At 41.6% G+C, this 288,358-nt stretch overlaps 1 protein-coding gene across 6 annotated transcripts; it reads left to right on the forward strand.

The window, feature by feature from the left end:
• Nucleotides 1–42,741: 42,741 nt before the first annotated feature.
• RAPGEF2 (Rap guanine nucleotide exchange factor 2) lies at nucleotides 42,742–215,117 on the forward strand. Of its 6 annotated transcripts, XM_056855236.1 has the most exons (31): nucleotides 42,742–42,812; nucleotides 100,739–100,809; nucleotides 104,340–104,396; nucleotides 110,873–110,956; nucleotides 123,490–123,565; nucleotides 127,211–127,378; nucleotides 130,364–130,381; nucleotides 165,503–165,634; nucleotides 175,290–175,467; nucleotides 176,574–176,710; nucleotides 177,905–178,063; nucleotides 179,259–179,411; nucleotides 180,034–180,198; nucleotides 183,345–183,452; nucleotides 183,543–183,746; nucleotides 183,902–184,010; nucleotides 187,776–188,022; nucleotides 191,398–191,555; nucleotides 194,687–194,927; nucleotides 195,032–195,415; nucleotides 196,559–196,770; nucleotides 196,870–196,993; nucleotides 198,819–198,842; nucleotides 200,177–200,400; nucleotides 202,106–202,288; nucleotides 204,248–204,400; nucleotides 208,580–208,805; nucleotides 209,803–210,362; nucleotides 212,011–212,316; nucleotides 213,105–213,154; nucleotides 214,460–215,117. In XM_056855236.1, the coding sequence occupies exons 1-30, from the start codon at nucleotides 42,744–42,746 to the stop codon at nucleotides 213,128–213,130; spliced, it is 4,956 nt and encodes a 1,651-aa protein (XP_056711214.1). In that variant the 5' UTR covers nucleotides 42,742–42,743; the 3' UTR covers nucleotides 213,131–213,154; nucleotides 214,460–215,117. The 6 variants fall into 6 exon arrangements, with proteins under 6 accessions (XP_056711214.1, XP_056711217.1, XP_056711216.1 ...); XM_056855239.1 differs by lacking the exon at nucleotides 214,460–215,117 and having other exon boundaries at nucleotides 209,803–210,131; nucleotides 213,105–213,460; XM_056855238.1 differs by lacking the exons at nucleotides 198,819–198,842; nucleotides 214,460–215,117 and having other exon boundaries at nucleotides 213,105–213,460.
• The last annotated feature ends 73,241 nt before the right edge of the window (nucleotides 215,118–288,358 follow it).

Raw genomic sequence — 288,358 nt, forward strand, 5'->3', positions numbered from 1 at the left:
TGCTACATTGTGACATATTGTCCTTCTGATCTTGGAACCATCAGGATTCCACTGGCTGGCTGCGGCTCTCCCAGTCTGCAGCATGGGACCAAGACTCTGGATGGGGGCTGGACTTTGCAGTCCATTCACACATTCTATGTAGGAAGACACTCTTTCAAATCTAGGGTTGCCAACCTCCAGGCGGTGGCAAGAGATCTCCCACTATTACAACTGATCTCCAGGCGACAGAGATCAGTTCACCTGGAGAAAATGGCCTGCTTTGGAAGGTGGGCTCTATGGCATCCTACCCCATTGAAGTCCGGTCTTTCCCAAACTCCGCCTTCCTCAGGCTCCACCCCTAAAATCCCCAGGTATTTCCCAACCCGGACTTGGCAATCTTATACAAGTCCTCTCAGGCAATTTGGAAGGTCAAACACTTTCCCAGGAGTTCATGGCCCAGTTTTTTTATCTGTCTGGCTACGGGCCTGTGACAAAGGAAATTTTCTTTTTATTTAAAGGTTATTTACTTTTCAGAGAGAGAAACCGGGCTTGTTATCCAGTAATATGATGTGCTTCCAGCCTACAAAATAAGCATATATTTGTCTTTCCATACCATGGGGTTTCCGCAAGCAATGCTTTGTGAGAGGGGCAACTGTCTTAATTTCCCTGTGCCCAAGGAAGATGGTGGATAAGTGAATGGCCTGGTTTTTTAGGGAGGGGCTGATTTGAATGGGGTTTGGGTGTCAGAGGAAGGTAAAGAGGGATTGCTGACTGGGGTCACTGGCCCCTGTCTCTTGCCTCCCCCACTTCTTTGCACTGTATCCACACCTACTAGGGTTGCCAGCTCCAATTTGGGAAATACCTGGAGATTTTTGGGTGAAGCCTGAGGAGGGCAGGGTTTGGAGAGGGAAGGAACTTCAGGGCCATTGAGTCCAATTGCCAAAGCAGCCATTTTCTCCAGGTGAACTGATCTCTGTTGCCTGGAGATCAGTTGTAATAGCAGGAGATCTCCAGCTACCACCTGGAGACTGACAACCCTAACACCTACCCAGTAGCTGGAGCACTGCTTTCCTCCTCATTCCTCAGGCATTGTTAAGGCAGTGTGGCAAGGAAGATGAGTGAGGTGGTGGCAGCAAAGATAGAGGGTGCCACCACCTGAAGCCAGCAACACCTTGTCTCATTGTATAGCTAACCTTGTTCAGTCTCATCCAGCTCTCATTCTTGAGCCCCCTTCTAATTGCCTTGCTCATGCCAAGTATGGAGCTGAAATCCAACGTCCTTCTCTCCCCCCCACCCCACCCAGTCTTACTAATTCAACACCTCCGGCATGCCAGAAGCATTTGTGGTTCAGAGCTCTGCATTCTCTGCATTGGGGACAGCAGCAGCTGCTTGCTAGTCAACTGAGCCCTCTTCCAAACTGTGAGTTTTGGATGCTGGCTGCAATGTGCATTCCGGCATGCCAGGCAGTCTGCTCCTGTACTGATTAGCTGACTCAAACAGGAATAGACTGCTCCAAGTGAGAATGACCTTTCTTTGTCAGCAAGGGTGTGCAAGTGTTCATATAAAGTGACGATATGCTCTTGGCAGAGGTTTTCCTTAATGAAATGGATTTGCCTTTCCTGACAGACTTGGGATCATGATTATTGGTTTTTAAGCCCCATGTAGTTCGGGGTGCCAATTGGCGGAGTCATACTGGGAAATGGGGAAGATATATTGGGGTGTATCCTACCACCCTGTTCTAACAATGCAAGCACCAAGGGCCTCTTGCATCAGAGAAAGGCTCCTTGTGCTGGAGGAATATATCACCATTGGATGAGCTGATTGGTAGGGAGATCTAAGATTATCTGGAGTGATTTCACCCTAGTGAAGAACACAGTGGTTGATGCAAGCTGAAAGCAGAAACTCGACCAATATTTACTATGCTGAATGCAGCTTACAACTTCATGAACATTTACTATACTAATGCTCAGCTTCCTTTTGATATCTTTGTGGCAACATAATATACATGGGCTGAATTCTGAACCAAATGCACCATGAACCTCTCACATCATTACTTCTCTGTGTTCTGAATTCAGCTGCATCTTTCCAGCCCAAACAGTCTCCACTGCCAATTTGATTGTGACTCTGGATTACCTGTCCATATGGTTTCACAAACAACACACATAACTCTTTTGAATTGTGGACAGGGAAATCCACACTTATTTGACTTTTCGAAGCAGCAAAGCACAGGGACCAATGAAGTGTGAAAGTGGATCTCTTTGATAATTCACGATCCGTGTACCTTGGCATCACTTCAAGTATGCTTGGTACTTGAGATCTAAAATCCTTTCAAATGCTGCTGTGTTATTTTGACAGAGGGAACTCTTTGCGGTGTTAGACATAAAAATAGATGAGGTGATACCTTTTATTGGCCCAACAGGAGTTATTAGATCAGCCACCAAGTTAATCTATTGTGCGCAAGATGTTGTTGAGGCCCCCTCCAAAAAGCTCAAGAGCATTCATCAAGCAACATAATGAGTGCCAATTCCTATGGCAATTCTTCTTGTGGATGAGTAGGCTTTTCTGCTTGGGTTGAACCAAGTCATGGTGAATGGCTTCTCTGCTCAGTTCACACACAGCAACACAGGGCAGCCAAGATTGTGGCAAATGATTCAGAGCCCCGTTTGCCACAACTATGAGTCATTCTGGGTTGGGCTCCCAAGATATGTTGATATGAATTGATCTGAAGTTCTGTTTTTCTTGATGAAACCTGCATTGCTATAAAAGAGTAAGTATCCTCAGGTTTGGGCGGGTTGAGAATTGGAATAGATGATGATGATGACGACGACGACGACTACTCAAGGAACAAGAGCAGTCTCAGCTGTCAAATTTCTTATATGAACTAATTTGCTGAGAAGATACAAATATTCAGTCACTTCTTTAAATCTCACACACCAGACAATGTACATAAAGCAAAAAGGGGAATGATACAGAGCACCTACGATTTGATATAAACCCACTGAGGTGGAATGTGACTTCTACCTACCAGCTGTAGAAAGTTGGATGCTGTTCAGTTGAGAGATGCCTTCAAACCAACCAGCATCTGCTGTATTGGGCATGATGGCTTTTATTCAACTGGGCATATGACCTGATACATTCCCATGAGAACATTATTCAAAGAGCCCACAAAAATAGAGTATTTGAATCGGCACATGTGTTTGCAGGCTATTGGTCACCATACAAAGAAAGCAGCTCACCATTAGCCTCTAGTCTGATGTTAACAGCATGGTCACATATAGTAATATTCTTAACATGCCTTTAGCCACATCTGTGATCAGGTGGTTCTAAAATGTGTTAAGAGGAAACATGTTTATGGTTTAATTTTACTGTTTTTGGCTGCTACTGCTGTTATCAAACCCCACCTCTCACCAAACCAGTTCTCAATATGTTTTGCTGAAATGAGTATAGCTTGCTTCCACATGGGGGCATGAAAACACATCCTAGCATCAGCAACATGTAGAAATGGTGTCCATACACTCCATCCTCAATCCGTGCACTGCTGCCACCACCCTGCTCTCCTTGCCCTTACCTTAGAAGTCTTTATGCTCTGGATGGTGCTTCTGAGGAGGCTTGCTGCTCAGTAACCTTCCTTTCCCCCTGCATTTCCCCTTCCCAACTGAGCTGTGCTACAAAGTTACAACACAGCTCAGCTGGCAAAAGAAAAAAAACATACCCTTTCAGGGGACAAAAAGTAAAGGGAAAAATGTAGAGAGCTTTATGGCTTCCATTTTGAATGTAGAGCTGAGCTCCACCCCCTTCCAATATTTGCTGCAGGTGGAACATCCACCCAGAGACTTCACTTGCAGCCATCTTGCATTTCTTCCTTTGCATTGGATCAAAGGTGATTTTCCTTTAATCCTGTTTCAAGGAGAAAGTCATGGGAGTTGTGCTGAGATATATGTAGGGTTGCCAGGTCCCTCTTCGCAACTGGTGAGAGATTTTGGGGGCGGAACCTGAGGAGGGCAGGGTTTGGGGAGGGGAGGGACTTCAATGCCATAGAGTCCAATTGCCCAAGTGGCCATTTTCTCCAGGTGAACTGATCTCTGTCGGCTGGAGATCAGTTGTAATAGCAGGAGATCTCCAGCTAGTACTCGGAGGTTGGCAACCCTAGATATATGGAAGCTCCCATTTAAATCAGGGACTTCCTGTGTTCCATGCAATGAGGAAAATCTCTGTGATAAGGCATTTGTTGCATTAAATGGTCAGGAGTGCCCCCCCAAAAAAAAAACTAAGCCTGGGCAGTCATGTCCCTTTGGGGGTGGGGAGGCCTATGGAGATGGGTCTGATGGTGTTTTGTGTGGATGGAGGCCTGCTCACCTTGTAGGAAATTTAGTTTCCAGTAAGGCCGAAAAAATCAGTGGAGGCCAGGTCTACCTATTGGTTTACACAGGCAGTAGACCTGGTCGCCAGAGGCCATTAGTTTGCACGGGCAGTAGACTTGGGCCATTAACGCATGGCTGTTTAGCCCGGAAATCTCCCAGGCATGGTGTGAATTAACCCTGTAAACACACATGGCCTGCATGTTCGGCCTGGCCCATCCTGGAACTTCCCCAAGTTTGCAAGTGGTTCTGTTATTCTGACTTTTAGGCAAGCCCTGCTACAAATGCAAGAGCTTGCAGGAGTGTAAGCTTACAGGTCAACTCCCCGACTCTCCCCCTCCAACTGGCACCAGCTTCCCCTCACCTCTCCCAGGAAGGAGCCACCATTGCTCTGCTGTCCTGCCGTCCCAACGGTTGGAAGGCATGTTGGAGACTTGCAGAGCCATGCTGCCGCCCCCCCACCTCCCCACCGCCAGCTTCCCCTCACCTTCATTGGGACGGCGCGGTAGAGGCCATCCCAATGGTGGGATGGCGTGGTGGAGGTGCATGGAACTATGCCGCCTACCTCCACCTGCCACCGGAACCCCATGCTTTCCAGCTCCTTCCACCTCCCACCTCTGCCCGGGGATGGCAGGGTGGAGGAACGTGGAGCAGCCACAGCAGCCTCCACTCCTTGCCAGCTTCCCCTCACCTCTGCCTGTGACGGAGGGGTGGAGGAGAGCGGAGCTGCGGCAGCTCTTGCCAGGGGCTCCTTTCTCCCATGTGTTCAGATTTTAGGGGAAATCGTGCAACTTTACAGGTATAAATAAATTCACACACAGCCATGCATTAATGGCCTTGGTCTCTGGAGGCCGGGTCTACCCATTTCTTTCAACAGGCAGTAGACTTGGCCACTGGAGGCTATCAGATTCAGATTCTAAATCATAGAAATACATGAATTCTAGAAGTTTTAAAAGCTGGGAGGAAACTGGCATTTGAGGAACTCTCACTTGATTGCTAAAGATCATAAAGACAATAGAGTTCTGCTTGCCATAATGGTTCCTAAGCATTTATCTTCTTTTTCCACATCTATTATTTCTGCCCCTGGATGATTCCCCCCTCCTTAATTATCATCCTCTGCATTATCCTCCCTAGAGTCTTGCGGGTAATTGCTTTGTTCTCTAGCATGTAGTAATTAAAGTGCCCTGAAATACAACCTGAAATTTGCTGATTTCTCTTGCATGAGAAATGCTGTCATGAATTTGGGAAAGTGCAAAGGAGAAGCCGAAACACACACACACACACACACACACACAATCAAGGGGAAAGAGCATCTAAAACACTGAAAAATCTGAAAGATCATGATGGCATCATAACGAGTAGAGTCCTGTTTCCAAGTGCATATTCTTGGGACTCCCTCAGCAATTCCGGGTTTTACATTGAACCAGGAGTAGACCCATCTCAGGAGAATGTTGGTATTACCCAGAACTCCAGAAAATGTGAACATACAGAATAATAGTCCCTACTGGGACAGAGGTTTGGGCCCCAGGAGAGGACCTTGGTAAGAGTGGTGGGGAGGTATGGTTAAGATAAGTGTGCCTGATTAAGCTCCAAGAGGCTCCTCAAGAAAGAAATTCTGGTACTGCCATTATGGACTATAGTTCACAGTATTCTGCCCAATCTCGTTCAGTTTACCCTGTGTATGCTCAGGTGCTAGCCAATGTCATTGGCCCAAGCTCAGCACTCTGTGCCATTGTACACAGACTGCATGGGACCCTTCGGCCAAAACTAGAGAAATGTTGCTTGCTCATACTTCATGTGCGTTGCACTTTCCCCCCCACTTTCTACATTAGCGCCTCCCAGAGTTTCTGTATCAACAGCCTTCTTTTAATTTTGCACCTGGATTATTGTTGTTTTAGAAGACAGAAGAAGAAGAGTTGGTTTTTATATGCTGACTTTCTCTACCACTTAAGGCAGAATCAAACTGGCTTACAATCACTTTCCCCTCCCCACAACAGACACCCTTGAGGTAGGTGGGGCTGAGAGAGCTCTTAATAGATCTGTGACTAGCCCAAGGTCACCCCGCTGGCTTCATGTGGAGGAGTGGGGAAACCAACCAACATTTTATTTAAAATGTGCACAAATTACATAATTGTTCTGATCAGGGTGGGGGGGACACCCTGTTGCAGTTCTCCAGCAATGTCAACAATTATTCTGTGTGCTGCCATTTACCATCACACAGCTGGAGGGGATGGGGAACTTGGGAATCCAAAATGCTCACAATGTTGCTGACATCTCCAGCCTAAGCCTCTTATCATTTCCACAGTCCCAGCCTTACCTCTGTGCTCTCTTGTTCTTTTTCTGCCTCCCAACTGTTGTTTATTATCACTAAATCTTAGGCCTTTTAAAAATTTGCATCGTTTCCCCTACTGATCAATACAGTAACCAGACAAGAAGCCTTCTATATTGTAATGTCAATCATGTATTGGGGGGAGGTGGAGTAGCCAGGTTGAATAAAAATAAATAAATGTAGTGTTGGTTGAAATAAACAATATATGATGGGGAGGAAGGGTTACAATAGCTTTTAAAATAGTGACATATTTTATGGACAGTCCCAGAATCAACCTGGCTTGAAGACTAATGTAACTTTATCCACTGGTTGTGCCCTCTCACTTCCCCCCTTGTATACATTTGTTGTACAACTGAGCATGCACTGCTCATTTCCATGTGAAACCTGAGCAGCAAGAAATTTCTACAAATAAATGCTTTTACATTATCTGAGGTCAATGAATTCTGTTGGCATCAGAGCATGAAGACTGAGTTCACCCCCAATTCCACGGAAGTCTGGGATCAATTTAATCACTTCTCTCAGGAGCATTGGAGGAGTTCAGTGTTGGCCAGTTTCAACACAGCTACTGCTTTTCATGGACTTGATACCACATTCTGAAACCAGTCCTCAGACTATTGATAGCAGCAACCCGAAATATGATTCAAATGCAGCAGTGACTAAATAGGGGGATGCCACGGCTAACTGGCATAGCTGGCTTTAAAAAGGATTCAACAAGTTCAGGGACGAAAGGCTATTAAGTACCGTAACAGAGCTCAATGAAACCGCCATGTCCAGAGGAGCCTACCTCTGAATGTTGGATATTAAGGGTAAATGACAGGGAAAGGCCTGTTATCACCTGCGTTAAAGCTCAGCGAGACATCTGTTGACTTTTTAAAAGGAAAAGAGTACTCAACTAGATGGATCCTGATCTGATCAAGCAGGGCAATTCTCATGTTCTTAAATTGGCATGCTACTTGTGATGGAAACAAGGGATTTCACAATGTGCCCCATGTTATCTCTTACTGTGATCTTCTCACAGCTTAAGGCTAAGTAGAACTGAGCCTAGCCCATAGAATTAAAATAGGATGAGATGCTTCAGGCTGAAACACTGTAGGCCCTCTCTGAAAGCACAGGAGGTGGGCTAACCTTCTTTCAATGCCCATTTACTGCTAATACTTCCCTCCCCCTAAAACAGCCTCTTCTATTCAAAGCTTGGCTCTAGAGATAGTTAACTGGGAGCTCAGTGTTAGGGAATTGCTATTGCACATCTACACTTTACTCTTTTCTGCCCATACAAGTGCACCATAGGTGCAATTGAGACATATGGCCATAGGTACCGGAGTTATTTGAAGATGGGGCTTAGCCTTGACCTTGTGAAGTTAGTGTACAAAGAGTGCCTCAAAGCATGCGCAGAATGCCTTGTCCTCACCTGGTAATCTTACATGTATGTAGAGTTGGGAGGAGGTAGTTACTGACTAGAAACATGTGAGTTTCCAGGACCTCAGGCCTAGAGTACTAACCAGGGATGCCAGCCTCCAGGTGGGACCTGGGGATTCCCTGGAATTACAGCTCATCTCCAGACTACAGAGATCAGTTCCCCTGGAGAAAATGAATGCTTTGGAGGGTGGACTCTATGGCGTTGTACTCCATTGAGGTCCCTAAGCTCTCTGAATTCCATCCCCAAATCTCCAGGAGTTTCCCAACTTGGATCTGGCAACCCTACCCTCCCATCCCCTGCTGGTGGCCAGGGAGGACCTGGCAACCCTAATACTAACATCTCTCCTTTTAGAAATTCTTTTATGAATTGCTGTGGGTTTCCCTCTATCCCATGCAAATAATGTCAGTCCCCAAGCTAGCTGAAATATAAAGAGTGCATTCCCATGCATCTCCTAGTAGTAAGCATGCTGCCTGTTTACATTTCTTCTACTAGGACTATGACAGCTGACCCTTTATTATGGGAGGGGAAAGGATTTTAATAGCTCGGCTGGAAAGACAGTCTGAAGTTTCCCTTGTTCAACGTTCAATTTCGGCGTGATGCACCTGTTCGAGCTTTTGCACAACATGACTAAGGAGGTACAAGAGGCATAATAATCAGAAACCAGGGGAAGACTCACTGGGTGCAATTATGTACGTTTGTTCCCAGCAGTCTAGTATTAATGTGCAACTGTGGCACAGCATGAGTGGAAATGTATCCACAGATGGCTAGAAACAGGAAGGGGGAGGAAGGAGAATGAGCTACTGACATATATTGTCTGGCAACAGAAACCTTTAATGGTTTTCCACAGTGGTCTGTAAGACCCAAAAGCTCCAGTGATGAGTTACAGTCTAAAGTGCCCTTGGCAGGGGATGGACAGAAAAATTATTTATCAGAAAAAAGAAGGTAAACTGCAATCTTAAACCCTTTTACTCAGAAAGTAAGTACCGTTAGATATAGAATATAGTGGAAATATAGTGGAATGTAGTGGAATATAGTGGAAATTTCCAAACTTTGTGTCCCATACGTAATAATCAGACGTTAGATACAGATAGGGTTGCCAACCTCCAGGTTGTCTTAATTTGTCTTAAGTTGTCTTAATTCTGGCACAGGTTATTTTGTTGCTATAAATACCTGGAGGTTGGCAACCCTATATGTATCTTACGTCATCAAACAGCTAGAGTCAACCTAGAGAAGTGCTGCTGGTCTTGCTGCAGGCTTCACTTCTCTGCGGTGCACTGTGAGGGAGGAAATACTTGCTTTGGCACCTGATGGAAGGCTACTTGCTTTCAAGAAAAAGGAGCTGCAACTATCTGACCAGCATGAGCAGTGGTTGGAGTGCAGTGCTAAGCGGCTGGGATCCCATTGCCTTAACTGACACATGGTGGGACCTTCTGCAGGCCCAGGGAGAAGAGAGGGGGGAAGGCAAGAGGGGAGGAAGAAACCACCACGCTGGACAAAGAAGGCCACAGCTTTTATAAAATACCACTGCAGGAGCATTGGCACAGCATGGGAATGGAGCCAGCCATTGGGCAACCTAATTGCTGCACAATTTTACCCATCTCCCCAGCCTGCTTCCCGTGGGAGGGGGAACAGAGGAGATTGGCAAGCCCAGGATCTCACATGGGCACAAGCTGCTGCGTGGTTCCCTTGCCACTTGGTGGTGAGAGCTGGGTGACAGCCCCCGAGCTGGATATAACACTGAACAGCTCCACCCCAAGACCCCTTAAGGAGGTCCCCACTAGGGTTGCCAACCTCCAGATACTAGCTGGAGAACTCCTGCTATTATAACCAATCTCCAGCCAATAGAGATCAGATCACCTGGATAAAATGGCTGTTTTGGGCAATTGGACTCTATGGCATTGACGTCCCTCTCCTCCCCAAACCCCGCCCTCCTCAGACTCTGCCCCAAAAACCTCCTGCCGGTGGTGATCTGGCAACCCTAGTCTCCGCCTGCCAACTGCAGGCCCCAACAAGCAATGGCCTTGCCCCCTTCCTTGAAACATTAAAGGTAAAGGTCCCCTGTGCAAGCACCGGGTCATTCCTGACCCATGGAGTGACATCACATCCCGACGTTTCCTAGGCAGACTTTTGTTTACGGGGTGGTTTGCCAGTGCCTTCCCCAGTCATCTTCCCTTTACCCCCAGCAAGCTGGGTCCTCATTTTACCGACCTCAGAAGGATGGAAGGCGGAGTCAACCTTGAGCTGGCTACGTGAAACCGACTTCCATTGGGATCGAACTCAGGTCGTGAGCAGAGCTTGGACTGCAGTACTGCAGCTTACCACTCTGCACCACAGGGCTCCTCCTTGAAACATTAGGCAGGTGTCAAATTGAGAAAAGGGCTCAGAATAGCCACAGGTAGCATGTCAAAGAGCCGCTAAGTGAGAGCCACACCACTAAAGTGAAGTATGTGCATTTTCTGCCTGCGTTTATATATATGCCACTGATTGGAGTGTGCTGCAATGTCTTCAGAAGTTGTTGGAATCCTCTGAACCACTTTTGTTATGGAGGTAGAGAAGTGGGGAAAGGCCACTGAGTCTGAACTTTCCACTGATTTCTGTGGGAGTGGTTTAACTTACACTGTCTCTTTTTCTGGCATAAAGGTTTGCTACTTGGCAGCCAGGACCCAGGGCATGTGGTCATTGCACAGTGGAGCCATGAAATTTAGAGAGACAGCGGACTAAGATTTCAAGTGGCTAGACTTAGGGCTTACATGCCCCGCAAAACTCATTGCCTTTCCCTTTACAAGCAAAACCTGAATAAATTAAGGAAAATATTTAGAAATTCTAGGATAAATAATTTAGAATAAGAAATTTATGCAAATCTGCTCAATGTATACAATTTATGCCAGTTATATATTTCAGCTTTTCTTGGTGCAGAGTTTGGATAGCAGAATTTTCATTGTTGTTCTTAATTACTAAACACAGCTTTGCCATGGGCTACATAGGAAATGCTAAAAATAGTGGTGCTAGGGATCGGAGCACATTTCATGAGAACATTCACCCCCTGCTAAGTATATCCCCTGCTTAGGTAAGAATTTTGGATCCTGTATAATCAAAATGGAAATGTTTGCCCATTCAGAGTAAGGACAGGAAGCACTGTCCTCACTCTGATTTGCCTTTATGATCTCATCACACAATCAGACCTAACCATATATATGCTTTTTAAAAGGACCAAAGATGCTGAGAGAGGCAGTGAACAAGAGTGAAAAGATGTTTAAAGATAACATTTGGGATGGCCATTTGGAGAACACTTTAGAAATCCCTCAATTATTTTTCTTCAGACTGAAAACGTTCACCTAGTTATCTTCCCATATGTACATACATGCTGTCAAATCACAACTGATGTATGGTGACCCCAGTAAGGGGCTTTCAAGGCAGATGAGAAGCAGAGGTGGTTTGCCATTGCTTTCTTCTGCAGAGCATTCTTTGGTGGTCTCCCATCCAAATGCCAACCCTGCTTAGCTTCTGAGATCTGATGAAATTGGGCTATACTGTGCCGCTTTCCCTCCCTATTTGCCTATAGTCCTTGATAAATTTCTCAACAAATACTAACCAGTTGGAGAGCTTTCTCACTGAAGTGACTGGCAAAATTAAAGCTTGTTGAGCTATCTGTATTTCCTGGCATCATGTCCTATGCAAACATGTATATTTCTTAATGCAGCCAATGCAAAGCTAGTGCTACTTTAGTAGGGTTGCCAACCTCCAGGTACTAGCTAGAGATCTCCTGCTATTACAACTGATCTCCAACCGATAGAGATCAGTTCCCCTGGAGAAAATGGCCGCTATGGCAATTGGACTCTATGGCATTGAAGTCCCTCCCCAAACCCTGCCCTCCTCAGGCTCTGCCCCCAAAACCTCCCACTGGTGGTGAAGGGGGACCTGGCAACCCTATACCTACGAGAGCATCTCTCTCTACAGAAGTCCATTGTAACTGACACTGGCTGAGATTCTGTCTTCCACATCCTTTCTCTGAGCAGACAAGATCATGGCTCTCTCTGCTTAGCCCTGGCCTTGTGGTGTTGGGTCCCTAGTGAAGCCCAGAAAAATCTCAGGTTAAGCCCTCTGATTTGGCAAGTGTTTAACACATTCTCTGCGTTTTAATAGATGACAGATTTTACTTCACCATGGGATTAATTGTTAATTGGATTTTAAGCCTGACATTTTTATTGTGTCGGCTGCGTGTGAACGTTTTTATTATGTTTACTGGAGCCGACTGAGTTTTATAGGAAAAGAGGTTTATGAATAATGTACATTGGCATGGAGAATAACGTTGATAGTCTATACACACTTTGAGTTGCTTTGAATGTATTGGCGGTCGGTCACTGTGGCCTGCCTTCTTTTCTCCCTTTTCTTGTGTTTACCACTGAATACTTTGGCAAAGGAGAATGTTTCTCTTATTTTTCTCACCCCTCACAAAAGCTGTCCTCTGCTTAACATGCACATTCTTTCTTTCAGCGCTATTTGCTCCCCCCTCTGCCATCTATTGAGATTGGCTAAGTGCCAAACACTAGGGGGGAGCCTTTATCACTGACAAGCTGTCTTGCAATTTCTTTCTTGTACTGAAGGTGCATATGGATGCTATTACAGAAAGTTTTTAAATATGGATAGGCGCAGCTTTTTAAAGAGCTGATACACAAAGCCACGGCTACTTAATTCTTGTCATGTAGACAGGACGTTGCTGTTTTCAAAAACAGTAATCCTCACAGTTGACTGACTGCTAGTATATTGGAGAAGCAAGCAGCATGAAAGATTTTAAAAAATACTAACAGGTGTATCTTACGCATGTTTACTCAGAAGTATGGCCCATTGAGGTCAATGCCGTTTACTCTCACATTAATTCGCTTAGAATTACGGTGTGTGGCTGCAGCACTATGCACATTTCCTGGGAAGTGAATTACATTAAAATCAATGAGATCAGTTTTCAAGTTGGTGACCTTTCTCGTTGTAAGTCAGAGTAGCTTCTTCCAGTTTATTTGGGAGAATTGTTGCTGATCAAACTGATATTAAAGGGGCAGCTAGAGGGAAGATGACTGGGGAAGGCACTGACAAACCACCCCATAAACAAAGTCTGCCTAGTAAACATCGGGATGTGACGTCACCCCATGGGTCAGGAATGACCCGGTGCTTACACAGGGGACCTTTACCTTTTAGAGGGAGATCCATTTAAAAGCTGGCAAATCCTAATGGGAGAACGCCTCTGGGTTGTGCTTTTGTAGGGTTTCCAACCTCAGGTAATAGCTAGAGATCTCCTGCTATTACAACCGATCTCCAGCTGAAAGAGATCAGTTCAGCTGGAGAAAATGACCACTTTGGCAATTGGACTCTATGGCACTGAAGTCCATCCCCTCCCCACTCAGGCTCTGCCCCAAAAACCTCCCGCCGGGGCAAAGAGGGACCTGGCAACCCTAGTCCCTCCCCAAACCCCGCCCCACTCAGGTTCCGCCCCCAAAACCTCCCACCAGTGGTGAAGAGGTACCTGGCAACCCTAGGCTTCTGGGATACCTAGGCTTCTGGGATACACTATACCAGGTGGTATAGTGAAGCTGAACAGGACTGGCAAGTGCATGGTAGGGAATGGCCTGCCACAATTTGACCTTATTTTAAAATGAAGTGACTTATGGAAATGAACCACTGAAAAAATGTCCACAGAATCCAGATCCCAAGACTTTTCCAGCAGGTGGGAGAAAAAAAGCCTGCTTCTCTGTCATACCCTTGCAAAAATTTGCAAGACCCAAATCTTCAGGTTCAGACAAAGAAACAAACACAGTTCAAACGGAATCTCTATCTCTGACAAGGTTTACCCCTATACTGAACAATCAGAATAGGGAGGAAAAAGCCCTTCCCCTTATAATTTTCCAGCCATCCTTCTACCCACAATTGGAAACAAATGCATGGAAGTGATAGAGAAAATTTAAAAGGGGGAATTTGAAGGAAGGGAAATACAGCTGGAAGACGTTATCAACATTCTGTGTATTCTGTGCTTGCTGTCATCAACATCAGATACATCAATTTTGCTTTCTAATAGCATAAATATATACATCTGGTCCAATTAAGAATATATATTTTTTTGCTGTTGTTAATTTACTAGAGAGAAAGAACCTTCAAGATCCTGCTGACTTGGAAGATGTAAAGTGGTGAAGTGCCTTGCATTTCCTTCTGAATCAAGAGCTGGATTACAGGAAAAGCTCACTACCGAAGACCTCTGCAATATGCCAGTGACAGAACTCTAGCGGGGAGGGGAACGTGGGGAAAATGCATGAGCATCGTCCTGATGGTTAGTTGGATTCAACCCTCTGCCTTTATGATGTTACATGCTACACATAATATTCCATAGGCACCCTTTGCAAACATGTGGGAAAAGGGTATTGATCTTGCAATACTTGGAGATTAGCCAAAAAAGGAAATAGCCTGAATTCACTCCATTGGATGCTGATCTAGGGCAGTAGTTTCCAACCTTTTTGGTATGGGGACCTAAAAGTCCAAATTTACCTGGTATGCTGACCCATCCGGGGCTGGCCCAAGGTGTTTTGGTGACCTAGGCAAACTATGACCTTGGCACCTATCTAATTCAGCATTCCATTTTCTACAGTAGCTAACCAGATGTTTTTGAGGAAACCCCCCAAAAACCCACATTGCACAAAGATTGCAGCTGCCCCTACTATGAAGCCCAAGCAAATGGCATGCAACATACATAACCTGTGCATATGGAGGCTACATTCCAATTTTTCACCACCCTTTCTTTCTCCATTACTCCTTAAAATCTCCCCAAGATTCTTATTCACTCTGGTGACCATCCTGACACGTTTTACTTGATCAACATGTATATGCACCATAGAAAAAATACCAACTAATGTGTGATTTGGAAAATACTGTTTCCAGGGTCCTGAGACCCTGGAGAGCTGCTGCTAGTTAGAACAAAAAAATACTGACCTTGCTAGACTAATGTTCTGACAGCATAAGGAGGCTTCATATGTTCAATCTATGGGCTAAATCACACAAAATAAAGTCCATGTTAAGGATATGGGGCTGCCACAAGGACTTTGAATCAGATGCATTGGTTGAGTTCAGTGCTGGGAATTCAAGTTGAAGCTGGTGAAGCTGGAGGGTGAGAGATTCAAAACAGAGAAAAGGAAGTATTTTTTCACACAATGCATAGTTAAATTGTGGAACTCTCTGCCCCAAAATGTGGCGATGGCTGCTAACTTGGAAGGCTTTAAGAGGATAGTGGACATGTTCATGGAGGAAAGGGGTATTCATGGTTAAAATGGATACTAGTCATGATGAATATCTATTCTCTTCAGGATCAGAGGAGCATGCCTGTTATCTTAGGTGCTGTGGAACAGAGGCAGGATGGTGCTGCTGCTGCAGCCGTCTTGTTTGGGGGCTTCCTAGAGGCACCTGGTTGGCCACTGTGTGAACAGACTGCTGTGCTGGACTTGATGGGCCTTGGTCTGATCCAGCAGGGCTGTTCTTATGTTCATAAGTTCCAGGCATATGTAGGCGCAATTTGGATCAGGAGCAGGGACACATCTGCTGAAAGTCCACAAGGGACATATGGGCTTTGTATCATATGAGCTGTGAACATAAGTAGAGCCCTGCTGGATGAAACCAGTGGTCCATCTAGTCCAGCATCCTGTCTCACACAGTGGCCATCTAATTCCTTTGGAGGTCCAACAACAGGGCATAGAAACCAAGTCCTTCCCCTGATGTTGCCTCCTGGCACTGGTATTCAGAGGTTCCCTTTAGTCATCATGGCTAGTTGCCGCTCATAGACCTACCCTTCATGAATCGGTCTAATCCCCTTTTAAAGCTGACTAAGCCTGTGGCCATCATTACAACCTCTGGCAGCAAATTCCACATTTTAATTACTTGTTGTATAAAGAAGTATTTCCAGTTGTCCGTCCTGAATCTACTGCCCATCAGCTGGATTGGATGCCCTTGAATTCTAGTATTTTTGGAGAGGGAGAAAAAGTTATCTTTGTCAACTCTTTCCACCCCATGCATAATTTTATAAACCTCTATCATGTGCCCCCTTTGTGGTGGAAAGTGCCGTAAAGTTGCAGACAACTTATGGCAAACTTGTAGGGTTTTCAAGGCAAGAGACTAACAGAGGTGGTTTGCCAGTGCCTTCCTCTGCACAGCAACCCTGGTATTCCTTGGTGGTCTCCCATCCAAATACTAACCAGGGCTGACCCTGCTTAGCTTATGAGATCTGAGGAGATCAGGCTAGCCTGGGCCATCCAGGTCAGTGCTGTTCTCCCATGATTCCCAGCATAGACTTTTTGGTGGTCAAACCCTCCCCCACCCCAGTCTCAACAGTGGAAAAGCTGGTTGGATCCAGCCCAAAATGTTTTTTTTAATGTAAATACTTTGAGGTATTATGAGCATTTATGCCAAGAGATTATCAAATGTTCTAGATTTTTTTCTAATCAAAAGTTATGTGGAATGTTGCTTACAGTGTATAGCTAATATTGTGTAAATTTAAAAGGTATACTTTCTTATTTAGGTGTTTAGAATTTTTTGTTTATGTACAGACAGACATCCTGAATTTCCTGTCTTTGATTCCCCCCCCCCCCCCAGTCTGAGTGCTGATTAGGACTTTATTGTGTTCTTATGAATATGGAAAAATAGCCAAGACATCTAGAAGCAGAAAATACTTCTCCCTTTGTTGTCATACTAAACTGTCAGGGGAGGGGGAACAGAAGTCTCAGATTAGCCATGCTGCGCTTTGGTCTCTACCTCCTTATAATGTGGACGGGTATGGCCTGGCACAATGAATGGGAAAATATTAAAACTGAAATTTAATTTAATATTATCTATTAATAAATGTTAAATGATAGATGTTATTATGCCTAACATTTTCTGAACTATACACTCAGCAGTTTGTATCTGCCCTTCTGTCTGTATTCATGCTTCTTCCAGCAGATTATTCAGTAGTGTTCCATTAAATGAAATTTTTGCATTCATGTTCAGACAAATCTTTTGGATAGGAAAAAGAAGTCATGTAGGTAAGCAGGCACTTTACACACACAGGGAAGCAGAGGAGTTTTGGAGACCACACCTTAAGACCTGAATACCATATTTAACAGGCCATATCAACATTTCAGATTTTTAAAAAGCTTTCTAGATTTTTAAAAAATTAGCAGCAGAAGGTTATGCCTAAAACTGACTGTTCTGGAACCATTAAGATATTTTTCATAGGTTCTAAAAAGGAATGTGATGCAGTCTTTACTGTACTTTACTGTATTCCATCATTTTGGGTTAAAACAAATCAGATGTTTTGAGCTGCCGCTGGGAAGACTTACATAACAGATGCTCAAGTGCATCTTGAAATGAATGAATAATGAAGAAAACAAATCATTTACTTCTATTCATGAGATCAGGACATCTGTGACTTGTTAACAATGTGCAGGCATCTACAAAGCAAGAATCCTAGACTGAAAGACAATCATATGACTTCATTCTTATAGATGCATCAGAACGTAATGGGTTTTTTTAATGGCAAAAGTAGGCATGTGGGTATGCCAGGGACTGAGAGCCAGGTGTGTGAGTGTGTGTGAGGGGGAGGATCTGCAGTCATTGACTTTGCAGATTACCAGATCTAGGGTTTCATTACTAATTAATTTGATTGTCTCCTCTTGCAAAACTTGTTCTTTTAAATAAGGTACTTAATAGTACCTTTAGAAAAGGAGTGTTCATTTTTGTGGGCAGGAAGTAAACAGCCCTTCCCTCCAGCTTTTGTCTGTCCCCACTTTATTTGGCTCAGGTGTGTTTTGCTACTCTTCAAGCAAGATCCGGAAAATAATACATAATGATCACCTTGTTTCAGAAGCCAGAGCTCTAGCTTCAGACTTTAAACCTTCTACTATTTCAAATGACTGTCACACATTCAATATACTGTTGTCATTCCATTGCTGCAGGGGATCCAGGTGTTTCCTCCCTTAAGTGTTTGTTTGATAGTAAAACATACCTTCTGCTTTGGCTGACATTGCCAACCAAAGCAGTTGAAAATAAGAACTCATATAAAACCATGCTAAAACAATAAAGCATCCATAAAAGCAATTGGAAAACATACAGAATTGTAGTAGATCAAACAGCAACAACACCCGTTGCTCTTGACATTTACTGGTGGGAAAATAAAGTTCCTCTCAATGAGTGTATCTACTGCAATTTAGAGCGTGAATTGTAATTATACAGGTGTTGCAGGCTGCAGTCCTATATACAGGGTTGCCAGGTCCCTCTTCACCACTAGAAGGAGGTTTTTGGGGCAGAGCCTGAGGAGGGCGGGGTTTGGGGAGGGGAGGGACCTCAATGCCAAAGAGGCCAATTGCCAAAGGGGCCATTTTCTCCAGGTGAACGGATCTCTATCGGCTGGAGATCAGTTGTAATAGCAGGAGATCTCCAGCTCGTACCTGGAGGTTAGGAAATCAGTACAGGAGCGAAATCAAGTTTAGAGTGCAAAAATATCTTTATATGCTACTATGTCTAACCTTATACATCAAAATTCTAAGTCAACTATAAGGTATATACAACACACAAATACAACAGTAAAAAAGACATACCATGTACAACAACGCACCCAAAGGTGAAAGAAGCTGTAGCCCCTTGTGGGAAGCAACATGTATCCAGCACTTTGAAATATTGTTAAGATGTGCAATATAAGAGGAACCTTAATGTAAGAAGGACTGATGAAGAATTGATATTCAAAGAATTTGAAACGGCCGTATCCTCTATGAATTTTTTTCTCATTGAATATTGATATTCTCCAACTCACCTGCATTGAGAAAAGCGCAGAAGAATGATGCTTGTACTCCTTTGAGACACGTCATACATGAACTGTTCCCTTTCTTCTTTCACCTTTGGATGCTTTGTTGTACATTGTATGTCTTTTTTACTGTTGTATTTGTGTGTTGTATATACCTTATATTTGACTTAGAATTTTGATGTATAAGGTTAGACATAGTAGCGTATAAAGTTATTTTTGCACTCTAAACTTGATTTCGCTCCTGTACTGATTTCCTAATCTCCCCGATACAAGTACAGTGGTGTCTATTTCTCTCCCTCCCCCCATACCTGGAGGTTGGCAACCCTACACTATGTACATTTACCTTAGAGTTAACTGCATTTTACACAGTTGGGCTTACTTCTGCGTAGACATGCATAGGATTGCATTGTCAGAACCTTACTGACCAGACCCTATCACTTTAATCCTCAACAGGTGTTATTAGACTCCTGCTCTGGTCTATTCAGTGCGGCTTACTTCCAGGAAAGTGTTCTCAGGATACCACAGTATATTGTTACTCATAAAATAATACACTTCCAAGAGAAGCAACTTTCCCTGCAGTGCGGACTAGTTTTTGGTTTCCTGTCTAGCACCTGACTTTAAAAAGCAATAAACCACCTCCCAATCAGGAGGCAGATACACCCACCTTTGCCACTTGCCTGGAATCAGAGGTTTTTCTAATCCAATGCAGGTGTGGACAGCTGTAGACCATTGCTTTTTTTTATTGCTGTCTTGGGGACCCTAAGTTTGGTGGACAAGCACAGTAAAAATGTTTTAAAATGCATATCTCCACCATAATAGAGCAAAGGCAGAGAGAGCGAGAACAGCCTCAAGGGGACCTCATCGGCATTAAAGCTGCTTTGCCTGTTATCTGTGTATGGGATATTGTACCATTGTTTCTGGTAAAGTCAGTTTCCTGCCGTGACTAAAAATGCACTTCTGACGTGAGTTATTTTATATTTAGTACCTTTGTATCTTACTCTTCCTCCAAGGAGCTCAGGGCATTGTACATTGTTTTCTCCTCCATTTCATCCTCACAACACTGTGAGATAGGTTAGGCTGAAAGAGAGGGACTGCTATGAAACTAGCTGGGTCACCTTGGCTACTTGGACCCTTGTCTTCCACCAGAGATTCTAGCCCATTGCATGGACATGCCAGATGCATTGTCAGAACAACTGCATTTTATAAGTGCTTTTTAAAGCCTTCTCCTAATTAAATCTTGAATCTGCAAGTGGTTGATGTCAAACGTTTAACCTTTTGCTAATTTTTTGGATTTGGAGAGATCATCTGAAGGCAAATAAAGTTTGCTGTCTGAGCTGTAGAGACAGGTTTTGAGAATAAGAGTTATAACTTACTGGCACATTCCCAGTGATGTTTCATTAAACCAATGGCACATGCCGTAAGAATCATAATAGTTGCAGAACAGGGTCACGAAGCCACTGCTTGTTGAAGCCTGCCACAACCAGACTGGCATAGTAAATGCCTGGCAAGTTTGCATTATTTTTTAAAAAAAACTGCCTTTCAAAGGAAATAGAAGTCTGTTTCATATTGTTTTAAAGTAATGCCTAATATTAATAAATGCTTTAGATATTCTGGCCAACTTGCTATTTGTACTAAGAAATGCTTGTGATTTCATTTACAGGAGAAGAAATTTGTTTTCAAGAGGTGTGAGAAAAGGATATCCCTACTTAATCTCTCTGCATATTTAAAGGTAATGCTAGAGATATGATGAATACCCCCCCGCATATCTCATTTAATCTATTTTATATTGTGCTTGTGGTGGGTGACCCCTCTGAAAGTAAATAAGATGGGCTGGCTTGATGGCCTGGAATGTTCTTGAAATGATTGGAGGAAGAACAGGAAAGCCAGATAAGGCAGACACCTCAGAGGGTAGGGCTTGAGAGGTTTGTGGAGAAGGAATCCTTAAATATTGTCGAAGGCTTTCACGGTCAGAGTTCATTGGTTCTTGTAGGTTATCCGGGCTGTGTAACCGTGGTCTTGGAATTTTCTTTCCTGACGTTTCGCCAGCAACTGTGGCAGGCATCTTCAGAGTAGTAACACTGAAGGACAGTGTCTCTCAGTGTCAAGGGTGTAGGAAGAGTAATATATAGTCAGAAAGGGGTTGGGTTTGAGCTGAGTATTGTCCTGCAAAAGTATTGTCCTGTAAGTATCAAGCTAATGAGAGACACTGTCCTTCAGTGTTACTACTCTGAAGATGCCTGCCACAGTTGCTGGCGAAACGTCAGGAAAGAAAATTCCAAGACCACGGTTACACAGCCCGGATAACCTACAAGAACCAATGAATCCTTAAATATTCAGGCTATCCAGAGGCAAGGTAAATGAAGACGAAGGAGTGTAGCATCAGCAGTAGGCTGAGAAAAAGGAACCTGAAGAATGGGTTCAAAAGCCCCCTCCTCTTTCCACTGCTGAAAGTGGCGTAGGAGGAAAACTTGGAATTTCTTTCTGCCCCTTCATAGTACCAAATGAATGAGGTGAATGAGTTCCCCTGATGTACAGTGTGGTGAGAGAGAGCCAGCATGGTGTAGTGGTTAAGAACGGTGGTTTGGAGCAGTGGACTCTAATCTGGAGAACCGGGTTGGTTTCTCCACTCCTCTGTATGAAGCAGCTAGGTGACCTTGGGCTAGTCACAGTTCTCTTAGAGCTCTCTCATTCCCACCTACCTCACTGGGTGTCTGTTGTGGAGAGGGGAAGGGGATTGTAAGCTGGTTTGATTCTTCCTTAAGTGGTAGAAAAAGTCGGCATGTAAAAACCAACTCTTCTCCTTCTTCGACATCTGACTCTTGAGTCCAGTCACACACCCGTGACCCCACACAGGTCTGGCATATTGTGTAGTTTGGCCCATAGCTGAGTGCAGCTAGGGAAAGGAGGGGGAGAGGTGGTATGATACCACGGAGCAAATGGGGAAAGGGAGAAGCAGTGCATTGCCAGTGGAGAGAGAGAGAGAGAGAGAGAGAAGGAGAGAGGTTTCTGAAGTGGGACCCTGAATGAAGTAAAAGGGGGGGGGGAATGAGCAAGATATCCAGAGACCTGGGTGAACTATGCTGAGAATGAGGAAGGCAGGGGCGGGGGGGGGGAGGAGGCAGAAAGATTAAGGGAGAAAGGTCCATATGTTGACTGATTCTGGTGTGAATTTGTTCAAGAGTCATGGTGGTACAGAGACAGTCCTGGTGTGAATGTCATCAGTGGTATGCCAGGGTAAAAGGGGGCAACTTTTATCCTTAGGATTCACACTATTTTCTGCTAGTTTTCTGGATATTCTAAGGGGAATGCTAATGGTTATGCTGTTAATTAATGACTTGATTAGGTTATCAGGCAAGACTCTATTAACAGAAAACAGAACATATTGTCGAAGGCTTTCACGGTCAGAGTTCATTGGTTCTTGTAGGTTATCCGGGCTGTGTAACCGTGGTCTTGGAATTTTCTTTCCTGACGTTTCGCCAGCAACTGTGGCAGGCATCTTCAGAGTAGTAACACTGAAGGACAGTGTCTCTCAGTGTCAAGGGTGTAGAAAGAGTAATATATAGTCAGAAAGGGGTTGGGTTTGAGCTGAGTATTGTCCTGCAAAAGTATTGTCCTGTAAGTATCAAGATAATGTGCTAATGAGGATATGGTATGTTAATATGGAACCATTGTATCCTGAAGTGATCTGTTAATGTGTGAAATCCAAAACTAATCTGTATGGCTATTGTTGAATGTTGTCTTTGTCTGGAGGTTTTTCAGGGCAGGAAGCCAAGCCTTATTCATTCTTAAACTCTCCTCTTTTCTGTTAAAGTTGTGCTGATGTTTGTGAATTTCAATGGCTTCTCTGTGCAATCTGACAAAATAGTTGGTAGAACTGTCCAGTCTTTCAGTGTCTTGGAATAAGACCCTGTGTCCTGTTTGTGTCAGTCCATGTTCAGCCACTGCTGATTTCTCAGGTTGGCCAAGTCTGCAGTATCTTTCATGTTCTTTTATCCTTGTTTGTATGCTGCGTTTTGTGGTCCCGATGTAAACTTCTCCACAGCTGCAAGGTATACGATATACTCCTGCAGAGGTGAGGGGGTCTCTTTTGTCTTTTGCTGATCGTAGCATTTGTTGTATTTTCTTGGTGGGTTTAAACACTGTTTGTAGGTTATGTTTTTTCAAAAGTTTCTCCATCCTATCAGTGACTCCTTTAATAAATGGCAAGAATACCTTTCCTATGGGAGACTGTTTTTCTTGAGTTTTCTGATTTTTGTTTGGTTCAATGGCCCTTCTGATTTCATTCTTGGAGTAGCCGTTTGCTAGCAGTGCGTGATTTAGATGGTTAGTTTCTTCCTTGAGAAACTGTGGTTCACAGATCCGTCTTGCACGGTCCATTAATGTTTTGATTATTCCTCTTTTCTGTCGGGGGTGGTGGTTGGAGTTTTTGTGTAAGTAGCGATCTGTGTGAGTTGGTTTCCGGTAGACCTTGTGACCTAACTGAAGGTTTGATTTACGGATGACAAGGGTATCAAGAAATGGGAGTTTACCCTCAATTTCCTTTTCCATGGTAAACTGAATGTTTGGATGGATATTATTAAGATGGTTTAGAAAGTCCATTAATTTTTCTTCACCATGGCTCCAAATGGTAAATGTATCATCTACGAACCTGAACCAGACTGTAGGTTTGTAAGGTGCTGATTCTAATGCTGTCTTTTCAAAATATTCCATGTAAAAGTTTGCTATTACTGGACTGAGTGGACTTCCCATAGCTACTCCATCAATCTGTTCATAAAATTCTTGATCCCATAGGAAATAACTTGTTGTCAAACAATGGTGAAATAAGGCTGTTATATCTTCTGGAAAAATCTGGTTAATCAATGAGATTGTGTCTTTAACTGGAACCTTGGTAAAGAGGGATACAACATCAAAACTGATTAATATATCCTTTGGATTGAGTCTTAACGGACTGATTTTGTTGATGAAGTGAGTTGAATCTTTGATGTAAGAAGTGGTTTTTCCAATGTGGTCCTGTAGGAGGGTGGTCAAATATTTAGCTAATTCATATGTTGGGGAACAGACCCGGAGATTGGAAACACTTCGGAACAAGAAAGCACATCTACTTTGTTCTTTAACTTTTCTACTGCGATGCAGAGACACTGGAACCATTCCATCTTTTCTCACAAGTAAAAGAATCTTTAAAACTTCCCGAGCTAACCGCATTTATGACCATCTAGAACGGGCTCTCTTACGAGAGAGAATTCACACTACCCGCAGAGAACTTGCTGCCACAGACAAGGAGTTGTTTTCCTTACATATCAATACTAGCCACAAAATGAGAAGCCATGATTGGGACAAGATTGATAATCTCACCTACAGAAAAATGGAACAGGGGTTAACCAGCCATACTTCCAGACAGAAGCAAAAGTTTAACAAATTACAGGAAAGAAGACAGAACAGTCCAAAACTTGACAACAAACGGATTATCTTCAATCTGACAGACCGACAACTCTCACCTGAAGAAACTTCCATCTTAGCTAAGGGAGGAAACTTTGCAGTCACTCCCACCCAAATTCCAGTGGAAGACATCATTGCAAATGTAGAATCTGCCATTCGTAATCTACCTGAAGAAGATGCTGAGGAAATAAGAGGAGAGACAGCAAGAATTCTACGAAAAGCAAAGCCCCCTGCTAGCAATATAACACGCAAGGAGAGAAACGCCATCAAGACCCTCAATGCAGATCCAGAAATCATTATTCTACCAGCTGACAAAGGCAATGCCACAGTGATCATGAAAACAGAAGAATACAAAAAGAAGATTGAGGAACTTCTGGACCCTGCCACATACAAAAAACTAAAACGAGATCCAACTTGCAAAATTACCAGGAAAACTAGCATTCTGATCAAGAATTCCACTCTTCATCCCGACACACACAGAAAACTATGCAAGACTGAAGCACAACCACCACGATTATATGGACTACCTAAAATTCATAAGGATTCCGTTCCACTCCGACCCATCGTGAGTGCCATTGGTTCCCCAACATATGAATTAGCTAAATATTTGACCACCCTCCTACAGGACCACATTGGAAAAACCACTTCTTACATCAAAGATTCAACTCACTTCATCAACAAAATCAGTCCGTTAAGACTCAATCCAAAGGATATATTAATCAGTTTTGATGTTGTATCCCTCTTTACCAAGGTTCCAGTTAAAGACACAATCTCATTGATTAACCAGATTTTTCCAGAAGATATAACAGCCTTATTTCACCATTGTTTGACAACAAGTTATTTCCTATGGGATCAAGAATTTTATGAACAGATTGATGGAGTAGCTATGGGAAGTCCACTCAGTCCAGTAATAGCAAACTTTTACATGGAATATTTTGAAAAGACAGCATTAGAATCAGCACCTTACAAACCTACAGTCTGGTTCAGGTTCGTAGATGATACATTTACCATTTGGAGCCATGGTGAAGAAAAATTAATGGACTTTCTAAACCATCTTAATAATATCCATCCAAACATTCAGTTTACCATGGAAAAGGAAATTGAGGGTAAACTCCCATTTCTTGATACCCTTGTCATCCGTAAATCAAACCTTCAGTTAGGTCACAAGGTCTACCGGAAACCAACTCACACAGATCGCTACTTACACAAAAACTCCAACCACCACCCCCGACAGAAAAGAGGAATAATCAAAACATTAATGGACCGTGCAAGACGGATCTGTGAACCACAGTTTCTCAAGGAAGAAACTAACCATCTAAATCACGCACTGCTAGCAAACGGCTACTCCAAGAATGAAATCAGAAGGGCCATTGAACCAAACAAAAATCAGAAAACTCAAGAAAAACAGTCTCCCATAGGAAAGGTATTCTTGCCATTTATTAAAGGAGTCACTGATAGGATGGAGAAACTTTTGAAAAAACATAACCTACAAACAGTGTTTAAACCCACCAAGAAAATACAACAAATGCTACGATCAGCAAAAGACAAAAGAGACCCCCTCACCTCTGCAGGAGTATATCGTATACCTTGCAGCTGTGGAGAAGTTTACATCGGGACCACAAAACGCAGCATACAAACAAGGATAAAAGAACATGAAAGATACTGCAGACTTGGCCAACCTGAGAAATCAGCAGTGGCTGAACATGGACTGACACAAACAGGACACAGGGTCTTATTCCAAGACACTGAAAGACTGGACAGTTCTACCAACTATTTTGTCAGATTGCACAGAGAAGCCATTGAAATTCACAAACATCAGCACAACTTTAACAGAAAAGAGGAGAGTTTAAGAATGAATAAGGCTTGGCTTCCTGCCCTGAAAAACCTCCAGACAAAGACAACATTCAACAATAGCCATACAGATTAGTTTTGGATTTCACACATTAACAGATCACTTCAGGATACAATGGTTCCATATTAACATACCATATCCTCATTAGCACATTATCTTGATACTTACAGGACAATACTTTTGCAGGACAATACTCAGCTCAAACCCAACCCCTTTCTGACTATATATTACTCTTTCTACACCCTTGACACTGAGAGACACTGTCCTTCAGTGTTACTACTCTGAAGATGCCTGCCACAGTTGCTGGCGAAACGTCAGGAAAGAAAATTCCAAGACCACGGTTACACAGCCCGGATAACCTACAAGAACCAGAAAACAGAACCTTTATTGGCATTTAACAAGACTCTATTGTAAGGAATGCCTTTGAGTGGAATGGAATGTAAGGTTATTGTCTTGCAAGTAGCAGTTGTTCAATTTCACCTGGGTGTGGGAGATCCCAGGGAGTTACCAGACAAGCCCTTGGTTAAGGGGTGTGACGGGTTTTTTTTTTTGTTTTGTTTTGCAGAGACCTGGCTGTTTTATCATGAACTGGCATGTTGGTTTTGCACTCAACTCTTATCATGAGCCTCTGGTTTAATTCAAGATACCCACCTATACCTATGGCTACTTCGGAAAAGACAGTCATGCTAGGAAAAGTTGAGGGCAGCAGGAAAAGAGGAAGACCCAATAAGAGATGGATTGACTCAGTAAAGGAAGCCACAGCCCTCAGTTTGCAAGATCTGAGCAAGGCTGTCAAAGATAGGACATTGATTCATGGGGTCGTCATGAGTCGGAAGCGACTTGACGGCACTTCACACACACACACACAAGCATTGGTCTAGGAGCTTAGGAGGCTCTGCTGATAACAAAGGATAAAAGACTGCTGCCAGTCTTACCTCTTGAGATGGTCTTTTTCAGTCTATATGTCCCTCAAGCAATAACCTCATACTACATGAGCATATGCCCTCCAGAATCTTGAAGCTATTGCTGCTGTAGGGTTTTATTTTCCTGATCCTCCCACTCTGCAGGAGCTCAGTTTGTGTGGGAAAATACACTTCTACCCCCCAGACTATTGCCTGAGGAAAGCTGCCTCCATCAATGCAGACGTTGGCTATTCTTGTTCTACACACACATGCAGAGTAAGTGCATTAGAACCATCTTGTCAGATGTAATTTGAGCAATTCCGCAACAGGCATTAGGCTGCCTTAGCAGTTCACTTCAGCTTTGACTTACATGGAATGAACTTTGATGGGATGAGGTAGTGATTAGGTTTTAATGACAGCTGATCCCCAGGATTCCTGAAAGATGTTTGAAGTGCCTTATGGGGAAAAGGTAGCTGTTGAACAACAGGGAGCTGCTGGTTTATAAATGGCAAGAACGTTTTCTTGTCTAGCTTGTTTGTAACCTTAACTGCATTTTAAATCTGATTCTCCTGAATGAAACTGATACCTCGTACGACATGTCATACTATTATGTAGGTGGGGATTCAGCATTAAGTAGATGCACTTGGAATGTGTAGCCTATACAGACACACACTCATTCTCACGCCCACATGACTCCATATGTTTTGAACAGATCTGAGTAATAACCATACAATGAATCAGGTAAACATTCTGTTTCGGGATTATTACATTTCAAGCAAGAAAGCCTCTTCTGAGTGACTCATTTCTTTTTGCAAAGCAATACATGCTGTTAAAACATACAGGGTATAGAAAGTATGGGAGAGCTTTAGTACATAATAATGAGATCAGACAGTCACAAACAAAACATGGGGATGGTTCCCAAGAAACAGTTCTGTCACTGGCTAATTCTGACATATAGTAAACAATCCATTTTGATTGACTAAGGAATGATGAAACTTGAATAATATTGTTTTAAAGTAGGCACAGAGTCAGTTTTTTGAGGTCCTGGTTGACGGAAATTCATATGGTCCTTAAATTTGTTCCAAGGCTTTCCACTTTGGTTCCTGAATAACAAGGGTATTGATATCTGAGAATCCTGCCTACCAATTGATGCTCTGCCTTATTGTTTTCTTAATCAATCGGTGCAATCCTAAGAACCTGCTCTTGGGAGTAAGCCACACTGAATAGACCTGAGTGGGATACCATGTGGCATTCCTCTTTAAATGCCCCAAGCTCCAGAGGAGTTCTTCATATGTTCTTCACATCTTGAAATTCTAATGTCTGCACGTTAAATTTTTTAACCCAAACCTTTACTGATATTTTTGCAATATTCTGTGTAGATTATTAAAATAGCTTAATTTCATATCAATTAATTCAGTACTTGGCTTTACAAACCTGCAGCTCTGTACATGCATTGCAGAATAAAACATTTCTGTGTGCTTCCTATTTTTGTGATGTTTTCAGATTGCACTATCACATAACAAATCCTAGCCTAGTGACCTGTCTGGTAAAATCAGTTCCTGTTTTCTTCAACTGAGTTGGCTGGCGATTTTCTGTACTTTGGCAGGAATGTAAGAACACAAGTAGTGCCTGCTGGATCAGACCAGTGTCTGGCATACTGTTTCACAAAACAACCATCTAGTTGCCTTGAAGGGCCAACAAAAAGGGCACAGAGGCCGAGGCCTTCCACTGATGCTGCCTCCTAGCACTAGTACTCAGAGGTTACTGCCCCTACATATGGAAGTTCTCATTACTCACCATGACTAGTGTCCATGAATGGACTTCTCCATTAATTTGTCTAACCTGCTTTTAAAGCCATCTACACTCAAGGCTATCACTATGTGCAGTGGTAGAGAATCCCACAGTTCATTTTCCCATTGAGTAAAGAAGTTCTTCCTTTTGCCTGTCCTGAACCTATTGCCCAACAACGTCATTGGGTTCTAGTATTACAGGAATGGGAAAAAAGCGTTCTCTATTCACTTTCTCCACCCTATGCATAGTTTTATAAACCTCTATGATGACCCCCCTAGTTGTCTCTTTTGGGAAATCAAAACTCCCAGATTCTTCATCCTTTCCTTATAGAAAAGGTGCTCCAACCCCTTAATTGTCTGGGTTGCCCTCTTCTGTACTTTGTCCAGCTCTGCAATATGCTTTCGGAGATACAGCAAAAGAAATGTATTCTGCACAGAAAGCACCTGTTTCCCTGCACCTAAGAATGATACTGGATTGCCATCATCAGCTTTTAGTACATTTTTAATAATACTACAGGGAGTGCATTGGAAAACTTGCTGATGGATTAACTGGTGCGGAGCATATACTATGACTAGTGCATCATATTAATTAGAATACTCACTGTTTCTGTATGAACAGCTTGATTTTCTTAACCAACCAATCATGAAAAAATATATCGTCTTTATCATTTATTTTGATCAATAGACATTTTTACAATGTAATGCTTCCTATTTTGGGAGAACTTATTAGTGCAACCTATTAAGTCTTAGTAAATAAATATGTTAATAAACTATAGAATCCTAGGACTCTGATCATTTATTAATAAAGCTTCTGTTCTATGTCATATAGGAAACTTTTTGTTGTACTATTTCTTTCTGGTGCTTTGCAGAACCGTAAACATGGTGAATCAATCTGCTAAAGGCTTCATTGACATGAACTTGGCTCTTAGCTATACAAGTCACACATCCTCCTTTTTTGCTCCTGTCACTCATAGCTCCCACGACTCCATAACTAGCCTTCTTCTCCTCTAGTGGAATGCCTGCTACAGTTCCTATATATTAATTCCTGCCAGATAGACAATTAATTATATTACAATACTTTATGCACACACATAATCATGGAACTTAATCTAAATGCCTTAATAGAGACAAACAAAAAGGAACAAAATAGGGTTAACATTGAGAAACCGAGAGTAATTAACACTGTGGGTGCTATTCTTCTGAAAATGCTGCATTATCATCTACAATAAATTTCCTAGGCATATTGCTGTCATCGGAAGAACAACTAAGCCACTTCTTCTATTACATTTTTAAAAAAGTGAACAGCATTTATCAAATCGGGGACTGCAAACTGGGGTCATAAGCCCTTTGCAAGTAGGGTTGCCACTGGCAGGCGGTTTTGGGGCGGAGCCTGAGGAGGGCACGGTTTGAGGAGGGACTCCAATGCCATAGAGTCCAATGGCCAAAGTGGCCATTTTCTCCAGGGGAACAGATCTCTGGAGAGCAGTTGTAACAGCGGGAGATCACCAGCTAATACCTGGAGGTTAGATCAAAGATGCACTGGTATAAATTAGACAAGCTGTATGAAAGAATAATACCAAGCTCAAAAATTTCTATGAAAACTTATATTCTAAATAGTGAGTAAGTGCAAGGTACTGAAACAACATACAAGTGACAAAACTGAAACTTAAGGTAATATACTAAAGAACAAAGAAACACACAGTAGCTGTGACAACGCTACTGGCTTCTACAAGGCAGCAATGCTTGCAAGGTAAGTAAGGTAAGTAAAAATCCCAGAGATATTATAAATGTCCATAAATATGCTTTCCTTCGTTTTCTCCGTTTTTACTTCAGGTTGTATAGACGTCTTGTTCTTGCATGTCTATACAACCTGAAGTAAAAACGGAGAAAACGAAGGAAAGCATATTTATGGACATTTTTAATATCTCTGGGATTTTTACTTAACTTGCAAGCATTGTTGCCTTGTAGAAGCCAGTAGCGTTGTCACAGCTACTGTGTCTCTCTTTGTTCTTTAGTATATTACCTAAAGTTTCAGTTTTGTCACTTGTATGTTGTTTCAGAACCTTGCACTTACTCACTATTTAGAATATAAGTTTTCATAGAAATTTTTGAGCTTGGTATTTTTCTTTCATACAGTACCTGGAGGTTGGCAACCCTATTTGTAAGGACATGGAGTAAGCTCCTTGTCACACCAATCCAGCTAATGTGAAAATGGAGCCCTTTAAGTTTCTAGGAATGGTGGTCAGGAATGGGATCAGTGTCCCTCTCTTTTGAAGCGTGGAAGCTCATAGAGTCATCGCCACTTCAGACCTAGTTGACAGAGAGGCTCCAAGAAGATACAAAATAGAGCTAGTTTTCTATTTCCCAATGCAAAGGATTTCTTCATAGAAATAGAAATGTCCCTCTGACTCCAAAGGCAATAACAGGCAATGGAAATTTTCAGTTGAATACTGGATGGCCAGATTTTATGGAATGGCGATCCTTTCCTGTTTCAATGAGCAGTTTTGGAATATTTATTCTGAGCCTCTTTCCACCCTCTGGCTATATGTTATTAAAGGTAAAGGTCCCCTGTGCAAGCACCGGGTCGTTCCTGACCCATGGGGTGACGTCACATCCTGACGTTTCCAAGGCAGACTTTGTTTGCGGGGTGGTTTGCCAGTGCCTTCCCCAGTTATCTTCCCTTTACCCCCAGCAAGCTGGGTACTCATTTCACCGACCTCGGAAGGATGGAAGGCTGAGTCAACCTTGAGCCGGCTACCTGAAACCGACTTCCATCGGGATCGAATTCAGGTCAAGAGCAGAGATTTTGACTGCAGTACTGCAGCTTAACACTCTGTGCCACGGGGCTCAGAGTGTTAGCCAATAATAAAGTTTCTTGCTTGCTGTCTTCAGTACAAAATCCCTTCTGATCAAAGAGGTGAGACTGATTAGAATTTGGGATCAGCACCTTTTCACTTGTGGCCCTATATAATCAGCTAACCCTCTGAGATCTGATCTTGTAGATCATGTAACAGGTAATATTATTTTAAACTTGTTTTTCAAGCGTAGTTGATGTAATTCTTCCTGTATTGTTTAGAGGACACTAAATGATGGAGACCTCCATGGGGAATACGTGGCTTACTGAGTGTTTTAGAAGGAGCTTGTCTGGCATGTGAAAGATGCTGGTGAGGGATAGGAAGAGGGTTTGGAGATTCATGAAAAATTGAAAATCTGAATGGCAAGTTTGAGAACTGCTATATTAGAGCATAACGCTAGCACTCCACAGCTCAGAATCTTTGGCATAATGGAAAACTTGCAGACCACGTACTTCAGTACTGCTGGGGATTTTCCTGTTAACTTCAATATTATTTGGATTGCTAGTTATGCACCCTTTCTGGCTTTATTTCTAGTCAAATTGACTTCTATCATATTTATGCCTTTCAAGTGCATAAGAAGGGGTTCAAGCTATCGTTAATCAACAGTCGGTAAAATGAAAAGGATTCAGTGTTAATCATCATTCTTTGAAAATGGAATGGCCTTCGACATAGTGAAGTTCAGCATTCATAAAATCTCATTTCAATAGTGATTGTTTCTCTTCTTGAAGTTTAAATAACTGTCTGACTTTGCTTTGAAATGCGGAACTTAAAGAAAATGAAAGCATAACTAGAACTTTTATATGTAAGAAAAGAATGTATAACCAATTGTGTAAAAAGGATAAAAAATTGGTTTCCGCTTAACAATACTTTAAACTCTTGAGTAGTTCTACTATGCACCAACAAGAGGCTCCACTCTTTTGTTTATATTTTGTTTATATACCAATTATGAGGTCAGTAAAGAATCTCTGGAAAACTGTGGTTCTGTAATGTATCACAGTTTTGAAAGAAATGCATTGAAAGTCCTTTGCTGATTGACTGATCAAAAGGGAGAAATAACTTTAAAGTACAATTGTTTTGCATATGTTTTACCAGACCATTTATGACAAGTGAGTTACAAATAATATCTAGCCTTAGGTGACTAATACGTGACTTTGTGGAGGAGGGAGCATATTCTTTGCCAGCACATGTAGAAAAGGTGATGACATCTTTTTGCATGAGGTGCTGCATATTAGAACATAGTATGAAATCAGAAAGCATGGCAGCCTCTTTGACCTCACTGTGATCCAGTTGGCTTCTTTAAAACTAGTGCCACATGTTAATCATTGGTCGTGTATGCATGGGTTTTTTACCCGAGGTTCACTGCTCGCTGGACCCACAGTTTCCTGTTGGGAATCTATGCACCAGCAGCCTAATGTTAAGATTGTTTACATAACAGGCTAGAACATAAGAGTACACATTGTTTGTGGCAAGCAAATACAGTTTGCACCTAGCTTAAACTGTCATCGCAATGAATACAATTATTATTTAAGCGTGTGTGGTAATGTGCAGTATTATACAAAAACCAGATGTAATTGTCATAAGGACTTGGGCAGTCTAAATAGGCAGTGCAAGACAAACTATCCCACAGTACAAAGAGATGAGTTCAATTTCATTAAAATTATTTTTTGCTTTCATGCGCTGATGACAAAGCAAGGACATTTGTCTGACATGGTGAGCATTGAGGGAAGTGAGAAAGTTAGCTTTGCCAATGAAATGACACACACACACTTTCCAAAGGAAATATGGATTTAATAAACCATTCTCTTTATTATTTTTTGGTCCTATACCTGTTGAATCTCATACCTTTTAGCAGAGTTTGCAATTTTATCATTGATGTGTTGAGGTCCACATCCAGCACATTTAGATTTAGATTAAATAGTGTTTCTTTTACTGATAGTAGTCTTAATCCTAAATAAGTGTAGGCCATGACTTAGACAATCACACAGTTGGCATGATTAGAGGTGGCATAGCACAGTGGCAAAGATCACTACAAACCAGAGATTCCTTGATCTGAATCTCAATTCTGCCACAAACTCATCAGGAAGCCTTAGTCACCCCTCCCCCCATTTTCAATACAGCGTTGAGACCATAGTAATGAATAAAATTTCAGTATACTGAATTGGGTATATGATAGATGCAGTTAACCTTGAGCCGGCTACCTGAAACCGGGATCGAACTCAGGTCGTGAGCAGAGCTTTTATTATATATATATCGAACTCAGGTCATGAGCAGAGCTTTTATATATATATATACACTATATACACACTATATATATAAAGCTTTGCTCACGACCTGAGTTCGATCCCTTCCGAGGTCGGTAAAATGAGTACGCAGCTTGCTGGGGGCAAAGGGAAGATGACTGGGGAAGGCACTGGCAAACCACCCCGTAAACAAAGTAACTACCAAGCTTACACACACACATACACATACACACACACACACACACACACACATCATCCAGTATCCTTTGTTACAGTTTTTGAAATACTGTAGCAAAGGATACTGGATGATTTAAAGAATTTTTTTTTAACAGGCTCTACAGAAATGATTATACAATAATCAAGGGCTTTATAAAATGGGAGGGGGTAAATGTTATGAATCTAGATATCTGCTGTTTTGAAATAGTGTAATTTTGAAACGCTTGCAGATCATATGGATAGGCATCACCACAGGGTTCTGAGGGACAATAAATTTAATAAGGCTTTTAGGAGCCATTAAAAGCTAATGAGTGGGAGCATGGAATCTTGAGTAAATATTATTGGTCTCTATAGAATTAGGGTAATCAGAGACAAGGGAAGCAAGGATAATCTTTGGTTTGGAAAATTGCCTCTATGGATAACGTGTTAAGCAGGTCTGTAATTTTATCCTCACAGAAGGCCACTTTCACAGGAAGATTTTCCATTCGTCATCAAGTGTCTGGTAACTTGGATCCCCTGAGTTTTGGTGACCCTGTTTTGTGATGGAGCCATTTCACCTCTAGAGAATAGCTCTCAGAAGATAGTGCTTGTAGGTCATTTCTCCATCTCATGGCCTTTGAGTTGCAGGGCATGTTGACTCTGCCTTGTTTCCCATGCTACAGACACATGAAAACACCAAGGGAGATCATCTGGCAGTTTTGGCTTGATTGTCACCAGTATGTAGATAACACCTAGCTTTACCTTTCATTTTTATCTCTTGAGTGGGAAGGGCAGGAGAAATTCTGGTATCTGAAATAAGTTATGATCTGAATGGGGGAACAAACTGAAACATAAGCTCCCCAGTGCTAAGGTACACTTGGTTGGAAACATGACCATGTATTTTACATTAGTTGGCTGGTGTTGCACTCTCCATAAAAACCCAGCTCTGTGGTGTGCATGTGTAAAATGCCATCAAGTCACAGTTGACGTATGGTGACCCCGTAGGGTTTTCAAGGCAAGAGGCTTACGGAGGTGGTTTGCCATTGCCTTACCCTGCATAGCAATCCTGGAATTCTTTGGTGGTCTCCCCTCCAAGTACTTACCAGGGCTGACTCTGCTTAGCTTCCAAGATCTGTCTAGATAAAGCTAGCCTGGGCCATTCAAGTGAGATCCAGATTGGGGGAGGCCTTTTTGATAGCTGTGTGGCAAGTCTGTAATGTTTTCCCAAGAAAGGTTTGTTTGGCCTTATGCTTGCAAGTGTTCCATGATACATTGAAAATGACCCTCTTTAAGAGAGCCAAGGGAGTTTAAGGTTTTGCTTGGTTTTATTGTGACCTATTTATTATGCTGCTTTTATGATTTGCTTTTATTTTGATCTATTGTTCCTGATTTTATGGTTTCCTCTTATTATGATGTATTGCCGCTGGTTTTATTTATTACTTTTGTATGGTTTTACACCACACTGGCAGCTGCCCAATTATCTGCATCAATTTAATTTAATTTTATTACACTATTTAAAAGTAATGTTTCTAATAACTTAATACTGCCATTGATTTTGCAAGTTTTAAATTGCTTCAGTTCGGGTTTTTTGGTTCAATTGTACTTGACTCTATTTTAGAAATTTTTGTACAAAATTTGGTCTTGCCTAAAAGCCGAATGAGCTGTATAGACAAACGTTAATAAATGGAAATGGTATGTTTCCAGATGCTGGGCAGTCCTACAGCCTGCCTGTGCTGCTGTGGCCAGCCGCTGGTGTAACCATGGCACTGCTAGTCTGCTCTCTGAAAGGTTTTGTTAGTGACCTGGTGGCAGAGAAAGACCATGTAACTGGGTTTCTGAGACTGTAGTCATGTCAGAGTCCCCAGAAACCATGCTGTAGAGTCCCATCCAGGTATTTTGTTGCAATGACTGGACCATGAGGACAGGGCAGGCAAAACTAATCAGGGGTCTGCAGGTCCAAGGACCTAGCCCTGTACTCATAAGAGGTGAGGGGTGGGAAGAAGTGGGGCTAGGGATGGAGGCTTCGCATTGTCAGAAACTCCTTGTGCTTGCAGGCTGTCTTGGGGCCACCAATGTAACCTGGCTGTGGCAACTCAGGTCCCTGGTCAGGAAACCTCCAAACAGGAAGCCACATCCTGGTGCCACTGTGGTTTCCCTTGTAATGTAGGAGTGCTCCAGCGACTCCCAAGTAGCCCATGGGGGGCCCCGTGGCACTCTAGGGCCCTACAGATCCAGCGGTTCGAGGAGCCCTTCTCTATGTTCTGTGTTCTACTGCCTTATTGCTGTCCTTCATACCAGCATATCCCCACTTTGTGATCAACAGGGAAGTGAGTGAGGCAGGGTGGGGAGTGAAGCCCCTGTCATCCAGGTGGAACCCCTCAAATCAGAGGTAAACTGTATTGAAAGAAGCCTGCATTGCCCCAAAGTGGCAACATTGTAGCCCACTAGCATTGATTGCTCCATGTTTTGGGAGGGGGGGAGCAAAAACGGGCATGGGCTTCAACTCAGGGTGATTTTTGAATGACTGTTCAAATGTCCCAGGCACAAACCCCCATGAGAATGCTTGAGCCCGGGAGAGGGACGAACAGTGCAGGTATTGTGATTGTGTGGAAGCTGAAGCTGCCTTTTAAAAGAACTACACTCAGTTTTTAAATAGGGGTTTCCCCCTACTTTGCACCAAGCACAGGAGGGAGGAATGGGTGGCCAGTCCATTCCACCCAGGGAAATGGAATGGTTATTCCCCCTAGCCAGCCATCCTCAGCCAACGGGCGGTTTCCCAGGGGGCCTGAATGCTGGGGCCCGAATGCTCAAATTGACCCAACTGTAAACACAAGGGCTTGTTGCTGGAAAATGCATATAAACCTGTTGAATCCTCACCGGCAGAAAAACAAAACAGAGATATGCGTAGCAACGGCAAGTGGCCGAGTGGCTTGCTGGCAGCATTCATGTCTATGGTGCCCTGCCAGAGGCCACAATCCCAACTCACCTTGAGACAGAGGCTGGTGCCACTCTCCTGTCCTGCACTGAAGCGCACAGCAACTGCTAATGATCCACATCAGCACCTACAGTGCTCAGGGCTCTGTTCCTGCAACAGAATGAGTGTAAGGGTTGTGCAGCAACCCACTCCACTTTGGAAAGAGGGACTCCAGCACACCCTTCCCCAAACAATGCATCCTATCCTGGGGGCGTGTGCAAAGGAATAACTCACAGCCCAGTGTGGAGCTGAAAACTTTGGCCTCCTCCCTGTAGCAGCTCTCCCGGAGCACTGATGACATACCAATCCCCTTTGTGTGCAAGGGGACATGGTGCCAGGAGGCCATGGCCCATGCTACCCTCCAAAGGACAGCAGTGCTGCTGGGCATGGGTATAGGTGGTGGCATGGCCATGGTAGCTCCTGGCCACAAACAAGGGGAACGAGGAAGGAGGTTTGGAACCCAGTACCTTGCCTGTTAGTGCACGGCCGCCCCTTTGGGTCAAGCCTCTGGAGATGGGGTGCCTGAAATGAGAGAAGTCAGCCAGAGACTATGGACTTTCCTCTCCCCTAAGGGTGTTGGCACAAAGTGCTCACCCAGTAGTAATGTGCCCTTTCTGTTTTTTCCCCACCACCACCAAAGTGCCTCGCCGCTCACTCTAAGTCCACACGGCAGGGAGCTGTCAGACAGAGTCCCGTGTTATGCACCCTATCTCATGAGTTATGTGGCATCCTAGCCAGGATTTTTGTAGAGATGTGTGGGGCAGTGATTGGGTGCTGGGGAGGGGGCTTGGCCTCCACAAGGGAGAGAACTGTTTGGATACTCCAGTAGACAGTGTCCTGAGCTGCTCAGGGCCTTATGGGAATGTCTATGCCAGTGAGAGAGGGGACTTGGTTTTTTACCTCCATGGACGCCTATGTTTTTTGGTGGATGCCTGTGTTTTTTAGACGCCGTGTGTCCATGGACACCTGTGTTTTTTGGTAGCATAACTTTCAGCCACTGATGGGGGCATTCCCAGGCTGAAATGGCTTTGGAAGCCGACTAACTTCAGCCACACACCCTGGCCCCCCCGCAACCGCACTGGCTCAGGCCCTGCGCCTCTGTTGTGCTGACAGCTGGACACTGTGGGGCTGCAATGGTGTCCAAGAACAGCAGAGCAGAGCTGGGGGCCTGAGCCAGAGAAGCTGAGCCTTACACCTGCATATCTTTGAGATATCTTTGAGATGTGCCAGCATAATCATCAGTCGGCTTCCTGAGTGCTTTTAACCCCCCCCCCAAGGATTGCACTGTTAGTGAAATGACTGCTGTTATTGTTATAGTTAAACTGATTTTTTAAAAAAATATGTTTTATATTACTGTAAACCAAAGTGGGGGTTGTGCTACAAGATGGAAGGGTGTGCTATAGAGGTTTTAAATTTTAAAAAAATCATGTGGAAAACTTCTAAACCCATAAAAGGTTTTCCTCAAGGTATCCACTACTGATATTGAACCCTTCTATGTAGTTAAAAATTACATGTGTCGAACCTGTGCACACATATACAGGAACTGCTCCCCTATGGTACAATCCTGTATTGTGGAATCATATGGATGGGGCCAGCTCTTTTCATTCTAAAAGTTGCCAGAAAGGCAGAGCAGAACCAGGTTGAAAGATCATTGTGATTGGCTCTGCTCATAAATTCTGGGGTTCACAAATGCACCATGATATGGGATCATGTTAGTAGGAAATGACTTTCACACTTCTGTGGATGCCAATGACTACGCAGTGAACAGTGTGGAGTGTTCCAAAGTGTATTTTATCCTATTACCGGTATGCCACATTCAAAATGATGGCATTAAAAGTATAGTTTTTTTATTTACTAAATTTACTAAATACCCCAGTCCTCAAAGTAATTTGACATTCAGAATGTAGAACAACATAATAAACTATACCACTCCTCTACAATCTGTTCTAAAACAGCATCACACCAATATTCCTAACAGCTACACTCTAACACCAAAAGCTTGATGGAACAAGAAGTAACCCCCAGCCTCCTAAATAAGTAACGAGATGAATGGAGTGACTTCTAAAAAAGTATTGCTCTTGTTTTTTAGTTGTAGTTTGAGCAGGGCTTTATTAGCAGATATTAAGGAATGGGAAAATCAGTATAAGTGCAAATGCTCCCTAGGATAGTTCACTTCCATAGTCTTTAAAGGCTTAAATGTTTAAATCAGAAGAATGAAAACATATTGGTGACCCTTGCCCACACTCGACACACAACAGGGGTTGGGTGCTGTAAATGATGGGTGAAGGTCCTTCTCCTCTCTGTCAATCATCAATCTACTCCTGTTTGGTATGTGTACAGACTGTCTAACAGCCAATCAGGGCCCAAGGAACTAGATTGAGGGAGGGCAGTGAAAGAGGGAAATCTGTTGTACTATCAACTCTTGTCAGATAAAGTCTAAGCCAGGGGTGTTGAACTCAATTGTTATGAGGGCCAGATATCACAAATGTCACTTGATTGGGCCATGCCATGCCTCACCAGCCCAGATTGAGAGGAGGGGGCTGCCTTGGCTGGCTTGCAGGCCAGATAAGAGCTCTCAAGGGGCCGGATCTGGCCTGTGGGCCTTGTGTTTGAATACTAGGGTTGCCAGCTCCGGGGTTGGGAAATACCTGGAGATTTTGGGGGTGGAGCCTAAGGAGGGCAGGGTTTGTGGAGGGGAGGGACTTGAATGAGGTAGAATGCCATGGAGTCCACCTTTCCAAGTGGCCATTTTCTCCAGCTGAACTGATCTCTGTTGCCTGGAGATCAGTTATAATAGTGGTAGATCTCTAGCTACCACCTGGAGTTTGGCAAACCTTTGGCAAACAGTGGTAGAGCATCTGCTTGGCATGCAGAAGGTCCCAGGTTCAATCCCCGGCATCTCCAGTTAAAGGGACTAGGCAAGTAGGTGATGTGAAAGACCCTAGTCTGATACCCTGGAGAGCAGATGCCAGTCTGAGTAGACAATACTGACTTTGATGGACCAAGGGTCTGATTCAGCATAAGGCAGCTTCATGTGTGTTCATGTGTTCCTCCAGACCATTTGGCAATCCTATCACAGTGTCTCTCTTCCCCCCATTCCTTGTAGAGAACTCTCATCCACTTAGGGTTGTCAGGTCCCTCTTCGCCACCGGCAGGAGGTTTTTGGGGTGAAGCCTGAGAAGGATGGGGTTTGGGGAAGGGAGGGATGTCAATGCCATAGAGTCCAATTGCCAAAGTGACCCTTTTCTCCAGGTGAACTGACCTCAATCGGCTGGAGATCAGTTGTAATAGCAGGAGATCTCCAGCTACTACCTGGATGGGATGTGTAATAAGGGATATACCTGTTGGGATATGTAATAAGATTTCACTAGTTGGTCACTATTGCGATATAGTTGTATAGTTGTTGTAAGAGACATTGTTTGATATTGTTTAAAACCTTTGATATTGAATTTTGGTTGTAACTAATTGGTACACAGAGGTGTCTATTTTGTGCTAACTACCTGGAAATTGGCAACCCTACATCCATGCAGCCCTGACCTGGTGTGGCCCAGGAGAGCCTGATCTTGCCAGATCGCGGAAGCTAAGCAGGGTCAGCCCTGGTTAGTATTTGGATGGGAGACCACCAAGGAATGCCAGGGTTGCTATACAGAGGAAGGCACTGGCAAGCCACCTCTGCTAGTCCCTTCCATGAAAACCCCGAAAAGGGCTCGCCATAAGTCAGCTGCGACTTGAGGGCACTTTACACACACACACACACATGCAAGTGACGAAAGTGGATTATGTACTTCGTGAACTCTTCCAATGGTATGACGGCAACTATAAATTTAGGGACGCAATGCAGGCAGGGCGCCCTGACCTGGATGGCCCAGGCTAGCCTGATCTTGTCAGATCTCGGAAGCTAAGCAGGGTCAGCCCTGGTTAGTATTTGGATGGGAGACCACCAAGGAATACCAGGGTTGCTGTGCAGAGGAAGGCACTGGCAAATCACCTCTGCTAGTCTCTTGCCATGAAAACCCCGAAAAGGGCTCGCCATAAGTCGGCTGCGACTTGAGGGCACTTTACACACGCAAGTGACAAAAGTGGATTATGTACTTCGTGAACTCTTCCAATGGTTCACAGTGGGTAGCTGTGTTGGTCTGTCTGCAGTAGCAGAAAAGAGCAAGAGTCCAGTAGCACCTTAAAGACTAACAAAAATATTTCCTGGCAGGGTGCATGACCTTTCGTGAGCCACAGCTCACTTCCTCAGCTACAGCTAGAATGTGAATCCATCTGTCTTTTAAGTAGAGGAGAGTGAATTCAGACAAGCATCAGTATGTAAATGTTAACAGTATGTAAATGTGAATAGCACACCTAATCCCATCACGCCTGTGAGAGTGAATTCAGACAAGCATTCGTATGTAAATGTTAACAGTATGTAAATGTGAATAGCACACCTAATCCCATCACGCCTGCTATTCACATTTACACACTGTGAACATTTACATCCTAATGCTTGTCTGAATTCACTCTCCTCTACTTGAAAGACAGATGGATTCACATTCTAGCTGTATCTGAAGAAGTGAGCTGCGGCTCACGAAAGCTCACACACCCTGCCAGGAAATACTGGACTCCTGCTCTTCCAATGGGATGATGGCAACTATAAATGTAGGGACGCAATGCAGGCAGGTGGCCCCGCAGCGGCCAAACCCGCCCCCCTCCATAAAGTTCCTCCTTGCCCGCTCGGAAGGCTGGGCCCGCAGAGCGAGAGGACGGCTTAATTAATTCTCCCCGGTGTTAATTAACACGGCGCTAATGAGCGCGGGAGGCTGGGGGTGGGCTCTCGAGCGGAGGCCAGCAAAGCCGGGGGGATTCTAGGAGGAGGGGAGGAGGTTGTCTTTCGTGGCCTGTCTCGCGCCAGCCGAGTCTGAGTAGCGTCCCCGCCGTGAGGGAAGAGGCGGCGGCGGCTGCAGAGAGCAGACGAAACAGGGCTCCGAGGGGCGGGAACTCGAGGCGGCTCCTCCTCCTCCTCCTCCTCGCCGCCGTTGTTGCCGGTGTGGCCGGGCGGGCTCCCTCCCTCCCCGCCTCCCCCTTTCGCACCATGGTCGCCGCGGCACAAAGCGCCAGCCAGCGCCGGAGGAGGCCGCTCCCGCCGTGAAGCCTCCCGGCCTACCTCTCTCTCTTTCTCCGAGACGCAGCGGGCCCGTCCCCCTCTTCCTCCAGGCCCAAACTCGGCGCGGTCGCGGCGGCGGCGGTCCCTTCTCCCGCCCGGCCGCCTGAGGGGATGCGGCGGCGGTTGAGGGGGGAGGGGGAGGAGAGCAGGAGCAACCGCCGCCGCCGCGGCGACGAAGCTGCCTGGCAGCCCGGCACAGGCGGAGCCGGGACTCCTCGCGGGGGCCGCCGGCGCCGCCAAGACGACCCAGGAGCCCGGCGGGAGGCCCCGGCCGCTCGGCGGCGCTGCTGAGGCCGAGGGGCCTGCCTCGGCCCTCGCCGGAGAGAGGCGGCTTTAGCGCCCCCCCCTTTCACGTTGTCCTCCACACACACCCCAGCCTCGGTGACGAGCTCTCGCCTCTACTCTCGGGGGGGGGGCCCGGGAGGGGCCGAGCCGCCGCGTCCGGAGCGGAGAAGGGGGCGCGATGGCGTCCTACGTGGATAACAACTTCCGCCAAGCGGTCATGAAGAACCCGGCCGACAGGAGCCCCCAGGTACCCCCCACCCCACTTCCCCTCCCTCTTTACGGTGCTACTTTCCCAATCAGCTCCACCGTCGCCCTGTTTGTGTGTTTTTCTTTTCAGGGCTCTGGACTCTTCGCTGCCTTCCAGAGACTCCCTGACATGCTGCAACCCTGCCCGTCTCCTTTCTCTCCCCCCCCCCCCGCACCTCCCTTTAGCTGCAATCGATTGATTTATAGCATTGATTGATAGTATTATTATTAATTTGTATTATTATTACAAACCAAGCTGTAATTTAGCCTCCTCTGTCCTTACCCAGAGGAAAGCCAAGCTGTCTGTATCTTAGCTCCCTACTTTGCTTCCTCTCCTTTCTCTCCCCCCCCCGCATCTCCCTTTAGCTGCAATTGATTGATTGATTGATTATTAGCCAGAAAAGATACAAACCAAGCTGCAATTTAGCCTCCTCTGTCCTTACCCAGAGGAAAGCCAAGCTGTCGGTATCTTAGCGCCCTACTTTGCTTCCTCTCCTTTCTCTCCCCCCCCCCGCATCTCCCTTTAGCTGCAATTGATTGATTGATTATTATTAGCCAGAAAAGATACAAACCAAGCTGCAATTTAGCCTCCTCTGTCCTTACCCAGAGGGAAGCCAAGCTGTCGGTATCTTATTCTCCCTGCTTTGCTTCCTTCCCCCCCCCTCCGCCCCACGCCTTGTAGGGGGGGCCCCTCCCTTGGTATGCACTCTCTATTTCCCGTAGTTCACGGATCCCCCCAAGACATGTTGACCTCATCTGTCTTCGCAGGATTGGGAAGGGGGAGGTAGGGGGCTGAGCAGTGAAAGAGGGCTTTCTCTTCGTATCTCTCTCCTCCCTGGATGCCTTTCTATGTAGAGTTGTGGTACTAGAGGCTGGGAATACAATGAGTGAGTGGCTAGATTCATGATAGGGCGACAGAGGGTGACCACGGATTTTAACTTGCCTGAAACCATTCAATTTAACTGCATCTTCTGGCATTTATTGAAGTTATGCGTGGTGTGAAACGCGATCAGTTCTCTTTTTAGTCCTTTCCTCTACCTGCTTATGCGTGCATCAGCTAATCTACTATTTTGAGATATCTCTAATCCTTTTCTATTTACGGGAAGAAAGCCTCCCATTCATTCACAATCACGCTAGGCTTCCCTTCCCCCACCACCATCAGGAATAGTACACTCAGATGAGTGGATGCATATCTTTACATCAATTAAGTTATTTCATGCAGTTTAACAGAGTGTAATTCTCAGTACTCAGACAGATAAGTCTGATTTTATGGGGCAGTAGTACAGTTTAAGATGCAACACCCTCAGTTTAGTCATTGACTTTACAACTAGTTTCTGAGGAGTCATGTAAGACACGTACTCTAATAAACAAGATAAGAATAACAGTATTTAAAACGTTGGACACCGTGTCTTGCAGATTTTTTTTGTTAATGTGTTTTGATGAGTGTGCAGTATTCTATGCTAAGGAAACAAGGATTATTCTGTCATTTGGTGTATTACTAATACTGTATTAGCTTGTCAGTGCTAGAAGATAATGGTGCAGTAACCATGTGTTTAAACTGTCCATAGCAAAGTGTTGGTGGTGAGCTTTGCTGGAAAGAGAACATTTAGGTCATACAACTTTTTGCATATAATATTTTTAAAGCTTATTGGTTGTGGTTCTTGCCTCAGCTTCCAATAAAAATAAAGTATATAAGAACCAAGGCACTTAGTTTCTTATTCAGTTTTTACCATTCTGTGTCCTTTAGGTCTTTCTGGCAAAGTGTGTTACTGAATAGAATATTACTCAAAAGTGGAATGAAATAATTAAACAGCGGAATAAGAATAATTTTGTATCCACCTGTATACTTCATTTCTAGGTTTTTTTGTGGAATGAGAGTTGCCTCAGAGTCTTTGTGTTGGATTGTTAGTACATGGCAAATAGGATCGGATGTGGAAGATGATCACAGAATCATTATTTTTTAATAAGATAACCCTTTCAAATTTGTTAAACTGAGCAGATTCGCTCTGCAGTAGTAATTATAGGGGCTTGCACTGTTAATTGTGTAAGGATGGATATATTTTTACCACCCTGTCAAGCCTCAGCTCAATAGCTAATGCTTCATGGTGTTAACATTGCTTATTGGAGTCAATGCCATCTGTCCCTTTTTCAAAAGAACTTGTATTGCCTGTCTACAATATTCAGCATATTTGTTTTTAACAAGAGGCGTTATTTTTAATTGCCATGGTTACTGCAGATCTTGAGCCAGTTTCAGCAAAGATGTTAACTGGCCAAGAGATTAAATGGTGGGTTAGTGTTATTAATTGGTTTGGTGATAGTGCATCCAGAAGAGTTTAACGTTATTTTGGTTACCTTTTTTTGACCTGGTGGTTATGCAATGTGTATGGTAGTGATAGGAATCAAACCATGTACATAGCTTTTGCCTGGATATTTTTTCCTGTCCTCTGTTATTCTTTTGGTGGCGCTAAATTCCTGTGTCCTTGCTTGACCCTCTCTTCCAACTGTAGTTATTTCTCGGGTAATAAAGGAACGTAGTCTTATTACCTTGGAAGGATTGTTTGTAAAAGTGAGTTTTAATCATGTCACTCTGACTTGTGTATTAGAATACAAGAAAAGAAAAGCCAGTTGGCCAGCATGATGAAGATTGACAAGTTTTGAGCATTCCAGTCATGTAGTGGCTTGTGAAGGTAGACTGTGAGAGACAAAATATGTGTGTTCTGTGCCAAATGAAGTGATATGCCAGCTTTCATATCTTGGTGCATATCTTAACAATAAAAAAGGTAAGCAGTGACGTATTGAAGAAAATCAGCTTCAGTGCAGAGACAGGGCCAGCACACGAAACAGTGTAGAATGCCAGAACACGAGGACTGCATTAGCACTGCAACTGTTAAGTATCTGCAGACCTGCAGCCACTGTAACAACATACTTTAAAAGGTACTTTTGATGAGTGAGACCACAGCTGGCTCAAAATCTTAGTGTCGTACATTCAGCATGCAGGAAGTACTTGGTTAGTAGTAATGGCAGTAGTTTAGGCTAGCAATAAAATGGTCTTTCTCTCTCAGAATTGCATAGAGAGGGATATGTATTGTGCTTTTAAACTGCATTTTCCTTTTTTATAAAGGTAACTTGTAATAAAATGGTCTCTTTCTCTCAGAATTGCATAGAGAGGGAAATGTATTGTGCTTCTAAACTGCATTTTTTCTTTTTTATAAAGGTAGCTTGTAATTTCTGGGTTTATAAATGCATAAATTTTGCTTTACATTTGTTGAAGTTTCTTTAACAATCATATGTTTCATGCCACTATATTTAATTAAATCTTAAATCTAGTTTAGTTTAGTTCAGCTGTTAATGCTACATCCCAGTCTAGTTATTTCTGAGTGATCTTACAGAAAAATCTTTTAATAAGGCTCTGTTGGAAATCGTGATACTTTGTTTCTGGATACAAGTTGAGCCCTCTTGTTGGTGGTTAAAGTGACTAATATCCTAGTCTTCAAGCTTCCCACTTCTGTGAGCATGTGCTACAGTTGGGGAAGCCTAACATTGCGGTGTTACAAACATGATTGCAAGGCATTATTGCCAAGTGCAAGTATTGTTGCGAGGGCAAAATGTGGCAGTGAATGTGCATTATAAAGTATTTCTAGTTAGGGTAGTGTGTTTTTCTTGTGATCCTTTTGGGCTGTCCTGTATCCTTGACCAAAGAAGACTAATTTTCTTCTTGCTCTGGAACTCTTTTTAATTAATGCTTTGTATGAGCGATGCAAGAGGTCCTGACTGTGCTGTGGTATTGCTGAGGCGGAGGGACTTTCCTTTTCCCTCACTGAAAAGAAGGCTAGAGCTCCCTCCTTTCCTATTACTTACCTTTATGCATGTAGGTAGTCTGCATAAAGTGTTATGGGGAATGGGAGGGCTATGTGCACCTCTCATAATCCCAACAATCCCTCCTCTCTGATACAAAGGGAGGGTTGGGCTAGGTAGGGGCCCCACAAAAATCTACAATTCTCTTCTTCTCATAGTCTGATGCAGTGTCTATATGGATGTAAGGGAATTTTATTAGGCCTGTAGGACTCCTCTGTGCCCAGGTGCTACACTTAAGGTGGACTGGATTGTGCCCATAGTGTTTTAAAGGGGCATATGAATAGCAGACTGACAAGCCATTTTAAAAATATAGCATTGCGAATGGCTAATAATTATGGTTATCTTAAGCTGTTTAGACAGCTTTTTGTTATTTGTCATATTCTAAAGACTTTCTTGCTATCATGTTTTTAAACTGAAGCTGGTTGTTTTATTACTGTTTGTATATACGTTTGTGTTTATATTAGGCGGAATTGTTCATTTGAATGCTTTAGGCTAATTGACAGAAGCAGTAACAAAATCCAGAGGATGTATGCTCAGGACATGTATGCCACCTTTCACTTTGAAGGTTCATTCTCAAAAAACACATTTAGAAAAGATATGAGCAACTTCCTTTCCCTAAGAGTAATCTCTCTTGTAAAAAGCCTATCCCTTGTCATACCTACTCAGAAGTAAATCCCACCGTCTACTAAAATTTACTGCCAGTAAGTATGCATAGGATTTCATCCTTAGTAACTAATATGCTAACTATAAGTTCTTTGATTTGAAGTATATGTCAAGTGTGCATCTTTTAGGGTTCAAATCGAACTCTTTTAAAAGACTGGTTTAGTTTTCTGAAACTGTCTATTAAGAACCACTATCCTCATCTTCCTGTGTTTGGCAGACTGTTCCATTTTCTATCATGTACATTTCTGTACCAAAATTCTGCTTTGTCTGCATTCCAGTACATCAGTACTATGTTCTCATCAGAAGAATAAATGCACAGGATGAAGAAGTGTTGTTAATTAGCAGATGAACATTGCTTGGTTGGCGTATATTCCTTATTACTAAGATGTTTATGATAGTCATTCTTTTATTTGTGTGTGTGTGCTGTCAAGTCACAGCTGATTTATGGTGACCCTGTCAGGTTTTCCAGGCAAGAGACCTTGAGAAGTAGTTTGCTGCTGCCTGTCTCCATGTCACAACCCTGGTATTCCTTGGAGGTTGCCCATCCAAATACTAACCTGCTTAGCTGCTGAGATCTGATGAGATCAGGCTAGCCTGGGGCTATCCAGGTCAGGGTTGTCATTTTCCCAATGCTTTATATATCTTTTTTAAAGAGGAAGGCCTGGCCTATGTAATCGTTGCTAAAGTTTTTAAGCAATTGGACACTGTCGAGCATATCTCTTGTTCCAAATCAGTGGCTGATGAAGGAAGGGAAATACTATACACAATATGATGATCATGTCACCGGTAAAGGGAACTGTGCGTTATCAGGTGAGAAGTGAAAGTATGATCTGGGGAGACTGTTACCCTGTATTGCCTAATGTATATCTTGGACTTTAATAATAGTTTTTAAGACCATTTTTAAATTCATGTACTGTGCAGTCCTAAACAGTTAAACAGTTTTAATCCCATTGACTTCTGTGGATTTAGAAGGGTGTAACTCTGTTTAGGACTGCACTATTGGAAAGTTAGAATTCAGGAAGGCAGCAATTACTGTGTAGATTTAAATTTGGGGACCTTTGTTGGAGAACAAACCCAGTCTCTATGCAGAATTAACAGTGTGATCCTGTACAGTGTCAGTGTGGTCTGTGCCCATTGAAATCCACGGTCTTATACTAGAAGAATCCTGCATAGGATTGCTCTGTGAAACTCCTTTCATGCAAGAAACTCTAATTGGCACAAGTATTCATGCTATGAATAATTCTCAGGGTCTTAGAACACTGGTCCCTTTGTTTAATTTGTTTTCAACACACCTGCTAACAGCCTTGTTGGTAGGGGGAAATATGAATTCCAGTTTGTAGGGGGTATCTCACATTTTAGGTATACATGAGCTTGTGTCACACATGAGTAGTGGAATGAAATGGGCTGTGGACAAAGAGTCTGACTTGTGCTGCACATAAACTGTTGATTGAAATGAAAATAAGGTCAGCTTCTTAGCTATATGGTATTTGATCTGTTTGGAAAATGGACAGCTTGATCATACATTGTGTGGCAAACAGTAATTATTAGCTGTCTGTGATACTTTATTGTAGTAATCAGTCATACCTTGTAGTTTCACTTGGCATTTGTATTCTGTTTTGCTACTCCTGAAATACTACTGTACTTTTTCTGGAAGTACTAACTAACAGTAAGAAACTAAATAAATGGATATAATGAACAAATTAGGAGAGGAATTTAACTATAATAGTTTGCCTATTGAGTCATGTAATTTTACTAACTATGCAAACTGGTACATTAAAGTATTTTGAGAACTATATTTAAACATTGCTCAACACTTTTCCTGTGTTCAGTTGCCTGAAGATCTGATGAAACATTTACAGTTCATTCTGGCTTTATCTTGCTTGTTGCTACTATTGGAATATTAAGTTTCAGATAGATATTGAGTCAGTGAGATCGGAGATGCCAGTACTATGTTATTTTCTCTTATGAATTCCTACCACAATTCTTTTTTAAATACGTTTTTGCTAGTTTTTTTTACTGACGTCCACAATATAAAAACAAATACCCCGTATTTATCCTAATTAACAGCATTTTCCAAGGTCTGATGACAACTGAATAGCAAAGAGAAGGCAAGTCAGTAAAAAGAAAGATGAGTGAAGTAATGGTTCTCAACTGGTAGTACATATACCACCAGTGGGACACAATGGTAGTCTTTGTGGGAGTCATGGTTTTCTTAAGAAAGTACTAAGACTTCACTCTTCCTCAAACCCTTATGGCTACCTGCAAGTGTGTGTGCTCTCTTCTGCCAACCCTATCCCTGCTACTGATTATCATCTGATGTTTTGGCATGTTAATGGTAATCTTGGAAACGTAGTAGTTCTTCCAATTCCCCATACCTCTTGCCCACCAGTGAGTGTTGGCACCTCCTTCTAACCCTACCTGAGAGGTATTATCCATTAATTCCATGCCAATAAAATCTACTCCCAACAATGCTGCTAGAATTTTTATATCCTTAACACTTACAGGGAATTATAAATACAATAACAAAATACCTGTGAACCTTCTTGGCAAAAGTGGGCTTTCTGTTTTTGTCATGATGGGACCCAGACTGTTTCATAAAGTGATAGGGTGGGATGTAAGGTATGAAAGATTGAGAACCACAGAAGTAAAGGAAGCACATGGGCTTCAGTACTGATACTTCTGCCAAATATGTGTGTTAGGTAACTGTCCTACACTTTTGTAAAAGAAAGCACGAAGTTGGTTATGTCATGAACTAGTGCCTCTTATTGCCTTGGTGAAAGCTTTCCTATATTTTGATCTAGAAACAAGCCCCTGCCAGCTAATATGTTTCCCATTTAATTGGTAGGGTGAATATTAATTTTGTGATCGAAGTTTTGGAGAGACGGTCCCAAAGGTATCTGTAAGATTATTTTGGGCAATTTTTCTATCTAAAAGATATCAACCCCTCACCTCTTAAGTGCTAAGTTTCAAGAAGTTAAATGAATAGAAGATTGTTTGAAGTGGAATAGATCTGCAGAAGGAGCTAAGTGTAAGGAGGGAGGACAAGCAGTAAAAATGAAAGTGAAAACTTTTCAGCAGAATATTCCAACAAGTTTTTATCTAGAAAACCATAATTTAAATCTAATCTGACTGACTAGTAATTTAAATTGTGATTTAAATAGATTAGATTTAAATAAAATCCACCCTCCTGTTAAATCAATAAAAGGGTATAGTCCTGCTTGTGTCAGTTCTAAATTACTGTTGCATGCTGATTGCATTGGAAAGGATAATGATGTAAGCCGCTTTGGGTTCCCATTGTGGAGCAAGGTGGGGTGGTATAAATGAGGTAAATAGATAAAACTCTGGTGCAGAGGGTATTTCTTTCACTTTCATAAATGACTAATGTCATATGCCTACCAGCGCAGTCCTAAGCAGGTCTACTCAGAATCCTACGGAGGTCTGTGCAGTGGGGCTACTTGCAGGAAAGTGTTCTCAGGATTGCACTGTACATTACTTCGTAGGCTTCCCTGAAGGGCTTTATGTGAAGAATGAAGAGAGTATCCTAGCTTGAAGAACAGAATATTTTACATATGCCTCACAGCCCAATAATGTGCATTGTCTAGCGTAGCTTAGGATACTGCTGGAAGTAACACCATTGTGATGGCCAAGTGGATTTTGTGTCTAGCCAGTATAGTTATGGCTGAGGCAAAATTGACAAAGACAATATTGTGTTTTACTTATAAAAATGAAATTTATTTAATATACGGTAACAAACGGAGGCAAATCTTAAATTATAAAGAGATTTAAAATGTTAACCCACACGTCACAAGTTCAATTATTTCCTGGCAGGCGTAACAAAATTGTTCCCTAGGGTTGCCAGCTCTGGCTTTGGAAATTCCTGGAGATTTGGGAGTAGTCACTAGGGAGGGTGGAATCGGAAGGAAAGGAGCTCAGCAGGGCTGTGATGCCACAGGGTCTGTCCAAAGCTGCCATTTTCTCCAGAGGGACAGATCTCTGGAGTCTGGAGATGAGTTGTAATTTTGAGACAACTCCAGGCCCAACCTGGAGGATGGCAACCCTGTACCAATAACGACATTACCCTGCTGCTACTTACTAACAGTCTATTTTAGCTCCAGGACAGGATATGGGGACTAAATGAGCGCTGTCCTTGACCCACTTTCCTGTTAAAACTAACCCCAAACTCTCCCAGCGACCTGTTTTTTTAACTCCCAGCTTCCCAGCACTCTGTTACTGTTGCTTCAGATCACTACTCGCTGGCTCCTGTGTTGCTAGGATAATTTTCAGTTCTCTGTCTCTTAAGTGCATACTCTGCTCATGTTTCCCTTTCATGCTGCCTTCTGCACATTACAAAGAAGTGCTGCCAGTTTGGCTGGCAATCCTCCCTGTAGTCTTTGAGGCTTTTCTTAGTCTTTCTTGTTATCTGTGCTCTCCTTTATCAACCACACCTGCTGTGGGCCTCACACTACCTTTCAGCCTAGTAATCCTTACGAATTATATTATTGCCAGTTTCTGCTGTCTCCTGTGTTGTTTCTTTGGATGTGTTGTGTCAAGTGTGTAAATGGGGCAATTTTAACTGTCCCATCAGAATTCAGCAGGCACAAATCAGAGATGCAGATTTCAAGGATTCTGTAGATGGTTGGATACAAAGATCACAAATAACTTGTGAAAAGGAGGGATGAAAGAGGGAATGAGGGAGGCATGCACAAACCTCCCAGTTACCATAACAACTTCTTGTGCTTCCCTATGTGAGCAAGTAGGGAAAGGGAGAACTAATCTATACACACAACTAAAGCCTTTTTCCTCAGCTTAAAACAAACAAAAATTTTTGGAAGCATTCTCTGGCTCATTGCCAGCTCTTGAATGTATTTCTGAGCATTACTGATACATACGGGGAATTATTCTACTAGAGAAGAAAAAAGGAGGGAGAGTATCAGAAGAAAACCAGTATAAAGGGAGTGTGTGTATAAATCAGTTTCAAGTTTGTGTTCAATAGTTGTAAAAAGCACATAAACCGTTCAATGTGTATTGGTAGCAGTCTTTCTCGGAAGGAGACAACCTTCCTGTATCTTACTATGGTATGTTCACCAAGGAGCTCATTCAAAGAATACACTTCAGAATCTTTCTGTGGTCCTGTTTTTTTTGGGGGGGAGGGGGGTTGCCAGTTGTTTGCATGTATATACTTTGTCTAAATAATTTTGGGTAAAATCTAATCTGCTGTTGAGTGTGGCATTCACATGTGGGAGATTCCAAAAAGCTCCGGAAGAGCCTTGTTATTCCCTTCTGCTTCCACCTCCCCCCAGTGCGTGTAGCCAGTGAAAGGGCTGTCAGGGTGATGGGGAGGCCTGTGTGTGCCTCCTTCTCATGTTGATATGGGATACTTGCGCTCCAAATGACCCTAAATCATGTGCTGATTGTTAGGCAAGAGAAGACACTTAATGCTGATTGTAGTCATATTTCTGAATGATGTACCTCTGTTTACTGGATGGCATTTGTATTGATCTCTATCCTTGTCATAATGTCATTACAGCTGTGTGGTATGGCAAATTAACATGGTAATTCTGTAGCTCAAAATACACGACAGGACAAGGTGGCATTACTGATTTTGCAGCTAGTAGGGTAGCTTGCAGTTAGAAATTCTCTGGTCCTTGCCTCCTTGCAAAGAGAGTTTACTGAATTCCAAGGGGGGCATTTTTGACATTAAAATAGAGGATTAATTGGTTTGAACTAGATGTGATTCATTCTTGGAGCATCAATTACTGGATGGATTCTGCTGATAATTTCTGTTGTGGGAAGGTTGAATGGAACTTCCCTAGAGATGTGAAGGCCCAGAAACACACACACCCCTGAAAAATTAGGAAAAAACCTGTTTTTTCCCCAAGGCCCCCCCCCCCAAATTTTATCTGTTGGGGAAATTGGAAATTTAGGCTAGCACTGGATAAAAAACCCTCCTATTAAATATTTTCTGTTTTAGAATGAGTGAAATGCTTTTAAAGACAAGATTGGCATGCTATAGACATATACAGTTCATAAATCCAATATGCCCTGCTGTACTTAGAAGGATACTGAATTTTCATGAGTACTGCATTAGATAGTGCAGGGAGAGGATCACACTCATTAGCGGTAGCCAGAGTACACATTCTTTTGATGACAGAATTGTAGACTTGCATCCACTAGGACTGAATACTGATCTGGATTTGAGATGTTTTCTTTACATTCATATAGGGATTTTTCAGCTGTAATATGTATATTTGTTGACGCATTAGAGATTCTCATTTGTGGCTGATAAGGATCACGTTTTAGTTAGACTAACATTTTTGTGTGACTGCAAACACTCACAGTAATTGCCTACATCTGATTGTGTTCTATAAAGGTCAGTCCCCCAAGATTCTTAACTCCAGATGATTTCTTACGCCAAGGTGATGTTAAACCTTTGTTTATTAAGTCACATGTAAAAATAATGGACACCTATTGGTAAGGATTTTTTTTAAATTGTTGCATTATTGTTACTGGATATGCAATTGCGTGAAGAATTGTTATATTGATGTTGTTTTTACTGTAGATTGATGAAGCCTTATGGGCAAACGGAAGAAGTGATATCCGGAAATTCCATCTCCTGAGACTGATCCTAAATTAGACATTTACTTACCCGTGATCCAAAGCTGAAATCACAGGATCATATACCAGTGGGCATTTATGCCAATAAAGGAGATTGTTGTTGTACCTGTGGGCAAAAGAGAACAAGAAAGTCCATTAGAAGAAGAAAGCATCTTCCTAAATGGTGGACTCCATTCTCTGTTGCTTATTGTGGATTTTGGACATGTTTAGATATATTTGCCCATTCAGAGCATTTAAAGCTGGTTTGTTATGTTTGTTATGGTGTTGTTGTTATGTTTTCAGTAATCTTGTTGTAATTTGGTATTATTACATTTATCAGAGATTAGCCAGCATGCTGTTATGTTTTGCAGAGGTTCTCATATTACAGCTCAGGTCTATTTGGGGGTAGTATTTAAAGACAAGATGGGCATGCTGTAGACCAGGGGTGGGGAACCTTTTTTCCGCCAAGGGCTATTTGGATATTTATAACGTTATTCATGGGCCATACAAAGTTATTGACTTAAAAGTTAGCTGACCAAGCCCCAAGCAGGCAGCTGCCCCAGATGACACCCCCCCCCCAGTGCGGGCAAGCAGACAGGCATCCAACCAGTGTCTCACTTGGCCACCTGGTGGCTCAGGGTGGTCTATTGCATCAGCCGGGCATAGCCATCCAGCCACACACCAGAGTTGCTCCTGCTCCGCGTGGTTTGGGCCGGATTCTACAGCCGGCTCCTGCTACCTCTGCCTGCAGGGATTAAATGAGGACACACTGGCTAAGAACTCAACCCCCCCATGCATTCTGGCCCTGCCCCCTTTAACCCCTCCATTGCCACCACTTCCGCCCCCAGCCCTCTTGTAGTTCAGAGGGAATACGTTTCTCCATGGCATGGGTGGGAAAGGGTTAACACAGTTTCTTGGGCGGTCCTAGCAGCTCCACAGTTAACTACTCTTCTGCAAGGGGGGGGAAAAGGTTCCTTTTCTCAGCAAAACAAACTTGAATAGAGGCTATTCCTGTCTGTGGGAACGGGCGGATCTCCAGTCTTAGATCCTTCTGAGCTAGAGATCTGACAGGACCCACGAAGAGCCAGACCAAATAATTCTGCAGGCCTTATAAGGCCCCCGGGCCTGACGTTCCCCACCCCTGCTGTAGACATATACATTTCTTAAATCCAAGATGCATTGCTGTACCTAGAAGGATACCGAATTTTCATGAGGAGAGCATGCAGGTCTTTCATTGCTTCTCAACAGTTGTATGACTTCTGTTGTCCTTTTAACCTGATGTGATCGAACTTTTCCCCTCTCCCTCAAACTGCTGTGACACTTTACCCACAGACTAGGTAAAAAGTAGCTTACTGCCTTACCTTACAGGAAGGAGAAAAAAGATCAGAAGGAGATGGGGTAGAAACTGCTCCAAAGCCTCAGAGGAAGACTGAAAGTTACATTGAGAATGTAGCTTTCTCTAACCAGACAGCAAAAAAAATAAGGTACATGAAGTAAGTTAGTGTAGGGTTCATCAGCTTGCAGTTTTCTGTTGGTTATATTTGCCATTTTGCTTGTACAAAAATAAGGCAATTATAACTTAAATTCCATAAATATGTCAATTATTGCAATTTTATATTCTAAGTAATAAATGATGCATTCTATGTTGGTAAAGCAGTAAAACCAGTTTTAGTTTAATGGTGTAGTAAATATTGTGTATATCTCAATTTCCCCCAATTTTCTGTTCCCCCCTCCCCCCCAAAAAACCTGGGAAAAATCCCCCCCTGGTGGTTTTCGAATAGCCCAAAAGTTTACATCTTTCAACTTCCCTGCCTCTCCCCTCCCACTGCAGCCCATTAATATTTTGCAAATGCTCCTGGTGGTCAGAGAGGGGTACCGTATATACTCGCGTATAAGCCGAGTTTTTCAGCCCAAAAAAAGGGCTGAAAAAGCCGGCCTCGGCTTATACGCGGGTCAATACGGTAGAGGGGGGGAGGGAGGAGGGAGGGAGGAGGGAACTTACCACTGCCGCCGCTGGGCCCGCGTCGTTTCCTGCCGCCAGGAGCGGCCTCCTGCAGCTGCGCGGAGGCTGCCCCGGCCCCCGCCCGGCCGCGCCGCCGCTTCCTGGGGCCGGGAGCGGCCTCCTGCGGCTGCGCAGAGGCTGATCCGGCTCCCGCCCGGCCGCGCCGCCGCTTCTTGGGGCCTGGAGCGGCCTCCTGCGGCTGCGCAGAGCTGCCCCGGCCCCCGCCCGGCTGTGCCGCCGCTTCCTGGGGCCGGGAGCGGCCTCCTGCGGCTGCGCAGAGGCTGCCCCGGCCCCCGCCCGCCCGCGCCGCCGCATCCTGGGGCCTGGGGCGGCCTCCTGCAACTGCCCGTCAGGTAAGTCTGCGGGGGGGGAGGGGTTATAAGCCGACCCTCGGCTTATACGCGGGTGCCTAATTTTTCCCCATTTTTGGGGAGAAATTAGGCACCTCGGCTTATACACGGGTCGGCTTATACACGGGTATATACGGTAATCAGAAAATTGTTCCCATTTTAGAAATGATTGGCAGAATCCAAAATCCACTCTGAGGCATGCATTATAAACACCATAGCTAAATTATCCTTATTGTGTAGTCCTGTCTAGGGTTAGAAGGACTGCATGTTGCTGTTGTGTTGCTGGAAATTTGATACTCATTTTCATCTCAGTTCATGATGTTGGTAGTAAAAATGCAAGCTTTCCATTTATGTCTCCATTCATCCTGTAATGTCATATTGGTAGGCATATCCACATGATTTCATGAAGCTGCCTTATACTGAATCAGGTCATTGATCTGAGCCCTCAGCGTGGGGCCCATAGGCACCATGGTGCCCACTGACGCCTTACTGGTGCCTTCCAAGTGTTTTTAGAGAGTGGGCAGAGCCAGGTGGGACTTTTACCCAGCAAGGCTTCTGATTAGACATTGGTGATTTAATTGGCTGTGCAGATTTTTAAAAACTTGCTTTGGCAGCAGCTGCCATCTCAACACAAGGATCCTTATTGTGTGACTGAAGGAAAGCTGCAGGAGTCATTTTGGGGCTGGCTCTGCCTCCTGAGGCAGTCATTTTATGGCTTCATGCATCATCCTGTGTCATAATTCCAAAGGTGTTTTTAGGCTTAGAAAGGTCGGGGACTCCTGCCATTGGTCCATCTAAGTCAGTACTACTTTATGCTGTAGTCCTAACTTTGGTGCAAACATCCAAGGCAATATTTTTCTCTTATTTTGCTGGAGCTGCCCTTGTGTTGTATTTAGATAATTGGTTACCTAGTTCGTTAAGTATGGTAGGGAGGGGGAATATGAAAGGCATACTACTTCAGGTGTGCTCGTTGCTCAGTAGTGAATAATATCCAAAGAATTTACCTGCTGGTGGAAGAGGAAGGAAATGTAATGCATGGTTTCATTTTTAATCTAAACCACATGCTGTTGAAACCTTTTGGGTTTTTTTCTGGATGTCTTAAGCTTCAGAACGGCTTTATGAGGTGGAGGTTCAGGGCAGAAAATATTATAAAGTGACGGTGTCGAGGCTTCTTTTCTTTATGGAGTATTGAAGATCTGGTTATCATATAAATATCCATGCTTTTATTTCCAGTGGGGACGGAAATGGCTAGCAATACAGGGGTAGGAAACAGGAGGGGAAGGCTTCTGATTAGGGATGTACACTTAAAAAAAAATTGGAAATTTGTAGCTTCAGATTTCAGGAACAGGTTTTAAAGAAAAGCTTGGAGTACTGGTTTCCATACCAATATTCCAGATTATTTGAGTCTCCAATACCATTTTGGGATTCAGAAGAAGAGGTCACCCAGCTGGCTTCATGTACAGGAGTGGGGAAACCAACCTGGTTCACCAGATTAGCATCTGCTGCTCATGTGGAGGAGTGGGGAATCAAACCTGGTTTTCCAGATTAGAGTCCACCACTACAAACCACCACTCTTAACAACTGCACCACGCTGGCTCAGGTTTTTTCCCCCACTTCTGGAAATTTTTAGGACCATTATTCCTTGTTGGGGACCATTTCTGGGTGGCTGTAGTGGCTTCCCTGCCCCCAAGCAAATGACCCCAAAATTGCAGGGAAGCTAGTCCTGCCTCTCCACTAAAGAGCTGCTGCGCTGCAAGCAAATTGGGAGAAGAGGGCCAATTCTAGGGGCCTCTGAACAAGGTGCCCCCAGCCATCCTACTTGTCTCCATTGTTGTAATGACGGGGTGGGGGGGAAACCCATGCTTTCTCCACTAAAGACCTGCCATGTTTCAAGCGAATTGGGTGAAGAGGTCCAATAGCCAAACTTACAATAGCAACCAGTGGCCAGATGCCTTCAGATGCAAACACAATCAACAAACCTAACAGAACTAATATCAAACCAGAGGATCCCAACAGAACCATTGACAATGTAAGTCTAACACAGACTTCTCAAGTCAGAGAATCCAAGCCAAACCAAGGTAAACAAGGGACATGTTGCAAGGCAGCAGAACTACTGTCAAATTAGAGAATCTAACCTGGACCCTCAAACATATATACCCTTTTAAAAGAATTGCTAAACATCTTTTAGAAACAGTGAAAATGCAAAATAATTTAAATTTCTAAACCAAACCAAGAGGAGAGAAAAAATCAAGCAAAACCACACAGGCCTTTTAAACCCTGTTCAAAAACAGTGTAAAAGAAAATCAAGGAAAACTATTGTGAGGCTCCGTCCCCTCGGGCCCCGCCTCTTAGCCCCGCGGCCTGGCCGGCTTGACTTGGAGAGGGCTTCCTTTGGCCTCAGAATGGGTCTCCTGAGAGGATTTCCTTTCCTCCTCTTCAGCCCACGGTCCGTTCCTGCTCCTCTGAGCCACACCAGCTCCAGGGATGCCCGGCACCGCTTCCTCCCTGGCCTTCCACCCCCTCCCCGTCATATAGCCAGCCAGGCCCTCCGGGGTTCCACCCCTTTCCCACCTCCCCTCCTGTCTGACAGGGGCTCCACCAATCAGCCCCTGGCAGCTCCGTCCATCCGCCCTCCCCCTCAGGAGGGCTGCGGCCCCGCCCCAGCTGATCGGCGGCTCGTGCTCTGCCGCTCCCTCTCCCGCTCCCGTCGCCCCTCCGGCCCTTCCCCGCCCGGCTCCTCCTCTGCTGGGGGACTTTGCCCCAGCGCCTGGGCCGGCGGAGGCGTCGCCCCGCAAACCCTGCCAATACCGGGGCGGCGTTGCCGAGTCGCTCGGCCCCAGCCCTCCCGGCCAGGCCGGCAGTTCTCCCGGGGCTCCCGCGGGCTGTGGCACTGTCGGCCCTGCCCCCTTTTCCCCATCCGGCTTTGCCTCCTCCTGCCCGGTAAGTGCCCCGCCGGGCAGTCCCGTGCCCGGGGCTAGCCTGGGCGCGGGACAACTATTTTTAAAGAGCAAAAAAGCAAACAAAGAAAAACCCCCAAGCACAACCCCCCCAGGCAAAAACAAAAAATACAGGAGAACTTGAAATAATTTTAAATAATATATCAAAACAAAGTCTACAGTGGGCAGAGCAGCACTGAAAATGTCCAGGCACAATACAAGAAGGAGGTCTTCCCAGGCAGGCAGCAGAAATCCAAGGCAGAGCAGCATTACGCACCACCAGGATTCCAAAATGTCTCATCATGAAGTAGAGTCAAGTTTCAGGGCAGGCTTGCTTTTTGTCATCTTTGTCCATGCTTAGAGAGCCATCGAGGACTGTAAGAGAATCATCACAATTTAATTCTCCTCCTAATATCTGATCCCATTGCCTGGGAGAGCTGCCTCCCTACCCCCCCTCCTGTTGTCTGGGAAACCTGTTAAATGGAAGACAAACAGGCATGGGAGCCTTAAATGCTGGTCCCACATGTTCACAAATATTTTAGAAATATTTGGGACCCAGTTATTGGTATTCTGAGAATATTGAATATCAGTCAGGATACCTAGATATATCAATACCATTACGGCATTTTTCGGATATGTATTTGGACCAGACTTGTCTGAATACACCCTTCTTCTGAGTGCCAATTGGATAGTCTCTTTCTGATAGCTGATCTTCTGCCCAGCTCAAGCTCGGGACCCTCAGGCTAAGAGCCAAAGGACAAGAGCCCCTTGGCTCACACCCAAGGCTCACACTCTGGGTATGGCCAGGCCTTAAATACCAATGTGCAGAGAGAAGAAACTCAACAAGATGTTTTTCAGCTGTGGCTAACTAGCAGGATCTTCCCCAGTTTTCCCCCTCCTATTTTAATGGGGAAGGGTTATATATATTTCTGTTCATCACTCACACTTTGTAAAGAGCAAGGAATTTCCTTATAATGTCAACAGAGCATGTTTATTATTTGGTTACTAATTAGTATGTATGTGCTTTGCCCCACAGTGGCTTACCCCATGGGTTGGGAAATGCACCACCAGTGAGTCTAAAGATTATTTTTTACATGACTGGTATTATAAATCTGAAGTTTTTTGTGAATTTATAACTGTGTACAGTTGTTTTGCTCATTAGTGCTGGAGATCTTGTTGGGAGGGAGGAAGGTGTTGAACAGTATTTGTAGAGTAAAGGCAAATTGCAGTGCTTGCCTGCTTATATAACTTGGCACCATTGCAAACTATTTCTTTCAGAGAACAGAAGAAATATTTGACCTGTGTGTAATCCCCCTGCCAAATCTATTCTCAGTAAAAATTCCAAGGGAAGACAACAATAGCTTAAAAAAAGAGATTTAAATAGCACTGCCCGGATGTGGTTCATATTATTCAGAAACACTGCTCTTGGTAAAAGTCAAAACACTTTGCTTCTTGCTTCATGCCTGAATTTTTTCCCCTCTCCCATTTATCTCCAATATGTAAAATTAGCCCAGCTATGGGAAGATTTCTAAATAGTTAATGTCAACTTTGTACACCTTTAACAAAAAACCTTCAAATTTTAAGGTACAAGCTATGCAGTGGCTTTCATAGAGAATGCCCACTTTGAATATATATGAATAATATCGACACAGCACCTTTAGATAATTCATAACTAATTTGGCTTTATTTTGGTATGACATAGAATGAGAAGAAGGGAATCCTAGAATGTCCCTAGAATAGCACTTGGGGATTAGAATATGCTGTGGAAATAACGGCAGAGATTGGTTCATACTTACACACACTACTTCATTGACTTTCAACCAAAAATTTGCTATCTCCCATGATTGACTTGAAGTGGAATTGGGTGATAAGAAAGTTCTATATGTAGTAATTAATTTGTCCTGGCTCATTTACCCTTGCAAGTCATCAACAAATGCTACATGAACAAGCAAACTAACATTACATGAACATGCATGTGCAAACCATTTCGAATGGCTGGGATGCAGTGGCTGTTGTGGAGTTTACAAGACTGAATTGGGATTGTTCCAGAAGTTTTTGCTTTTAACAGTTGGAAACTAAGTACAAGATAAAATCTGTTTTGATGGAGTTTTGTTGTGAAGTGAATTGGTTGAAATAGTTGCATGAGAAGGAATTGAACGTGTGTGTGTGTGTGCATGATTTGAGATAAGATGTGCACCAAATATATTCATTGCTTGGTGTGGAGGAGAGTGGCATGTGAAAAAAATGAAGTTCCTTAAGTGAGTAGTATGGGAGGCCTTAGCTATAGGCCTCGTGTGATTAAGGGAGCAAGCAGCAATCACAAGAAATATAAAGAAAAGATGTCAAGAAGAGTGATGGAAAAAGTATATTGCAAGAACCTTCTGTCAAAAAGGCAATGAAAGCCCTGCACTGCTGACTATCAATCTGAATCTAAATGTGGAGAAAATGTTTGGAGGTTCTTGAATAACTCTGTATAAAATGAATACAGGTAAATAGCATAACGTTTCCTCAAACATGTTGAGTTACATGTTGCCTATTGACAAGCATCAGCAGATCATAGCAGTCATTTTTTAAAGATTCAATAAGGACAGACGCTACTCCAAGCTTTTCTTTAGGGAATCTACAGGGAATTATTAATTCACTTGATTTCATGGAAAAATTAACAAATTAATTTGTTGTAATAGTTTATTATAGAAACCTTTAAGAGCTGTCTGCTGAAGTAAATTACTTGCTGGTAATCGTGTGTACTTCAACGCTAATACAGATTTCTTTCTATAAATACTTTAGTTAATTAAAAGTAATGGGTCTAGACAGAACGGTTGTGTGGTAGTAACTGAACAAGTAGAATAGTTGTGAGCTTTTGGTATTCTTTTAGCAAATACAGTGAGGGAAAAAAGTATTTGATCCCCTGCTAAATTTGCCCGTTTGCCCTCTGACGAAGAAATGACCAGTCCATAATTTTAATGGTAGGTCTATTGTAGCTGTGAGAGACAGAATAACAACAGAAAAAGCCCCAGAAACCCAGAAGACAAAAGTCAGAGATTGATGTGCATTATAATCAGTGAAATAAGTACCTTATATACTCGCGTATAAGCCGAGTTTTTCAGCCCCAAAAAAGGGCTGAAAAAGCCGAACTCGGCTTATACGCGGGTCGGTAGGGTAGGGGAGGGAGGAGGAGGAGGGAGGAGGGAGGGGGAACTTACTGCCGCCGCCCCCGGGCCCACGCCGCTTCCTGCTTCCAAGAGCGGCCTGGGGCGGCCTCCTGCAGCTGCAGGGAGGCTGCCCTGGCCCTCGCCCGGCCGCGCCGCCGCTTCTGGCGGCCGGGAGCGGCCTGGGGCGGCCTTCTACAGCTCCAGGGAGGCTGCCCCGGCCCTCGCCCGGTCGTGCCGCCGCCGCCAGGACCGCGCCGCTTGCTCCTGCGCTGGGAGCCCAGGTAAGCCTGTGGGGGGGGAGGGGTTATAAGCCGACCCTCGGCTTATACGCCGCTGCCTAATTTTTCCCCATTTTTGGGGAGAAATTAGGCACCTCGGCTTATACGCGGGTCGGCTTATACACGGGTATATACAGTATTTGATCCCCTATCAACCAGCCAGATGTCAGGCTACCTGGTATCTTCACTGTATGTAACGAGCTGAGATTAGAAGCACCTGCTGTAAGGGAGAGGTCTTACCTGTAATCCCAGCTTGTTACAGTACCTGTACAAAAGACACCTGTCGACAGAAGCAATCAATCCATCAGATTCCAAACTAGCCACCATGACCAAGACCAAAGAGCTGTCCAAGGATGTCAGGGACAAGATTGTAGACCTGCACAAGGCTGGACTGGGCTACAAGACTATTGCCAAGCAGCTTGGTGAGAAGGTGACAACAGTTGGTACAATAATTTGCAAATGGAAGAAACACAAAATAACTGTCAGCCTCCCTCAATCTGGGGCTCCATGCAAGATCTCATTTCGTGCAGTTGCAATGATCATGAGAACGTTGATGAAGCATCCCAGAACTACACGGGGGGAACTTGTCAATGATCTCAGGGCAGCTGGGACCATAGTCACCATGAAAACAGTTGGTAACACACTACGCCGTGAAGGACTGAGATCTTGCAGAGCCCGCAAGGTCCCCTTGCTCAAGACAACACATGTACAGGCCCGTCTGCAGTTTGCCAATGCACATCTGAATGACCCAGAGGAGAACTGGGTGAAAGTGTTGTGGTCAGATGAGACCAAAATCGAGCTCTTTGGCATCAACTCAACTTGCCGTGTTTGGAGAAGGAGGAATGCTTCCTACGACCCCAAGAACACCATCCCCACCGTCAAACATGGAGGGGGACATGTTATGCTTTGGGGGTGTTTTTCTGCTAAGGGGACAGGACACCTTCACCGCATCGAAGGGACGATGACGGGACCATGTATCGTCAAATCTTGGGTGAGCACCTCCTTCCCTCAGCCAGGGCATTGAAAATGGGTCGAGGATGGGTATTCCAGCATGCCAATGACCCAAAACACACGGCCAAGGCAACAATGGAGTGGCTCAAGAAGAAGCACATTAAGGTCCAGGAGTGGCTTAGCCAGTCTCCAGACCTTAATCCCATTGAAAATCTGTAGAGGGAGCTGAAGGTTCGAGTAGCTACACATCAGCCTCGAAATCTTACTAACTTGGAGAGGATCTGCAAAGAGGAGTGGGACAAAATACCTCCTGAGATGTGTGCAAACCTGGTGGCCACCTACAAGAAACATCTGACCTCTGTAATTGCCAACAAGGGTTTTGCCACCAAGTACTAAGTCATCTTTTGCAAAGGGATCAAATACTTATTTCACTCATTGTAATGCACATCAATCTTTGACTTTTGTCTTTGGGTTTTTGGGGGTTTTCCTGTTATTCTGCTCTCACAGCTACAATAGACCTACCATTAAAATTATGGACTGGTCATTTCTTCGTCAGAGGGCAAACGGGCAAATACTTTCCCCCCTCACTGTATGTACCACTGTTGCAATTATATGTAGTAACTATTACTGTGTTCTGATAGAATCATAGATGGAAGGGACCTCCAGGGTGTTCTCACGAGACCAGTAGTTGGAAAGATTTCTATTCATAGGCTATTTGTAGAGGATTATTGGTGCCCAGCAAAATAATTTGCAGTGCAATCCTAAAAACGCTTTCTTACAAGCAAGCTCCATTGGATAGACAGGAGTAAAAATCTGTTCAGGATTGCTTTCTTGTCAAGAAATATTATTCTAGGAAATGATAGTCAGATGCAAATGATAAGGAAACCAATAGCTTAACACAAGGCAGGAAAATTGCAAATTTATTTTTCTAGGCCTATTTTTTCCTTGAAATTCATATGCAGCAAGTAGTTTATGTGGCGGTAGCTTTGGGAAAACTTTAACCACAAAGGCTATAAAAGTATTTCAATAGTTGGCAGTAAGTATTTTAGGGGACTTCGGATTTTGCTACCTTTGTTATCTGTGACTCACAGGAGTTGTTTCTCTATAGGAAAAACTTTCATCTGGATAAGGTATTTTGTGGTACCACACCATTGTATTGTCTGAGCAGATATAAGGACAATATTCTGATACGTTTCTGTTATGTTCATAGTTTTGCTGTTTTCTGAATTGTCATTTTAAATCATGTGGTGTTGAATTATGAAAGCTGTGTGAAAAATAAAATAAATTCTGTCTTGTCTTATTTCAAAGTAATTTGTAGGTTTTCCTAGTTTAAACAATTCCTCTTTGAATTCAGTAAGGTGCTGACCCTTAGCAGTTGGGCTACGGTGAGCACAGTGGGATTGTAGGAATGATCCGTACTGAGGTACACCTGTATAATACAGCAACTTGGAATAGTCCACTTTGTGTACTTATTTAGGCTTGAGTGTCTGTAATGGTCATTCTCAGAAATGTGGATGAGTAAGTTATTTAGCATTATCTTGTTGAAACGGCTATAAATGTGGGAACTCACAGGAATATGTTTATTGAAGGATAGATGTTGGGTTGGGGAAAAAAGAGTGGGTCAAAATATTACTATTTGTATAGCTCAGTGTTCAGAATTATTCATTTGCATTATCTGTGTTTTATGCTTGTGGTACTGAAGTTTCTTTGGCTAAACTGATGTGTTGATGTGGAATTTTTATGAACATTCCGGCCACTAGGAGAATAGAATTTTTGGCAGTAAGTTTCACATTTCTGCTTTTGTGAGAAAGTTTGCATCTGTTGGGGATTAAAACCTCATACAAGTCCAGTCCATGGAAGAACTATGTAGTGGAAGCTAACGAGGGAAACTGCTTGGGGGAAGGTCCCAGAAGAAAGGGACTTTAAAGGGACAGACTTCTGAGGCTGCAAGACTGAAGAAAAGAGCAAAGTAAGCAGTGCCGCAATATGTATGAACTTTAGGGAAACACAGCTGGGAAAATCAGAAATCTGAGACAAGGTTTGAAGGCTGTAGGTTGAGAGAACCAAAGGGGAATAAGGACCATGGGAGTGCTTTGCGCCCTTTAGTTACATAAAACAAAGGAGGGAAACCCAAAACAAAAGGATCTTGTCGCATCTTCAAGACGAACAGATTTATTGTAGTATGAACTTTTGTGGGTTAAAGCCTGCTTTATTAGATGAAGCCTGCTTCATTATTCTATAATAGATGTACCACGAGAGCCTTTTTTGTGTTTGCCGAAACAGGAAGAAATATGGTTGCCTTAGAAGTTTGCCACCTGCTACTTCATCATCACTGTAGTTTTGCGACCCGGCATGCCCAAGGGAACAATATGTGTGGACAGGAAGCATGGTCAGTTTACGTACTGACTTGAACTAATCAGCTTATTGCTTGGCTGCAGGCTTTAATGTCTTTTAATCCTTACACACCCATGGATGGCATGTCAGTATATTATTGTCCCCATATTGCTGGCTGGTGTGGTGGGTGTGTGGCTTGCGTAAGGCTTCCTAATGAGACTCAGATAGGGGGCTAATGAGACTCATAGCTCAGTCATTCAGCCATTGTACTATATAGTCAACAGAACTGCAACTTCAGAAATAATTTCAGTTCTGCTGTTATCTTCTGTTTTACAGATTTTATCTTAAATTCAACTTTTAATGAATCTTGTTTTATGTCATTTAAAGTCTATAAATGCCCTATAATATTTCACTACAAACATTACATAGTTACAGCTGTTCCTGAATTCTAAGCCAAGAGTAATCTTATGGGCAAAATGAAACTTTGTTATCAATGCCACTCTTTTTTCCCTGTGTGAATTTCCTTTCCTATACTTAATTTAAAAAGCTATTTTTACTAACACAGCTTCAAAGGAATGTTGGGAGGGGAGGACTTTGTCATACAGTAGCTCAGGAGATCTGACCTGGTTATACTTGGATCATTTATTTTCAATGTCTTTTTGCAGATAACTTCAGCTTTAATTTCAGAATATCAGAAGCCAAGATGTCTGGCATCTGATAAATAACAGGAAAATAATTCATAGAAGGGCAACTGTGATTTCTTTTGGTTCATGAGAGTCTAGGATCATGGGTGTACTTCGTAGCAAGTTAATAAAAGTAATTGGGAGGATCTTGCTGTAAATTTAGTATTTTCAAGATTAATATGTAGATGCTAACTTTTGTTCAATAGTGATAGTTCTTGTAGGTTATCCGGGCTGTGTGACCGTGGTCTTGGTATTTTCTTTCCTGACATTTCGCCAGCAGCTGTGGCAGGCATCTCTGAAGATGCCTGCCACAGCTGCTGGTGAAATGTCAGGAAAGAAAATACCAAGACCACGGTCACACAGCCCAGATAACCTACAAGAACCAATGAACTCTGACCGTGAAAGCCTTCGACAATAGTGATAGTGTGCGGCTGAGCTTTGTAGAGGCTCTTTCCCTTTTGATCAGAAGCTCAAATGTATAGCTAAAAATATTCTGGTTTTTCTCTTACCCATCCTTGTACTCAGGCCTCGAGAAGGTTGGCTGGTTTTCCTCCTGCCTCAAATCTCACACACTTTGAAATTTATCACACCATGTAACTTTATTATTAAACTGAATATTCAGATTCTTAAGCAGCTGTCTTTCCTCATCTATGGAGTATAGTTGTATTCAGGGCTAAATATTTGCACTGGAAATTAATTTAAAGACCTTTTAATTTAAAGAACTTTTCCCAAAACACTCTGTGCATTGATTTTTTGTGTGTGTGCCAAATCCTTCAGAACAGAAGTACAAACGCTAGTTGTTCTCCCTCATTAACAATTGTGGCTACCACCCCCCTTCAGTTGTAGTATGAATTGGTCTCCTATTCCTTCTGCCATCCCTCTTGTCCAAATAAAAACTTAGGTTTAAGAGCAGATTATAACCCACATTTAAATGAATGCTACGGAAAACAGATCCTGTGGTGCTCTGCTCAATACTGCCACATTCACAATGACGAGAGAGCATGGACAGGGATGGACTACCTTCCACAAGTAGTTCCGAGAGATAAACAGGATACAGAAGAGTCTGGAAACTGGGTGAAACTAAACCCAGAAAAATTATGAAGAGCATGGTGGATTTTTTCAAAGATCAAGAAGTTTGATGAATGGATGCAGGGCAACATAAAATGATGAGTACTATTTGTAAAGTTTGAAAAGTTAGAAGTAGTTGTTTTAAAACGTGACTCTTCTGTGTTGAGCATAAATATATTCTGTGATGAATTCCTAGAGAAGGATTTGTCTCTGAAAGTTTTTTTCCTGACATTAATAGGTACACTCACTAATGTACATTAATGAGGAAATTAAAAACAAAAAAGGCAGTTGTCATAGTTAGAGGTTCTACCTCTACAGCAGTAAAATACTGGATTTCTGTTTATATTCTTAAGCATGAAGCTGTGAACAATACTTCCCTACTGACTTTTTAAGTATACAATACTGCATCCTGTTTAGGCAGTGTTCCAGTTGCAAACATAGGCCTCTTTCAGATTACCATCCTAAACCGGATGTTACCGTTGTTGGCCCTATTCCAAGTAAAGTGATACAGGGACAGGTGTTTTATACAGCTCATTTCAGTCCATCTATGAGCTGTCTCTGAAGCCTCTGGCCATTTCAAACAGTGCTGCACTTCTCCTCTGCGTATTTTAGCAGTGCATTCTTTTTCAGCTTTTAAAAAAATGTTATTTTCAAATTTCATAAACCTAGAATACAAACAAAACAACATAAACAATACATAGACACTACAGACTTGAAATCTACAACAAACTGATAATAAACTTTTCTCTGGGTGGACATAACCAATTTTGTTCCCATCTTATAATCTTCCCTATACTTGACACATCGTATATATACTACTTAATATAACATCTGTATAGTGCTTAATATAAGATCCCTTTTTTGGCTTTTTAAAAAACGTTCTAAGATTAGTGCTATAGCACCATAGCAATCCAATGTATCCGTATGCTGGTGATATAGCACTGAATTACTATATCACCAGCATTCGGATGCATTGGATTGCTGTGGTGCTACAGTGCTAATCTTATAATGTGTTTTTTTAAAAGCTGAAAAAGAATGCACCACTAAAAAAAAGGGGGGGGGGAAGCAGTTACTTTGTAAGTGCTCCAGACATTTTAAACACCACGCTGCAGTGATTCAGAAGCTTTGAAGAACTGAAAATGGGAGAAAATAGTTTTCATAAAAAATGGCTGAGCCCCAGGATGCCGACAGGACACACATGACTTTGTCTGAAAAGGTTAAAAAAAATCTGTTAGCAGTCAGGAGCCAAATTGGTTGTGTCTGAAACGACACACACACACAAAATCTGTTAGCAACTGGCTGCTCAAATGGATTATTAGGGCAGTTTGAAAGGGGCCATAGTCTCCTTGCAAGAGGATTGCAAAACCAGGTGACTTGATGGTAATTTCATGATTCTTTTTTATTAATTGAGGCTAAAAGTTTACTCTGAAGTTGCCCTTCTAGAAGATGCCACCAATTTTGAAAACAAACACTGAAAACAAGATTTTGGGTGACCTGGTTCTGGCCGAAAGGACTATTAAATGCATTTTTTAAAAATTGACTTTTATCCGTACCATATATATTGCAAAGTTGTTTGACTCTCCTCTTTAGTCTGTCATGGAAAAATGTTTCTGCTTCCCAAGGTGTTACTAGCTCTAGCTTGAACCCATCTTGACTCATTGAAATTAGTGCAGCACTTCTGGGTTCTGGATCAACATGTGAACAATTGTCTAATGGCTATGACATGCTGGCTGTCAGGAGGTTTGGGCTGAAGCTGTTGAAGTTTCAAATGTTCACTCTGAAGTAAAGCTTACTTGATGACTTTGTCATGAGAATTGTTACAATAAAATGGGGGAAAGGAGTATCATACATGCCACCTTAAGTTCCTTGGTGGAAGGGCAGAAGAAAAATGTGACAAATATTAGAACATTCTTATGAGCTTATTTTTTGTTGGAAGCCTCCCTGAGCCAGTTTTTCCCCCTGGGAGGACAGGGTATAAATTGAATAAAATAAAACATGGAGGGGAGAGGCAAAGCCTGCAGAGAGAGGCAGAGGAGGGGGGAAGCTGTGTGTGTGTGGGGAGGAAGAGAACAAAACTGGGGAGGGAATGAAGCCTGAAAATTGAGAGACAGTGGGGATCAGTGAGGAGGAATAGGATTTCCTTCCCTTGCAAGTTTTGCAGGTGTCCAGGTTGTGAAAGTATTGTGACAGTATCAGAAACAGAATGTCCTTAACTTGAGTGCAAACTATAATAAACTATTAAATCAGTCAGGCATGCATAATGCTTGTTTAAGGTCTCCATTTAAACACTAAACTGATAAGGATTTTATGGAGATATTGCTGAAGTAATCAAGCAGGAAAAATGTTGCAGAAACTTTTTGTTTGGTTTTACAGACGTCTTGGGATCTCATTGGCATATATTTCCCATTATGATTAAACTTTGACAGATAAAATTACACTTTTGCTTAGGATCTTTCCGTGTTTGTTGGACTTATTGCTAGGATACATGTATCATGTTTTGAGTTATATTAAAAGGGATCATTTTGACAAAGGTACACAAGTATCTCCCACGAAAAAAAATAAATTGCACAGCAAAACTTCAGAAGCATTCATTTTCTAAATGGCTTAGGAATGCTGAAGCTAAGCACTTTTTATGGAAGAACTTAAAAAAATAGGCTGAAACTGCATTCTGAACACTGATTTAGCAAGGAAGTTATCTTCTTGACTTTGTATGTATGTTAAACGGACAATTTATCCCACGTTACTAGATAAACGACAATATTTCTACAAGTTCTGATACCTAAATTTAGTCAAATGTCTTTGTATGTATAACAATTGTACCCATTATATTTAGGGCTTACCAGCAGGCCATTTTGAAAGGCTCTAAAGTTTTTGAAATCTTCCCCCAAGATAATAGTATTTTTGGATTGTGAGTTGTTAAATATTGGTATATAAACCTGAAATCAAAAAGGGACTGATGGAAAATTGATGTTCTCCCCTGAGGCAAGGGCATCCTGAGCTGCGGGTTGTTTTCCCTCTCCATCCGGGTAGGCAGGACTAAAAGATTCTGACTTCCTGTGATACTTGGCGGGAAAACAGCCTGAGGAAGCCAGTTTCCGTCCTGCCTATCCGGGTGGAGCAGGCAACTCCGCATAGCTCTGTGCCTTTAGGCTTCATTTCTTTAGCTAGGAGTAGTTTCTTTCCCTTTCGTGTTACAGCTTACCTCTCAGTGTTCCGTGAGTCCTTAATCTTCGCCTTGATCCTTGTTTTTTGAGTGTTGGTCTGTCTTCTACCCCCCCCCTCCGTTTTTTCTTCCCTCCTTATTTCTTTAGCCAAGATGGCCGACGCCATTTTAGTTAGGGAAGACGACCTTCTCTCTGAGAAGGACTATCAAAGGGGGTTGGTGCAGAGCAACCCCAAGGGCTCCGGTTCTCCCAACGGCCGCCCAGGCGGACCATTAGGGAGCAAAGAGGAACCGGGAGAGACCCAGACGCCTGATCCGGAGGCGCCTTTAGAAAAGCCTAAAAAGGCGCGCAAAATAGCGCCGCAGCTACCGGGCGCCCGGAGAAAAAGGCGCGGCGTTAAAGTTGGAGCAGGGGCGAAAGCCGGGCGCAAGTCACCCGCCTCTTCCCCAAAACCGGCTAAACCGCTCAACAAGCATCAGGGACGTTCGGATCCGATGGCAGCTGCATCCTCTGGTAACCCTGCGCAAACGGGAACGTTCCCGCCGGGAGTTGGCAGCCCCCCCCCCTCCCAGGAGGTGGCAGGCGCACAATTTATTTCATGGCAAAATGCTGATGACCTTATTAATTATGCCCTCCAGCGTCAGTGGATGGCCTTTCAATCCTTTCAAACTCGCCTCCCTCCCCCTATGGGATTGGACCCCTCCCTTCCCCCTCCCAATCTCCCGCCTAATCCTTCCTTTTCCAACTGCACTTCTGCTGTAAATGAGGCAAAATCAAAGGTCGATGCTCCCTCTGCTGGCAGGAGTGGGTCATGGCCTACAAAAGCAGCAATGAAGGCTAAGCCATGTGAAACAAGGGAGAATCAAATGGATCTCTCTAAGTCTCCCATTTCTTCTGTAGATTATGAGGAGGAGGAGGAGTTAGAGGAGGGGGAATTCGATTCCGACGAAGACCCACCTCAACAAGTAGAACAGCATAACAGACTTTTTTCTGGGGAGGATTATCAGGCCCTTTTGGCAAAGGCTATCCTCGCCCTTGATCTCAATGAGGAATCAGATCAATCTGAAGAGCCAAAGTCTAAGTTAAAAAAAGGGGTCAAGGAATGCTTTCCAAGACCTAAGACAACAACCAATTCAGTACCCTTCCCAGAATTTTTCATTAACGCGGTCAGAGACGAATGGGAGCACCCAACTCCCAATAAACAACTCCCCACTAGTATTAAAAAATTATACAATCTGGCTCCACATGCCATGGAAATGCTTAAGGTTCCCTTAGTAGACGCCCCTGTGTTGGACCTCCAATCACCAGGTTTGATCCCAGAAGACGGGGTGGGCTCCCTGAGGGACCAGTTAGACAGAAAGTCAGACTACCTGGCGAGGAAGGCGCACGAGGCCTCAGCCATGGCCATTCAGACCAGCGCTACCACTTCCATCTTTGCTAGGGCCGCTTATTTATGGGTCAAGAAAATTATACAACTTGTACCAGATGATAGCCTCAGAGTTCTTGGTGGTCTTGACAGAGTACAAACTGCGTTGACCGTGATGGCGGATGCCTCACTAGATACCATGTCCTCAGTAGCGAGGTCAATGGCATCAGTCACCTCCATTAGAAGGGGTCTATGGCTCAGGTCCTGGCCAGCTGATTTTAAGGCCAAAGCTACACTGATGGCCTACCCAGTCAAAGAGGGGAGGCTTTTCGGAGAAAAGCTGGACAGTATCCTTGTTGAAACAAAGGATAAAAAACAGGTCCTTCCCATGCAGATCAAAAAAGACCAACGTTCTCCTCTGTATCATTCCTTTCGTTCCCCCAAATTCACTCCCAGATTCAGAACAGACTTCAGGAGAGGCTCTTGGGTGTCAAACCGGGGATCATGGAACAATACCAGATCCTTTCGCAGAGGGGGGAGATTCTCTAGGCCCCAAAACTTCCAGGCCAGGTCAGATAAGGGCGACCGATTACCCAAACACCCCCCTCAGTGACGCCGATCACACCTACGTGGGGGGGAGGTTACAAATGTTCACAGCAAGGTGGGCCTTGTCCAACCCGGACAAATGGGTCTCTCAGATCCTATCAAATGGATACCTACTGGAATTCACCTCCCGACCCCGGGATCTCTTCCTAAATTCCCCTATATCACTCAAAACAGAGAAACATTCAAGGACAATAACAGCAATTCAACACCTGCTATTCATCAAAGCCATAGAGCCAGTCCCCAGCTCTCAGAAGGGCCAGGGAGTATATTCCATATTTTTTACGGTGCCAAAGAAAAACGGCGACTGGAGGGCCATCCTCGACTTGAAGTACATCAACAAGAGGATGGCTCGAAGACACTTCCGCATGGAAACAGTCAAGTCAATAGTGGAATCTCTACTCCCTGGCACCTTTATGACGGCTGTGGATCTGACGGAGGCCTACCTCCATATTCCTATACATCCACTACACAGACCATTCCTCAGGTTCGCCTATGGACCCAACCATTACCAATTCAGAGCCCTCCCCTTCGGGTTGACATCCGCCCCGAGGGTCTTCACGAAGGTACTGGTAACAGTCATTGCTACACTCAGACAGGAAGGAGTCCAGGTACACCCGTACCTGGACGATATTCTGATCTGTGCTCCAACACCAAATCTCTCCCGCACCCATACAGATCACGTTATCCAGGTCCTCCAGGAACATGGATATCTCATAAATTTCGGCAAGAGTTCCTTACAACCTTCCCAAGTTATGACACACCTGGGAACCAGAATCAACTCAAAGACCAACTCTTTATCTCTATCCCAGGAGAGAATAAGCAAACTGAAAACCTTTGCTACCAAACTGACCAAATCAAAGTCCGCTATGCTAATGTCCCTTGCGGCTCTACTGGGCCTGATGGTGTCGTGCATAGCGATTGTCCCATGGGCACGCTTTCACTCACGCCCCCTTCAGTGGCTTCTACGTCCCCACCAATTAGATATAGCAAGAAAAAAGGTCAAGTCAGTGACAATCCCACACAGCGTCAGACACAGTCTTCTGTGGTGGACTGTTCCGTCGAACCTGCACAAAGCCACACAGTACATTCACGAAGACCCTGTTCAAGTCTTCACAGACGCCAGCCTTTTCGGATGGGGGGCCATATTGGGAGATCAGGTAGCCCAGGGTCGCTGGACCCACCAGGAATCACTGCTCCATATCAACCTGTTGGAGCTGAGAGCTGTCAAATTAGCTCTCTGGAAGTTCGCAGACATAATCAGGAACCATCATGTACTTATCAGAACGGACAATGTCGCTACAAAAGCGCACATCAACAAACAGGGGGGGTCCAGGTCCTCTTCCCTTCACAGAGAAGCAGTAGCAATTCTCACTTGGGCTCAAGCCAATCTTCCCTCGATCAGAGCGGAACATATCAAGGGAGACCTCAATTGCCAGGCCGACTGGTTAAGCCGGCAAAATTTAGACGAAGGAGAATGGGAGTTAGATCCAGGAACATTTCTTCAGATCACAGAAATATTTGGCACCCCCTTAGTAGATCTGTTTGCCTCCGAATCAAACCGCAAGGTACTCAGATTCTACTCCAGGTATTTTCACCCAAAGGCAGAAGGCACAGACGCCCTTCTCAGCCCGTGGCCCAGGGGACTGCTGTATGCTTTCCCCCCAATACCCATTCTACCAAAAGTCCTCCGCAAGATCCATCAATACAAAGCCAATGTGATATTAATAGCCCCTTACTGGCCTCGGAGGCCATGGTTTGTAACTCTGAAGAGCATGTCCTGCCAAGATCCATGGCAAATTCCAACGGAATCCAACACTCTCAGACAGGGACCTATCCTTCACCCAGACCCTCATTGGTTCTGTTTGACCGCCTGGCACTTGAAAGGCGGTCACTGCTAGAGCTAGGCTATTCCGTCGAAGTGGTTAACACAATTTTGGAGGCCAGAAAGCCCTCCACTAGGCGCATTTACAACGCGTCGTGGAAGGCTTTCGTTCGCTGGGCCAGGAGAAAGCAAATGGACCCACTTCACCCTGACATTCCCGGCATCCTGGAATTTTTACAGGAAGGGGTTAGACAGAACCTGAAGGCTTCCACTTTAAGAAGACAATTGGCCGCCATTTCTACTGTTGTTCCTTTCACGGACGGACATCCCACGACACAGCATAGACACATCTCTGCCTTTCTAAAAGGGGTATCCCAAATTCAACCTCCTGCCTCTCACAGGTTCCCTACATGGAATCTTAATCTGGTTCTTAAGATTCTCATGGGTCCACCATTCGAACCTCTCAAAACGGTTCCGATGAGGTACCTTCGCATGAAGGTCCTCTTCCTTACAGCTATTACCTCAGCTAGGAGGGTATCGGAACTCAGAGCCCTTTCCATCAGAAAAGGCCTGTGTGTCTTCCATAAAGACAAGGTTGTCCTAACTCCAGACCCCACCTTCCGGCCTAAAATAAACTCCCATTTCCATAGATCTCAGGAAATAAACCTCCCATCGTTCTGCCCCAATCCATCAGGCACAACCGAAGCATTATGGCATACCTTAGACCTCAGGAGAGCCATCCGCACATTCATTAAGCATATTGCAGAATTTAGAAAGTCAGACTTCCTATTTATAGGAATATCTAACCCCAGTAAAGGAAAAAAGATGTCAGCCGCTGCCATCAGTAACACAATCAAGGCATGCATAGCTGAAGCTTACAAGGTAGCTGGCAAGCCAGTGCCCGAGGGCATCACAGCTCATTCCCTTAGGAGTATGGCAACTACTGCCGCCTTTGACAAACAGGCCCCGCTGGAAGAAATTTGCCGGGCCGCAACCTGGTCCTCTGTTTCAACATTTATCAAGCATTATAAAATTCACACATGGTCCTCAGCGCAGGCGGCCTTCGGCCGCAGGGTCCTGCAGAATGTAGTCGAGTAAGTGTAGCTTATCCCACCCTTTTTTGGGGAGCTCTTATAAGTCCCGCAGCTCAGGATGCCCTTGCCTCAGGGGAGAATATAGCCTTGGATACTCACCGTGAGGGCTTATTCTCCTCTGAGGCGAAGGGCATCCTGCCCCTCCCTTATAACTTGTCTTACAATAAAAATTTTAACTGTTCAGTACTTGTCTCCTGCTTAGCACAGGAATGGCTCTATCTGTCTATCTGTTCATGTTGGGTTATATGCAATTGCAATTTACAGTTAGTTTATATAGCGAGTTCTTCCTACTGCTGTTAATGTAGCTAGTCTAGACGGTAACTGGCTTCCTCAGGCTGTTTTCCCGCCAAGTATCACAGGAAGTCAGAATCTTTTAGTCCTGCCTACCCGGATGGAGAGGGAAAACAACCCGCAGCTCAGGATGCCCTTCGCCTCAGAGGAGAATAAGCCCTCACGGTGAGTATCCAAGGCTATATTCTTACTATTTAGGCCAGCATCCCGCTTATTGAACTGGTCAGCCAAATGCCTTAGCAATACCACATGCCAAAGGGCAAGGCTCCCCTGCTGTTTCCCAGCAACATGGAACATGGTGATTTCATTTAGCCCTCATGGCCAATAGCTGTTGGCAGCCTGTCCTCTAAGTCTGTCTAGAGCCACCATCTCCAGTGGTAATTTCCACATCCTATGGCAGTGATTTCATAACAGTTCCTAATTAAATTGTGGGAAACGTGATTTTCCCCCTGAATCTACCGCCTATTGATTTTATTGTGTATCATTTGTGGAGGGAGAAGAAGCTCATTCTATTTGCTTTTTCCGCACTGTTAGGCCCCCCAGGGCAACTGGTTGGCTACTGTGTGTGCTGGATTAGATGGACCACTGGTTGATCCAGGAGGCTCTTATGTTACCCCATGCACAATTTCATAAACTTCTACTTAGCTTTCCCTTCCTATTTCTTGTAGGGAAGATGCTCCCAACCCTTCATTATTTTCTTTGCCCCTTTTCAGTACCCTTTCCATCTCTGCATCCCTTTCCATCTGATATTGTTTTATTTTCAAACCCTTTCCTAATAAACCCCAGCACAGAATTTTCTTGTTCTCCTCTGCTGCATATTGAGTTGACCTTTTTATTGAGCTAGGCACCTCTGCCCCAAGATGTTGTTTTTTTTCTACCAATCACCCAGCCAGTTTGGAGATTCTCTTGGACCTTTCACCTTCTGTTTTGACTTTCAACATCCTGAATATTTTGTGCCATCTTCAGGATTGACCATTTCACTGCTTGCTCTTGGTTCCAGGTAATTAATGAAATAGCAACATTCTGAAAAGCATCGCTGGGGGACACCACTAGTTACTTTTTTCTGTTGTGGAACAGTACATTAATACCCTCTGCTTCCAGTTTAACCTGTTATTAATTCTCTTAGCATGGGGTAAATGTATTCAGGAGCCTGTGTTAAGGGTTAGCTTTTTAGAAATCCAAGTGCACAGTGCCTACCAGGTCACCCTTGTAGACATGCTTATTGACAAACCTAGGCCTCCTGTTGAATAAACAGATGGCAGCAGTGGCCGGGGGTGCCCTTCATGAACTTCGCCTCATAAATCAGCTGAGGTTCTTATTGTGTGGGAAAGGTTTTGTCACTGTGGTTCATGCACTAGGAACATCTTGGTTAGATTACTGCCATGTGTTCTATGTATGGCTGCTCTTGAAGACTGTCTGGAAGATATAGTTGGTACAGAATGCTACAGCTGGCATGTTGACTGCAATAGATCGTAGGGGCCATAACATTCCAGTCTTGTTCCATCTGTACTGATTCCCAGTTTGCTTTTGGGCTCAGTTCAAGGTGCTGGTATTGATTCTCAGTACAACTTTCTACCATTTTATCTTTCACAGGCACTATTTATTTATTTATAGACTTGTATCCTGCCCTCAATCCCTGGCCAAGGCCAGGCTCAGGGTAGGTAAGAGCAAATCAACAACAAGTACAATAAAACACCTTCCATTAAAACTATTAAAACCACACAACAATATTAATAAATAGAACAAGATGGCACTCATGCATAGAAGCCACTGTGGGCCCGGCAGAGCAGTCAGTGCCCCCACATGATTGATAAAACTGAGGGTGGAGGTAGGGAGGCCAGCACAGATGACAACCTGTGACTGCCCTCAATTGTAGGCCTGATAGAATAACTCTGTCTTACAGGCCATGCAGAACTCTTTCAGTTCCCACAGGGCCCTGATGTCACTAGGAAGGGAGTCCAGCCGGCCAGGACTAGCTGTAGTCAGAGTGATGGGGCCTAGCTATCTCCACAGCTATTCTTCCCTCCCTGGTCTACAGCATCCTCAACTCTTCAGGCACCTTCCACATCCTAAGGGATTTCTCTGCTGTAGGTATCTAGATTTCAGCTCTTTCTTTGGAAGTCCTCGGAGTCTGTGTCTGAGTCTCCCTTCTGAGTTTCTGGGTCCCCTGTGTCTGAGTGCTCAGTTTACTCATAGACTGAAGGGGGATTGAAACCTCTACCAAGTCTGTTGAAAGGGCCAATCAGATGGCTACATTGTCCTTGCTGCCTGATTGGTCCTTAGCTGGATAAGAAAAGAACCAATACCACAATTCTGTTTTTCCCTCCATCTTCTTTGTTAGGTTAACTTTACAATCCCTTAATTGGCATGATTGTTGTGTTTTCCCTTACATGGCTAGACATTAAATTCATTCTAATACACAAACATTGCTATTTACAACTAAAAATATACAAATATATACATGGGTTTTTTGATTTCCTCACAATATACATGCAGCTTTTTCTAAAATTCCGTTCACAAGGCCACTTTTAGTAACATCTGGAATACTATCAGTCAATCATCAATTTCACATATGAGCTCTTTAATAACCATTGGCTATATTCCATTCAGATCCTGTGAAGACAACTGGTTGTGGTAGAAAGTGCTGTCAAGTTGCAGCTGAGTTATGGCAACCCTGTAGGGTTTTCAAGACATGAGATGAACAGAAGTGGATTGCCATTGCCTAACTCTGCATAGCGACCCTGAACTCCTTGATGGTCTCTCATCCTAATACTAACCAGGGCTGACCCTGTTTAGCTTCTGAGATCTGATGAGATTGAGCTTGTCTGGGCAAGTGAACTGAAGGCAACTACGGTAGTTAAACCTAGTTCTTCATCTCTCATCACTTCCATTTGATTCAGTTCTTCAGACATCCTCCCTTAAATAACAGTTTCATGGTAGGAAACCACCTCTCATCTTCCTCCATAAAGGCCAATGCAAAAATATTTTCAGCTTCTTTAGGTTTCCCCTATCTTTCCTCAGCAGAGTTTTGACTCTTTTTGTTGTCAACTGACCCATTCTGACTGGCTTCTTGCTTCTGATGTAGGTAAAGATATTCATTCTCACTGTTTTTTCATTATGTTTTAATCAATGTTTTCCTTAAACTCTCATTTCACTAAGCTCACTGCTAATTTTTGTTTGCTTGGCCAGTGCCTGTGCTCCTTTTTTTATTTGGGAGACACTCCCACTTTTGAAAGCAAGGCATCCTGCTTTTTATGTTTCCTTGACTGAGCATCCTTGCATTGTGGCCATTGTTCCCAACTGACTCAACAATGATTGCATTTCTCTCTGTGTAATGAGTACCTGAATTTCATGCATCTTAAGAATGCGGACGATGATGATTTTTTTGCCACAATAAACCCGTCAATGCAATGTGTGTAATTAAGGATGTTTTAGATAATTAATTATTAGTTTCGTTGGCAATGACTGCTATGTATTTGAGTAGAAAGTTAACAAAACGTTGCTGAAATTTTTCTTCGCTACTAGGTTTGTATTTGGAGCTCATTTTTGAATGCATTCCAAGTGGTTATGTGGTGTTCATTAGAACTGGAAAAACAGTGAGCTAAACTATTATTGCTAAGAGTGCGTTCTCTAGAAGTTCATTGCCAATACGGACATATATTTTCGACTATCAATTGGGCAGGAAGAATAAATTGAAGAGTTTTTTGGACAATTTCCCCCCTCCATTTCGAGAGAAGGCAGCCAGTTAGCTTGAAATGGAAAAGATGTGTTGGTATCTCAGAGGAAGAATGCATTTTTAACTTTAAGCATTTTTGTTGTGATTTATCTTTGGGTCTTGGAATATATAATTTCTCCTGGTTAATCATCACAATATTGTTGTGATTTTGGGCTCCCTATGATCAAGAAGGGAGCAGGCAGGAAAGAGTTTGCTTTTTAACACCCATTCAACTGTTGGAACTTGCAAATAGATTATGGGGGGAGAGAAAAACATATTTTCACTTCAAAGCCAGGAATAACTATTCTGAATGAAGGCATAGGCCAAGAGCACAAAATCAAGTGAGCTGGCTGTTAGTTCCTGTGGAGGGAAAAATTTTTTATTGTACACTATGAGGATTTTTGAATTAAAAGGTCTGTAATTTAGGACACTTACTAGATGTTCCCGCTGCAGATCGGTAAGAATAGGTCACCACTGAATTCATATTGGATTGGAAGGAGTTTTAAAATGTAGTTTGAGTGAGCACAGCGGGGGAGCTAAAACCCCTTCCCCACTTCCTCCTGAAACACTTAACCACAGCTGTTTTTTCTCTTGTTGGGGCTCTGAGTTGGGAAGAAACCCCAGCAAGGAGAGAAATTTCTCAGATGTTTTGGTCTCCTGCTCTTTTAAATGATTAGTCCTCCCTTCCTATTAAAATGACGAGATATTTTCTTCTGCTGACAATACCAAAGCATAGAAGGGTGTTTATGTTCCCTCGGTTGAATGTGTTGCTGTCTGCAGTTTTAATGGGGAGATACCAAGGTATACCATTTTTAATAGATTGTGTACCTGTGGTTCAGGAGCATATAATATTAGTTTGTTCTGTATTTTCAGATTTAAGATCAAACTTAATTATCCCATTACTTGGAGCTGGCTTTGATTCCTCAGATGAGAAAATTTCTTCTTTTTTAAGAGGTGTAGAAAGTACAGGTGGCCAAATATTTGGCAGCAGTTATAGTGCAGCGTATTTAAAGAGCTGCCTGCCTGGTTTGTTTTACCTGATTGTGTGCTCGTGTTCATGACAATGGTCAAAGGATCAGTGATTGGATTGGAAATAACTTGTCCTTTTCACTCTTCTTGCCTGTTATACTTGAAATTGCCTCCCAGAAGACCTGCATGATGTCAAATCCTTCCTCAAAACTCACCATTTTGTGAAGCTTTTGGCCCAGCACCTTTCCTATTACTTACATAGTTTAAGTAAATGTAGCTGTAATTAATGTATATTCTTACTTTGCTTTTTCCCATTTCCACCTGCTTTCCTTCCTTTATGTGAAATTTTAGGTTGTGAGCTCCTTGGAGCAGAGATTTGTCATCTTGTACTCCTGTAAAGTGTTGCCCACCTTTATACTGTATAAAGAAATAATAATCTTAAGTAGTGAAATGTTTAAAGCATGATTTGGTTTGCCAGTTCTGTCTCTTGAATTGTATCTCTCCATTAACTCTGCTTGCTGTACTCGTGATTTTAGTAAGACTTTAGGTTATTTTGAAGATTTAAAGGAATTGAGGATAGAAAAGACATGGGTTGTTTTTAGCATCAGTGCATGCATATGATGAAAGGTCTTGCTGCCCTCTTTTTTTCTTTTTGCGTTGATTCCATCTGATAATGTTTTTTTTCCAGCTGGAACATGTTCTGTTTAGAAGTTTGACCACCAGGAAAAATATCAGTTCAGGATGCCTATGGTGGCCTGACTGTAGTTCTGCCCAATCAATGTCAGTTTAGGCGGGCTCTTGTTGAGCGTCCTGCAGAATTTTAACCTTCATTTTACTCTGGGCACAACTTCAGTTGGGTTAATTTATGTTACTTCACAACGTGGAGCCTGCTGAATAGCTGGATTGCTGCTATTAGGTCCTCTATTAGCAATGTGAGCTTTCTTTTAACAGAATCTTGCATGTGTAAGTAGTGTCGGATTTTCAACTTTTTTTCTCTTTTAGCTGCAGTACAGATATGCTCTAGTACTATTGTTGTCTGTCTTTCCCCCTGTTCTTAGACCAAGGTCTTGAACAATAAAACCATACAATTTAAATAAGACCCATCTCTAAAAACACCTCCCTTCATCTCTTCTCTGCAGTCTCCAAAAAAACGAACAACATAATATGTATGCTGAGGGTCAGAGTCCTCTAAGAGGAGCTGAACCTTTTGCTCCAAAGTTGCATGGGAAGATGTAGACCATTTGTTAAAACATGGTATAATCCATTTTAGCCTAAGTTGGTATATGCAAGGACAATGCAAAAGGATAAGTACCAAGGAGGGCAGGGACACAGCCGGTCTGAAAAAGGGATCTTTAGCATACAGCCCAGCAAAACCATTGATACTGTTGTTGTAACATTAATCTGTAAATTGCTTTAAATCTTCGCCAAGCTCAAAAAACTTTTCTGAGGAATAATTGAATGGGAAAATAAGTTAGGATGCTCCAAAGAAGGGTAAATCAAAATACAGATGTTACATGAAATGAAATTAACAGAATTATAAAATGCTGCCATAGTTATTCCCCAGGGAAGAAATGTGTTCTGACAATAGCAGCAGTTCATAATTAGTCTGTGCGGAATAGTTGTTGAAGGAAACATCAATTGGATTACAGCACTTTTGGTGTAAACATCCTGTTGGTTTATTTAGTCTTCTTTTGTTCAGTGGTGGCTTAGAAATACGTAGGCAGGAATTAGGAAGTGATAGATTGTTGATACTGAAAAGTTTAAATGAGCTGGTTTCACAGGTTTATGGCTGATGGATTTAACTTGTGAGGTTAGTCTCCTACACAATTGATGTTTCAAGATATTGCAGCAATTTAATTCCAAAAGAGCATCCATTAGCCTTTAGGTGCCATATGACCCTCCCTTCAGGCTTGGGGCTGTTGCTCAGTGGAGGAGCATCTGCAGAAGGTCCAAATTCAATCCATGGCACTTCCAGTGAAAAAGTTCAGGAGATGTGAAAGATCTCAGCCTGAGACCCTGGAGAGCTGCTGCCAATCTGAGTTGATAGTACTGACCTTAAAGGACCAAAGGTCTGGTTCAGTAAAAGGCAGCTTCATGTGTGTTCATGTGTGTGAATCTGTTTGTTAAAACAGGCTAGCATGTTTATAGTGGCATGAGTTAGGGGTGTGTTTCTGTGTGTTTAAGAGAAGTTTATTTCATCAGATGTGTAAGATGCAGAGAGTTGGTTTGAAATATTTGTATACACACTTGTAGGATGTTAAACAAACTGGTGTTTGGTTTTTGACACATTTCACTTTATCAACAAAAGAATTATCATTTGCTGTTTTGAGATTGACCTAACCAGACACAGATGCTAGAAGTTATTGGGGATTGGATGCTACAGAGAAGCAGTAGGCTCTTATGAACAAGTCATAGTGGCACAGGATTGTGTAGATTGCAGCTTGGTTTGATTAAATGGAAGGAAAGTGGGCCAGTGTGGAGCATTGGACCAGCAACTGACTGCTCAGGACGGACTGCTTTTTCTCTCCACTGATGGGCTGATTAGCCTGGGTACACCACCTTCTCTGCACGTGTTGATGCTTTCTGGCAGTGCTTTCCTATAAGATCTGAAAGAGCCTCGGTGGGATCGCTATTTCAGCAGCTAGAGGGTCAGGAGTTTCAAAAGCGCTATTTTGGCAGTGTTTTTTTTTGGGACAATGTTGGTAGAATTAGGTGGATGACATTTTGGCTGTTGTCCTCAGCCCTTACACTTAGGAAATCTATTCTAGAGGTGGTTCATAAGACAAAAGAGGGTCAAAGATACCTCTGGTTAATATCCAGTCCTGTCAATAGAAGCTCATTCCCTTATCCATGATGCTGCTATTGGCCTTGTTTATGCAGGCATATCTGAAAAGACCACAGAGATCTTTGTGCTTGGTTCATGCTAAAATTAATGTTCAGATGGCTTCCCATTCTAAATAAGAACACACCCACAGTTATGAGGTAAAGCTAAAGTTATGACTTCTGTAAATTGTTGAAAATAGCAATACTGTTTTTAATGTGCTGCAGTGCAGTGAGAGGCTTTTTTGATTATTAATGTAGGGGAAAATGTTGGCTAGAAAGAGATGCACTTAATAGGAGAGGTATGATGGTTTCAATAAAGTAACTGTCTAAAAGTCAGGGGAAGGATAAATCTTCATTGTTGGTACAGTAGTAAACTATACCTACATTGCAGTAGTGGATGTTCACAAGAGCAATCACTTTAAAAATTACCTTGTTACATAAATATTTACATTCTTTTCAACTGCACCTCATTTACACTTTCTACATCTTCTTGCCCGATGCAGTTATAGAATTGCATGCAGAAGCAGCCTTCCATGAGCATACCACTCAGTGGATCAGGAAAATTGGGTCTAAATCAGATGCCCATCTGCAAGTATTCGTTCTTGACTGACATTATTTGCCATGAGATGCACACATGGGATGAGAATCCCAAGTCCATGTCCTGATGGAAATGTGCATTCGAGTCTGTACTAAGTAGATCTGAAGGCTGTGCCATGGAGATTGCCTCTGTACTTGGATGCCCATTTGGATATTATCTGATGCACCCACAGTGCTTTAAATAACAAAGAGGTAAACCCGCTTGCAATTTAAAGCATCCTTTTGGAAAGGTAGAATTAGGATCAAAGAACAAAGATCAAGCAGAAAGCTTCCTGTGTCCCTTGAGTTCTTTCTGGCAGATGAGTCCTTGCATCTACATTCTGATCTCTGCTACCAAGATCTGCTGGTAGCATGAGGGCAGTACATATATGTTGCCCTTGGTCTCCACCACTATGGGCTTGGTGAGGAAAGGGATGAGTTAAAGTAGTATTTTCGTTTATACTTTGGTGTGCTTCCGCTATGTGCCCTCATTTTGGCACCCAGCACAACTGCAGGATGTGCAATTTTTCAAACAGGGAGTGGTTGGGACTTCACTGTGGGAAAGCATGCCTTTTTCCCTTTAAGACTGGAGCTTACTCTGCTTGTAGTTGTATTTCATATGAACATAAGAAAAGCCCTGCTGGATCAGACCAAGGCCTATCAAGTCCAGCAGTCTGTTCACACAGTGGCCAACCAGGTGCTTCTAGGAAGCCCCCAAACAAGACGACTGCAGCAGCACCATCCTGCCTGTGTTCCACAGCACCTAAGATAATAGGTGTGCTCCTCTGATCCTGGAGATAATAGGTATGCATCATGACTAGTATCCATTTTAACTAGTAGCTATGACTACCCCTTTCCTCCATTTTATACAGCTGCTGTTTACTCCTTTGGAACAATCCATTGCCCAAGAAATCTTACTGTTTTCAAATATTCAGTGGCTAATAACTGACAAAAAGTTTGTTCTACAGAAGTGGTAAGGGTAACATAATGCACAGAACTGACGGGAGACTTTTATGGTGTAGACAGAGCTTCAAGGAAAATGGATTGGCTAACCATGGTCTTAAACATCTTGGTCAGACAGAAATGGATGCTTGTTGCCAAGTGCCAATTTCAACAAGAATGTATATCTTGGTGACCTGCTGTTCTAAAATTTTACAAGGCACATAGCTTGGTCAGTGTTAAATGGTTTACTAATCTTTCATCCTAAGGACTCTTTCTTGGAATTAGGTTTGCTGATTTTGATACTACTCTTACTTGCTCACAAGAAATTTCTATCTGCCTTCAGGACAAATTTCACAGTTTTTTAAAAATTAAGTTTCCTTCACAGTTGACCAGTCAGGTTTCTCAGAGGAAGTGGTGATCTCCTGCAGGTCTTGTAATTCAGGATCCATTGTATACATGAAAGACAAAACCTCTAGCTCGGGGGTTCTCAACAAAGGGGGAAATCCCCCCCAGGGGGGGAATTTTAGGATTCAGCAAAATGCATATTATTTGGAATGCATCTTTTGAGAGAGACTATTTTGGGAAGGGGGGAATTATATTCTGAACAATGGTGAAAGAGGGGAATGGAGCAAAAAAGATTGAGAACCACTGCTCTAGCTGTTGCGTTAACCCAGCAGCCACCCAGTAGCATGGCAAATTATCGTGGGTTGTTCTGTCTCTATATACCAGGGGTGGGGAACCTTTATCCTGCCAAGGGCCATTTGCACATTTATAACATCGTTTGGGGGCCATACCAGGCATAGATCTCCCGGCGTGTGGGAGGGGGGGAAAGAGGCTAGGGTTGCAAGATCTCCAGCCACCACCTGGAGGTTTGCAAACCTAGGAGAGGCTATGCAGGACAGAGCAGGGCGGAGGGAAGGAGGGAAGGGAAGGGAGGAAGGAAAGAAAAGAAGGAAGGAAAGAGAGGGTCGGAGGCTTCCCCACCACACACACACGCACTCACCAGCAGCCCGGGGATCTCGCACACACACGAACATACACGGGGAGGGCTGGGGGGGACCCTCCCGCGGCAGCACGCAGGCCGGGGGCATGGAGCAGGGGTAGGGCTGGAGGGGACCCTTCGGCGGTGGTGTGGGAAGGGAGGAAGGAAGGAAAGAGGGGAGGCTTCCCCCCCACGCACGCAATAGCAGCCCGGGGACCTCGCGCGCACGCACATAAGCGCGCAGGCCAAGGGAATGGAGCACGGGGAGGGCTGGGGGGGACCCTTTGGCGGCTGCCCAGCAAGGGAACGGAGCCTTGTGTACTCACCGTGATGGCTCCTTCTGTTCTGGGTTGAAGGGCATCTTGATTCGAGGGTATTACCATCACGTGCCCAGGGAGGCAGGACCAAAAATTTTCTTCCTGTCTTCCTGGTTAGGGAAATGAAGAGGGCATCAGATTTCTTGATGTCAGCTGTGCTGCTAAGGTAAACCTTCAGCAGTCTGCGTAGGTCTAACTTGTGCCATTGTTTTTCCTTGGGGTGTATGGGATGAGGGCAAAAGGAAGGTAAATGGAGTTCCTGAGACCTATGAAACAAGGAGTTTACCTTGGGTATAAAGGTGGGGTCCATTCTCAATACCACCTTGTCCCTATGGAAAACGCAAAAACCTTCTCTGGAGGAAAGGGCTCTGAGCTCAGACACTCGTCGAGCAGAGGTCACTGCTGTTAGGAAAATAGTTTTCATCCTCAGAATTCTTAGGGGCACCTCCTTGATTGGTTCAAAAGGTGCCCTAGTCAGTGTCGAAAGGACTACATTGAGGCGCCAAGTAGGAAAGCAATGCACTACTGGTGGTCTGGTTTGTGTCACACCCTTTAAGAAAGTTATGATATGTGGGTGTCGAGACAGGGGGCACCCCTCGACCTCAGAACAGTGGACAAGGGCGCCACTTGCCTGCGCAAGGTGGATGCTGAGAGACCCAGCTCCAGGCCCTCATGAAGGAATTCCAAAACTTTGGGGTTCCCTGGGGAAAGGGGATCGACGGACTTTCGTTTGCACCAAAGCACGAAGGCTCTCCAGGAGGTATTATAGATCCTCCTGGTTGATGGCTTTCTAGCTTCCAGCATTGTATCTACTACTGCAGGAGAATGACCCATCCCTAGGAGTGATCCCCGCTCAATTTCCACGCGGTTAAGCGCAGCCATTGAGGTTCTTGGTGGAACAGGGGGCCTTGATGTAGTAGCTCTGGGATGGTCGGAAGCTCCCAGGGGGGTTGAACTGACATTCTTTGAAGGCTGGGAAACCAGGGTCGTCTCAGCCATAGAGGGGCAATGAGTATGACTGAAGCCCTCTCCTTCCTGATTTTCCGCATGACTCTTGGAAGTATGGGAATGGGCGGGAATGCGAACAGGAGCTCCTGTGGCCATGGAGCCACCACAGCGTCCATGCCCTCTGCTTCCTGATGAAAGTACCGGGTAAAAAACCTGGGAAAAAGTTGGTTGTTTGCCGAGGCAAAGAGATCCACCGGCCGAACCTCTCTTGTATCAGTCTGAAGATGGACTCGTTGAGGGACCATTCCCCCTCGTCTAGGACTTGCCGACTCAGCCAGTCGGCCTGCAAATTTAGAACCCCGCTGATATGCTCTGCGGAAAGAGACAACAGATTTGACTCTGCCCAGAGGAGAATCACCTTTACCTCCTTGTGGAGACTGGGAGACCTCGACCTCCCCTGTTTGTTGACGTACGCCTTGGCCGAGATGTTGTCCGTTCAGACCAAGACGTGTTTGTGTCGAATGACGTGCTGGAAGCGGAGCAACGCTAACTGTATCGTCCTAGTCTGTTTATGTGAGGCTTTCTTTCCTTTTCGGACCAGGATCCCTGGGCTACCAGGGACTGACAGGTGGCTCCCCACCCCTCCAGGCTGGCATCTGTGAACAGCTGGATCTGATCTTCCACTGTGAAGTGCAGTCCCTTGTTGAGGTTGCTGCTCTTTTGCCACCAAATCAAGGAATGCCGGAAGACCATGGGTAGAGGGATTACTCTGTCCCTTCTCTGTGTGATGAGGTCCTGATAAGGACGAAGTAACATCTGGAGTTCTACTGTTGAGTCAGCTGAATCAAATCCAGCACAAATATTTAGGCTAATTTATAGTTCAGTCTTAAGGGGGGTATTTGTGCCATGGCTGGGGATGGCGCAGCCATGGCACAGCCTCTGAGCAGTTTGCTGTGCTGAACAGGAAAATTCTCTGAACGCCCGTGAAACTGCTGTATGCAGTTCAATGAGCTGTGCCACCTTTTTTGCTGGTGTGTTTACGCCAGCAGAAGGAGGCGTTTCCAGAGTGAAAGGGCTCAGGGAGCTGACTAATGTCAACCCCGCCCCTGGGAACGCCTCCTTGGCGCCAGCATGAGCCCCTGTGCTGGAGGTTTGCTGCTGCAGCAGCTGCATCATCACCTATGTGTGGCGTTGCTGCACCACTCCCCTGCGCTGGTGTAAGTGGCCTGGCGCCACCACGAGTGCCCATTTTGATGGCCCAAGTGGCATTTACACATCATAATAGAATTTAATATTAGAAATTGCTAGACCTCCCTGATTCATTTTCAGTAGAGCAACCTTCAGTATCACTGTTGGTTTTTTCGATTCCTAGATGAACCCATTCAGTTCATTCTGGAGAACATAATGGGAACATTAAATAGTAGATCATTTTAGAAAATCTTCATTTTCATGCACTTAAGAGCAAAAGCAAGATTCCCAAAGACTCGAATTATTTCTCATTTCTGCTAAAGTTTCCTTAAAATTATATGTAAAGAGATTGGCATTGTATTTCCCAAGCTTAACACCTAGATATGTTACGTTTTTATTCCATGCTCTAATCTCGGATATCCAACATTTAGGTGATAAATCATGTTGTTGCATATTAAAGTATAAAACATTGTTCTTATCAGTATTCAGTGATATCTCTGCATAACCATTAACATTTTCCAGTACCCTAGTAGATTTCTCTATCAAATCAAATAAATAACAATATCATGGGCAAAGAGATTGATTTTGAATTGATATGAACCAACTTTTACACCTGCAATATTCTGTGAGTCCCTTATGTATGCTATGGGCTTTAAGGCGATGTTAAAAAGTAAGGCAGATAAACAGCCTTGTTTTACACCCCTACCTATGCTAATTGGAGAGGAAAACACCCCATTAATACACAATTTAGCTGTTGATTTTGAATACATAATTCTTGCCCATTCTTTAAAGAAATGTCCAAAGCCAAATACATCCAGGCACCGAAACATATAAGAGTGTTCAAACCTATGTGCTCCTATGCACATTAATTTTCCTTAAACAAATACACAATCCACATAACACTTTTTATTAGGACCAACTAAAATTACACAAAACAATGTGCAGGCTTTCTTGTTTGTTTCTGAAAACTTGGGGAGACCAATCTGACATCTAAAAAAGACCAATCTGACATGCAGAAAAACCTGACATCTAAAAAACAACAACATTGGGGGATAAATAAAGGAATGTTCTTTGTGCAAGCACAGAGAATGCACATACCTCTGTGTGGTCATTGGTAGCCCAGCGGCAGCTGCTTTGTAGCTCAGGGATTGCAGCAGATACATCATAGCCCAGGAGGTGTATCGGGCCCAGCGGCAGCTACAACAAACACCAGAAGTCATGCTGGGCCCAGCAAGGAAGGGGGGGGGATGGGATTCCACCCCTCCCCACAAGTCTCATAGGCCTATACTTGTATCTCTCTAACACGAGGTGAGAGTTGCAAATCACTTTTAGGTTGAGAACCAATTACTTGGTAGTCATTGTAAGTAACAATTCTCAAGGTAAATTTCAGGTGATGCATATCAAGTCAACTGAAGCTGAACTCAGTAGCTTTAGCTCATGTTGCAGGTGAATTTCCATAGGCACAGTCTCTTTCTGGTCACATTCTTCTCTGTATTGGCTACATTCAGGAATTCTCAAGTAGATGGAAATTGATTGCAATCATGTTGGTCCCACAGCCAGGTCCAAAACCAAGAACACAATCCATTTAATACCTTTTAATAGGGCCAACCAAAATGGCACAAAACTGTGGTCAAGCTTTCAAGTTCACGAGAACTTTTCATTGGGCTGGATCATGTTACAAAAATTTAAAAAAGTGTGTGTGTGTGTGTGTGTGGGGGGAAAGGACATGTAGGACAGATGTCAATATGAAGTAACCCTAGCATCTGATTCTTCAGTCTGTCCTTGCTGTCTAGACACCACTAAGAAGATAAGAACAACACATGTTTGTGAACTGAATAGGTGGCATTGCAAAAGTTAAAGGCCTAAGTAAATCAGTAGCAATTGCTGAGAGAAGCTGTGAAAGCTTTAACTACACAGCATAAATCTTTCCTAAGGAGAAAATTGACTCAGGTGCCACATGTCTCTCCTTTGTGTCTCTTTACAGTGAAACTGGCCCAATTATTTGTTTCGAAAAGAATTACCTTAGTAAATATCTCTGAATTTGACCTGTGAAATGCCTTCTTTGGTCCTAATTCTGTTTAATTTTTTTTTCATGATTCTGGGTGATGCTGCTTTTTTGTTAGTATTGCTGTTTTGGAAAGCAACTTGTGGGCTGTTGCTAATAAATCTTTACGCATCTCCCCCCCCCCCCAAATGTGCAGTATTTATAGTTGAGTTTCCCTTTGGTACTTTGTCATCCAAGAGGCTATGTTTCATAAACTGGACTCTCAATTATATACAGCAACAGTGAAGCTTTGTTCTCCAGAAAATGTGCTAATATAAGATGAGAAATACTACCATGGTTTCTTGCTAATCTTTCTTACAACTGATCTAAAAACTAATTTCTATAATCTTTGTCTTAAATTTGTCTGTTACAGACGTTTCTTGTTAAACAAATTAATCCTTTAGTCTTGTGATTGCATGAAATGTTCTTGTTCTTTAAGCTCATTGTGTGATTGGTTAATAATTAGGGCAACTTGAGGCTTGTTCTGGGCTGAAAGGATTATTGTTTTACATAGAATTCAGAGGTTAAAATTGGAAGCTGTGGTGACAGCTTAGATGCCAAGATAATTTTATCTGCCTTCTACACATCTTTTACTCTGTCTGTGTATTGTATTTGTTAAACACATGCACCAAGAGCACCATATTCAATAGAGGGGCTCTCAATATTAAGCACCTTTACTGTACAGTGGGCAAAAAAATCCAGGCCCTTGTTTTCCATTAAATGCATATTGATTTGCATCTCCAGCTCAGTGTGGGGCACTAGTTTATCTGACATCAGACTGTAATGGAAAAGGTTATGACCTATTGACTGCTGACTTCAGAGAAAAATCCTTTTTTGAAAAATAATAGCTGTACTCAGCTTGCTTTCTAATGAAATACAGTCTTTCTATTTTCTTTAAGTGTTTATCCTTGCAAGTGGAACTAAAGCTGTCTTTAAATCACTCAGCAGTTCTGCATGCTGATATTTTGATTTAATGATGGACTCGGCTTGCATTTCTGCATCTGTTACTCTTGTTTTTGGTTGTTATAATTTGAATTCGTGTTATGGTTATGTAAATACTCTGGGCATTGTGTTGAGCTTTGTCTTCCAATAAAACCAGTTTAATAATTTTGTACTCTGTTGATATTATCACTTCTGTTTCATTGGTGGGTTGTTAAATAATGTACACATTATTTCAGATAAATGATTACTCTTATGGTAATCAAAATTGTTTCCATTTTTTGGATAGACATTTAGGAGGACACACACATTTATTGTATTTGGAACCAACCCCCTTTTCCACCAGTAAAAAGGGAGCAAAGGATCAATTTTTACCACCAAAATGGCTGTTTTGGGGATAATGGGCTTGTATGGACAAAGGCCATGTGAAATGGGAGCTGTAGAAAAAAAGAGAATTGAGTACAATTAAGTGGAAAATCTGGCTGTAGTATCCAACCCAGTTTGTCTTTTGGTATAAATGGCCTGAAGCAGTGCATGTTTCTGAAAATAAGGATTTTTTGTCATACAAAATAAAACCTATATCTTTATCTCTGCTAAAAATGTCATAGTTGCCAGGGAATTTTAAAAATAGTAAACATAGGAAAGAGTGGTTGGCCATCAGTACTAATTTGCCCTTTGTGAAATTTCATCAAAGTGGATGGGTTTTTCTTTTTCTCTTTTAAACTTCTGTCTGTATTAACCAATTATGAAAACCCTGCATTCCACTTAGACTACTACTGCATCCCACCAGTACTACATGTATCATCTGAGAACCGCTGTCCTCAAAGACACATGGTTCATGTAAGACATAACAACAGTATTCAGAAGCAGTATGATGCAGCCAGGGTTTTGACAGGAGTGGTTAATAGGGAACATATCACTCCAGTCCTGGTCCATCTTCACAAGCTCCCAATTTGTTCCCAGGCCCAATTTAAATACATTTGGGGCTAGCATACCTTATGGATCACCTACTCATGTAAAAGCCCACACTTTTTGAAGCTAGACAGGTTCAACCTAAGAGAGGCCTACTTTATGGTGCCACAATTATGGAACTTCCTCCCAAGGGATATTCATTTGTCCTGTCCTGTCACTGTCTTCCACCAGTGTATTGTTGTCTTTTTTTATATACCCATCAGTCTTTGATAAATTTTGTGGCAAAAATAATCACTGTCTTCCATTATTACTTCTGAATTTCTTGCTCTGGTCATGAACATTAAGTCCTTTAATTGTCTGACTTCTGACAGTGTCTCTGAGAGTGGCAGGGGAAGAGCATAAGGGCACCCTATAATTTTCAAGGGTTTCTTTTCTTTCTTTTCTTTTTTGCTGACTGAAAGGCTCTAATTTTTTTTTCTGACTGAAAGGCTCTAATTTTCCATCAAGCATCTTGCACATTTATCCCCTCCTTATGGGATCATTATAATTGTGGATGCCTTATTTTCTTCTTTATCCTGTTAAAAGCTTTAGCAGTAAGTAGCATATGTTTCAAAATTTGCATTGATTTGAACCCAAGTGCTTAAAGACCTGCTTGTGTAGGTTGTATTATTTTGTTTGTAGACTCAATAAAATAGTATTAATAAAAGAAATAGTTTGAAACATAACTTCACAAAAATGATGGTTTTCCATCACTTTTATATTAATATGACGTAGTGAGACAACACATCAGTTTTTCCTATAAGTTTGCTTGAAATACACTTTTTAAATGAGGAATTGTCTGATTTAACTGAAAGATCCAAAAGATGGGCAGCAATCTGTTTTTCATCTGAGCTACCCGTGCGATTTCAAAAAGTCAGAAAAATAGTTCTGAGCAAAATTTCGCGTAACAGGTTTTTATTGTTTTTTCTATTGGACCATCGGACCATCGCATTAATGAAAGCTGGACATTGAAGAAAGCTGATAGGAAGAAAATAGATTCCTTTGAAATGTGGTGTTGGAGGAGAGTGTTACGGATACCGTGGATTGCCAAAAAAACAAATCAGTGGGTTATAATCAAATCAAGCCTGAACTGACTCTAGAAGCTAAAATGACCAAACTGAGGCTATTGTATTTTGGTCACGTTATGAGAAGACAAGACTCACTGGAAAAGACAGTCATGCTAGGGAAAGTTGAGGGCAGCAGGAAAAGAGGAAGACGCAACAAGAGATGGATTGATTCAATGAAGGAAGCCACAGCCCTCAATTTGCAAGATCTGAGCAAGGCTGTCGAAGACAGGATATTTTGGAGGCCTTTGATTCATAGGATCTCCATGAGTCAGAAGCGACTTGATGGCACTTAACACACACATTATGTTTTTCTCTTGTATTTATATTCTCATGTATTTTTATGTACTTTCACAATACCTTTCTTAAAATATTTTCTGTGCACTTAATACAATCTATGCTAAGGTACAAATGCATCAGATGTGTATTTTGTTGACTAACGTATGGAATCTATGCCACTTCAATAAAACACACTTTAGCTGGAATGCTATTTCCACACCAAGGCAGTAGTATGACTTCTATCTGAAACTGTCATTGCATGAATGGAGGACAAGAAGTATTTCCTCTGGAGCTAGTTATAGAGGTGTAATGCACAGCAGGGCTATATTTTTTTCTGTGAAAAAATTATAAACAGCTTTTTGAGGTATCTAGGACACAGATAAAAGTACCCTGATTTTTTTGTTTGGAAGAGAACGTGTGATTTAGGAGTATGGATGAAGCAATTCACTTGCCACATTCCCCTCCAAAATGTCCCTTGGCAACCTCTGGTGTAATGAACACTGATGGCTCCTTGCTGTGTTATAGTTGAAGATCATTACATGGGAAAGATTCAGATTCATGTTTAATCTGAAAATAAAAGTATATCTACATTAGCTTTCACATCAGCATCTAATCTGTTCCAGGAATAAAATATGGGAAATACCTGCCTTTGCTGTTCTCGTATTTAGATATTATTTGTATTGTGTTGTGATGTAAGGCTGATTGCCCGAGAAAGTGAAGTTTTTAACATCTGAGGTGAATTGGGTGGGTAACACTCCACTTGTCTCTTATAGGGAAAGTAAGCAACCATTTCCCTTAAGACAAAGAATGTATGAGTGTGGTTGAATGTATTTCCTATCTATACGGTTTTCTTATATGAGTGTTTTGCACATGCCAGCTTTACATCAACCTTGAATATATTGTAGCTGGGGTAGCCAGTTCCTGGAGATTTTGGGGGTGGAGCCCGGAGAGAAAGGTCAGTGGGGTATAATTGTTTTCTTATAGCCCATTCGTGAGTTCTGGGGCTAAAAGAGCTCAGGAGGTGCACAAGTGGCCGCGCCAGCGTTCCGGCTGCTCATGCTGGCCTCTCTGCTCTGCTGTGCCAGTACAGCCCTGGGACACCAGTTTGGCCTTCCGCCAGCGCAAATCCCCACACCGTCGTCCCAGGGGGCGTTCCCGGGGCATTCTGTAGAGTGGAGCTGCCAGTAGGCAGCTTCCTGAACCCTTTCAGGCCAGGAACGCCCCATCTGAGAACAGCGTTGCTATGCAGGGTTTTTCCTGGTGCAGCCTCGCTATTTTCAATGGGGAAAATGCCTCATTTTCAGCAATTTTTTTTAAAAGGCTTGTTTAACCCTTTTGGCTGCCGCGGAATGGCTTTGGAGGCGGTGCGGCGGCACCTCAGCCATAATGGTACACTGGATAAAGTTGTACGGTCTTCAAGGGAGAAGTAAAGCTTTCAAGTCTATGGTCAGCCACGAAATTTGTAGTGAGTTTGGTTAAGTTGCTGTTTATCAACCTGAGTTTGTCTCGCATAATTGTTTTGTTGTTGGAGGATAAGGGAAGGGTATATTGCAGCTTCCTTTTTTCATGGTCTCTATGCATTATACTTGATGGGCTTTGCAGCTGTGCTGAACCACAATACAGAAACTTCTAGAGCTTATGTTTAGGCGCAAAAGCCCTCTCCCCTCAGATGCACTTGCTTCTTTGCTTCATTTTATTTCAGTTTTTCCTTTTGCCTTCTCTCTCCCCCCCCCAACCACCCCGTATATAGTTGTCTTCTTTTGTGTATTATTTTGCCATATTCTTAGACATGATATTCATAAGATGAAGAATAAATCTCCTGACCTGGATAAAAATTACATGAGCGAAACCTTGAATCCTGTTTTGAGAAACCTTGAATCAAAGTACTATTGGCTATGACATCTGAATGTGGGGTCCTGGGGAACTGGGCCATCAATTCGCACAAACTGGAATTCTGAACCTTTGTTGTGGGTGGGAAATAGACTCCACACATACGCACGTACGCTCACATGCTGCCAGCTCCTCCTTGCTGCCGCTGTTCCTTACTTCACTCCCCAAGCCCAAAGAAAGCCAAGAGGGAGAGCAGCTTCTCAAAATAGACTCCAGTACACCAAAGGGCATCACACTGAACTGGAGTTTGATCCAAATCTTCAGGGCCGAATTGACCATATGAACAGTATAATTAAAGTAAAGTAAAAGTGAATCTTCTCAAAGTAGGAAGACTTCAGTGATACTCCATGACTTGGGAGGGGAGGAGCAAGAGGCAGGGGAAATGCTCAGGTATGGCAATGCCCACCCCCATCTCTAGTGTATCCATTCACATCCTTCTAAAAACTAATGGTAGCTCAAGATCAGGTAAAAGCCAAAGCATTCAAAACAGTGGTGTATAATACAAATGAAACCCTTTCTGTTTGGCTTGTTAACAGAGAACTGCGTGTTACTGGGAATTTCAAGTTATTAGTTTCCCTCAGTCTTTTTAGGGCTAAAGATGGCTCAGCCCTGCCACCTTGTGGAAAATCAAATGCTGTTTATATTTTTGTCAGGAATTCTTATAGTCTCTTGTCACTATTTAATTTAATTTATTTATGCCCCCCTTCTCTCCCATGGCAATCCAAAGTAGGTTATATCATTCTCCTTTTCATCTACTGTTGTATTATAGCACAGTAGCTTTCAGGAATAGTCTCTGGATTTTCATTACATTACCTGTCTGCTGCAAAGCCTTGAAGCAGCTTGTTGCTTAACACATGATGAATCTGTGCATGAAATGCAGAGTGTGTGTGGTGATTTGATGCAAAATTCAAAAGTTTGCAAGATCTGTACAATACCTAGTTATGTTAAGCAAAAACAAAACAAAAAACCCCTCAAAACCCCTCCCTCAAACTGTAATGGCTGAGAAAGGTGTCATCTATTTTAACACTCTACTTACTGCTATTAAACCCATCAATAGATTTCTAATTAAATCATTTCAAAATCTAATCTCCCCTTGAAGTACTTTAAGGAATGGTGTGTTTCAGGTAAAGAATCAAGGATATTGGTAGACTAAACTATTTCCCCACATTTCTGAATATTGCCATTTTTATGTTAAATCTGTTCACTTATATTTCTACCTGTTCATTCTATATATACAGCAGAATGGTATTGTTGACTGATTGCATATATCATACTGGAAGAAGAGTAGATGAATTAGCTCTTGATTACATTATAAGGTCCTGTAACAGTGTTGCCTAAGTGGATATGGGTGGGAAACTAACATGTTATGAAGCAGAGCCATTGTGAATCATTATGCTTATCTTGTATACTCTTCAACTTTGTGTAGAAATGCCACAACTACATGGCTTCCAGTTCTTGGCCATGTAGCCCTGGTGTGTGTGGGTACCTATGCATACAAACATGTCTAATGAATCTAATGAAATGGGCTCTAGCCCACAAAGGCTTTATGCTACAATCAATCTTTTAGTCTTTTAGGTGTCGCAAAACTTCTTGCATTTAGTACAGATGTGGCTACTCTGCTGTCAATTTCAAATAAAAAGTGAAAAGCTTAATAGCTTTCATTTTAATGTTGGTTTATGAAATAATCAGATTCCATTTCTATTTAAGAATAATTTATCAAGTAGGTTACATGGCAACATTTAGGCATGAGCATTGTGCTGTATATGTGGCACAAAACCCAGAAATTCAATATACTACTGTTTCACAGGTAATGTATATTAACTATGCTAGGATTTACAGATCTTCCATGAAAAACATATCCTTTGCTCTTGGATTGGACTTGCATTATTTTTTTCTTTGACAACCTGAATAGAAAAAAATGGTGAAAAAACCAGACCCATCCTTGCCCAGTGTTTTCCCTATTTTTTCTCCCCAGAAGGCATTCACAACTCTGGTTCACAGACTCCTACAAAAAAGTTGTGTTCTAAGGATTCATCTGCATTGCCAAGTATATGGATGGCCTTAGGGGCTTTCAGTCATTATGCTGTCTGCAGTGATTCCTGTTGGTGGTAATATGAACAGTCAAGGAACAGAAGTTAACTGCATCATTGATGCTATCAGGGCTGTTGCTGCCTTGTTTCACATGGACATTCTGTGATGACCCAAAGCAGAGACTTGCAGCAGAAAATGTTCCAGCGCTTTAATTTCTGTGGGAAAATTTCCATTTCAAAAGACTCATTGTTTCATGAAATTAGTAACCAATTAATTGATGGAATTGTAATGCAATATTAGGCAAGCTTAGAAGATTCGAAGTTGAAATTAATGTTTTTCAGGTGATTATCACTAGGAATTGTGTGAGAGGGCATATGTATATTTTACTGTTTGTCAGTGGATGGCTTGTGCATGTTAAATCAACGCTAATGCTTAAATTCTTATTTATATAAAGGTAAAGGTCCCCTGTACAAGCACGGGTCATTCCTGACCCATGGGGTGATGTCACATCCTGACGTTTCCTAGGCAGACTTTGTTTATGGGGTGGTTTGCCGGTGCCTTCCCCAGTCATCTTCCCTTTACCCCCAGCAAGCTGGGTACTCATTTTACCGACCTTGGAAGGATGGAAGGCTGAGTCAACCTTGAGTCTGCTGCCTGAAACCTACTTCTGTTGGGATCGATCTCAGGTCATGAGCAGAGCAGAGGAATTGTGTGAGAGGGCATATGTATATTTTACTGTTTGTCAGTGGATGGCTGTGCATGTTAAATCAATGCTAAAGCTAAAATTCTTATTTATATACCTCTACTCATACGGTGAAAGGAGTACTGTAATCACCAATCTGATATGGAGGTAACAGTTCAAGTGATGATAGGGAGTGGCAGTGAAACTGAAGTGCCCCAGTGAGCTCCTTGAATAATGAAATTCTGTTGAAATAGATAGGTGGGCGACCAAATTCAAGGAATGCCATGCATTCTTTGAATTTGGTGCTAAAATGTGCTAAAATTAGTGTCAGCAGTTTTCAGTCCCCGTCCCCCCCGCCAATAAATTTAAACAATGTAAGGGAGATGCATGATATATTGGCTTTAGGTTTTTAAAAGTATTGCTCAAATAAAATAATGTTTGCATAAAGCTTTGAATACCTGAATTTTTTTTCATACTCAGTTATTCAGTTCAAATATTGGTTGCTACAAGTACATAAATTTACATGTGGGACTTACAAAATTTTATTTAAAGACAAGTCAAAACAAATATGCTAGATTATATTTCTTTAGGACATTGGAAAGTTTTCTGAAAAATCGACATTACTGACCAAAAACTGTCTGCACAGTAGTTTGGTAAAGTTTTTCTGCAGCCTACCCTGCTTTGTTAACTTGTTTCAGAATGTCGCAAGACCCAATGGAAAGAGATATTTTTAAATCATGGCTTCCTAGCTGTATGCTTAGCATATATAGTTGTGGTCAGAAGATCAATGTGCTTTGCCCAGATATAGTGTCTGCAGCCTTCTGTTTAAGAAAAGAATATCTGAATCATATCATGTTTTCAGTGTTGCACAGTATGTAAAGGTGAGAATTTAGATGCGTGCTTAGTATACCGAGTCTTTCACTATAACATAATGTGAGATGTTCAATAAGGATCATGTGAACATGTAAAAAAATTCCTCTTCCAATGAATGCCAGGGGAAGCTGTTTCCAAATAGAATCTCTGTTCTTAGTGCTCTGTAGAACAGCTTTTCAGGAATCCACACAGTCTTCAAAATCAACTTTTTATTCAATATATTGCATGACAACAAATGATAGAAACGCAAATTCTGCAGCAGCTAAAAATGTCTGCACAATTTGTATCTATTTTAACTGGATTTTTCTGGTTACGTGTTGCTTCTTTGTTCCTAGTCTTGCACACATCCAAAACCTTCCCTCCTTGTTTAATTGTGGAATGACAGCACACCCTTGTTACTTCAGCCAATGGCAATGGCTGATCTTGCCAGCTTGGAATTGCCAGCTGCTGAAGAGTTCTTACTAGATAAATCTCTCTGTTTCACACTAGGTCTGTTAACAGACATCTGTTGGAAAAGAAATTCCGTTGAACAGTATGTGAACAAGAGAATTGAGAACAATAGTGCATAACGTTTCCTTAATCTTCCAAGTTTCTATCTCCTGTGATCCGATAACCAATGTAACTAGAAAAAAAAATGGTTTCACTTCGTTTTGGTGGTTGAATTTATCCTCTTCTCATATGAAGACAACCTCATGAATGGAGATAGTATGGTTTGACTCCTTTTGCATGGGTTGATTTGAAAGTATATTTAATGTAGCATACTATTGAAAAAGATGGCATATGTACATCAAGGCAGGACTTTTCTTTCCATTTATACTAACAAATGAAGTATGAATCATAAAATAGAACCCAACAAAGCGTGATGATGCTTCCACTCATGCTCCCATGAAGTTTTTCCACTGTTCCTTGCAGCAGCCTACTTAAACAGCGCTTCCAAAGTTTGGGGACAGGACAGATATGGATGACTGCTGTTAGGGTGCAAAATTAACCATTACCATAATCTGTTGTAGTGTCTTTAATATGGACATTTAGCTTTACTAAAATATGCTCTAGGGATATGTGCTGTGTGTGTGTGTGTGGGGGGGGGGTTCAACCATTATTGTAACAACTTGGCTTGTAACATACCTTTAAGGTTTGTAATTAGAGAAGGACAGGCATTGGTATGGAACTAAATGATTTCATGGTTAGATAACCCCTTTTGTTACCATTTTTCTGTTTGAAGTATTCAAAACAAATGCTTGTATTTTGGGCATAAAATGTTTTCTAAACATTCTAGTATTGTGGAATGGAGATTCTCCCAAAGTTCCAGTAGTACTCATCATATATTCTGCCATTCCTCCAAAGAATCACAGGGTGATGTTCATACCCACCCCCAAGTTTTAATAAGACCAGTTCACTTGTGTTAAAGTATTTCTTTCTTTAATCTTTTTACACAGCTAGTGAAAAAAAGAATTTGTGATGTGTTGCTATCTCACATTTTTAATGATTGTGTTATTTCTTTCTAGGATCTGGAGGTAGTGTATTCCTATTTACATGGAATGGAAGCCTTGTCAAATTTGAGAGAACACCAGCTCAGGTATGTTATCTAATACTGATAAGCCATCCCATTTCAAGCCTAGTTGTGCCCTATGCCAATATGGGGTCCTGGTGGCAGGGCAGTATGTAGTCAAAAGGGGGAAAGAGCAGTACCATGAATTGTGTGCCAGATGGGCTCCGCAGCCCACAAACATCAGTTTTGGAGCAAGCAAAAAGTGCTTTTTTTTTGCTGTCCAGCCTAGCATTTTTGAAATAAGTGTGATCCTGCTTCTTGTGCTGGTCAAAGACTTACTTTATTTGGTCTAATGTAAAACATGGAGGCAGGCAGGTCTCAGCAACAAGATGCAGGCAACATAGGCAGAGTAGAAGCATCACGGTAGTGTGATGACTGGTGGTTGTCACATGTCACATCATTATTGTTTATGAGATAAAAGATGAAGGTCTATGTTATTTGGCAACAAAATAATAAATCTTTTGAGTATTGGACTGACAGCAGAGATCAGGATTTAGGCATAATGTAGGAATAAAAGATTATCCATGGTTGATGCCTGGGGATGATTTGCCAGTCGTTTTGTATTTTTAGTTGGTCTTCAAAAAAAGTCCACTCTACTGAAATTAAGCTCCACAGATGTGGGATCCACTGTTATAAATTATTAATTTAATCCAAATTAAACTATGCCTTCACATAATAGCTATTTATTAACCAGATAGCACAGAGATGGCAGAAGAGTCAACCATATTTATTTAGGTGTCCTGCAAATATGTTAATAAAAGAATAAATTATTTTAGTGCTTTTTTATATGTGAATTTTGATATTTAATGATGCCTGTTGTTTTACTCTGATCAAGCCATGTTGGAGAAACCATTGACATGAAGTGTGTATGTTTGTGTGTGAGAGAGGGTAAACCAGATCGCAGTCTTGTAGTGTGGAATACTGTAATTTGCTAATTATTGTTTTTAAACACAAAGTGGGGAAAATGGCTTCTGGAAACTGCATTCCTATACTTAGCTGTGAAAAATCCACAAAGAGGTGTTGAGCAACATATAAAAAAGGAAGTTGTTCTTACATTTTGTACCATCAAGGACTTTTTCATTTATATATGCACCATCTTGTTCTTGTACTTAATCAGAACAAGTATATCCTGAGAATTGAGCTCTTATGAAATTAACTAGTTTGCCTGAATGTAGGTTATAAGTAAAGTGTTTAATGGCTATCATGCAACTCTATAGAGAATAGAGCTGGTGGGAATTGAATCCGTTAAACACTTTTAGAAGTCTCTTAACTCCTAAAATGTGAATGAATTATTGCTAAATATAATCTTGGTTCAAGCAGAATCCACATTTTACTTTTCCTTCTGAAATATAATTTATTTATCCATTACCATAATGTGAATGTTCCAATATCTGCCTTTATGTTATCTCACCATTACATACAGCTGGACAAAATTGCCATGGTTTCTGCATTTTTTCAAACTGCTATCTCGATGAACTTTGAGGAGAAATACAACTTTAATGTGAATTCAGATTTTAATAGCCTAAACATAAAAAATTTTTATGGGAGAAGTCAAAGCAAGTGTAGCAGTGTAAAATTAGAACCATAGCTGCTGATAGAGGTGGCAGTGGGGAATCTTTAGTATCTGTCACAAATCTCAAAAGCTGTAATTTGTTTGCACATCTTCTGATAAGACTTTTGAGAGAGATTTCGTTGCTTGCCCTGAACAGTGAAAATAAATGAAGTAAACAAATGTATTAGTTTTTTCCAGTGCTAATACATGAGTTGGAACTCGCAGATTACTTGATTTCTGCATGATGTCAGATGTCACAAAACTCACCATTTTGTGAAGCTTTTGGCCCAGCACCTCTTTCCTATTACTTAGTTTAAGTAAATGTATCTGAATATGTAGAGGTGTTATTTTGTCAACAATCAATATGTTGTATATGTGATAATACACTGTTGAAAAGTTCAGTGTTACAAAGTTTGACTCAGTAGATGAATATGCTGCAGCTAGACTATGAAAATACCACTCTCTTTGCTACAAAATTTTCATTTGTTTTCAAATCCTCTCTACCCGTCAGATGGCAAAAGGATAAACGAGCTATGGTAGCACAGAGGGCAGCTGTTTGCAGCTGTCTCTCTCTTTAGTGTGGAGAATAGTTAGAATTTGGCTTATAGAGCCCATTCCTGAAGGGGGGCTAAGCTTGTTAGGAACTAGGGTGACCCTGCGCCGGCATAGGTGCCACCTTATCATGGAATAAGGTGACACCTATGCTGGAGGGGGGAGTTCCTGGGGTGTTCCCGGGGGAGGAACTGCCTATAGGCAGCTTCCTCACCCCTTTCGCCCTGGGAACGCCTCCTTGTGTTGCAACGGTGCTGCACCACCTTTTTTGGTGGCACAGCCCCGTTGGAGGCAATGGGGGATTTTCTGCTGTTTTGTTGTTAAAATTCATAACAATCCCTTTTGGACAACCAGGAAGTCAATGAGAAAGCAGCACAACTGTGCCGCTCCCGGCCACCATGGATCTGCCCCCACCCTTCAGGACTGGGCTGATAGAAAATGAGGGTGTTTATACTTTTAAATTTTGTTGCTAAAATGTTAACATAAGTTTAGGCTTGATGCAATATTTATTTTGTATCTATTTCATTTTTTTTGGCAACATTTTCCATTTTTCCTGAGGGGGTGGGAAGTTCTCTCCATGGCTTAAACATTTTTGGAAATTGTACGTCTCTACATATCTAGAGCTCTTCAGTTCTAAAGAGACTTAAGATCCAGGGGAGGGGGATCTTCCAAAGCAAAGAAAAGTCTTTCAAGTCACCTATGACTTCTAAATTGCAGATTAGTACCAGAAAAGTTAATATGTTTTGTTAACTTACTATGTTTTGGTGTATGCTGTTTATATTATTTTCCTTTACACATTATACAATTTTCTGAACAGTTGGGGGTTTTGCCTTTGATTCCTTACCCTTTTCCAAGATGCCTGTTATTACATGCCATTCTCAAATGTTTCTCATGTCACTCCATTGTGGAAAGCATCTGTATTGATTCCAAAGGCCCTACAAAATAGTTTCTCATTTCCTGTCTATCTGCAATCTATTAGAAAAAAGATTTTTTCTCATACCTTTTTTAGTAAAATTCTTGCTTTTGATGATGATGAATTGTGAATTATCTTCTGAGAATGAACATAGCGTGCTATGTGTATGGTACACAGATTTATTCTGAGCACATCTATGCTGATATGTGTTTGAAAAAACATGAAAAAATGCTAAAGAAAGCACATAAGGAAAAATAGCTGAAGAGTAAACATACATTGACAAAAGCTTTTTATCAGCAAGTACTGCTTTGGGTGGATAGTAACTATAACAATATAAGGTTAGCTGTGAAAGCATACTAACTGCCACCAGTGTGTAGAATTGTGGAAAATGTAAAGTTACTGAAGTATATAGGATTGAAAGCTAGATACATACATGAACATGTGATTGCTGTATTGTTTAGAATGTTTGATAAGCAAAGCTTTTAATTATAAATGGTCAAGCCTTTTAAAACAGTAAATGGTAAACTTTTATCGTTACAGAATGATGTGTGAAACAGTGCGATACGAGAGGCATGAAGCAAATGAAGTTCTGTACTAGTAAGTGTGGTCTCAGTTTTTATATCATAATCAGAGGCGGATCTACTGTGAAACTAATGAAGCTTAAGCTTCAGGGCCCCTAATCCTGGAGGGCCCCCCCTGAAGCAACTTTTTTTTAAATGAGGGAAATTCTCAACAAAATCGATGGAGTTTTTTTAGTGATAGAATCATAAGCCAATGGGTTGAAATACTTAATATTGACCTTAGATTATGCTCTAATACCCATTTCATATGGCCTCAAAATGTCCCTGTAATTGGTCACATTTCAAAATTTTCTCGGGGGCTTGCAGCACCCGAACCACCAGCTGTAAGGGCTTGCTGAGCTCTCCAGAATCTATTCACAGCCTACATTTTGGCAGCTGGATCCTTGAATCCTTCGGTGGTGCAGGGCTTAATAGTTCTATAGTTTTATTTAATCAGTGTATGGACCATTTTCAAGGACTCCACCCCATCACCCTGTTCTCCTCCATTTGGGCCTTGAGGTCCTTGCAAAGGCAGCAAGACCCTTTGGACCTTGTTGGATGTTGCTCTGTTGTTGCTGGTTGCAAAGGGGGGCCCATAACAGTTCAAGCTTCAGGGGCCCCCAAATGTAGGTCCGCCACTGATCATAATTGCTTATGTGAAAATTTATAGATTCACATTGTATGATTTTTGCACAGTAGAGTGCCAGCTTAAGTTGGATGAAGGAATTCAGTTTTCTGCAGCTGATATAACAGGCTGAAATAGTTTTACCGTGTAATACTTAAGATAGATATTCGATAGCATAAAATATGGCCACATAGTACCTCTGCTTTGCTTAGTTATCCAATGATGATATTCTTTGGGGAAAGTGGAAATTGTGTATGCCTCTTGGCTCTACTGGTAGGTTTTACAGCCCAGCCTCTATGTGAAATGTGTAGTAGTTGCCCCTGGCAGTGCTGTGGCAGAAGGGGAAAGAAGCTTAGCTACAATTTTTATTGTGCTTCCAAGGATGAGTTAGAGGGAGGGCAGAGCTGAGCTGGCTCAGGTTTCCTTTTCTCCTCTGGTTGCCTGTAGAAGCCATTGCTAGATTTGAAACTGGGCATCTGTACGTTGAAAATCGTGGCCTCATTATAGTGGCCAGTTTTACATTTGACCTGAGGCCATTTCCAAAACAGTTTGTGTCAGAGAGACTGTTACCGTACTAGGTATTCCCAGCGATGTATCAAGAGTTTGGAAATGTTATAAAAAATACTGTTCGCACTTTCTATGTATTCCCACCGATGTATCAAGAGTTTGAAAATGTTATAAAAAATACTGTTCACACTTTGTTTGGCCCCTTTAGCTGTGAAGACGTCTTCCAACCATTTTTAGCCGTAGTATCGAAAAACCCTTTTAAAGCGATGTTTTTAATAACATTTTCAATCTCTTAATGCATCGGTGGGAATACATAATGCTGTAACCCCCAATCTCTTCTCAACTGAAGCACACTCTATGATCCATCATGGTGGTTTTTTGCTTTGGATTTGCTTAGGAGAGACTACCACCTGAAAACTTTAAAAATTGCAGCACCTACCAGTAAGATTTCCTGGTTATTACAGTTCCTAAATATGAATATAATTTTGGAAACATGCTTAGCATACCTGTTTCCTTCCTTTCCTCCAAGGATACAGATAGCTGTATAGGAAGTACTAATTTTATCCTAACAAGAGCCCAATGAAGAGAGTTACAGCAGTCTGTAGTGACCTTCATAAAGCTGCTGAGTGCTCTGCACTTAAATGAAGATTTGAACCTGGGTTTCCTGCATGCAACTCCAAATGTCTAGTGACCACATTGAATCTCAGACCTGTAGATGTTCATTAACATATGCTTCTGTTGCATAATTAGATTATCATGATTAAATACTTTTTTTGGTGGCCCAGCAGTTTGTATTCACATTTGCTAACTAGCAGATAGATTATGATATCTTTGACGCATTTGATCAGTCATAGGGATTCCGTGATGTTGCAAACTGACTCGGAGTATAGGGAGATCTGTATATGCTAGTAATGCTATATAAGGGTGGAAGAATTGATGATGGTTCATTTGTCATGGACTGATCACTATTTGCTTGGGTTTAGACTTACAGGGATATCAAGTCTCTGCAGGGTAAGGGATATAGTAAAAAGATCTACCCCTGGAGTCTGATGGATCCAAATGGCTTTCTGATGGCTTTTGGGAATTTTCCCCCCAATATAGTTTGTGCTTCTGTCAGTGCCCTGGTGGACTTCTGAAATGATGAGGTGACTCATACGGTTGACATGATTGTTCCTAAGCACCCTCTCTCAAGCCCAGGTAGCTCCTTGGTTTACTGAGGCAATGAAAAGACAAGAGATGGCTACAGTGACAGTGGAGGAAAACTTGGAATGAATCTGATAAGATGTAGGCAAAAGCTTATTTTAAAGTGTACTCTGTGGCGCTAATGGCAGCAAAGAAACCACCACTACATCTGCACAGTGTAGGCCAACTGTTCCATGTGGTCAGAGGCCTGTTGGGATCTGACCTTCAGGAGGTGGTGGACTCTTTGGTGGACCTCTGTGACCATTTTGCACACTTCTTGGCAGATACAATCTCTTGCATCTGTTCTAACTTGGACTCTTCATTAGCATCAGCAGGGTCAGATGGTGCCAGCCTGCCTGGCTGTTTGAGATGCTTTTCAGTTTATTCAGTCTGAGGATGTGTGCAGGAATTTGGGAGTTTGAGGGCTACCGCCAGATTGTATGACCCTTGCTCTTCCTGGCTAATTAAATCTACCAGTGGTGGTGACTGTGTCTGAGAGGTAGTTAATGCCTCCTAGGGAGAGGAGGTGGTCACTCAAGCCTTGAAACAGGATTAGATCCTTTCAGATCTGGTTATGGGACTGAAAGTACCTTGGTTGCTTTGGTAGTTGACCTATCCTGGAAAAGGGGCAGAGGGAGTGCAGCTCTGTTCCCGGACCTCTCAATGGCTTTTGATACCATCAATCACCTTCTCAACCACCTTTCTGGGTTGGGATTGGGAGGTTCTGTTATGTGGTGGTCCTGGTCATACCTGAATGATAGATTTTGGAAGGTGGTGTTGCTGAATTGATGCTGATGGCTGGGGGAGAGGGGATCTGGCAACCCTAATAACCAGCTTTTTTTGCTGTCACTGTTACCCTGTAGATCTGAAATATCTGTGTACGGGGCTCATGCATGCAGAGGGTAGTAATGAGCTCTCTGGCCTTGCCCCCTGCTTTGGACCAAATTGCTGAGTCACTTAAAGGAATAAAAAGAGGTGTGGGTGGGAATTAGCTTGTTCTAGTGCCTAGGAGTTTATAGAATGCTGGAAGAAGGGCACATTTGGGGCATGGCCTAGCAGCTGTGAACCCATTATGGCAGGGTGGATTTGATTTAAATCACTAATTAGGAAAACTGTATTTGTATGAAAGCAGTCAGTCAATAGTTCTGCCTTCACAGTGGCCACACCTTCTTTCCTGAAAGGCGTAGTAAACTCTGGGAAATGTTTATGGGTGCCATGGCACCCATGAGCCACATTGGGGAGCACTGACCTAAGTAATCTTTACAGAAGCTGCCAGAGCAGCATAAAAGTAGGCTTCTAAGAATGCATGAGTCACTGAAACATGTCTACAAAAAATTTCAAGCATGACATGAATATATTGTCTCATGCAATACAAATTGGTAATCCGTATTAGACCAGGTATCTTTGAGCTATAATATATCATAATTAAAAACTTCCTTCAGATAGATTTTTCATTAAAAATCAAATTTAATTTTTTTAAAAATCCAGCTTCTTTGATTTTTTTAAAATAGTTAATGTTCTCCACCTTACCTTGTGGGAACGTCTTCTTCCCCATAACCTTACCCCTTTGGAAGAATGGATGATGTATAACACACCCGCCCCCCAGAAGAAACAGGAGCTGCACTCGGGAAGCATAAGGATAGAAGTACTTTTTTCCCATACCAAATGTAGCTTCTGGATAGGGTTGCCAGGTTCCTCTTTGCCACCGGCGGGAGGATTTTGGGGTGGAGCCTGGGGAGGGGAAGGACTTCAATGCTACATAGTCCAATTGCCAAAGTGGCCATTTTCTCCAGGTGAACTGATCTCTATTGGCTGGAAATCAGTTGTAAGAGCAGGAGATCTCCAGCTGGTACCTGGAGGTTGGCAACCCTACTTCTGGATTTGCGAGTGGGGGTGGAAGTGTTCTTTGTTTGCTTTGAAAAAGGGAGCAGAAGGGGGTTTAGAAAGCAGATCTGCCCCTTCGTATGTGCCCCTGCCCAAATACTAAAAGCATAGATTTATTCCTGCATTAAACACACTTTCTCAATTGTTTTCCTGGTCAGTAGTGCATGGGAGAGTAGGAATTAAGACATAGGCTATTACAAATTCTAATCCAGGACTGTCAAACTCATTTGTTACAAGGGCTGGATATGACATAAATGTCACTTGGTCAGGCTGGGCCATGTGTTGCCAGCCCAGATTGTGTGGCTGCTTCAAAGGGCCAGATAAGAGCTCTCAAGGGGCCAGATCCGGCACGTGGGCCATATGTTTGACTCCTCTGTTCTAGTCTGTGCTCTAGTGAAAGAGAATCTGTAAGAAAGAGCAGCTTTATTGTTCAGACTGTATGGGCTCTCAGTTATCAGATTAAGCTTTCTAAGTAGACCTTCTTTGGGATTTATGTTCCAGGCGGCAACAAGATTTCTTCTGCCAAATGTAATATCCTGTATATGGGAAAGAGAAGGAACCTGCTTGGTGTGGAAATCACAAAATTTCGGGCATCTTTGGTGCATCTTCCTGAGGCTGTTGGTGCCCTTTACTGCTAAGACATGGAGACAGCGGCTTTTGTTGTAGAGTTTATTGCGAGTCGTGGTGGTCACTAACATTTTGATTCTGGAAGGGTTTTGATTCTGGAAGGGTTAAATTGCTTAGCAGCAGTTTGTGTGTGTGTGTGTTTTGGCATTCCAAAGCTGCCTGCTAGTTTGTAAGTCATGGTTTGTAGAGAGCCAACATTATGTCTCCAGCAGGTTTTAGTGATAAACATTAATTTCAGATCTTTATTATCTAATTCTCTTAATGCTTGTTTACAAGGACAAAGAGGAAGCATCCTAAAATCTGAATAAACCAAGTTTGCTTGAAGCCTTAGCAAAGCTCAGGATATTAATTTATATATATATAAGCATTCTCCTTCTACTGGCTTTTGTGAAAGTCATCCAGGAGGATATTTAATAATGCAAAGACTAGCAGCAGCAGCAGGGGCTAGTCTGTTGCTTTTTTCACTTCCCCAAAGGTATATTATACCTTCTGATAGCTAGACAGTTGGCAAAAGCCATCTTGGGCTCTAGCCAGGTCTGCACTGCAGTAAATCAGAATTGCTTATTTATTATTTGGAAAGTGTCCCCATCCTCCCACAGGGAGCTTTCTAGGCAGCATTAACCATTAGGCTAAGTTTGTTCAAGAATTAGATCGTTGATTCTATAAAGATTACATTAATAATCTCTAGAGTAGCCTTTATGTCTTCTAATGAAATTTTGTGAGAGATGTTTGGAGATTATTTCCTGGGAGTGAGTGGGGGCACTGGGAAGAGAGGGGGCCTGGTACCTTCCAAGGGGCCTGGTACCTTCCAAGGGGGAGGACCTGGAACTTAGCTGCAGGTATCTTATTGGTGAACTTGATGATAAATATTGCCATTAGCTGATTCAGTCTACTGGTGGTTATTTCAAAAGCAGTATTGCTTTAAACTTTTCAGATCCAGTCGCACACATTTTTGAAAAGCTGAATCTGTAAAGGACTGTCAAAATATGGGTGATTTTTCCTCCCTAATAGGTGTATTTCTAGCAGTGTCTTTTATGTGTCATTGGAGCGTGATGAGAATTACCTGAAGGTGATTTTGAGCTGATCTCTTCCTCTCCCAGTTGACTAAAGTTAGTTGGGGGGGGGGGAATGAGAGATTGGGATTGAAATGTCTAATAACAAGGGACAATTACTCTAGAATTAGTGCACAAAATATAATGTTTGTATCACTGAACTTCCTAGTTAGTTTACATGTTCAAAATAGTCTTGATATAAGTTCTTGAGATGTAATACTTTGCATGCAGAGGACATCTTCCTGTCACTTATTTTAATACCCACATGAAGAAATGGCATCCAATTGCTGTCTCCATCAGTCAAAATACTTCTGATCTCCTAAACTAAGGTCCCTGTTACTCTCAGCCATCTCAGAAAGCAACATAAGACTGTTGGACTTGTGTCTTAATTGCTGTAGTGAGTGCAGTATTGCATCTCTAACATCGTCACTCAGTTTTCACTAGACTTTTGCTGCAGCATAATCACATTAAGGTTAAGTTCCATTACAATGTTTAAAATGTGGGTTGTGGGACCTTCTTTCTTGGCTTATGACTTATTTTTATCATGCAGATTTTTTTGGGGGGGGTGGCGGCATTTTTCTTGCTTTTCTTCTTTGCAGGTGGTACCTCCTAACGCCTTCTCTTCTTTATTTACAGCCCCGATGATATTGGGACCTGTTGGTATATTCTTCTGTCTGGTTCAGTATTTATCAAAGAATCAATGTTTCTTCCAAGGAGCAGGTATGACTGGAACTCATGTTTTTAAATATTTAAGGAGGCATTCAATATATTCATTTAATATTTAAAAAAATACATAACACTTGCTGATATAGCATTGAAGAATTGTTAAAGAGCTAAACATTGTTTCCAGATTTGAGGTAATTTATCAACCCTTTATCAGTTATGTATCTGCTTACAATAGTAGGTTTCAGAAAATACTAATTCTGTGAAAAGGCATTGTAGCCAACAATTACTGCTGTGTTGGTCAGCAAGATAAACATGGCTGCCTTCAATGTCTCTTCCACCCCCCTGCTCTCTAGCTTGTGGAAATAAGAGGAAGGGTTGTTGGAATGTTAAAAACACCTGGTCACCTGAAGGTAATTTTTGTTTGTAGCTGGCCTAAATAACTAAAGCCTGATAATCTTTTAGAAGGACATTTGGCGGGCAGTTTATTTTGTTAAGAAACATGAATTATAACATAAAACAAGGTAGCAAAATGTATCTGCCTAATGATATATAATCTACATGACTAAAAAATTAGAAATTCTTAATTCTAAAATCACATACCGTAATCTTAATGCTGCTGAGTGAACTCTTTAGTTTACTCTTCTGTCTCTTGGACCTGGCTTAGGATTTTGGAATCTCAAACCAAACCCTGCTGCTATCAAATTGTTTCAAAGAAGCCCAAACCCTTAAAAATGCTACTTGCACAATTATGCCAATAATCATTGCTCCAATTTAAAAAAAAGCCAAAAAGCCTTGCTTTCCTTCTAAAATATTTTCATGCTTTAGATCATTAGAGGAATAATTTTAAAGCAGAAGAGCAGCTGCCCAGAACATCTTTATGGGCTCTCAGTGTCTGGAATTGTGTGTGGTAGATGTCATCAAGAGGTCTGTTTTGTGGTGCCTGTAGAAACCTCAGTGAATACCACTGTAAAAACTTTACTGAAATATCTATTCCATTTATGCCTAAAAAATAACTGAACACAGAGCAGTTTTTTAATGGTTTGTGGATCTTCATTTAAATTGTGTGTAGTTTCACAAGCTGTTCTTTAAGGGTTGTTCCAATAATCTTTTCCAACGTCTAGTGGAAATTTGAGGTCCACCATCTTAATACTTGGTGGTCACTAAGTATTACCGTATATACTCGCGTATAAGCCGAGTTTTTCAGCCCAAAAAAAGGGCTGAAAAAGCCAGCCTCGGCTTATACGTGGGTCAATACAGTAGAGGGGGGAGGGGGGGAGGGAGGGGGGCAACTTACCGCCGCCATCGCCACCGGGCCCACGCGGCTTCCCCCGGCCAGGAGCGCCCTGTGAGGCCACCATCTTAATACTTGGTGGTCACTAAGTATTACCGTATACACTCGCATATAAGCCGAGTTTTTCAGCCCAAAAAAAGGGCTGAAAAAGCCGGCCTCAGCTTATACGCGGGTCAATACGGTAGAGGAGGGAGGGGGGAGGGGGCAACTTACCGCCGCCATCGCCGCCGGGCCCACGCGGCTTCCCCTGGCCAGGAGCACCCTGTGAGGGCCTCCTGTGGCCGCCGCCACTGGGCGCGCCCGGCTCCCCCCGCCCAGGACCTGCCTGGGGAAGCCTCCTGCGGGGGGCCCGCCGCCGCCACCGCCTTCGCCGGGCCTGGAGTGAAGGTAAGCCTGCTGGTGGGGGAGGGGTTATAAGCCGACCCTCGGCTTATACGCGGGTGCCTAATTTTTCCCCATTTTTGGGGAGAAATTAGGCACCTTGGCTTATACGCGGGTCGGCTTATACATGGGTATATACAGTAGTGCCAGCTAAGTATGCTTAGCTGCCAGAAAAGTTTCTGAAGAAATGGTCAGACACTTAAAAGGGATACAGGGTAACTGCAGCATCATGCACACTTACAATAGATCTTTGATCTCAAGTTTCTGCCTGTTATTTGGATGAACATAATTGCTGTATCTCCAGTCCCCTTCTTTATTATCTTTGCAGTTTAGGGTACCCAAACCCTTTCTTGAAGTCTCTCCTCCTACGGCATAGCAGCCTCAAGTTATTTTAATCTTGCATTTATTTACATTATTTAAATGGGTCCAAATTTCAAAGATCAAGCATGCATGTGTACATGCATAATGGAATATGGGTGGACAAGCCATTTCCTTCAAGTATAACAAAACAGGTGGGAGCTTGAGGGTGAAAACAGGGTCCATGAGAGACCAAAGGATTAGGGCCTCTTGAATTTCAGAAGTAAGTGGTGGTTGGAGGGCAACAAAAAGGTTTTTAAAAAATTAAAAGCTTTTTCAGTAGCAATGTATGTGTGAGAGAGACAACAGAATTTTGAGGTATGACCATAGGATAAATAGGTGGTAGAGTCGATTCCTGCTTGTCTGTATTGTACGAGCTGATTTTGGAGCCCAGGGCCAGTAGTTGGGATGAGCTGTCAATAGTTCATTAAAATTATGCCTTTTCAAATAGGAGACTTTTCTAACTGCTATCGGATGTGCTTGGCTAGCACATGATATTAGAAGCAGAATACTTTCTAAATGAATTCTGCAATATGAATAAGGCTTCTGCTGTTCAAAAATTTACTTGAATTGGGGATAAGAAGAAAACTGACAATAATATTGCTGTGTGGCTGGTTGATACACATTTAAGTCAGCCTTGAAAAGGTCTCCTTGCTTTATTTCCCTGTGCCTTAGTTTTTGGTGTCTCATAGAGTTTAAATCAGTTTTATAACAATTTGCCTGAGGCTGTCAGTAATGTAATGCAGAAATGTGAATGAGAAGGAACCACTAGAAAACTGCAACTATTCTATTAGGATTTCAGCAGCAGTAGCAACTAAATTGACAGTGTACATGTTGACTCATGTAGTAGTAGGGGTGTATTAAAAGTGATTGATTCTGACCACCTGTGATACCTACCAGGATATGATGCCTCAATTAGTGTTCATTTTAAAGAAGTTGAGAAGGATTTCTGGGAAACCTTCTTGAACCAAACAGTAGTTGCATAGTAGGAACAATTGGAGTATTGTTTCTATACCTTGATCCCCACAAAAGTGATGTATGTACAAAAAACAGACTTCCTTACCCATATAACAATCACCAGGATCGATTGAATGTACATCTGATTGCATAAACTGTTACTTTCAGTGGGAAGTTGGTTCAAAAGCGTATCCAATGAATATTTCCATTTATATATGGATACAACTGGACATACATATTCAAATCTTTATGCTATTGGAGGTAATGAAGTGAGAAGCTATCTGTGTTCAGATGTAGAAAAGAGCAAGAGTCCAGCAGCACCTTAAAGACTAACAAGATTTCTGACAGGGTTTGAGTTTTTGTGAGCCATAGCTTACTTCTTCAGATGCACATTTGACTTGACTCAGTTATGGATACATGAATGGAAGTCAGCTTTGGAACAAGACTCAAATAACTAGCCTTTAAATTCGTTTTTCCCGCCAAGATTTTAATCGAAACTCTAGTTAAATGATGATTTAATAACCTTACTTACACTACAAGCCAAGTTTTAAGTTGTGAGGAGTCTGAAACACTATATTTGCTTGGACTCAACAAATAGACTTCTGTTTTGAGTATTTGGTATTTGTTTTATGTTTTCCCTGTTTTTTATTTGTCAGTTTTTATTGTGAAAATGTGTTCAGGCTTTGGGAAACAGTATAATTTTAAAAAACCTAAATGTGAGACATTTACATAGCATTTTTGTTTTCTCTACACATAGTTGTGATACTCCATGCAAATGTATAGGTGTTTGTGTGTATTTGAACATTGTGTTGTAAAGTATACCAGGGAAGAGTTCAGTCGCCCTGACTGAAACGTTCATGCTGATTGACTGTGAATTCAGTTTCTTTTAACTTATTTTAAAACCAAAATAGAATATGATGTAGCTCCATCAGTATTCTCCCTCACATTATCTTTAATCAGTTAGCAACAAAAGGATTGCCATAACTTCAACTTTCCAGATGTTTTAGTATAGGTAACATAAGCTACAAAACCATTATCTGAAGATACACAAACCTTTAATAAATTTCTTACTAGAGCACTAAAACGAAGCCCTCAAACTGAGAAGTGAAACAGAAACTTATATTTGGTCTTTAAAGACAAACCTTCTGCTCTAAAGCCTGATAGATAAGTAATCTGCATGAGACTGCAAAAATAAACATCAAGCCATTCTTCATGAATACTTCAGAAAGAGACACTGTCCTTCAGTGTTACTCCTCTGAAGATGCCTGCCACAGCTGCTGTCAGGAAAGAAAATACCAAGACCACGGTTATACAGCCCGGATAACCTACAAGAACCAACTTCAGAAAGATTCTTTGCAATTACTTTGTTTTTTTCTTTTCTGTTAATGTAATAAATTCAAAGCAAGCTTATTGAAAATAATAGTCGCTATAGTAGCAGATCTTCCCTTTCCAGCTAAGAACGTTACCTTTGCTATACCTGAGTGTTCTAAAAATAAAGTGTTGCTGCAATGTGCTCTCAGTTCTCCTTGTTTGATATGGAGTACACCTGAGCCCAAAGTACACTGTGATGGTTCAGGACCAATTGAAATGGATAGTGCTAAAGCAGGAGCACTTTGAAGGTTATAATTTCATTAGTCTTCTCTTCCCTTTAGGTAGTGCTAGGTGGTTGCAGGCCAGAATTTCCTTGGGCCTCTCTGTTTTGTGAAGAGATAGTCCTCTCGCCCAGTCATTAAAGTACCTGATTAATCCAGAAGGTGAATCCTGATGGTGCAGTTTTGGAGTATGGTAATTACAGTACTTCACAAAATAAATGCATTGAACATACGTGTTCTTTGGAGAGGCCAAACACTGAACTCGAGTCAACTGTGTGATGCTGTAGCTAAAAAGGCAAATGCTATCTTGAGCTGTATCAACAGAAGTATAGTGTCCAGAACATGCGAAGTGATGGTATCGCTTTACTCTGCTCTGGTTAGACCTCACCTAGAGTATTGTGTTCAGTTTTGGGCACCGGAATCTAAGAAGGATGTAGACAACCTGGAACGTGTCCAGAGGAGGGCAGCAAAGATGGTGAGGGGTCTGGAGACCAAGTCCTATGAGGAAATGTTGAAGGAGCTGGGTATGTTTAGCCTGGTGAGGAGACTACTGAGAGGTGATACAACCGTATTCAAGTATTTGAAGGGCTGTCATATAGAGGATGGTGCCGAGTTGTTTTCTATTGCCCCAGAAGGTCGGACCAGAACCAACGGGTTGAAATTAAATCAAGAGTTTCCGCCTAAACATTAGGAAGAACTTTCTAACAGAGCGGTTCCTCAGTGAAACACTCTTCCTTGGGAGGTGGTAAGCCCTCCTTCCCTGGAGGTTTTTAAGCAGAGGTTAGATGGCCATCTGTTAGCAATGCTGATTCCATGACCTTAGGCAGATCATGAAAGGGAGGGCAAGAAGGTTTGCATCAGTGTTTGGCTCTCATGGCCCCTTCTTGCATGCCCAGGGTAGTGCTGGTCACCAGTTTGGGGCCAGGAAGCAATTTTCCTCCAGGCCAGATTGGCCAGGGATCCTGGAAGGTGTTTTTGTTTTTTTGGCCATCTTCTGGGCATAGAGTAGGTGTCACTGGGGGTGTGGGGGGAGGTAGTTGTGAATTTCCTGCATTGTGCAGGAGCTTGGACTAGATGACCCTGGTGGTCCCTTCCAACTCTGTGATTCTATGATTTGAATATTCCATTAATGGAAGCAATACTATCAATTCAAGATAGAAAGGAAGCTGCTTTGAAAATAATATGGCCTAAGTTCAACATGAGTCTCCCCTAAATTCAAGCTTCTTCCTGTCTATTCATGCCTAGCTTGTTTTGGTAAGCAAACTTTGAACAGTAAAGTGATGTGTTATTTGTTGCTGCTAAATAGTCTGTTGAGGGTTGTTCTCATTGAAATTATATTGTTCTGAAGATGTTCAGTCATATTTCTTTACCTGATGTACAGTGGTAGAATTTATCCTTTCCAAAGCCACTGAAACGTGTGAATCAATTTAGGAGGTTGTCTGCTGTCCTTAAAGGGTTTATTGTACCAATTTGGATAGATCTGTGTACCCCCCCCCCCCCAATGAGAATAGGTATAAGGATAGACTTCCTGTCAGTGCAATTGCCTTGGCTTTCAGCCGTCTCTGACTAGAAATTTTTTTGGAAGGCTGTGCACCAACGTTTTGCTTTTAGCTTTTTACAGGCAAAAGAGGCGATATGGCATTAAATGTAAGCTGCTGGGAGCTATGTGGAAAGCAGCCATGGGAATGGTTGTACAGGTTTCATTAAAAATGCGCTGTTGACCATAAGTGGCTTATAGCCTAGAGGTTGCTTACTATAAACAAAAATTCAAAAAGCTAGCTCTGGAAAAATAGATTTGTAAACATCAGCTTCTAGATAGCTAATTTGCATTTATCTTAGTAAAGCAATTAACATACATTTGTGGAAATCCCATGTAATAAGTATAAAGGCTGGGTTTTGTTTTTTGGCATATGTTCATTTGTAATTGCAGAACCAAATGTAGGGTATTCCAGGATGCATGGGCCTAGTAGTGTAGGCCAATTGCTAATATTTCACTGGTATCATAATTTTATGTGAGATTGCTTCTGTCTCTGTCACAAAAGAGTAGTCACTGATGTGCAGCTGTAACATACCATCCTCCAAATTAATTGGATTAATTTAATAGCTTGGACTGTTTTGTGAAGGAGAGCTTTTTTATGCTGGAAAGCCCCAAGACTGGTTGTTTGTTAATGACAAAAAGGGATTCATACTGTTTAGAGCAGGTGTCCTCAACCTCTTTCAGTCTGTGGGCACCTTCAGAATTTTGGCACAAGAGGTAATTGGGTGCAACCACAAAATGGCTGGGGTGGGAGGGGGAGCCAACCACAGAATGTCAGTGAATGAGGTCATGCCTAACTAATAGTAACTCTTCAACATTCCAGTCAGAAGCTCTGGTTAACAGGATGCCTTTTAAAATTAACATATTGTTTAAAAACACTATCATGCACATATACAATTTACCCTAAGTCATACAGTGGAAATCCTTATGTAATGCTGGCAACTGAATTGAAAGCCACTTTAAAAAAGTCTTCACAGCCATTCAGAACCCTGCTTGTTAAAAGCCCCATCTGGCCCAATCCACTTTCTGGGAACACTTGCGGACACCATGGCATCCACAGGGACCATGTTGGGGACCTCTGCTTTACAGACATGAAGGTCATACAGGCATTTGATGGTGCTAGCATTTCTTATTCTGAAAACTGAGGTACTAAATGTTTACATGCATTTTTGAACTGCTCGCTGAGAAGAGAATTGGCCAATATAAACTCCCGTTAGTGGTACTCCAGTGATAGAAAAAAGGTAAAGGCAAGCACTTGGTCATTACTGACTCATGGGGTGATGTCACATCACAACGTTTACTAGGCAGACTGTTCATGTGGTGGTTTGCCATTGCCTTCCCCAGTTGTCTACACTTTACCCCTAGCAAGCTGGGTACTCATTTTGCTAACCTCAGAAGGTTGGAAGGCCGAGTCAACCTTGAGCTGGCTATCTGGGACCAACTTCTGTTGAGGTCAAACTCAGGTTGTGAGCAGAGCTTTGACTGCAGTACTGCAGCTTACCACTCTTCACCATGGGGCTAAAGGCAGGATATACATTTTAAAAATAAATGAGTGCAGTGTTAGTACCTTCTGTTTGATCATTGCTTCTTTCACATCATGATTTTAAAATCACAAATATAATTGGATTGGCTGTAGTAAGATGTGGTTTGTTACTTTGATTTTCAGAGTTTGTTTTCGGTTGATCTACATTCATATCATGTGTTGGGCTCTTGTCATGGTTAATCTGTCAAGTCAAGAATATCCCTTCTCACAACTAAAAATACCCCTTCTCACAATTAAACTGAGACCAGGGTCAGTCCAGGGACAAGATGATGCAAACAGAGTGAGAAGCATTGCCACATTATTTCTCCAGCATGACCAATATGACCGGAGGAAATACCTCAGAAAAAAAATGGAATTGGGTTAAAGCATATTTGCCAGCATAATTAGAGTAGGCAGAAGATTATTGTAATTACTTTTACAGAGATTTTTAAAAATTAAGAGCTGCACATACATTTTGCAGTGCTAGTGTAGTGTCGTGCTTTTTGCACATTATCCCAAATTCTTCCATCTTTTAAAATTCCAGTGATTTAAGCCAATACCTCTTATGTGAGGTTGTTGTTCAAATGTTATAGGTATTTGGAACACATTCTGTAATAATTGTTTTCACTGTTACTTTTGCTGTCAGACTTCAGTACCTCGTTGTGTTTCTCTCATAAGGAACTTCACTCCAGACGTAGTCGCAAGTTAAAATTTTTATTAAGAAAGCCAGTGGGTTCAGTAGGTCCATAGAAACATAAGGCTAGAATACAGACGTGGGAAACACCGGTAATTACCCATTGAAACGTATACAAGAAATTAACGCGAGGGATAGCTGGGTGATCTCCAGAGCTCCCAGGCATTGTTCCGCGGACCCTGGTATCATATTGGCGATTATCAGGGCGGGTCCCCATTCAGGTGCAGATGCTGGGCATGGGATAGAATGCAAACGGGGAAGAACGGAGCGAACCTAAACTCCATTTTGTTCTGGCGAGGACCCATCTTGTTTATCCGGGGTTGACAGAAAAACCCAAGCTGACATTTGCTCAGTGGTCTTTGCAGTTTAACTATCATATCTGAATACACTTGCTAATTTTCACACTCATTTTTTCTTTTCATAAGTTTTTTTTATTATAAATGAAAACACAGAATAAACTTTGGCTGTTCTGCCCAGCACATTTCTCTTAGTATTTTTAGTTAGTGGTGCAGGTTTGCAGCCTTGAGTTGCTCTTGATGGTAACTTCACATTCTTCTGTTGAGAAATAATATTCCATTGAAAAGTTGGATTGAATTGACAGCCAGAGAAGTGGAGGCCCAGCCAGGGGGATGGAGTAATAACGAATCCAGAGAGAAGGCCCCGTGTGGCAGATGCTGGAAACTTTGACTTGCTTGCTTCTGTATTGACAATGTTGATATTTGTGCATAGAATTCTTGGATGAAAAGAACTTCTCTTATTCTGTTACCATGATATATTTCAGTAATGTGGACAGATTAAACAAATTACTTTGCATATATAATCTGCTCAAGTGAAGGCTCCTGCTATGTTTTATTACTGTATCTTCTCAGAAGCTCTGCCTGAGAAAGATGACATAATTATTATTGGTTTGCATAGCTTGGAGGCAACAAATGTAGTTTTTTGTAATAACTGATGTTGTGCTGTTTGTTTTTACTCTACAGATGGGAATGCTACTAAAAATGTTAAAAAATGTTTACTTAGTAATACTTTGACTCTCATATTATATATGGAGTGCTGACATTTTGGTATCTTTAAAAAAATTGTATTTTCATCAAGTTTACAGAATTTTTGTGATTACTGTTACTGATATTTCCATGCAGTTGATTGTATTGATGCATAGTGAAGAAAGAGGGTTGTGTTTTCTGGACATCTGTAGTTACTTGGAAATTTTCAGATGCTTATAAGGCAAAAAATATTAAGTTAATTCTACACTAGATAGTTGCTATCCTTGTACATTTAGAGATAGTCCAATCTTAAAATAAAAAATCCAACAAACTTCATATCCTGACTGGTTAGGATGGCATAAAGCCTTGCTGCTTTACCCGAACGCCTGCCTGTATGTTAGAGGTGGTAAGTAGACTTGAACTGCAAAACTGAAGCAAGTTTCATTCACTCAGCTTGCCATAGCTTTAAAGCCAGTTTTAGAAGTAGCATAGCTGGAGGTCATATTTTATATACAGATCTATTAGTGCAGCAGATTAGTTTGTTCCCTTGGGAACCATTTGCTTTTTATAGAACCATATGGAGCTTTTCCTTTTAAAATGAATATTGTGTTAAAATCAGTTATACAAATGGGAGGCTTCTTTAGCTCTGTTAGAAAGCAAGCTGGAAATTTGATAATTCTGTTGTAAGCATATTTTTAAATGGGCTGTGTTAACACAAAATGGTTGTGTACAATGAGCCTAAAACTGGCTGGGAAGACTTGAAGCAGCCTTGTCTTGAATCTTTTTTAGTTCATGTTGTGTTCATTTAAAATACAGAGCAGAATTAATATGAAAACATACAAAACAAACGGTAGCCACTTGTTTCCTAAGTACAGATATAGGCAACTGACAGCCTGTGGACTTGAATTGACTCACAGAAGCATTTTATCTGATTTTTGATTACTCTACCAAAAAAGTAATACATTTGTGGTAAAACTTTTCACTCATAGGGAAAAGGGGGAGATTCTACTCCTAAACATTTGCATTGTGTGACCTGTGCATATATGAGCACATGCTTTATAACTGTAAAGTCCTTAATTGGTAGTTTGCTGCTAATTTTATTATGAAGCCTGATCACCCATGAAGAGGTTTCTGATTCTTGTACCATAATCTGGAGGACAGAAGAGGTAGAAGCAGAGTAGACTATTCCCTATCATGGGGCATAGTATTCTTGATCCTGTAATCTTCATAACTTTCACAGTCTACCTTTCCTTTATGTAACTCTAAAACTAGTAAGATAGAAGGGAAATCATGCTCTTACGATTTTGCATTTTGAATTGGGCAAAGTCAGTCAGTCGTGGGCCTGGGATTGTTTAGACTGGAGTCACCTGGGATGTCCAGAATCAGGCCCCTATATCGGGAGTGATCCAGAACCCTATTACTTTGTGGAGGCAAAACGTGTGCTTCAGTTTGAGATATTCCCCGGTATGAGTGATCGGGCTGATGGAGATAAAGAGCAACTGCTGGCAATGATTATGTGGTCAGTCTTGCTGGTCTTACAGAAAAATCTTTGTAAAGATTTATTTTAGGCATTAGATCAGGGTATGAGATCCAGTGAGCCTGGACAGTGAGCCTGGACAGTGCAGGAGTAGCAAGAAGAGAAAGAACAAGTGATTGCTTATTGGAAATGGCCACGGATTTGTGGATGCTGGTGAACTGAGCACACTCAAAATAATTGACCTGACTAAGGAGCAGTTTGTACATTATCTTCATGGAAGGGCTGCCCACGATCTTTTGCCATTGGACTTGTACTAGGGATGGAAGTATATATTTCATCACTGAAATTATGTTGGATGAGTCTAAACATTTCTTTCCAATTTAAACATGTATGTTACAACCTAACTTAATGCCTGAAATTTTGAAACTGGTTAAAATTTCTGGTTGGAATAAAAAAAGTGTAGGTGAATTGACAATGGCAACTGATCTAGTGAGAAAAGTGCCATCTAATGGTACAAGACTGAGAATAAGGCCGTTTGAAAGCACAATGCAATCCTAGAGTTACACCCTTCTAAACCAAGAGACATAAATTTGCTTAGAAGGCGAACTTGCAATAAAACATTGCAAATAAAACATTGTTAAAGAGGAAGAAGTGCTGGAGTCCCTTTTATATGGGGAGTGGCAGATTGGGTTCAGGTTGACAGGAGCATAGAACAGGCAAAGATTAGCAATCCTCATCTTCTGCAGTAACTGGAAATCTCCTTTCTAATTTGTAGAGCTGTAATAAAATTATTTTAATGCTAGCATACTGTTGAGGTTGAACAGCCATAGCAGTATCTAATTATTGACGCTTCAACTTTAACGACAGGTTTTAGCAGCTTAACAGATTTTTACAAGAGGATTGTATTTTATCAGCACAAACAAAATTTATGCAGAGGTATTAACTGTGGGAATAAACATTGAGGCATGTTTGTTTCAAGAGCAACTCTAAAATAGGAATGACTGAGAATTTAATTTACATTTGAATGAGTGAATGAATATATATTATAGGGACTGTACGTAGACTATGTATGCAACCTTCATCCTTGTCAAATCAGTGCCTATGATTCAAACGTATGCCCCATAACTATGCTTGTGGTAGGAGATATTTTCTTTTAATTAACCTCATGTTTCCTCATTGTAATTTGCAGTTGAAAATTATTACACATGTGCAATCCATAACCACCTTGAACAGGACTCTGAAGAGCTAGCATAGACGTTTCCTAAATAAATAGCACCCCTGTAAATTTAGACTGAATCCGATGTTCAGAAAAGCATGTACTTTTGGATGTCTGCATTCTTATTCCTCATCCACAAAGCTGTTCATTTTTTTCCATTAAACAAATTATAGTAGTTTCAGCTAGAATATAGAATCCTAAGTAGAGTTACACCCTTCTAAGGCTATTGAAATCAATGGGCATAGAAGGGCATAGAAGGGTGTTTAAGATTGCACATATAAAGTACAAATCCAGTACCAAAACTGTGTCTCAAGGTTACGGAATGGCATTTAATAAAAATCAATATTAATCATAAATGTCGCTACCTCTTAAATGTGTTGCAATGATTAAGCAAATTGTTTAAATTGAATGTATTGTCTTCAATATTCATTTTCCCCATCATCTCAGTAAAGGTTGAAACTTGTTTGAATAAGTACTCATGTCATGTGTATGGTATCATGAAGTGGTAATGATCTGGCTGGTATTACAAGGGTATCCTTGTTTTCAGCCTCTCTCTTTTTTCTTCCCTTTCCTTCTCTAGTTTTGGCAAGCGTTCTGCAGGAAGCTTCAGGCGTGGCTGTGAATGCATTGTTTTAGAGCCATCTGAAATGATTGTGGTAAGCATAATCAGAACAAGATTGTATTAACAGATAAGGGAAAATATTTTTTAGTATTTTGTAATTCTTTTGTTTCTTTGTCTTCCTTAACAGTTTAAAATAGCAATGTATTTTAAAATGTGCCTATGATTTCTTAAAATAGTTTATAACCATCTGTGTACAGGCCAATTATATTTAAATAAGTGAACATGCAGGAGATCTACAGTTGATCAGTGCAAAATAATTTAAAAGACAGGATGAGCATTGACTGAAACCTCTCATTGGAGAAGTTTAAAGACATTACACCTATCTGGTTATTATTACCAAATGGTAAACAGTGTCTGTGGTGTTGTGAAAGATCTCCGCATTATGTTTTTTATTTTGCAGCACTCTGAGATATTTCCAGGGAATGTAATTCATTAAGCTCCAGACCTCAGTAAATGTAGTCAATGCACTATCCTCATACAGGGTTTCATAAACATAATTCATCTTCGTGGCTTCTGTGCAGGCCCGTGTGGGTCTGCACAGAAGACTCCTTGATGAACAATAGTTATAGATAAGTTCAACTTTGTTTTAATGTAATTGGAAGGAAACTTAAGGAAACATTTGCCAATATCCACAATATGTAATATTTTTCTACCATATTGTATAGAGTAAGTATTTATTTACAGTGTTCATGTCCCACTTTTCTACCCAATCAGGGCCACCAAACCTGGAGGATCTAATCAGTGTATATGGAAAATTAAAGAACTGTGCTATTTGGTGTAATAGAAGGAATGTATCTTCTTAAAAGAATAGCTAGATTCAAGTCCAGTAATATCTTAGAGACCTACAAGATTTTCAGGGTACAGGTTGCGTATCCCTCATCCAGGCATCCGATATTTGGACTGATCCGAAAACGGGACCTTTCGAGCCAGCACGCAGGTAGATCTGCGTCACTCAGCCTCTCTTGATTTCCAAGAGGCTGGGCTGGGCGGTGAGGATCTGACTTAACATCCACACTGCCCGGCCTTTCCGAAATCTGGTGAGATAGTTACACCTTTGCTTTCTGATGGTTCAGTGTACATAAAATTACCTAAAATATTGTTTAAAATTACATTCAGGCTATGTGTGTTAAAGTGTGTATTTAAACATATAAAATTTAAATGAATTTGGGTCTCATCTCTGAGGTATCTCATTATGTATATGCAAAAATTCCAGAATACTCCAAAATATGGACTACTTCGGGTCTCAAGAAGTCCAGATAAGAGATACTCAACCTGTATAAGCTTTCAAGTGTCAGGCTTCCTTTATCGGAGACAGTATTGGCTCTCAAAAGTGTATACCCTGAAAACCTTGTAGGTTTTTAAGGTGTTAACTGACTTGAATCTAGTTGTTGTACTGCAGATCAACACGGCTGCCCTCTGAAACTTCCCCTTCCCAGACACATTAAAAGTACTCTTCGTTTTCTTATTTTACCTGTATCTGCATCATAATCTGTTCTAGCAACTTCCAGAGAAGTAGCCATAGTAGGCTTTTGCAGTAAACAGTAGTGTTGTGTACTGTTAAAGATTATCCAGTTCATTCTGGCATAAGCTTTCAAGGACTAGAGCCTGCTTCATCTGTTGAAATGTCTTTCAGTCCACAAACGTTTATGCGGTAATAAGTCTGTAATGTGCCACACCGTACTAGTTGGATCATCCTTTTTAAAGCTCTGTTTTTAAGTGACTCTAGGCAGATCCCTTGGGGGCTGGGGTACACATTGTTTCTTCTATAAGAAAACTGCTAATGGTGTGTTAGTCTGATGTTGATTTTTCTTGCTGGGACAATCACCACATGGATTACTGCCATCTCATGAACCTCTATGTCTCCCACTTTATGGTCCTAGATACAGCTATGGGGGGTTCCATATGGGTTATTTGCCCTGAGTTCAATGCTTCCCCAGTTTAGTGGTGTGTTTGTGCCTCTCCAGGGGTTTCCCTGGCTTTTGTCTGATCTTTCTCAAACTTGCTTTGCTAGGAAGGTTTGGTGAAACTTGTATCACATCTTGGGTGGCTGCTGTGTGGGTGGGAAAGTTTGGATTTTCCTGGTTCCATCCATATTGTAATCACCTCCCCCATGATAGCCATTTCCTCTCCCTACAGCAGAGGAAATTTCTTTCTTTAAAAAACCCCTGCAATTTAATAGTGTTATATCAATATACTGAATTCTCAGCTTTCATTAGAAAAAGTCTCGAGCCTCCTTCCTGGTGGAGATATATGGACTAGAGACTGACACTTGATGCATATTTTAGTATAACGGTATATCACTATAACACTATTCAATCGCCTATTAAAAAAACGATCAGGGAAGCCTACTGTGTGGAAGCCCTGTCACAGCTGCGCTGTATTAGCAGCTACAACAGCATCAGGGAAACTACATAAGCCTGTCCCCATGTGGAAAGCACCACGAGGAGATTCAATATAGAGTCCAATACCACATGACTTTTATATAGTGGTATAATTTTATATATATATATATATATATATATATAGCTAGTAGATCTTCTGGCATCAGCCACAGTTCTAACAGCCCACTAGCATTTGAGTATATGGGCTTTTTACTATCTGTAGAATAGAAATAGGAGCCCCGTGGTGCAGAGTGGTAAAGCTGCAGTACTGCAGTCCAAGCTTTGCTCACGACCTGAGTTCGATCCCGACAGAAATTGGTTTCAGGTAGCCGGCTCAAGGTTGACTCAGCCTTCCATCCTTCCGAGGTCGGTAAAATGAGTACTCAGCTTGCTGGGGGTAAAGGGAAGATGACTGGGGAAGGCACTGGCAAACCACCCCACAAACAAAGTCTGCCTAGGAAACGTCGGGATGTGATGTCACCCCATGGGTCAGGAATGACCCGGTGCTTGCACAGGGGACCTTTACCTTTAGAACAGAAGTAGTATCTATGCTGCTAAATTCAATACATTCTTTAGCTATTCCTGTTCATGATAATTGATTTTATTATTTAACATGATTGTGTAGTGTCATTGTGTGGTTTTTCCTGAAATACTTTCCCTTCAAAGGAAAGCATTGTCGCTTTTTAGGAATGCTTGCTCCCACAGGATTGAAGTGGAACCTCCCCAGTGGTCTGCTGAAATGAACAGGGAGCCTCAAATACCCTTAAGAAATATTCATTTTCAGTGAAAAACTGTATATGAGAGTTTAAAAAAAGGATGCTTGTTTTAGAAAAATAAACAAAAGCAAGGTGGATCGCTTGTAGAGTTTATGAATGTTAGCTAGATTGTTTATTTGCGGCCCTTGGCCAGATAAAACAAGATACATGGACTAAAATGGTCTTACCGACAAAGGTTTACAGTCCGAGTTTTAATCACCTAAAAAAATAGAAATAATATAACATCCAAGTTACATTTGCCATTTGGATATGAATGTTAGCTAAGTAACTACCCCAAGATTATACCAATACCAGTTCATTCACAGTATATAGTATTGATTAGTGCCCTGCTGTTGAAAACAAACAAACAGGACCTTTATAGCTGAACTGGTATTGGATTCAGTTAAGGTGTGTTTCTCGTGTTCTACCGCACACTAAAATCTGTATTAAATTGCAACAGAATAGTCGTCCATGAGCATTTTTTACCCTATTATGTAAAAAATGCAGCTGCTAAAATTTTTATTGCATATGTTTTTTTATTAGGTGGATTATATGGATGAAAATGAAGAATACTTTCAGCGGCAAGCCTCTCATAGGCAGTCTCGACGGAGATTTAGAAAAATCAACCAAAAAGGAGAACGGCAAACAATTATTGACACTGTGGATGCTTATCCTTTGGGGAAGCCACCTTTACCTAGAGGTTATCATACGGTAAGCTATCCACAACAATATTTGTATAGGTTGTTAGTCTCACTTGGAATAGACAATCAAACTTCTCCATTGGCTGTATTAACACTTATGTAACTAAAAAAATTGGCCATATATACATGCAACTTGCCTTAAAGAATGTACTTTAATATCTATGAATGTGAAACATGCAAGTAAGAACATGCTGTCCATCTTCAGAATAGTATGGCATCAAAGCAGCTTCAAAACATGTTCATATTTAATCTCCATTATAGATTGTCACGTTTTTATGTTAAGGAATTTCTACATCAATAAGCTAATTGTTGAAACACTCATTTCTGTGTATAGTTAACTATTTTAGTTAAGCACAAGATTTGTATTGGGCTGTCATCTCCTTAACCCATGTGTTTGCTGTCTTCTCAGTGTGAGATGTGTGTGCTATTTCCATAGATGTGGCTTATGTGAGATCAGATCTCTTGACAAATCTGCACCATTTCTTTACCATCTGAGAGAGCATTATATCCACATTATCTTTTTAGAATAATGATTGCACTTCACAATAGTATGATATGCAGAAACTACAGAATGCAAATTTTGCTTAAACGCACTTTGGAAAATATGTTGGGCCAATGTTTAAAAGCTTTGAGGCATAAATTGTATAACACATGCAGAAGAGGTGATGATTTCTAATTCCAGTATCTAAATGGCAGAGGAACTAATTTGACATACTTGTGAAGGAATGACCGGAAGACCATCCTCGCTGTCATTTTTTTAACCATGTGGACAATAGTGTAGTGTACCCAAATAGTGTAAGAAACTCATTGGGTTGAATCCAAATAACCATAAGTGGAAGAAAAAAGTAGATTGTTAATGCTGTTCTCCAAATGCTTGTGTACTTTGTGCAATAGTATAATAGGGAGTTCTGTAGCTATTCTTATGTTTTCGCTTGTGTAATGTATTGCACAAGGAGCCCCATGGCGCAGAGTGTTAAGTTGCAGTACTGCAGTCAAAAGCTCTGCTCACGACCCGAGTTCGATCCTAACGGAAGTCGGTTTCAGGTAGCCGGCTCAAGGTTGACTCAGCCTTCCATCCTTTCGAGGTCGGTGAAATGAGTACCCAGCTTGCTGGGGGTAAAGGGGAGATGACTGGGGAAGGCACTGGCAAACCACCCCGCAAACCAAGTCTGCCGTGGAAACGTCGGGATGTGACGTCACCCCATGGGTCAGGAATGACCCGGTGCTTGCACAGGGGACCTTTACCTTTACCTAATGTATTGCACAAGCAAAAAGACATCTTTAGATTCAACTTCTTGTGCAATTTTCTAGCATGAACGATACCATAAGCAGAAGGGTACCTTTAGATCCAACATATTACATGCACATATCCTCAGTAGTGAGCATAATAGCTGCAAACAGTACTGCCATAATAGAAATTGATACAGAATTATATGTGTACATTGCCCTTTACCTTTTATTTCTCCACATGATTGTGTTTCTGTTCTTATCAAAGCATATCACTGTGGGGAAGAACAGTCTCTTGAAAATCTCTGTGCAAATGAATCCTAAGTGTAATAATTTCTATGGGCTAACAGAGACTGTTGTGAAAGGAAATATCAATTTGGGATGCCAGAAGTCTTCATGTGCTCTCTCTGATTCTAAAGTACTGGAGATTTCCTGGTGTGTTACTTCTTGTCAGTTTCCATTTGCAGTCAGCCCATGCAACAGTTAACATATACATGTTTGACTACATTCCTTGCTAACTGCAAATACTTTTCTCTGATGCCTTATGAAGTCTTGTATACCAACTTCTACATGTTTTGTATGTGCAACAGGAAAGCTTGTTTAATTTTTAGCACTGTTTATGAAATGTGGGGTTATGTCAAAATGATTTTATAATGAAGAACTGAATTTGGCTCAACTTGATTGTCCTCGTACGGAATTTGAAGAAAGCTTACAAGATAAATTCATGATGTACTAAGAAGGCATAGTTCTTGTTGCTTCAGCTATAGAACTAAAAAGGGTTTTTTAAAAGTTTAGTTTCATGTCTTGTGTTCATAAGTAACTCCAGATTTATTGGATTATTGGAAGATATACTTCTCTAAACACTTGGGCATACAAAAGTACACACGTTCTAAAGAGATTCAATTTGGTTATGGCTCCCTGACATGTGGGCATTGCACATGTAGGGATGTGAGTCTCTCTTTGGCGTGTACACACATAGGTAGCAAAACACAACTAGCATGTAAAGTATGAATTAACTCTAAGAGGACTGTTTCCCCCTTGTTTTATAATATTATGAAAACGGTTGCCGAGACAAATATGTGACAAATTACTGTGTTTTTACATACCAGTATCAAAAAGTGAATATGGTCCATATTGTTCAATCACAAATAAATATTTTGAAGATATTTATCAAAGGAAACAGTTTAACAAAGAACTTCTATTAAGTTATGTGTTGGATCCAGCAGAAAAAATCACAGGGGGAGTTGATGGAGTGGATCTTTCCTCATCTAGTCAGCCTGCTGTTTGCTCTGAACCTCACAAAGAAAGTGAACCACAATATGGGTTCTGCAGCAATGAAAGGGGATAATTTCCTTCTCTCGCTTCTGTTGAAAGCTTTCATCAGTGAAGGAGGGCATAGAGCAATTTTACTTAATTCCTGCTCATTGCCACAGTGACCTGTGCTTTGGCACATTTTCTTTGCAAGGTTTTTATGACTCTTCAGATGATTTTTGGAGCAAGCACAATCTAGCTTGGGGGAAGAAGAAGACCGGGAAATGTCAACTCTGCTAGCACCTTCTGCAAATGTCTACTGGATCCAGCCCTGTATCTTATATATTATATTCAGTGGCTTATGGCTTAGACAGAATAACAAACCCACAAGTCCACTTAGAAGCTTCCTTACATTATGGAATTATTTTTATAGTAGGCGGAATATATATTGGCACCACTGACAATGTTCATCTTTTCCTTTCCTCCTATATGGCATTCATTTCATTTTGGCTCACAGGAATGCACTAAACAGCAGGTATTGTAACTTCTGTGTATGGTCCTCTAACTCTAACTCTGTACCTTTTCCCTCAGTTTGGAGTGTGACTAATGTTGAATTCTAGTTGCTAAATTTCTGTTGCATCCCTTCTGTTTGATTACATGTTATATACAGTATTTAGTTTTTAAAAATAAAGGTAGAGCTGGATGACTTAATTATCTCCATTTCATTGTAATCTTTTAAATCCATCGCCTTTGTGGCATATTGTGTCTTGTTAGAAGTTATGTGGCATTCAGCATTTAACATACAGAAATGATGAAGTAGTCAATGTTGAATGGGGCAGTCTTCATTTATGTTCTTAATATTGTGCTGAGCCTTTGAACATCCATCCCCCAACCACTCTTCATATCTTTCTATTCATTTATTGCTTTTTGTAATCAGATGTTTCTGGAATCCTAAACCAGAGATTCTACATGTAATAGCACTGATTTGAGCTGAATGTTCATAATACTGTCTGTTGTAAACATTTTAATTAATCTTTGTATACCTAAAACATATTATACAAACTGCATGTTATTAAAATATGGCAGGTAATAAAACATAAGCAGGAGCTGTGAAAAATCTGTAGAAATACTGTAGGGAAAAAGCAGAATGACTGGCAGCATTCTGTTTTAGTCTTAAGCACTAAGATTTCTTTCTGACTGTGTAATATCCATAATATGACATGTGTTTAAAAACTTGAGTTAAAATATTGTGAATTAGCAGGGGTCAGCATGATTAGAAATGTACAATTTGTGTTGCATATTTTATGCTAAGTATTGATACCAGTGCTTTACCTGTTGTAAAATAGTTAGGGACTTGGCAATATGATAGCATTAAAAAGTTTGTTCATATGCTTAAAGTATGTAGTCTTGTTCTTAAAACATGATATAGCGGGGCAACCCTCTGTAAAGGAAAGATGCAGGACATGAATTTGCATTTATTAGATTAGATTAAAGTTAAAGGTTGTCCCCTGTGCAAGCACCGGGTTGTTACTGACCCATGGGGTGACGTCACATCATGACGTTTACTAGGCAAGCTATGTTTATGGGGTGGTTTGCTATTGCCTTCCCCAGTCGTCTACACTTTACTCCAGCAAGCTGGGTACTCATTTTACCGACCTTAGGCGGATGGAAGGCTGAGTCAACCTAGAGTCAACTCCGTTGGGATCGAACTCAGGTCATGACGTTTACTAGGCAAGCTATGTTTATGGGGTGGTTTGCTATTGCCTTCCCAGTCGTCTGCTCCAGCAAGCTGGGTACTCATTTTACCGACCTTAGGCGGATGGAAGACTGAGTCAACCTAGAGCCAACTTCGTTGGGATCGAACTCAGGTCATGAGCAGAGCTTGGACTGCCATACTACAGTTTACCAATCTGTGCCATGGGGCTCTTCTAGATTAGATTGCTTTTTATTAGATTAATGCTGTTTGGTGAATAGAAAATAGCAGTTCCATAAATGAACATATGGATAATCTGATATCTGAAACAAATAGGAAAAATAACTGTTTCAGGCATATGCTGGAGCTTCCTCAGCTCTTAGATTTTCTGCCTCTGCCCTTTTTTTGACAGTTTTGCTAGTTACCGTATTGTCTGGCGTATAAGACGACTGGGCGTATAAGATGACCCCCAACTTTTCCAGTTAAAATATAGAGTTTGGAATATACTCCTCCGCAGCCGAGGCCCGCCCCTCGCGCGCTCCCCTGCCACCCCCCTTCGTTCGCCTTTTGCACAAAGGCCGGGAACCGAGCCGGGCTGGGGGGAGGCGGCGCCTGTTCCTGGAAGAGCCCCGCCTGGGGAGTTGGTCACATTCTTGGCCGCGCTGCAAGAGCGGAGCCAGACGCACCAACGCGCAGGCGGGGAGGGAGGGCGAGGAGGAGGAGCGCGCAGCCCGCTCGCATTCGCTCAGCCCCGAACCACCCTCAGTCTGGGCTGGAGCGCGGCGCGGCTGCAGTCACGATGCCGGAGCAGGTGGGCAGGAGCCAGGAGGCGGAGAAGGACGAGGGGAGAACGGCCGCCCCAGCGCCGGCCAGCCAGCCGTCTGCCTGCCTGCCTTGCGCCGCCGCCGGAGCGCCGCCGAGCGCTTCCCTCCGTGCGCCCCGGCGCGCCTGGCTCCGACTCCCAGCCGGGCAGCGAGCACCCTCGCCGGGCTCGCCTCCCCTCCCTCCTCCGGCGGACATGGACAGAGCGGAGGCAGCTCCCCAGGCAGATTCTCCAGTCCGGCTCGGAAGTTTCAGCACCCGCCCTATAAGACGACACCCGGCGTATAAGACGACCCCCGACTTTTGAGAAGATTTTCCTGGGTTAAAAAGTCGTCTTATATGCCGGACAATACGGTATCTCCAGTTCCTCTTGGCCCTGTCCTATGCAGAAGTTCCACTGTTATTAACATTTGATGCCATTGTTTCTGAGCATTTGCTATGTTTATTCATTCTCTAGAGTATCAAAGGAGAAGTTATGACCCATTTTTACTTCATTTGCATGTGTGTGCTGGGTGGTCCTGATAGTAATGACAATAAACCTTTCAAGTTTGATGCTCTGGCTATATGGCAAATTCAAGGGTCTTTGCCTTGGACTTTTGGTTTTGGGCTAATCTTTTTGCTAATTATGTTTAAGCGGGAACACTCCAGATAATCCAGCCTTCCACAAAGTTTAAGCATAAATAGTCCAGATGATCAAGTTTTCCTTTTTAAAGAAGGCTCTTGCATCTGGCAGCTGGGCCTCCGTATGTCACAATGCAATTTCATTGCCTGTACTGTTGGTGATTTAAAAGTGAACAAGCCATATTGAAGGCTGTTGAAGGAAACTGCCCTCCAGATCTCTTGAGAGAGAGAGTTGGGGAGCAGTGAGGGATCCCTGCGAAGAAGAACTGGGCTCCCCTTGTCCAAAACGAGTTCACCCTGGCTTCTGAGTGGGTCTGGGTCTTGCTTGTCTGCTTATGGGTGAGTGACACAAATAGGGAGTGAGGGCACCCAAGCAGAGGCCCAAAGCCACCTATCAATCTTCCATGACAGAGTAGGGATTCAAACCTGGCTCTTCCAAATTCTGGTCCAATACTCTAACCGCTACACTATATTGGTTAGTTGTTGAATATTTTATTACCGTTTCCCCTTTGGATGTATACTGTGAATTGGATCTTGCCTGGATTTCCCCAGCTGTGGGGTGTCTGTATATGATTTTTGCTGTCTCCTCTGGTTCCACCCCGTAGTTACTTCCCCAGTTCTACAGGAGCAGAATGTTGGGTATTTGAGGCGACAGCAGAAGGGAGGAATCAGTGAAAATAAACTCTCCTCCTTGTGTCCATAGAAATCTAGGTACAGTCTAATCCTATATCTAGATAAGCATCTCATATTAGTGGTTAATGTTTTATATCTTTTTATCAAAATGAAAATAATTTTAACATGAGTAATGTCAAGACTTTTTCATAGAACAAGCTTTCAAATGCTTACCATTATCAGTAGCAATATTTCATGCAGAATACAAGCTTGCAAACTCAAAATAGTTTTTATACTGATATAAGCTAATAATGTGTTAAGTAATAAAGCAGAGGACCACTAGTGATTAGGGATTTGCATTTTATGATGCTGATCAGAAGGGAAGAATTTCTTAGACTATTGTGGTATAATTAACTGTTACCTTCCTATACATTGTTTCTAGAGAAAATTGCATGTAAATCCCAAACTCAGTGGTATCAGATACTACTTTGCTGTTGTGCACATGATTGTAATGGGGCTATCTTAGATATCAAACCAATACACACTGTGTGGTGGTGTCATTTCTGGGGATGTGCACCACGAAAAAAGTGATTTTTTAAAAAAATCTGGATATCAGGGAGCTAAAACTATTGGTATTACCAGTTATTCAGGTTTGGTATACAGATCCACCCCCCACCCCCCGGGTTTCAATATTTTTCAGGTCCATTATTCTCTATGGGGAACTTTTCTGGGGAACTGAAGAGTGCTTTAAAAAAAATGCCACCAAAATTGCTGCATAACTGGTGGTGCCTGTCCACTAAATATCTTTCAAACTTTTACTGGACCAAAATATCCAATGCTATGGGCCCCCGAATCGCTTATTTTTTTGGGGAGGGGATTTCATGCTTTCTCCAGGGCAAAGAATAGCCAAAGACATACGAGCAAACAAAGCAACCACTGACCAAAGCCTCTCAATGCAAATGGAACCAACAAGCCCACCAGAACTAGTGAAGAACTAGGGAATCCCAGCAGAACCATGGAACAATGTGGCAAGCCTAACACAACCAGTATCAAAGTAGCAAATCCAAGCCAGTCAATCAAACCAGAGAATCCAAGTCAAACAAGGCGGGATGTACTAAAACAATGACAGGATTGCTAGCTGGGAACAATAGGAGATTCTGGAATGTCCACTGGATTTAATGGGAGCCAGGAATGGCAGTTGACTTGCAAGGGAAGGGCTCCATTGAAATAATTACAGCACACAAAAGTTGCAGTGAAACTCTGGACTGGATTTACAGTGAAGATCCCTGGACGCAGGTAGACTGCTCTGGGACTGAGATGACAGCCCACAGTCCTGGAACACTTCTGCTGCTCACAGGGGCGGTCATTTCAGTTGCAGAACATCTCTGCTACTCCAAGGGGCTGTCTTTCCTCTGTAGTGGCTGTCATTCCAGTTCCAGAGCATTGATTCCAACCCCAGAGGTCCTCATTCCACTCCAGGGCTATCATTCCAGTCCCAGAGCTGTGTATCTGGGCCCAGAGACTGTCAGTTTAAATTTGATCAACATTTTCATTGCAACTTCTGTCTGCTGTAACATATTTCAATGGGGTCCTTTCAAGTCAGCTGGCATTCTTGACTCCCATTATATCCAGTGGGCATTCCATTAGCTCCCATTGTTCCCAGTGGGCAATCCTATAATTTGTTTTGCTACATAATGCAAAGAATCCAAGCCAAACCAACCTGGCAAGCCCTGGCAGGAAGACACTGACACAAACTCATAGTATAATTAAATCCAGGGAGCCCTACAACACTGACCCCTGACATTCTTGGTTACTCTGGAACATTTATGGAATTTTTGAGACCCATTTACCCATGTCCTCAATACCATCCAGGTACCTGAATCTATCCGGAAAATACTGATAATGTATTTTTCAGCTATATATTCAGACTGGAAATATTGAACACACATCCCTAGTCACTACCATTAGAACTGGCAATTGTGAAATAATGCATAAAAATTCAAAGTGGTAAGAAGTATATTGTTTACCTAAATTTCAGCTTCTGAGGATCTCTTTTCTGTCTATATATTACATCATGGCTGCTGTAGCTCTTACGTGTCCATTGGGATTTGCTTTTCTTTTTTCCCCTTGGAAGAAAATCTTCTATTGATGTCATAATTGGACACATCTTTTTGTTGCTTTGGAAATTCAGCGTAATTAGGGTGTTGTGTATCAAGCCATGGTGCATTTCAGGCAATTTAGGTGTCAGTAATACGCCTGCCAGTCTGGGTCCTGTTTCCAATTTGTGAAAATTGACAATGCTTGCTAGCCTGCACTGTAAACGTCTAAAACTGTTGAGAGTAATGGAGATAATACCTCAATAGGCAATTTTTATGTTTCCAGGTTTTCTTTATATATAACTTAAATATTGACATTTCCCCCCAAATGCTAATGTTAAATATGTTCTTTTTTTATTTTATCACAAGTTTTGGTAAGCCCTGTTCAGAGAGAAGCATTTAAGAGAGAAATAACAAAAAGAACTAAAACTGTAGTTTATGAAATTCAGTGGAAAACTGGTTCAGTGCATTTGAATGCTTTGTACAGTGTGGACGTGTTATGTTTAGTCATCTTTTATCTCTTTCCCAATGCTGTAAAAACCCAGGGATCTTGGGAACTTCATGTTGATAATAGAAAAATAACACCCATAACATTCTGTAAGTTCTTTTGCTTTAAAATGTGCAATCAGACTGCCATTATTAGTGTAGACACTTGTCTGCTATCATCTGGGCAGAGCAATCAATGAAGCACAGCAGAATAATCAGTTTATCGAGATCGTACCACAGTCAGTAGTATGTGGGGTCATGAAATTCTGATTTAACCTAACCTGGAGAGCAGAAGAAAATTGTGCTGAACAATTTAGGTTGTTTTTTTTAATTGGCAGCCTTTGGTCATTGTGTCATGGACTGACTTCATAAAAAAAATTAATGTTATTAGCCATCTTTCTGTATCGACTTTGCTAACTGTTGTAAATTTGAATTTTTGAATTTTAAAGGAACATGCTTACAATAAGCGTCAGTTCATTGTTATGGCAACTTTTGCGGAATCTGCATCCATTAGAGAGAAATTATCTGGAAACTTTGAAGCCAAAGTTGAGTGTTCTGTAGGTTTTGTATATGTGTGAAAAAACAGAATTTTGAGGGGGGAATTCAGAGATATCCAACATTTATTTTCTTACCTAAACTTATTTTCCTGTTTTAACAACATAAAATGAATCATTTATAACAGTATATTTTAATATGTTACTATTTAATATGTTACTAGCTCATTCCTGAGCCTGGGGGCCGAATGGGCTTAGGAGGTGGCGAGGGGCTTGCAATGGCGTCCATACCACTTGCGTCAGCCCCCCAGGACTGCCGTGGCAGCATGGCCCTAGGATGCCGGCTTGGCCTCCCGCTGACGTCCTGCTGGCGCAAGTCCTTGTGTCGGCCTCCCGGGAGGCATTCCATGGGTGAGCTGTCGATAGGCAACTTTCTAACCCCTTCCAGGCCGGGAAAGTCCCCCTCTCTAACCCCTTCCAGTCCGGGAAAGTCCCCCTCTGCCACAGGGGTGCTGTGCCAGCTGTTTGCTGGCACAGCATCGCTGTTTTCAATGGGGCTATTTTCCCCATTTTTGATTTTTTGTTTTTTAAAAGGCCTTTTTTAGCCTGGAAGCAGCTTGGGAGGCTCCGTGGCCACACCATCCCCGGCCACTGCAAGGCTCAGGAATGAGCTGTTAGTATTTATGAAACTTAATGGTATAAATGTTTTAATTCTCCACACTAAAGAGAGAAAGCTGTAGTAGGCTGCACTCTTTGCAGCACCTGTGTATTAGTGTGTAATATGTGTAGCACATGTTTATTATTTGTCACCATCTGAAAGATAAGAACAAAATAGCGCAGATATTCTAGTAAAGGAAAAGTGCATTTGAACAGAAACGGTCTTATACAGTTGTCTTAGGGTTACCAGCACATTTGGATATCAAGTTAATTTTTTATGACATTGAGTCCTTCAGTAGTCTATTATCATACACATCATACATTGCTGACAAAATTAGTTGCACTTAACATTGAAAATATGTATATGTCTACAGTATACACAAGAATTATAATTTTCTAATGCACTAAATTATTTTACATAAAATCTTCATACTAAAATTGTGAGTAGGTAAAACCTCGTCTTAAAATTATTCATTCCAATAGATAAAATATGTCATGTCATAGGAGTTTTTTGTCGGTATTCCCAAAAATTTACATTTTTTTCCCATTGGAAAAATTGAAAGAAGCGCTTAGTGTGTTGGGGGGGGGGAATCTTTTCTCCCAAGATTCCGCATCTCTGTACTATATTTCAGTCCAAAATGAAAAGCATATAGTTTATAAGTACAGCTTATAAGAATATTTTAACCTGTTTCATAGGGTTCCATAACTTCAGTATTAATCTTGATGTATTTCCAGAATGTGATTTAGGTCTGCCTAAAATATATATGCCAAGCTCTAAGGCTAAGAATAGGAAACCTACTTGACATAGAACATAGAATCATAGAGTTGGAAGGGGCCATTGGTCCAGCCCCCTGCTCAATGCAGGATCAGCCTAGAGCAGACTGAAGTAAGCTCTTGCCTGTGAAGTGCATGGGGGCAGATTAATACAGCAATGTCTTCTGAATTATACGTATTTCTTTCACAGTGGGTAGCCGTGTTAGTCTGTCTGCAGTAGTAGAAAAGGGCAAGAGTCCAGTAGCACCTTAAAGACTAACAAAAATATTTTCTGGTAGGGTATGAGCTTTCGTGAGCCACAGCTCACTTCTTCAGATACAGCTAGAATGTGAATCCATCTGTCTTTAAGTAGAGGAGAGTGAATTCAGACAAGCATTAGTATGTAAATGTTAACAGTATGTAAATGTGAATAGCAGGCGTGATGGGATTAGGTGTGGTATGCAGAAGAGTCTGTGATGTCCAGGGGAGAGATGGGTGTGGAGAAATCAGAAAAGTGTCACTACACTTATTACATAGTATTTCTTTGTACATATGCATACTCAGCATCCTTACTTGGAAAGAAGTCCCACTGATGGTTATGTTTTAAAGTTTACTATTTGTATTTTAAAGATGGGAAATAGAGGCTGAGCTGTTGTCCTTAGCTAATGTGTGAGTTTATCCTTAGTTGTGACTTGGACTCGCTACTCAGTTCTGAAGGAGCTGCAAGAATGCTATATAGTGCTCAACATGTGAATTGAAGGTTCTCAAATGGTTGTTCTGTAGCCCGTCTAGAAAAGTGTCGATAAATTGCAACTTGGTTTGAATAAACTGATGAAATATGGTAATCAGTTTACTATTGTGAGTGCTATGTATTGTAGGAAATGTGTTAAGCATCTCCAGGAAATGGAAGCTTTGTGGGAAATGTGTTAAGCATCTCCAGGAAATGGAAGCTTGTGGGAAATGTGTTAAGCATCTCCAGGAAATGGAAGCTTCCATTAGATGTACTGAGTATAGTTGTAAAAGAAATTGTAAAGTAAACATTGTATGCATTCTGACATTTTGTTGAGACAGATATGGGACATTCCACAAAAGTAAAAGTACTGTGCTCCCCCAATTCATACTCAAATTATAATAAAAATAAAATTTAAAATATTTCCACAGCTTAGAATTTTTGAGCCTTTTCATATGACAGGCTTTTCTAGGATAGTTATTAAATCCTGCCAACAGAACAGCTGGCATTATTAAACTATTAGTACTATTAAATGAGAAAAGTATGTGTCACTACACTTATTACATAGTTTTCTAAAGCTTCAGTTTGAAAGTAGCTGTTTTAATGGGAGACTCAGATTAAAAATATTGAGTACTTCTATATACAGAACTGCTCTTTTGAGTGGTGGGAAATGTAACTTTCTCAAAAAGGTGAGAATAGAGTATACTACGTGACTAACCAATCTGCAATCAGAGCAAGATTGACAGATGTCAGCAGCAAACCCAACTGAGGCACTTGTGTGTCTTCTCTGTTCTTATATTAAAGATCCAGTTTATAGATTGATCCACAGTAACAGATTGACAGAAGGGTATCTGTACAAATATTTAGTAATGTTTGGGTTAACCAAACAGTATATATCGTAGTAGAACTGCTGGAGCTGCTGTATTGAGATGATGCAATGTAATTATGATGAGCCTCATTGAAGTACCAACTCCCCCTACACACACGAAAAACGTATACGCTGGTGAAGTTTGACATTTGCCATTGTTATATTTTAAGTTACGATAGGAACTCAAAATGTTCTCAAGCAATAGGTGAATAAAGGTTACACAATGGAAGCATGTCCTTGTGATTACCTATCTGTGTTTTACACTTCACTCCTTCTGTGGATTACCAGACATGATTCAGTTGGCTATTACAAGACCACGTGATTTTAATTGCTACCACAGCTGCCATTCAGGGCAAAAGACAGTGAAGTGTTTAAACTTGCTTTTGTTTGTCTGATTGATTTAAGCTATCTAAATTTAACATTGAATCTACTGCCACTTACTATCCCATCTCCAGTATGAACAATGCTTAATTAATTCACAAGCATTGTGGAAAGTTATTACAAAGGTAGTCGTCGCTCTGCTGCTTCAGGGGCATCTGGATACAATCAGTACTTGCTCCCTTTTCAGCCTAGGCATGCCAGTGAGATGAGACTTGTGACTAGGGTTGCCACCCTCCAGGTGGCAGCTGGAGATCTCTTGCGATTACAGTTGATCTCCAGACGATCAAGATCAGTTCCCTTGGAGAAAATGGCTGCTTTGTATTGGTGGACTTGATTGCATTATACCCTGCTGAGGTCCCTCCCTTCTCCAAACCCTGCCCACCATAGGATCCATCCCCCAAATCTCCAAGTATTTCCCAACACAGAGCTGGCAAACCTTTTTTATGACCTTGGTTTGTAATCTCTGCCATGTTGTTTATACAAGGATGTAGTGCCTTGTTAACCTGATTAGATAATTTTTCTGGTCTACATTTGTACCATTGATCCTGAGATGGTGATGACATAACCTGGCAGAGATTTATGGGACTGTAATTATGTGATTCATTGCATGAGGAGCAGTTGCCTGTTTCTATGCTGCTGTTTGTCATGGGAGAATTTTTCATCAAGGGCTAGAGAAGTAAAATTTTCAGAAATTTTGAAGCCATGGCAAGGAAATCCAGTTTTTCCCCTGGAAAAAATTGAGATATATGCAATATTTACTGTCCTATCAAACCTAAACTAATTTTACTGCTTTAACAACCTGAAATGCATCATTTATAATTTACATAGCATATACAGTTGCAATATTTGACATATTTATGGAATTTAAAAATGATAAATGCCTTAGTTTTGTACAAGCAAAATTACAGATATAACCAGTACTTGAGAGAATGCTGCAAGCTAATGCATCCTATGCTGTTGGCACATGTACCTTAATTGAAGAGACTGCAGAAGGTCTTTGTTAGTAAATCCTGATGTATTTCTAATTAAAATCCTTTCTCTAACATTAGTGAAGCAATACGAAATTACTTCAGAGGTCTTTTATGCATTACATTTAACCCTAACATAACCAGCAATACCACCACATCATACAGTATAGATAAGATTAGTTAAAATAAGAATTTTTTTGTGTTAAGTGCCATCAAGTCACTTATGACTTACGGTGACCCTATGAATTAATGACCTCCAGAACATCCTATTTTTAACAGCCTTGTTCAGGTCTTGCAAACTGAGGCCTGTGGCTTCCTTTATTGAACATATCTAAACTAATGTCTAAATGATCCACAAGTATAAAAATATAACTAACTAGAGTATTCAATTCTAGTAAATAATTTCACTTCAAATATGTATCAAGTTTCACAAGAGCAACTGCTGAAATATGAATACGCACACATGTACACATTTTTATGAGCATGAGCAGACTTATGTGGTTGTCTAGCCGTGCGCACACTAACAAGAGGCAGACCTAACACACTGGCAATTTTCTGCTAAAAAACAGGTAGATCTTTCATTGATGTGAAGTATTGAGTATGCCTTCCCATTGTTTCATTTGAGATCTCCCCACATGAGCTACTTCCATCCAATCAATCTTAAATCATACATGTGGGAAGAAACTTTTTCCAACACTTTTTTTCTGAGGGAAATTTCACATTTCTAATGACTCATTATAAGCTTGATACTAATGAATGGATGCATTTGCCTATGCAAAATTAAACAAGCTTGGCATATTCAAAGTTGTAATGTTTTTCAGGGGATTGTCTATAGTCAAGTCAAGTTTATTGTATAAGGCCATAGGCCATTACAATCTAAAACAGTATAGTAAAGGGGATTGTCTATAGGAGTTATATGTATGAGTACATCTGTGCTTTGTTGATTTGTAAAGCAGGGGGAGGATAAAACTGAAAATACCCATAATAATCCAGATTAAAAATCAAGTTATGAATTCACCTGATATGAGCTGCATTACCAATCAAAACCAAGGCTAAAATTCTTAATATCCTCTCACATGATGGAATGGATGTTGTAATTACCATTTTGATACAATTTAATATGATCCCATTTAATGAAAGAGTCTCCTCTTGTGATTGTCTGTCATTGAGGATTTGTCCCACATGATATTTTAGTGCCCAAGATTTGAGGCTGATTGCAAAAGATTTCTCTGGACCATTATATCTTGTTTCCCAGGAAGGTCAGAATGAACTATTATTACTACTGGCAGATAGGGAAAAATTATTTCTCTTTGAATGGTAAGGTTTGTTGCTACTGTCGTAAAGATGTCGTAAAGATGAAGGTGAGATACGTTGATGTAATTGCTCTACTCTGGGTCAGTAGTAATAAATTAATAGATGGTTTAGGAATTTGCAAGGTGGATTATCATGGTTTTATCTTGAGATACAATGATTGCTATGTATTTTAATTTCTTTTATGAAAATATTTTATTTTTATGGAATTGTGATGTTGCTATTGCTTATTTGCGGATGCAGTAAAGACAGTGATGATTGTGATACAGGATTTGTATCAATATTATTCAAATAAAAATATTTTTCATATAACATTTGAATATAACATTTAAATTGCATTTGATTTGATTTTTTATAATCATACTTTAATTCAACTATTTGTTGCTGTTGGGAAATAAAATTAGCATGAGGTACTTTTAAAATGTAATAAGCATGTCAGTGATTCCCACAATGGCAGCTGCCCCCAAAATATGCTGCTTTGGTGGGGTAGCCTACCAGAGTTCTTTGCATTATAATTTTGGATTAAAGCAGAGAGAACAGAGTCACAAGGGTTCCAGCTTCCTTGTTCCAGCAATTTTTGTTTGCGTTGTTTTCTAATTGTGTGATTCTAGTTCTATTGCATTGTTGACTGGATGTCTGATAACATTTTTAAAAATATTTTGTAATCCACCTTGAGTCTCAGCAAGAAAGGTGGGCTATAAATGAAACGAATAGATTAATAAGTACCGCTTATAATAAAAAGTACTTAAGTTTTGGCATAGTAATTAGCTGTCCACATTCATTTATAAGGTTCATACTTGATGTTCTGGCACTTTTAAAAATGTATGCCTGCCATAGGGGATTGACTGGCTGGTTAAAATTAAAGCTCATTAGATTGTTTCATCTTCTCATTAGATTGACTGAATTTCAGAAATGGAGAGATGTAGAATTATATTTGAATTTTTTTAAAGAAAAGATTTTGGCATGAACTTTCAAAGCATTTCAGTGAATAGTAAAAAAATCTTCCTCAGATACTGTGTATTTGAACACCTGTATGTGGTACCTGAGTGGTGAAATCTTGTTAGAATAGCATTTGAAATAAGAACCCTGAAAGCATACCCCAAAGAAATAACTCAAGTATCTAGATCAGTGGTTCCCAAACTTCTCTGGCCACCGCCCCCTTGGTTCCAAAAACTCAACCCCAGCGCCCCCTATCCTACATTACAGTTCAAGGGACCCACCTTTAGTGCCCCCTGCTGCCCCCTTGCCTCATAGTGCCCCCCTAGGTAATCCCACCCCCCAGGGGGTGGTACTGCCCACTTTGGGAACCACTGATCTAGATCAATGATTCTTGGCATGTGGGACAATGGTGTACCTGAAACCAGACGAAAATATCAAAACATAATGCTGATTTCCAAAACAAATAATGGTAAATGGAAGATTAAACTCTCCTGTTCTTGTATTCTTATAATGATAAATAAACTATGGATCGAAGGGCACTGCCAGTTTTATACATGCTCTATGTAACATGTCAGTCAAAATGCTGTTCTTCAAAGCTGACTTTCACAAGAATCTCCTATGGTAAAAACCCAAGACATGTAAGAAACTGTCATCCCACAGTGAAGAAGCAAACCAGAATAAGATGTGTAGTCCAACAGAGTTAAAGATTTGGTCCTCTAAACCTGGGGTCAACAGCAGATTGGCAAATGATCTGTTGGTACAAGCATGTACTTGTGCAGCTCCATACCTTGGTCTGATCCATGTTTTCTTTTACCCTTCCCATTCATCTCTCTCAGGCTGTGAAAGAACTAGCTGACAGACAGAAGTAGCTATTAATTGTTCACTGATGTGGATCTTCTAAAAGAATTTTCAGTGCCTTAAACAGTGTGGTCCAATTTAGCAACTTTTTAAAAGTACCCCATGTTAATTTTATGCCATATAAGCTATAAATATTTGAACTGAAACATTTGATAGGGGGAAAAAGTAATTGAAGGCAGTTTAAATGTTACATTTAAACATGTTCAAAGCTTGATGTGGAAATTATTTTTATTGCAATTATATTGGTAAAAAAAATTAAAGGCAATAGCATGTACTTCCCTTACTTTTTTACATTTAAGGAAAAAATGAAGGTACTGAAAATGGTCCCCCCTGTAATTTTAGGAGCTTTGAACTGTGCATGATATACCTGGGATGTGATTGTCCACTCATCTTCCACAGAGGACAATGTTACTATCATTGTCTGTAGCATCACTTGCATTACTTGTTAGTTCCATATCAAGCTGAGGCAAATCTATATGAACCGTGCACTTTCACTAAAGAATACTTAGATTTGAGTCCATTTGCACCTAAAAGAATAGCATTAGCAATGAGTAGATGTGTAAGGGCAACTTATCATTCTCTATCCTCTTCAGCAATTATTTTGAATGGTAAGGTGGCCAATCTGAGGCCCAAGGGAAGGAAAAGGTTGTAAGTAAGGTCTACATAATCGCAGGGTTTTATAGCGCTCTGAAAGCTGCAAACGTTGCACATAGGTCTCAATGAGAAGAGATGGAAATAAACAGCCTGCAGCTGCCCTCGTCCCCTCATTGGAACCATGACAGGGTTCTTCTTGGCAAAACCAGAGGGATAGGGAGACAAGCTAGTGCCTGATTTATCACAAGAGTTCGCTCACTTTAATCTCCTTGCCTGGATTAAGGGAGAAATGCAAAAGAATGCATTCCCCCTTTTTGGCTGCCCTGATGGATTTATAAGATGACCCAGCAACCGCACGTTCTGTGCAAATACGCAAAGTCACAGGAAATGTAAGCTTAAGTCGAAAAGTGAAGTTCTCACTACCACTCCAGGTCTGTGAGAGGGACTAGGGAGGATGAGAAAGACTATCATTCAGGTTCTCCTGGTCCTCCTTCCTCGAGGAAATATGTGGGAGAATAAAGGCTTATAAGGCCCCCCTACAAGAGAGAAGGGTGAGACACATAGACGCGTACAATCTTTCCCATGGTCCTTTCAATTTTGGAGTTGCCCAGCAATAAAAAAAGGCAGAGGTGCCCAATCTCACCCAAGATCCTCTAGAGCCTTCATGCATGAGCTGCCCTTTCCTGCTGATTTTCAAGGTAGTCAGAGTGGAGGGGGAAGCATCAGCAAAAGCCAAGATGTAAACCATTGCTTTGTACTAGTGGCAGTAGAAAAGGTTAAACTACCAGTGGCATATACCTCAATGGTAGGTCTTCGTTATAACATAGTAATCTTGTTGGAATCCATTGGGCTACCCTGACATCCATGCAACAAGAGGGTTGGGCTGGCACGGTGGAAGATCCTGAAGCTTCTTGTATGTGGCATCCAATCTGCCAGTGGTGACTGCCAGCTGAAACACATGGTTTTACACAGCTCTGGATCCCACTTGACAGTGCTGAGTAGCCGGTATCCCTTTCAAGGGAATCATCCTCTTTGTGGAGGGAAACAATATTGACAAATCCCTTGTGCACTTCAAGGACAAGAAGGAAGTCAAACCAAAGAGGAGGCTTCAGTCCTTTTGAGTGTCTTGACCTAATTCTACTTTCAGGTCCCAAAAGGGAAAGTGGCAGAAATCTGAGACATTGGATGGACATAGTTCCAAAAATCCCCTGACTCCCCTGGGTATGGGTGGACATTTCCAGTACTTTGCAGAAACCTGGCAACACTTTGTGAGAAGCCACTGGGTGCTAGATTCAATCACTCAGCGGTACGTTGGGAGTAGGTGGTACCTTGTCTAATCACATTGATCAACATTCCAAAAACCGCTACTAGCAATAGGGGTGCTAGAGCCAGTCCCTGAGGACCAAAAAATGTTGTGGATCTACTCAATTTTCGTTACAGCTCAAAAGAAAAATGGGTATGTGGGAACCATCCTCTGTCTGAAAGGCTGAATCACAGAATAAAATGGAAAATTCAAATGAAAACCTTTAGATCAATCTTACAATGACCAACAAAGGATCCTTCCTGGCCTTGGTGGATTTGGTAGAAGCATATTTGCACATACTGTTACTTTGAACCTGCAGTAGATTCTGCTGATTTATGTAAGCATATAAAGGAATCCCATGGGACATGGGCTTAATCCTCTTGTGACTCACTTGTCTTTCCTTTTCTGGCTAGGAAAATGACAAATGACGGAAGCAACTTTTGTCTTTAATTGTAACATAACCATTTTAGCATCAGTGTAGTGTGCCCTAGCAAAATCATAGTGCTAATAAAGTAATTGGCTAGAGAGGTATATTATATTATCCTTTTATACTTCCGTCTTACTGCTTTGTGCCTTTTAGAAGCATGAATGCATTCTCTCCGTGTCCTGTGTAGGATGCAGTGATGGTTCTAACAATAAATTTTTTCTCCATCAGCCCTACAGAGTAGCAAGCAGTCAGCTCATACCCTGCCAGAAATTTTGTTAGTCTTTAAAGTGCTACTGGACTCTTGCTCTTTTCTACTGCTATTGACAGACTAACACTGCTACACATCATAAGCAGTCAACTAGTTAGTTTGCTTTCTCCAGCCGACCAAGAGGCAGCCTAGCAGCTGAGAGAAGTAACATTGGATACCTGTGGATTGCTCAGATTCAGTGCAAGAATATGAGTTCTCAGGGAACCAGAACATACAATATGAGAAGCAAGTGCCAGGCTTTCCCTCAAGCTGCTGCTACTTTTCCTGGTGGGAATCATGCCTGAAGTGTTTCATGGATGCGTTACGGTGAACTGTTTCCTGTAGCACCATGGTTTCACAAACCACCAGGTTAGTTTGATGTGACCACTGAGACATGAAGGTAGAATATGGGTTTGGGGCAAAAGGGCCGCAAAAGTACAAGGTATGGGAAAGAAGTAAACAGGTGCAACACTGGTGGGCTTGCCAACCAAACTATACCTGGAGAGTCCAGGACTGGGGCAGGGTTTCCTCAGTTTGTAGATTTTTATGTAGGAAAGGATTTGTAGTTAAGAAAACCATTGCCCGGTGTGTGTGTGTGTGTGTGTGTGTGTGCAGATAGCACCATCAGCCGCATCTAGAGTCAGTTTGAAAACTACTGCTTTGACTTACATCTGACTTCACCATAATTTCAAATGCTCCTGGAAGTAGTTTACTCTGTATGGGTCAAAAAATAAAGGTCACATGATAGCGGTAGCACAAAATGGAACCCCCTAAATTAGTATATGATGCTAAATGTAAAACACCAATAACTTTGTAAAAATAGACTTTTGGTCTGCGATTTCAGGGAGCTTTTTAGCCTCTGTGACCTGCAGTACAGCTAGCAGAGCATCACTGTATGGCAGATTAGATTAACCGAGGTTGCATGTGTCTTGTAGAGGCAGCTGCAGTCTCTTATTCACTCTTCTGGATTGTTCATAAGTGCATATGCATGTGTAAGGTTGTTACATACCGATTCAGTTCTTACTGCAGCAGCAGAAACGAGCAATTTGCCCCTCCCATCATCTTCCAATCCTGCAAAGCTGTTGAGAACATATATGGACTCCAGATTCAGGAACACGTTGTTGATTTAAAAGAGGTCAGATTTGATGATGAAAATCAAAGGCAACAGCAGCCATTAATCTCTCTCTTAGATATTACTGATGTCTCTTCACTATGACTTGCATAAAAACAGCATGGATCCATACTGCTTTTAGTGTTTGTAATATACACGTGTAATGCTAGTTTCTTTGCTGGAGTGTGCGTCCTTTAGCTTCTTTCATGCACCAGGGTCTGTGGGGGAGGGAGAGCTGCTTTTAGATGGGAGTGGTTAGGTATTGCTCTATTTTTAAAACAAAATACACCTTCAAGAGACGTGTTGAAACTGTAGAAGGGGCGATTGTGTGTCTTGCCTTTTCCAGCCTTTTAGTCTATGGAGTCTGTTAGTGAAATTTCAGTGAATTAGACAATTTTAATAAAAAATGTACATTTAGCTAAGTTTAGGATTTAAGCAAACTGAGAATAGAGAAAATTCATGACCATTCGTCTGTTAGTCCACTGTTACCTACAGCATGAACAGTGTCAAACCTGTGCGTCCATTAAGGTGTGCCAAGTATGCCATTAATAAATACTTGATAGAGGTATTTACAGCTTTGCCGCAACATTGTTTTTGGATGTGGGAGGGGGAAGAGGAGGTGTCCGCAAACACCCTTCCTTGATATTCACCTTGGTGAAAAATGATGTTTAGTTCAGAGCTTGTTCAAGTAAGTCTTTCCCCCCCTTATTCCTACCCTGCCTTCAGTGGTATTCACTGGAGCCAGCAATCAATGGATTCCCTCCCCTCTGGGATTTGGTTGACCTACAGAAGCTGACATAATACAGGCAAGCGCTTGTTACTCTATCTGAATTGTCCATCTGTACCTTAATGAGCGAAATAGTTAAAGCAGCCGAGGGGGCGAGCCGCAAGGAACGTGTCTTCCATTCGAGCTGAATATTTCGATGTATAGGAGGAGAGGGAGGGAGGCAGCGAGAGATCCACTTACATCATTAGAACTGCATTGAGTGTGCCTGTGTGCAGGTTAAGAGACAGACTACAGTGTCTTTGCTTTCTGCAGGAAGCAGCAATGCCGTTTGTATCCTAAGAGGAATTTTTTATTTAGAAAAGGAAGCGTTCTTTCTACCCAGGAAATGGCTTTCCTTGTGCGTTGCTATGCCAACTGCCTGCAGCCATGGTCTTCCAAAGTAAGCACAATAACGTAATTATATTGGCGTATTACATTCAGACTCATGATTCTCTAGGTTTTTTCTCTGTATGTGCCTGTGTGTGTGTGTGTGGTTTTTTCCCCCCCTTAGTGACTCTTTTGGTGGTCAACATGGTTTCTTTGAATATGAGGGACAGGCATCATTAAATTAAATGTCCGTCAATGTCATGCTGCTTGGATTAATTGTGCGAACTTGGTTAGTTGAGTGGAACAGAGATCACTGGTCACCCTGTCAGCATCGTTAGCAGCCAGGGAGGAGGTCCCTATTCACATGCTCTGCCCCAATTTGGTTTTTTTTTTTTTCATAATGGAGGGTGAGGGATCTCTCTTAGTGTGATTGCAAATTAAACAGGACTATTAACGAGGCTTGGCTGAATGCAGGGAACTGGTTTCTGCAGCCTTACTAATATAATACTGTATTAAGCTTTTTTTAAGGGAGTCTGTGTGCAGTCAGCCATTTTAGCTTTCCCCCCCCCCCCTCCTCTTTTTTCCTCCCTTTCGCTCTCAGGGAATGCTCTCGTTCTTGTAGAAGAATGCTGGATATGTATGGTGTTGCCAGGCACTTTACATCCTTGCACGTTTAAGACTTCAAGTGTTAGACAAAAAATGGAGAGAAATGCTGCTATTTGGATTGCTTTTCTGCACTGCAAGTGTGAAGGATTTTGTGAGCGACGCTTGGAGCTCTTGGCTTGGTTTTTTCCCCTTGATTTTTTGTTTAATTTAATGCAGTAGAGGCTGATTTGCTATCCATGAGAAATTGGTGCATGATGTGTAAATCCAGTTCAGCATATGTTTGTTCATTATGAAACCTCTTGCAGTCCCAGCAAACCATGGAGTTATGGGCCAGCAGGAGAAACACTCTGTAAGTATAACAAATTCTGTCTGTTTGAGAATAGGGTTTCCCTAAATTTCATTTTAAATTGCAAGTGTTTACATTCATGCTCATTTTATTTTGATTGTTAATGTAATGGTGCTGATGAATTGTACGAGAAAACAGGTGTGTACTTTAGTGTCCGTTTTTCATTTTATACTTAGGCATTTTTTTATTTAAACAAATGCAAGTTGTTTGTTTGATAAACATCATACTTTGAAATATTATACTTTCTATAGATAGGATTAAAATGCTCCTGTTGAACTTCTTCTGACTTCCACATTTTTTTAAGTTAAGATTTGTTTCAGGCAAATACTTCTGTAGACAATTCTAATCTGTACTTGCCCTGCAAGTATAGCATAACAATATATAGTTTTGGTACACCATTAAAACGTAGTGATGTTTGAATGTTGGAATAATTTAAAAGGCGCAAGCAATAAATGCTGGCCCTTTTAATTGATCCCATGAGTCAACTACACCTCTGTCACGCTGTAATCCCATAGGTAAATGCTTGTTGTTTGTGAGAATAGCATTCATAGGCAGAATAGAAAATCTTTAGTCTTGTGGGCCTTTAATGCCAAAAATTTAAGGCTACAGTTCTTTTAGGTTATTGCCCAGCAGGGTTTCTGGGTTTCCCCCCTCCTACTTATAACAGCCTCCCCCCCCGCCCCCCATGCAGCATTGATCCAAACTGCTTTGGAAATTCCCTTGAGTTCCTAAAGCAGTTTGCCATTCTGAGTAGGAGGCTGCTGCTTGAAAAATAGAGGTCAGTCACCTCCTTTGGGTGGTGCTTATGTCAGTGACTTGCTCTCTGGATTGTGGCCTAAATGTGTTGCTTAAGTTTCTCTCTCTTCCACTCTCTCTCTCTCTCTCACACACACACACACACACACGCACACACACAGAATTTTTTCCCCAATGAGAGTGTTAAATTGTTAACAGGTGAATTGCATAATTCATTATTTTGAGATGTCTTCACGAGTGGAATTTATGGAGAAAACACTGGAAGTGTTAAAATCACATGTTCTGTATAACCCTACAGAAGGCATAGAAGAGCTAATGTAGAACAAGAAGTTTTCCATATATATGTGTGGTCACATGCAAGGGTATACATTAAATTACAGTAATATGTTCATGTAACGGATGTTTCATGTATGAGAGAGGGAGTCCTGCATGAATCCTAGACAAAAATGGGAAGAACTCCATTAGGTACTAGAAGTTGTTAATACTGCTACAAACACAATGACTTTAATGTCATTTTCTTATGTCACATATTGTCAGTGAATTGTTAAACAACATTGATTTAAAGCTGTACCTATGTTTTAGAGTGCCCCATGATGCTGTGAGTATGGATACTTTACTGCTATGGATGTGAGAAATGTCATCAGAAAAGGGAAAAAAAATCTGCAGTTACCCCCATGCCCCTTGCCTATTAACACAAATAGGTTTTCCTTTTAGGCAGGAATCAATATCTTTAGTCTAATCCCCACCTTCAGTTCAGATGTACTTGCATGCTTAGCAACCAGTACTCCCTTCTCTAAGAGCGGTGCCATAGACTGGCATGTTTAACAGGTCTGGAAGTATCAAGAAAAATTTGGGTATGCAGAGATAAGGAAAAATCAGCAGAGAAAAACTGTATGTCTTTCCCTGGGAAGACAGGCACACCATCTCCAAACTTTTAGATAATCGGGGTAACAAACTTATAAAATCACCCATCCAGTCTTACTCCAGTTTTCAATATGCATCCAACTATTCGGTGGGCACCCCACTAGTAAAGTAGCAAAGTGCTTCTCACTGTGTGAGGGGAATTGAAGAAGGCCCTGCTCTGAATCAGTCTACCCAAGACGTTCAATGTGTGAAGATTTTTGGGCAATGCTTTCTCTTATCTCCTGAGAAAGGCTTGCGAGATTCTAACTTTACCTTCTTTTAGAAATATGAAAACATTTTAATTCAGATTTGTGTTTATGGGATAAATGTTGGATGCCCAGCTTTTGTAGCTACTTGACTTGATATTGTGTAAGTTTTATGTTTCTAATGGTTTTTATACGGTCTTTTCTATTATTCATTTGTTAATATCCATAAGCTCCTTGAATAAGGAGGAAAGGTTATATGCAAATACTGGTAGAAGCTAGTTAGAGTATAGTTAAGATTTTTTTGGTTCATATTTGTTATTTATATGCTGAAGATGAGCCGATATATATTTAATTGAGAACTGTGTAAAACAGATGGTACAAAAGACTGAAATCTTGAAATATATATTGCCCATTGGTATTCTATGACCCTGTATCAGTTCTGTTTGTACTATGACTTTCTAAAAGTTCTATCCTGCTTTCTGGTATATTGATGTATTTTTTCATACTGCTGTAATAGGCCAAAAACCTAATCTGCCTTGTCAGCCTTATGGAATGTTCACAGAAATTTTATCTTATATACCCAAATGCAGTAAACAGTCAATTAGGAAAATTAACATACCAACCATTTATTTATTTTACTTCATGTACATCCCACCTTTCTCTCCTGTGTGATCCCAGAGTGGCTTACATCGATCTCCTCTCCTCCAAGTAAACTCTTTTGAGGTAGGTCAGGCTGAGAGTGTGTGACTGGCCCAAAGTCATCCAGCGAGGTTCCATGGCAGAGTGGGGATTCGAACCTAAGTCTCTCAGATCCTAGTCCAACACTTTAACCCCTACCTCACATTAATTATTCTGCAATGATCAGAGTTGTTCCATTTATCAGTGTATCTGTCCTCAGCTGTATTGGTTTGTGGATGGTTTGGATGCTGCATTCACACAAGTTTATAAGTGTTAAGAGCATTTCTCCTAGTTGGTGATTACTTTTTGCTTAGGATAGTTACATATATCATCGTTCACGAATCTTGACCAAACCCACAGATGTTACTTACTTGTCTGTTCCCCCCAATACATGGATAATGAAACCACTTTTTATTGTAAAATTTGCAACAATTTATTGTGATTTCCTAATAGGGTGCTTTAGCAAATTTAGTTTTTCTTGCTTACAAATAATGGTTTATGTGAAAGAAACAAGCCATGGTTTGCTGAAGAGCCTGATTTGGATATCATAACAAATTATTATTCTAAATCAGAAAGTTTTTGATACAGTACATGAGGGGAGACAGTAGGGGATGTATATATCCAGAGCCTTCCAAGATTTCATGGTCAGCTGAATGCACCCAATTTGGGGTTGTGTTTTTTTTTTTAATCTACCCTTAGTAGAAAATTTAAACAGGCCTCTGTTAGCAACAAACCTAGCACACCCTACTGCCTTTCTTTAGTAGCTAAACATGGCACAAACATTGAAAGAAAGATTTTCAGGTGTTGTATTTTGGGGGCCAGTATGTGAATAATGAAGTGCAAGAACTTTTAAAAACCTAGATATGTCTATGTTTTATCAGTGTTGTCAAATTTGTCATCTTAAAGTGCTAGGTTTTTTTTCCCATTTGGAGGTTGTTGTCAAAACTGACTTGGTGACAGCCCTCATGTGTTACTGGATTGGATCCTGTAGGTGCTTCTTTCGGGGGGGGGGTCCTTCTGTAAGAGGAAAACACCTTCATTGGCAAAATGGATCTGTGGGATTCAACCATTAATTTTTAGGGTAAATTCTGTTTATATTTATATTTTGTTGAACATATTTTCTCATTTAGAGTAGATGGATCATGTAAGATGACTCTAAATTTTGCTATGAGTGTGTCATTTTTTGTACTATATAATCAAAACTCAGTATGATTCTGTAGGGTGCGTATTAAAGCTCTTGTAATTTTGCTTCCAGTGAATTTTTATTGTATTTTCCTGAAGTTACCAAAAGTATTGTTTATGAGACAGTGTCATCTGGATTGATGTAAAATGCTTGTTTGGAAGTGCAGAATTGTTAAAATGTGGACTTCTTAGTTGAAGAACCACTATTAGTTCTTAAGGAATAAATGTTTGAAGTTATATGGCTAATATTGTCAATCTAGATAATATTTGTGCCTTTGTTTCGGCTGATTTCTGAAAAGATTAGTTTGTAGACTTCTTGAGTAGAGACTTTCTCTAGATGCTTTGACCTATTAGCACAGTAGTTACATACTTGCACTGTCAGGACTGGCATGAACATAGCAAGAGCTGCTAGCAGGCCCTGGACAGTCACAATTCAGAAAACGTAGGCATTTCTAGAGACTTGCAAATGCACATCCAGCAGGACTCCTGATACATTTTCTTGTGAATGGCTTGCTTCCAAAACAGTTCGCTGTACAGTGGAGTCTGCCGTTAGGATGGGGGGGGGGAGTCAAAATCCCCATTGATCACACATGCTTAGTAATGCACCTTTTGAACAGAGTTCACTGAATCAATTATGTAGCGTTGATTCAACTTCGGGATGGCTCTGTTCTCTTCTGATGAGATTTCTTTTGTATTAAGTTACTGTTGGACAGAACTCCACAGGAATCACCTTCTGTCTTGTAGTGTGTAATTACATACTGATTTTAATGCTCACGTGCAAGTTTGGTCTGGAGGACTTTCATTGAAATAGCATACCATTTTAATATGCTGACATATACTTAATGAGCCTCTAGAAATGTAAAATTTCTGGAAAATTTGAAGCTGCAGGGATGGGTGGGAATGTTTTTCCCCAGTTTTTTGTAGGGAAATGAAATTTTGGGGAAAATTGAAAGATAATACCATTTTTGCAAGCTATTACTGCTGCTTTCGGTCAGAGATTAGGTGGACCTAGCAGCCTGTGGCCCACTTACGTTGTGATGGCGGTGGGCTTTCAGTGGAGAAAAGGGAATCTTCTCCTGTGTGAGCTGTAGCCTGCAGAAAGGTAACTGGCACCCAATACCGTCTGACAAGCTGTAGCAACCTTGCTCTGTGTGTGCGTGGGGGGACCTCCAGCCCCAACTGAACTATCATATAAAGAGTCATCTTTGTATCCTGGCTATATTAAACATTCTAAGGGAGACATCTGCACAGTGGAATCTCAGTACAACCAATATGTTCTCATTTCCTCTTGATTGGTGGAATGAAATGAATGAACATATTTTTCATGACACATGCCAATAGTAATGTGTTGGGGAAGCTCTTATTTTCTACTGTTATTTCTTCTTATTTCTCTACTTAAACTAAGACCTGGAGCAAAATTGTTCTATTTGTTCAACATATGTGACATGCATTATTCTTTGCTGCTTTATTTCATTGGCAGGTAGTGGGGTAGCCAGTTGCTGGCTCTCTACTCTGTATGATTGGAAGTACACCAGAAGAATCTGGTGAATCTGCTGTTTTAAATTAGCAGTTTTGTGTTCCTTTCTACTGCCCCCTTCTGCTGGCCCTTTTTTTCACAGCTACAGATGAGGGAGAGATTTATTGAAAAAGTATTTCCAAGAAAAAAACCCACATTTTAATTAATGTGCTAGAACTGATCATCTGAAAGAGTTGCCTGGTTTTACATTTCATGAAGGTATCTGATGAAGGGAGCATGACTCTTTAATGGTTATACCCTGAAAATCTTGTTGGTCTCTAAGGTGCTGCTGGACTTAAATCTAACTATTTTCTCTGCAGACCAACATGGCAACCCTCTGAAACTAGTTTACACCCATTTCTAAACATTGACTGGTAACTGAAAGCCACTTAGTACGCTTGGATATCTTAACTCCATGTGCCACAAGGGCAGCTTGAAGGCAGAGGGAACTTTCAGCCTGATTCATGCTCCTCTGCAGCACTGTTCCTGTAGATCAGGATCAGGCAACATGAGCCAATAAAATCCTAAATGGTACTATATTACCAATAGTAGCCCAGCCCTTCGGTTAAAGCAGTCTGTTGCTCTTTGCAGGTTGAGCTACTTCTGCTTGGAAGTCCAGCCTGAACCTACAGAATTGCAAACTTGCCTCCCAGACCACCAGCACCAACAATAGTATAACAAAAAACATAAACTTTGAGAGCAGTTCTGCTTTCACGAGGCTGGGGAAATGGCTTCGCTCTAATCATCCACAGCATAAAATAGCATGGCTTGGGCCATTTCAACATTTTCATTTAAATTTCATCAAAATCTGACTGAAATTTACATGCAGCTATAAAACGTAATGTACTGAAATAGGTGACTGTGATGGATGGGAGGGTGTCCTGCTCCTGAAGGGGAAAACAGCCTTCAGCTGTTTCATCCCCGAACCTGTGGGAGTTCCAGCATCCAGTCACCTTTCAGAGGAGGAATGGAAAGTTGGAGAGAAGCACAGCAGCAGTTAGTCCAGGTTTGCCTCAGGGAGAGCGCAGGGAGAGTTTTGGGGCTGCCCAAGCAAGAGAGCAGACAGTTTGGGGGGTAGCTGTGCCTGGTAGCATGGCGGAGTGCTTTAACTCTACTGCTGAGAGAGGGCAGAGTACTAGTTGTGAGGCCTTTCTCTGGTGATGACCATTTGCTGTGGCTCTTGGGAAAGGACAGGTTGGTGTGGGTGGAATCCGTGTGTGTGAGTGAAAGGATCTAACTTAGTGGCTAGTCAGTGAAAGTCTTTTTGTACCTGCAAATATTAAAGGTAATTCAAACCACCCTCTGAAGCCATAACTAGCTTAAATTTATGTGCATCGGCCAGGTTTCTCCTTTCGGTGTCTGTGCTGCTGATCTGTTCTTTAAAACCAACCTGCAAATAAATAACTCCTCTTTGTTACTGACATAAAACTCCTGCCTCAGTGATCTGTGTTCTTCTTACTCACCACAAAATTTATCTCACAGCAGCTAAAGCCTTTACATTTGCTACCTTAAGGACATCATGTAACTGAGGGAAAGGTTTATAGTTTAAAACAAACCTGGTTCCCCAAAATCATAAGAGGCGGTGTGGGTCCCCTTGGTTCCATGAAGGGGACTGTCACACTGACATGCAAACATTTTAAGTTCTTCTAACACATGAGGGCAAAGAGTTCTGTTGTGTGAAGGCTGTGCTTTTGATCTGTGACATTTTTCTGTTTCTGTGGTATGGGAGTTAATTTTCTTAAAACACCCCCCATGCACACACATGCACTCACACAGCTGCAATTCTTGTTTGGTGAAATGTCAGCAATTGGTTTTTCAGTCAATGGAATGGCAGTTGCAGAAGAGTGTCTATGAAGCAAGAGTTGTCCCTTGCCCCTATTTTTACTTTTCCCTATGACATCTTTTTGCTTGTTCACTCTTCCTGTCATTTGTTGCCCCTCCTGATCTAGCACATTCAGCTTTTGCCCTCAAACATGTTCCCACTGCATCTGTTTGCAATAAGACTTTGTTTTCAACTCTCATCTGTAAATTCCATGCCCTCTGGGGGTCTTGAAAGAGCAAGGAGAAGGTATTTCCTCCTTACTTGGATTTTGTCATGCAACTTAATAAACTGCATTAAGTTGCTTTGAGCCCTCTCCAATGCACAAACCAACAAGGAAATATAATTTAAATATAGCAAGCTTCAGGTTTTTAGATATACAATGTTTCATAGCCACTTTCACATATGGAGATGCTAGTTAGCTCTATAGTTGGGGGGTTAGGCCCCAGCATGTTTTTTTTCCTCCTGCTCTTGAAGTTCTGATAGCGCCATCTCATTAGCTTAACCTGAAGCAACAACAACATTTATTACAATCAAGAGATCAGTCAACAAGAATTTAGATTAAAATACAGTTACTTTGCATTGAAGTTACAGAGGGAATCAATTTCTTTAAAAATGGGGTCCACTAAGTTCTGATCTTAAAAAATAACAATTTTACTCCAAAATTAGAGAATATAAAACAAGCCAACCTTAATCATACCATTGCCTTTCCCTTACCTTAATATTCTTCTTATTAAAACGATGCTTAATTGCTAATGGCTGCTTAAATGACACAGCCTAGCTGGATGGGGAACCCAATGGAGCTCATTAACAGTGCTGCTTCATTGCCTGGTAGCTGTTATGCCAGTAACTCCCTTTCCCCAGTGGTTCTAATTGTGCTGCCTGTACCTCATTCAAAGTGGGGAACAGGGAATATGGGCTTCCTTACCTGTTGCTGTTTGGTATAGTATGACACTACCTTTCACAAACTCAGGTTTTTGGAGGCCTTGAAAACTCATTTAAAGAACTTTCTTGTTGATCACTAAATTCTTGAGACTTTTAGTATACAACATTTACTTGTACAGTATGCATTTTTAACTGTACAATGTAATTTTATAATATTTTGGTTTTTCCAGAAACTCGTAGAGAATACATACTTCTTAATCTTCTCAGGGGAGAAGATTAATAGGAAGGCAATGAAAAAATAAGTTACTCTTGCTCTCAAAGTATAAAGCTGACTTGATTTGTCATAGCAAACTTCAGATTTGTGGTCTGTACATTCAAATTTCACAACTCAACACAGATTTAAGCACATGTATTCTGCATTGGATTGTGGCACAGAGATGTAAATTTGAATTTGTGAAATTTACATTTTTCTTCTACTGTACTGATTGATGATAAATGGATATTCATACACTGTTACGTATGCGAAGTCATTAATAGATTCTCTCTAATCTAGTAAAGCAAGTATGTTGAGTAAAGAATGCATTTCTTTAGCAGATGGCAGGTGCCTAAATTAATATGAATGGCAGCCATTTTATTTGCTATACTTATCTTCCAAACGTTTGTTAAAAGCTTGAATATCTTACATGGGTCTTCCTGGGGTCTTTCATCCAAATGCTGGTCAGGTCCATATTAGCTTAAAAGGTGACTGTAGATTTTATATCATCCCCCCCCCCCCGAGATAATGCATATTTGTGGACAGTTCTTTCTTGTACATTTGGGTGGGTTAATAATAATGATGATATGACTAGAAAGTAACTTTTCTTTAATCACATAGTTGATATCTTCTTAAATTAATCATATGAAAGTAAAATGAAACTAAGGTATCATTCAAGTATTTCTTTTTGTAAGTCTACACTTTAAGGTGAAACAGTATTCCCATAGTTCAAATGTACAGTGGTATATACATATGAAAGACTATGGTGCCCAAATTTTGGAACTCCTTCCTCAGGGGGATTCATAGGTCTCCTTCTATTGTGTTTCACCAGCGGGTGAAGGCTTTTGTGTTTTATTTGGTGCCCCCCAAGTAACTCTTATTGCCCTCCTTCCTGGTTGTGTTGTTATGTATGTTTATGTGCCTATATGTTTTAATTAAACTGTTTGAAATATATCACCACTTTGAGACCCTACTTAGGTGGAAAGGCAGCATAGAAATGTTTTCAATAAATTTGTGGTCTGTTAGTGTATAGAAGCAAAGAGTTACTCCTTTGTAAAATATCTGTATTAGCTTTAACACTATGTTGAACATGTCTGTGTGCGTCATGTCTATACATGAAATCAATAGACATCAGTTCATTATTCTGTAATGAAGTATATTGACTGTTGCCTTTTAAATCACTGAAGCATACAACAAGTATTTCTCCCAATGTCTCGCTTGTTTACAAAATGAATTGCCTTGAAGTAGTCGTGTATAAGATGACTATCAAATTCCTGTCACAACCAAGCATTTTATTGTTATCCTTGTTATTGTTCAACTGCAGTTTCCTATTATTCCAGAAATTAATGTTTATAATCTTTTTATAGTGAAGTAACCAATACCAGCGATTTTAGTCCAGTGCAACTTGGTATGGAGTATGATGCTTAAGACAGTGCTTTTTACCATTAAGACTTGCCCTTAGTTTGTGTCTAAACAGAAGTTTTCTAATATTCATGTTTGGTGATTCTGTTCCAAACCATGCATGTTAGAAAAGAAGATGCCATATAGCATGGAATTTCTAGTTGCCATACCCCCATGTAAATAATACTGCTCATGGTCAGTTTATGATTGCAGTTGTAGAAAAAGTAGGGAGAGGGCCAAAGCAGCAAGTAAAAACATGCCTGCTTAGCATCTGGAAATATTTTCAAGGCCTCAGCCACAAAGCTGTATATTACATTGGACTTTACATCCAGGATAAAGGCTATTTTTTGTTGTTGTACTTCATATAAGAGAGAAGCTTGATTTGCTCCATAGGCCTTTTTGGTCTGACATTCTACCTGGAATTGAAACATGAACCAAGCATAATTCCAACATGATTGTGAGGCTTTTTCTCTCAGTACTTTTCATTTATGAAAGCCACTGTAGTATGTGCTCCTCCCATGCTGCACCAATAGTGACAGGAAATCCAGGACCTTTGGGAGGAGCTGCTGCTTCATCCACACGAGCATTACCTGGCTTGGAAATCAGAGTAGAGCTGGTTTGGGGAGTAGGTTCAGGCAAGATTCCTATAACATTACAAAAAACATTCAAAAAGTGCATTTTGTCAGCAACTAATACACCCCAAAAGTAACATTAAGGGGGATCCTCCCCCTCATAAAGTAGAAATAACAATTTTATCTCCAATGATGACTAAATCTTCGGTCAAGTGAAAGAAAGAAGAGGCCATTTTTATATGTGTTTGAAATTCAGGAGCTGAACAATTATTTAATAATGACTTAGTATTAGCTTTCTAGAAACCGAACAGTGTCGAAGATTTATTTTAATCATTTCCCATGAGACCTTGAAATGCCTTTGTCTTTTGTCTCTGGAGTTGGTTGAGCTGTGTCAGCAATCCTCATGATTCTCCATAAGGTCATTCAGAAATGATGAATAAGAACATTTTATCCTTCCTTTCACACTTTTCTTCATGTAAGCAATGTGCTGGATTAATCCCTACAAATTTGTACTGAAGTACCACGAGATTTGAACAGTGTGGAATTACTCTTAACATTTGGTGATATATATAAGCTCAAGTTTGCATCTACATTTTTCACACTACTTTTGGGAAACATGTTTCTAGCATATAATCTGTCTTTACTATATGTCCAGTTTGGGGTGCTTTTTGTAATGGAATTATGTTGGCTGTGCTCATTTTCATCACTTCATGAAATTTGCATGGTTTAATGAGCAAAAAAAAAAAAAAAGCCACACAGAATCTGTATTTAACAGCACTGTTTAATATTCTGGTGCTTTACTTGTAAATAGAATATTTTAGGATCTGTCTGTAAATACGAAACAGCAATACTGAATGACTGAAGAAGAATGAACATGTGTAAAGGAGGAAAAGCATGAAAGTGATTTATTATAGCAGGCATTTATTATAGTAGGCATCAAACAGTGCCCAAATTCTATTGCCAATATTAAAGGAAATCCAGCACTTATCATAAGCACAGAACATTTTGGGACCTTCAATTTAATCTTTCTCTACCGTGTAAATAATTAAGTACCAGAATTGCTTTGTTACTCTCTGGCTTCACCTTCACCCCCATCAAGCTGTTAAGAATGGTTGACTGGAGCAGAACTTCTAATGTAGCTGATAAATCACAGGTTAAATGAAATCTTACTTGGATCCGTAGTGCTTTGGTGATGCATTACTATTTTACCAACATGTTAGTAGTCGGTCAGTTCTGAAGAAGCTTAATAAAAATGTTCTTCCACACAGAAGATGTTTTAGCTGTAGTAATAGAAATTTTAAAATGCAAATACAGCTTTAACTACTGGATGTAGAGCATCTTAACTTTGCAAGAATTTTTTTTCCAGCTCCTCAAGAAAATGATACTAAAATTGCAGGGAACCTAGTTCTGCCTGTCTACTAAAGACCCTCTCCCCAAGTTTCAAGCAGTTTGGATCAAAGGTTACAATTCCATGGCCCCCAGCCGCCCTACTTGGCTCTGTTATTTCCTATGGGGAAAAATATTACAATCTTTATCCAGGGCCAAGAAGGCTATAGCCAAAGCAACCACTGGTCAAAAGTCTCCAGATGCAAATAGAACTAGCATTGAACCAGTGGATCCCTGCAGAACCACTGGCCAATGTGTCAAGCGCAACACAACCAATGTCAAACCAGACAATCTGAGCCAAACGAACCTGGAATGCCACTTCCAAGGGAGCCAGCCAGACCTGGCAAGACACTGATATAGAAACATAAATACTACTGTCACTTCCCCAAATTGGAGTCAAGCTGTAGGTCTGGTTTTAATCCTTTTTTGCTGATGATCAGAGAACCTTGGAGCGCTGTGAGAGAATCGTTATGATTGGGCAGACAATTCTAGTGATTTCCCACCTTACTGTTGCCCAGGAATCCTGTAAAATTGAAGAGAAACAGGGCTGGAAGCCTTAAAATGTTGACCTTGAATATTCCCATATATTTCTGGAATTTCTTGGGATCTGATTACTTGTGTTCTGGAAACCTGAGTATTACTCTGGATACCTGAATATATCTGAAAAATACAAACAATGCATTTTTCAGATATATTTTCAGACAGGAAATATCTGAATGTGCATCCCTAGCAGCCAGAGTTGTTGAATACCGTTGTACAAAAACATAAAACTACCCAGTGTTGATGTTTTTACCTCTTGTGTAGTATTTAAGCATAGAAAGTGAGAGTGTGTGTGTGATGTATGTGTAAAGAGACAATTTAGCATTTACTTATCAGCCCATTCCTGAGCTGAGCAGCCGAAACCCCTTAGGAGGCCAGGAAGGCCCTGCACCGGCATCTGCAGCACTTGTGCTGGCGTCTAGGACACTTATGCTGGCACAACCAGCATGGACACCGGCATTGGGGTGCAGACGCCAGCCTCCCAGCACTGCTGTGGCAGTGCGGCTCCAGGACACAGGCACAGCCTCACGCCAGCGTCCTGACGACACGCTTCCATGCACCGTTCTCCCAGGGGTGTTTCTGGGGTGTTCCCATGCCAGGCTAGGGGAGGAGCCGCCTTTAGGTGGCCTCCTAAGCCCTTTCAGGCCAGGAATGCCCCCTTTGCCCTTACCTGAAGATACGCTACCTTTTTAGGTGGCGTATCCCCGTGCACCCCAGTGGAGCGGTTCCACGGGTTTTACAGGTAAGGGCAAAGGTTTGGCTTCATGGGGGGGGGGGAATCCTCCTTTGGAGGCAGCGTGCCTGCATTGCCTCCAGCCACTAGTGCAGCCCTTTCCCTCAGGAATGGGCTGTAAGCATATTTCAGTTTATATTAAATCTATGTTAGAATGAGCCATGTAGGTGTGTAAAACTAATGGTAGTTTAGATGTTAAGCTTTGTTACATTGTACAGATACCAGATTCATTAAGCAGAGAGTGTTTTTAAGAGAAGACTAGTAGTCTTGTTTATCATCTAGATGTGGGGAGTGAAAAGTAAGATTTCGTATTAGGGAAAGGCATGGAGGAACAAGGACTGATCTATAATCAGTGTAGAGCAGTAGAATTCTAGTTTGCTTTCCCTGCCTTAAAACGTTAGTGTGGGGGAGAGTGAGTAAACTAGACAGGTGTCTGATCAATTGAACATCTTTTAATTTCATAGCTGATTTTAAGAACCTCATTTGATATTAGAGGAAAAGGGAGTAGAGATGGAGGTACCAGTAGGAATTAATTTTGTAATTAATAAAAATAATCCTTGGAAGGGGAGCAGAGAATGAATCAATCCTGTGTTTATATATGGAAATCAGTATTTAATCTGCGTGTGAACAGAAAGGGCAAGAGTATCAATATTGACAATGAAATTATTTGTTTTGCTATCTATGAGCTATGGAAGATCGCATGTGTGAGTTAATTCACTAGTCACATATTTTTAGACAGTTTATAGATTATTATTTCACCATCCATCATAAGATATAGTAAATAGCCTGTAAAGCTAAGAATGCCAACACGTAGCAGGCTACCTTTTTCTTTCTTAATGTTAGCAAAGGCATGAGAGCAATCTGTTTCTGACGGCTACTTGTTGTCCCTGCAGGTATTCCCAAACTCAATGCTGTGCTAAATTTCATTTAAAAAGTGAAACTGTAGACTGAGCGTGCTGCTCCAAGTTTAAAAGCCACAGTTATGTTCACCTAATGTATTTAAACATCATAATTCATAATTCATTACTTTTAACAAATGTTAATTTCATTGTTTCTCAATGAGCAAACTAAATTGTTTTTGTACCAACCAAATGACCAACCTTAAGCCATAGATGTTGGAAATGCAAAAGGGAAGATTCTAGTGTGCAAATACTCCTGAAACTTCCTCCTGCAAATCACCAGTTATAGCCTGCAGTGCTGGGGAGGCAGGTTTTCTCCCCCCCCCCCAAGTTTCCATTGTTTCTATTTTTGGTTCCTCTGGAAATTTACTCATCATGGACAGTATTTATTTTAAAAAATTTGACAGGATGAATGTAATTTACTTTAATAGGAGCTCAGATGGCAACTAAAACTTGTTCTCATTATGTATTTGTAACTTTAGAGAGGTGGAACGTGCCGTAAAGTCACAGCTGATACATGGTGGTCCTGTAGGGCAGGGGTCCCTGACCTTTTTGAGCCTGTGGGCACTTTTGGAATTTGGACTCAGGGTGGTGGGCATAACCATAAAGCGGTTGCCGCAGGAGGCACAGCCATACACACAGAGGAAACCTAAGTGCAGGGGAGAAGAGTTGTAATTAAAAAAAAAAAACACTGGGAAAGAGGAGTGGAAGGGAATAAAGCCAACACTGTGGTGGCAGCTGCCACTGAAACATTGTTATTATAATCTGCCCAGCCAATCAGATCTCCATTTGGCCCTGTCTGCTTTCTAAACACACTTGGTAGGTGCCAGAAAAGGTGTTGGTGGCCACCATGGGCACCACATTGGGGGTCCCTGCTGTAGGATTTTCAGGGCAAGAGACATTTGGAGGTGGTTTGCTGGACTTCTTTCATGGTCTCCTATCCAAATACTAACCAGGGCCTGCTTAGCTTCCGAGATCTGACTAGACTGAGCTAGCCTGAGCCATCCAGGTCAGGGCAACTTATGTATTGTACTTGCCCCCCAAAAGAAAAAATGAGCACATAAGTAAAGAATATAGCAATTTTGAGAATTCTGTTTGGCCTCAAGTGCCCTATGATTTTCCTCAGAAGAGAGGGTCCTTTTTCCTTGGCGCCAAACCAATCGAATTCCTATCATATTGCATGATGTATGGCTTGTTTTTTGAATTTGCTCCTCACAAGTCCAACAGTTCACTTTACTATAATAATTGTTGTCTGTAATCCTGAAACATTGAGTAGGCTGAAAACCTGTTTCAATAATTTAAGCATTACCCCTCAGCGCTATCTTGTATAACGCCCTTACATTTAAGCATCAGCTTGGTGGAGTCCAGCAATGCACAAGCAGAAACATAAACAGATTTACTGCAGCTGCCTGCATGAGATCTTGTGCGACACTTAGCACTTTCCTCCCTATATATTGGTTGCATAGGATCTTGCAAGCGGAAATGCAAGTGGGGCTACTTCAGGCTTTCCCTTGTGTTCGCGTGGTGCAAGAGCTCTAGCGCAAGTAGAAAATTTGTGCTGGATCCCACTCATGATCAGGTGGTGCTCTCTCAGAAGTTAACAGCTGCAAGTCTTGGCAGACTCATGGTAACTCCAATTGATTCCTTTGACACTGTATTATTCCAGTGGGAATTACTTGTAACTGCATATTTAAGGGCTTGTTTTCATTTATGCTTACTTTGTTAGGTTTAAATTAAAAGCCTTAGTAATGTTTATAATTCTAACAAACATAAAAGTGTAACTCTTCTGTGTTATCCTCAAACCTTCAGGATTTCCTTAAGAAATATTGTGTGGTTTTAGTATTGGCATGCTGTATTTGAATTGTGTGCGTTAATACAATTTTAAACTGTCTTTTCTGCTCCCATCTACAGCTTCCTGCAGATTTCACAAAACTGCACCTCGCTGACAGTCTCCACCCACAGGTGACCCACGTTTCATCTAGTCATTCAGGATGTAGCATTACTAGTGACTCTGGAAGCAGCAGTCTTTCTGATATCTACCAGGTATGACAATTGATCTACTAAGTTTAAAAAAAAAGAATTTTCATAATGGCAACAAGTAAAAATGATTCCATAAAGGTCAATGGGTATTCCCTTAGATCACCACAGTGAAATTTCTTAGTCCCAGAGTCATCTTTGTCCCTCCCCTTTCTCTGTTCGTATGCTTCTGAGATTGGGTTTATTTGGAAATGTTACCTAATGTTGGGAGGTTAATGCTGTTTTGTAGCCTATAGTAATTTTGATACTTTTCTACTTATGAAGGAAGTACTTTTTTTGCTTTTGGTAGTCATTTGGTAGAAATCTGGCTAACATGCTGATGATGAGCACCAGGACAAATACTACTGCTGTCAGATGCAAGTTAGTAAGGGCCTGATATGCTTTTTTTGTTTTGGTTTCCCCCTTTAAGACAGGACTCCAGATGTCAAAGTTATGACTTGTTATTATGGAAGATTTTAACTTTAGAATGGAATTTCTCATGTGTGCATCTTAAATTGCTAACCTTCCATACAATTTGCATGTTATTAACAAAACTGTAATATGCAAGTTAATGGAAATAATTATCAGATTAAGGGATATGTGCATTATTATAATTTTCAGGTGCTTAAAAGACTTCCACGAAGCTAGCTTTATTTATTTGCTTGACCAGTAGGTTCATACTGCAGTAAAGCTTTTTAAAACTGTGTATTAGAAAATGCCTCAGTGAGATTTCTTCAACATCAGGATGCCTAGGAAATCTGTAGCATCCCGTTGCTGGGACGTTTATCTCAGACACAGAGCCACTGCATGAATTTTGAAATAGGGAGCTCCTTGTTAATGCTTGGATGGGCTAACATTAAGGGGGAATTTTTATGATTTGAGAAGATTATTTGTTTTAGTCTGCTGGCAAACCTACAACATAGTCAAGTCGACATTGCATGCCACCAAAGTACCTCAGAGGCGTATGTTGTCTACCTGGCTCCATTATAGACACTGTCTGCAAGATTTGTTTAAAATGTTTATAATCTTTGGGAAAATTCATCAGTCATCCTAAATTGAACTGGTATCTATAAAAGTGGTAAATCTGGCTCCCAGTGAATATAACATTCATATGATAATATTCTGTCCCAAATATACCACCCGGTCAAAACTATATACATACACACATAATATTTACTTTAAATTTGTGAATCTTTTGGAGCATTAATATATATTATTACTTCAGTGTTTACCATACGATCCCTATTTCACCACCTTTTAAGCATAAACCTTATATCAATTCTTTTTTCTATTAGACTAAAATCTGTGTAAATTCATAAGCTGTTTAACTGTTATCATCATGTTTGTTATGGTTTTGAAGGCCAGCTATTTAAACAAAATTAAATTGAACAAGAAATAGCAGTTAACATTTTTATTGACATGTAGGCTGAACATTGTCTGGGACTTTTTAAATCTGATTTTTAATTTAATTTCTTGGTATGGCAGCATAAACGAATCTCTGTTCTTTTATTGTTGCCATGTTGTCACTACATACTGTCGCTTAATACAGATCTTCCAAGTTACTCAGACTGGAATTTAGATCAGGGTACTGTTGCCACTCCAGAGCCTTACATACCCAGGCATTCTGTAAGCCACCTGGTACATAAGTGGGTTGCTTGCTTCTTTCAAGTTGTAGTTAACATGCCCCTGGGGTTTCTTCTAGCTCACTAACCTTATTAGGCCCTGAATTACAGCAGAATTGAGCAGTGACCACCAGTCACTCAGTCTCTCTTCTGATGCAGTGAACCTTTGAAAATAGCAAACCCCATTCAGAATTTTACAATAAGAAGAAAACACAATCTGTGGTACATTGTAAAAGGCAACTTAAGCCAACATTATCTAATGTTTTACAGTTGAAAGCTTCTTGTAGAATAAGTAATCGTGAATGCAGTATTTTGCTATAGTCCATATGATTGTATGTGTAGTTTTATGCCATTGGTCTTTTATTTCCAAGTCTGTTCTTTGTACTCAACAGATTGGGTCATAGCTTTTTATTTCTTTCATGTATGGACTAATTACTATTCATATATATTTTGCTATGCAATAAAAGATAGGTCCACCTTAATTTCAATGCAATGGAGGCAGATAGAGGCAGGATTAAAAGGGAAAAATATACCTGTAGTCTAGCTATGTATATTTAGGCTTAGTATCCATACTGGAGGTGCCAAAAGCTTTATGGAAAAAGTGGGTTTGAGAAAGGATTAGAAATCACAAGGAGAGGGAGAGGGAGTATCATGTAGGATGTGTTGAGTGTTTTCCAGGCATCATCTTGTATCCAACAAAGTGTTTCTATGGATAGAAGGATTTGTCATACATAGATTCTTGCATCTCCCTCCCACTGTGGTTCAAATACACCCTAGTGCTGTTTCTGGGGGTCCCCTGTCTCCCAAGAGTGGCATTTTGGGGAGTATTTTGGGCTGCAGTTGGAGGGAGCAAAGAAAATCATGCTCTGTTGGATTCAGCCCATAAAGTGCAGTTAGGGAGATGTAGTGGTGAGTTAAAGGGAGCAATTGAAAATACCTCACACTTTCAAATGAAAGCATTCTCGCTGTAGATAACCAGGTCTTTAATGTGCAATAAACCTTTAACATCGCCATGGAAGCTGGCTCATGTAGCTGATTGTCCTTATCCAGAGATCTGATGAAGCTGGGAAAGTGGACAGTGCTAGAAAGAAGTTCTGAGTTGCTGAGGATGTCTTCTAGGTTCTTGGGGAGCTTCAGTATGGAGCTATACATTTTTAATTATGTCACCACTGTTAACAGTTGTATTAATAAATAATACAGTTGTATGAAACTATTGAAAGAGAACATCTGGAGCTTTAGAAGATGTTTTTACCAGTATGCTTTTGATATTTGATGCCTCTATTAATGTAAACCAAGTAGCCTGGACAAAGATGTAAAATTTCTAGGAATTTTGAAGCCACGGAAAACAATGAAATATATAAAATACTTTCCAATCCAAACTTATTTTGGTGCTTTAAGAATATAAACAGAATAATTTATAACTTAGCATAAAGAAGTTGTACTATTTGACATATTTATGGAATTTAAAAGCCTTAAAAGCCCTACCCCAGGCTACCTTAGCACATATACCTTAATAGTTACCATCTGAGAGGTAGGAAAAAATAAACATTGAAATTAGAAAACAAATTGTGTAGTAAAGAGAAGAGTATTTCTGTCTAAATAATACACTCGCTTACAGTCGCAATAGGTAGGACAGCCAGCACATTTTTATATCAAGTAATAACACTGAAAATAGTAAACGATAGAATCATAGAAACATAGAGTTAGAAGGGACCTCCAGGATCATCTAGTCCAACTCCATTCACAGTGCAGGAAACCCTTTGATTTATTACAAATTGATTTATTATCACATTGCAGTAAATTTATTGTTGCCAAATTACAATTATTTACATATAAATAATATGTTGTATGTGACTACTGTATACATAGGAATTCCCATTATGTAATGCTGTAGATTTGTCTTACATATTTTTATGTTATCCATTTATAGTAAGTTGAGCCTTGTCTTAAAGCATTTCACTTTAATGGTCCCCCAAAGTTTCCATTGGAAGAATTGAAAAAAAATCCTTGGGGGGAAAATGAAGAGGGGGTCCTCCCAATCCCCCCTCCATATTTTTCCAGGCCTTCACATCTCTAAGCCAAGGCTGCTTTGTCCATCTTACACAAGTATCCATTGGCTTTGGTCTGATGTTGTATGGACAATAAACTGAAATTGAATCCAGAAATGTTTGACAGGACGTGTCGTGGGCAGTCTGGAAACATTTTGTGGAATGGTGTTATGTGGTTTTGAAAACCATTTAAAGCATTAGGTTTTGAGTTAAATTAATAATGAAAATAATTTGAAAATAAGACCAAAGTTAAGGCTATAGAAATAGTGAGTTTAAAGCATCTTAAGTCTTATTCTGTGATACTGTGACTGAGGTTTCAAGGATTGTCTTTATTTGAGGATACTAGCAATTTGTTTTAAATTGGTATGCAAATCTTGTTAATCACATGATAAATTATGCAGAACAATTGTGGCCATCTGTTTTGTGTTATTTCTGCTGTAGCTGTGTTGAATAAGTTGCTCAGCCCTTGACTAGGTCTTCTCTGTAATTAAAACTGAGTCAGAATTCCAGTTATATATGCACATCACTTGCATTTGGAAGTTTGCCTGTTAGTACAATTTTGTTCCATTAAAAATAACTTAAAGTAATATACAACAGTTTAGTGGAGACTTAAAAGTTTAGTGTTTTGGCTTGCAATATCATTAAATTCATTTTCTTTATTCTGTTATTTTATAAATTTGATTCAAAATGTTTTTGTAGTGATTTCTTTGAAAAAGATTAGAAGTTTTTTTTGGTATGAATGTTTATTTAAAACACTTTCTAGCTCATATTCTTGTTGTGTCTTGTTATTCTGGCTTTCACATTTAGAACAGTGCTTTGACACCTCTTAAGAAATTATTTTAAAATACTTTATTTGTTTTTAGGCTTGTTGGTCAAAAATTAACGTAATAATATAAAACTTGAACTACAAAACTTTTTTTAACCCCTCAGAATGGTCAATCCTATTTCATGATAATTAAATCACAGTAGTTGCTGATCTCATGTGATAGATTTAAAACACACAACTTGTTCTACAGTGCAGTATGTTTTCTAGGTCAAGTGTCACATTTTTGTAAATTGCTTTAAGTTTATAAATTGTAAATATGACAGATATGGTATCATACTGCATTGCAGATGTGTTCATGAGAATTACTGTCATTCTAGTAAAGGCTGATTGGTACCATTGGTTCTCGTAGGTTATCCGGGCTGTGTAACCGTGGTCTTGGTATTTTCTTTCCTGACGTTTCGCCAGCAGCTGTGGCCGGCATCTTCAGAGGAGTAACCTCTGAAGATGCCGGCCACAGCTGCTGGCGAAACGTCAGGAAAGAAAATACCAAGACCACGGTTACTCCTCTGAAGATGCCGGCCACAGCTGCTGGCGAAACGTCAGGAAAGAAAATACCAAGACCACGGTTACACAGCCCGGATAACCTACGAGAACCAATGAACTCTGACCATGAAAGCCTTCGACAATATGCTGATTGGTACCATCTAAAGATTAATTGTGGGAAATGAGACTTTTGTAGTTCTCTATGTGAGAACGTTTGTGTTTCTTTTCCTTTTCAAACCTGAAAAGTATTGTCAGTGTCCACTTACTACCTTCCTCTTAAAAAAAAGAAAAACCTGTAAATTATAAAAAGGTCTGTTCCTTATGTTTTAAGTTGGTTTTCTTACCTGGGCATTTACAGATCACACCCAGGCATCATTGTTTACAATGATTTATTATGAAGTAAAAATATTAGCTACGCACATTTATAATGCTGAATGCCCAGTCAATCCATTTCTTTATTTGCTTATTACCAGGTATTTAAAAGTGCAGGTTTATAGGCAGATGTTTACAATGAAAATACATTCGTAGACTTTCTTTGATTTGAATAAATCATGAAGCTGAATCTTGAGCTGCTTTAGGCAATAATCTGAGAGTATTCCTGTTTAAATATTCATGTTGTTTCTAAATTTGTGTGTCATGTGCTATACATGAAAGAGAAATCCATTTAGGACAAGAATTGCTTTGCCAAAAATGAAATATTTGTCCTGCTAGAAGTGTTATTTGTATGACTTGGCTTTTTGAATGTTGTTCTAATATATTTTCACTAATATATTTCAGGGACGGGGTAAGCCGTAATCCCTTGCCCTGTCCCATAAGCTAAACTATTGTAGTGCTATCCAACCTCTTTTACAATCCTGAGTCACCATTTTTCATACATTATCTTTAAGATATGGGGTGATCTTCACAAATAGTGATTGTAATGTGTGATTTAAAAAAAGACAAGAGGCAAATATCTTCTGTTGAAAGGGTATACCACTGGTATCTGGCATTCAGCTGGTGAGAAGCGACTGGTTGAAAGTGAAATTCAGCACAGGCATAATGTAAAAACAATTTCTGCTTAAACACGTTTCACATTCTGTTAGTCTCAAGCCTGTGCTGAGTTTTTGTAAAACAAAAACCAGAACCATCACTGCGTGTTCCTAGATTTCGTACACTTTATCTCTTCTGCCCTAGCACTATCTGGATCATCTGCGTGACTAGGCAGTGAATTCTTTTCTGATTTTCCAGCACTGAGTAGAACTGCTTAGCCTAATTAATTTGATTATTCACTCTTTAATTGTTAGCTTTGTTGAAGCTTTATGGACTGCACAATTCTGAAAGTAAATTGAAGCTCATGCTGATAAAATCCTTCAAATGTGGTGATGGTTTCTGATCAAAAGACTGGAAGCAATGGCATATTAGATGCTATGTTGATAGAAGACATTAATACAGAAGAGGCTACAATGTTTAATATTTCTTCATTTCTGGATACTATCTCATATTCAGATAATCTATATGTACATTTCATTATCACATGAATGTACTTTCTCTGTGTAGAATTGATGTCATTAGAAGCTGTGAATCGTAATGGCTGGTACAGACCCTGGGGGGGGGGCGTATTTAGAAGTGAGGGACCCGAAAGCTGAATTGTAAAATACATGGTTTCTGGAATTATGAAGTTTGCACTAATTTCAGATATGGGCACACAAGTGCATATGTACAAATTCAGCATAAAGGTTAAAGGGAAAAGACTACATGTGAAGAATAATCGAACATTGTCCAAGAAAACTTACATTTTTCAGACCAGCCTAAATCATGGAAAGATTTAATATCTCCATAAAGTTATATGTTTTATATAATAAACAACCAAGAAGCTTACCACTGAAAAGTGGCAGATTATGGAATGTATTCAGTATTGCTCTACTGTTACTCTAAAAACTTCTGTAGCAGATGATGGGAGGGGGAGTAACTGGGGCCTGTGCATAGTCTTATAACAAGAGTTGGATGACCTTGAATAGTTTATGATCCAGGTTGCCATATTAGTCTATTAAACTAATGCAGCAATAGTACCTTTAAAATGCCCCAAGGCAGTGAGGAAGTTTCAAGTTATCCAGAACTATTTTTCATTCTAGAAGTTCAAAACATATGAAGACCATATACCCAGCTGGAACTAATTGAAGCAAACTAATATTAGAAACATCTTGAATCCTCCAGCTAGTTTTGGTCACACATATCAGGTCAACACCATCTCTGATTGAATCAGGATTATCTTATTTTCAGATCTGGCATTGAACTTAAAGTAAGTCATGTAAAATGAATATTCTTAGCTATCTTTGGTCTTTGGATGCAGCTCCTTTCCTTGCTTCACAAATGTGAAATTTTAAAAAAAATGCCACTTGAATTCAGGTGTATCAAAATTCCTAGGGTGGCTTTTTTTTTTTTCTTTCAAAATTGCACTGGTGAAACTTTTAATCATCTTGGCATGCAGGTAGAAGATGAGATTGAAATATAACTGATGTATTGCTTTGATGCCCTGCCCTGGATAGCCCCAGGCTAGCCTGATCTCGTCAGATCTCAAAGCTAAGCAGGGTTGCCCTGGTTAGTATTTGGATGGGAGAACACCAAGGAATACCAGCGTCGTGACATGGAGGCAGGCAATGGCAAACCATCTCCGAACGTCTCTTGCCTTGAAAACCCTACAGGGCTGCCATAAGTCAGCTGTGACTTGATGGCGCGCTCATACACGCCCTCTGCTTTGATAGCTTGACTTTGCATCAAGGTTTTATCTTGCACTGGACAAAACAAAGAAAGCAATGAGCTTTCCAGAGTATGGAATATTCTTGTCTCGGTAATCCCTTTAAAGATGCAAAGTCTTTGCCATGTATAGCAAGAGCAGCTTAGCTGGAGTGTCAAAATCCACTACTTATTTGAATTAGCAAATCATCTAGCTGTACATTAAGCGCTATTTATTTAAATTATGAGAAAAGAGAATATTATATGGTGAAATTATAGCATGTGTGACCTATAAACTAATACTGTTTTTTTTAAATAATAATAATAATACTTGACCTTTTATCATGCTGCTTGATCTTCATTATCTTTGCCCTTATGCTTAGTAAGTTTCAATTTGGGAAGCAATGATTTTCAGAATATTCTCAGTAGAACATCATCTTAAAATAATAACAGATGCAATTTAACAGATGCTGTGGCATTAAATAAAGTTCTGAGGGGGAAACCGCTTTATTTGAGATGACAGGCAACTGTGTTTTGGATTTAGTAAATGATTGATCTTAAATTTTTAACATAAAAATGTATTTGGATTCCTAATAATGACCTGAAGTTGGCTAGATTTCTATCATTTTCATATGATCTACCAGGAGATTAAGCATGGCAGATACTGCAGTTCATCTGTGGTGTAGTATAGTAACTTCAACCCCCACCCCCACAAAAACTTTCAGAATTGAGTTTATGAGATGTCTGTGCTTGATATTAAATGTTGTCACTCTGTAGTGATCTGCAAATTGTGGCTGGTTTGGTAGCCAACCATTATATTATTTCTAACAATGTATTAAATGAAACCCGTTTTATACACTCAATTTTTATTTTTATTTTTGTATACAACAGCTGTTTGAACTTGTATACAACAAGCATTCCTATTCTTAACAGGATATTTATGAGGTCAATCTGGTGGTTGTATGGAACTGGTTAGTGTACCCCACTGACTTCAGCCTTATCCATACTAAGTAAAAAGAAGTCCTTTGCCCAACTAAAGATTATTAAGTGCTGTAAAATGTTTGTGCGTATAGAAGATTCACAGTGCAACCCTGCACCTGTTCACTCAGAAGTAAGCTACACTGAGTTCTCTGTGGCTTTCCAAATAAGTACATATACTTTACAACCTTTGCTGCTGTCTTCTACACATTTGTGTGGGAGTAAGCCAAGCTGAATACAGGGCTTACTTCTTAGTAAATTTTCTTAGGGCTATGGTGCCCCAATATGGAAATGATGGCTATTGCTGCACAAACTCTGGATTTTAGGTCTCCTTTCTGTGTTTCCTGCTGCTGTTCCTGTGTTGACTGTACAAGTCAACCTCAACTACTGCAGAATGCCAAATTTTAAGGTCACCCCTCCATATCATACATATACAAGGGGTTGACATAGTTGTGCTCACATCCTTTTGCAGAAAAAACTGCAAGTCAGTTAGACTCAATAGAGGATCATCTGACCCCAGGGAATTTACTGGCCAGAACACCAGCATCTTAGTGAATGGTTTTGTGGAAGACTGTCAGTGTGTTCTATTCAAATTTTTTAGGAGGAATAACTGAAATTGGATCATTCAAGTAATAGGAATAGTTCAAATTGTAAATAGGATATTTGTGGAAGACTGTCAATATTCTATTCAAATTGTTAAGAGAAATCATTGAAATTGGATCATTCAACTAATAGGAATAATTGAAATTGTAAAATGCAATCATGTGATGCCAACTAGATCACTTTTAAAAAAATAACATGGCAGAGATTATTCAAAATACAGTGCTTTCACTTTCCTCTCACATTTTTCTCCTTACTTTTGGTAAACACACAATGAAAATGAAAATAATAAATAATAGAATATAAAATTGCATACAATTAATGTAAGATTAAGTTTCATTTACATGTTGTAAGTAGTTATGAGTAGCATGGAAAGTCCCTGCTTTATTCTCTGCATGTTTCATACTTTTCAGGCCACAGAAAGTGAAGCTGGTGACATGGACTTGAGTGGGTTACCAGAGACAGCAGTGGATTCTGAAGATGATGATGATGAAGAAGATATTGAGAGGGCATCAGACCCTCTGATGAGCAGGGATATTGTTAGAGATTGCCTGGAAAAAGACCCAATAGACAGGACAGATGATGATATTGGTAAGCACCATGGAAGCCAATAGAGGGGATGAAAGGGAAGATCACTTTATTGTGCCTTTAGTGGAAATCAGGATTTTTCCAATACATGTTTTCTTTTCTAAAACTGAACTAAATGAAATAGTTCAACTAAATTTAAGGATACTCTTGAATTGACACCTGGAACTGAACCAATATAGGAGTGCAGCAAAAACCTAAGGATGAAATGTATAGTTGTAAAATGAAATTCTAGTAATGGCCCATTCCTACTGGAATAAGAACAGCATATGAAGAAAAACTGGTTGCTTCAGACAAAAAAGTAAGAAGCCATGTTGGTGCATAGCAACATTCAAAAACAATTTTAAATGGCTGCTTCAAGGTCGATGAGCTTGCATTACTAGGTCAGATAGGACAACGTCACTGGGATGCTGTCAGATACTCAGAATACCTCTGCTGTTTGTGTATGTGCATATTGATTTCAAACACAATGTAGCAGAAGTCCAGTAGCACCTTGAAGACTAACTATAATTATTTATTATTATTTTGGATTCCTGCTTTATTTTGCTGCTGCAGATTAACCCAGCTGTCCTTCTGGAATTGTCACCAGGAAGGCAGCTGGTTTCAAATAGTGCATTGCTTTTAAAATTCAGGCATGATTTACATCTGGAATTTTTTTATACAATTGTTCTTGACAAAAGTACAGCTCTGAAACCATCCCAAAGTAGTAGAAGCTCATTTTTTTATCAATAAGTTCAAGCAGATAACACAAGCAGAATTTGTGAGTGATGACTGTTTTGAGAATTTAACTCATCCCTTCTTAGTTTTGTTTATAGATAGTATTTCAGACATGTTTGTCTTGCTATGCATTACCAGAATCATGAGAAGCATGCAGTGACATCCACTAAAGTACTAATAACCAGAACATCAATAAAACATTAAATCATTCCAAAAGTGTATCAGAAGAGGCACATCTTACAACCACTGTCAAAAGGCAGTAGGTACAATCCACTACGGGGATTGCCAATAAACCAGCATTAATTAAGCATCACTGCAAACCAATATGTTAAAGATTTGGGGACTTGTTTCTGAACTCTGCTTGTAGGTTTTGTGATGGGTTTGTTTCCTTTTAGAACAACTCTTGGAATTCATGCATCAGTTGCCAGCTTTTGCCAATATGACAATGTCCGTAAGAAGAGAACTCTGTGCTGTTATGGTGTTTGCAGTCGTAGAAAGGGCAGGGACCATAGTTCTAAATGACGGGGAAGAGGTAAGTAGATGGTATTCCTGGAAAGGTACAACATTTCTTTCTGGTATTCTGAAGTAAAGACTGATTAGAAAATAATGTTGCTTGAAAATAACTGGCAAAGCAATGTATTTGAGGTAGAATATGCTTTACTACAATGCTTTGTAACATTGGTACACTACTCCTTGTGTGTTTATAAACCTGGATTTCTTTATTTACATATGAACATATCATCTCTGAACATTATATGCAAAAATTAGATCAGAGTGAAGGTGCCATCAGAGCATTAGGATCCTCCATTCTATTTTTGTTCTTGTACAGGGTACAGCTGTAGAAAGACCTTATTTAACTTCCCCTTGTCCAGTTCGCTGAAATTAACACAGAACTATTGCTAGAAGGTCCTGTAGAACTTCTATTCCTTTAGTATACCATGTGGATGTGTAAACTATATGTTAGTAATGCATTTGGAATCTTGTAAGAGGCCTTGTACAATACTCATGTACACCTGAGTAACAGCTCATTCCTGAGCTTGGGGGCCGAATGGGCTTAGGAGGCGCCTTGACCACTAGGCCAGCGTCTGTGCCATTTATACCAGCCCCCACCTAGACTGCCATGGCCCTTGGATGCCGGCTCAGCCTCCTGCCGGCGTTATGCCAGCGCCAATCACCGACGTCTCAGGAGGCATTCCCATGGTGTTCCAGGGGGCAGAGCTGCCTGTAGGCAGCTTCCTAAACCCTTTTAGCCTGGGAACACCCTCTTTAGCAACACTGGTGCTGCGCCAGCTTTTTGTTGGCACAGCATTGCTGTTTTCAATGGGATTTCCCTCGCTTTTCTTAATTTTCTCTTTAAAAACACCCCTTTCAGCCCTTGCTGTAGCGGCCAAAACTTTTGGGAGGTGCTGCAGTGCGGCCACGGCCACAACAGCCCCGACTGCTGCAGCTCTCAGTAATGAGCTATAAGTATAGTAAAAGTGTTGTTAACTAGCTCCACAGGGCACTGGGACTGCTGGTTAATCAAATATTAACAAAGCTTTTACCTACCTGCAGTTGAGTGAGTCAGCTAGTGTATCAGTTAACCTTGTTTTTATTGTATATATGAGCTTCACTGTGAATATGAGATTTTCTTTTTCCCTTTACTATTGCAAGTAGTCATTAAAAGGAAACTTACGTAATATATGAAATGGTTCAGTGGCTTTGCCTTGTTCTTATTTACTTTTAGCTGGACTCCTGGTCCGTTATTTTGAATGGTTCTGTGGAAGTAACATATCCTGATGGAAGAACAGAAATATTGTGCATGGGAAACAGTTTTGGTGTATCTCCTACCATGGACAAAGAATACATGAAAGGCGTAATGAGAACCAAAGTGGATGACTGCCAGGTAGAACATAAAATCTCATTTGTGTGTTGGAACAGCATGCTTCTGTTATGTCCTATAAATATGAAGGCAGTAAATCATGTAAGGGTCTGGTTGTCTAATTGAGTATGGTAAGATAGATGTTGTGTGCTAAACATATTAAAGGATTAAACATTGATAAGTTATCACTGTCTCCAACATAGCCTCATTGATCCATACATTAATATTTGTGGTTAATAATCCTGTTTTTCCTTGTGAACTTGAAACTTTACAGCAAGTTGGGATCTCAGGCTGCATATTACAAAATACACAAGGAAACAAAAATAAATAACATACACTGAAAAGTAGATTAGACTATAACCTGGGTGTACAGTAAACATGCTTTACTCTTCCTTTTTAAAAATGTATACTTAGGAAGGAGCAGGGGGCCCAACTGCTTGACGGAATTAAACATTTTATTCTTTGTGCTGGGGGACTAATCTGACAACAGGAGAGATCTGCCTGTCTATCTAAGAAATGAGGATTTTCCTTCCGTCATGTGATTATTAAATGCCCTTAATATGGAAACTATGAATTTCCCTTTAAAATGTCGGCAAATTTTAGCTTTGGGAATATAGATGAGAAAGGAAAGCTATGAAATTCTATGATAGTCTTAATTCATAATGAATAAATGAATTATGTGCTTCCCTAAAGCAGTAATTATAGTTGAATTTAAGTCAGTCTAGCTTGGGGTTTTGTTGCTACAGAAGTTATAGTAAGGCAACAGAAGTTATAGTAAGGCACAGTTGGTCATTCACTGATGGAAGATATTTGCTGTAGTAGACAAATTTTATTTTTATAGCAGCATTCTTGATCATTCAGCAGTTTAAAAATGGGATAAACAAGGTTTTTTTAGAAACTAACATTGATTTGACTGCAAAATGATTTTAAAATATATACATTATGTACCTTGCATGCACAGAAAAAGTCAATGAAAAGTAACTAGTAAAGCTAATAGTCTAGTAACTCTAGTAAAGCCAGTAAAGTCAATCTTTTAATATAAAAGTTTAAGGGTCTGACTTTATGACTTCTGTTATGTTTGGGATTGGCAATATTACAACTACATTGTCAGTAAATTAGACATTAACTTATCCTATGGAAAAAGACAGGTTGGAAAGGGAATCTTTTAAAAAAAATCAAACCATTGCCTTTTCATGTAACTCCGCAATATTTTTTTCAGTTTGTGTGTATAGCCCAGCAAGATTATTGTCGCATCCTCAATCAAGTGGAAAAAAACATGCAGAAGGTAGAAGAGGAAGGAGAGATTGTCATGGTAAAAGAACATAGGGAATTGGATCGCACTGGAACAAGAAAGGGTCACATAGTTATCAAGGTATATTTTCTATGTCACAGGGTTTTTAATAGCAGTTCTACATACTCTTTTCAAAAAAAGTAGGTTTTGTTCTTCAATCCATGAGTGAAAGGATCACAGAACTTTGCTTAATTCCACTCCTTACACACACATCCCAGCAGTCCTTTCTGATTTCAGGAAAGTTGATTCTCTGGACTCACAAAGTCTTAGTAACCATGTGGGTAGGAATGTTATGCTGAGGAGGAGAATGGAGCGAAATCTTGCTCTCCTTCCATCAGCACAGCCACACTGACAAAAGAGGCAGGAAGGGTGATTTCATCTCCTCTTCCCTTCGGTACTGCAGCTACCCAACTTAGTATGCATTGGTCCTGCGAGCCTGGAAATCAAATGTCATCCTCCATCTTCTGTACACTGTGCATGTGCAGGTCAGCAGTGGATAGAAGTTTCTAGCTTCTGTGGTACCAAGGAAGGCTCCCCTCCTCTTTAAAGCAGACATGACATTTTCCCCACCTAAACTGTCATATACTCTGGTGTATTAAATATGATTATAAATGTATTTCCATAAGTGCCATGCCAATTTAATGAAATAAGGTAGTTGAAATGCATTGATGAGTGTTAATATTTGAACTTTTACATGTTGTAGGGGACACCGGAGAGGTTAACAATGCACTTGGTGGAAGAGCATTCAGTAGTGGATCCAACATTTATAGAAGATTTCCTGTTGACCTACAGGACCTTTCTTTCCAGCCCAATGGAAGTGGGAAAGAAGTTGTTGGAGTGGTTCAATGATCCTAGCCTCAGGGATAAGGTTGCATTCTAATTAATGCCTAAATGAAATTACAAACTGTTATGATTAATTTGCTTAGCTAGACAGGTAGTAGTTGGTCTCTTCTGAGAACGTGTTATATGTTTCCTATTTGGAAAGCACTTCTGTGTAAGGGGAAAAGCAGATAAATAATTAAGTTTTGAATAGCGGTCACCCTTATATCTTCGTTACAGCATATACCACAAACATTCACCACTCCAAAATGTGTGTGTGTGTGTAAATTGCCATCAAGTAACAGCTGGCTTATGGTGACCTGTAGGTTTTCAAGGCAAGAGGTGGTTTGCGATTGCCTTCCTCTGCCTAGCTACCCGGAAATTCCTTGGTGGTTTCCCATCCAATACTAACCAGGGCAGACCCAGTTTAGCTTCAGAGATCTGATGGGATCAGGTTAGCCTTGGTCATCCAGGTCAGAGCACAAAATTGATATTTTTAAAACAATAGCCTTCTGTTGAGTGGTTAGATAGTTGCATTGATTATTCACAATTCACTCTTTGGTGCAGATATTTGAGTTGGAAAGAGATCCCTGTTTAAATCAAAATGTTCTGGTTGGCATTAGGCAGTTGGCAGTTTTAATGTCCCATCTTAGTGCAAGGAATAGGTTCTAGGGGATAAAAACAGTATTATGAAAAAAACCCACAGTGAGAACCGAAAGAGAAGAATCTGTAGTAATGCCATATCCCTTTCTCTTGGAATAAAAGATTGTCATATCCTTAAAAGAAAATGCTTGGGGGAGATTTTTCTATCTTTTACACTGTAGTCCTAAACAGATTATACACTTCTAAAATTACTTCAATAGACTTGGAAGGCTATAACTCTGTTTAGGATTGCATTGTTATTTCGGTTCACTTTGTTATAAAACTAATAGTTAATTACTTTTGTGAAGGAGCACACTTGCAAGACCCGTTCCTTCAGATCCTGGAAGGTTGAGAAAACCTATAGCTGTCCCACTTCCCCTTTCCCTTAGACGACCCCACCCCCCGGAGTATCAGAAGCAAACTGGGTTGTAACTGCTGCCTGTAGAAAATCTGAAAGTATCTCCTGGACAGATTTGTACATCCAGTGTTCTGTAACTGCACTACTGTTTAAGTGCTTTGCCTAGTTGCCCCAACCCTTACCTCAGTCCAACCAGCTAGCTTGGGGATGATCTTTCACACTTTCAAAGTTTGAGCTGTTGTGCACAAGCATTGGCAAAGTTAACTGCTGCCTTTTCCCTTTACCGCTCTTTAGATAACAAGACTGAATAGGCGTGGAATGTTTATAGAGATGAGGCTTAGAGCATTCAAAGGATAAATTTAATAAGCGAAGACTATTCATGTTCTTCTCAAGGATACAGAGAAAAAGGAAAGCATGCAGTCCTTTCACCCAAAACTTAGCACTTATCCTAAACGATGTTTAACTAAATGATGTTTATTGAAGGTGCAGCATTTAAAAGTCCATCATTACCGTAGTTTTCAGAGTTGGTACTTCTCCCCATTGTCTCTTGCAATATTGATAAGATTGAGTCCTCTAGGATAAGGTCAAGTCATTCTTGGCTTGTGCCAATCCAGAGAGAAAGGCAAGATGCAAGTGAGCCTTTATTATGTGCTTATTTTTCTTTGTTGTAGCTGACGAAAAAGCTATACATGTTCTGTGTACTGTTTCCTAACTTGTCGGGGTATGCTAATTTAAGAAGCTTCAGTTAGTGCTAGCTCTGTGAATTCATGCAATTACTTCCATCTAAAATGGGGTCCTTTTTTCAGAATTCTGTACACTGAATGGTAATAGAATGCACTGTAAGAATTTCTATTCATGACACGGTCTACTTTTGGATTCTTTAAACTCGTAATCTTACAAATCATTGCAGTGAGTTTGGCTTTTTGGAAATGTTCAGAATCTGTGGAAAACTCCCTTAATGAATAATGTGGCTAGTAGTAGTGAGTTGGTTTGGTGACACAGCAGGGGTCAAATTTCCCTTTTGAACATTATCTAAAGTATTACAGGAACAAGTAGAAATATGCCATGGTCTACAGTCCTTTTTTTTAAATAACAAAATGTAACCCCAGTTTAAATTGGGCACAGAAGGTCTTTGGCTAAAATGGCAGTTAATAGTTTAGATCAGTGGTTCCCAAAGTGGGCAGTACCACCCCCTGGGGGGCGGTGGGATTACCTAGAGGGGCACTAAGAGGCAACAGGGCAACAGGAGGGCTCTAGAGGTAGGCCCCTTCAATTGTTTTGTTGGAATGGGTAGGGGGTGCTGGGGTTGAGTTTGTGGAACCAAGGGGGCAGTGGCCCAAAAAATTTGGGAACCACTGGTTTAGATTGTTGTGTCTGAAATATAAATAAATCTTGTGCTTGCAGTGTTGGTATACTTTTTGCTAGATTGGCATTTATTAGGGCTAGAATAGTATGTAATTGCAATTCTAAGTTATGTAAAAGAGAGGAACTAGTAGCAAAAAAATCAGTGTCAAAAGTTTGAAGCAACTTTAGAATAAAAGAAGTAAGCTAAAGCTCTGTTGAACCTGGAAGTGAAAGAAGTTGCATTTCATAGGCAAGGAGCAACAATGAAGTATAAAGAGTTGGCCTAAATTTGTTAATCTGCTTGGTTGTTAACATGTATTGTCTTTTTAAACTGCTCATCTCAGGTTCTCCCCTCCTCCTGGCTTCTATCTTGTGTTTCCTCTTTGCCTTCCATATCACTTTATAATTGTAATCTTATAGCCAACCACCATCTTTTATGAATGTATTGGTAGTTATTTAAAAAAGTCCAATAAACTGGAACTTTTAAAAAATTAAAAATCACTAGTTTCTAGTAGAGTTAATTTCCCTAATCTTAATAGAAGTCATTTTCTTCACTCTTAAAAAAAGTCTGGCTGCTCTTTGAAGCTGATGGTCCATTGCCTTACAAAGGACTGTGAAATAGGATGCTAAGAAATTAAAGTAATGAGCAAAGTAAGTTTCTTTGGGAAGTTCTGGTGCGTGTCAGACAAGAAAAAATAGATACTTTTTCCCCAAGTAGCTGCCATTTCAAAACTTGGGATCCTTATTTTTTTATTGTCACATGTTCAATTTGTTCAAATTTAAAATATCAATCAGTTGAAAATAAGATTTAAAAAACTGTATGACGCATAATTTTATATTGCTTCCTTCAGGTAACACGGGTAGTATTGTTGTGGGTGAACAATCACTTCAATGATTTTGAGGGAGATCCTGCAATGACTCGTTTTCTGGAGGAATTCGAGAACAACTTGGAAAGAGAGGTAGGAATAATGTGCAAGAAAGGTGCTACATGATGCTGAATTGGGGTCAATTTGCAAACAGCCCTAATGACTGGATTTTTTCTTTTGCAGAAAATGGGTGGACATCTGAGGCTGTTGAATATTGCATGTGCTGCTAAAGCTAAACGAAGATTGATAACGTTAACAAAACCATCACGGGAAGCCCCTTTGCCTTTCATCTTGTTGGGAGGATCAGAAAAGGGGTTTGGAATCTTTGTTGACAGTGTAGATTCAGGTAGCAAAGCCACTGAAGCGGGCTTGAAACGTGGTGATCAGGTATGCAATTTATGTTTCAGCAGCATGTTGTTGAAATGTCAATGACTGTTTAGTGAATTAATGAAAAGTACAGAACAAAAAGTAGTGATGTTTTGTCTTACACTCTAAGTCATTATGCATTGCTAGCATTTAAATCTCCCCCCTCCCTTTTCTAGATATTGGAGGTGAATGGCCAAAACTTTGAAAACATTCAACTGTCAAAAGCCATGGAAATTCTTCGAAATAATACACATTTATCTATCACTGTGAAAACCAATTTATTTGGTAAGTTTTAAGGAATGCTTTCAGATTTATTTTTATTTTAATACAGTGGTTTTCAAACTCTTTTCCTACAGTGCAATCCTTTGCAGAGTTATGCCATTTTAAGCATATTGATTTCAGTAGGGCTTAGACTATTGGAGGAGCCCTGTGGCACAGAGTGGTAAGCTGCAGTACTGGAGTCCAAGCTCTGCTCACAACCTGAGTTCGATCCCGACGGAAGTCGGTTTCAGGTAGCCCGCTCAAGGTTGACTCAGCCGTCCATCCTTCCGAGGTCGGTAAAATGAGTACCCAGCTTGCTGGGGGTAAAAGGAAGGTGACTGGGGAAGGCACTGGCAAACCACCCCGTAACAAAGTCTGCCTACTAAACGTCGGGATGTGACATCACCCCATGGGTCAGGAATGACCTGGTGCTTGCACAGGGGACCTTTACCTTACCTTTGTAGACTGTTGTAACTGTGTGTAGGCTTTCAAAGTTAGAAACCGGGGCTCTTTGTCTGGGATTCCATCTGCAGAAGACCAGTAAAGATGAACAGGAGGCTGCCCCAAAGGTAGCTTGGTCACCATCATTAATCTTATTCTGCGAAGCCTAGCCATTAGGCAGTGTTGGGCTTTTTCTCGGGTACACTTTCAGTTTTATGCAGGGAAAGCTATGCCCCAGTAGGACTAGCTACTATTTCATGCTAATGGAGGCCGTATCCATTAATATATCTCTATACAATTAAGACAAATCAATGTGGAAGGCATTCCTGAAGAGAAGGAAGTGTGAAATTTGTAATAGATGCTATTAATCTTTCTGTTGCAATAAGGAACAGCTGCACAAACGTATGGCTAATATTTTATAATAAAAGACAAATATTAAGAATTAAGAAGAACAGAACAAAAAAGTTGAAGAAATTTGCTTAAGACTTTACAACAAAAGACATTTTTATTTCATCACAAAAGCACAGGTCCTGGACTTAGCTAGGTCCCTGTTTGCAAGCCAGCAGGGAGCTGGAAGAGATGACAGGCGAGGTCTCAGTACCTCCGGGCAGTGGCCCGACCAAAAAAATGGCCAGGGAGTCTTTCATGGCTGCGTGGGCTTCCTGACACTCCTTCCCTCTCCCTAGCCTGTGCAGGTTCCTCAGGGGCTTCATCCCTTCCAGCCTGGCCAATCAGGCGTGGCCTGGCAAGGCTGATGGGGCAGTGCCAGGGCTGGCAGAACGCAGCAAGGGAGTTCTCCCTCTGGTCCACCGGACCATAATATAGCTAGCCCTGCTGCACCGCCCTGGGTCAGTTGGCCTCGCAGCTTGATTTTTGCCAACCCAGTCATTTATTTTAACATTATTTTCTGTTAATTTGATCAATTGTTCTTTGAAGCTGGATTTATTTCTGTACATCATAAATTTATTTAGGAGAGAGTTAACAAATTAATTTTGTGAAGTGTGTAAAACAAGTATTTGCTCTTTAAGGTCTTCTTTATTAGACTATTTGTATGTGTGATGACATGGGTTTAGTTTCTATATTGAGGAAATAGCACTGGGAAAGTGTTATACATTATGAAGCCCTGGAGAGCTAAGTGTGAGTTCTGAGTTAAATGGACCATTGTACTGATTCAGTTTAAGATGGATCCTTGCAAAGTAATAAAAATGTTTCGCGATCAATTAACCTAAAATGCTGGAAACTGACTTTCTATACAAAATACATGTGTCTGCACACATTTACATAGTAAATACAACCACGGAATTATTATAAGCAAGCAGTAGAAAGACATTAAACTTGTTTGCGAAAATTCATTCTTACAGTTCTTAGTGGCTCACCGCTATTCTCTTATTTATTTAAAATATTTATAAGCCCACTATTCTCCTGACAAATCAGGACCCAAGTCCAATGATAACCATGTAACAAAATACAATAAATATCAAAACATTATAACTGCAGTAAAATTCTCACTTCAAAAGCACCATTTTACCCAGACTCAAACTGCCCCCACTCTAGAAGAACTTCGCTTACAGTCTTATCAAAAAGCTCAGAAAGCCCCCCAACCTCCTCCAGCAGGTTGTTCCACAATGAAAGCACACCCCAAATTATATGTTATATCTGACTTTGCCCTATTAGAGTAGAACAAAGTTTGACTTCATAGGAGGAAATATACTACCACTTCCATTTCGAAGGTACGAATATGAAAGCCTTTATTGGCATTAAAAGGGAAACCATGCAATGGAGTTAAAATAAAATCATATTATACAAAATATGCAAATATAATACAATAAAATTTACTATAAAATCATAGGAACATGTGGATACACTAAGTTGGGTACTTGATTATCACTATCCCAAGTCAGCCATTATGTGGTGCAAAATTACAATCATGTTCTCTGATTGCAAGTTGTAGGAACCTTGCCGCCAAGTCAATTATTAATAGGTCCTGTGTGGTTATAAGGAAGGGCACCTTAGTTTTAGCAGGTAACCATTCCCTGTCAGCAAATAACAGGTCTGTGAGTTGAGATCGGCCCCCAGCATAGAGCGAATACTTAAGGAGGACATGGGAAACTGATTCTATATTGCCCTTCCCACATGGACAGACCCTATCCAGATATGGGACTTTATTAAATCTTCCATATAGTATGGCAGATGGTAATACATTTAATCTAGCAAACATATATGTTCGCTGTTGGAGTAAAGTTAGACATGAGAAATGACTTCCATTTCAAATCACATGCTTAAGGATGTCCTTAGACATATTGTCTAACTCTTATTCACAAGAAGTCAGAATAGCCTTGTTTTACAGCAGTCGTCTTGTGGCATTTTAAACAGGAGGACCTTGAATACTCAGCTGGTTATCTGTAGCATTGAGAATTTCCCCTCCAAGGATCATTAAGAATTTCCCCCTCCAGGTTGTCTTGGTAACATTTCATTCATTTTGGGCCACAAACGATCAGCATAGTGTGAGAACAGAGCCTAATAAACATTTTTGTAGACTGTGTAGTTTTGTGGACTAACTTACAAGGCCAGATGCCACTAATGAAATAGGCTTTTGCCATAGTTAATGCCTTCAAGGTTTCCCAAGACTTTGTAAACTATTTATGCAGGATTTAACTCTTTTCATTTTATCATGGCTACCTGACTTCTTCCACAATAATTGTTCTTTGTCTTTCTATTCCCACTTCATCCCAGTTTAACATTACTGGTTGAGTCATGAGCATTTAGCATGAGATGCAAGCAGTTCACTGTTGTATGGGCATAGAGGAGGCTGGTGGGATGGGGAGGTGGTAGGAGGGATGAATGCTTGAAATGTGAATTTTCTCCACTACTTGCTCAGGCGTTATGGCGCAGCCATGTTTGGCTTTTAGAAAGGAGTTTGCTTCTTCTGCAGGTTGCCTTCTGATGTTTCTTGGTTTGTGATTATGACGAATTTGCTATGCCAGCCGAGTTGGGCTCAGCTTGACATGAGGCCTGGGAAATCTTCCCAGCATTTTAAAAATGGAAATAGTAGCCTCCTGGGGACCCTGATTTGGATCAGAGCAGTGTTATACAGGAGGGAGAAGGTTCAGCCTGCTCAAATACAGTTTCACTGGTTGAAACCAGCCCCACCCGATACAAATATATGTACCGTCAGTAGTCATTTTCCTCCCTTCCTGCCAGGGGCGTTCACAGGCACCGGAAGTACTGATGGCTACATTTGGTGGTACCATGTTGGGCAGAAAGGTTACATTCATTTACCCCAGAGCACTCTCTGCAGTCTTGTGTTGATATGGCTGTAAATTTTCCATCCTTTGCTTTGTTCTGCAGTATTTAAGGAACTTCTAACAAGGCTGTCTGAGGAGAAAAGAAATGGTGCTCCTCATCTTCCTAAAATTGGTGATATTAAAAAAGCAAGCCGTTATTCCATCCCAGATCTTGCAGTTGATGTGGAACAGGTGATAGGATTGGAAAAAGTAACCAAGAAAAGCAAAGCCAACACTGTTGGAGGACGAAACAAGCTAAAGAAGATACTCGACAAAACCCGCATCAGTATCCTGCCTCAGAAACCTTACAAGTAAGTGTAGCATTATAACACTGTAGTGTGCTTTCCTTCTCAGACTCATACTTGGTACATTAGCTTAGATAGGTGACTAATGCATTTATCAGCTTTGATAGCTGATCATAAACAAACAGCTCATTCCTGAGCCTTACTGTGGCTGGGAACAACATAGCCGAGACACCGCCGCAGCACCTTCAAAGAGGTTCCCCGGCCACTGCAACACTTTAAAAAGTCTTTTTTAAAGGAAAACAAAGAAAATAGGGCTCCCCCCCCCCTAGAAAACTGTGATGTTGCTGGAGGGGGCGTTCCCGGGCTGGAGGGGCTTTGGAAGCTGACTACCATCAGCTCCACCCCTGGGAATACCCCCCCCAAGCTGGCGCCGCATATCTCTTCAGAGATTTAGGTCCTGGAAAGACTGCGGCATCGGAGGAACGACGTGCAGCTTCACGGTCCCCAGGCGTCATCAGAACTGCACCCGCGTCAGCGTAAGTGCCTTTTATGCTGGCGGTGGGGTCACGCCACCTCCAAAGAACCTTCAGCCCCCCACCTCAGGAATGCACCAAAAAAGCACAAGAATAAGGTGGGGAGGATGGAGGAAATCTCAAGAATCTTTATTAAAGGAGCAGAATCTGAATGCAACATTAAAATTCCAATTGTTGTAACTGAAACAGAACAAAAACATATGGTCTGTGACAATTAACATCAATAATTTGTGTCATGGTGTGGAAGGGGCAGTTGAGAGGAAAACCCTCTAACTACACCCTAGTGACCCACACAGGGAGCAAAGAATTTCCAAAAATAGTGTTGTGACACAATGAACTATAAGAGTGGCAACAAGCCTAAAATGGAAAGCATACATTCTGCATTGCACTGCTAGGGGATTGAGTAGCTGTAAGAGAGCTTGGTGCCTACTTCTGGGTTTCTCCCAGTGAACAGACCTGTTGAGAGAATCGTTGGTACAAATTAGTGTGCTAGAACTGGGTTTATTTTTCAGCACTCTGAGCAACATAAAGTAATACAAAACATAAGGCAACAGAGTATTTTGAATCTTAAAATGCTAGAACACAGCGACCCAATTGTGATCGTACCTTGAAAATTTTGCCGGAGTGACTCAATTGCCCAATTAATTACAAAACTTCAGCTCATTAGGATTATTAGAAATAATTTCATTTTTGCAACAGACGCTCTCTTTGCCTCCGCAAGGTCTTTAATATGTGTGTATGTAAAGTGCCATCAAGTCGCAGCTGACTTATGGTAGCCCAGTAGGGTTTTCAAGGCAAGAGGCTAACAGAGGTTGTTTGCCATTGTCTTGCTGTCCATATAGCCACAGGTAGACATGCTATGGTTCTTCATATGCTATGGCCATTAGAATCAATTGGAAATGACTGTAAAGGCAAACAAAAGCAAAAAAAAAAAAAAACTTGGGCTGTGGTAGCTAAAAAGACTGGGGCTCCCACAACAGAATATGCCAAAGCAACCAGAAAGAAATCGGAAACATGCTAGTCAAAGCAACCAGAAAGAATTGGAAAACATGCTAGCCATTCCTATTGCTGTCACTGTAGGGCACAACAAGCAAAGAACTGAAAGAGGCACTAAAGGAGGGGATGGCTTGCGTAACAGCTAAAATCAATGACTTACTTGTGTCTGCACGTAAAAACACTATAAACGTTACTTCAGAGACTACAACCAATTAATTGTGTCACAACATTTTGTATTTTTAATAAAGAATAAATAGATAATCATTGGTTACTCTGTAGAAATTGGTATCAGGGCAAAATACATATTTTATCCATCACACTTTTATTTATTGTCATTGAAAACAATATTTTTTATTCAGCCAACTTGCATATTCCCCCAATTTGATATTGTTGACCGTACATATCACATATCAACACTTTTGTCTTTATTTTTCATTTGTATTGATCTTACAATTTCATACTACGCTTCCTGTTTTTTTCCCCTTCCATGTACTTTGCTGGGTTTTGTGCAGAGATGTGTTTAGGTAAGTGAAAAAAGAACAGATAGTTCCTATCCTGCTAGCATTATTATTATAGTATTAGAAAATGTACTTAACCCACTTTTCACTGAAATGTGCTGTAGTTAATAAAATACATGTATTCCCATTAAAACTTCACTTAAAAGTGTCATCAAAAGGATAGGTAAAAATTTATTGTCCTCGTTCAACTCAAATGCTCTCCAAACAAGAAACATCTTTGCCCCATTTCAAAAGATGTGGAGGGATAGTGTCAATCTAATTTCCAAAGGAAGGGAGTTCCACAATCATGGTACAGTTGTTGAAAATTCCTCCAAGGGGTCCAGCCAACCCCACCTCCCCTATTGTTTTTCCAGTATGAAAACGCCATTCATGGATCTCAGAACCTGTGCAGATTGGTATGGGTTGCATAATCCACATGGTTGTATAATAGCAATCTATATCCTTAAATCTCAGAGGTCCCGATCCAACTTACATGCTTTGTATGACTTTTAGTATGCTGTTTGGTTTTTCTGCGGAAAGCTCCCTGATGGTTGTCTTGTATGAAATATGAACTGCCACTTCAGTGTACAGTGGGGCACGTAGAAACTGCTGTAGTTTTTTTTTTTAAAAAAAAACTCCCACTAGGGAATGGCCAAGTGCTTGAGATACTTACAAGAGAGCTCCTAGAACTGTGTCCATGGTTCTCATTCTGTGCCCTTCTTTCTTTTCAATAGTATGTAGAATTGGTCTCTTTATCTCCTCAAAGATACAGTAAATTGTAGTCGTTTAGCAGCACTTCATTGTTGATATTGACTTCAGGCATCACAGTTTCACGTACTGAAATAAAATTCCAGCAGCTAATATTGTACAATTCATAAAGTGACAATACAGAACCTTGGAAGAAGAACTATTTCTCAAATCCATGTTTGTCATCTTTTGTTATCGATGACAATCAAACTAGCTGACAATTTATCCAGTGTTAACTGTCATAGTTCTCAATGAAAGTATATTCAAAACTGTCTAAAATCTATTTACCTTCCCCCCCCCCCTGGAATATGCAGTCCCCTTTTTTGCCATCTGCTCATGTACTTCTATGATAACCTGGAAAGTAAACCTAATGCAGTTAATAATGAACCAAATCTCTCTGGAAAGATTATACAAAAAGAAGAAACACATCAGCATTTCTTTCCAAAAAATGCTAACTCTGAAATGATATTATAGACATATAAACATTCCTGCATTTTCTGGGTGCATAATTTTTGTGGAGCTTTTCAAAGTCATTGGTGTTTTAGTATAACTAATTCAGCTCATATTGATGAAAATAGATTTAGTTAAAGCTTTCTGTTAGTAACTAGACTTGAACCCCAAACCATTGTGTTTCTTTCCACTCCTTCCCTTCTCTTCCTTTCCTACAGTGATATTGGAATTGGCCAATCTCAGGATGACAGTATTGTAGGGATGAGGCAGACCAAACACATACCTCCTGCTCTACCAGTCAGTGGAACATTGTCTTCAAGCAATCCTGACTTACTGCAGTCACATCACCGCATCTTAGATTTCAATACAACCCCAGGTGAGCATCACATATTAATTTTTGCCCATAAGGCCCTATCTGATATTTTGCACTCAGATACAAACTGCAAGGGGGTGGATACTACCCACTTTGACACTTGACCTCACAGTTCCTCACCTCACTGAAACCCCATGTGGATTCTGTGATGCCCAACCTGTATGGCAATCAAACACCCCCTTGGGTTGGATCCAGCCAGCTTTTCCTCTCAATCTTAGCTAATCGCCTTTCCTGTTATGGCACCCATTCCACATGGTGTTTTTTCATGAAGGTCCCATGATCCTAAACATAGCTGTCAGGCTCCATCAGCACTGGGCAGAGTCTGAGGCTGTAGCCCCCTCCAGTGTGTTCTTTTTGTAGATCTCACCCTAGGAAGACCCTCAGAATAGGGTGAATGGGTTTACCTTCACCCTGACACCTTTCTTTCTCCCACAGCTTTGTGGGATTGGCCTGGCACTTCCTCTCTGGCCTTTCTTGGCCTGGCCTAATAAAGGATTTCCTGGGTGTGGCTGACCCTGGCCTCCTCCCAATGCCCTTTCTTCAGGGGTGGGCCCCTGTTGATTGAAGATAATCTGGGCCAGTGGCCTCTTTGGCTGGGCCCTCCCTTCTCCTGTCCCCCCTCCCCTGAGGTTTTAAGAGGCTGCTCTGCCTGCTTGTACAGGCCCCTGGAGGTTCCCAGCTGCTTCTGGCTTCCTTCTCCAGCCTGTTCTCAACTATAGCCTGTTGCCTGAGTGTGCCAGGCGCTGGTGCCTTTCCAGGTATGGCTTCGCCTTGTTCCCTTCTCTAGAGCCTCTGGATGGGCTAACTGCCTCAGCAGTGCCTGGGTGAGGCTGCCCCCACCGGTGTCTCTTCTGGAGCAGAAGAGTGTGAGGATGGGGCTGCCACCACAGATCAATTGTTTTTTGGTAGTCAAAGTAGGAAGGAGAGCTCCTCAAGGGCAGAGTTTCTAAATTAAGTGTCAGTCACTAATATGTAATGTATGAATATGGGTCTACCACATATAATATTTTTGGGCTGTCTACCTGTAAACACTTCATTGGCACCTTTTTTTCTTCAGTGAATTCTGGTCTTCCACCAGCCTTTTGTACTCTGTTTGTTTAACACTGAGTACTCCCTTAAGGGCTTTAAAGAAGTTGGGCTGTAATTTCAAGCTACAGAGTGTGCTTTAAACTTCAGAAAGTGCACAGTTTAAATTGTTTTGCTCGTTACTTTGGACCGTGTTAAAGATGGAGATTGGGGAGGCATTCAGGAAATGGAATGTAGTAGAGCAGAAAGAAAAGCAGCTTGTCAGAGCTGCCATCGCTTATAGCTTGGAGGAATTGACCAGACCTAAAGACGGAACCTAATACTACTTGCTATGTTAGGTGGATTTGAAATTCAGTATTTTATTATGCTGGTGGCCATAGCCAAAGGAAGCATCTCTTTAAACTTACAGCACATTTTTCTTTTGTAGTTCTGATGGCTTAGAATACAGATACCAGTACTAGGAGGCAACATCAGGGAAAGGCCTTGGCCTCTAGGCCATATTTTGGCCCTTTAGAATAACTGGCCAATATGTAGGCTAGATGGATCTTTGATCAGATCCAGCAAGGCCCTTCTTACAGACGTATTATAAAAATACATGTCTTTCAGAAGTTCTTCTAAACCTCAGAATATAAAACAGGATTCTGTACATATACAGACTGTTCCAGCTGTTGTTATTATTTAAGCCTTGAATGTGAATCACAGCTCAGAGAGAGCAAAGCACATTCCCTGCAAGATGATACAGGGTAGTTGAGGAAGCTATGAATCCAGACAAAACATAGGTGATGCTACTTTGCCTATATTAGATAGTATTGTAGTGAAGTTGACAAGCTCAGCATTTTATGGGATCCTGCACTATTGTTACAAGATCAAATAAGCACAGTAGCAACAAAGTGCATTTTTTTTAACTTGGTCGGTGTGAAAATTGGTTCCCCTCATGGTTTCAGATGATTGGACCATGCTGATTCATGCGTCTTTAACTGCAAATCTAGGTTTCCTCCTGTTAGAGCCCTCACTTTGCCCCAGATCCACAAACAGTGTAAGTCCATTCTTTATAGATAGTTACTAGGCTAGGACATGGATTATATAAGAAACCTCTGCATTCACTGTAGGCTGTTCGGGTTGGGGAGCTTCTTTGAGTTTGGGCAAAGTCTGGGATTTCATATTTCCTTTCCCCAGGCTCTGGGTTTTTCCTAGGCTTGCCCACAGTTTCCTAGAATTGAGATTTTAATTATCCAAACATTTTATCCTGTGTGTGTCTCCCCCACCCCCGTGTAAACAGTGAGCCAAGGTGGCTGTCAAAGTCAGCCAAATCTGTCAACAAAACATTAAAATAAATTATGTTGAATGTAAATTAAGCCAAGACTCCAAAGGACTCCTAATTTGTACTTGTGTTTTTTAAATGCTTCAGCAATGGTGTTCTGATGATCATGAAAACAGGAGAGAGGAAAAGTGAGAAATGTGTATCATTGGGTAATTCAAGCATTTGTTTATGGAACTGTGGAGAAGAGAAAGAGAAATAAAAACAGGAGCAAGGAATGGGCAGAGCTTTGCTTTTCCATTTGTTGCAGAATGGAGCTTGGAATTTGGAACTGACTATAAAAGGGGTCTGTGAATAGAAATCTGCAAGGAAATATAGGGGGGAAAGGTTGAAGCACTGTTGTTGTCCAAAAGTCTAGTGTTCTCATTCTTACAAGAGTAGAAGAGTAGAAATAAGAGCAAGTGACAGCAAAAGAAAAGCAACCAGCTTTTATTCAGCAAAGGAATTTCTTATTGTGGAGCTTTGTTAAAACTGGGTACTGTGTTTTTTCATTCTAAAGTTTTTTAGGAAAAAGATAGCAGGGTGAAGGGTTGTTAGATTTGTATTTATATATTGCAGCAAGTCAAATGCATTTATCCCATTTCTTGCCTGGTGGAAAGTGACTTTGAACACAAGTAGGGAAAACAATGACATTCTAAAAGGAAGGTAGAGAACAGCATCATACAAGAACAATTTCTTAGGAAGAGGAGGAAACCACTCAACAAAACAAAAATGTATATCTCATCCTATTTGAATGAACAGAGCAGCTTTCTCAATATTATGGTAGACACGGATTTATTTTTTATTTCAGACTTACCGGATCAAGTTCTGCGAGTTTTCAAAGCAGACCAGCAAAGTCGCTACATTATGATCAGTAAAGACACAACTGCAAAGGAAGTGGTTATTCAGGCAATCCGAGAGTTTGCTCTAACTACCACTCCAGATGCGTACTCTTTGTGTGAAGTCTCGGTCACTCCAGAAGGCGTAATCAAGCAAAGGAGGCTTCCAGATCAGCTTTCCAAGCTTGCTGACAGAATACAGCTTAGTGGAAGGTGAGAGTGTCACATTGGCTATTTCAGTTAATATGCAGATTAAGAATATTTTGTTTGTTTAACTGGAGGTGTCCATTCATATCTGGGACATTTTATTTCCACAGATATTATCTGAAGAACAATATGGAGACTGAAACATTGTGTTCTGATGAGGATGCTCAGGAATTGCTGAGAGAGAGTCAAATCTCTTTACTGCAGCTCAGTACTGTTGAAGTGGCTACCCAACTCTCAATGCGTAACTTTGAACTGTTCCGCAACATTGAGCCTACAGAGTACATAGATGACTTGTTTAAGCTGAAATCTAAAATTAACTGTTCTAACTTGAAAAGGTTTGAAGAAGTAATAAACCAAGAAACCTTTTGGGTAGCATCTGAGATTCTGCGAGAAACCAACCAGCTGAAAAGGATGAAGATAATTAAACACTTCATTAAGATAGCACTGCACTGCAGGGAATGCAAGAACTTCAACTCCATGTTTGCAATAATAAGGTAAAGAAGACTAGAATTCATTCTTTCTATGGTTTCCACACAGTGTTTGTGAGGCTTAATATATAAATTGATACACTGTAATGAAAGGGTACTGAATTCCAAAATATTACTGTTTGTGTGTTTTTGTTTTGAATTAACAATATTGCTAGAATAATATCCCTTGAGATAATCCATGTCGTATGTTTTGGGCAGAGTCCTAGTTCAAGTAGAGCAAGTTTAAAGGGTGGATATTTCTTCCAGAAGCTATCTATGATCTTTAAATGATTGTCATAAACGTGACATTACCACTTATCTATCTGTAAGCATTTCTAAACACCTGGCAAACTAAAATTTCTGAATTGTGACCAGAGAAAATCTGATCATTGTTACAGAGGTCAGTAGGGCAAAGAACTATCACTCAGTAAATAAGTAGATTTGATCATTAGGGGCCTCTTACAATCATTAGTCAGGTCTGAAATCATTAATTTTTGTCTCAAATTAGCATCAGTTAAGGCATTTTAGTCGACCATTTTAACTGCTGACACTGATATGAGAGGCAAAGCTGAATGTCAGAGATCTGGAGCTCTGATAACAGAGGGCTTTTATAATCAATATCACCCTGTATGCAAATGAGCATAGCTAACTGATGTCTCTTCTGGTACACTGGTAATGACATTCTTCTTTTGCCTAGTACTAAGGGAATGATTCATAGTGTTTTACAGCTGCAATTGCTGAATAGTCTTTACTGTACTACTCATTACAAAACTTCCATCTGGTGTAACAAATGCTTACTGATGATCATGGCAACGTCACTCCTAAAAGTGTCCCTGTTACTGTTTGGAAGGCAATGCTGTGATGTGTCTGAGAGTATTTTTGGTAAAAGACTGGAGCTCGAATTCATTTCTACTATATTCTATTGAAATTAATCTTCACCTCATGAGCACTGTTTGAACATTACAGTTTTAAACACTTTTAAGATGTATAGTCGTGAAACCAGAATTTGTATTAACCGGTACCAGATTTAATTGCTCTATTAAATTATTTGACTATTGTTTCTTGCTTCACAAATTTGTATATTAGAACATATTTTTGAGATTCCTTGCATGCAGGTTTAATTTTAAATGGGCATCAGAGAAGGTAGAACCTACTTAACTCTTTCTTTAGTGGCCTGAACTTAGCTCCAGTTGCAAGACTTCGTACCACTTGGGAAAAACTTCCAAGCAAATATGAGAAATTGTTTCAAGATCTTCAGGATTTATTTGATCCATCGAGGAACATGGCAAAATACCGCAATGTCTTGAACAGCCAAAACCTACAGCCCCCAATTATTCCACTGTTCCCTGTAATCAAAAAGGACCTAACATTTCTTCATGAAGGTAAGTTTTTAAAAAATTACACAAATGATTTATTATTTTTTAAATTTCTGGCTAGTGGCAGATGATGCACTGATTTGTACCTAACTCTTACCAATGCAGGCAACGATTCCAAAGTGGAAGGTTTGGTAAACTTTGAGAAACTACGAATGATTGCAAAAGAGATTCGCCATGTGGGCCGAATGGCTTCTGTTAACATGGATCCTGCTTTAATGTTCAGGACTAGGTGAGGTTGCTTTGATTTTAACAGAAATTTATTTGAAAGCTGTAAGTGTGTGTGTATATATATATATATATATATATATATAGTTATACTGAAATTATTTTTTTACTACCAACAGAGGTTAGTGTGCTTTGCACTCAATCTAAGCATGAGCCTTACAGTTGAGATGTCAATTCATATAAAAAGGTAAAGGTAATCCCCTGTGTAAGCACCGGGTCATTACTGACCCATGGGGTGACAACACATCACAACATTTACTAGGCAGACTATGTTTATGGGGTGGTTTGCCATTGCCTTCCCTAGTTGTCTATATTTTACTCCCAGCAAGCTGAGTGCTTATTTTACTGACCTCGGAAGGATGGAAAGGTGAGTCAACCTTAAGCTGGCTACCTAAAACCAATTTCTGTCATGATCGAACTCAGGTCATGATCAGAGCTTTGACTGCAATACTGCAGCTTACCACTCAGCGCTGTGGGGCTCACTTCAATTCATATAGCAGCATCTTATTTAATGACCATGTATTACTAGATGCATCAATTGGAAAGTAAGCAGTAGTCTTTTCAACTATTTTAGTGCTATTTTGTAGCATATATGTTCACATTTTCATACAATGCTATATCAGGCTTCCAAATGCATTTGACAAATGGGAGGTGACACCTAATTTCATACAGTCACAATTCAGCTGCCCGTTGTTCAGTACCACATGCACCCTGCCTTTTTGTGGTACTGTATTTTTTGCTGAGTAGGAGAGAAGGCAGCATGGTACAGCCTGATCTCGTCAGATCTTGGAAGCTAAGCAAGGTCAGCCCTGGTTAGTATTTGGATGGGAGACTACCAAGGAATACCATAGTTGCTATGCAGAGGAAGGCACTGGCAAACCGCCTCTGTTAGTCTCTTGCCATGAAAACCCCATAAGGGGTCGCCATAAGTCAGCTGCGACTTGACGGCACTTTACGCACACATTTTTTGCTGAGGTTTGCCAGCTTCAGCCTCATGGCACAATAATGCTGTCACGAGCAATTGAGCAGCTGTATTTTGCCTTTTTTTATTACTGCTGCAGTTTAACTGCTCCATTCATGAAGAACACTCTTGTCTCATTACACATATGGTGCTAACACAAATTAGGTGTATATCACCTTTGTACTTAAAGCTGTTGCAGGGATTTGGTGAAGACACTTGCTTCTAGGAATTATTGCCATTCTTCTTTTTCAAAAGCAGCATGAAGGCCTGGCATTGAAAGTATTTCAGTGAAACTTTAGTACTTTAGAAGGTAGGGTAATGCGCATGCTGTCTGGAATGCACCAGGCTTTCAAATTGTTGAGATTTAACTAATCCAGGTAGCACATATTCATTCTTATTAATCATGTCTGTTAGTTGATATGACTTAATTTTATAAAATGTTAACCCATAAAAGCTGCAGTAGATTTATAAATTACTCCCTTTTTCGTAATTTAATAAAGGATAATGAATTTTGTATTTTAAAATCAGTTTGGACATCTAAAAATATTCAACGGGTCGGTGTTTTGGGTAATGCATGCTAAAGCAAAGTATATTATATGAAACCTGAGAAGCAAGGAAGTCACAGAAACATTATTATTGCAAATTGTATAACACCTGTATAAACTAAAGGTGTAAGTAAGTAAATGTGTATGTAGCTTAGCATGTAGTTTTTCATTTGATTTCATTTGTACTCTCTGTGGAGTTCCTGTAATAAGGCTATTGTGGGCTTTCTTGTACTGCTTGTCCTTATCTTTTCTTTCTGAGCTTATAATCTTTCTCTGTCTCTTCCTTAAATCCATGCTACAATATTCATGGCTCTCACTTGCAGGAAGAAGAAGTGGAGAAGCTTGGGGTAAGTGGTTGCAGAGAAAACATACAGACAAGCATTCTTTTCTGGACATCTGCATTGTTTCCTCTTGCTTCCCTTAATTTTCTGGTGCTCTGGCATTCCCCCCCCCTTTGTTAACCTATTTGTTCTTGCATCACATTTAATCCAGTACTGCCTTTGCTTGAGGACAGCAATCCAAGAGCTGTGAAACTTTACAGAAAAGCAAGTGATGAGACGCCATAGTTTCATCTAGTAGTCCCAAAATTGCCATTCTCAGTGGGAATAGTGTTCAAAATGGATGGTGGTTCAGATAAAAAAAAGAAATAAATTGATGTCTGCTATGTAAATTAATAGAACTGTCTAACGCCACATATTGTATAAGTTTATCTATGATGCTTTTTACAGCTCAACTAACTAAATTTTCTTTCTACAAACCAGCCTCCATTTTATGCTGTTAACAAATTTGAAGCAAAATAGCTGTCATACATAAATACATCCAAATTTGCATGCTGTTTTCCTATTAACTAATAGAACGTTTTATTTAACATGACATCCTATTTAGCTGGGTTAATGTGGGGAGGTAATGCAAATACAGAGGGCTTTTGGGGTACATTACAAATAAAGGCAAGCACCGGGTCATTACTGACCCATGGGGTGACGTCACATCCCGACGTTTACTAGGCTGACTTTGTTTATGGAATGGTTTGCCATTGCCTTCCTCAGTCATCTGCACTTTACCCCCAACAAGCTGGATACTAATTTTACCAACCTCGTAAGGATGGAAGGCTGAGTCAACCTTGAGCCAGCTACCTGAAACCAACTTCTTTCGGGATTGACTTCAGGTCGTGAACAGAGCTTGGACTGCAGTACTGCAGCTTACCACTCTGCGCCAAGGGGCTGCTTGTTATAAAACATTTTAACATGCACCCGCAGGAAGTATACCTTGAGTTCTACTTGCTACATTTTGAAGCTCAGCTTCAATGATGCTTTGAACACCTTTATTGGTCAGGTAAACTTTGTTGCATGAGCCTTTTTTTTAATGCCCCAGCCTTTTTAGCATTTACAGTGGGACAGTTGGCGTGGCCATTTTTTCAGTGATGAAGTAGAATTGCATATTTGGAGCAGAATAACTCACATGAACTTACTTTAATGACTATATATGCACCGATACAATTGAATTAAGAGTGGTCTTGATTCTTAACTTTCTCTGTATTTTAGCTGTTTGACTTCCTTGAATGAGGCATGTAAGCTTTGACCATAGACTGGCATCATGCAGGCCTTTGCATGTTTCAAGTTCATTGGAAGATACTGTGATAAGCCAAGTTACACATTTATCATCTTGTCTTGCTTCACCCCAGGTCTCTCAGTCAAGGTAGTACAAACACGGCAGTGCTTGATGTTGCACAAACAGGTGGACACAAAAAGCGGGTCCGTCGCAGCTCTTTTCTTAATGCCAAAAAACTATATGAAGATGCTCAGATGGCTCGCAAAGTCAAGCAGTATCTGTCTAATTTGGACCTGGAAATGGATGAAGAGAGTCTCCAGGCACTGTCTCTGCAATGTGAACCAGCCAGCAATACATGTGAGCATTTTCTTATTTGTTTGTTTTTAAATTTGTATCCGCTCTATCCCAGCCAAAGCTGGGATCAGAGTGCCTCATGTCATAGAAACATCGGTTTCAATACAGTAATAAGCATGCAAAATATAATTTACAATTAAAATCATAATTCCACAAATTCCATAAACTCTAAAATCCAGATGGCACCCAGTTCATGGACACACAGGTCAGCAGCCAGCCTGGAGAAGAGAGAAAAAAGAGAGATATTATAGGGGAAAATACCTGTAACACTTTGTCTCCCTTTTCTGTTCTATGTAATAATAAAGCTATCCAGCATTCCATGGTTTAGAAATCCATAAAGCAGTGTGGCAGAAGTTGAAAGTGCTGCTGTTTATTTCTGCTCTTTCTTCCAAATTGCTAATCTGTTTTTTGAGGTGGAGGAGTTATCCAGTGTAATAATTGCTGTAGTTCAACTTGTTCTGAGATGACAAGATTATCACCTGATCAGATCATTGTGGAAACATTAAGAGGGACTTTTAAGAAACTTAAATAGGATAGATGTTGTCTTATATTGATTTTCATAAAATTATACTGTACAAAAGTTGCACGAATGAGGTGAACCTTGCAAGCTATAATGTGAATAAAGGTTTCTTTGTTGGTAGTACATTGTAATCACCCACATCCTGAGTTATATTTGATGTTGGAGCTCAATGCCAATGAAGAATGTATCCACTCTCCTCCCCACCCCCCAAGATTTTGTTCTTAGCTTTTGACTTGTTTCTGACGTGGAAGCAGGCAGATTAGCAGTTATCCAGGACACACCACCAGATCTCCTTGCTTTATAGAAAACAGTGTTGTTTAATTTACAGTGCACAGATAAAAGACAAACCGTCACGTACACTTCTCTCCACCAAACTTCCCAACACAGAGTTTCAGTTACATAGGCATATATACAGAACTCCACCTGAAACCAATAAGGCCACCTGCAGACCTGGCCACAGTATTACATCATCCTTACTGCTTCAAACCGGTTAGTTGCAGTTCACCCTAGAACCTGCAAGGCTATTGCTGCCTCTTGCATCCTAGATGCCTCTGATCTGACAGCTACCTGTCAGCTGTCTCTGTCAGATTATTATGGGCAACTTGTTACTCTGACAGTTTCCCTCCCAGAATTCTGGACCATGTCCCACATAACCCTTATCTGCACATTCAAATGGCGTAGTATGAACATAGATACAGGACAACAGAAGGCATGCAACAGTTGAGAAGCAGTGAAAGCTCTGTGTGCTCCCCTCATAAAGATTAACTATCCTTCTAGGGGCAGAAATGCTTCTTGGATTTAAGAGCTGTATATGTCTACTGCTTGCCCACCTTGTCCTTAAAAACATTACACTCATTCTAAAAGAGAAAATAATTCAGAGGAACTTTTTCAGCACTCCCCAAATTTCCATTTTTTTCATCGGAAAGATTTTTTTTAAAGGCTTTGGAAAACAGAAAAAATCCAGTGGTTTCCTGAACTTTTGGGGCCTTCACATCTCGACATTGTTGGGAAAAATAGCCAAATGATGGGACCAATAAATTCTGAGTTTAAATCAGCAAAGTCTTTAGAAGTGACTCAAATTTTATTTTTAATCTTGCCTGTGTTTTAATAATCAGGAGTTCCAGAAATAGTCTTGACTGTAATTTTAATATATTAATTTTTTTATTTTTTTTATTTTTTTTGCTGAAGTACCCAAGACTCCAGGGGACAAACGATCTGGAAAGCCTGAAACATCTCCTGTTGCACATAGGTCAGGTATACAGCAGAAGGTACAGCAGCAGCAGCACAAAGCAAACCAGGCATTGCAGGTTCCTGCTGTATCTCTTTATCCTTCTCGTAAGAAAGTACCAGTCAAGGACCTCCCCCCCTTTGGTAAGTGATGTGTGAGATTCCATTTTGTTAAAAGAAAAAAGAAAAAGAAAGAAAACTTTCATATTATTAAATACTAAAAAAAGGTTTATTCAAGCAGCTGTAAACAAAAATCCTGGGATGTTTATTCCTGGGGTAAGGGGCTTACATGTTCATCTGTACTGGTTGGGTGGTATAATGGAGAGAGGGATAGGAGTTACATTATCCTTTTTGCCTCTTGTGCAAGTGGAGATCTGCTCATCGAAGAGAAAGAAAGTGATTTCACCCCCTTCCGCCTCCTCACTCTACCTACCCATTCAGTGTGGCCATTAATGTACCCATCCTCCATGAATCTGTCTAACTCCCTTTTAAAACCATTTATGTTCATGGCTCCATCACGCCCCCATCACCACTGGAACTATCTGTTCTCTTCTGCTGATGTGGCCATTGATCCCTGAAGGGTGGTGGTGGTGGATACATCTTACTCTAGTGTCTCAGCTGTGACCATTCTGCCTTGGGTGACTCTGCTAGAAGTTTAGCCTCTTGATAGATTCTATGCCCCTTACGGTATTGCTCTAAGCTTTGCTGACACACACGTTATGGTGTGCGTCCAAGAGGGAGCCATGAATACACATGGTGGTTAGGGTGGTTACTGGAATATACGAGAGAATTTCAGAAGAAAATCAACCTGCGTTTCATATATTACAGCAAAGCTTTTAACAGTGTGGATCATGAAAAACTATAGTTGGTTTTAAAGGAAATGCGTGTACCACAGCATCTGATTGTTTTGATGCACAACCTGTATTCTGGACAAGAGGCTACTGGTAGGACAGAATATGGAGAAACAGAATGGTTTCCAGTTGGCAAAAGTGTCAGACAAAGATGTATTTTATCTCCCTATCTGTTCAATCTGTATGCAGAACATATAAGGAAAGCTGCATATAAGGAACATATAAGGAAAGCTGCATTAGATTTAGATGAGAGTGGAGTGAAAATTGGTGGAAGGGACATTAACAGGTTGAAATATGCAAATGAGATCACATTACTAGTAGAAATCAGTGAAGACTTGAAACGACAACTGATGAAGATTAAAACAGAAAGTGCCAAACAGGATTACAGCTGAACATCAAGAAGTCAAAAGAAATGATTACAAGGGAATTTCAAGGTTGACGATAAAGAAATTGAAATTGTTCAAGATTTTCTATTCCTTGGCCCCCTGATCAATTAAAAAGGAGACAGCAGCCAAGAAATCAGAAGAAGATTTCTTGGGAAGGGCAACCATGAAGAAGCTACAAAATTCTTAAATGTATGGATGTGTTGCTGGTGACCAAGATCAAGTTAATTCATGCCATAATAGCCCCCATTACTATGTACAGGTGTGAAAGTTAGACAATGAAGAAAGCGTACAGGAAGAAAGTAGATTCCTTTGAAATGTGGTATTGTAGGAGAGTTTTATGGATACTATGGACCGCCAAAAAGACAAATAACTGGGTTCTAGATCAAATCAAGCCTGAACTCTCCCTAGAAGCTAAAATGACTAAACTGAGGCTATTGTACTTTGGTCACATTCTGAGAGGACAAGAGTCACTGGAAAAAACAATGCTAGGAAACGTTGAAGACAGCAAGAAAAGAGGAAGACCCTTCAAGAGATGAATTGATTCAATAAAGGAAGCCCCGGCCCTCAAGTACATTGTGTATCTCTTGGTTCACTAGGTCGGGGACCAGACAGTTTGCCACACAGCCAAGACACTTATTGTATAGCCTTAGTCACAACCTCCCCTACCTCACAAAATTGTGAGTATAAATGAGAGGGAGTAATTATGTTTGCTGCCCTGAACTTCAAGGAAGGTATGATTAAAAATGTAACAATAGTGATTTCAGTGTTATGTATGATGACTGCGTCTTTTTAAACACATCTTCTACAAAGTGGAAAAGGTATGTGTGCATTTTGTTAACGAGAAGCCCTATTTTCTTTCATTAAAGGCATAAACTCCCCACAAGCTTTAAAGAAAATTCTTTCACTTTCTGAAGAGGGAAGTTTAGATCGTCATAAGAAACAAGCCGAGGACACGATTTCAAATGCTTCTTCACAACTATCTTCTCCTCCCACGTCACCACAGGGCTCTCCAAGAAAAGGTATATAAACACTTTTAGAAATTTGTTTTCTCTCCCTGTGTCTTCTCTGCACATTCATGGCTGGCAATAACAACTGTTTGCTACTTTAACCAAGTTAAGATACTAGTTATGTAGTCAAGCCACAGTATAACTTCTCATCTTCAGTCCAGTCCCACAGGACATGTATATGTGCATTTGACTACTTTAACTATGACTTCCTTGGTGCAGCTCTAATATTGAAATCATAGTTAAAAGCTCTCTTCAAATAATTGTGTCATATTCTGGTTTATGGTTCATCAGTCAGGTGTAACCCACTCAAGTGTTATGTTGGGGGAGGGAAGGACCGGTATGCCTCACTCTTTCCTAGAAGTGTGAAATGTAGAAACTTTCACAAAATAGGAATTAAAAGTTTGTGTGTTTAGGGAGAAAATGTTCCCTTGTTCTCATATAATATTTCTAGGTGGATTCCATTTTTTAAAATTTGTTTTTTATTTTTGAATGTATACCCCACTCTCTATCCCAGCCAAAGCCCAGCACCCTTAGTTAGATCCAGATATATCCGGTCATATAAGATGGTAACACACTTCATTATCTGCCAACTCATAGAAAAGATTAAAATCCCCAGAAATGCAAACACTGGCTTATTAAAGCATTTCCTAACAGCACACTTTTATCACATTTGGGAGGGGCTGCAGCTCAATGGTAGAGCATCTGCTTAGTATGTAGAAGGTCCCAGGTTCAATCCCCGGTATCTCCAGTTAAAGGGACAAGGCAGGTAGGTAAAGGTAAAGGTCCCCTGTGCAAGCACCTGGTCATTCCTGACCCATGGGGTGACGTCACATCCCGACATTTCCAAGGCAGACTTTGTTTGCGGGGTGGTTTGCCAGTACCTTCCCCAACTAGGCAGGTAGGTGATGTGAAAGACCTCTGCCTGAGACCCTGGAGAGCCGCTGCTGGTCTGAGTAGACAGTACTGACTTTGATGGACCAATTCAGTATAAGGCAGGTTCATGTGTTCATTCTGAGTATGCAGGCAAGCCCTTACTTCCCCAAACTGGGAGAGAGAGAAAGTCATCATAACAGTGTCCATATATTTGTGCCATTGGGTTGCAGTGAACAGAAGGTTGGCTTATGGCAACAAAATAGTATTCCATCATATCATGAACACATGGAGGTGGTTTATACTCAAGTCTCAGACCGTTGGTTATCCAAGCCAGGATTTACTCTGGCATTGGCTTTCTGGGGACTCAGGTAGAAGTCTTTCACATCACCTACTACCTAATCTGTTTAATTGGATTGACCCTGGAACCTTTTCCTTACCAAGTAGATGTTGAACCACTGAGCAGTGGCCCCGTCTGTTTTTCCATTTCCATTCTCCCAGAGGTGTATTTGTTGCCGCATAGTTTGAATAAGCTGTAGAGAACAGTGCCTAAATGTAACAAGACTTGAGCCTCTTGAGAAGAGAGCATGTTGCAGTTTCTTCCCATGATGATATTACCGGAGCTTCTGGAAGAGATGATTGTATCAGGACAGGAGCTATAATGTCACACCTCTGTTTTGTATTTGTGGCTTATAAGAAAACAACGCTTTAGCAGTTCCCATGTTGTGAATTTAATACGAGAAAGAGCCCCTGAAGTCCATGGAGATAGTTCCAAATGCTTTGCCCTTTGCTGAAAGAATTTTTTAAAAATGGATAAATACCAAGCTAAGTGTATTGGATTTCTTGTGAGTTTGTCAAAGGTTGGACAATAGTTTGAGTTCGATAAATTGGTCTCAAATATACGTGACTATCAAATATTTATTCTGGTTAAACAGAACTAGAAATAGTTCTGTTTAGCCAGCATAAATATTTGATAGTCAGGTATATTTGCTTTCCTCTACTTCTCTGAATATTCCTTCTGTGTAGGAAAAAGAAAACTCAAGATGGCATCTTGTGTAATGGTGCATGGTGGTGAAAATGGATACACAAATACTTGCATGTACAATGAATGGGGCAAGGGAGAACTTTCACACTTATTCATCCACATGCATTTAGAACTCATGCATCTTGTTATGAGTGTGCAGGTTCTCTGTTGGCATATTAAATTGGAAACCTAAAAGATGTGAGTTGTTTGCTGCTTCTGGTTACTTGGGAAACATCTTATGAACTGCACTTCCATGCATGTGTGAGTGTTTTTGTTATAACTGTAAGATTTCCTCAGTATGTTATTATGAGTAGAGAAATGGTGTAGGAGGGAGGATGTTTAACCCATTTTCCACCTCAGATCTCCCCACTACTGCTGTCCTCTCAGAAGCTGCTTTTCTTAAACACCCACCCCCGGCCACCAATTGGAATACAATTACAAACAGTTGTGTAATTTGCCCTTAAAATGCAGATAGTCTTATAGGTGGGTAAAACTATAAGATACTGAATATTATTTTAGTGGTGTAGAATTAGTTGGATGTATAGAAGGTTTCCAAGGAGTTGAGGGAAACTGCAGTGACTCATACATAGAGACAAAGAAAAAGCAAAGGCAGAAATTGCTCAACACCTACGCTAACAGTACAATCCTGTACCAAGTTACTATTTCTAAGCCCACCAAAAGTAATTTATTTAGACTGGCATAACTCTGCTTAGAATTGCATTGTGAAAGAGTGTGGGAGTAGTCAGTATATTTGCGGTTTGCTTTGAAGTCAAGCCTGTAGTACAAATCTTTTCATGCATTTAGACTGCTATAGCATCAGCAAGTAGGTAGTTATGAGAATATCAGTAATATTCAGAGATATGGGGCACATTACTTTGGCTGTGGCTAAATTTCTGGTGGCAGTGGCTTCTATTCAGAGGGTGGAAATAGTGGGATATTTGTAAGATTGGTTATGTCCAAGATTGCTGGGTCAATAGAGATTGCTAAAGAAAGAACGATGGGGTGCACAGAATTTTCCAAACTGCCTTTTTTCTGCTTCTAAATATTCATTGTTTCATAAAACAATGCCATTGCCAGGTAAGAATGGCAGTTTCAAAGTTATTATGTACATTTATGTTTTATGGATTTATAAACCCAGGTGAAGTGTGTGTAAGAGCACAAATACATATTATCTTAATTTTTGTACAGGTATTCTGATAAAAATAATTTCCTCATAAAGTTCTGAATGTGTTTTAATATAACTACCACACTTGATTTTTTTCCTCCTGAATCTTTGGTTTAAGCATTTGTTGCTATGGAGACATGAAATTAACACCGTTTTTTAAAAAAAAGTTGTTTACAGAATATGTCAAAATAAACGTGCCAATATGATCTTTTTCTGATTATGAGATCAGGCAATTTTCTATCCCAATTCATATTTTCCCAGGAAACCCATATCCTTGTTAACATCTAGTGCTTTAAGATATTGAAGAAGGTCAGAAGGGACAGAACCCCCTAACTTATAGAAACAATCCCATTTTAGAATAATGGGGCATCTTCTGTTAGTAGTAAGGTTATCTTAGTGTTTCCTTGAGGCATCATGCCCTGGTTTCTTGACCAAATGCTTACAAAATTAGGTCACGCCCATGGCAGCACTGCCCATTTCCTCTGTGAGTAAATTCAGTATTGCTAAAGCTTGTGTCAAATGCTCCACATTTATTAATTTTATATTGTGTAGTTTCCGTTTTCCCTGATACAAAGGACTAGGATATGGTTCACATTCAGAATTTCTTCTACCAATATATCTGGAGATATCTGTGGCCAGGTGTGTACATGATTATTTAGAAATGCAACCCTAGCTATTTGGCCACTGTTCCTTTTATTGTGGCAAGGTAGTTTTTTTAGTGGCCATGACTGTTGTCTTGATCACTTGCGGCTTTGTCCACACAACACTTTCCTCAGTTCAAATTGCTGTGCTATGGACAGCTGGGATACTTTTTCATGGAACTCATTTGGACATTGTGACAGCCCAGTAGTACTGAAGATTGCTAAAGATGTAACAACAAGTAGAAATGTAACTTGGGACTTCAGCACTTAAAACTTCGTCAAATGAACATTTTTCTTTCTTTCTCTCAAACGCCCAGTCTTAAGAAGCAGACACTGTTATGCTCCATTGTACCTTTTGGCCTCACAATAAGAAGTTAAAATCAAAAAGTAACCATTTGCAAGAGCTCCTTTATTTTGAATTTTTACCTCAGTATTAAAGGTTTACTGTGGAAATCTTCAGATTGATTTAAGCGACTCTGTTCCTTGTGCAGGCTATACTCTGGCTCCCAGTGGTACGGTGGATAACTTTTCAGACTCTGGCCACAGTGAAATTTCTTCCAGATCTAGCATTGTCAGCAATTCTTCATTTGACTCCATGCCAGTTTCAGTACATGATGAAAGGAGACAGAGGCACTCTGTCAGCATTGTGGAGACTAACCTTGGAGTGGGAAGGATTGACAGAAGAGCCATGATTGAACCAGATCAGTACAGCCTAGGGTAGGAACCAATTACCTGCATTTTACATTTATTTGGTTATTTTTCTTTTGAGAACAGGCTTCATTTGGGTTTACTGGTATGAGTAGGGAGTTTCATGGTGTCACTTTAGTGAAGCTTACCTTTCAGTGAAAAGTGAAACACTACATCCCTTGACCTCCATGACGGTAGCATGGTAGTAATATATGTTATGATGGTTTTATGACTTATGGTTGTTGTAGTACTTACATTTAATTTACTAACAAACAGCCAAATATGGGCTGTGGATGCAGCTCACCTGATTCAAGCTGGGGCCAGTTGAAAGAATAATTTAGAGGCATCTGCTAGATTTCAGAATTAATCTATACTTCTATCTGACTCATTTCCAGTCAAATTCCTGCCACCAGTCCCTTTTCCAAGCTTTCTAAATTGAGGTGGGCAGCTGGGGCAGTTTTGCCTCTGGTTTTAGATCTGGGCATTGCCTGTCTGTGCACTGCAGCATTAGGCATATTGGGAAGCATGAGAAATGTAAGGAAAGTCCTGTTCTCAAATAAATGGAATAGAATGCAGTTTGCTTACCACTGTTCCATGCAGTTAAATTAGCAGTGATAGTGGTGAGATACAGCATATTCCCAAGTCTCTTAGATTCATTTTCCCCCCTTACTAATGCCTGCAAGGAATTTTGATACTGTGTTTCATTTGTTTCACAGCACGTTATCAGTTTCATTAGAGGTCTGCTCAGCAACTACTGACTTTTGGGTGGCGGGCACTGATGTATTTACAGGAAACTGAAATTGAACAAGCAGCTACTTTGTAAATATGTTGTATATGGAGAGGAATGCTACAGCTTTTTTGTGCATTGATGGGGGAGGTGGAAACGGTAGAAACAAAATTCACCTTCCATTTGTGGTCGTAATGAATCTAAGAGACTTGGGAATATCACCACCACAGTTCCTTTGATATGCAGTTTGCCAATGGCTATACTGTTCATCTTAACTTCTTTCATTGCTGTGTCTTTTAGCTCCTATGCACCACTGACAGAGAACAGAGGCTTGTATGCTGGGGCAACTATGCTTTCTTCTCCCAGTACAGAGGAGCTGTCACAGGATCAGGGAGATCGCGCATCGCTTGATGCAGCAGATAGTGGCCGTGGCAGTTGGACTTCTTGCTCAAGTGGTTCCCATGACAACATACAGACAATACAGCACCAGCGAAGTTGGGAGACTCTTCCTTTTGGACATGCTCATTTCGATAGTTCAGGCGATGGGGCAGGACTGTGGGCCTCAGGGAGCCACATGGACCCGATGATGTTCTCCGATCATGGCACAAAGTATGGCAGGCAGAGTCAAGGTAGGGAGGGCCTTGATCAAGCACAGTCCAGAGCAAGCTGGGCATCCTCCACAGGCTACTGGGGAGAGGACTCTGAAGGTGATACAGGTACCATAAAACGGCGGGGTGGGAAGGATGTATCAATTGAAGCTGAAACCAGTAGCATAACATCTATAACAGCAGAGGATTCAAAGCAAATTCCCATGCCAGCTCATATAGCTCTGACAACAAGTAATGCAAAGGGTCTTATTGGTAAGTTTAACTTTGTTTACCACCAAGTATCCTACATATTTGTTGTAAATCTGAATTTACTTTACAAATATTTTTCTTTTTGTCTTCTTTTTTTTTTTAAAAAAAAGCAAAACAAATCATACCCTTGCGTCATGTTTTGCTTTTTCAGTAAAGCCTTTTGTCCTGTGAAAAGTGATGGGTCCTATTGTAGATGTTTTAGTTAAAAAAACAAAACCTTCTTGACCTTGCCATGGTCACACACCTTAGTTAACACTGGGTCTTTTATTCCAGCTTATTTTACGTGCTTGGGTCACCTTTTTTTTATTTGCATGGGCTCCTATTTTTTCTTACATGGGCTCCTATTTTTGTTCTCTGTCAGCAATACCAATAGATGTTCAGAAATCCTCTACCATCAGAGATAAATACAAGTTATTTATCTCACGTTTCTTTTCCACCTTAATGACTAGCATAGATCTGGATATGTCTGTGGTTACCAGCATGTGAATATTTTTATGTTAGTGGTCAGGGGATTAAAGGGTTGGAGTACCTTTTACTACAGGATGTGTTAAACCAGTTTAGAATACTAATAATTCCTTTAGTTACATTGCACCTTTTCCAGATATTTTTCACTTCATAGATACTGGCGAATAGATAGTTAGAGAGTGACAAGTGGAGATCCACAAATTGTAGTAGAGCTGTGCGGAATACAGGAAGGTTTCCTCATAAGCACTGCAGAGCCACTTTGGGGTCACAAGGACCAGTGATTCAGCAGTGGCCCAGATCTTGTTCATTCTCTGCAGCAATCGCTTATATGCATAAACCAAAGTAATTTCCGTTATTTCACTCTTCAGAGTAATTTCAATTACTTCACTCACCAACTCCTCAGGCAACTTGATTGGAAAGACAATATAAACCTTTTTTAAAGTAAATGTATAACTCTGCATAAGGAATTAGTAAAAACCAGAGTACTCAAGAAACAGTTATGTTTTAATTTCAGTCTTACTTTTTGATTGTATTGTTTTAATTGGGACTGCACTTGGAGAATTTGATAAAATAGAAATTAGCTAAAATTATTGCAACAGGAAAGCAAGAGTTTAGCAATATGCTGTAATACTACCGCATATATGGTTTTAATATAATCTGTTTTACAAAGTAGTTTAGTATGCAAGCTGAGTTAGTGCTATTTGCATTTTCTTCTGTTTTTCCCCTAGAACATGAAAGCAAAGTCATGTGTTGTCTACACTGTGCATTTTTAATCAACTGTATTCTTTAGACATCTAAAGGATTCTGGTTGTCATCCTCTGCATGCACAATTTTAAGTCTTATCACTAGCTGATTTCTCTAATTATCTCATAATTTATCATGTGCCTGTAGACACAAGACAGCCAGAATTATGCACCTCTAGATCTCATTGATTTGAGTATGAGAACTTCAACACATGTTTGGCTCTTCCTTTGAAATCAGTGACATGTACCTGCTCTAATCTTTGGCCAGATAGTATACATACTTTGTTATTTTATGCCACACTATTTTAAAGTCTGCACTTTATCTGAAGCATATCAGAGTTACCTGAATTATGTCAATATAGCCAAAATCCATGGATTCCTAGTGTTTGTTACAAATATGTGTAAATGATCACCACCAATGATATTGCATTGTTTTACTGCAGCTCGAAAAGAGGGCCGCTATCGTGAACCTCCACCAACCCCACCTGGTTATGTAGGAATACCTATTGCTGACTTTACAGAAGGAGTTTCCCATCCAGCCCGAAAACCTCCAGATTACAACGTAGCACTTCAGAGGTCTAGGATGGTGGCACGGTCAAGTGAAGCCTCTGGGACTTCGACTTCACAACAGCAATCACAGGGTCATTCGTCTAGCAGACCTGTTAACAAACCTCAGTGGCACAAACCAAATGAGTCAGACCCACATCTTGCTCACTATCAGCCTCAAGGGTTTTCCACAGAGGAGGATGGTAAACAGCTTATCACATTTTCTGAATGATATATAAAGGATTCGTTTCCAAAGAGCTTTTTGTATCCAGAAGAGTTTTCACATATCTCAAAAAGGCTCTGAGCTCAAAAGTATTTCTGTTTTGCTGCCTAATGATTTCTTGTGAAATAACAGCTGTTGAGATTAGCTATTTTGTGACAAACGTGCAGCCCTGACTTAATTTTGAAAAATATCATGCCAAGAAAATAGCAGTTATTTCTATCCAGCTGTACCTGGAAAATTTCAGGGAGCTATTAGCAACCTTTGAAGGATATGATAACTTTCTGTAAGTGCTGAAAGCTCATACCTCATTTTGGGTCTTTGTTTGATATGGTGTCTAGCTTTGCTTTTAGATGGCACTTCCACAGGCACAATTCGCTAGGTGTGTTTTTGTGGTGTAAAACCCGAGAGAGGTCTGTGTTTTATGCCTAAACTGCTGTAAAGTCCGCACGCTCTCTGAAGCATGGGCAAAGCTCCCAGGGGTGGTACTGAGCCAAGTATAGGGATATTTAATATTTGTGACAAGTATAAATTAGAACCTTACTGAATTAATGTAAAGGAGAAATAATCAGATTTGCTTCAATTAACCTGCAGATGACAGTGCATATTTTAAGATCAAATGTTTGTGTTATTCTAAGAGAAAAGTCAGGGGGATTTTTTAAAGGTTTTGTCATTTAATGGAAACAAAATGAGAATATTGACCGGATAAATTAGCTACTTATTTTCAAAGAGCCTGAAATGTATTTCCCTCCTGTCCTATTATGTTTGCAGAAGACGAACAAGTTTCTGCCGTTTAAGAACTGGGGCGTTCTGGATCCTGGGTGAGCTAACATAAAGGAGAGCACAAGACGACGCCCCCCCGTACAGGAGCCTTGGAACTCTAATGAAAGGATGGTGGACCTGTTTGCCTCCTTCCCTGCCTTAAAGCAGCATGGGGCTTCTTCTCCCCCTCCTCCCCCCACTCTTATTCCCCTTGCATGTGAAATACTGTGAAGAAATCGCCCTGGCACTTTTCAAACTGCGTTGCTTGAAATGCACAGTGCAGCATTCTCCCAGCTCCCACTGTCGCTGTCTGCCACATTACACAGTATCATTCCAAATCCCAAGATCAATGCATCATGACTGCACTCCCCCCCCCCCCGCCCCAAAGCCTGGAAGCATTTAAAAAAAAAATCTTCCTTGGATCTTAATTGTAGTTGTAGCACTTCACCTCTTTTGGGATAATGAGATCAACTAGTTGGCAAGCTACATTTTGCCTTTTACCTACTAAGAGATCCACGTTGAAATTCTTCAAGTACTCTGTGCTTGTTTGCTTGTTTACATTGCCTTTGTTGCTACTCTATATGTTGTGTTCAGAGGGGGAAAGTTACATCTGAATAATTACAGTATTATTTTGTACTTTTAACAAGGGTTGCCAGCCTGGACTACTTTTTAAAAAAAGAATATATATATATATGTATGTAGTGTGTGGCTAAGCAAAGATGGCATGGTTTATAGGGAGGATAAAGCCTTTCATTTACCTTGAGCTTCATTTTTAGTGTTCCACTCAAAGCACAGCTGATAAATTTTAGAATTGCTGGTGTTTCTTATTTGCATCTGTAATAATGGAGAGCTGTTGAGTCTTGCAAGTAAACAGTGAAGAAAGAGGATGTTTTGTGTCCATTTCCTGTGCCTTGAGGAAGACAGGACGGTGAGCAAAAACATTTGTCCCATTCAGATGACAAATGGCAAACTTACCTTTTACATAAACTATTTTCCCCTTTTTACCGTCCCACTGCAAACTAATAGTAACGATAGTTATTACACAGAAATTACCTGGATAACACTACTGCCAAGGCAATTTGGATGCTAATGCCCTCTCTTAATCCTGATCTAATGATCTCCTTTTTATTGGTTTAGCATTAGGCAATAAAGATGCCACTAAATAAAGAGAAATAATCAGTATAGCTCAACCAGACTTTAGTGTGATAATATTTACAATGGTTCATGGGTTTTAAGGAACACTGCATGTGTAGAGAAGGCCAATGGATAGCAATCATCTGCTCACAGCTGCTATTAGCCCTTGAGTGACTGAATGACACTCTTCTCCCCCACCCCCTTTCTATTTTTGTGTTGGTTTTGCACAGACTCCGGAAAAGTGAAGGCTGCCAATCCAAGTAGTACTCAAATGTGAGGAACTGCTGGTCTTGGATTTTTTCATTGAACTCAGCTGATCATATTGATCAGTAGATAAACGTAAATAGCTTCAACTTTTAAAGATCAAATTGCAGTGTTTTTTCACTGTATTGAACAATGTCAGTGCTTTATTTAATTATTCTCTTTCTCCTGTAATCATTGCTTTTTGTCTATTTGCTTATATATCACTTTGTCAATTATGCATTTGTAATTTTACATGTAATATGCATTTGCCAGTTTCATTATATAGTCTATGGACCTCATGTGCATATAGCAAGACAGAAGAAACATAGCTCTATCACAAGTTGCACAAATGTTATATAGGCATTTAAGTAATTGTAGACCATAGGACTGCTAATCTCAGTTCACTCTGTGATGTCAAGTGCAGAATGTACGACTAACTGGTGATTTCCTCATACTTTTGATACTACTTGTACCTGTATGTCTTTTAGAAAGACATTGGTGGAGTCTGTATCCCTTTTGTATTTTTAATACAATAATTGTACATATTGGTTATATATTTTTGTTGAAAATGGTAGAAATGTACTATGTTTATGCTTCTATCCAGTTTGTATGAAGCTGGAATATAAATAAATATAACATTAATGATCCATGTGTTGCATTTTTACAATCTTTAGTGTTTGTTTAAATATGGTGGTATTGTATATGTGAGAGCCAAATGTGTAGCTATTCAGCTTCATGTGCTTCTACTGGAGGCATTAAAGCATTCAAAATATAAGGAAGTTTTATAAATGAATGAAAATATTATCCATGTTCTATTCAAACATTTCATACGGAGCAAGGGAAGAAAGGAAAGAAATAAACATACAGCCTCCTTTCCCTACACTCTGAACTTATCCTAAATGATGTTTAATTAGGAAAGGTTAGCTTTACTTGAAGTTGCAGTAGTTTAAAGTTCATAATTACAGTTCTCATGGTTGGGACTTCTCCATAGTCCCCTACTGCATGGACAAGGTGTACTCTCTATGTAATTAGGCTCCCTGGTCAGAGGCCATAGAAATGAGAACTTCTTCCCAATGTCCTGAGTTTAAATAATCTTTGTCTTCCTCCCTCCATCCCTTTGAGATGAGCTTATGTCCCTTCACTCCCAAAGGAAGAGTTTTTCCCCCTTCTGGTTTTCCTGATAAATTGGGGCAGATTCTAGAAGGAAAATGTAAATTGACTAGCTGGAACCAGTTTCTCAGAGAATCCTCCTGTTTGGTGGACCTGCTGGGAAAGACTTTTAAATTGGAGTCCCCTTGCTGCAAACGATCGACTACAACATACTGGTTTGATTCATTTTGATTGTTATGGTTAGCTAGGTTTTCCTCCAGTTTCCTTTTCCCCTGGGGGCTTTAGGAAGGGAACACTGCAGAAACAGAAGGGCTCAGGTGTCCAAAACTGTCTACCTCTCATTTTCTCTTAGGGAAGTGCGTGTGAGAGACTGTCAGGGAGAAAGAAAGGTGTGTGAGAGTCTGGGGTATGTTTGTCATGTGGGCCTCTACTGCTGCTAGCCAGTGCTTGCTGTGGTATTTTGCCATGAGGTCTGTTTGGCTTATTTGGCCATCATAGATTAATATGTACTTATTGAAGTTTAATATCATCTATTGTCAGCTCACATGCATGACATTAGCTAGGATTTAAAGATCCATGATACCAAGAAGACTCATGACTTGTTTTTCTCCATTAGCAGCCCCTCCTCACCACTCAGTTGTGAAAAACTGAGAGGAATATCAGAAACTGTTCAAAAGAAGCCCATTGCTCGGATTTCAGCAGCTTTTCTGTATTCTTTCTAAATACTTTTCAGTGGGGTGATTCAGACAATCAGGGTGAGTTATTATCAAGTGATAAAATAAGCATGTGAGCATCAGCCTTAAGAAGAATCTTAACAGTAAGATGTCCGTTCTCTACTGCTTTGGGGTGAGGGAGTCATAACCAATGGGAAGACTCCTGGTGGCAGACTCCACCAGACTTTTGCTGACTTTTGCTGACTTGTAGTGGGAGGGGTTTCTCCTTCAGTCTCCCAGTTTTGGCACTATCTGGCTTGCAGACAGATGGGTGTTAATGGTGCTCATTTAAAGCACAGTGACTTCTTTCTCCACACTGTTTTTTCCCCCCTATCTACCCCCTTTCTGCCTTTCTTGAGTGCCTATTCTCTTGAATACTGATTTATTGCTGAGATGGGTACAGATAGGGTGCATAATGGTCTGCTCAGAAAGCTGGTTAAATCACCTTAGGGTGACACAATGGGGATTGTCCAGCCAGGCCCACCTTAGGGCTAGGAGGAAAGTTCAGCAGCCAACCACGTTCCTGCCCAAGCTTGACATACAAGATGGATCCCAAAAACTCTCTGAGAGGCATCCATTTTGTGGGGAGCAGTGTCTTGCTCTTATGCCAGTGTGGCACCCCTTTGCCGGAGGAATGGTCTGACTGCTTACAGTATGATGGTTCCCCAGCCTCCCAGATTTATGAAATGTATATGGATGTATTCTTACCCAGCCTGGAAAGCTGAGGAATTGAAAAACCCTTTGTTAGTATATGTCTGAGTATGGCACACATGAGACTGATATGAATTCTCAACGCATAAACTGTTTTATATTACCCTTATGGGGAAACGGTCAAGTCAGCCAATCTAGGAGGTTTCAGGTTTAAATCTGGCAGGTGAAAAGGCAAATTTAATGAGGGAAACTTCATATAACTATATACAATAGATAGTTTGTCACAAGAAAGTAGCTGTTTTGTTCTACTAACAAGTGTTTGAAACGAGATCATTTGGCTGCCATTCCTTAGATAAACAGGCATAAGCTTATTTGGCACAAAATTTCTAAAGTTTGTGGAGGCAGGAACATACAGGTTCCATTTTTCCTTCTTTAACACTTGTTAGGGATCACCCCCTTTTCTTTGGAGCTATTTCCCTTAGGGAAGGACTACCTGTTTCACTTCACTATCTCAGGAACCTCCTCTATCCTACACTACTCTCCTTCACTCCCAAGCTGCCAACCTCTAACTGCCACTCTCCACTGCCACTTTCCCAGGTCAACAGTAGAATTTTAGAATTTTAAAAAAGGTAAACGTAGTCCCCTGTGCAAGCACTGGGTCATTACTGACCCATGGGGTAATGTCACATCCCAACATTTCCTAGGCAGACTATGTTTTACGGGGTGGTTTGCCATTTAGAATTTTAACATCCTGTCAATTAGGGTTCTCAGACCAGTATAAGGCATTAGTAGTTAGCTGTCCGTCTCATTTCTGGACCAGTCTGGGAAACTAAGAGAGAAGGCCTCCCATTAGGAGTCAATGAAAGATAAGCAACCCTACCTGCCGCCAGGGCAGAGGTTCTTCCAGTTGGTTGAGATTTCCCCAGCCTAAGACCACTGAAAAAAAGAACTTTACAATAAGTAAATAAACTTTCTATTTTTATATCATTACATGTATCTCCTTAGAGTTTAAACCAAAGGGCTCAGTTTTTCCTGTGGTGTAAGAATATATGATACAGCTACTTGTCTTTTAATTATGCAAGCATTCAACATTTATTCAATTACGAAGTGCAAGGGGTATTAGAAGACATTTAATTAGTGAGAGTGGAAGGAATAGGGTTTGACCTGCATCTTGGAGGTAGAGTGGTTATGTCTTTCCCTACTGAGAACTGCTGTCTTGCTTTGCTTCTGTCACTTGAACAGTGCATTTCAGCTTTGCACTCCTGGTTCAAGTGAAACAGCAGGCAGCCTCACAGACCCCCACTGACAAATGTGCAAAAAGCAGTGTGATGTGCATGCTCTCACTGCACAGTTGGGAGGGAAAATACTTAGGAAATCTCTGGTACTGGAGAGCTAAACAAGTACTCAGCTTACAGGCCTGAGTGGGGCTGAATGATTAAAGTAGAGTGATATATGCAAGATATCAGTTGTTCTTCAGCTTGTGCTTATAGAGTAGCAACAGCCTAAAGAAGTGATGCAAGGCAAGTAAACAAGTTGTTTTTATGAGGTACTGTAGGAATGGGTTGGAACTGCTATTTTTCCTCAAACCAGTCATGTGTAAATTGTATACTATTGTACTTAGGGTGCAGATCTAATTATTATTAGCCTGTTTCATATGCATTGTATTGCAGTACACCATCAAAGCCTGACTCTGTGGAAATGTATGTGTTTTGTCAAGGTTAATATATACCGTTTCCATATATACATGCACGTCTGAGCTTGTATCCTTTAATAGACTTTAAAAGACTCTTCATTTGGTGAAGGTCACTTTCCTTCAACTATGAAATATGCTTTTTCAAATGAAGTACGTCAGTATCTAAAAACTGTGGAGTTTGATGGCCTGAATCAATACACACTTTGCAGTCTGCCAAAATGAATGTGTGCTTGATAGATACTGGCCTCAGGGGTTGTTTTTGTTGTTGTTCTTTTTTTTGGTGATGTTTAAATGCTGCAACAGCTGCTTAGTCAGGACAAAATTCTTCAGACTTCCATGTGAAATGAAATATCTTTATATTATCTTAGGCTCCCTTTCTGATAGCCTTAATATTCTTTTGACAGATCGCATAGGATTATGAATTGTTCTTTACCCAAAATGGTATTCCTGGGAGAGACCAACACCATGCATCTTCATTTGGAATGGTCTCAAGTAATGTAATTTCCCCCTGACCCTGAAAATAGCTCCTATTGTTTCTGAACTCATTCCAAAATGTTAACTGTCATGCTCCCAGTAGCATTAGTGCAGGGGTGGGGAACCTTTTTTCTGCTAAGGGCCATTTGGATATTTATAACATCATTCGCAGGCCATACAAAATTATCAACTTAAAATTAGCCTGCTATATTTGGTCAAACATTTAGCCAAGAGGCACGACCGGAGATGGCTCTGAGTGTCTGCCATGTACAGTTACTCCCTTTTGAGCTCTGTCGTCCCCAGCTGGGCCCAAGAGATTCAGGCAGGGCAGCAAACACAAGATGGAGTGAGTGACAAGTGACTCGGGGCTTGTAGGCAAAGGAGCCCGGTCCAGTAATTCCCCGATCTGGCACTTTCCCACCCTACGCGTCTTTTGCAGGACTTAGAGGGGAAAGAACCAGAAGGGAGAGGGGGTACTGACCAAGCCCCAAGCAGGCAGCTGCCCAGATGACCACCCTGTGCAGGGAAGCAGACAGGCATCCAACCGGTGGTGCACTTGGCCACCTGGTGGCACAGGATGGTCTGTTGCACCAGCCAGGCGTAGGCATCCAGCCGCATGCCGGAGTTTCTCCTGCTCTGCATGGTCGGGGCCGGATTCTACAGCTGGCTCCTGCTACCTCTGCCTGCAGGGATGAAATGAGGACACACTGGCTAAGAACTCGCCCCCGCGCATTCTGGCCCTGCCCCCTTTAACCCCTCCATTGTCGCCACTTCCGCCCCCAGCCCTCTTGTAGTACAGAGGGAATACATTTCTCCACGGCCCGGGTGGGAAAGAGTTAACTCAGTTTCTTGGGCGGTCGTAGCAGCTCCATAGCTAACAACTCTTCTGCAAGGGGGAAAGAAGGTTCCTTTTCTCGGCAAAACAAACTCACATCGGCCTTGAATAGAGGCTATTCCTGTCTGCGGGAAGGGGCGGATCACCAGTCTTAGATCCTTCTGAGCTAGAGATCTGCCAGGACCCACAAAGGGCCAGACCAAATGATTTTGCGGGCCTTACGTTCCCCACCCCTGCATTAGTCTGACGTTCCCCACCCCTGCATTAGTGGGAGCATGACAGTGTTAAAATTTCTTGCAAAGCTCCCAGTACCTGTTAACCGCAGATCTCCCTGTATTCTTAAGAGGTACACAGAGACTCTCATGCTGAATCAAACTGGTAATAACAATTAAGTGCAAAATTTCTCCCTGAGAAAAACCACCGTCACACCTCTTCATCAGGGGCTTGTTTTATGACTTCATGGGATCTTCCCACCCTTAGGCCAAAATGAGTGACCACTGTTTGTGGAACAATAACCTTACATATTATTCCCCTCAAAGAACATCCCTCACAATATAGACCTGCCAGGTTAACTAATCAAGTCTTCAACTAGCAGGACAACTTCATCTCCTTGTCCCTTGAAAACCTTGCTCCCACCACTGACAGGAAAAGGCATTGACTCGGGATAAATAAAGCCCTTTTTAGCACAGCATTTTAGGTTGAGTTTTATTCCAGGACCGTTTCTCCACCACCACGATGCTTGAAGAGATTCTGTTTCACCTCAGGATTGTCCCTTCACTGTTGTGATGCTAGACAATGCTCACACTTCAGGATCAGGCAATGTATGAACCTCTCTTTCTCTCATGCTCCCTTGCTTTATCTCTCTTGCCCTGCCATTTTTGCGCTCAGCTCAGTTCCCCTACACATTTATCTTCTTGCTTTCTCCCAATCCTTCTCCTTCCATCCAGGCTAACAATGTATTATTCTCCCTTTTCCTTTCACTCCTTTCCAGCTCCTGGGCATTGTGCCACTTCTCTCACCTTCCCTCTCCTCCTAGCCTCATTTGGCAAGCCCCACAAACTCCATTCTGTATCCACTTAAAGCCTGATATGTCCCTCCCCAATCCCAGGCTAGCCTAATCTCATCAGATCTCAGAAGCTAAGCAGGATCAGCCCTGGTTAGTATTTGGATGGGAGATCACCAAGGAATACCAGGGTTGCTGTGCAGAGGAAGGCACTGGCAAACCACCTCTGTTAGTCTCTTGCCATGAAACCCCCCCCCCCAAAAAGGGGTCGCCATAAGTCGGCTGCGACTTGACGGCACTTTACACACACAATCGCAATATCTTCTCTCCTTTCCCCCCTCTATTTTTGGGGACACCACACATACATCCATGGTTGGGCTCCTCTTGGACTAGCTTTAGGTGGACACATCAAGCCTAAAGTGACCACTTCCACTAGGAGCTGTTTAAATTGTGTTTTTATTGCATCTTCCAATTTTGTGTATTGTATTAAATTTTATAATCTGCCTTCCCTTGCTTTTTTTTATCAGTGCTCGAGAAAGATCAAATTAGCTCAGTGTAAAGATTTCTCTCTACTCCTCTCTTTCATATTTCCCTCAAATATCACTGTAAGTATGCATCTGTATTTAAACAGACTTAGGATCCCATATCAGGGTGGGGAGGTGCACGTGTAAAGGTCACACATATGTAAACCACCACCCCTGGTAGCTCGTAGGTGTAACAATCCCATGCATTTCCTCTTGTGCATCTTTTAACTTTTATGGATCTTCACTGTACAGTAAATCTGCTTTGCCTTCTTCCTATCTCAGTACCAAGGAAAATAGAAAGGATATTCAGATTGTATGAGCAATTAAAATATTTCTAGTACGGATGCAGAAAACTTCATCTGTGCATGCTTACTGATTTTCATAATCTTGCTTTCTTTTTTGATGTGACTAAATGTGTTACGTTTTTGTGCATCTTTTCTGGCCTCTGTTGTCCTGATAGTAAGACTGACTCACATTTTAACTGTAGCTGATGGGGCCTTTTAAATGTTACCATAGTCACCTGGAAGCCACTTTTCCATAAGGGCTTCCACATGGCTGCAGTAATATTTATATTTCGATGAACAATCAGAAAGATAAGACAAGGATTATAAAATAAGAACAAATAACATGGAAGAATTTATTAAGGTTTGTAATTAACATTTTAAATTAGTCAATATTTGGAGAGAACTTCATTATATGGAAAATGATTATATGTATTTTTCTCATGTCAGGAATTCTTCAAGAATTGATCTTTTCTTAGTGTCTAAAGCAATTAACAAAAATGTTAGGAGTACTGAAATAGCTCCAGCAACTTACACAGAATACTCTCCAATCTTGATGAAAATAATAATGGAAAATGTGAATAGGAAAATGGAATTAAAGTTTAATAATTTATTCTTACAGAACAAAGTAATAGTTCCTAAATTACATTCTGAGATTAGACATTTTTTCCTGACAAATACATATCATAACATCTCAGAACCAACAGTTCTTGAGCCTAGTAGAGCTTATATAAGAGATGTACTTATAGGCTTATCATATTTTATTAATAATAGTGACAGGAAATAGAACTGCAGCCTAGTTCTTAAGTTACAATTAACGTGTATACAGTCAGTGTACAATGTACATTTGATTTTTCTTTATACAGGTGTTGAATAATTCTCTTGTTATATTAAATGCATGTACAGCTGAGCATCTGATTTAAACTGCACGTTTATCCTGGTGTGTGTGTAAAGTGCCTTCAAGTCGCAGCCGACTTATAGTGACCCCTTTTGGGGTTTTCATGGCAAGAGACTAACAGAGGTGGTTTGCCAGTGCCTTCCTCTGCACAGCAACCCTGGTATTCCTTGGTGGTCTCCCATCCAAATACTAACCAGTACTGACCCTGCTTAGCTTCTGAGATCTGATGAGATCAGGCTAGCCTGGGCCATCCAGGTACTGGTCCTTATTTTCAGGTGCCCATCACATGAATGTGCATTGGCTCCTTCTGAAAGCAGACATATATGTATATATACAGGATATACCTGTGTTCATTGTAATTGTAAACAGGGCTAGTGTATAGAACAAATGAAAACATGGGAGACATATCAAACAAAACCGAAACAAAGGAACCTACTACAAAGCATCCCTAGAGAAAGGAAAACTAGAACTAATGCGTAGAAAACATCTGTAAAAATATTATATACCAAACACAGATTCTGTGAGACGGGATAATAGAATGGGTAAATTATTGGTTAACAGACTCATTAAAAATGATGGCAATATCAAAACTGATTTTTGTTTGTTTAGTGTAATTGCTTGTATTTCTGAGTAAGACTTGAAATAATATTTTAAAAAATCTAACAAGTTTATCTGGGAAGATAAAAAAGTTAAGAGCAAAGATGAAAACCCTGCAGAAAAAGTGGCACAACTGAAGGTGTGGAATGCCAAATTTAGAAAGAGAATATTCCACAACTAAACTTGGTGGAACAACATGTCTCCCAACCTGTAATGTCTCTTGAGTACTGAAGTGCTGATAACTTTACTTCCTAATAGTTTCCCATATTTTCTTAACCCATGGCTGTCCACCAGTGCATACCTAGATTTCCAAAACTGGGCATACACCATTCTGCCACTAGCCAGTAAATGTAACACTAGTCCCTGGAACAAACTTTGGACCACTGCAACATAATTTAATAAGTCTTACCTTTGAAAGACATTTCTTTTTTAAATACCTGCAATGGTTTGAGTTACTATTTTTCAATAAGCATGAGTTTGTTTATACAACCACATGTGGTAGAAGTCTGCTCCCCCCACCCCGAAAAATACCAATATGTTCCAGATAAATTATGTTGGATTTTACATAATCTCCTTGAAGACAAGGGCCACTGATATCAGCTTAAAGCCGTTTTTGTAAATTCACTGAAAATAAAGATCCCTTCAAATGTACATTTTGCCATACAGTCAAGTCCAGATTGTATCTATAGTATTTTCTGCTATTTCAGTTCATGCCCTTTATTCCCTTTCTTTTTAACTTTCACAACAGTGAGTATATTTATGAACAGCACCCTTAGGTATTAACTACTCTTAATTTCTTGAAATCTGTTAACTCCCTTAGGGGATCCAACCCTTCTCAAGTGCAATCATTAAAAAAAACCCTTTTAAATTGTAAATAATTAAAAATAAATATTCTGTTCTCGCTTGCTAATGTTTCTGATTTGTAGGGAAGAACCACATTATCAGTACTTACAGCTTTGTAATGTGCTAACTCTGTATTTTCTCAGATTTTACTTGGTCTTGCTGGCTGGTTTGCTTTGGCTTCCCAATCTTATCACAGAAACTAAAGGGGAAAATGGGTGGTGTTAATTTAACATTGTCAAGTCATCATTTATTCTGTTGTTCCCACTGCACACCTTTCCTGTTTCTAGCTTCTTATGCCATATCCATGCATGGAAGTGAATTATAACGAAGTCTGTCCCAGCTGCCCACAGTGATATATCCTTCTTGATATTCTGTACTGTACTGTTATGCTGAAAATATTTTGACAAGTCAATTGTTGAAGTGTGAATTTATGATTATATCTATGGAAATGCTGTATTTTATTTATATATTTTGTGTTTAACCAAATTAAAGTAAAAAAATAAAATACTTATAAACCGTTTTTCAAGACAAGTAGGCCCAAGGTGTGCACGTCATCAAACTACATGGGCCCAGGGCAATCATGTTGATTCCAGCCACAGAATCTATCTCCTGTTGGAAAGAAAAATTCCAACTCTGTGGAAATTGGGATCCCATGGTTCGTTTATTTCAAACAGGTAAGAATAATTACAGCAACATTTCAAGATTCCTTGACATATTTTAATTAGTTCAAAACAGTAATGACTTATAATGCCAATAACTGTACATGAAAGTAAACTTGCTTTGTTCTATGAAAGAAGATGTAGCTTTTCCATCATGACAACTCGGTGATACCTGTCTGGAGTCCTAGAGGTATAAATGAATAAATAAATTGCAATACAGAAATAAATAAAACTTACTGACAAAGGCACAATCCTGCAACACAAGAGGCTACTGCACATACGCAACACTTCTTAATGTGGTGACTGAGTTAGACATTACACACCAACATTGAGGCAATCTCCTAAGGGGACTTAACTCATGCCTAAAAGAGGGGTATAATCAAGGTAAGCTTGTGTACCAATCATATTTGCATTCAAGTTCTCAACATCTCGAAGTAAAAGTGGGGCTAGGCTGAGAGTATTGATTGGTGGTTTCCTGTGTCATTCACAGCAATCTCTGCATCACCTTTTATAGAAGATTTCGATATGTGGAAAAAGAAGGGGGAGCTTTAAAAATAATATTATTTAAAAATAATATGCATGTATATACATTGGGTTGGATTCGGCCATCTTTTTCCTTAAATATTGTTCAATTTCCCTCCTTCGTTCATCCCTCATCCCACATGGCTTTTGTCCACACAGGTCTGATGGTCCCCACTATAGTTTTTTAGTGATCATATAGTACCCTGTCCTCCCCTTTTTACTGTCAGAGAAATAGGTTGGATCCAACCCATCATCTTGAATTGGCTGTGTATTTTTAGTCTTAATGCAATATGTCAATAATGTTTTTAATTCCAGTGTAATCTGCTCCAAAGGGAGGAGGGAAAATCAGTTGCATGCTCCTTAGTGTGTTTTGAAACCAGCTGGTTTCCCCTTGGTTGGAAGAGGAAACTCTTAGGATATGTCTTTCTTAACCCAAAATGACTATAAGGAATGAAAGATTCAAAGGTTTTTTCTCTGCTCTCTGTAACAAAACAAAACAAAAATGCTTTCTATCTTGCCTGAACATGCTTCTTTTCGCTAAGCATTCACCATGGAAATTTTGAGCTGTTTCTCAACTTGCCAGTTTCCATAGCAATCATAGCATGTGATCACAACGAGGTAGGGCCAAATGAGTCCTTGGAATAATGCCAAGGGGATGCAGCTTTTCTAAAGTGTTTTGCATGCCCCACGTTTGCTATAAGAGAGTGGTTAATTAGGGTTGCGTATGCAGATCATTCCTTAAATAGCAATTGTGATTTTGCAGAGCCCACTATCATGAGAACGTATCAGGCCCAAGCTCCCAAGGTGATCTGGAGGACACTATTCCCAGCCACATCCTGACATATGTAAAAAATATATATCAAGGAGACAGCTTCTTTTATTCCCTTATAAAAATGGCTGTTTCATGTATATGGGAGAATGAGAAGGCAGATGCTAAGGTGGCAGAATGTAGTGCACCACTTATAGAATCATAGCGTGGGAAGGGGTCATACAGGCCATCTAGTCCAACCCCTTGCTCAATGCAGGGTCAGCCTAAAGCATCCCTGACAAGTGTTCATCCAGCTGCTGCTTGAAGACTGCCAGTGAGGGGGAGCTCACCACCTCCCTAAGCAGCCGATTCTACTACTCTTATTATAATTTTCCCCCTAAGTCCGGCTGGTACCTTTCCACCAGTAATTTATACCCATTATAGTGAGTCCTATTCTCTGCTGCCAACAGGAATAGCTTCCTGCCCTTTTCTAAGTGACAGCCTTTTAAATACATAAAGAGAGCAGTCATGTACTCCCTCAATCTCCTCTTCTCCAGAATGAACTTTCCCAAGTCCCTCAGCCTTTCCTTGTAGGGCTTGGTCTTCAGGCACCTGATTGTCCTTGTTAGTCTTCTGCACATGCTCCATTCTGTCCACATTATTTTTGAAGTGAGGCACCCAGAACAGCACACAGTACTCCAGGTGTGGCCTGACCAATGCAGTGTACAAACAGGATTGTGTCATCTTGTGACTTGGATGTTGTGCTTTTGTTGATACACCCCAAGATCACATTAGCCTTTTTTGCTGCTGCATCACACTGGTTGCTCATATTTAGTTTACAGTCCACCTGTACCCCAAGATCTTGTTCACACACACTACTACCCAGAAGTGTATACCCCATCCAGTATGTGTGTTTCTAATTTTTGTTACCCAGACATAGAACTCTGCTCTTATCCTTGTTGAATTGCATCTTGTTTATATCCGCCCACTTTTCCAGTGTATTCAGATCTCATTTAATTCTATTGCTATCTTCTGGTGTGTTCGCTGCTCCTCCCAATTCAATGTCATCTGCAGATTTAATTAGTAGTCCCTCCATACCCTCATCCAGATAATTTATAAAAATATTGAAAAGTACCAAGCCCTGTGCCACTCCACTGGACACCTCCCTCCAATCAGATGAAATGCCATTGACAACCACTCTTTGGGTGTGGCTAGTTCCCTGTCCACATCTCCTGTCCTCCAAGTGGTCTGGAAGATGATGGACAAAGGCTCTCTAGAAAGTTCTTTGAGCACTCTCAGGTGCATACCATCTGGCCCGGGGAATTTGTACTCATCCAGTGAAGTCAGGTACTTCAAAGGCTAAAATGAGATGATAGCCACAAGGGGAAAAGAAGGGGAAAGGAAGGAAGGTAGCCTTCTCCAGGAATGGGCAGAGATGCTAACAGGGGCAGGACCAAGGAGGAGATTAGGAGAGCAGCCCTGATGGGCAGGGCCAGTAGGGGCTTAAAAGCAGGCTCCTGAGAACGGCTGAGGAAGGAGGTCAGGCACAGGTCTAGACTGCATGAAGAGCTGCTTGGGAAAGAGAGGAACAAGTCAGAACAACTACATCCTCTTCGCTTTCTGAGGCCTCGGGAGCCCTGCCTGCAGTGCACAGCAAGACGGCTGAGAAGTGGCCCGCAAATGCTGTGCAGGAGGAATGCCACAGGAGAGATGAAGCTGCTGATAGGGCCACTACGGATTTCGGGGGGGCTAGACAGCCACGGTCTTTCTCATCTCAGTTGTGATATCCATGGATTCTAGAAGTATGTGGGAGAGAGCACAATGTGTGTACTCTGCAGCCACTCTAGGCTTAAACCCCTCTATTTCTAATCTACTATATCGTTCATATCTAATGGTGACCCATTGTAGAAGGGAATTTATGCTTGCTAGGTTAAACTCCTTTCCGCCAATGGCTGTTATACAGGTATTTCTTATTTGGACAGAATGTGTAAGTGTGAGGATGATCACATTGAGACTTTGGAACATATTCTTTTGTTCTGCTTCTTTTAGAAAGATTTGAGGAAGAAATTTTTAGGGCAGTTTATATTTTAAAAATCATATGTTTCTTTGCAGAGACTAATTCAGAGGTTAATATTTGATCATGATAAAAGGATTATGTTATTAATTGTAACATTTTTTTGCAGTAATTACTGTAAATATAAAAGGGGGTAATAAAGGGTTGTTTCAGTATGATCCTGCTTTTGTGGCCAATTGGCCATTAAAGCAGTATCATATAAGCAAGTAAGTCCTTCTCATCCCTGTACAATTTCCTGCCTATCCCAGTGGCAAATTAAAAATAGAAGTTACCAGGTTGAAGAGGATAGGATCTGGACTTGGGTATAATCCACCCAAGCCTAGATAGATAACTGTGGTAAAACTGGCAGGCATTATATGGTTTCTTTTGATAGTGAACAACAACAAAGTTTATTTCAGGGGGGGAAACAAACACACACAAACTGGGGTTAATATTAACACTTAACCAGGAGCTGTGGGATGTTTTACACAGTACATGCCACATGAAAACACACTCTCGGGCTGGTTTGTAATGTATCTACACAGCACTCTGCTGCAGCTAAGCTTCAACCAGGCCCAGCTTGCCTACTCGGTTCCCTCAACAAGGAAGCTTAGTAAAAAAAAAAACACTCCTGTTAGAATGCAACATTAGTGCCAAAAGCTTCTGCTTTTCACCACCACACACCAGAATGGCAATTTATCCAATTCAGCTAATACTAGTAACATGGGAATCGGCCCATTCAGTAAAGAATGCTTTTACAGACTGATATAGCCCAAATCTCTGGTGTATCCCAATGTGGGCTTGTCACTTTTTCAGCAACCACTACCCAGCTGGAACAGCCAGTGGTACTACTTGCACCATGAGAGTACACGTGGTAGTGTTTTGGGGTTGTAGACTTCTTCTTTTTTTAATATTTTATTAAGATTTTCAGGAAAAGCAAACAAATACACATACAGTCACACAGTTTATACTCCTTCGGGGAGTCTATTTCATCTTACATTTGAAAACATCTTGTATATTGTCATTATATTCTACATTTTAAGTACAAATTCCTTCTGTCCTAAGAATCTAAATAGCAATCTATCTTTTTTGTTTAACTTAATCAAAATAGCTTTCCCAATTCTGTTGGAATTCTTCAGTCGTCTTCTCTTTCAACATACTGTTCAATCTGGCCATCACAACAGATTCATCCATTTTTTGTTGCCATTTATCTAAATCTGGAATGTCTCCTTGTTTCCAAAATGTTGCCAATACTAATCTAGCCACCGTTGTCAAATATCCAAACAGTTCTCCGGAGTTTCTGTCCGAATTATCAGGTTCAATTCCTAGTAACAAAATTTCCGGATTCAGTGGAAATTGGATTTTTAAAATTTTCTGCATTTCTTGATGAATTTGTATCCAAAATTTCTTAACTTTCTTGCATGTCCACCATAAATTTCATTTATGGGGGCTGTAGACTTCTGTAACCTAGCAGTATAGCATCTGCCAGTTGGCTAGAAAAAATAGTTAATTGATGAGAAAGTTGGCCTTCTGCAACTGGATTTTCAGAATGACATTCTTTTGGTTAGAAATAGAAACGGAAAGCCAGAATCTGAAGTATCAGCAAGGGCCATGATAGTAATGTGTTTTTTTTTTTTTTTTTAAATCCCCATTTTTCTCCCCCATTTGGGAACCCTCACCATATAGTTCTCCCCTCCTCTGCCTTATCCTCCCAACAACAACCCTGTGGGGTAAGTTAATCTTAAACCTATAGACTGCATGTTTTGGAGAGGGTGCCAACAGAAAATGGGTGTTTGTTCTGTGCAAATGTTCGCTTTTGCTGTCATATGCTTATAAATAATATATTTCATGTGTGTTTTACTTACTATATTTAAACCCACGGTTTTTTGATGTTTGTATACAAGATTATGCTGTGGAATTAGTTTGCTTGCCGTCTGTTTATACATCTTCGGATGTTGTTTGTCAAGGTGGTGCTTGTTCATATGGTGAAACTAATATGAAATTTCAGACTTGACAAGGTTAAGGCCAGCATCAGCCTCTTGAACTTATACTGAGTGCATGACAGATCGACCTGTTCATAAAGTCCTTGGGGAAAAGTTGAGCATGTTAGACTAGGGATGCTGGCCTCCAGGTGGGACCTGGGGATCCCCCAAAATTACAGCTCATCCCAGACTATGGAGATCAGTTCCCTGGAGAAAATGGATATGTTGGAGAATTGACTCTATGGCATTGTGCCCCACTGAGGTCCCTGTCCTCCTCTGGCTCCATCCCTAAATCTCCAGGAACTTACTAATCTGAATATAACAACCTTACCGCCCCCATCCCCAACCGGTGGCCAGGGGTGACCTGGCAACCCTCCGTGAAACATATAAGGGCAGAATGTAAAGTATGTGCGGAACAGAGGTTAGGTGAGTATGAAGCTTTTATTTTGTCTTTATGTTTTATCAGATTTTAGTTGGCTTTTCTGCATGTATATTTTTTTAATTTTGTGCTGCCCACTTTCAAGTCTTCTACACAGAATGAGAGAAAAAGAGAAATGAAAAGCTAGGGACCCACACAACTTGTGGGTGAGGGAAATGCCATGCTCCACTCTGCCTCTTCTCTTTTAACAGCAGTTCTCCCGCCCTCTATTTTTCGCTCCCTTTCTCTTAATAGCTTTTTCTCCCCCTTTTTAACCCCTTCCTTTTACCAGGTGCTTTTCTCCCCCAGCACCACGTTTTTCTCTTTCCTCTCTAGTCACTGCTGTTGCTTCGTTCCAAGGCAGGAGATGCCTAGGCCCAGACTCCACTGCCTCAGTTGCTAGGCAACCCCACAGTGCCAACCATGTTTTAGCCAGCTTTCATGAGATCTCAGTTGGTATTCTTCATTTGGGGGCATTTAAAAAAAAACATTTTGAATTTTTTTGTAATTTTTTTTACAAACCTGGGAATTCCTTCAGGGCTTAGGGTTTTTAACCTTGGCTGAAAGCCCTCAGGAACTTCATGGGGGTGGTGGTGGAGACTCATGGAAGTGGTATTGTGCAATGCCACCTTTTGGTCATGTACCCAGAAGGGATGCCACTGGGTCATATGATGCTCTAACAGTCCCCAAACCATTTTGCTCCTGCTGCTCCACTGAGCAGCAAATCCTATTGCACAGTGCATTTTATAGATTTTTAATCCACATTTTTGACCCTATCCAGAATTAGATTTTGACAAATGGGGGCCCTGTGAGACCCATGGCAGAGGGATCCCATTGTTTCTCCCCTTGCTTCCCAGTCCACCAGGCTGCCCATTCACTGGCCTGCCTGCTGTCGTGGTGCAGACAAGGAGCGAGGGCTGTAAGCGTAGTCTGGGGAACAGTCCAACGTCATTCACAGTGAAGGCAGAGTCCAAGATATCAATACAGGCAAGGGAAGTCCAAGGTGTTAGTCAAAGCCAGTCCAAGAAGTCAGGATACCAGGAATCCAAAGGATAGAAGGGAAACAAGGCCGGTACACAAAGAGGTTGGTGACAAGTTGCTTGCACAACAGCCAAGCCTAACTGATGGCTTAAATCCCTTCCCCTGCTGCTGTAGCAGAGCCAGCTGATGCTGATTTGGCTGAGTTCACAGGTGGTGCTTCAGCCCTGCTCTTCCTCATCACTGCTACTGGGGAGGTTCCTGCGTAAAGCCTTCAGTCTAGCACTCTGCCGTCTCTGCTGCATTGCCAGACGAACCTGTTTTCTTTTCTGCTCCAGTGGCCTTGGCGAGGCCTCTGGAGACACTGCATGTTGCAAGGTGTCAGGTCCAACTGGAGTCCTCAAGCTGGCAGGCTGCAGGCATGGTGAGTCATCTCCTGACTTTGGCTGATCCTCTATTCTGGCCTCTACTTCCTCTTCGTCAGAGGAGGTCTCTGCAGGCTGACTCTCTGCAGGCTGACTCATGACCCCTGCCTGCTTCACTGCCGTTCCAACTGCCTAGCTTACAAGGCGGTAGAGAGGATGCTGGCGGCGGCAGGGAAGGCTGCCTCAGTAGGGCTGCAGCAGGTAGCTGGTGGAGGCACCCGGACCCTTCAGGGTGTAGGCAGGAGCAAGGGAGAGAGGCTGCTCCACCCATTCCATGTCTCTCGTGAAGGGCGATTGGCCCCATGATAGAAGGAGCCCTCCCTCAAAATGGCAGCCATTTCATCCACCATGGTATCAAAATTTTAATCCCCCCCCCTTGGGGATTTTCATGCAAACCTGGAGGCTAACCCAGGATCTGTGCGCAATATGTGAATTTAACATCTGGCTGGTCACTTGGGAAACAGGATGCTGGACTAGATGGCCCATTGGTTTAATCCGACAGGCCTTTTATGCATCTAATGAAAGTAATTCTAGTCCACAAAAGCGTGTGCCACAATAAATGTGCGAGTCCTTAAGGTACTACAAAACCCCTTTTTGTTGAGTGCTATCAATTAATCATCTCCTATAATGACCTTAAACAGCTAATTAACATAGGCATTAAAAGACATTAACGATCCATTGTCAAGAGTTCTGGCTCTAGTGTCTTTAGGCCAAATCTTAGTGATAACTCCCTTCACAGTAATCAGACAGTGCCCACCGACAACACTATTCAAAGGGTCAGAATTAGCTCAGCTATTAAGCCCAGTCATATTGGATGAAGATCAACGTGAATGTATTGTGGTGAGCAAGTCTGAGGAACAAAATCCACAGTGAACTAACTTGGGAGAGAAGGCAGGGTACAAGTGCCATTGTTTTGTGCCAGGCATTAAACAAAATTACGTGAGGAATAAATGTCGTTCTTCATCCCCTTAATTGTAGCTTTGTGCCGAAGCAGCAGTGAACGGGTGGGGATAGGATGTGTGGAACAAAGCATCAGTGACTCAGACGCGCTGTTCCTTTCGGTAAGATGAACTTTGTGAGTAGGAAATGAAAAAGGGCCAGACTGAATCACTGGCAGGCCGGCTGTTTCTCAGGTTGCACAGGTTCATTCTGCTTTGAGTGGCAGTGGTTTGTGTTCACTGTGCTGTTATTTTTATTTGGGCTTTCCTGTGTTCCCCCCCCCCCGAGGATTCAAGATGATATGTAAGAACTGGGATACAACACAGGAGTGCTGAGCAATGTGAAAAGCAATAACATTGGGCTATGTAGGAGGAAAGCAAGAGAAAAAATTATCATTTTTGTCCCACTTGAATTGTAAAGATTTTCAGATTCTGGAATCCTCTTATGAAAACTGTTGATAATCACTCCAAAGCTTTGTACAGGATATAAAAGTAAGTAAGTAAGAGCCAGGAGCCCCGTGGCACAGAGTGGTAAGCTGCAGTACTGCAGTCCAAGCTCTGCTCACGACCTGAGTTCGATCCCGACGGAAGTCGGTTTCAGGTAGCCAGCTCAAGGCTGACTCAGCCTTCCATCCTTCCGAGGTCGGTAAAATGAGTACCCAGCTTGCTAGGGGTAAAGGGAAGATGACTGGGGAAGGCACTGGCAAACCACCCCATAAACAAAGTCTGCCTAGGTCCTAGAAATGTCGGGATGTGACATCACCCCATGGGTCAGGAATGACCCCTTGCTTGCACAGGGGACTTTTACCTTTTTAAGTAAGAGCCACCGTGGTTTAGTGGTTAAGAGCAGAGGACTCTAATCTGGGGAACCGGCTTTGATTCTGTACTCCTACACATGAAGCCTGCTGGGTGACTTTGGGGTAGTCACAGTTCTCTTTGAATTTTCTCAGCCTCGCCTGCCTCACAAGGTGTCTGTTGTGGGGAGAGAAAGGGAAAGTGATTGTAAGCCGGTTTGAGACTCCTTAAAGATAGAGAAAATCAGGGTGTAAAAACCAACTCTTATTCTTCTAAATTCTCCTTCACACCTACAACAGTGTTACTCTGTGGTACAATAGCCTCATTCTGCTACTGTGTTTGTTCTCACAACTGCTCACCAACTATGAGGTGTTGTCATAAAGGGCCAAGTCTAAGCTATGTGCAGAATATGGCTCAGCTCTCCTGAGATTTGTCTTGGTCAAAACAACAAGGTTCTAACTAAATGATCACATGTTGAGAGCATGGTTGCCAGGTCCTTCTTCGCCACTGGTGGGAGGTATTTGGGGCGGAGCCTGAGGAGGGCAGGGTTGGGGAGGGGGGACTTCAGTGCCATAGAGTCCAGTTGCCAAAGTGACCATTTTCTCCAGGTGAACTTATTTCTATCTTCTGGAGATTAGTTGGAATAGCAGGAGATCTCCACCTAGTACCTGGAGTTTGGCAACCATAGTTGAGAGGGTTGAAGGTGGCCAGAAACCCAAGAGCTATCCCATAAATAAGCTGGCTAACTTCCCTGCTTTGTTTTAATGAAGAAGTACACATTCTTGGACACAACTTTCATTTTGAGCTTCTTCTGATTGACTATAGTTATAAATTGACCACAGACTGAAATCAGTTATTTAACAAGAGGCAAATCTTAATGGGAATAATTCCAGAACTGGGAGCTAAAGTTTGTTTCTCTTAAACCAGGCCTGGAGTTGAGCATACTTGAATGTGGTTTGAAAGTTAAGACAATGAGTGGAAGATGCCAAATAGTCAAGGGCCTCAGTAAGTTGCTCTTAATGCAGTTCTTGAATTTTCCAGCCCAATTGCATCCCACATACGACTTTTAAAAAGCATGTCTTGTGGTTGTTTTTCAGGCCAGTTGTATGCCAAATGCATTTTAAAAATGAAAGCATTGTGGTTGTTAATTTGAAATAAAGCAGCTTCTGAAATATATACTGTAGGAGACCTCTTGTGTTTGTTCTGAAACACTGCAGTTTTATTATTGAACTGTAAAACTGAATTTATTTATGAACTCTACCTACATTTCAGCACAGTCACAATTCTATGCTTGGGCTGAGAAATTTACATAATCCCTCATCAAAAGTCTTATTTTCTTTACAGGGCTTGGCAAGCAACACTTTGGGAATCAAACGCAAATTGTTAATAATACTATTATGAGTATCAGCATTCAATGAGAACTATTATGAGGAACAAAATCAAACTGGAAATATTAATTCTTGTTTGCATAACAGTTTACATTTTATTGAGCATGTTAGTAAAATATTGATTAATGTCACCAGCATCCACTTGTATATTGTGTTAAAACATCATCCAGTGATAGGGAAAGATTATTGTACTGATGGTGGGAGTGTGTGGACATTATGCAAAAGTACTGTGCAAATCACTTGAGAGTAGGGTTGCCAGGTCCCTCTTCACCACCAGCGGGAGATTTTTGGCGTGGAGCCTGAGGAGGGCGAGGTTTGGTGAGGGGAGGGATTCAATGCTATAGAGTCCAATTACCAAAGCAGCCATTTTCTCCAGGTGAACTCATCTCTATCGTCTGGAGATTGTATAGCAGATCTCCAACTAGTACCTGAAGGTTGGCAACCCAACTTGAGAGCTTGTTATGAGCTGAAGCCATGCTATATTTTTTTAACTGCTTAGAATGATAAGTTTATTATCTGCAAATTAATTTTTTTTACAAGGTAGGCTACCACAGGAACAAACACAGAGTTCAGCCACCCACAAGCATAGCAAATTAATTCCAGCAGTCAAGCAGATTTTAAGCAGCCAGGGATCACAGGACGAAGTGTCAGGCTTGAAGCCATTTTTTTGTTGCAAGCAGCTTCTCCCAGGCTGTTGGGATGGATTTGAATTTGGGGAGGGGGAGAGAATGAAGGAGAAAACAATACATGCAGCATTGTGGGGCTTTGGAAGCACTATTCAGGATTCAGTTCGTCTAGAAACACCTCACCACCCACCCCCCAGCACACACAGGGTTAATGGTGGTTTGGAAGAGGGATTCTAGGGCTGTCGATTCGGTTCGTCTGAACCGAAAATACAGCCGAATTTCCCCCAATTCGGGGGTTTTCATTTCGGATGGAACTGAATTCAAAAAAGGCAGGAAAACGAAGAGCCGAATTCCATGAGTTCGGGGCAATCACCAAATAAATTTGGCAAATTCGGGGGCTCTGAATCAGCAGCATAACCGTCAGTAAGTAAGCAACAAGCAGCATTCTCCCGCGGCCAATCGGTGGCCAAGCTGGGTCTTCTTCTGGCCAATTAGTCGCGGTTGAGTGCGTGAGCCCAGCTGCTGCGTGGCCCGGGGAGAGAAAGAGAGAGCGTCTGTTTGTGTGTGAGAGAGATACCCATGGGGGGTGTGCCTATGCACATTCACGGCTTTCTGAGGCTCCGGGGGGCATTTTTGGAGGTAGACGTCCCAAACATTCAGGGTAGCTTGAGGGGACCCTTCTTGCAAGAACTCCCTGTCATTCATTTTAGTGCATCCCCTGTAATGTATTTCAGTGGAGTCAATGCAAGTCAACTGACATTCCCCTCTCCCATTATCTTCAATGGGCTGGGCAGCCTCTCCCATTGTTTCCAATGGGCTGACTTGTCATTCCTTTTAGTACATCCCTTTTAATGGCTTTATTCCCCCGGGCCGGGGTAATGGTACGGCCCAACTGCCGAGGCAGCCAGACCCCCCGGCTGGGCAGATGGGTGGGGGGACCCCTTCTGGGCCCCATGTCTCGGGACCCTCTGATCCAATCTTAACAAAACTTGGGGGTTCTTGCAAGAAGGGACCCTCAAGCTACCCTGAAAGTTTGGGATGTCTACCTCCAAAAATGCCCCCCGGAGCCGCGGAATGCCGCCAATGTGCTTTAAGTGGCTTTATTCCTGTGGGCGATTTTTTTTGGGGGGCGACCCCTTCCGGGCCCCATATCTTGGGACCCTCTGATGCAATCTTCACAAAACCTGGGGGCTCTTGCAAGAAGGGTCCCTCAAACTACCCTGAAGGTTTGGGACCTCTACCTCCAAAAATGCCCCCCCCCCGGAGCCACAGAAAGGCGTGAATGTGTTTTTAATGGCTTTATTCCTGGGCGATTTTGGGGGGCGACCCCTTCCGGGCCCCATAAATCGGGACCCTCTGATGCAATCTTCACAAAACCTGGGGACTTTTGCAAGAAGGGTCTCCTCAAGCTACCCTGAAAGTTTCGGACCTCTACCCCCCAAAATGCCCCCCCCGGAGCCACAGAAATGTACGAATGTGTTTTTAATGGCTTTATTTGGCTGAATTTTTCCCCGAACCCGGAACTGGGCTCCGAATTCCATGGATCCGAATCGGGGGAGTTCGGACTTTGGCATTTCCTGAATTAAAACGGGCCAAATTTTGCCAAATCAAAATTTTACTGAATTTTTTTTTCAACAGCCCTAAGGGATTCTTTATATGATCTTGTGCCATTGCAGACCCCTTCACAGTAATGTGCTTATGAACAGAGGGTTGCCAACCTCCAGGTACTAGCTGGGGATCTACTATTACAACTGATCTTCAGGCCATAGAGATCAGTTCACCTGATTAATATGGCCTCTTTGGCATTTGGATTCTATGGCATTGAAGTTCCTCCCCAAACCCTGCCCTCCTCAGGCGCTGCCCCCCAAAACTCCTGCCGCTGGCAAAGAGGTACCTGGCAACCCTACATGGGCACCATGTGGGGGACCCCAATGTAGATCATGAACAAATAGGTTTGTCATGATATCTGAATGCAACTAAAAGCTGCCAAGGGAAAACAAGCAGGCCACCAGAACCAAATACTATCTATCTATTTGAACTAAGCAATGGTAAGAAAAGTATGACAGCAGGCATGAATATACTACCACTAAAGCTGTAGAAACAAGCTGCCACATGTTCCCTTTTGCTGTGTTATTGGATAAAGTCTAGGGAATTGCTGTGGTGATGGAATGAAAGAGCAAGCCATTAAAAAAAGCAAAAGTTGATATGAAACCAAAGCCATCACTACAGTAGTTGTTGGGAAAAGGTGTGAAAACTAATCTGTACACCTGTATCCACTTATTATGTGAAGCAGCCCTTACCTGATTGCAGTGCAAATGCATTTTACATGCATTGCTTGATATCATGTTATAGCTACCATCTCCCTCCTCCCATATTACCTGAGGTCAATTGTTGCAATAATATTCACTTCTGTTTCTGCTATGCGGATGGTAATAGAAATGTTAACCTTTGCCCCTCTTTCTTTCTCTAGCCGCGTTCTGCTTCGCTGAGTTCTGTGCTGCATCTAGGAACAGATGTGAGCAGAAATGCAAGGCATACCCAGTAAACTGGGTGGAATCCCAAAGGAGTCAGTGCTGCTGTGCTTTCTGTTTGCTTGCTTCATTTCCATGAGAAGGCACAAGATGTTTAGGGATCACGATTGTTAGGGTACATGGATTCCAGCATTAGCGTGTCATTTATGAGTTCCTTCTCATGTATTATGTATTCATAGAGACACTGCAAGTAGTGACATAAAATTAAAGTTACTGTTTAGAACTGAGGTGCTCTTACAGCTCATTCCTGAGCTTTGTGGCGGCCGGGGACGGCGTAGGCGAGGTGCCACTGCGGCACCTCCGAAGCCATTCCCTGGCCTCTTAAAGGCTCCAAAAAGCCTTTAAAAACATTTTCCTGTGAAAATGGGACATTTTGCCCTATTGAAAACAGTGAGGCTGCGCCAGCAAAAACCTGGCACAGCAACGCTGTTTCAGAGGGGGCGTTCCCTGCCCAAAGGGGTCAGGGAGCTGCCTACTGGCAGCTCCTCCCCAGGAACCCCCCTGGGATGCTGGTGCAGGAATTTGCACCAGTGGGACACCAGCGGGAGGCCAAGCTGGTGTCCCTGGGCCACGCTGTCATGGCAGCGCAGGGATGCCAGCATGAGTGCCCCAATGCCAGAGTCCCTGCCTCTCATGGCAGTGCAAGTGGCCCGGGCACCGGCACAAGCAGCCCAGATGCTGGCGCGGGCACTTGCGCTCTTCCTGAGGTCTTTTCAGCCAAGAGCTCAGGAATGGGCTGTCAATCTTTTAAAAATCTACTTTATCACATATACTCATGAGGATAAATCCTTCACATACACGTAAAAGTTCCTTTTGTTCTTCCATCGCGTTGAATGGGTCCAAAGTACTCTCTCTCTCTTTTTTTTTTCATTCTTAAACTGGCCAAACTGAGGAATCTCTTCTTGATTTTTACTTCATTTTCTGCTTTATATGCATCATTTACAGGACCATATGAAATTTTGGGTGAGAGGGTCTGATTATAATTGGGGTATGTGTGTGCCAAATAGTTAAATGAAAAGTAGGTGATGTAGTTTGGGGTAGCCAACGGATTGGGAGGGATGGTTAAAAAGAAAAGGAAGACTTCAAAAGGGAAAACATGCGTTTCCGTTTTTGCTTGAAGCAGAAATATACAGGGACCCATTTTTACTATCTACTTCTATACCAATAATGTTTTGTTTTAGAGTTTCTCATGGCTAAAAATAACAAAGCAGAGATGTGTAGATTTGATTATGAGGTTTGATACAATTCATGCCTTCTGTTTTTCTTGACGGTTCACTGTCTCCCTAATGTGGTCATTTGCAGCTACTGCAAGCTTTGCTTAAATGTGCTTCATGAGAAAACTTAGAAATTGAAGAGACTCAGCTAATGATAGGTTACAAGAAATGGGCACAATAAACAATGTGAACTATGACCTGTACTGCTGAATATTTTGGCAATTTAAAAATTGTTCTCTCCCCACCCCCGCACCCCCAACTCAGTAGGTTTTGGAAGTGGAAAGATTGAAGATCACTGCTCTAGAGACTAAGTCAAAGGAAGCTATGTATTGCTGACAGGAAGTGTGTTGGAGGGTGGGGAACACTAGGCATTGAAGCATTCCAGCTAGGAATGAAGCTTAATTGATGGCAGTGGAAGAAAAGTAATCACACATGAAAAAATCATAAAACATCTTTTAGCATTCCACAGAGGAATAGGAACCATCCTGGGCATTAATATCTGGTACAGGCCAGGAACTAGAAGGGGCTAGCCTAGGAGCATGAGCTAATATACAATGGCAGAGCGGACAGACAGGTCATCACAACCCAGACCACAAACATTACTCTGACAGAAGTTAATGTGGTGAATATGAAAGCAAATAATATTGAGATTAATAGATTCTGTGTGTTTTTGTGTTGATTCCAAGACTGTGAAACTTATTTCCTAGTGAAGTATGCTCAGAACCAGCCCTACTTCCATTTGGATGTACAATTAAAACTTTGTGGCCACTATCTGATTTTATCTCCCCTTGATTGCACTTGGTTGTTTTCTGAATCCCATCTTGCTGCTGAAAGATATTGCTGATGATATGGTTTGATTTGAGAACGAATTTAGTAGGTAGTGTTTTATTATTATTTCTTTTATTGTTCACCATTTTAAAGGCTTTATGGCCAAAAAGTTTGATCGAGATTTTAAAATAAATATAAAACACTATCCCTCTTAAGTGGTTGCCATTGGATGCTGATGGAGTGGCACAAGGATGATCTTTTCCATTTTTCAAACTGTCAATGAAATGGAGGAAGGAAGTCTAATATCTGATTTAATTGTCATGGGAACATTCCAAGCTAATTCACAGAATTGGGATAACAATTAGATAAACATCTGTTAAAAGTGGAATGTTTTTAAAAAAATCCATTTTTTTTCACATTCCATGCAAATATATTCTATAGCAGCACTATTAAGAAATCTTAAACAGAATAGTCTTTTACTTGCTGCACCTTTCTACAAAATAGCAATGTTGAGAAGGACATTTTTATAAATGGATCAGAACTATAGTACAATGGACCAGCTCAGCGTAGTGTAGTGGTTAAGAGCGATGGTTAGGAACAGTGGGCTCTAATCTGGAGAACCGGGTTTGATTCCCCACTCCTCCACATGAACCAGGTTAGTTTCCCTACTTCTCCACATGAAGCCAGCTGGGTGACTTGTGCTAGTCACAGCTCTCTTAGAGCTCTCTTAGCCCCGCTTACCTCACGGGGTGTTTGTTGTAGGGAGGGGAAGAGAAAGTGATTGTAAGCCGGTTTGATTCTCCCTTAAGTGGTAGAGAACGTCTGCGTATAAAAACCAACTCTTCATCTTCTCCTCCTCCTCCTCAGGAGGTTGTTCCAGAAGGGATAGTATTGTGGGATAGTATTGTGGTATATTGCTATGTTAATTATATGTATCACCTTCCACCTTGTTACTGCAATACAATGTAACCCTTTCTTCAGTATGGTATGCCAAACCTGAGACAGTTTGTTTCCTTAGGTAGTTTTTGCCTACATTGCCAGTTCTGCTGTCTTACACAGTTTTTTTCTTGTTTGCACTGTGTTTTCCAGTCTTCAGTCCTAGCCCCACTGCGTTGTTTTGTTCATTAGAGATCTTTACTGCTTGATTAAATTGTTTTTCATATTTTTAAAAAAATATAAACGGGGTTTATTTAACAAAGGGGTAGGAAATCAAGCAGGAAAGTAAGTACAGAAGTTTCAAACTTAGGCAAGAGAATTAAAGTTAAAACCAGAGAGGTGATAGAGTCTTCAGTTTGTCTGGATTTCCCAAAATTTCCCAGTGTCTTTCCTACAGGTTGGCTGGCTTTCTGCGGTACCGCTGCTACAGATGGGGAGGTTACAGTTCTCTTCCATGTTGCTCACAAGGCTAGGCCATTCTCTACACAGAAGACACCCCTTCTCCTTAGACATCTTTCTTCATGCCTTCTCCTCAGTTGCTGCCTCCTCCTCCTCCTCCTCAGGGACAAACACCTGTTCCCTGATGAACTGCAAGCGGCAGTGCGGGCTGGCGCGGCGGCGCAGGGCTCCGCTGATAGGTGCCGGGGCCAGCAGGGGCGGGGCTCGCCCGTGCCTCCCTCTGGTCCGGGGGGGGGGCAGGCGGCCTCTGCTCCTAATTGTTTTTCATATTTTGTAGTCCACCTTGAATCTCATTGAGAAAGATGGGGTAAAATGATGTAGATAAGGATGATAATTCTCCCCTGCCTTCTGTTAAGTCCAAAGTCTTGTCCTAAGTATTAGAACTCAATAAAAGTCCAGCTGCACTAGAACTAGAATCCATCTTATCCAGCATTCTGTGTCCAACAGTGGTTAGATAAATGTTTCTGGAAAGACTATAAGCAGGGACATCAACATCTTCTAGTACTGTATTCAACAGTATGAACCTGGAAGTTCCATTTAATTATCATTGCTAACAACTATTGCTAAATGTATCCTAATCTCCTCTAAAAACCATCTAAAAATGAGTCTGTCACTACATTTTATAGCAACAAATTTCAATTCAAATTAATTCAAAAGTTATGCTTTTACATACAATGTGTGTACCTAAATGAGAAACCAATTAGTTTGAACATAATGACTGCTAGACATTATTTTATTAATGATAAGTTTCTTCTGCATTAACAGTGAAATTCATTAGTATCCTAGAAAGTCATTACCCTGACAGAAACATTTGTGTTTGTATGGGTTTAGTTAGCATATTAAGAATGAATTTACATGAAACAAGTGTTGATGCTCTACTCTATTATACCGGTGTTAAGCTAGTGTTGTGGGAATGTGATTCCTCCTGCCACGGGTATCTGTAGAAATTACAGCTTCAGAAAGTAAACAAGCAAGGCACTCACAAGACTTACAGTGGAACCCATTAGATAACAAAGCCAGGATTGAGGACCTTCCCTTTGAAAGGAAGAATTTATTTAGCAACCAGATCAACAGTGTTGGATAGAATAAGGAAAAACCAGTTATTAGCGAAGTCCCTCACACCACTGGCACATTCAAACAGAGGTATTTCCCTGGACACTCCCAGCATTTTCAATATGGTAGACCCTATAAGGACCATCAACCTCAGCATCAATTTCAGTAGGGCTACTGTACCCAAGTGGCCCAGATGTACATATACTTTGACCAAAGGAGCATCCTCCCTCTAAGGGGTAAGAAGCCTATACACATGCAGCACAGGAATCATGCAGGTGAGCTGGGGGTGAAGAGGGCAGCAGCAGAGCCCCGACTAAGGATCAAGTTACAGGGGACATGTGGGAAAGCTGTAGGCCAGTCAGAGGCTCCAGGAGCCTGAGCCTGGGGCTTCACAAGACTCAGGGTCAGCTGAAGCCAAAGGTCAAGAGTCTCTAAGATGCAGGGGATAGGGGCCCAGGACAGAGCTTAGCATCGCTTTGGGCTCTCTGGGGAAAGAATGGGGAGCCAGGGTTATGGAGCAATTGCCATTTGGATGGTCAGAGTAGCAGGCTTCAAGTCAGGCAGAACTGGGAGGACTGTGGAACAGTATAGCGGGTTTTGGCAAGGGGCACCAGGTGGCATGGTGATAGGAACAGTAAAAGTACCTTGGTGAGGCCAAGGAGGATTCCTAGGAGGCTTGACTGATTACTCTGAGTCAGTCTTCTTCCACCACTGTGGTCATCTTCAGGGGTCCTTCTTTGTGTGCCCCTGCTTTCTGAGGCTAGATAGGTGGCAATACAAAAAGGGCTTCTCGGCTGTGGTATCAAACTTATGGAATTCCCTTTCTAGGGAGGTCCACATGTCCTCCTCTATCACTGTCCACCAGTGGATGAAAAATTACTTGTTTCATCAGGCGCTTCCTCACTAACCATCTTGTGTATGTGTTTTGTTAAATAGCTGTTTTCAGTTATTTTTATACTATGTATTTTAAAAGCTTGTTTTAATGTTTTTTATTGTTTGCTGTCTTGGAAACCTTAAGCTAAGTGGAAAGGCAGCATAAAATGTCTAAAATAAACAATGCCCAGACAGTTTAAAATATCTCAGCTTGCTAGTAAAAACATCTGCCTAAGGTTTTTGGAAACTGCAGCCAGCTCAAATAAACAGTGTTGCTCTAGATAGAGCATCATCTTCTGTTTCAATATGAGAGAGACCTGTATTACCAAGGAATGTTCAATTCATATAGAGGAAATTCAGTGTTATCTATGGAACCTGGGACATAAAAAGCTATAAAAGTCTGATGAGAAACTTTTGAAAAAGTTATGCTACTACTTACATTCTGCCAATGCATTTTTTATGGTGCCGATTGTTCTTGCACATTACTATAACAAAAGCACAGAAGCGATGTTTTGTTGTTGTTCAGAGCGGTATGACAGTTTAAAGAATGCTTTAAAGCCATTCTTTATGGCATGTGGGCTACAGATTACATTGTACTGTGTCTGGATGGCAGTGTATATTAAGCAGAGTTGCTGTAGGATATGGACTTGTCCAGAATCAGGCAGCTAGCTATGGCAGGAGGCAGGAGATGTGGTCAGTGGATACAGTCCAAGCACAGATAATTCCCAATCCAAAGCATGAAAGCAAGAGAGGGCAAATCCAAAAGACATGGTCAGGTTCGGTCTAGAAGAGTCAGGTTGCAGAGTCAAAAGTATAGCATGGTTACAAAGGCATGCTACAAGCAACATGTTGCTCCTACACAAGGCTCTCTTCACTGGCTGTTTAAAGAGGGAATCATCTTGCTGGGACAGATAAGCCACCTGCAGTTATTTAAGTTTTGGCATTCCCAGCTGGGTGTAATTCATCTGCCTTAATGCTGCCATCAGGAATTGATCTCCACTGAGCTAGCAATCTTGCTCTTCTTAGTCTCTCTGGAATTTCACATCTTAAATGCTTCCTTTGTTGCTCTAGGCTCCAGGGACCCCAAAGGTGAGGTTGCCAGTTGGTTGGTCCCAAGCATGGCTTGAGTTCCTGAGCTGGAGGGCTGAGGGCATAGTGCCACAGCTTCTGCCTGCGACCACTCCCCTGTTACAAGTTCTGCCTGAAAATTCTCCTCTCTCATCAGTCCTGGGCTGGGACTGATCTCCTCCACCTCATCTGAGGAGGTGTCCAAAGGCTGGCCCATGATGGGATTTATGCCAGTCCCAAATTCTTTGGAACTACTACTTTGCTTCAGAATACCCTTGTCTAATAAGGTTTCGGCTTGATCTGGGGTTTGTAGGGGAGACACAAAAGCAAGTGCAAGGAGAAACTAATTAATCTGTTGCATTTAGCAAAACAACTGCAACAACACACAACCCTTTCTGACACTATCAGATGGGAGCCTAACATCATCTAGCTGGTTTCTTCTACGGTGTATCTTTAACATCTGCTGCTGCAGCTTCATCTCAGTAGGAAATGGAAGCAGTAATCATTAATCTCTTTGTACCCTTAGATTTAGGCATGGCTGGGTGTGAACACTGTTCTTGACTCAGTATCCATCAGCAATCATGGCCCTTGGTGGTATGGTGCAGCTTAGTTTTATTTTGGCACAGAGTTGCCATGCCACTGAAATGGAGCCCAGCTTGAAAAAGCTACTGAAATAAGGCCCTGCTTGCTGATTGCAGAGAGCCAGTGTAGTGGTTGAGCAGTGCACTCTAATCTGGAGAACCAGGTTGGTTTCCCCACTCCTACACATGAAGCCTGCTGGGTGACCTTTGGCCAGTCACAGTTCTCTCCGAACTCTCTCAGCCCACCTACCTCACAGGGTGTCTGTTGTGGGGAGAGGATGGGAAGGTGATTGTAAGCCGGTTTGAGACTCCTTAGAGGTAGAGAAAATCAGGGTATAAAAACCAACTCTTCTTCTTTTTGGGTCATGCAGACACTCCCTTAAATTTCCAAATTGTTGGGTGTACTATCAAGAGCATTATGTGTGTCTAATTGCCATGTTCTTATAAGGACGAATGGACACAACCATGCTAGGGTTTCTCCACACTCTAAGGTTGTAAAGTGGATGCCTAAAAATATAAAGTATTCATGTGGCAGACTGGTGTTTGAAACCATGTTTCTTACTAGCATACTTGTCAGAAAGCTAAGTTTGGCTACAGTTCCCTGTTGGTGATACATACGCTCAGTGACAAGTTCAGCTTTGTTGTTAGCTAATACCTAAAGCCCCTGCAGGGCTCTTTACACAAAAGGCATGTCAGTTCAACATGTTTTCACTCTTGATAATTCCCAGTGAGAGTTGCTACAGGTGAACACTATGAAAGTGACGTACATTTTAAATTTTCTCACATAGTAGCTTCAAGTGACAGTAATTCTATGGATGGTATACTGTGTGCAAGTATTTGTTAAGAGTATATGATCCCTGCAAACAGTTGAACTATTTTGATGTAGTTATAAAAGGTAGTTTTACTTTGTATTACAAAATTACTGACATTAGGTTGACTGCTGGTGAAAATGTTGGTGTTGAAATGCATCTTGGGGTTGTTTCATCATTTCCCCCTCTTTTTCTACATTATTGTATCTCACACTGAACCGTTTGTTGAAACAGCTGTCACGTTGAAAACTAGATTGCAACAGACTTTTGGTGCTGCATGGAAATTTTTTACCCATGTGTCAGTTTGGCCATAAAACTTCCCGGCCATGTTGAATTTGTTGGGCCAGCAGAATTTCACATGACTTTGTAAATTATTAAAAATAAAAATAAATCTAAGGGAAGAAAACCCTGGCCTTTTCCACGGTCTCATGTTCCTGTTTCTTGTGGGGGTGTGTGGTCAGTTTTGCACATGTTTTACTCCAGCTAGAAGTCAATTTGATATCAAACAGCTTTAAATCCAGTATATCTCCATGCAGATTTAAACAGAAGGTTTTTATGCTGGATTTACAGCTGTTTGATGTGGAATTGACCACTAGAGGGAGAAAAAACATGTGCAGAACTACCCCCCCCCCCCGCCCCAAACAGGAATTTACAAGCCAGGAAAATGAGAATGCAGAAAAGCCCACTGACTTGATGAGGACTGGAAAATCTCAAAAAAGATCAGTGTTGAGAAGGGGGGAGGGAGTAGCATTCTTAAGCAACTGAGACACAACTCTGGAGGGAGAGATTTGGGGAAATTCCCCACCATTCTTCATCCCCACCCCATCCCACGGGGCTTTTGTACTCTAACCTGGAATGTTTAAGGCTTAAGGCCATCAGTCATCTTAAAATTTTCCAAAGCTGGCTTGCCTCTGTTTCTCTGAAGCTTCCTCCACCTTCCCACGAAGGAAAGAGGGTATGTCTTTTTATATCAACATTTCCACTTTTGTAACAGGCTTTTCAATTTATGCATATATTTATTAGGGTGGTGTTGAAAATAAAGAACCCGAAGTATACCCGAAGTATACATTATTGACCAGTAGAGTGTGCTCAATCCTAGCTTAACAAATCGTCAATTGTGGCTCTCTGCACATACAATGCATTTGCAGGCCGGTCTTAGAAATAGGTCTCCTATAACCACATCCCTCTGGGCTGTGCTATCTTTGCAGCCTTATTAGCCTAAGTAAGGAATCTGAGCAAGGTTAAGGTAGGCAAAGTACATGCAATTTGTTGAAGCTTTTCCTATAATGATTTTTTAAAAAAGCTTCCCTACATGCGAGGGGATCTGGATTTAAAGCATTAGGGGTTCTTAGTACCAGCTGGTTGCCTTATGTTCCCTAGCTGACGGCTGGCTGGGAGGGGCACAGATGGCCATCTGTTCAGCCTGCCCCATCTGTGAGGAAAGGCTGCTGAATGCATTTTCACAGTTACTTTATGGATTTCCCTGTTTTTGTAGATGTCTCCTGTTGCTTTGGAGGTGGATTTGATTTAATGAAGACAGATTGACACTCCTTTTTTGCCATTGTTTTTATGTTTTATGTCTGTTATGTCCAAAAGAAAGTGGGTGTTGTGATTCAGCAGTTTAAGAGAGAGGGTTGCTGCCTGGTGTCTGTATCTTTTACTTTTGTGGAGGGATTCCTTAAAGATCCGTAGCCTAAATTAAACCATGAGGTATAACTTGATGAAACTATCATGTGTCAAAAATCCTTGGAGTTTTGCTGTCTGGCTTTCCCCATCAGAGCAACACCTGTAAGAACTAGCAATGCTATCTGTTAAGAAGTGATAAAAAAGGGAAAGTGAGCTCCCTTCAAATAAGAATATGGAGATCTTTCTTAAACAAGGTGCCACAGACTTCTAGCTCCAGTTCTTGAGCATTTGGCATTCCATTTGATATGTGGTAACCACACTGAAGTCTGATTAATTTGCTCAGAACTCAGGTCCATGAATCAGTTTTGAAGGCCAGCTCAACTTCTACACCAATTTAAAGTTGTGAAGAAAATGCAACCCAAACAGGCTCTCGCTTTCTTGGCTTTCCACAAAGCTGAATTATTCAAGAGGGCTTTTTGTTCAGGTAATAGGGCTGCACTGTAATGATGTGGCTTGCAGAAAGGCCTGGGGTGGTGGGTTGGGGACTACGGACTATGCATAGTTTGTACTGTTTGTTGTGGTAAGCAGGCTGCTGTTTAGGGTTGCCAACCTCCAGGTACTAGCTGGAGATCTCCTGCTATTACAACTGATCTCCAGCCAAAAGAGATCAGTTCGCCTGGAGAAAATGGCCACTTTGGCAATAGAACTCTATGGCATTGAAATCCCTCCCCTCCCTAAACCCTGCCCTCCTCAGGCTCCACCCCAAAAACTTCCTACCGGTGGCAAAGAGGGACTTGGCAACCCAACTCCTACTATGTAAATTTTGTTTTTGTTTAACATGTCATGTTCATATTTATGCTGTGCTTCACCTCTGGTTGGTCTTCCAGATCTCTACAAGTCAAAAGCCTATTGCATTGTCTTTTGGACGTCCCATTGTGGTGATTGTGCTGATTCATTCTATGTAATAGCCTTGAGTCCCAATGAGAAAGGCAAACTATAAATAATGTAAATAAATATATTAAATAAACATTAAGAATCATAATGAAAGTTGAGGTTTATGTTCAGAACCACATTCTGTGTTCCAAATGCAAAATCCATCATGACACCTGCACTCATTTTTCAAGGGAGGGAGGTGCCAAGTAGATTGTAATCTACTGGGATGCCTGCTGACCAGCTGATGGTCAGTGGGTGGAAGCAGAAAGGGGGGATCGATCCTGCGTGTGTGCTCCTGGGACTGCTCCAGCCTCCCAGTCCAATCTGGCTTGGAGCATGGAAAGGGAGGCTGGAGGCTTCCTCCTAGCCCTGCTGTGCATGTGCTCTGATCCCCAATGTATTATTTCATTTTTCCCTACAAACTTGGAGCCCTTTTCAGCTTTGTTGACAGAAGAGGAAGGAGGAAACTATTTTGCCTCTTCCCCCACACTGCAGCCACGTGATTTATGTGGCTGTTAATTCACATCCATCCTGCAATCTGAGGAATAAGCTTTCCTGGAGTTGTGAAGAACTGATGAGTGAAGGGAATGCAGGATAGATCTTTGATACTTGCATCCATGGATAACAGGATCTCTCCCCTTTTCACCCCCCATTGACCATGTCCACCATTTAAAAAATCCATGTAATAATATGGTTGCTAGCCCTGACTTGGATGGCCCAGGCTAGCCTGATCTCATCAGATCTCGGAAGTTAAGCAGGGCCAGCCCTGGTTAGTATTTGGATGGGGGACCACCAAGGAATACCAGGGTTGCTGTGCAGAGGAAGGCACTGGCAAACCACCTCTGTTAGTCTCTTGCCTTGAAAACCCCCAAAGGGGTCGCCATAAGTCAGCTGCGACTTGATGGCACTTTACACACACACACAATATGGTTGCTAAGTTCCTGGTGGCCCTGACCTGGATGACCCAGGCTAGCCCAGTCTCTATCAGATCTTGGAACTTAAGCAGGGCTGATCCTGGCTAGTATTTGGATGCAACACCTTACAGGGTTGCCATAAGTGGTGACAACTTGACTGCACTTTTGTTCACCACCAAGCCACTGGGGTAGGTGTTGGTGGTGGAGCAGCTGTGGGAGAAAAAAAATGCAGCCTCGTGTACTTACTAGAAGTTCTTACCCGAAGTGACAAAGAGTAGCTCTAAGAACAGCTGGATTCCTAGAGCTGTCCTTTCTTACACCCAGTAACAACTTCTGGTAAGTACATGAGGCTGTGTTTTGTTTTTTTTTAAAAAAACAATGACTTCCACGACGCTGCCTCCCCCCAACTCTCCCACCTGTTGCCAGGCACTGCCTGACAACCCTATATGATAAATGTAAACCAATCTGGAACTTAAGGGTTACAATTACAAAAAATGGAAAGCTATTTGGAGCCATGTCCTTTTGATATGCCATTTGTAGAAACAAGATGGGGAGTTTTCTATTACAGTAATAATTTCCTGTAATAGTGGACTGTATCATTTTTTACTAGTACTGTTTTATAACTGAATAGATATTGCAGTACTATTCATTTCCATTATCAGTGTGTCTTTGAATATTTTTGGTAGACGCTCTTAAATGAGATACCCAGCTTGTTCAGTTCCAGACTCTCCCATTTGGCATTCTTTTAGCTCCTGCAGCCTCCACAAAAGAGTTGGCTGGGTGGTAGTTGGCCAGTGTCCTACTTCCACAGCTGACTTTTGTCCTCCTTGTTGACAGGAGGTCCAGGAGCACATCCGCATGACTTGTACTGAAAGAATTAGCTCAGCTATTTTGGTGTGTCCAAATCTAGCATTCAGATAGAGTTGCCAGTTTTGAACTGGGCAGTCCAGTATTCAAGTGCTCTGTCTGGGGGGGGGGGGGAATTGAGAAAATGTCTGGTATATTCATTTAAGTCTCAAACAGTCCCAGAGCACTGTGCTGCACTTGCCCTATACAAAGACTCCAGCTCGGAGAGCAGCAGCTGCTGCAGGCAGAGCATAGAAACTACATGGCCAAAGAGGGGAGAAGAGAGAGGCTGTTTGGGACATGGAACACATTCAGGAGTGGGGGCCAGGCAGCCATAGCAGGTCCCGATTGAATGTGGCAGGGAGGAAGGCAGCATCAAAGTAGCTGCATGAACCAAGTGGTCCACTTACCACTGCTACAGTAAGCCTGTTTCTTTTCCTTCGATGGGAGGGGAAAATTGGAGCCTTCCTCCCTTTTCTCTGAGTTCTGCTGCCTGCAAGCCAGTGATGTCTCCCTTTTGCGCTGTGGCTGGTTCCCCAGACAGAGAGCCGAAGCTGAGGCCACAGGGACACGGGCCGCTGCTTTCACTCCTAGCTCCCTGTTGCACTTGTTGGGAGGAGCATATAGGGACATTCATTATATGGAGGGGGAATATCTTTCTGGCGTCCGCAGGTCTCCTGCTTTCAGGGTGTGTAGCTGAGGATCCTGAAGTCTTGGAGTCTACAAGCACTTTAAGAACAAACAGAATTTTATTCCAGCTTCAGCTTTCCAGAACTAATGCCCACTTTTTCAAATGCAGTAAGTGGATCTTCATTATGAGTGAAGCTGATCAATTTCTATTCTATGTAGTGTGTTCCATAATCAAAATGAAATGGGAATCCATTGGCACCTTAAACGCTAACCATTTTTTCCCAGGATGTCTGGATGTGAGTTCACTTCACAGCTGCATTGAAGTGTTCTGCGATTAAACAGATGTATTTATATTCAAAGTGCCTGACAACATAAATTTGTGTGAGCTTGGAGGAGGGTTACATACCCCAAACATACCAAATTATAAGAGGAATCAATCTACTCAGAGTGTGTGAGGGAATGGACAAGTCATATATAAGTATTCTCCCTTGGTTTCATAATGCAGTAAGTGGTGTATTTCTAGGGCAATCACTTCATATTGGTTATTTTGGTAGTGTTAGGCACTGCGGTGTTCAAATTCACTGTGTTTGCCGCTGTATGCAAAGTTTTTGATTTGGACTGGGTGGATTTGGGTTGTTGTGAGGTTAAAATAGGGACCATGTAGGATGGTCTAAGGTCCTTGGAAGAAGAGCAGGCTATGAATGTAATAAAAAAGGTATTTTAAAATAGAATTATGGTGCAGAAGGTGAGCTTGGTTGAAACCTCATCTCAGCCCTGAAATCACCAGGCATTCTTGGCCATGCTATAATTTATCTTCTTCTAGAAAGCTAGTGAGGTACAGTGGTTAGACCAATGGTTCCCAAACTTTTTTGGGCCGCTGCCCCCTTGGTTCCATAAACTCACTCCCAGTGCCCACTACTCAATCCTTTAAAAAGCATGATTCAAAACAGTGGTTTGCATGACTCACTAACGAAGCTACTAACAATATAGTAGCCAACGTAGACTGACTGAACTGCTGGCCGGCACCTCTTTTTTCTTGGATCATTTTCAGTGCTCCCGGTTACCCATTCCTACACCTTACTTGGAGCATAGACAGCTGCTGTCCAGATATATACAAATGGTCCTGTATCCAAGTATGGTTCTGAACCCCAATACTTGGTCCTATCAGATTTCCTTTCTGTTCTGACATGCATACTTGCACTGGAAGCTCTCTGTCCTGCCCTTACCTTTCTTCTCTGTAAGCAAGTACCCAATGCATGGTTCTTTCCTTTCCCTTACATATGCTACTTCTATTTGTGTAGTACAAACCTTTCAGATGTCATGTCCCTGGTGATCTGTAATCACTCTACTCTGTTTTTTTTCTGTGCTGTGACACCATACCAGAATATTAGATTATAGCAGCATAATGCCACACATAATAACATTAAAACATGGAATGCCTGAAGCTTGTCTCATTTTGATATTATATTCTCATTTTTCAAAACCAAAATGGCATCTTTATTCCAAAGGCGGTTGCTTCAACGCTTAGAAAATTTTGAGTGTCATGGTAAAAATGCAAATAGAGTTTTAAACATAGGCTTCTTTCCCAGAAGCATGCCGTATTTGCTTTATGTGGCAAATAATATACTCACTGGAAATATATACAATTAATTATATTTCTTATTTCCTAATTTTGGCAAATTCAACCAGCTAGTTATACTTGGTTAACGCATCTAAAGGGACGGAGAATATTCTAGACTGCGGCCTATAAATAAGTATGGTCTGACAACCTAATAAGATCTCTAAATACTCCCTTTACTGTATACAGTAATACCTGCCGCCACTTTAAATGTTAAACTGAATCAAGTGGTAAAGTCTGTACTAGCACGTACCATTTCTGGCTACAGGTGGGGTCTAAATGATCCCACAAACATTTTAAAAAGAAGACTATGGTCATTTATGCATGGTCGCTTTAACCTCCTTTATTCCCCGTTTCAGCCAGGATCAAAATAACCAGGGTTGGGGGAAACTGTATGCATTGGCTGGAATGATCAGGGATGAAACCGTGTGCTAATGGAGGCATGAATACAGAAAAGCAGTCTCCCAAGTTCAAATCAAGTCCCACCCCTTTAAATGCTGCTCTGTAATTGGCTTATCTTGCGAGAAGAGATTTCCTTTCCCCCAGACCCAACTGGTGCATCAAAAGCATTTTAAGAACAAAAAACGGAGCAATCTGAGAAGGGGAGGGGGAGAAATCCAACCCTCGTTTTTAAAAAGCCTTTCTTTTGCTCAGAAAGAGCTCCAAGGTAGCAGGAACCAGGAAGCACTTGAATCTCTGCCTCTTTACACACTGCTTCATGAGAGAAGCCAATCTTCTGTGCTTCCCCTGTTTGACTATCTGTATGCTGCCTTGAAGAGGGGTTTGGAAAAGGGTGGGGCGAAGCTCAACCCAAGAAAGTTGTATGCTCACTCAGTGATTCCGGAATGAGCCAGAATGAACAGTTTAATTCGGGCCAGAAGAGGAATGGGAAAAGCCAGGTTCATTTTGCGTTAAAACAGGGTTGAGCCAACAAGGAATGAGGTAACGTGCGTTCAGAAACATTTGGTCCTGGCTGAAACAGGGAATAAAGGAGGTTAAAGCGACCATGCATAAATGACCTATATCTCCTTGCATGGATAAAAAAGCCAGGAAGACTGTCTGCCTCAACATGTTGGTATGCCACATGAAGGAAAGCCCCCTCCCCATAGCATTCAAACATGCAGCGCCACCCTCTTCACAGCCTGAAGTGCCATCGTCCAAGAAAAACGACACAGCTTGATTATACTGAATTTGCAAGTGGGGTGAACATTTTACCTATCTGATATAATGTCCATACAAATTAGGAGTGTGCGTATACAGATAAGATTTGAGGCAAGCGCTGAAGTTGCTTCAGGGCCAGCAGCACTTCTCTGTTAGCCCTGGTTGCTGTACTGACCTGTAGTTACAATAGCAAGAAGTTTTTATTGAAGTAAATAGGGAAGTTTCATGCATGAAGGGTTGGCAAATAGTAACTGGGTTCCAAGGGTGAATCTTTAACTACACTTTTGGTAGTTGCCAGTCAGATTGCCAGTCATGCAGGGGGAAACCCTGGGAACTTTTCAGAGGTGAGTCCTTGGGGGGTGGGGGCAGTGTCACTGACACTGTGGCATCAGTTTCCGGCAAAAACCTGAAAGTGACATCACAGCCTTAATCCCCCCCGCTCACACACTGCTGTATGGTAAAGACCATAAAGATTGGGGAAATTGTTTAGCACCATGAACAGTCATGTGAAAGAGTCATCACAGTGTCTATGTCATTTCCCCCACATTTTTTTCTCCTGGTGCTTGGTTGAGTGAGCATAGGCAATGGACTGCGGGGATGGGCGCTTGCCCTCCCTAGGCAGACAGCTGGTGTCGTGGTTAAGAGGGGTTGTAGTGGAAACTGCGGAAGACCATTGTACTACGAGGAGGTAGATGGTGGTCAATGCAGCCCTTCCCCATGTGAGAGCAATCTCAGGTAATTAGGGAGTTAACTTTTACACAGCACTGTAAATGATGAGCACCTGGTGATGGGGAAAAGGTTAGTTTTCACTCTGTTAAAAGAAGGGGAGGGCTTCAGATAAGCCAGCCAGCCAGCAGGAGGGCGTCTGGACGCTGCCAGAGAAGAAGCGGCTTGCTTGCCTCCCAGGAGACAACGTCCCATCCTTATTTCGGATTCAGCCTGGATAAAGGGTATTTTTTGTTACAAGATTACTTAGTCTGGGTAAAAGGGTGCATTTTTTGTTTAATAAAACTGTGTACTTTGTTTTCCCCCAACACTTGCCTGTTGGAATCATTTCCTTACCTAACCATGGGTAATACAGGGGTGGACTCTAATCTGGAGAACTGGGTTTGATTCCCCACTCCTCCACATGAGCAGCGGACTCTAATCTGGCGAACCAGGTTGGTTTCCGCTCTCCTACACATGAAACCAGCTGGGTGATGCTGGGCTAGTCACAGTTCTCTTTGAGCTCTCTCAGCCTCACCTACCTCGCAAGGTGTCTGTTGCGGGGAGAGGAAAGGAAAGTGATCGTAAGCCGGTTTGACTCTCCTTAAAAAGTCAAGAAAATCGGCATATAAAAACCAACTCCTCCTCCTCCTCTTCCTCTTCATTAAGTAGTAAGAATTAATTGGTTCCAGACCCTTCTTTCCTTTTCTACCTGAGCTAAGTATCTGAGAATGGCAAGAATGTCCAGCTTCACAGAAGATGTAAATACAGTTCAAAGATGGGGTGTATTGGTTGAGGGCCAAGAGAGAAACTTGTAATCACTATTTATATAGTTCATTCTTGCTACTTTTTACTATAACAAAGTAACAGTTTTCATATATTCTAAGAAGCTATTCAATTTGAGACAACTTTGCACGGTGTTTGAAGTTATAAAATAATTAGTTATTCAAGGATATGCACCCATATAAAGTGGGACATCTAGCTATTGCTGGAAGATGATTTAAAAAACCTAGAAATATGGGAGTCTGAACTGATTAGGAGCTTCTTCTTAGGAGAGGCTCCTTGCATGTGATCTGCTTATCTTTGTGTGAGATATTTTAATGGACTCATGAAATTGCTCTCTTTTAATTATCTATGCAGCTGTAACGGATGGTATAATTTTCTTTTGAGTTAGTTCATGTTAAAGATGCAAACAGTTATGTTGTAATAAAAGGATAAAATGGAAGCAAATCTTCTCTAACAGTACTGCATGTGTACTATACCCATATTGAACCAAAAACATTGTTATGCCCGGAATGAAATGATCAGATATAACAGGGACCCCCAACCTGGTGCCCATAGGTGCCATCCAACACTCCATGCCTGCCAAATGTTTTTGGGAAGTGGGTGGGACCAGGTGGGGCTTTTGCCCAGCACACCTTCTGATCTCTCTCACTCCTCTGTCCAATGTATTTTTAAAATTACCCCTCTTCTCCCCTGCACTTGGACTATCTCCAGGTGTATGTATGGCTCCTCCTCGCACAGCAGTCATTTTGTGGTTGTGCCCACCACCCTGCATTGGAATTCCGAAGGAGCTCACAGGCTCAAAAAAGTTGGGGACCCCTGTGATACAGGAAAGCTAATTAGTTGCCTAAGGCTTCTTAAATGTATGCCTATAACTGATTCATGAGGCCTGTGGCGCAGAGTGGTAAGCTGCAGTATTGCAGTCCAAACTCTGCTCACGACCTGAGTTCGATCCCGACGGGAGTCAGTTTCAGGTAGCCGGCTCAAGGTCGACTCAGCCTTCCATCCTTCTGAGTTCGGTAAAATGAGTACCCAGCTTGCTGGGGGTAAAGGGAAGATGACTGGGGAAGGCACTGGCAAATCGCCCCGTAAACAAAGTCTGCCTCGTAAACGTCGAGATGTGACATCACCCCATGGGTCAGGAATGACCCGGCGCTTGTACAGGGGACCTTTACCTTTTACCTTTATATCTGAATCAGGCCTGACCAGAGTCATAAAGAAAAGTACAGCCATATTAGCTTCATATTAGCTTCTGAAAATTCCAGTATAATTTCACCACAATTGCATCAGTACTGTATTCTCTGCTGCTGCTAAATGGTAGTCAACCCGAATATGAATAAAAATCCTTCCCTGGCCCTCAAGGGGGGAAAAGATTCTTCTTGGTGGTATAAACACATAGGCAGGCAAGGCAATACAACAAAGGAAAGTTTTCAGATGGTTTTAGACATTTTGTTTCTCTATACATTTTGTTTCTCTATGTCTTATATGGTGCAGTAGCGATTGCAAGCTCTATGGTATTAACTAGTGTGCCAGAACTTCCTTCCTAGCCCATGTTGTCTGTCTGCTCAAGACTTCCTTTTCTCCAAAGCAGTAAATGCCCTGTCCCAAGAGAGACGGAATAGAATGCTGCTATCTAATACACGTCAGGGCATCATTTATAGGATTTAAGTGTAATGTGCTGTGTCCTTTGGGATGGGGAGAATTTGAAGCTGAAATATGCCGATCATTTGCACTGAATGTCACCTTCTGCAAAAGCATATGAAAGAAAATGCACTGTTAGGACAAATGACGCAGCCTTATACAGAGACAGGTCACTAGCCCAGCTAGCTTATTACTGTCTTCTCTGAATGGCAGCAGTTCTTTCAGAGTCTGGAACAGAGAATGGTCTTCCCCAGCACTGGCTGAGATCCTTTACGAGGCCATGTGAGGACATGAACTTGAGGCTTCCTGCATGCAGGCAAAGCACATATTTTGCCATTGAGCAATAACCACGTGCTAATGGCTAGCAGGAAAGGTAGGATACTCATGAAAGAACGAGATTGGATTGTTCTTGTCAATGTGATCTACAAACTGTTAGCTGTAATAATAGTGGTAATTGTTATACAGTATCCCCAATGTATGTGACATCTTACACACAAATAAAGAAAATTCACAGTGGGTAGCCGTGTTAGTCTGTTTGCAGTAGTCAAAAAGGGCAAGAGTCCAGTAGCACCTTAAAGACTAACAAAAATATTTTCTGGTAGGGTATGAGTATCTGAAGAAGTGAGCTGTGGCTCATGAAAGCTCATACCCTACCAGAAAATATTTTTGTTAGTTTTTAAGGTGCTACTGGACTCTTGCCCTTTTTGACTACAAATAAAGAAGTCCCTGTCCCAAGGAGCTTACAGTGCAAAGAAGAGATGCAAAGGTACCAAGGCCAAATGCATTTTGGCTTTGTTTCAGCTATGGTTGCCACAAGCAACCTGATTTACAAATAAAAGCAACAAATAAAACAAGCAACCTGATTTACAAATAAAAGCGTCCACCAGCCAAATGGCATTCTTCATTTCACTGACCTATTAGAAAGAAAAACTGATCCAGAGCAAATACACAGTCTAATTTCTGGCATGTTGCAGTCTATGATCTCAATGTTGGCAAGCTGCAATCCCTGTGAGAGGTTTGTTTTCCAACCCTCTACCAGCTTAAAGTTAGCACTCCTGCAGCAAATAAAGGAAACAGATATTTGTTGGGTATCTTGAGATCAAGCGCTTGGCTCACATGATCTGAAATACCAAATGGGCCTGTTGTGCAATACGAAATGAAATTTTCCAAGTGCCTTTTTTATCATCTCACCATTTTTTATATTGCAAAGGGTTCTCTATATCAGGGGAAGCATAGTGAGCCCATCCATTGTGGCTCACTGCCCCAGGGTTTAATTTGAGCTGACATTTCACTGGAGTTCAGCTTTGGCCTTCAAATGGAAGGACCGTCCTGTTCATTTCTGTAGAGCCAGAATGGAGAGAAGAGTGTTTTCTCTGCACTTATTTTACTTCAGGCTCTTCCCTCATATTTTGCTTTCTCTTGAATCTTGACAGGAAGAAGGAAGTATGATGCTCCTACAGGATCTTAGTTTTCTTAATGATTTTTGTCACTGGATCAGCAAAGGTTTGAAAGCGTCAGACTACTGCCCCTGAACCGAAGAAGGAGGAGGAGGAGGAGGAGTAGTAGTTGGTTTTTATATGCCGACTTTCTCTACCACTTAAGGCAGAATCAAACCAGCTTACAATTGCCTCCCCCTCCCCACAACAGACACCCTGTGAGGTAGGTGAGGCTGAGAGAGCATGACTTACCCAAGGTCACCCAGCTGGCTTTGTGGGTAGGAGTGAAGAAACAAACCTAGTTCACCAGATTAGCCTCTGCTGCTCATGTGGAGGAGTGGGGAATCAAACCCGGTTCTCCAGATCAGACTCCACCGCTCCAAACCACTGCTCCAAACCACTACACCACAACTGACTCTCTGCCAAATCTCAGCCACAAGTTACTTAACTGCAAAAAGTGATACATTTAAATTTATTGTCTTCAAAATTTTGGAATTTGTAAAAATGGCAAAAGCAGATCAAAACCCTCATTAAAAATACATCAAGCAGGGTAAGGTTCAAGCAGAATAAAATATATATTACTCATTACCACCTTCCTTCGAGCTCTCTGGACCACTACTCTGTCATGGGATTCCAGATGTGACAAAGAATCTATGAGCCTAACAATACCATCCTATGGGTTTAGAAGAGTGCAGTGAGCAAGAACAAAAGATTTTTTGATGCTGAGGACATCATCCAGTGTCCTCACACACTTGGAGGTGTCTGCCCAGCCCAGTACTTTGGACCTCTGCTGTGTCAACCCCCAGAGCGCTCCAAACCTCAAGCCTTTGAAGTTGTACGCTCCCTCCTGAAACTTCCCAGTTCCCTCTCTTCTCCCTCTAACAAGGTGCTTCCTCTGGCTGGTGTGTGTGAGTGCTAAGGGGAATCATTTCTCAGGTGCTTAGTCTAGGTTCTTAATATTTTTTTTCTTTTATGTACAATAACATTATTTGTGCGTGTTTACAATCACTTTTTCTCTCTTCATAATTTTATTTTGGGGTATTATTACTGAGATCTGCCCTGGTATACATAGACTACAAGATCTTGCATTAGCCATTTCTGAATTGCCATCTATAGCTAATATCCCCTCTGGGTACAGTTAAGGTAACAACTTCCCATTATCCAAGTTTGTTCATTTAATTCAGTTGTGCTGAGCTAGAAATGCAGGAAAGGGTATTGCACTAATACTGGATTTTGCACAGTTTTTAGTTGGTTGTAATCTGTTCAGTTCCACAATTCCCTTTGTCTTTTGTGTGGGCTGGCAAAGTTTTGGTCTAGTTCCACAACTGGCTTTTGGATTGTGCAAGTGCTGAACTGGTGCAGCCATGATCCAATCAAAACTCTTCCAAAGCACCATTTATGTTTGAACAGTGTGTTAGCACAACCATTGTCCACATGCAAAGGCCTTAAAAGTGTAGATTAATACTCCCTTAAAACATAGATTAATGCTCCCTCTGAGAGGAGGGATGCCCTCCTCCAAGAGGAGTCTGCATCCTTCTGTTCCCATAATCGATAGTAAAATGTGAAACGTGAATTAAGAGCAAACAAATGGTTAAGGAGGCAAGGAGAGAAATATGTTTCGTCAGACACAGAAGTCTCCAGATAGTGGCTGTTGCCACTTTTAACTGTTAATTAGCTGCAGCGCCAGTTCAGAAACCACAACCCTGTTTAGTGTGACCTCAGCGGTGTGGCATGTGGGCAATTATCTTAGAAATAATGAGGCCCTTCATCCACAGCAGAACAACAATGTTCTCACTTGCAATATGTAAGATCAGTCCCAATCTGCTGCTCATCCCGGTGCCTGCCAACCCCTTTGTCTTGCATCTTCAAAACTAACCTTTCACATTTTGAATTAATTAAAAGCATTTGAGACTTAAAAACATGCCTCTGTTTTTAGCAGCGTATTAAGTTTGGGAGGGAGGCTACGAGAGAAGAATGAGTACAAAATATAAACGAACAAATCAATTAGGTTTTCGTAGTTTAGGCTCAGGGCCCCAAGGAGAAATAAGAATTGTCTCGCAAGTGAAATCCTACTTTTCTTTCAATTTATAAAGACACCTAATTAGCATACGGTCCAATTCTTCTGCCAAACTGTACAGAAGAGAATTAATGATTGCCTCCCAGTCAATCATGTATGCCATTAGAGGCAGACACAAAAGGGTTCTTCCATGTGGGTCAAGAGTTCTTTTCCTCAGCTCTCAGCAAGCTGCATGGGGCCTTTCTTTTACAGCAGTCTTTTAATTTACTTACATTTAGGCTATTTATGCCATACCGCCTTTCCATCTTAGATATGTCAAAGCCAGCTTTGTGTGTATGTGTGGTATGTGTGTGTGTGTGTGTGGGGGGGGTTGTTCTGTTGTCCAATTTCCACATATCAGTAGACAAGACTTCCACCAGCACCACAAAATTTATCATGAGGAGCTGCGTAGAGAATGGCTGCACAGATAATTTATGTGTATCCCATGACAGCATGCCTTTCCTTCTCTTTGGGTTGTTTGTAAGCTGTTTGTAAGCTGGTGAGTGGGTTGATTGATGGCATGGACCAAGTGAGCCAGGAACAGCGTGAAGCTTGTGAACTGAGGCTGGTGGCATCCTGAGGCATTTTTTGAGTCAGGTCTGGGTTCCCTGGAAGTGACTCACTTCCCTGCTCCCACATGGCAGCTGTGGAAAAAATCAATTAAAAAATTTAAAACTCAGGGTTGCACTGTGGGGAAATGGCATACGCACATGTAGCACCAAAGAGTGGCAAATAACTTCCCCGTGGGGGCCTCTTTGGCTTGGGAAATGGCATGGAGGGGGGAGGCAGGATCCTACAAGTGCAATCTTACACTCTTCTATTAAAGTTAATGGGGCTTAGAAGGTTGTGAATTTAGGATTGCACTGTAGCTGTCCCTTTTCTAAGTCCTGTGTTGTAGAGGAGAAGTATACAGTCTGAGCCTTCTGTAAACTAATGAGAGAGACAGAGAGAAATGGTGAATCGCTGATCTGTTTGGAGGGGGAATAAATTTACCTAGTTGGTGGGGCATATGTTTTGTTTGCAAACAGTGCACGAGCTATCCAACGCTCAAATGACAGTGGAGGAGGAGTATCAAACTTCTAAAGAAATGAAATTAACATTCACAAAATAGTGTGACTGGGGTGGTGGTAGGGAAAGAGAGGTAAAAAAGTGGTGTGGCATTTGTCATCAGTGATGCCTTAAGGGTCATCCATCATGCAAATTCATTCTACTAGGGATGTACACATGTGTGTGTGGAGGAAAGATATTATTCAGATCTGGCTTTTGAGGAGGGCATAAATACTGGTATTTGATGATATTCAGCTTCCCCCCACCTGGGTCTTTCTAGTTGGGTTTTTCTGGAATTATTCAGGCTTTGTTCTTCCCTATGGGGAGTGTGGAGAAATGCATTTTTCTTTGCGGGTTTTAACTAAGCAAAACCTTCACCTTGAGTTCTAAAAGGTTTTCTCTCTCGACTCAGTACAAATGTGTGTGTGTGGGGGAAACCAATTGCTTACCAGCTTCACCCACCGAGTCTTTAGATAGGCACATGGTAGGCCTGGTGGACACAATGAGATGGTCAAGTCACACACACACGCGCGTGCGCACACATACACCTCCAGTTACACAGGTGATATCTAGCAGGGAGCAGAGATTTGGAGGACTTAAGGTGTTAGAAAGACTTCAGAAAAAATTTCCTGGAGATTTAAAGAAAAGCTTCTTTGACCTAGCCTGACCTAGTCAGTGAAAGGAGAAAGAGAAATGATAAAACTCCTGGGAGCGAGGAGGAGGGTCTCTTTTGTGCTGATGCCATCAAGGCAGATAGAAGTCTTAACTGAGGTCTGTGAGAGACCGTCATTGTCATGCACTGGCCTGCACACCTAAAGAGTGACACCAAGGTTATGGGAACCCTTTAGAACATCTGTAACCTTTCAAGCTAAGGAGGCTGCCTTATGCTAAGTTTCACTAGGGAATGTACAAAGGGTGGGCTAGAGGAATTGTGTTCTACTCTTTTTGTTCTGACCTCTTGCTCATTCCAGGGCTGTGTGAGAGTATGCACGTGGACATTTTCTTTTAAATAAATCCTTTATAACTTCTAATACTGGTAAAGTTCTCTGTACCACCTTAGACCTCCATTGGTCCATTCACACTATTTTAAAAAGGAGCCACAGGAGGCAGGGACAGTCAGTTAGTGAGCAGCTATGCCCTCAGGAGGGCAAAAGGCAGTAAGCTGTCTTCATGACAACCAGATGCAGGACAGCAGAAGACACAGAGGCAAGGCCTCAGAACAGGGCAGGGAAACTGGAAGCCCTGCCCCTCCTACAAAGGCTAGGTGGTGACAATGGTTGAACAGAGATAAAGAGAGAGAGAGAAGCCCCTCCTAGTGTTAGAAAAACCAGGTGGGTGACACATGTCAGGCAGAGACCTTGGGCAGCCACTGGGGCCCACATGTCTGTGAGAGCACAGTGGAATAGGGCCTGCAGGTCACAGCAGGACTGTTCAATAGGGTTGCCAGATGCCTCTTCACCACTGGCAGGAGGTTTTGTGGGTGGAGCCTTAGGAGGGTGGCGTTTGGGGAGGGGAGGGACTTCATTGCCATAGACTCCAATTGCCAAAGCGGCTATTTTTTTTCCAGGTGAACTGATCTCTATTGGCTGGAGATCAGTTGTAATAGCAGGAAATCTCCAGCTACTACCTGGAGGTTGTGAAGCGGGTCATGCCTTTGAGTGACTATACTCTTAGAATGGACCACTTCCTGAGAAGTGATATACTCTTAGAATGGACCACTTCCTGAGAAGTGATATGTTATCTTATTCAGATAGTCACCTACTAAGCAGGATTCAACGACTTTACCTACTTTTAAAAAGCAAGTCTTTTTATTGATGTACTTCTAGTAAATATGTGCAAATGCAAGTTACAAAGTCTTTACATTCAGTTACAATGTATGCAGTAAAGCAAGCAAGTCTTACATATTATTCAGTTTTAAAATCCAATTCTTAAAATATAACAGTCAAATAAGTCTGATTTAGTTCAAAGTATCTAATTCACATTCTAGAATAATAATTCAAAGCCATACATACCGACACCTTCTTCTGAGACACTCTGAATGAGGTCTGAAAATCTAGCCTTTCTGTGCCTGTATTTATAGTGTTTCAAACCCCTCAATACTGCTGATTCTGAGAAATTTTGGGCTGAGTACTCCTCAGTAATACTGTTCAGTCCTCCTCCATTGCCTAATATGGGCTTCCTTTTCTTTTAGTCTATTTTACTAAACTATAAACAATCAGTTTTGAGCTTTGTGATAACTCTATATACTCAATTTTAACATCATTCTCATCTCCAGCATAATACACTTTCATTACATTCATTTATGAATCAATAGTATCATGTTTACATGATTAAATCATAAAACACAATTATTGCTTATATTGTATTATAATATCATTAGTTAACATTGAATAGCCTTGTAGTGTGGCGGGTGGAGAGCATCTCTATGTATGATGTCATTGGAAGGGCAGGAAGACAGTCTATAGTTGAAAAAAATATGAAAAGGGCTCTGCTCTTCTCCATTGAAATGGCTGGAGAAGGTCAGGAAAAAAATAGGGAAAGCTTAGCAAGTCAGTCAGCTCTGACCCTGATATATTTGCCAGTATATTTCAGAAACATAAGCCTTTGGTTTAATATTTCCAGGCTTTCTTTCCTTCTTAAAAATAACTAAAACTTCAGCTATATAGTTTGCAGTTTGTATGTGTAGTTTTAGTTTTATAGTGAATATTTCTGCATATGTACAAAACAATATCATAGTTCATGTGCTGTGAGATGTCAGAGACTGTGACAGTTGACAACCCTACAGTTCAACCACAGGGAGACACTTGGGTTTTTAACTTCTAATCCCTGTTAACTTGGGAGACACTTGCTTGGTTTTGCTGTTTTCCAACAAATGACACTAAAATTGCAGGGGTTGTACCACTGCCTATCCAATAAAGACACCCCCCCCGCAATTTTCAAACAACCAAGGGGCCTAATCCTATGGGCCCCTGAGAAAGGTTCCCCTAGCCCTCCTACCAGCAGGGGTGCAGACTGGGAGGAGAAAAAGTCCTGGTAAAATGGCCCCACCTCCACAAAGGAGGGAGGGAGAAGGAGCCAGCTGGACCTGCAACTATGCCATGCCATGCCCCTGGCTTGTGCCAGCTGCCAGCCACCAGCCACCTACCCCAGACCAGGAAAAATGCCCCCTGCCCTCTCCCTTTCACTGCCCTGGAAAGCTGTTGAAGGGGAGGAGGAGGAACAGGCCTAGGATCCTTAAAAGCTGGCCCTGGATATTCCCAGATATTTTTGGAAATGTATGGGACCCAGATACTGATATTCCCAAGAATCCCAAATACTGCTCTGAATGAACCTGAAAAACACTTGTAAGATATCTTTGGATATATATTTGGACAGGATCTATCTGAGAGTACATCCCTACATTCCATCCAGAATTTTCAGAGTTAGCTCTGAAAACGCTAGCCTCCCTTGGTATTTACTGGCTGTCCTCTAATTTTTTTATGTGTTTATTCAGCTATAACTTTTGTATTTACTCTTTTTTAAAATATCTATGAACTTTCACACTTCTAGCTCCCCCTCCCAAGCTAGCTAATCAAACACAAGTAATTAATTTGCATTACTTGCAACCTGGAGGCATTTCATTACCACATTTCAAAGGTGAGAAAATAAGACGACATTAATATGCATAGATTCATTACATAAGAAAGTCAGAAGGGTATTTTAAAAAGAGAAAATAAACTTTGTCAGCCTCTCTGGATAGATTTCTTTCTTGGCTTTCAGAATATTATGGAATTTCAGCTGTTTAACCTTCACAGATGCAGTAATCTGTAAAGATTGTTCTAAGTGTTTCATGTAATTTATATTAAGCAGGAAACTTAAATGGAGAAGATGTTTAACCTTAAGTTAATGGTATCAGGTTTGTCCCAGGAGGCACATTTCTGAAGTTCCTTTATGTGTTCCTGATTACCAGTATGAAAGCAAGTGTGTGAGTGTGTGTGGGAAAGGGACTGGAGACCTTGGTCTGATGAGGTCCAACTAGGGTTGCCAGGTCCCTCTTCAGCATCGGAGGGAGGTTTTTGGGGTGGATCCTGAGGAAAGTGGGGTTTGGGGAGGGGAGGGACTTCAATGCCATAGAGTCCAATTGCCAAAGCGGCCATTTTTCTCCAGTTGATCTGATCTCTATCGGCTGGAGATCAGTTGTAATAGCAGGAGATCTTCTGCTATTAACTGGAGGTTGGCAAACCTAGGTCCAACTACAAAGTAAGCTTCCAGTATTTTGTTTTTGAGCTTATATTATGCTGCCACTTTTATCTCTTCTTATTTTGGTTCCTTAGATTCCTCCAGTTCATTCCTGTGATACCATGTTTCCAATGCCTTTATGTCCCTTAGCAGCTAGGTTTTTTTTTCCATTCTGCATGTAGCTAAAGACTGAGGCCCACAAAATCAAGAGAGGCATCACAGAGAAAGGAGCTTAGGTGGTATTCTAGCAAAGGTTGAAGGTAGAATAAGTACTCCTGCAAGAAGGCAGGCATACAAGTCCTATCTTTCTGAAACAGGCTACTGGTTCTTAAAGGCACCATTCCTCATTATTAGGCTTGCCAGGCCCCATAGCTCCACTGGCAGGAGCTATCCTGGGGTGTGGCTGTGGCACACAATGTATGTGTGCGCCTGGCGTGGCACGCACACCCCCCCCCGTGCGACGCGCCTATATCACTTCCAGTTTTACCTGGAAGCAGCGCAGACACTCTAGTGAACTCGGCCAAAACACTATGGTTTCCAGTATTTTGTTTTTCCAGTATTTTGGTTTCCATAGTTTTAGCTGAGGTTGCCAGAGTGTCTGCGTCGCTTCCGGGTAAACCTGGAAGTGATGTAGGTGCGTCGCGCACGCGTTGCCCGCCGGCCCTCAGCTGGTTGGGGTGCAGCCCAATGGTTTGGCGGGATTTTACTCGCCATCACCAGGCACTTGGCAACCCTACTCATTATGGCACTGAGTGAACTAAGGGGATGAATTGTTTTGCCCCATGGGGTGTGAGTGGTCTGCCAAGGAGGGCTGTGGTTCTGCAGCTGGTTCTGGGGAGGAAAGTTTGGAGGCCAAATCAAGGAGAAAGGGCAGGGCTGTTTCCCAGTGTGTAGGAGCTGACCTGATTTCTCAGTAGGATTGCCAGGTCCCTCTTTGCCACTGGCGGGAAGTTTTTGGGCCGGAGCCTGAGGAGGGAGGGGTTTGGGGAAGAGAGGGACTTCAATGCCATAGAGTCCAATGGTCAAAGCAGCCATTTTCTCCAGGTGAACTGATCTCTATCGGCTGGAGATCAATTATAATAGCAGGAGATCTCTAGTACCTGAAGGTTGGCAACCCTATTTCTCAGAGCTCATCCTTGGACAGCTCCTGGAGCTGTCTTAGATGTTTCTTTCTAGGGTGGTCCCAGGACTTCAGCTGCCTTCTTATCAGAAGCTTTGACTGTTTGCTTAGTGAGGAGGTACATGACAAAAGCATGCTCTGTAGCTTCACCAAACTATTTTGTTCCTACCCAAAGGGGGGGGGGGATGAGAGATTATGAATGCTGCCAGTTTTGCCACAAACAGGGTCGATGGATAAACTTACCATGTTCGATAGCCATGATGGTTTATGAGCTATGCCTTGGATTGCCTTGCTGCCATCTGACTTGAACAGCTGCTGAGTAGCTATACTAATCCCCCCCATTTCTTTCTGCCTTGTAAGCTATTTTTGCATTTGTACAGTAGGTTGCGTTGATTGCATCTCAGTAGGGTTGCCAGCTCTGAGTTGGGAAATACCTGGAGATTTTGAGGGCAGAGCCTGAGGTGGGTGGGTTTGGAGAGGGGAGGGACTTCAGTGCCATAGCGTCCATCTTCCAAAGCGGCCATTTTCTTGAAGTGAGATCGGCTGGAGATCAGTTGTAGTAGTGGGAGATCTCCAGCCACCATCTGGAGGATGGCATCCCTATCTCTCAGGGTAATGGATGGTTGGGTCAAGTAATTAAATGATATGGATGGTATACTAAGATTCCCATGAAGTTGTGTGAAAATGTGAATACGCCAAATAATGCAAACACCATACAATGACATAAAAAAAGAGTATTTATTGATAATCACTGGCTGATTGATTAATTTGCTCTTTTTTAATTGAATTAATTGACTGCAAAGCAGCAATGAAAGCGACCTGATTTACCGGGTCGCTCGTTGGGATCCCCTCGGGATGGCTCCTGGGGGAAAGGAGGTCTCGCGGGAGGGAGGGGGAGCGTCGCAGCTCTCACCCTTCCACGCGGGCTTCCCACAGCTCTGCCCAGCCTATGGGCAGGGTGGGTGCCAGGGAGTGACGTCATGGCGACGGCTCTCGCTCTCCCTACTCTTCCCTGCACCTAATGACAAGTTTGTGGGGGAAGGGGGGAAAATTGAAGACTTGTGAGGCAGTGTGAGAATACTCATGCATGGAATTGCATAGCACTGTAATATTTGGATGTGCAAAAAAGTTCTCTGACAAACAGGCTTGTGGTACTTTCCAACTGCTGAACTGCTTGTTGAAACATCAGCTTCCCAATCATAACCAATGAACAGAACGTAAGCTGCACTGGTGGGTGTTGGAGCCACCCAGTTTAAATGGTGTTTCAGTGCAGTGTCCTCTTCTTGCTCTTATAATTGCCACTCTGCGCTTGTTTGGGATATGCTTGTCTTGTCAACCTATTCCTTTTTTCCTACAAGTCCTCCCTCCGTTCAATTCCTCTGCGCTGACTGGCCAATGCCCTTGCCCTCCGACCTTCTTCCAGTCTTCTTCTCATCAGGCACTTGAGACTCTACCCAGGGAAGGATCAATTCTTCTTGGCCCTTCGCCTTGCCACGTTCACCTCAGCAATCTGTCATTTATTTATTCTTGTCAACGCCTGTGTATTTGATTCTCTGAAGATTTTCAGCAACAGTTTAAAATAGAAGTTATAGCCTCCGTGTCTGTCAGGCATCACCTCCATCACTTGAACATTTGCAGTTTTAATCATTATCCGTGCTGAGATTTGTCCACCGATCTCTGTGTGACAGGTGTCAGTCAGGGCTTGAGTGAAGCCCCTTCAGCGACTGCAACTTCCATTTTTATCATCATTATCATTTAGATTGACACTTGCTTGGGGTGTTAGAAGATCAAAATGGGCAGTGGCTTTTCATAGAAATCACTGTAAGTTACCCATGAGCCAGCCACATTTTGGCATAAACATACGAGGACAGGAAATAGCCGTGTTGTGGAAGAGGTCTGAGTTATGATTGCTGAAGAAATGTAATGTTGCCTTTCTTAGCATATCAGTGTCAAAGTGCACTTATGTACTCAGCCATGAGTGGGCATCAGTCTCATTTAGCATGACTAAAGAGCACGGTGTGTTTTTCGATGCTCATCCCTTCTCATTATATTCTCCTTTCCATCACATTCTCATCATGACAGACGGTAGTTCCTGTGCACTGCTCACCAGCTGGCCTTTGTCTTGAGTGGAAATTAACAAACCAAAGTCAAACTTTAACCAACGACCAGAAGTGTCAGGGCATGGGTTTTAGGGGTTTTTAAAAAATATTTTGCACTCTAGCATACACAGCAGGAACAAGAAAAGAAGTGCAAGTTTGAAAGCCATGGCTGGTTGTTAAACAGTTGGGGGTATGCAGATGCTGCTAAATAAAAGACTTCATGATCCCGGAGTGTAAAGAGGAAGCCACATGCTTAACCTGCATGTTGGTGTTTTTTTATTTAGTACAGTGAACTTTTGCATTGCTGTAATAGCTGCCTTACAGGTTAATGCAGAGGTGATGGCAAAATGGGGAATGTTACAGACTATTGAATACCATCTCTTCTCAGTGAATATATTCGTAGTAGTTTGGAACAATTGCCACCGTGTTCTAGGAGTCAGTTCACCTGGAGAAAACGGCCACTTTGGCCATTGGACTCTATGGCATTGAAGTCCCTCCTCTCCCCAAACCCCACCCTCCTCAGGATCTACCCCAAAAATCTCCAGGTATTTCCCAACCTGGACGTGGCAACCCTAGGTTGGACACAAAGCGAGAGTCTGGCTACCAACAACTAAAGGGTGAAGATTATTTTCCACTGAAGAAAGAAAGTAACAGGATGAGGGAGACCTCAATACTTCACTTCCTTTAGAGAACAATGGAAAGTCACCTTATTTCCTCCCCTGTAATCTTACAAATGAGGGAAGAAAGCATGGTATTGCCTGATCTCATTAGATGTCAGGCATCAGTCCTGGTTAGTATTTGGATGGGAAACCACCAAGGAATACCAGGGTTACTATGCCGAGGAAGGCACTGGCAAACCACCTCTGTTAGTCTCTTGCCTTGAAAACCCCATAAGGGATTGCCATAAATTGGCTGTGACTTGACGGCATTTTACACACTCAATCTTACAAATGTAATCTTGATATTGTGTATACAGTTGTTGTCATGGTGCTCTGATGGGACAGGTTCAGAGGCTATTCAGTACCTGAAGGAAACTTAGTAGCTGCTTGTGCTTCTGTGTTGTTTCCTATTGATTGAAAGCCCAAGGGCCCCAAGAAAAGAGCCAGGAGAGGAACTCTGCATGAAGAAATGCAAATGTAGGACGTCTCATTGCTTTCCTAGACTTCTATAAATATTACTATAGACACTGCAAGGTTGGAGGGTTGGCATTTGTTCTGCTTCCCCCCCCCCCGCATGTTAATCACAAGTGTTTAAGACATGCATGGCAGAAGTTCAAGGCTATATATCAATCAAATGTTGCCGCAGTTCAGATCCATCCTTAGAATGAGTAAAACCTTCAACACACATGGAAAGGATGACACAACAGAGCTCCTGAAACAATGGCATTTCATATAGGTGTGGTTTGCAAAGTATGTCACGATGGAGATTTATTGTGTCTTCATAAGCTTCAATATTACAGAATCTGGAATGGTACAGTTTTCAAGTACGGTAATTGTGAAACAGAACTGTGGGAGTAGAGGAAGCACATACAGTGAGTAATGTGAGAAGTTTGTGCATTTGTATGCACATAGAGGTTATTAGACTAATGCTATGTTTTGTTCCATGCTTTTCCTAAAAGATTTCTTCTCCATTGGGATCAATGAGTTGTTTGTGGCTTATCTTTTTCCATTCCCTTCTCTACCTATATTCTTGGGTGTCCTCTTTGAATTAGAATGTGAGCTGACAGGACACACACAGCTATCTCATGCAGCTCCTAATCTTGTAGGTGTTTGATAAATTTCACTGTAAACATGTTCTCTGGTCATGCAAAATCACCCACTCTAGTGTTTCTATACCCTGGGGCAGTATATTTTATTGGGTGAAATGACTGATGGAAAATGCAAATACAATATGAGTTTTCAAGCTTCAGGCTTATATTATCAAAACAAAATAAAATGTTCAGTTGCATGGATCAAATAGACTATCTAAAGCTCTGGGACAAAAATAAGCCTGTACTTAGAAGATAACCCTTAATGAGAAAGTCAAAAGATAACAGTGGTAGAAGTGTGATCTGTTGGCATTATAAAAAAAAAAAGAAATACAGGGGATTTTTTTTGTTCCTTATATACTTGAAGCTGAACAGGAAGTTAAAAGAAAATCAAGATAAATTTCAGGTGAATCTGATGATGAGTATCCAGGGAAGGAGACAGGAGTGCTCAGGTTAGGTAGTAACAGCGACATGTCAGGTCCCATCGACCAATGACAGGATGTTTTGTTAATGGGATTTTGGGTTGCAGTTTTGTGGCACTCTGATTAGCAGTGGCTAAACTGGTACAACTTTCACTATAATAAGAGGGAGTCTATGCAGATTCCTCACTGACTTCAATACCAGGCAACATAAAGCAGGTGTGTTCCACATATACATGCAATTTAGACAACTCTGCAGTAAATATCCAATGACAGCCAACTAAAAACTATGGGTGTGTGATCTACAGTCTTCTGTAGCTCTCATTCATTCATTTGGGCTTCTACAGAACTTCCCCATGGGTATTAGAGGAATCACCCCTTTTCTGTCATTTAAAAATAATTCCATTACCCCTGAAATCAAGCATATGTTTTAAAAAGGTGTGTAGTTTGGCTCCCCGTTAAATCAACTAGCATTTTTGTATGGTAGTAGCTCTTGTAAGGGTAATATTTCCATCTACATGCTAATGAAGTGCTCTGAAAGGTGGCATGCCAAGTCATCAACAAATCAAAATAGAAGCTAATGGATATGTCTAGAAGACAAACAAGAGAAGTATAACTAAGGGGACGGGGAGAGTCAATGTACAAGACAGCTTCCCAAAGACATCTGCATTTAAATAGGCCAGTTGGAAAGGAGAAATGTGTATTTTTCCAAGAGCCATTGAAAATAATCTGGTTGGCTAAAAAGTTTAAGGGAATATTGTCCTGTATCCAAGTAATCTTTAACCTGTAACTGCAACCTGAGTTTTTAAAATGTTATGATATATGTTTATCTTGCTTCTTCTGTCCCCCACTCTCTTTCTGCTTCTTTGCCCCTCTCCACCAACCCTTTCCATTTCAAAACAAATAACAAAGAAAATGACAGTTATTTGTGCAATCTACCTTAGACCAGAGTGTGACCAATATCAGGCAACATAAATGGTCATGACTCACTGACTGAAGCCCAATGCGACAGAGCTACAAGGCTTGTTCCTCTATGATAGGTTCTCATTTCACTGTAAACCATTTGAGAGAGATTATTCTGCAACTGTCCATTAAGATTAATGTCTCTTCCTCCACAGCTCCCTTTAGTTTATAAATTAATTCTTGAAACGCTTTCTCCTCAAGTAGGCTTGCCACATACCATGAGCAACTGTCTACAGCCATAGTGATTGCTGCAACTTCAAACTTTGTAGATGAATTTGATGAGAGGTTAGGAATAAATTCATTTTAGTGTCAAGAAACAGAAAATACTCTCTCAGTGATATCCAAAGCAAAGTTAACACCCTTGTAAGTCTATTGACTTCTGTGAACTAGTTTAACTCTGCCTAGGATGAGAATGTCTGCCATTTGTGCTAAAAGAGATCTGCAAAAACTATTTTTCACATAATATTATGTGATCCCCATTTTTCTGCGTGGCACTTAGCTGGCTTGGTTCACACAGGAGGGGAAGAGCACTGCAATCATGGCATATTTGGGCTTTCTTTACAAATATACAAGTAGAACACAAATGGAGACAGTAATGAAGAATGCATGTTATCAGATTTATTTGGTTCAGACCCCGTCTTCCTTACTGAACTCTGTGGACCCAGCTACTCTGATCCACTAGGGTTGCCAGGTCCCTCTTCTCCACCGGTGGGAGGTTTTTGGGGTGGAGCCTGAGGAGGGTGGGGTTTGGGGAGGGGAGGGACTTCAATGCCATAGAGTAAAATTGCCAAAGTGGCCATTTTCTCCAGGTGAACTGATCTTGATCGGCTGGAGATCAGTTGTAATAGCGGGAGATCTCCAGCTAGTACCTGGAGGTTTATAAATATAATTTCCTCAGATTGCACTATTCCTTCATAGCGCCTTTTCAATCAACAAAATTAAATGTACAGTTTTATATATACAACAAGGCAAAATTAATAAAAAATAAAATTCAACAGAAATTAGCAATTGACTTGTGGTGTCTTTCTTTCATGAATTATGCATATATTGTCCATGAATGACCTTGAGTCCAGTTGGGTAGAACAGGATTCCGGTATCTTTGCCTGTTTCAATATTTCTTCAGCTACCCTGAAGGACATATATTTATGACGTCTGGATCCTCTCTCAGAACGTCCCTTGTATCCTCAGCATTTGTTTGTAATATCAGAATGCTGGTCTGTTGATAAATTATTTAAACAGAACTATAAATTAACATTCTAAGCATTGTAATATTAATTATTTTACACATATATAATATAATTACAATTATACTTACAATCATAAATGAATTTTCACACACAGTGACTTGTGTGGTGTCAACCCGACAAGAATCCTTTCTTGTTTCCAGTCAATTAATTCCATACAGGCAGTATACTTAAATGCTTACTGCATTACTCATTAGGATCGATCCCAGGTGCAGGTGTTAATTTACAAGAAGGCGGTAAGATCATTGGCCATATTTAACCCCTTAGGGGATATGCAGTCAAAGAGTTGCACAAAGCGTGCTTCCTGCTGACTTAAAATTCGTTCTGTGTTAGATCTCTGGAACTTCTTAGGTGTTGCTTGCCAAACCGCAAAGAACTGAAAATCACTATCTGTATGGCCAATGATCTTACCTCCTTCTTGTAAATTAACACCTGCACCTGGGATCGATCCTAATGAGTAATGCAGTAAGCATTTAAGTATACTGCCTGTATGGAATTAATTGACTGGAAACAAGAAAGGATTCTTGTCGGGTTGACACCACACAAGTCACTGTGTATGAAAATTCATTTATGATTGTAAGTATAATTGCAATTATATTATATATGTGTAAAATAATTAATATTACAATGCTTAGAATGCTAATTTATAGTTCTGTTTAAATAATTTATCAACAGACCAGCATTCTGATATTACAAACAAATGCTGAGGATACAAGGGACGTTCTGAGAGAGGATCCAGACGTCATAAATATATGTCCTTCAGGGTAGCTGAAGAAATATTGAAACAGGCAAAGATACCGGAATCCTGTTCTACCCAACTGGACTCAAGGTCATTCATGGACAATATATGCATAATTCATGAAAGAAAGACACCACAAGTCAATTGCTAATTTCTGTTGAATTTGATTTTTTATTAATTTTGCCTTGTTGTATATATAAAAATGTACATTTAATTTTGTTGATTGAAAAGGCGCTATGAAGCAATAGTGCAATCTGAGGAAATTATATTTATAAATATTGATATAAGTGAATCATTAGCCTACATCTGTGATTTTTGAATACTACCAATTTACAGTTGAATTTACATTTTTTTGAATAGTACCTGGAGGTTGGCAACCCTAGAGCCAACTACAAAGTAAGCTTCCAGTATTTTGTTTTTGAGATTATATTATGCTGCCACTTTTATCTCCTCCGATTTTGGTTCCTTAGATTCCTCCAGTTCATTCCTGTGATACCATGTTTCCAATGCCTTTATGTCCCTTAGCAGCTAGTGTTTTTTTCATTCTGCATGTAGCTAAAGACTGAGGCCCACAAAATCAAGAGAGGCATCACTGAGGCTGGAGGTTGGTAACCCTATGATCCACATGTTTATAAATTCAAGGCTAGATGATTGTAATGTACTCTGTGTGGGGCTGCCCTACCTGGAAGTTTTAATTAGTGATAAATAAGGAGGTTTTCCTGTTGGCTAAAACACACAGATAGGAGCCCGGTAGCGCAGAGTGGTAAACTGCAGTACTGCAGTCCAAGCTCTGCTCACGATCTGAGTTCGATCCCAACTGAAGTCGGTTTCAGGTAGCTGGCTCAAGGTCGACTCAGCTTTCCATCCTTCCAAGGTGGGTAAAATGAGTACCCAGCTTGCTGGGGGTAAAAGGAAGATGACTGGGGAAGGCACTGGCAAACCACCCCATAAAACAAAGTCTGCCTAGGAAATGTCGGGATGTGACGTCACCCCATGGATCAGGAATGATCTGGTGCTTGCACAGGGGACCTTTACCTTTTTAAAACACACAAATAGGATCGCATTGCTCCCATCTTAGAACAGTTACATTGGTTATCAATATGTTTCTGGGTCCAGATGTTGGTTTTGATTGTTAGAGCTGTACACAGTCTAGGCCCAGATTACTTGAAAGGCCATCTGTTTCTCAGTATGCGCCTGTTTGCCACCTCAGATCCCTACAAGGCCATTTCTTAGTGGAATTTACCCTCTGTTTGATTGCCCCAAAATTCAGGCCTGTCACTTCTCAGTGACAGCTCCAGCATTGCAGAAAGCACTTGTCAGAGGTGGAATATAGATTCCATATCTAATACTGATTGCTAAAATATTATGTTCTATGAAATGTATCTTTAAATGCTTATATGTCTGCTTCTACATCTGCAAGACCAAGAAACAACTATTTTGCAGTTTCAGCTGTCCTGAAACTGTGTATTCAGCAAATTTACTCTGGATTTCCTAAGCCTGTTTAGATAGAGAATGTTTGTAAGTGCCTGTGGAAAATGTGTGTGTAAAAAGCGGAAGTACAAAGGTCGAAGACAAAGGTTGCCCCCTTGGCCCATAAGCAGCTCTTACTGGGCCATCCTGATACGCGTGGTGCATGCCTTTCCTTTTATTTCAGGCTCATCTGACCAGAGGTCTTGAGCACAATGTGCATAGGATAAAATACTTTTAACACTATAGATTATTAAAATGTACAACAGAAGTGACTTTAAATTCTTAAAATGCTTGAAAGACATTAAAATAAAAATCACAATAACCAAAAATTGACTTACTTTTCAAGCATAACAGTAACTACAATAATAATAATACCACTAGTTAACAATAGTTTAACCTTGTCGTGCCTTTAAGGAAACTACTGTTACCAGATCTTTCGCAACACATTTGGTTATTTCTGGGTCAACATCACCCAGCAGAAATGGGACCACCCAAGAGTCAGCAGGAAGATGGTGTCTTGATAAAATGGGTGCAATCCAGGTGGCCCTGGGTATAACCCATAGATCACAGAATAACAGAAGGTGATCTATTGTCTCAATTGCTCCTGATGCATAGCCTGTCTGGAAATGGGGTTTTATCAAACCGACCGCTCAATTCAGCTGTTGGAAGAACATTCAGTCTGGTGAGCATAAAAACTCGCCTATGGCTGGGAGTTGTGAGGAATTTTAAATATGAAGGGAGGAAGGTAGGTGGAGAAATTCATAGAGCAGCAGTGGAGCACACTTGCCTTGCCCTACTCAGTGTACTCACTCAATCAAGGTCTACCACCCTTGTGCTAACCAGCATTATCACTTCCTGAATACCTACATTATTAAGGTTGCGAGGGAGAGACCTAGGGTTTCAATCCTACTATCCACACATCTCATCCAACGTGATGCAGGCTTGAACACCTTAACACAGTCAATCTCTTCTTTCAGTCTTCTCCTCAATAGGTGTTGCAGATAATAGAAGCAACCCTGAAAAGCAGAGATAGTTGGAACTGATGAGCCTAGCAGAGACTGACAAAGATGTTAACAAGGACTGACTGAGAACTGGGCAAACCAAGTTGGGAATTCACAGAACCTTGTACAGCAGTTGTTACAAAAATATCACTATTAGGGTTGCCAGGTCCCTCTTCACCACTGGCGGGAGGTTTTTGGGGCAGAGCCTGAGGAGGGCGGGGTTTGGAGTGTGTAGGGACTTCAATGCCATATAGTCCGATTGCCAAAGCAGCCATTTTCTCCAGGTGAACTGATTGATCTCTATCGGCTGGAGATCAGTTGTCATAACAGGTGATCTCCAGCCAGTACCTGGAGGTAGACAACCCTAATCACTATAACAATTTTTGAGAGGTGATTGTTTTAAAATGGCAAAAGTCCTGGTGGCACAGGGGAGGAGGGGGTGGCCATTGCTGGGGAAGTGGGGCAGGGAAACCACACCAGCAATGGGGAAACCACAAAAGCTCATTCCCATGTGGAAACCACCAAGGATGCAAACTTGAGGCCTGAGAGGGTAGTGAAAATTTCTTAACCTAAAACCTATTTGGAATTCCAAATAAGGGGTAAAGTCGGCAGATGGTTGAACAAGAACTGCTACTAAGCATGCTAGACGTGTAAGTCAGTATTAATTATTTAAGTTCAAGTAAACTAGATGAAAAGGAATCGATTCTAGTGCTCAGTAATGAGGAGAAAGCTGGAACAGGTCAGAAGTAACAGTCAGAGGATGAAATAATAATATTGTGAACTATTGTGGAGTTTGTGTATACAGAGAGCAGGTTTGGATGTTGATGATATGGTATGGATCTGGTGGGCTTTGAAGGGCCAGAACACATCTAAGCTAGAAACTTTAATGGATTTTAACTCCAAGGGCATTCCCCCATATGACATTCTGAAAACTGTAGTTCTATGAGATTTCAACCACAATTCTCAGCACCATAGCCAATGTACTGTTCAGTTCTTTATTATTACAGTCCACAACCAGTAGGTATATAAAGGAAACATTAATTACAGAAAGAATAAAATGTATATACCGTATATACCCGTGTATAAGCCGACCCGCGTATAAGCCGAGGTGCCTAATTTCTCCCCCAAAATGGGGAAAAATTAGGCACCCGCGTATAAGCTGAGGGTCGGCTTATAACCCCCCCCCCGCAGACTTACCTGACCGGGCTCCCGGGAGCAAGCGGCGTGGCCCTGGTGGCGGCGGCGGCGCGGCCGGGCGGGGGCCGGGGCAGCCTCCCTGCAGTTGCAGGAGGCCGCCCCAGGCCGCTCCCAGCCCCAGGAAGCGGCAGACCAGCCGGGCGGGGGCCGGGGCAGCCTCTGCGCAGCCGCGGGAGGCCGCCCCAGGCCCCAGGAAGCGGCGGCGCGGCCGGGCGGGGGCCGGGGCAGCCTCTGGGCAGCCGCGGGAGGCCGCCCCAGGCCCCAGGAAGCGGCGCCGCGGCCGGGGCAGCCTCTGCGCAGCCGCGGGAGGCCGCCCCAGGCCCCAGGAAGCGGCAGCGCGGCCGGGCAGGGGCCGGGGCAGCCTCTGCGCAGCCGCGGGAGGCCGCTCCCGGCCCCAGGAAGCGGCGGCGCGGCCGGGCGGGGGCCGGGGCAGCCTCCGTGCAGCCGCAGGAGGCCGCTCCTGGCGGCAGCAAATGACGCGGACCCAGCGGCGGCGGTAAGTTCCCCCCTCCCTCCTCCCTCCCCCCTCCCTCCCCCCTCTACCGTATTGACCCGCGTATAAGCCGAGGCCGGCTTTTTCAGCCCTTTTTTTGGGCTGAAAAACTCGGCTTATACGCGAGTATATACGGTACAAATGATCTTGATAAACGCAGAATAGTCCTAATAGATAGCAGCTAAAACTACACGTCTGTCAGCAATTTAACACTTTGACATTCTCCTGGGCAAATACTAGAGATTAAGTCATTTCAGGAACTAAAATCTCTGCCACTCTTCAGGACTGAAGGCCCTTCTCAATTTTTCTGTGATTATAGACCTGGGTGCAAAACCGGGCAACCAATCTTGTCGTTTGGTAGTTCTTACTTGACAGAAGATATTCAAGTCTAATTTTGTTAGATTTTCCGGGAAACCTTTCTAGCAACGGTCTGATAGTTTTACTCTGAATTTTATTGTGTAAGGTACACTCGAATAACAGCCAATGTACTGTTTATTTGAAAAATGTCCATGCCACATTGTGTTATAGTTCTTGAGGTAGAGCGTAATACAATAACATGAAAATCCCTAACAGCTTTTTTCAGGCTAAAACAGTGGTCAAGACAGCATTAGCAGTAGTGCAGAGATAGGGAAGAAAAACACGTACACCTTACAAAATATTACCTGTTAAGGCCACAGAGGCCATTGTCACCTAAAACTCAAATGAATAGATAGATACAAGAGGAGGTGTTACAGTTTTCAGAGGAAGTGAAATACATTCAAAGTTGCTTAGGATTTCTGCTATGGAAAGATGTGTCCTCAGTTGGGTTTTCTCTAAAGTGATTTTTCTTCGTGTGTAGATACTAATTTTGAGGTGGGTATTTTAAAAAAAATCATATATCTAATTCTGAAACTGGTTCCCTATGTGGATCAAAACCCCTAGAGAATGGGGCCAGGTAAAGACCAGGGGGAGCCCCCAGCTCTGTAGAAAAATCACAAACATTTTTTTTTAAATGTGGGGAGTTACAAGAAGCTGAAAACTGATGATGGTAAGGTAGGGTTGCCAACCTCCTGATACTAGCTGGAGATCTCCTGCTATTACAACTGATCTCCAGCCAATTGAGTTCAATTCACCTGCAGTGTATGGCATTGAAGTCCCTCCCCTCCCCAAACCCCGCCCTCCTCAGGCTCTGCTCCAAAAACCTCCCGCCTGTGGCGAAGAGGGAACTGGCAACCCTATGGTAAGGTGAGGACATACAGGAAGCTTTCCTAAACACCTGCCCCTATGCGGGAGAAAAGGTAGCCTAGCAGTAGCAGTAGTTGTGATCTCAGCCACTTGGAGGAGGGGAAACCTCTGGAAGGGAAAAGGCAGGAGCTGAGCATAGGCAATGTTTGGGCTGCAGCTGCCATCCTCCCCTTCCCTTGCCCCCTCCTCCGAACTTCTTCCTTCCTTCTAGCTGCCAGGAAGGAGTAGCAAAGGGTGGCCAGAGTCAGCAGGTACTCAGCACCAATGGTGTTAGGGCAGGGAGGAAGCCCAGGCACCTGGAAGGGGTCCCTTCCCCTTGGTCTGTAAATTCATCTTGGGGACGTTGAGCACCAGCTGTATTGGGCTGGGAGGGAGTCTCTGGCCACCTGAACTCCCTCCCAGCCCAAACACTGCCAATATTCAGCACCTGCCACTCCAATATTTCCTTCTCTTTCCCTCCTGGCAGCAGTGGGGGAATTTCCTACCAAATTTCTCATGAGTCTCCACTTATTGGTAAAAAACAACTTTTTTTCCATGTATGGGGACTTTGTTGTTCTCCAAATGCAAATTAACCAACCAGAGGGTGATCAGATGAGAACGGTGAAATGGATTGGGAACTTTCTGCAGTAAAATTGTGCACCATTATTATTTAAATTATTATGGATGTATCACATACAGACATTTCTAATAACACAAACCCATTCCTTCCTGAAAACAGTGAAACCTCCTCTTTTCCATCCCATCCTCCTTCATTGTTTCTTGGCACTGGCTTTGTGAAATGTTGGATTTTCATTAATTCAATCTTGAGTCATGCCATCTGCTAAAATGAATTGCCAGTGAAACAGTTAATTCTGCAATGAAAATGATGTCATGGTATTTAGAAGCAACATTCTCTGAGAGAAATGAACTGCAGTTTCAGATTGCTTGTTTGCAGGCTCAGGAAATAATTTCTTCTCATCACAAGCCCTTGTATGAGATTGAATGCTCACAAGAGTTACCCCATTCAGTTCCATGGAGGGGCAGATATATGTTTTCAGACCAGCAGCCTCCTCTACAATTAATGGGCCAGTCCCTGTGACTAGCAATTCTATATGCGCAGTAGAGTTTCCTTACTACAGTAAATTCCTGGATCATGACATTTAAGCTTATATTTTTCAGTTAAATTCACTTGAAACTTAAATTCATGGCTAATAGTGCTTTACCAGTAGAAACGCAGGCAATAAATTATTTGCCAAAGGCATCTATATCCCAACAAGGATATCAGATGTTTGACACATGTGCTTAGTATCCTACTTTTCTGGAAAATTAAGTAAAATTGTCTTTGAAATTGTTCTAGATACCATACATTGAAGATAGATAAGGGATGGAAAATATGGGGGGCGGGGTATAAGAAGTAAATATGGACAATTTTCTATTACTAGTATACAAAAGAGCAGCCAATATAAACCATTCTCACTATGTGAGAAATATCACCATCATCGATATATCTATTTCTCAAGTGTAGCCCCCATCTCTGGCTATCTAAATCTGAAGATTGGGTCCACACTCACCTAATACAGATTTTTCTACAACTTTGGGGACTAGGGTTGCCAGGTCCCTCTTTGTCACTGGTGGGAGGTTTTTTGGGCAGAGCCTGAGGACAGCAGAGTTTGGGGAGGGGAGGGACTTCAATGCCATAGAGTCCAATTGCCAAAGCAGCCATTTTCTCCAGGTGAACTGATCTCTATAGGCTGGAGATTAGTTATAGTAGGGGACCCCCTAGGTTTGCAGATAATTTAAACTGTTAAACAAATACATTGGGGGTTTAAATTCATAGAATATAAAATGAGGGCTTCCAGGTACTTCCGCCACTGCTGGGCTAAAAGGTAGGGAAAAGAAGAGGGGAGAGAAAGAGACAGAAGGGAGAGACTTCCGGTGGTGCTGCTGGGGAGAGCACTCCATTTCCCCAGGCTGTCCTGGGAGAAATCCAAGTTTGCGTTATTTCTGGGGTACATAGATACCCCAATCCGACCCTTGCAAGTGGGTTGGAAAGCAGGAATTCCCTGCAGCCCGCAAACGCGGTTTGACCTCCTAGGTACTCTGAGGGGGCTTTTTAAGCCCCTCGGAGTCCTGGACGCCGGTCTTGCGAGGGCACTAGGGAAGGACATCGCCAAAACGCAACTTAGGCATCAAGCTCTACCCTCCACCACCTTAATACCAACATAAGGACTACATAAAGAAAAGAACCTCACCTCTTGACACCCAAGTGAGTACAAAAGAACTCTTCGTCTACTTACTGGAAACTTGAACAGACGGGGGGCTGATAAGAATATTTCTGGGACCCCCATTCCTCCTTAATCTGAACTGAAAAAGTTTGATCTGAGTTAGCCATCGGGATTAGCGACAGGAGCCTTATCAATCTGATCAGCCTAAACCATAATAAAGAGTCGGAAGGATACCTTTTGATTGACAAGAACTATCACCAATGGGTCCAAGGGAAGGGGAGGGTGATTTTTCTTCCTGATTTTCCGGCGAAGAATATCCTGCCACGTTTGCAGTAAGGGAGCGCCTGGAACGGAAGACCCTCTATAACAACCTATCTATCATCGGAACTAAAATAACAGGAAGTAGTTGTAGGACCGATTACGCATCGCACTCGAGTTACTTGGAAATCATTCCTGAAGGAACGACCATCGAGAAGAGGCGGTAGAAGGTCCACAGCACTAGCAACTTCCTGTATACTTCCTGATCAGCCCGACCTAGAGCGACCGAAAAAACTCACTGGTATTTCAAAACTTTAAAACGCAATTCTAGAGCCAATTTCGACTCTTTTCAACCCGAAAAAATTATAAGGCTGATGTTTGAATTATTATCTTTTAATTAGAACTTTAAAGGCCCTGTCTGTGGACATGTATTTTACCAGCTTCTTTTGGCTTAATACATAGCCCTGCTCCTATGAAATCAAAGGGAATTTTACAGAATTCAAACATGGAAAAAAAAATACAGGACATGCTTGCTAAACATTCTGAGGCGACAATTAAACAATTAAAACAGATTTCAACACAGATGGCTCAACTGATTTCAATGATGACGACTCTTGACCAATCATCACAGGTAGGCAATCAGAAGTTGGATCTGGTTATAGAAGACATAAAAGTCTTGAAAATTCAAACGATGACCACAAATACAGACATACAAGCAATGGACTCTTCTGCCCAAAAAGTCATGGAAGAATACAAGGATACAAAGAAGAAGACAGATGTTCAAGAAAGCAACCAGCCGGCGATAAAGAGATCAGACATACAAGAAATAGACTTTTCATTTAAAAAAGTCATGGAACGACGTGTGGATATAAGGAAGAAGAGAGCAGGTCAAGGAATACAGATTGAAGCCACGATGGAGATGAAGCCCAGAAAGAGTTATTTTTGGATACGTATCCTGTCTGAGGAAATGAGAGAGAACAAAGAAATCCTGTTCCCATACCTGACTGGTCTATTTCAGTTACAGAAGGAAGTATTAGACCATGGTTAAAGGATTGATTTAAACATGATTGCTGGATCCAAAGGCTTTGATAGTGTGGACGGGTGGCATGGCTATTAATGATGTAGTGGAATTAAGATTAAGACATCATTTTGGGAATAAAGGGCTAGAAATTCTTGAGAAAAAAGACTGGATTGTTAAAATGTTTGAAGTGGCAGAAATGGCAAAACTCATAGCTATTCTAAATGAAGAAAATGACGTTCGGTTTCTGGGGGAATGGGAGGCGTGGATGCATTATTGTGAATATGAGTTAAAATAGGGAAGAATGGAAGAATATTTTCTAATCTGATCCAGAGGATTATTTTTGGGTTTTTTTATAATGAATAAGCATAATTATATTTACTAACAGATTATGTTTTTTTTTTATACAGGATATTGATAGTTTATTAAGATTAGATTAACTACGAAGAGATGAACTTTTTATTAAGAGGAAGATAGAGGTGAAGGGGAAGTCAAAATTTTTCATTTCTTTTTTTTCCTTTTTTTTCTTTATTATATGTTATGGAACTATAACAACTTTAGGTTAGAATTGAAATTTTATATTGTCATAGATGTTGTTTAATGCAATGGAAAATTTTTCGTATAAAATCCAATAAAATCTATATATATAAAAAAAAGAAAGAGACAGAAGGGAGATTGTCAGAGGGAGGGAGGAGAGAAATACAGGGGAGAGACAGAGAAACCCTGCCCTCCTCAGGCTCTGCCCCAAAAACCTCCCGCTGGTGGCAAAGAGGGACCTGGCAATCCTACTAATGTTGATTGTGCATAGAGATTTTTTGCATGTAAGCTCTGAGCAAAGTCCTACTAATGTGTGCAGGTCAGAAGTGGGACTAGTGGGCACAATCAAACTTGTCTCTCCATGTGTTGCTCATCCCTAGACACCATGCCATCTGCAGATGGCTCCTGCTATATGACAAATTGCCTCTCTCCTATACCAACTGTCCAATAAATCCACCAAAGTTAGTGTCAGAACCACTATCTTCCCTTCCCCACCATAACTATGCTAATAATTTGTAGTATATCATAGTGCCTCCCCAAGCAGAGTTATATCCTTCTGAGACCATTGACTTGTCTTCTTAGAATGGCACTCTCAATGACCTTAAAAAACAAATAATTTGGCCCTCTTTCAATTTGAAACATGGGCTTGGGAGTTTCAGTGTGCATATGAATTTTCTCACTGTCTTCTCAAGGGCTGTCATTCAGACCAACGGAAGAAACAGCTTTTGACATAAATGGCTTACAATAGACACATAATGCTCCAGAACTGTAACTGGAAGTTGCAATACAGTGGGCCAGTTCTGAGAAATGCAATTGATACAGTGGTATTTTGCTCTGTCAGAAGAAGCAAAGGGGTTGGATCTAGCAAAACGTCAGTCAAAGATGTGGGTGATTGCAGTTCTTTCCAACATTACCCTTCCCCTAGCAGTCCCTTCTGACTCCAAGAAAGTTGGTTCCCAGACCTGCAGGACTTGCATGGAGTAATAGCCAAATGGCTCTGGGAGGCTTCACTGAGAAGGGGGAAAGGAACAAAATTGCCTTTCTGTCTCTTGCATCAGCAGAATGTGCATTTTCAGAAGAGGGTCAAATTTATCCCTTTGCTCTCCTCTGTGCAGCCCCCTGAACTGCATAGCTATTAATCTGTGTGAGTCACATGACTTACAGCTGTCACATGATTAGAGAAAATCTCAGTTAATCTTATGGACTTTAGCTGATTAAGATATTGTCTGCATATTTTGCCCTGAAAACAATAGTTTTCAAGCAAAAGCAGTTTTTCTTATTTAAGCATACACATTTTGCAGAAGTTGCTGGTTTAGGTACTTGAATGTCTGCAGCTTCCTGGGGCTGTTTCAGATTAGAAAAGTGGCATGTGCAGGCATAAATCCCACCCTTGCTTTATGCCACAATCTTGATCGTAATTGGTGTCACCTGTGTGTGATCTCTAACGTGAAAAAAGTTGGCAGCTCCATTCATGGAACTCCCAGCATTATACGCAGATCTGCCCTAAGAAGAGGTGGGTATGAGAGGGAAATGCTTCTTCCAAGATGGTATTACTATTTTTGTATTTTAAAAGTTTGCAGTTTGAAAAAATATCTGATGCCCAAATAATTGGGGATACTTTTTAGACTCATAAGAGACTCTTAATCAACTCGTCAATTTTCACTCCACCTTCATCTACTTCTAATTCAGCTTTCCGTATGATATGTTCTGCATACAGATTGAAGAGATAGGGAGATAAAATATAGCCTTGTCTAATACCTTTTCCAATTGGAAACCGTTCTGTTTCTCCATATTCTGTCCTAACTAGGGTCGTGGGAAAACAAATCTGTAAATTTTGGGTTTGGGTTTAATGGGCCTGAATTTGGGGTGGGGGGGCACCCGAAATAAGCCAAACACCCATACAGGTAAATATGGGTATTCGGCTTAATTCCGGGTTAACGAAAAAAAAAATGGGTCCATTATAGTCTATGGAAAATTCTTTTCAATGCTCCTGTGGGCGCGTTTTTGGAGGTAGCATTCCCAAATTTTCAGGGTAGCTTGAAGGGACTTTCCTTGCATGAACTCCAAAGTTTGGTGAAGATTGGGTCAGGGGGTCCAATTTTATGGGGTCCCAAAGGGTTGGGGTAAATAACATCCAGCACAAAAACATGTTGGCATGTATACTAAAATGGATGTCTTGATTTAGCCTCTAGCTGCACGGCTGTGTCTTAGGCACCTCTATTTCCCTCCTAGTCCAGTGCTTAGAATATTAAGGCCAGGGATTTAAGTTTAACATCTATGTGCAAGAGCGTTTGATGTTTGCAATAGCAGTAATATAGTGAAGTGCTGAAGAGGCCACAGTCTCATGTATCCAAGATGTGGCTCTTTCACTTACTATGCACTTGATGTCTCCACATAAGCTCTTTGGCTTCTCTACCATCTTCAGTTTAAAATGAGTTAAGGTCAGGCCCTTTACTATGTAACAGCCTGTTAAGTTGAGGCCTGATCAAGGAAGCATCTTGCTCTTAGAGACCCTTGTCCTTGCTGCCTCATACATTATGTTACCGAGAGAGTTCAATTTTTTTTCAAATGAATCCAAGGCTTCTGCTACTTTGCCTTTACAATATATAAATAACATCAACAAATAAAGCTGCCATGGGTCCCTGAGTAGCAAAGGCTTCCTGGGGGATGCTAAAGTGTGTGCCTACTAAATCAAAGTGTTTTGTGGAATATATTATAAAACCTTGCCTTATGCCTAAATAAAACCTCTTTTACGAGAAGTGCATCCAAGAGATGCCACTTTTTCAGCACTGGTCTGTTAAAAATATGGAAAACAGTTGTCTCTAGAAGATGCTCCTTCTATTAATCTTTTTTTGCTGTGCCCTTCATGTTTCTAATATTCAAAGTTAAGTTGATAAATTATCAGATCCTAACATTTAAAATCGGTCTCCTCCCACACAGCAGATGTAATGAGCAGCCTGCAGTCACCCAGCCTCTGTTTCTTTTTCCTTAATTGCTCCCAGTATTAAATACAAGGCTCTCCCAGGCTCTCTGTGTTGCTCCCTGAAAATGGGATAAAATACAGCGAAGTTCTAATGAGCTGACGTGCATGCCTCAAGATGTCCTCCTCTCTCTTTAGCACCCCATTTACATTCTCCTTCCAGATTACTTTAGCCTCTTCTCTCTTTATCGCCACACAACATCAAGCACTATAGCTCAAATTCATGTTACAGAGCAAATTCTGTGCTATTAGAGGAAAGATGGTCTTCTTTTCCTTTTGCGAGGAGTTTTGTTTTATTTCCCTAATGGAGGAGTTGGATGTTGAACTGCAGAACTGCTTAAGCCATAACATTTAATTTTCAACTTTTGTCCTTTACAGCCTATTAACTCAGCGGCTGTTTCTCTCCCTTTCCTCGTTTTCAGACGAAAATTGATCTCATTCTGCTCAAATGACTAAAAGGTCCTGGAGTCCAAAGCATTTCTGCATGTATTAAGCTCATAAATTAGATCTGCTTTTCTTTTTTTAAGCCTCTGCCAACAAAAGGCTGCAACTTGGGATGCTGCTTAAATTTGTGGAGATAACAGCTTCTCCTGATGACTTGAGAGAGGATTTGATAATGCAAATTTCTGTTTGACATTTAAATATATAATGTACTGTCAGGTGGTAAGAATACTTACAACATATGGCCAAGTTCTGTTAACTCTGTAGGGTTGCCAGGTAACTAGAAAATAAAGCTGCCTACTTGGGGGGGGGGGCTTTTAGTGGCAGAGAAACCAGGGTAAGGTCAACCTCCCTGTCCATTTTTAGATGACTTTTTATGCACTTGGCTTAATCCCACCACACTAGACACTCCTGGACCCTGAACATAGTATCAATCTTTGGCCTCCAATCCCACCCCCAACATATATCACTCAACCCCCAGGCCCTGTCCAGTTTTCAGCATTTTTTTTTTATTTCTAGAGTTGATAGTACTGTGTATTCCTTGTGGAATAGTTACAGTGTTCCTAATTTATCCTTTAATCCCCAAGTATGCACAGGCATGCAAATTGTGGGCTCAGGGGCAATGAGGGAAGCTAGTTGTGGACCCACGGGCAAGTGGCTCCAAGGAAGTAGGGGAGTAAGAAAATCAAATAAACACACATACACTGTATTCTTTGGGGAATAAATGGCCACAGTTTTATTGATCAAACCAGAATGGAGCGTTGACGGAAAATCATGGGGGCGGATCCAAGATATCGGGTCACCACCCTGTAACCCTATAGTATCGAACCACTCGATAAACACCCCCCAACACCCGTGGGGGGGTACCCCACCAGAGTAGCGCTTAGGTGGCCCCACCGGACGCACATCTCTATGTGGAGCCAGCGCCACCTGGGATTGTAGCTCCCAAACAGGTCCCCGAGCCGGGCAACGCTGTTGAGCTCCATCCCAAGACCCCTTATGGGGGTCCCCACAAATGGGAAGGAAACGCCCATCTTCCCTTCTTGGATCAGACCCCATGCAAAAACCCGCCAAAGAGCAGGGCATCCGCCCTGCTCCCGCCAACGCTCCTACTGCTGTGACCAACAAAGTAGCGAGCCCCGTACAGCATGTAGCCACAAATCGTGACCCCAGTCTGACAAGTGCACACCATCAGGGCGATACAGCTCCGGTAACCGGAATGAGATCTCTGTGTGGGGAATCACGACGCCCCCAAGTGACTCAATGAAACGGCCCACCGCACGGGACAACTTCTGTCTGGCGAAATCCACTCTTGTCGGCTCCTTCGCGCCACGCCACACCCGCCGTTGCAACAGTTCTGACCAAAACAGCCGGGTGTCCGGCAGCTCTGCATGCAAAGTCCCAAAGTCTCTGGACATCCTAGAGCACAAGTCCATTCCGTTCTGAGCCGGCAGGTCGTTCTCCCCCAGCTGAACCACTATGGCATCCGGAGGTCCGAAACGGGCCATGGACGTCCTTATCACTTGCGAAAAGGAATCCCAACGCATCCCACGTCGCCCGATCCACCTCACAGAAAAGAAGTCCTGCAGTCCAAGCGCTCTTCCCCAACCCGTTGACTCCGCATAGTGCCCGGCCCAGTGCACTATGCTATGGCCCAGGATCCAAACCACCT

The sequence above is a fragment of the Euleptes europaea genome, chromosome 9 (genome assembly GCF_029931775.1).
Source record: "Euleptes europaea isolate rEulEur1 chromosome 9, rEulEur1.hap1, whole genome shotgun sequence".
NCBI classification, from domain to species: Eukaryota; Metazoa; Chordata; class Lepidosauria; order Squamata; family Sphaerodactylidae; genus Euleptes; species Euleptes europaea.

Bases quoted from the DNA above. Each gene is read 5' to 3' on its own strand.
- RAPGEF2 (XM_056855236.1), top strand. From the start codon at position 42,744: ATGGCGTCCTACGTGGATAACAACTTCCGCCAAGCGGTCATGAAGAAC. The intron at 180,199-183,344 runs GTTGCATTCTAA...TGCTTCCTTCAG, and splicing joins ATCCTAGCCTCAGGGATAAG to GTAACACGGGTAGTATTGTT. The intron at 200,401-202,105 runs GTGAGCATTTTC...TTTTTGCTGAAG, and splicing joins TGAACCAGCCAGCAATACAT to TACCCAAGACTCCAGGGGAC.